Here is a 247,856-nt window from a genome sequence, read left to right on the forward strand (position 1 = left end):
AGAAGATGAAACTCCTAGAACCAATATAAAGAGCAAATGAAATCATCATGTGATGAGCAATACACATGCTGTATACCAGTTGGCTTTCCTGCGTTTTTCTACTCAACTCTTCAAATGAGACCCTGGCTTCTGCTGTACCCCAGCCTCTACTGCAGCCTCCCATTTCTCACTGCCTAGGGCACACAAAATAAGTAAATTCTTGATTTTATTTTTCCAAAGGCCCAGCTCCTAAAAAGCAGTAGATTTGTGAAGACTACACCCTGAGTAAGCCCCTATTCTACTCCAGCCTTCAAGCTCTTTAGAAATAAGAGCTGTCAGCAAGCAGGGAGAAGTGAACAGAGCAAGTTAGGTGCTGATTTAGAAGCCAACATCCTCCACCTTTAGGTCATGTCACAGTAAGGAGAGGCACTGCTGGAGGAGGGACAGGATAGAACATTTGTAAGCTTGAGGATCCCTGAAGATGGGATTTGAATCGCACTTGCTCTGAGAGAGGCTACTGGTAGCCCTAGAAGGGTTCTCTGGGCTGAATTAGGAGACACTGGAGGAAGGATACAGCCATGTACACTCCCCAGGGGAGCTACTGAGAATACAGTTATTCCTCAGGAGATTGCCAGTGTGGAGAAAGACATCCCCAGAGACCAAACCAACCAGCTATATCTCAGGGCAGGTGGCATGAGATCTCAACAGATCAGGATCAAGAAAAATATGCGCCCCTCACCTCCACACCTACAGTAGCATATTTACAAAACTCTGCTGTCCTGGGGATCCATATCAGGATGGAGGAAAGGAAGAAGAGGAAAAGTCCAGATTTGTGTGGGTTTAAGTATGAAATAACTTATGTAATTACCTATAGAACTGAATGAATATAAATGTAATTGGAGTAAGATTTTTACAGCAGAAAAAAAAGTGAAAACTTAGGATAAAATTTAAGTTCACTTATAGAAAAATGTAAAAAGCTATATTCTTGGGTTTTTGTGTGGGCCTTGGAACTCATATAACTAATATAAAGCACCCAAAATGGAGCCTACTACCTAGGATGTTCTGAAGAAATTAGTTTCCCCAGCCTGGATTTCCTTAATTTTTATGCTAAGTATTCTCTCTCTTTAAAGTCTGTGACATTTGTAGAGCTTAAGGACCCAGTTGGTTTTCCTTTGAGAACGCAAACAAATAAATGCACAATAATTATAATACCCAACAACAATAAAAGGAGAGCACTGTCCTCCCAGGAAACGATGCTGTGATTGGTAAAATAAGATAATGTCTATCATTCCCAATGGCCGTTTCCCACATGCTGCTGAAGGCAGAAAGGCAGCACAGACCCATAGGCTGTATCTCCAAAGTATATGCAGATTTCAATCACTCTCATCACTTCCACAACCTTATTCTAATCCCAGCTGCCATCCCCCACCTGATGCTGTCTAGTTTCCTTGCTTCTGCTCTTGCCCCCTATAGCCTGCTCTCCACAGAGTGACCCTTTCGAAACATAAATAGGATTAAGTTGCTCCTCTGCTTAAAACACTCCAAAGAAGCTTAATTCCCATCATCCCTCTTTCCTTCAGGGTGAGCTAGATTTCAAAGAATAAAGTAAAAAGGGGAGAAAATAGTAACTTTATGATGGAGAAACCTGGAAAACCCACCTTAACTGGGAAATGAAGGTAAACATCACCAGTGAGGTCCTATGGGCATGATGTACCCCTTGAAATGATAATAAGGACACTGCACCTTGATGGTATACTTTCCAAAAATCTATAACCCTAGTCTAATCACAAGAAAAATAACAGGCAAACCCAAACTAAAGGACTTGACCAGTACCCCTCCGGACAGCATAGGTCATGGAAAACAAGCAAAGCCCGAGAAACTGTCACAGACCAGGGGAAACTGGAGAGTCATGATAACAGAATGTAATGTGGTACCAGGGGTTGGATTTTGGAATAGAAAGAGGACATTCGTGCAAAAACTATCAAAAGCCAAATAAAATCTGCGGATTAGTTAATAGTAATATACCAATGTCAATCGCCTAGTCTTGACAAATGAACCATAGTAATTTAAGATATTAGCCATGGCGGGGAGAAAAGATAGCCATAGGGAAACTGGTAAGGGATACACGGTAACTTTCTGTACTATATTTCTATTTTTTCTGTAAATCTAAAATTATTCCTAAATAAAAGTTTATTTTAAAAACCCATGCAGGGACACCTGGGTGGCTCAGCAGTTGAGCATCTGCCTTCAGCTCAGGTCGTGATCCTGGGGTCCTGGGATGGAGTCCTGTATCAGGCTCCTGGGGAGCCCACTTCTCCCTCTGCCTATGTCTCTGCCTCTCTCTGTGTGTCTCATGAATAAATAAATAAAATCTTAAAAAAAAAAAAAAACTCTTGCAGAGGGGTACCTGGGTGGTTCAATCAGTTAAGCATCTGTCTTTGGCTCAAGTCATGATCTCAGGATCCTGGGATCCAGCCCTTGTTGAACTCCCTGCTCAATGGGGAACCTGCTTCTCCCTCTGTCCCTCTGCCACTCTCTCTGTTTATGTTGTTCTCATTCTCTCTCTTTCAAATAAATAAAATCTTTAAAAAAAATTAAAATAAAATAAAAACTCATGCAGAGGGGCACCTGGATGGCTCAGTCCATTGAGCATCTGACTTCAGCTCAGATCATGATCTTGGGATCCTGGGATTGAGCCCCACTCAGGCTCTCTGCTCAGCCAGGAGTCTATTGTCTCTCTCCCTCTGCCCCTCCCCCCTGCTCATGCACACATACTCTCTCTCTTTCTCAAATGAACAAATAAAATTTTTTAAAATAAACTTAAAAAAAAAACTCATGCAGAAATGAAATGCAATTTTCTTTTTATTTCTGTAACCAACTTTAGCTTTTAAAACCTCATTTCAGTAAATGATGGAAAACTTCTTAGTTTTAGCACTTTTTAGGCAATCAAGAATAAAATTTACTCACTTCTGGTTTAAAAAAAAAAAAACAAAACATAAAAAACAAAAGATGCCACATAATTCCCACATTCCTGATTCCAGAGTCCTCACCATGGCCTTGAATGTCCCATGTGACCTAGTGATCTGAGCCTTCCTTGTTCTCCAGCATCCTTGAGCCATTTCTACCACCTGACTATTCGTGAAAGTTTCAAGCACATCTTTACCTTGGGGCCTATGCATGTGCTGTTCCCAGAAAGCTACATGATGCCATTCTTTTATTTTCTCAGACCTCTATTTGAATGTTCCTTTGTCAGAGAAGCTTTCCATGATCCCACTAAAATAACACTCTCACCCTCATCCCCATCACTACCTTGCCACTTACTTTGCTTTATTTTCCTTTGCACTTGCCATTATCTAACATTATATTATTGGCCTCATTTAAAGTGAGAGGTTTTTGTTTTGGAGGGGGTGGTTTTGGTCACATTCCTCTGTGACAAGAGGGATTTCTTTTTATTTTGATCATTGCTGCAACCCCAACAGTTAACAGTTCTTGGAACATAGTAAGGGTTTCATCTATTGAATGACTACAAATCAAATCCGTGTGGTTCTTCCCCAGCCCATGTCCCCTCAGGTGGCACTGGTCCACTTCAACAGAAAAATGGATATTGCTTCCTGGGCCCCAAAGATACCAATGATGGACACGTCTGATGTAAATGAAACAAAACCTGTCTTGAACTAATTATAAGAAGTTATTATAAAAAGCCCATTGTTAAATTAAGTAAAGTTTTGGGAGTAACGTTTTTTTTCCCAAATGATTTTGGCACCATTGATAAGCCCATGGGCAATGGACAATATTTAACCACCAGCAAATGTTTAAGAAAAGTAGTTGTTTGGCTAAGAAGCTGGTAAAATACATTTTTTTAATCTTTATTTTATTATTTATTTATTTATTCTTTGAGAGAGAGACAGACAGGTGGGGAAGGGGGATGCAGAGGGAGAGGGAGAGTGATAATCTTGAGCCAGCTCCATGGGCCAGCCTGGAGCACTATCCCAAAACCCTGAGATCATGACCTGAGCTGAAATCAAGAGTTGGACAATCAGCTGAGCCACCCAGGCACCCCAAGAAGCTGGTAAAATATATTAATAGTGCCTATCTTTTAAGGTTCCTGCCATGCAGATTTCTGACTAAAATTGTTTTTATAATAAAATATGGTCTGCATACATCAAACTATGCCCCCTACATGAGGGAACTTTCTGAAATGATGGAAATGTTCTATATCTTGATTGGGGGGTGGTTACCTAGGTGAATACATTTATCAAAATTCATTGACTATTATACTCAAGACCTGTGTACTTAACTGTATATAACTTTTACCTCAAGTTTTAAAAGTATAGCCCTAAATTGGTTATAATTCCATTAAACACAACCCATGTTAAGAAAATGCAATTTGAAGGAGAAATATTTATAGATAACACTATCAGTGATGGAGGGAATATATATGTTATAAGGACAAACCTTTGAATGTATTTTTTGTTTGGAAGTTTCTAACTAAAAAGCACTACACCAACATCTCTCATTATCATTATCATCATCGTTGTCATCACACTATTTTTTTAAGTTTAAATATAAATCATAATGAAACTATGTTTGTTCCCCTCCTGCAAAAAAATGCAAAACAATAGGTAGCAAAACTATCTCCCCAATCTAAATATTATCTTAGCAGCACAATCTTAAACTGAGGCAAAATTTATTTGAATACTTACAGTTGCAGGGAGAATTTGCATGGAGAACAGGTAAATACCTTAATTGGAATTAAGCCAGAAGAAGCCCCTGTTCCTTAAAAGGGGGAATAAAGACACCTGCAGGCAATTAACACCATCATGAACAAAAAGGGGACCGCAAAGTAATGAGCCAGGATGGGAGGCACTCAGCTCCACTCTGAGAGTGACACTGTGCATCTAGAATTCCAGAAGAAAATTAGCTTTTAAAATTATTCCAAGGCAATAACTTTACAATATATATGTCTACATCTAAGCTGCCAGATTATAACCTGTAAGGAACTGACATTAAATTTTCTCAGGAAGTGTACTTACATAAAAGTAGAACAAATATTTGCTACACTTCCACCTTCAATTTTATAAAGATGACCTGATAAACTACCAATTGCATATAAAAAAAACTTTCATTACATTTTGATCAAAGTCCCTTTCAGGTAAAGATTGGGTATATAAAACTGACATCCCTTCCCTCAACAAAACTTGTTTTGGCGATCAACTTTCAAAACCTTCCTTATGTATTTCACAATGCTTATTACCATCTGAAATTGCATCATTTTCGTTTGTTGGTTGATTTGTTTGTGGGCAGTCTCCTCCACCACCAGGTGAGCTCTGTGACAGTGGGACTTGAATTTCCTTGTGGTTGTGTGCCCCAGCACCTGGAGTAGCAGCCAGGCACATGGTAGACACTGAAACCACCCAAGTCAACCACCCTAATGGTGAATCCACACCCTGGAGGAAAGGGGACCATGGGTAACACTGAAAGAGCTATATTGTCTGGAGCCCCAAGCACCTGGGTCTGGGACTACTCCAAAGAGAATACATGGAGCTGGTTACAAAGGCCAGATGACAGAAAATGTGGTGACAAGACGGGGAGAAGGGTGTGAGAGGGATGATCAGGGCCTCAACAATGAAGAGAATGCCACAGGAGGCAGCGTTCCTGGGCTGGTGGAGGCCTAGGGAATATAATGCAGCACGATGCTGGAGTGGGAGCATGGTCAGAGTGTACAAAAGCATGGCTTGTAGGCAAATGATGTCAGCAGCACAGAAAGGTCATGAGGCACGACCCGAACAGTGGCAATAACACAAAGACACTAGGAGACACAGAGGACTGATTCATAGGCAAGGCCAGAGGACATGCAGGTTACACAGAAAAATTAGAGAAAGGAAAAAAAAATACCTATAATCCATCTATAATACACAACCATCATTACTGTATGGGTATTTTATTCCCACTCTTTTTCTAATTCACACACTACACACACACATGAAGCAACATAGCTCCTTCTCAGGGGTCCATGCCCCACTCACACAGATGTTCCCAGATGCTCTTCAGTATCCCACTTCAGTCTTTGCTCTTTCCTTTCTGTCTGAGATGTCCTATCCTTGTCCCATTTCATTGTGACTGCATTCCTCCTACTTGTCAAAGGTCAGCTTGACTGTTGCATGGGGATAAGTTAAATTGTCTCATGTTCTTTTAGGAGAGATGGTTCTCTTTGTGAGTGGGAATCAGCTGCACCCTCAGAAAGAGTCAGTGAGGTATAATGTCTCTGTTCTAGGCTTTGGAGTCTGAAATTTCAGGGTTCAAACTGGAAAAATCATATGGCTACAATATCAGGTGCACTACCCATTCAGTTTCTTTCCTGGCATTAACTCAGAGATCAAATAAATTGTCACATTTGATTGGAGGTAAGTTTGAGTTCTTCAAAGGTAAGAGGTAGGTTTCTGTGACACTGCTCTTGGTTACCATCTTCTAGTGGACTGGATATAGCAGCTGGTTCTTTTACAATTGTAAGTTCAGCATTTTCTATACAACACTCCTCATACCCTATGCAAGGTTGCCGAGACAGATCACCAGGACACAGGTGGAAATCTGGTCTTGCTGGTTCAAACAATGCTCCATTTGAAGGCAACAAAAGTTGAGAACAAATTCTAGTGGTCACCGTCTACCTGAAAGGCCCCAAATTTGTCCTCCAGCTTCTTTGTATATATACACTAGGGGAGGAGTCAGGCATACTTCTGTTCTCAGACGGTGTTCTGAAGCTCCCAGGGCTAGAGAGCATGCCTCAGGGCTTGGCTTTGGCAGGCCAGTAAGCATCCTGAAGGTCCATAAAATATATCAGAAACTGGCTAACTGTGGGGCCCTGATGACACTGCAGGAATAGTGTGGAGGTGCCCAGAGGGAGCATAGGTAGATGCCATAATTATCCCAGACTAAGATGTTCTAAAAGTTCAGTTCTTATTTGGTGAGAATTTCCTTATGTATGACTTGCCCTGTGGCAAGGTAGGTCTGCAGAGGTATATCAGGGTGGATTCTCTTAGAACTCCTAGTGAAAGTTTTATTCAATTGTCAGTGTCAATTATACAAAATAGAAAGATTGTGAGGGTCTGGACCAATGAAAGTCATGTCACACGTTAGGATTCTGGGTGATCCATGAAGCAGACTTGTCATGATAACAATGATGATAGCATGATAGCAATATCTAATATTTCTAGGCTCTCCATATTTCACATACTGCTTTATCCCTTTTAGTACCTGATGTTATTGCTACTGTTTTATAGATGTAGAAACTGGGGAGGTAGGACTTGAATCTATTCAGCCTGAATCTAGAACCTGCTGTCTAAACTAGGCTGGACAAAGATGGGAACTGGGCCTGGGCCACATAGGGAATTGAATGCAATCTTGGAGAGAAGATCCCCTACCTCACAGAGTTCAGTCAACATGGAGGGTTGGTCAGAGATTAGAATAAGGGAAGAAGGACTCATTACAGATTATATTTAAAAAAAAAAAATTCCCCTTAGTTCTTCCTACAACTAAGTCCTAAGACTTGATCATTCCATTCTGAAACAACTCAGTATAGCAGACTTTTCAAACTTATTATTTTTTAAAAATAATTTTATTTATTCATTAAAGACAGAAAGAGAGAGAGTGGCAGAGACACAGGCAGAGGGAGAAGCAGGCTTCATGCAAGAAGCCTGATGTGGGACTCGATCCCAGGACTCCAGGATCAGGCCCTGGGCCGAAGGCAGGCGCTAAACCGTTGAGCCACCCAGGCTGCCCCCATTTTCCCATCTCTAGGCAAAACCATCATAGTGTTAAGGCCAACTTACACCAAGTACAGCCCCAAATTTATGCTTTAATGATGCTACAAGGTTCAAGAAGTCCTTTAATGGAAGCTTACTCATCTGGAAGAAAAGTTCTATATAACTTTCAGCTTTTTTCACCAAATACAAGGCAAACCATATAACCTCCATGGGACCATATGGGACCACATATATCTATATGTTCCATTTGTCCTGATATAATTGCACCTGCAAGATGAAGCAGTGTCTTTAAGCTGCAGATAAATTGCTTCCAGTGCAGCTATTAGAGGACAGGGGCAGTAGGAATGCCAATATGGCCAAGCGTCTCAGACTATAGAATATGAACTTTCTTGGTTCATCATGATTAAGAGGCATAGGACCCACTGCCAGCATGGTATGTCCCCCTGTGGCTTTTAGAGGGTTCTGAGCCCTAGAGCTGAGATACTTGGTCTTGAGAACCCAGGCACTGAGCCTCAGGTATACCTTCTGGAGCCACCCAAGAAGGGATCCTTGATCCCTCCAAATCTGCTGGCAGTAGAGGACAGAGTAGGTCCTTGGAAATATCAGGGTTTCTGGAAATGACTGCCTGACATTGTTCTGTGGCTGCAGCCCAGGAGAAGACAGATCTGGAAGGCAAAGCAGATACAAAGAGCCAGGTCCAGGTAAATGGGTTCAGAACAGAATAGAATCTGCAGTGCAAAATTAACAATAAACAACAAGACTGCAGAGGAAAAGTTTCCAAAGGTGGAGCCCAGGTAGAGCCCAAGAGCTGATACAAGAATCCAAGCTGTTGATAGAGTGACTTTGGCTGAGCCCATGGGCAGGGAAGCCCAGGTAAGAGCATTGAGTCTATTTGGACAAGCATTTATAAACTCCAATTCATCCTCATACTATTTCTGATAAAACTAGTATTGTCTTCTATAAAAGGTAGATAAAGTGGGCAGCCCGGGTGGCTCAGTGGTTTAGCGCCACCTTCAGCCCAGGGCGTGTGTGGTCCTGGAGACCAGGGATGGAGTCCAACGTCGGGCTCCCTGCATGGAGCCTGCTTCTCCCTCTGCCTGTGTCTCTGCCTCTCTCCTTCTGTGTCCCTCATGAATAAGTAAATAAAATCTTAAAAAAAAAAAAAAGAGTTGGGAGCCTATAAACCCGGCTTTAAAAAAAAAAAGGTAGAGAAAGTAATTTATGTTTGCCCATTCAATGACAGATTAAGTTGAAAGTTTCCTTTTTACTTGGGCATTATAAGTATTTAGAATATATATATATTCCCTACATTCTACATGTCTTAGGTATATTACATAGTCCACTGTACATTATGAGGAACGTACATACAATATCTAGGAAATATATACATAACACATCTGTAAGTTTAAATATTTAACTGATGGAAACACAAGAAGAGACAAAGACAAAGAGACTGACAGCAACAAGGTCAGAAAAAGCATTAGAGATTGAGAAAGAGAGAGACATAGATCTAGAGTTCTTTGCAGGAAGAAACCAGTCTTGTTTGTTTTCCGAGAGGACTGGTGCACTTTGGAATCGTAACGCTATGTCACAGGAACAATGTCCACATGTCTGGATTATGTTTGGGTTATCTGCAGCCTCCGATCTTAGTGCAACAGGATTTGCCAGTGGACCATATCCACTGGAACAAAGACGTAAAAAGGATGTACATTCCTTCACACACACCATCACACAGTGACCTCCAGGGTCTGAGGGCCACTTCTGTCTACGACGTGTCCATCTCCTGTCATTAGGCCTTCATGCCTTCAACCATGAAGAGTTTACTAACAAGGAGAAGGAAAAGAAGCTTGACACCTTTAGCAATTTAGTAAAAGCCCCCTTTACAGGTATGTTTTCTTTAGCATTGCTGTTTTCCATCTTTATTACCCAAGGCTACACTTGACTACAGGTGAGGTGGGGGCTACCATGGTCATAGTCATTATGCTTCAGGATGTTATTGTTTGTTGATGGGTATGGAGTACTGGTAACTATCTCCTTTGCTATATGCAATGCATTTGAGTAAAGGGTCCTAACTGCTAGCTGATATCCCCATTGAGTGTCAGAGTACAAGGGTATGCATGCTGCTCTTTAGCGTGGGTCACTTGAAATGATAAATGTTGGAGGATGTTAGAATAGATTTTCCTGAAATTCTAGCTTTCATTTCTATAAGTAAATGTCATCTGATGCTTAGCAAAAGCATGTAACTGAAATGAATAAGAATCTTGGGTTTCAGACAAAAATGATCAGTGGAGATAACTCATGTCAGTGGATAAAGGTTGCTAGAGTTCTTCCATTTTAATTCCTTTCAGAAGTCTAAAGCATGGCAAATAGTACCTATATACCAATGTAAAAGTGACTAGTCAAAGAAAGGCCAGTGCACTGCAAGAAAACTGAATTTTCATTTTAATAATTTTAAGGAAATTAATTCATGAGGAAATTAGTTTAAACTACAAATGAGTTGATTTCCACAAGCTGTCCCAAATCATAAAAATCCATCACTTTTTAATTCATGAGAGTATGCAAAAGTAATCCGATAAAAAGTGTCTATCCTTTATCCCTACAGATATTTCTCTCTGCCCTGATTTTCTCCTCCTATTTATCTTTTCTAACTCACAAAAGTATATAATTATTCATATAGAGAGAGGCTTTGTGACCCAAAGCTGTCTTCTGAGAAACCCCACAGGAATACATAGTGGAACCGAATGCTTTTACTTATTAAAGCTACTTCTTTGATCCAGGATCAATCTATTTATTCTTTCACTCATTCAGAAAATATTTATTGACCAACTACTATGTGCCAGACATTGTCTGTGCTGAGAATACAGTGAAGAGTAATATAAACAGGGTTTCCAATCTTCATGAAACATGTAATCTGCTGGTGGAGGAGGTAACTAATCAAAAATCACACAAATAAATATGGAGTTACAATTATGGTGCTATGAGTGAGAGAATTACACAAGCCAATGAAAGCTTATAGTCAACAGATTTGATCTAGAGATATTAAAGAATACTTCTTTAAGTTAACAATAATTACTATCAGTATAAAGAGAGCAGAAGGTAGAGCCAAATAAAAGATGAAGGATTAGGGGAAAGAGAATCATACATGCAAAGATGCTGTGGCAATAAGAAATATGATGCATTTCAAAAATTAAAAGTAAACTAGAAACTGCATTAATCACTAGGGAAATGCAAATCAAACCTACAACGAGATACTACTTCATAACTATTAATATGGCTTTAATAAAAAAAGATGGACAATAGCAAGTTAGCAAAGGTAACTTGAACCTTCCAAGTGAAGAAACTAGAACCTTCATACCTTGCTGGGGGGAGGATGTAAAATGGTACAGCCACTTTGAAAAACAATTTGGCAGATCCTAAAATATTAAACATAGAATTACCACATGACCAAGCTATTGGTGACCTAGGTGTATGCCCAAAAGAATATGTTCACACAAATCTTTGTACATAAGTGTTCATGGAAGCATTATTCCTAATAGCCAAAAAGTGGGAACAACCCAAATGTCCACCAACTGATGAATGAATAAACAAAATGTGCTATATCCTTGCAATTTGGCAATAAAGGGGAATAAAGTACTAATACTAGCTACAACATGCATGAACCCTGAAAACAGTATGCCAAGTTAAAGAAAACCAGACACAAAAGACCACATTCCATTTGCATGATTCCACTTATACAAAATGTCCAGAGTAGGCAAAGTCATAGAGGAAGAATATGATTAGTGGTTGCCAGGGACTGGGGGATCAGGAAATGAACAGTGACCACTAATGGATTTCTTTAGGGGTGATAAAAATAGTCTGGAACTAGATAGTGGTGATGGTTGCACAACCTTGAAAATATACTAAAATGACTAAACTCTACACTTTAAAAGAGCAAATTTTATTGTATAACATACCATAAAAAGTAAATATCAAAAAGAGTGAATGATATCTCAGTTTTTTTTAAGTAATTCAGAACCACAGAAACAAAGAGAGTTACAGGTAGTATAGTGCAAAATGAGGCTGAAACAAGAGACAGGAGCCTGATCTCACAGCCTTTTTGACTTGAGGATTTGATCTTTATTTTAAGAGTAATGGGGCTGTATTGTGGAAAATAGATTAGAGAAGGTAAGAATGGATGATGCTACAAGCCTACATAAGCCTTTGTAGGATCCCAGGTGTGAAAAGTTCATAACATGGACCAAAATGGAGATGGAGGGAAGTAGATGGATTTAAGGTTCTTAGGAAATAACATCTATACAACTCAACCAGTGTGATATAGTATAGTGTCAAAGATGACTCCAGCTTCCTGATTTGCATAACAGAATGTATTGCAATGCCATTTGCTGAAAAAAAGGAATAGAGCTAGAAAATGGGACAAAGGCAGGAAGATAATGATCTGGATTTAATAAGAGTTGGACATCCAAATAGAGATGTCAGTCTCTTCAATAAATGGTGCTGGGAAAATTGGACATCCACATGCAGAAGAATGAAACTAGACCACTCTCTTTCACCATACACAAAGATAAACTCAAAATGGATGAAAGATCTAAATGTGAGACAAGATTCCATCAAAATCCTAGAGAAGAACACAGGCAACACCCTTTTTGAACTCGGCCATAGTAACTTCTTGCAAGATACATCCACGAAGGCAAAAGAAACAAAAGCAAAAATGAACTATTGGGACTTCATCAAGATAAGAAGCTTTTGCACAGCAAAGGATACAGTCAACAAAACTAAAAGACAACCTACAGAATGCGAGAAGATATTTGCAAATGACATATCATATAAAGGGCTAGTTTCCAAGATCTACAAAGAACTTATTAAACTCAACACCAAAGAAACAAACAATCCAATCATGAAATGGGCAAAAGACATGAAGAGAAATCTCACAGAGGAAGACATAGACATGGCCAACATGCATATGAGAAAATGCTCTGCATCACTTGCCATCAGGGAAATACAAATCAAAACCACAATGAGATACCACCTCACACCAGCGAGAATGGGGCAAATTAACAAGGCAGGAAACAACAAATGTTGGAGAGGATGCAGAGAAAAGGGAACCCTCTTACACTGTTGGTGGAAATGTGAACTGGTGCAGCCACTCTGGAAAACTGTGTGGAGGTTCCTCAAAGAGCTAAAAATAGACCTGCCCTACGACCCAGCAATTGCACTGTTGGGGATTTACCCCAAAGATACAAATGCAATGAAACGCCGGGACACCTGCACCCCGATGTTTCTAGCAGCAATGGCCACGATAGCCAAACTGTGGAAGGAGCCTCGGTGTCCAACGAAAGATGAATGGATAAAGAAGATGTGGTTTATGTACACAATGGAATATTACTCAGCTATTAGAAATGACAAATACCCACCATTTGCTTCAACGTGGTTGGAACTGGAGGGTATTATGCTGAGTGAAGCAAGTCAATCAGAGAAGGACAAACAGTGTATGTTCTCATTCATTTGGGGAATATAAATAATAGTGAAAGGGAATATAAGGGAAGGGAGAAGAAATGTGTGGGAATTATCAGAAAGGGAGACAGAACGTAAAGACTGCTAACTCTGGGAAACGAACTAGGGGTGGTAGAAGGGGAGAAGAGTGGGGGGTGGAAGTGAATGGGTGACGGGCACTGGGGGTTATTCTGTATGTTAGTAAATTGAACACCAATAAAAAATAAATTAAAAAAAAATAGAGATGTCAAATAAACTGGTGGATATACAGGGCTGAGGCCCAGAGAAGAGGTCTGGATTGGAGCTACACATCTGTAGACATCTCCATGAAACTCACTAAGGCTATGGGTATGGTGAGAGAAAAGGATAAGGAGTGAAAAAAGAAGAAGGCTTAGGGCCAAACCTTGAGGAAATCTAATATCTAATGACCAAGCAGAAAACAATGAGCCAGCAAAGGAGGCAGAAAGTGCTCAATAAGATATGAGGAAAATCAAGAGTATGATGTCATATGAGTAAAGGAAGAAATCGTTTCAAGAAAGAAGACATAATACTGTTGTCCGTATGTCAATCTCATTTTATTAAAAAGTATGTTCTGTGAAAAAAAATGTGTCTATTGTCCAGTCCATTGCAAAATACTGGATTAAACAAAGTTAAATAATTGTCTTTACTATAGGACTCCTCAGACTTTCTTAACCTGTTAATGTATCTTGTGGATTTCCGTGGTATACAACATATCTCAAATTTATGTGGCCATAAAACACTTCGTTGGGGTAGAACAAGTATTAATATGGTTTGAGACACTGTTTGAGGAACACTGTAGGAAGCAAAGTGTAGATGAAGCTCAACTGTCATCCATCCTCCTTGAAGTAAACATCCTCCTCCTCCACAACTAATAGACTGGAAATGAAGATCATTTGTCCTTTTGCTTTACCTTTCTTTGTCCCTCATAACACCAACACACAACCCTATTCAAATATGTCAAACTTAACTAAATGGTTGAGATAACTTAATAAAACATAGAGGAGTGGAGTGGGCAGAAGGTTGATTGATGGACACAAAATTTTGTATGACTTTTCTCACATTTATGGGTAGACCATTCAAGAAAACACTTTAGGGTGGAAGGAAGACTCTCATAGTTACATGTATCCTAGCTCCTAACCCTGCTCCTGTATACTTACAACCATGCCTCTGTCATAGAACATCTCTGTAATGTGAACCTCCTCCCATCCTTGGCAAATCCTTTCTTGCATACTTTTTACCTTCGAGAGAGGATCTCGCCTCAAGTATCTTTTCTCTTTTCCCCAGCAATACCATTCCCTGAACCAGAGGTCTTCAATCTAGTGAAGAACATTCCTAGGACTCCAGGAAGCAGACTGGGGAGCATTTGACACATCTGGCCCTATAAAAACACTGTGGAGTTGGAGTGGGGGTGCATATACAGCTTTCAGGCTCAAAATTCACAAAGCAGTTCAGAGTGGGCCTAAGCATTCTAAGCAGCTCTCTTTTGATATCACATATCCAATCCATTGAGTAGGTAGCTGTTGGAACACACACACACACACACACACACACACACACACACACTTCCCAGAGACCAAACATTAATTCTCAGAAGCAGTATAACTTGTAAGGAGGGACACCTGAGTGGCTCAGTGGTGACTCAGGGCATGATCTTGGGGTCCTGGGATCGAGTCCTACATCCGGTTCCCTGCAAGGAGCCTGCTTCTCCCTCAGCCTGTTTCTGCCTCTCTCTGTGTCTCTCATGAATAAATAAAATCTTTAAAAAAACTTGTAAGGAGAAAAACATATTTTCCTAACTTCCTCCACATCTTGCAATATCAACCACATCACAATGCAACCGGTAGTTCACATTTTTATGAAGAACACTTCTTTTTAGTTAGTTTCTTTTGCTCCTTGCACCCCAGCCTATTTTAAATTGTGCTCCCTCGGGTCTGCCAAGAATAATAAATGGTACCACTATTGAGCCATACATCTTTTGATAATTACCAAAAGACTCAGCTCATAAGGAAATCATCAAATTTTTCTTGCAATGGAAGAGAGGATTTTCTTGCTTCTGCTAAGAAAATATAGCCTTGTTCTTCACATTCTCAGAAAAGCATTTGGAACAAGGAGTTGCAATAAAAACTTCTTCAACTTTAAGTTCATCAAAGACAACTAAATTCACATATATAACTTTTATGCATCATTGAATTTCCTCATAATAGATCTCTGAAACTCTAGAACTTCCTAAAAAGCAGCAATGGGTTTCATGTGCCATTCTCAAGATCTTTAATTGTCTAAAGGAAATCACATGCTTGGTCATTATAAGGGAGTCTGAGATATCTCTAAGAAATTGGTTTGGTTTGGGTGGAAATGATAGCAATTCGGTGTTGAATATCCATTATTTAACATTTGTCACAATAATTAACTGGTGGCTCTACTTGTCTCTGCTTTTTAAAATAGAAACATTTGTAATTAATAAAAACAATTGGATAAGGAAAAAATCTTCCAAAATTTGCAGACATGGGGCAAGTGGATAATAAGACTTTACTACTAACACCATTGGAAACCACTACTTCTGTGGTTTCACTTCAGTCCTATGTCCCCTGGTACAATGCATTAAATAAAACAGCTGTTTTTTTGGCTTAGTAGTCATATAAGCAGGTGGTCTTTTGCTGACAAATTTGCATTTTTTTTTCTGTGTTTGTGTTTACACTTGAAAACATGTCTTCCCTTGCATCTACAAAGTTGTAATTATTAGGTGCTCCGATTAAAGCCATGTAAGAGCTCATCTATTGTTGCATGATTTTGAAAACACGCTATCTCTTTTGATGACTATATTATTAATGAGCTAATTATCATCATTGGAAAAAATAAGGGTTTCTAAAACACCTTCTGAAAACTAAGTTCTTTAAACTTTTAAAATGTGTATGTTATTTGAAGATAAGATGCATTTGTGTGTGTAATTGCTCAGCTCCAAGCAATGGGAAAAATAAGTATAGGACCCCACAAGAGACCATGTCACCTTGTTGACTTCTGATGTTTTTGTGACATTCCCTCCAAGCTCAGCACAAGGTATTTGTCTGTCAGCAATGGTCAACTAAATGATTAGCTGACACAGCTCTTCACTCTATGGGTCACTGGCAGAACAGACAGGTTCAAATATACAAGATGTTGGCTCTAGCTCTTCCTGAATGCCTTTCCTACTTCATTAAGCTTTAAGCATAGCTGTTTGTTTAAGCATAGGAAAATAACACACATTGGCACTCAAAAATATAAACCCATTCCTAAATGCAATAGATCTCTCTACGTAAGAACAATCTAACAAACTGATTCTAAAGAAAAGTTTTTTCAACCATTTTATTTTGAGCAACATTTTATCCATACAACCTTATAATTATGACACAGCAGTAAAACCCCAAAGTGGTCATAGTTATCTGTCCTCCCTCCCTAAATCCCATGAATGCAGGTGGTATCAACCACAGTTCAGCAAAACAAATTCTGACCAATAAAATATATTTGACATTTTCTCAATACATCTTATAAGACAAGTGTTTTATTTAGTGCCATGGAATTGTATTTCTCCAGGAATGATTGAGGAAGACCAACAAGTAAAAAAAGGACAAAAGAAGCACAAATTGAAATAAGACTGGACAACCCAATAGCTAATATTAAGCTGAAATCCTTATTAAATATAACTGGCAATCTTCCTTCCATAGACAGTCTATTAAATATGAAACTACCCCTGAGTTCTGGAATACTGGAGACTCCATCTCTCTGGTTCATCACTTCATCCCTAGTGCCTGGAACTTAGTGGGTGCTCACAAATACTTGTTGACAAATAAGTGGAGCTTGAAAGAATCTTAGAAAATTTCTACACAAACACTTCATTTCACTTAGTGGGAAACTGAAAGCCAGAGGAGCAAAACGATTTCCCAAAGTCACAAATATCTGGCAATCTAACCACAGGGCTTCCACAATATCTTGCTGGTGTTTCTTGGAGGATGGCCTGATTCTCCACCCTTATAGGAAGATCCTTACCCTTTATTCCAGGATTCTATTCCCATAGAAATTAAAAGAATTAACTTATATGGAGTTAAAAGTGGCTACTCCTAATCTGAGACATGCTTTAATCTTATTCCACATTCCTGTGGCACCAGGATAGCTTCTCGGAGAGACTCCTTTGTATTCAGATTGCCCCAATATGCTCCTCTTGAAGTGATAATACTTGCTGATGAAAGCTGAAGGATGGGCTCAAGGTGATCCTGCCAATCCAAAATAAAGGAAAATGGTGCGAACATGGAGGAATTTTAAAAGCCGTTTTGGTGAAATAGAAAATATAATTGAAAGCCAAGGATATATTTAGACAGAAAAGATCCTATCATAGTGTCTAGTTTCCATGGTGTTGAAATGTAAGCTAAAATCCTTATTTTATAAAGAGAAACATTTCCTTTCTCATTTTGAATATGCTTGAGTGGCAATGGTGGCAGATTTTGTCATCAGAAAGAACAGAAGAATATTACCATTTGCACAAGGTTTTATAGTGGAATGATACCATTTTACAAACCCAAAATTGAATGTTAGATACATAAGCCAATGTATAAATTCTATAGACTGTAGAAAGGGATTTGATAACCAGCTATTGTGTTGGACCAAAATAGATTTGTCCACAAATCTATGGGGCTGGACTCCAGCCTTTTAGGACAATGCAAGTCAGATCCAAAGGCAAAATATTCTTCCTCCCATCATTATAAAGCACCCAGCTGCTTATAGCCCTAGATGAGCAATATTCAGGCCAAGTAGAACACACATCCTGAACTCCATGCCCTTACGGTCAAAGACAACTCTGACATAATTAAACCAAGTGACACAGAAACAATTAAACACACATAAACCAAAGAAATTAACACCTATGTCCCCATTAATTTAATTTACACACAACATAAGTATATTTCACCACGAAGTGGTGGAAAATGGAGAAAAGTCATGGGTTTATTTATACAGACAAGCTGGAGCCTCTAAGACCCTGTGACTTGTTGATGGTATATTTGGGATGATACTGTGACAGTACTGGGCATTCCAGAAGACCCTGATTAGGATGATTTGATGAGTAGTATAAACAGGAAACTGCAGCTAGGAGATCTCTCAAGGATGAGATTGAGATGATTTGACAGGTTACTGGATAAATTTGCTGTAGAGGCCTGAGGGTATGAGGCTATGAGGAAGCAAGGGGAGCTAGGGTAAAACAGAGCACACCATACATGGAAAGGAGGAGACTCCAATGTGAAGAGATTAGTCCTGACCTTACAGAAAACATATACTAGACTCCTACTTTACCTATTTGAGGATTTAAGGATATTTCTTACTTTGATAGGTTTCATCCACACTGAAGTTTTAAGGACTTTCAAGTAAGAACAGTAATTTCTCATTTCACTTGTATTCATACATATTGGAGGAAAATGGAAAATAAGAAACTTTGTCACCTGACTAGACTAGCTTCCTGAGAACCTAGGAAAATTAAGCCACCAGGTTCAGGGAGTTAAAATATCTGAATTGGAAGATCTGATCTAAGGAAGCTCTAGTAGTCAGATTATTTTTTTCTTTTCTTTAAAGTTTTTATTTAAATTCCATTTAGTTAGCATACTGCATAACATTAGTTTCAATTGAGTGATTCAACACTTACATACAATACCTAGCACTCATCACAGGAGTCCCTAGTCCCTTAACCTACTATTTAGTTACAGAGTTGTAATCAAATATATATCTAAAGAAATCTTTACTTTCCCCAATAATATTTGCAAAATACTCACCACAAAGATACTTGTCATCCCTGAAATGGCCAGTATGCATGCTCTGAAAATGCCTGTTTGGGCTCACATGGCTCTCATGATTTCCCCAGTGTGTGCCCTGCCATACTGTTGCAGAAGAGGGTATCACAGATCTCCCTCCCCAACTCCCATCCCTACCCACCCTCCATCACCCTATGGCTATAGAGTCCATGGTACTTCCTCCACATGACCTGCAGTTCCACCACTAACAACCCAAGTGCTCTGTTAAGGCTCATTAGTTTGTAAGTACATTTTTCCTTAAGTGTGATAATACATGTTTATACATATGAGAACTAGATTTTGATGAAAAAAATTCAATGGTTGAATTATCTTCTTTCCCCTCAGTTTACCGCTAGTGAAAGAATATGTTTCCATTAAAAGCCATCTGGATAGCTTAAGGTTACTCTACCTTAAGCAAAGGAAAATTAATTCAGAAACTAATAAACAGGACAAAAATGAATTTTTTAAATAAATTCAGAAATAAAACTAGTATAGGATATTTAAGATTCTAGATGTAAAACTCTATTTTTTCCAGCCTCAAATTTATTTTCTAGAACCAAATTTTACAAAAGGAAGGATTGACTGTGCATCTTTTCTTCATTGGGGCCTAGTTATTTCATAGCACTCTGTGTACTGGTGTATTTGAGTCCATATTAAATTTTTAAAAATCATGATAATTATTTCTGCACAGGAAGGTTAGATGTGAATAATCTGGTACCAGTCCACATTCCACTTAGATAATTTACTCACAATTTTTGCCTTGACCCTCTCACTTGACTTAATATACATACTAACTTTTAATTTCAAGAAAAACAAATTAACATGAAGATTAGCCTAAATACTGGGGTAATGTTCAATGTAGATTAAAATATAAAATTATGAAATATAGTACTACCCATTGAATAGTTTATTTTCTTTTTGAGTTTTGCCATTCTTGATGTCCTAGTTAATTAACTGGTTGCCACTACAAAGAAAATTTTCCTATCTTCTTAATTAAATTGAATATTGAAAAATCTCTTGAATTAGGGCTATGGCTCTCAAACTTGACTAAGCAGCAGAATAAGCTGGCAGATTTGTTAAAAACACAGATTTCTGGGCCCTGCCACCCAACATATCTAATTGAAGAGGTCTAGGGTAGGACCAGACAATTTGTATTTCTAACAAGTTCTCAGTTGATGTTGATGCTGCTGGTCCAGGAATGATACTTTGGAAGCCACTAGATTAGAAGACATTATTGTTGACTATTAGCCAAAAGACCAGATCTGAACTATACCTAACTCTTAATAACCTGAAATGCCTGACTCTGTCAAGATACAGATTGGAAGTACAGGGTACTATGAGACAGTGGAGAATGAAAATCAAGTTACAGAGATATTTCCTAGAGAACAAGGTGGAAATAGTGTGACTACCAATCCCAGGCCAGATTGTTCCAAGAATTCCACTAGAATGAGCAAAGAAAGGCAGCTTCTCCATGTATTGTAGGTGGCTATGATGTGATGTTAGAAGGAGATGGGAAATTCTGAATTACAAATGTATCTATACTATATTTACTGGGCCACTTTTCAAAAATACCACTATCCAGGACCCATCTAGACCTTAAATATAATCCCTAGGGGTGGAGACTGGATATTAATATTTTTTAAAATCTCCCAAGTGATTCTAATTGATAGAGGTTTTGGATAGAATAACATTGGATAAAATAACAATATTGCATACATAGGAGAGCACAAAGGACCAAAACAGGAAAACAGAAGCAAAAGAAAGACAGAAACAAATCCAAATATATCAATAATTTTTTAAAAATCAGTAGACCAAACTTACCAACTTAAAGATTTTTTTTTTTTAATTCATGAGAGACAGAGAGAGAGAGAGAGAGAGAGAGAGAGGCAGAGACACAGACAGAGGGAGAAGCGGGCTCCACGCAGGGAGCCCAACGCAGGACTCGATCCCGGGTCTCCAGGATCACGCCCTGGGCTGAGGGCGGCGCTAAATCATTGAGCCACCCGGGCTGCCCCAACTTATAAACAAGAAACAGACATTGACACATTGGATGAAAATACAAAGATCCAGATATATTCTGTTCACAAAGAGTCACAACTAAAAACAAAGTAGAAATCTATTCTCCCTTGAAAATAGAAACCTGGGGTTGCTATATGATTAACCACAATAGAATTTAAGAAGAATGGTTAGATATTAGAGCTTGCTAAGTAATATTAAAATGCTCAAGTATTCAGAAGAATAAAATAATTTAAAACTTATACACACCCAATAAAATAGCCTCAAAATATATAGAACAAATATTAATAGAACTACATGGAGAAATTAGCAAACCCATGGAATATTCAGAAGTACAACGGACTCTTGAACAACACATATTTGAGCTGCACAGGTCCATATATATGTGGATTTTTTTTATAGTGCAATCCTATAAATATATTTTCCCTATGACTTTCTTAATAACATTTTCTTTTCTTTCCTTTCTTCTCTCCTTTTCTTTCTTTATTGCAAGAATGCAATATATAATACATATAACATATAAAATATGTGTTAGTCAACTGTTCATGCTATTGGTAAGGCTTTCAGGCAACAGTAGGAAATTAGTAGTTAAATTTGGGGTAAGTCGAGTTATACATGGATTTTTGACTAAGCAGAGTACCTCAACCTTCATGTTGTTCAAGGGTCAACTATAATTGCCAATTCAAGAGATTCTGTTTTTAAAAACTGCCCTATACAAAGAGTCAATACAATTAGTTACTCTGGAGAGGGCAAACACACTGGCTCATTATTATACAGTGGCATAATATGTCAGAGAAGTGGTACACATTTTTCCAATATGGATACAGACTTCCAAAAATATCCAAAATTGAAAATGAATGGGGATCCCTGGGTGGTTCAATGATTTGGCCCCTGCCTTCGGCCCAGGGAGTGATCCTGGAATCCCGGAATCAAGTCCCACATCATGCTCCCTGCATGGAGCCTGCTTCTCCCTCTCCCTGTCTCTGCCTCTCTCTATGTCTCTCATGAATAAATAAAGTCTTAAAAAAAATTGAAAATGGAAATAACCTACTCCATCTTGTATACAAATACTTTGTATGAAAGATAATTTTCAACAGCAGTTAAGACTAGTAACCTAGAATGCTGCCATCCCATCTTAACTGTATTCCCTATGTCTCTTACTCTTGAGCTGACCATCATTTAGGGCATCAGATAGCACCCTATTTTCTTTCATAACACTATTTATAATTGCATGTTGGTTTCTATACTCCTTCTTTTACCTTCTCTCTGTCCCATAAATTATAAGCTATGAAGACCAGGACCAAATCTGGTTTGTTTTTGTTTTTGTTTTTGTTTTTGTTTTTGTTTTTGTTTTTTCAATGCCACATGCCTAGCACTTAACAGAGTGTCTGGCACGTGGAAGGCATCCAATAAATGTTTCTTTTTTTTTTTTTTCCAATAAATGTTTCTTAATGGATACATTAGAGCATTCAGAGCAAGTGAGAGACAAGAAGCTCAGCCCCTGATAGCTACAAAATTTAGCACCGCACCAGAAAACAATCACCATTTCAAACAATGTTGTTTCAAATCCATGAAGAAAAATGACTGTACCATCAATTCAGTAATGGACAAAGGAAACAAATTCATTTTTAAAACAATTCTCTGCCAGATTAAATACACTTTTGAAACACATTAGAATGAAAACACTAAGACATCTTCAATTGGCACAGCAGGTGAAAGCTCTGGAGAGGATAGAGATCATGTATTTTAGCAAAGCTATCATCCACTCTTTGACAAACTTAGTCCTTCAAAAGGAACAGGTCTTAGTGAGTAGGCAAATCTATTTATAAGCTTTGTCGTGGCAACCAAACAATCATAGTAACAACACCACTGTGATTCAGAAAGGTGATTCTATATGCTATAAGATACCACTGGGAACATTTTAAATTTTTCTTCTTTCTTTCTTCTGGAGAAAACATTTATTTTCTATTTTAAAAAAAAGTACAAGGGGTAAAAAGAAAGAAAAAGTCAGACAGTCTTACATAAGATGGAGTCAGCTGAGTTACATAAAGACAGAGTAAGCTGAAGTTTGCCTCAGTTCACTGGGGAATCTTTGGAACACATGGACCAGTTTCATAAATCTTTTCTTGGTTGGGAAAAGTTTTCCTAACTGGATACATCATATGGAAAAAGATAGTTATGGGGCACCTGAGTGGGTCAGTTGGTCGGGCACCTGACACTTAACCTTGACAGGGGTCTTCATCTAGGGGTTGTGAATTCGAGCCCGGAGTTGGGCTCCATGCTGGGCCCATTTTTATATATAAAAATATATAAATAAATAAATACAAAGAAGAATATAGTTATTCTTCCATTCATAAACAAAAATGGATCACACTGATATATGTTCCTTAAGTAATGATTAAGTAATGATTGCATATAAAGAGGGCTAAACAATAAGATGAGCATAAAATTGTAAGGGAGTTGAAATCTCAACTTGATATTTCTTCGATTTTTCTGCTGAGAGCTATTTACAAAAATACTATTTTAGTGTGGAAATATCTAAATACCTGGATATCTCTATATTGTTCTTATAATTTTGGTTAATATACTATAAAAAGATATAAAATGTCAATAATGACTATATGAACTTCTTGAAACAACTTCTATCCTCATTTTCACTTTCATTTATATATGTTTATTTATTCAGTGAGGTGGCAAAGAACTGACAAGTGGAGCAAAAAGTGGGAGAGTTTATTCACTCTTCAAGGGAGTAGAGAGACCAGACATCTAGAGAAATGTCGCCCCAAGTTTCTCTCAGGCTGCGCTTTTTAAGGAGTTTTAAAGGAGAGGGATGCCTGGCTCAGCGTTTTAGTGCCTGCCTTCGGCCCACGGCATGATCCTGGAGTTCTGGGATCGAGTCCCAGGACGTGATTTCAGGGTCCAGGATGGAGTCCCACATCAGGCTCCTGCAGGGAGCCTTCTGCCTCTCTCTCTCTCTCTTTGTCTCTCATGAATAAATAAATAAAATCCTTTTTTAAAAAGGGGGGGTTTAAAAGTATGTGAGAGGGTTGCAGTTACACCCATGGCAGGGGGAGTCAAAAGGGGGTGGTCCCTTGGCCAGGTAAAGCAGAAGGTGGCAGAGCTCATCTGAATCAGGTGAGAGAGAGAAGAGTATGTTTTGTGGTTGAGGTCTACTTTCCGAGAATGGAGGGCACCGTGACCTAAAAAAACAAAGAGTTAGGGCCAATTGCAGACACCTATGAATGTCTGTAAAGGAGGCTGGGTGAGGGGCTTTGAATAGATTCCTTTCATTCAATTTGTGTTCAAAACTGAACTTGTCAACTATCATCCAAAATCAGCTATTTGGAATTTCTATGTCAGGAGTTCATTCTTGAAATTTAGAAACATAAGGACCATTTTGTATATATATCCTAGTTGTGTGTGTGTGTGTGTGTGTGTGTGTGTAATGAATCTTGTTAGTGATGCTTGAAAATGCTTGTTTATCTAAAATGTATCTACACAATTTACTCAATAATTCCTTTCTGCTAGAGGAAAATCAGATATAAAGCCAACAATATGGAAAAAGATATTTATAGCAGCATTATACATAATAGCAAAAATTCATAGAAAATCTCTGGCCCATATATATACATCAATAGCAAATAAATAAGTAGATCATTATATATATGAAAGGAAGGGCTTAAAAAAAGAAAGGAAGGGCTTTTGTTTTTACAAAGAATATTTAATATGTGAAAATGCTTCTTAAGTATATTGATTGACATATTGAAAAAGATATAAAATATACATTTCTACATTTGACAAATATTCTATGATATATATTTTTAATAAATGGAGAAAACACATTTTAGGAAGGAAAGAAATGAGGAAGAGAAGGAAGGAAAGAAGAGAAAAAAAGGAGGGAGAGTAACTTGGATTGATTTCTTGCTCTATTCTCGCTTGGATGACTGAAGTGTGGTAGCTACTCATGGCACCTCTGAGTTGATTCAGGGCTCCAGCATCCCCTCCTCCCATCCCACCACCTACTGCTGCCAGATTGCTCTTCCTCTGATTAAGAACCAACTGAGTCCAAATTTCTCTGCCAAGAATAGAATAAAATCCACGCTCTCATACTCTACCAGTGAAAATATATATTGGCATAAGCTTTCATTAAAGTAATTTAACAAAATATATCAATAACATTAAAATATTCATATATGTTTTACCAAGATATGTCCCTTGTAGTAATTCCTCCTATGGAAAAGAAATCAGAGTATTTTTTAAAGATTTATTTATTTTTTTTTAGAAAGAGAGAGAGCAGGAGAAGGGTCAGAGGTAGACAATCTTTCAAGTAGTTGCCCTGCTGAGCAGACTCAACCCCATGACCCATGAGATCATGACCTGTGCCAAAACCAAAAGCCAGAGCCCCAACAGACTGAGGCACCCCAGGGAATTTTTTTAAGTCATGTTAGGTACTATTATGTATTAGAAGAGAACTAAATACTCCAAACTACAAGTCTAACAATAAAAGACTAACTTACAGCAAGATCACAAAATGTGATATTATTTGGCCATCAGAAATCGTGCTTCAGGGATCCCTGGGTGGCGCAGCGGTTTGGTGCCTGCCTTTGGCCCAGGGCGCGATCCTGGAGACCCGGGATCGAATCCCACGTCGGGCTCCCAGTGTATGGAGCCTGCTTCTCCCTCTGCCTATGTCTCTGCCTCTCTCTCTCTCTGTGTGACTATCATAAATAAATAAAAAATTAAAAAAAAAAAAAGAAATCGTGCTTCAAAGAATATGTAATGGCATGCAAAAATGCAGAAAATGTAATGTTAAAACTGAGTTACACCACCCCAAGATTGCTAGAACTCATACAGCAATTCAGCAATGTGGCAGGATAGAAAATCAATGCCCAGAAATCAGTGGCATTTCTATACACTAACAATGAGACTGAAGAAAGAGAAATTAAGGAGTCAATCCCATTTACAATTGCACCCAAAAGCATAAGATACCTAGGAATAAACCTAACCAAAGAGGTAAAGGATCTATACCCTAAAAACTACAGAACACTTCTGAAAGAAATTGAGGAAGACACAAAGAAATGGAAAAACATTCCATGCTCCTGGATTGGAATAATTAATATTATGAAAATGTCTATGCTACCCAGTGCAGTTTACATGTTCAATGCAATCCCCACCAAAATACCATGGACTTTCTTCAGAGAGTTGGAACAAATAATATTAAGATTTGTATGGAATCAGAAAAGACTCTGAATAGCCAGAGAAATGTTGAAAAAGAAAACCAATGCTGGGGCATCACAATGTTGGATTTCAAGATGTATTACAGAGCTGTGATCATCAACACCGTATGGTACTGGCACAAAAACAGACACATAGATCAATGGAACAGAGTGGAGAATCCAGAAATGGGCCCTCAACTCTATGGTCAACTAATACTTGACTAAGCAGGAAAGACTATCCACTGGAAAAAGGACAATCTCTTCAACAAATGGTGCTGGGAATATTGGACAGCCATGTGCAGAAGAATGAAACTAGACCATTCTCTTACACCAGACACAAAGATAAACTCAAAATGGATGAAAGATCTAAATGTGAGACAAGAATCCATCAAAATCCTAGAGGAGAACACAGGCTACACCTTTTTTGAACTTGGCCACAGCAACTTCTTGCAAGATACATCTATTAAGGCAAGGGAAACAAAAGCAAAAATGAACTATTAGGACTTAATGAGGATAAAAAGCTTCTGCACAGCAAAAAAAAAAAGTCAACAAAAATAAAAGACAACTTAGAAAATGGGAGAAGATATTTGCAAATGACGTATCAGATAAAGGACTAGTAGCCAAGATCTATAAAGAACTTAATAAACTCAATGCCCGGGATCCCTGGGTGGCGCAGCAGTTTAGCGCCTGCCTTTGTCCCAGGGCGCGATCCTGGAGACCCGGGATCAAATCCCACGTCGGGCTCCCGGTGCATGGAGCCTGCTTCTTCCTCTGCCTATGTCTCTGCCTCTCTCTCTCTCTCTCTCTCTCTCTCTGTGACTATCATAAATAAACAAAAATTGAAAAAAAAATTGAAAAAAAAAAAATAAACTCAATGCCCAAGAAACAAACAATCCAATCATGAAATGGGCAGAAGACATGAACAGAAATTTCTCCATACACACAGCCAATAGGCACATGAGAAAATGCTCTGCGTCACTTGCCATCAGGGAAATACAAATCAAAACCACAATGAGATACCACCTCACACCAGTGAGAATGGGGAAAATTAACAAGACAGGAAACAACAAATGTTGGAGACGATATGGAGAAAGGGGAACCCTCTTGCACTGTTGGTGGGAATGTGAACTGGTGCAGCCACTCTGGAAAACTATGTGGAGGTTCCTCAAAAAATTAAAAATAGAGCTGCCCTACAACCCAGCAATGGCACTACTGGGGATTTACCCCAAAGATACTGATGTGGTGAAATGCCGGGACACCTGCACCCCAAAGTTTATAGCAGGAATAATGTCCACAATAGCCAAACTGTGGAAGGAGCCTCAATGTCCCTCTACAGATGAATGGATAAAGAAGATGTGGTCTATATATACAATGGAATATTACTCAGCCATCAGAAAGGATGAATACCCACCATTTGCTTTGACATGGTGGACCTGGAGGGTATTATGCTAAGTGAAGTAAGTCAATCGGAATATAAGAAATAGTAGAAGGGAGTATAAGGGAAAGGAGGGGAACTGAGTGGGAAAAATTAGGGAGACGAACCATGAGAGACTTCTAACTCTGACAAACAAACAAAGGGTTGTGGAAGGGGAGTTGGGCGGGGGGTTGGGGTAACTGGGTGATGGGCACTGAGGGGGGCACTTGACGGGATCAGTACTGGGTGTTATATGTTGGCAAATCAAACCACAATAAAAACAAGTGAAAATAAATAAAGTTACAAAAGTGTATCTATAGCTTTAAATGTTTTAATTGTAAAAGGAAATTTTTGCATAGGGAAAACAATTAGAAGGGAGTGTTGCAAGGTAGTTATACTTGAGAGTAGAATCATAAGGAATATTGTTACTTTCCTCTGTATATGCCTATTTTTCTTTTTGAAGAAGCATATATACCTAGATAACCTTGCCTTTTATGACCCATATCTTCAGTCAGATGGTCTCTTCATTGTCCCTCCAAAATACCATGATCTTTCCCTCCTCCACATCCTTGCTGATGCTGATCCTCCTGTTTAGAATTCTCATCTCCTTTTCCTCCAAGAGCAAACCCCAATCTCTCCATCTCTATTAAGGCTTCCCTGACAGTGTTGATCTTTAGCCATCACATCTTGCTGTGGTCAGTCCTCAGTGAGTGGCATTCTATGCCACTTATCAAGGGTGTGAATTATCTCCTTTAATCTTCAAACCTCCCTGGGAGACTTACATTATTATATCCACTTCATTGATGAGTATACTGTGTGATCCAGAGAGATTATATAACTTGTACAAGAGCTCTGTTTCATTACTCTTTAATTATTTCCTGTCTCTACATGCTTTGTCTCTTCACCAAGATTATAAGCATTCTATGTTCAAGGATTTCATTTTATGCAATAGTAACAGGAATTAGCTTTTGCCATAATTGCATTTTCCAAACAATTGTTTGCTTTAATTATCAAACAGTATTTTGTGTTAACTGTGTTTAGTTATTTTAACAATTCCCTGCCTTTTAAATTGAGTATTACAAGCATAATTAACTTTTGCTCTAATATGTATTGTCAGTCTGTCTGAATATCAGGTATGATGCAGGTATGATGCAGGGCCGTAACATAGTCATGTTCTCAGAGAACATTGTTCTCAGAGAATGTGCCTTTAAACCAAATGTCAGCCACAGAATCTTAGTGTGTCTTACATGAAGTATTACCAGTGAGACTCATGTATGTAATTTTTCGCTCCTCCCCCATATTAAAATAGACAGGTGAGCTCATTTTAGTAAGTATGAGTATCATGTCTATGCACTTCCAGCTGTATCTGTTGATGACAGGAACTGAGTACTGAAACACTACCACTGGGCTAACTGTAGTCAAAACTGTAATGAAAAATGAGTAATTTAAAGAATGGGCCAGATAACAAAAATGTGTTCTATTTCAAGAATCCTTATATAGGATTTATACTGATAATTTCCGGTTAACTTTCAGGTAGGGATGGATAGATGATAGATAGATAGATACATACATACATACATACATACATACATAATGCATTGTATTTTATATACTCTCAGACACATATACTGCAAAGTTTACTGCTACTAAAAGTCTTTTCACATTCATTTGTTGTAATATAAGACTCCCTGAGTTTTCCAAATTTTCCTATGATAATAATTACATTAAGCCCTTCAGAAATATTTTATTTATTAGTTTGAAATATTCAGATTCTAGATCTTTCCCCCAGGATATCATGATTCTGTTGATGTGGGTTGGGGCCTGAGAACCTACTCTTTTTTAACAAGCATTCTGGATAATTTCAAGGTCTCTCTCAAGAATTGGTGTTCGCTGATAATCTTGTCTGAGTTCTTGCATATCAACAAATGTCTTTTTTTTCTTCATGAAGGAGAATATCTTGGCGGGGTACAGGACCCTTTGCCTTCATTGGACAAATGGAGAGAGTTTATAAAGGCCTAGTCTAGGTGATAACAAAGGCATACAAATCCTCTCTCCTCATGGTGCTCATATTCTACTGGGAGAAAAGATACAATAAACAAATACATAGAAAGCAGATAATGAATGAATGCTAAGTAGGAAGCAAAGCAGAGTAAGGAAGACAAAGAAAAATGGGGGAAGGGTTCTATTTTATTAAAATATAAGAATTAGGGCAGCCTGGGTGGCTCAGCGGTTAAGCACTGCCTTCAGCCCAGGGTGTGATCCTGGATACCCGGGATCGAGTCCCACATCAGGCTCCCTGCATTGCGCCTGCTTCTCCCTCTGCCTGTGTCTATGCCTCTGTGTGTGTGTGTGTCTCATGAATAAATAAATAAAATCTTTATATATATATATATATATGTAAATTAGAAACAGTGTCCTCTATAAGACAATAATTGAACAAAGACCTGAAGGAAGAGAGGGAGACATGTGGGAGTCCAGGAAAGTGAATCCCAGGCCAACTGCAAGAAAGTCATTGTGACTGGGGAGGTGTGGGCAAAGGGCAGGGGTCACAGATGAAGTGAGAAGAAAAGAGAGGGCTGCAGAAATGGGAACCGTAAGGAGTTCGAACACAGAAGTGATGCAATCTGACAAATCTTTTTAAAAGGATCATTCTGGCCATTGTGTGGAGAACAGACTGTTTGGTAGACTGTCGGCAATAATTCAGGTGAGAGACCTGGGTGACTCCAACCAGCTGCTTGGAACAAAGATTCACAGGTTTGTTTCTTTTTTCTCTCATATCAATTAGATTATAATAATTTTGTCTACATCTTCTGTAAATGCTATATTCCACTGTCTTTTAGCTTTCATGTTTCAAAGGGAAAGAATGAAGCCAGAAGGAGTGTTTACTTTTTTACATAAATTGTTCTGTTTGGAAGTTCATTGGACTTTTCTGTTTATTCTTGAACTAAGATTTCCAATCAAGCAGACAAAAGACATTAAGTGGTTGATCAAAAGATAGAGTTGGATTTTCAAATCAAGGTTAGAAAAACACAAAGCTGGGAATCAGGAAACTGTTGGAAGCCCTGGGTCTTGGCACATAGGCAAATGGGTTAAGGGCAGAAAGTCAGCTTTCCAAAAAAGCCCTTCCTGGGTCCTTCCTTACCTGGCTGCAGGGTGACAGCTCTTCTCCCACTGGCCTCAGACCAATTAACCTTACATTACAGGGGGCCAAGCTGAACTGACTTCCATTCCCAAGCTTTTACTATCACTTTCCTTTGCCAAAAGAAAAAACATGGTCAGAATTAAATTTGGAAATATTTCATTGGCCACATATGTTACCAACATTTAATTTCTGTATGTCTACTTTCATCTCTATTCATAAGCATCTGTTCTAGATACTTACTTCGTACTTAGATAGATCTAAGTATCTATTCACACATATCTGTGGCCTTAAAAGAACTGGGATATTTATTCAAATGTATAAGTAGAAATTCTGCTTTATTTAGATGCATTTCTTGATTTTTTTTAATTTCATATTTGGCTAAAAGCTGAGTTCATAGCTATAAAAAGCTAGTCTCATTTTGGATGTAGGCAGGGAAGAGCCTTGAAGAAAGTATTTATGCCTTCGGCTATTTGGTGGGAGGAGTGGAGCGGATGAGCAGGGAAACCTGATTGAATACAGGGTGAGACAAGGCTCCTCCATCTATTGTGCATGATGAGTTAGAGCACTGGTTTTAGGAATGCTGTCAAGAAATGAGCAAGCACCTGATGGGAGATCACTGCAGAGAAACAAATAACATTTGATAATCATTTATAGAAAAATAAAAAGTGTCTACAGAGACAGATAACTTCTGAATTTACTTTTTTTTTTTTTTTGTTTACTTAAAGATATATTTAAGACTTGATTTTTTTAGAGCACTTTTAGATTCACAGCCAAATACACAAAGATAGAGCAATTTCCCATATACCTTCTGCTCCACTATACGCAGTTTGGGGGGAGCTCCCCATTTCAACTTCTGAATTTACTTCTGTGTGTACTTCCCTCCTCTGTTTCCTCAGCTATCAAGCTCTGTCTTGCTCCCACTCCTCCCATCACCCACAATCACCACATGTTCCCTCTCATTCGTTTGATGAACATCTTCGTCTGCTATTCCTGTGTTTTTCAGTTGAAGAAACACTTCAGTGCATGTAATGTGTAGCCTAGAAGATGTGTGTGCAATCGTGGGTGAAGCTAACTGACCGAGAGTCACCAGGAGGGACACGAAGACCTAGAAACCTAAGTGGGCAGGATGCCCAGGCAGCGGACAGAAGATGAACATGAACAAAATCCAAAAAGCCACCTGGAGAACAGATGGGGACTGGGGACCGGAATGCTCTTCCCATATCAAACGGAAAACAGTGCTCGCTTCGGCAGCACATATACAAACGGAAAACAGGAAGGCTGTCCAAGGATTTCGGGGGCAGGGAGAGCAAACAATGCAAAGGGAATCAGGACCAATGAGCTCCTTTCCTAGAGAATGTATCTAAAGCAAGTTCAAGTACAAAGGGGTGGGGGTGGGGGTTCCCATTAAATGGCTATGGTAGGCTCAACCAGCTCCAGTGGGGAAATCTCAAAGGAAGCCACAATTTTCAACCTAAAAATGCCCCTTTTTCTTCAATGGGTGTATTTGTTTTAAGAAGCCAAGTACAATAAAATATTCATTGTGGAGAGTTTTTCATGGTAAAAGGGTATCCCAGGGGATATCTTCTGGTGCTGCGTTGTCACTTTGTGTCAAACTTTCTCTCTCTCACTTCATTCTTCATTAGGTTGGAATTGGGATAAAAGAGCAGAATGGGTCATAAGGTCCTGTTCCAAGTAATTAGAGAGTTTCTTCTTTTATCTAAATGTGCCTTGTTAAAGTATATCAGTGTCAGCCAGGTTAATTGGAACTTTAATACATAATTGATGTTAATTTATGGCCCTTTTTGTTCCAGGATGCTACTGCAGACCTTAAAGTCAGGATACAGTTTTCTTGTTATTAATTATATACAGAAAGCCAATATCCCCTTTGAGAAGAGACCCATGTCATCTGTAGCTTATTAAAGATACAGTGTGTCAGCCATAGGTCACCCTTACTGTGGAAGTCCTCCCTGAATTCCATATTACTCCATAATAACATCATGCACTAAGCACAGGAAGTGAAAATTAAAATTTTAAGCAAAGGCTCATGCATACTGTATGCTAAACCATCTAACATACAATGTTAAGATGTATTCTATTTCTATGGAGTCACTGTATTCCACAGGGCCAGTTTCATTTTGAAATCAGTGCACCATCTTGGAACCAGAAATGTCTCCAAAATATAAAGTGCTAATATTGCCATGACTGAGGCTGCCATGAATAAAGAATGCCAAGTGAGGATTATGAAATTTTGATTTTCCTGCAGTTTCCATTTCAATTCTAATTCATGTTAATCAGTTTCTTCAAGAAAGAGGAGGAAAAATAATGTGTCCCAAATCAAATCAAAAGTTCTGTGTTCTACATGTCTTCCTTTGTGAAAACTAATTCTGACTTAAGAATTTGGGAGACAAAAGTACAAGGATTATGCAAGAACTGTAAACTACATAAGCCCACATGTTGTCCAAAATGCCTTAAACCAAAATCTCAAGGCAAAATTGAGGGAAGGGCTAAGTCCAATGTATGAACTTACTTAATGAATAGAATCCTAAATTTGTTGATGGTTAAAATATGCTGTATTTGCCAGCTTTGCCCAGTGACTATACCATTTTGAAAGAGTGAAGATTGTATGGCTTTATATAAATCTAATGTACTGGATCTTTTTCCTGATTTGTCAACATGTTTTGTTCAACTTATTACCACCATGTGATCAGATATGACATAATGTGATAAACAGCAGTGGAGTCTCACAATGGAACATGACACAACATGATGTGTCGAATTTCTTTTGAACCTTTCTTGGGATCCAATATCAGCCAAAAGGAGGTCATTTTAATTATCAGATGATTAATTAATTAGATAGTTAATTGTCAGAGGTAGATGAATCCAAAGACAATGTGCTTCTATACATGCATGTTTGTACAGAGGCAAATGTGATATTTAAAAATGTACCTACTAAATGAGAAGAAACTAAAGTTCAAGAATTTCAATTATTTTTTTTATTCAAGTAACATTCATGAATAGCTACTATGTATTATATTGTGTGAAGCATGTTCAAAAGTAGAGAATCTATCTTGCCCTCAAAGGGCTGACACTCGTTGCAAACACAAAGCCTTCCTAGAAACAATCTGGACATTTAGAAAGTGTTTAATTTGAAGTTAACAATGAAAGAACAAGCGCTAAGACAATGAATACAAAAATAGGAACTATACTATACCATAGTACTTTGCTACCATTTGAGTTTTAAGGGAAACTACTATATTTCAGAACGATGGTGATTGGCATAGCAAAAAAAAAAAAATTTAAGCATCATAATGAAACTCCCATATTAAATACACTTACACATAAGCCAAAAAACAAAAACAAAAATAAAATCCTATGTAAAACTTTAATAAATCAAGGTTTTAAAGTTCTTGCCTACTTTTTCTTTTTCTGATAAAGGTGGAGATTCAGGACATGACAAATATTCAGTTTCACATTTTAATCTAATGAAGAATATTTTACCCATACGACCTAAATTCTCTTGCTTCCAGAAGAGCTAGAGTATCATAACCCTAATGTAAGAGGCTGCCGATATTATGAGTTCCTTTATACATATTTAGAAGGGTTTTTTAGGCAATTGATAGCAATTAATGCATTCTGCAGAATCATTGTCAAATACATTTTTTAAGCATTTATTTGCATGAGATTCTGTCCAAGGCATTATACAAAACTAAACAAGCATGTTGTTAATGATCTGCAATCTAAGATGTAAAGTACTTCTCATTATTCTAAATTAATAAAGAGGTTTTTGTTTGGTTTCCCCCCTAATATTTGTAATTACCTCCATTGACCTTTCTGGGCCTTGGTTTCTTCATCTGCAAAATAAAGATATACGACCCACCCACAGACAGAGCCCAGTGATTGCCAAAAACTTCTCTAAATCATGTGTGCTGTTTTTTAACCATACTTTGTTAAAAACCAAAGATTGCCAGAATGTTAGGACCAGTTTTTAGCAGGAAAAGAGTTCTGTTGTACTCCAGTTGTGTGAACCAAAATAGTAAGAGCTCTCAGGCCTTCATTTCCATATAGCTGAAGCCATCATAATTTATTGCCTTTTCGGGACCTTTTCAAAGCAATAGTATGTTTGGTCCCTCCTCGTTTTCCCTCACACCTACTCCCAATCAATGTTTGGTCCCTCCTCGTTTTCCCTCACACCTACTCCCAATCAACAGCAAATTCTGAATGCCCTATCTCCGAAACATATGTGATATTTATGCGTTCTCTCCATATTTAGTACCACCGCCCTATCTAGGTGCCCAGTAGCTTTTGCTGAGAATGACTGCAGTGGTCCTCTTCAAGTAAACCTTGCCCCATCCAGCCCATCCCCCACATTGCCACAAGAATGATTTCATTAAATACACTACAGTAAGTCTATCCAAGACCCTTCATTCTAAGTTGATAAACTCACTTCTTATTTCACTGAGAAAAGAGAAGCAAATTAAAGAGAACCTCTTCAAAGTTCTGTCACCACATCTAGCCACATACCTGTGCCCACACTCACCCATTCTGGCTTTTTATTGTTGTTCCAGATGAATTGTTTCTGTGCCTATCTAAAGGCAACCCTCCCACTTGTCTTCTAGATCCCATTCCTTCTTACCTCATTGATGACATTGTTCATATGATTCTTTCCTCTCCAGCATCACCAGTTTTTCCTTCTCTACTCACCTACTCATCCTCACCAACAAATACACTACAATCTATTATACAATAAAAAGAAAACTCTCTTTAAACCTCACCCACCCACCATTCCCTCCAGGACTCTTTCCACACTGAACTTCTCCCTAAACTTCAAATTCATGTATTCAACAGCCCATGTAACACTTCTACATAGATGTCTGAAAGCCATCTCAACCTGAGCTCCTAATCTTCCCCAAACCAGTCCTTTGTGAAGTCTTCCTCATCTTGGTGAATGACAACTCCATCCTTCCAGCTCCTCAGATCAAAAACCTTGATTCCTCCTTTTTTTCTCATCAGCAAATTCTGTTATTTCACTGCACCTACTTTTGGACTTCTTTTCATCAACTGTACTGCTGGTTTAAGCTACCATCCCCCATCTTCCAAATTATTGCAATAGCCTCCAAATCAGCCTCCCTACTCTTTCTGCCCTTGCCTCCCTTCAATCTATTCTCAACACAGCAGCTGGAGCAATCCTTTTAAATGTGAGTTAGATGATGCCTCTCCTCTGCTCAAAACCTTGCATGACTCCCCATCTCATGCAGAGTGAGTGTCGAAATCCTTAGAATAGTGTAATATTCCCTACATGATCTGAGCCCATTTATCTCTTGGACCTCATTGCCCTCTGTACTTCTCTATATGTATCTCACTCCAGTTGTACTGGTCTCCTTGCTATTTCTTAAAAATATCAGGAATGCTTCTGCCTCAGGATCTTTGCACTTGCAAAGTGCATGGAAATTTTACCCCTAGACATCTTCAAGGATCACTTTCTCACTTCTTAAGGTCTTTGCCAAAATGTACCCTCTCAATGGGACCTCCCCTGATACCCTATATGAAATTGCAACTTCTCCCAACCCTGCAAACCAGACACCCTGTATTTTCCTGTCCTGTTTCATTTTCCTCTGTAGCAACTGCATCATCTAACATACAGCATTTTAGCTTTATGAGCAGGGAAATTTTTATCTGTTTTGTTCAGGGTTATACCCTTATGCCTAGAATAGTGCCTGATCTACAGGGTGCACTCAAAACGTTTTAGGGGAATGAGTAAAAAAAAAAAATTCAAAACCTTCTGTCTGGTGTCAGTGAGGGTAAAGGGAAAAAGTTACTGTCATATTCTGCTGATTAAAATACAAATGTTAACAACTTTCTGGTTGCTAATTGGGCAGTAAGGATCCAAAACGCTAAAAATGTTGCTATTACTCAACCCAGTAACTATAGTTTTATACTGGGCCAAAGAAAACATTTGCATAAAAATGTTTATTGCAGCACTCACTGCAGTAACAAAAATATTGGAAACAATAATAAATGTAAAACAAGAAAGATAAGAAAGGAGGATAAACTATAGAACAGTATACCTATATAATGGAATTTTATTCATCCAGTCATGATAATATTTTAGAAGCATATATAATGACATACAAAGCTGTTAATAGACATTATATAATAAAATTAAGTTTTGTAAGATTATAATATATGCAGAGAAAATGATTAGAAGTAGATATCTCTGTCTCTGGGTGAAGGAATTATGCATGATTTTATTTCCTTTTGCTTGACCATATTTTCTTAATTAGCTATAATGAAAAGGTATCACTACTATAGTAAGAAAGTGTTGCCAATGATAATAGTTAACATCTACTGAGCATTTACACTATGCCAAACACTTCACATGCACCATCTCATTCAGTTCTCAAAGAGGCACTGTAAGTTATTGTTTTAGTTAGTTTGGGTTGCTACAACAAAAATACATAGACGGGATGGCTTATAAACAACAGAAATTTATTTCTCACAGGTCTGCTGGCTGGAAAGTCTAAGATTAAGGTGAGAACAGATCTGATGTCTGATGAGAGCCATCACATTGGAGGTCAGGTTTCAACACATGTTTTTGGAGGGAACACAAACATTCAGTCCATGGTAGGTATGATCTATGATTATTCCCATATTGCTGCTTTGGACTTTGAGGCTTAATGAGCTTAAGAATTTGTTCAAGGTTCCACAATAAATGGCAAAGCCCTAACTGGAACCCAGTTATCTCTGAGAACAAAATCTGTGCTCTTAGTTATTCTAACAGTAGGATAGATAAGAAGTGAAATATTCTCCTTTCTTTTATGACCCAAAGCAGACACACCTTCAAAGCCAACCAGAAAAGGGATCAGAAATTTCTAATTCTGATTTCCATGCAACTGCTCCCCCTTCAACTCTTTTAGTAGCTACTACAAGCCCTTAAACTCCCTCTTTCCTCACCTTCCAAAGAAGCAGCTTCTTCCAACACTCCAGGCCTTCATTTAGAGTTAGCTAGAGTCAATATCATAAGCAATTACTGTGAACATCTCAGGATCTACCAAGCACCTCTGTGTTAAGGATAATGAATTAGGAGACTGCAGAATTACAACCATATAAATAGAATATTCAAAAAATTAAGGTTATTTATAGTGTACCAACTAAAGATACACTTTCTTTATGGAGACCTCTGTCATCACTCAGTAGAAACTTAGCAAAAGTGGGTAATTGGTTTGAGTAAGCAAACCTACTGAAGAGTGAAGAAAAGTTCACAAGATGAAATGACTAATCTGTTTTTATATAACTACAAAAGGTCTCCAACTTTTCAATTACTATATTAAGTAAGCAACAATGACTAGTTTCAAAAAGGACAAAATATTCATTGTAGTGAATTCATGTTAAGAAAACACCACTTTGAGGGAGGAACCAAGATAGTGACATAGGAAGCTTCTGAACTTCCCTCTTCCCACAGACACTCTTAATGTACAGTTATACACAGACCACTTCTCTCTGAGAGTATTCCAGAAACTGACTTCTACACACCATGTGAATAAAAGAATGGCTACCTCAAAATAAGTAAGAGGGGCACCTGGGTGGCTCAGTGGTTGAGCATCTTCCTTTGGCTTGGGTCATGATTCCAGGCTCCTGGGACCAGTCCCACATCAGGGTCCCTACAGGGAGCCTGCTTCTCCCTCTGCCTATGTCTCTGCCTCTCTCTGTGTGTCTCATGAATAAAAAAAAAAAATCTAAAAACAAAAACCAGAGAGACTGAGATAAACTCTTATCATCAATCCCACCCCTAGCATGGTACCATACACTCAGGAAGGAACCCCCAACTCCCAGCTTGTCCCTGAGGAGCAAAGGGATTGGGCTGCACATCTAGCACCCTATCTTTTAAGGATTCCATCTGAGATATGGGCTGTCAAATGTCTAGCTCTGAAAGCTAACAGGGCTTAGCTCCCCAAGATCTACAGGACTATGGCAAACAAATAAATAGTTCTTAACAAGATCACAAGCACTCACCATATGTACACCACCTACATACAGAGAGAGAGAGAGAGAGAGAGAGAGAGAGAGAGAGATCCCAGGCCTCAGTGCACAGGGAGCAGGTAAAAATGCTTTTTTCCAGTTTTTCCTGGAAGTTTTCCCCTGGCTTAAATACATTTTACCAGCTACTATTTGAGGGTCTGGCTCTAATCAGACTGCTTCTAAGTGTTGACTGCAATCCTCTCCTTTGGGACACTGATAGATCTTGGCACACTCTCAAATATTGGGTGTCACGAAGAACAGAGATGGTGGCTAAGCAATCACAAAAGTTTGAGAAACAATGAGGAGCTCAGGCTGGGCTAATTGACAAGGCTTATCTTCTGCATGACACCAGTCTGATAAGAATGGGAGAAGTGAGGGGCACCCACATGGTGTAGTCTGTTAAGCATAGGACTCTTGGTTTCAGCTCAGGTCATGACCTCAGGGTACTACCTCAGGGTATTGAGATCGAGCCCACATCAGGCTCTGTGCTTGGTGTAGAGACTACCTGAGATTCTCTCCCTCTTCCTTTGCCCTTCCCTCTGCTCATAACTCTTTCTCTCTTTCTGAAATAAATAAATCTTTAAAAAAAAAAAAAAGGAATGGGAGAGGTAACTATTTTATATAATACAGAGAAACCAAGACAGAGAGCCAAGGAAAATAAAGAAACATAGGAATGTGTTTCAAACAGAGGAACAAGATAAATCTTTAGAACTGGTCTTAATGAAATGAAGGTAAGTGACTTACCCAATACAGACTTCAAATAATGGTCATAAAGATGTTCACCAAGATCAGAAGAGCAATGCATGAACAAGGCAAGAATTTCAACAAATAGATAGAAAATACTCTAAAGTACCAAACAGAAATCACAGAGCTAAAGAAAATAATAACTAAATTATAAAATTCAATCAAGGGGTTCAATAGCAGACTAGATCGGTTGGAAGAAATCTGTGATCAGCGAACTCAAAGACAGGGCAATGGAATTCATCAAATCAGAAAAACAAGAAAAATAATGAAAAAGAGTGGAGACAGTATAAAGGACCTATAAGAAAACATCAAGCAGACCTGTAGATTCATTATAGAGGTCCCAGAAAAAGAAAAGAGAGAGAGAAAGGGACAGAAAGTTTATCTGAAACAATAATACCCTAAAAAAAATTCCCTAATGTGAGCAAAGAAACAGACAGCCAGATTCAGGAAGCATACTTTTCTCTACTGAAAATCTGCTCAAAGAGCAGTAGAGACTTTGCAGACAAGAAGGGAGTGGGATGATATATTTAAAGTAATGAAATAAAACAAGCTACCAACCAAGAAAACCTTACCTGGTAAAGTTGTCCTTCACTTCAGAATTGAAGGAGAGAGAAAGAATTTTTCAGAAAGCAAAACTTGAAGGAGTTCATCAACACTAGATCATCTTTACAGGAAATGTAAAAGGGAGTTATCTCTTCAAGCTGAAATGAAAGCACGTTAATTAGTAGAATGAAAAGATGTGAAAGTATAAAACTAATTGGTGAAAGTAAATACAAACTAAATCCACAATAGACTCATATTATAATGGTGGTAGGTAAGTTACCTATAATTCTAGTATAAACTTTAAAAGACAAAAGCATTAAAAATAACTATAACTACAATAATTGGTTAATGGATACATAGTATTAAAAGATGCAAATTATAACACCAAAAACAAAATAGTGGGATGCCTGGATGGCTCAGTGGTTGAGCATCTTTGGCTCAGGGCGTGATCCCAGCGAGTCCCACATCAGTCTCCGTGCATGGAGCCTGCTTCCCCTATGTCTGCCTCTCTCTCTGCCTCTCTCTGTGTCTCTTATGAATAAATAAATAAAATATTTTAAAAAAAATACATAAAATAGGGATCCAGGGGAGGGTGTAAAAATCTAGAGCTTTCATATGCATTTGAAGTTAAGTTGTTATTAGTGTAAGATAGACTGTTTACAACTATAAAATGCTTTGTGTGGGGATCCCTGGGTGGCTCAGTGTTTTAGTGCCTGCCTTTGGTCCAGTATGTGATCTTGGAGTCCCGGGATCAAGTCCCACATTAGGTTCTCTGCATGGAGCCTGCTTCTCCCTCTGGCTATGTCTCTGCCTGTCTCTCTCTGTATCTCTCATGAATAAATAATAAAATCTTTTAAAAAAATGTTTTGTGTAAGCCTTATGGTAACCACAAAGCAAAAAACTATAGCCAAAATACAAAATAAAGAGAAGGAATAAAAACATACCACTACAAAAATACACTAAATCACAAAGGAAGAGAGCAAGAGAAGGAAAAAAAAAACAAAAAAAACAAAGGAATTACAAACAACTAGGAAACAATTTACTTATTTGAACATAGTATTGGAAGTCCTAACCAGAGCAGTCAGGTAAGAAAAAGAAATAAAAAGTATCCAAAACAGAAAGGAATAAGTAAAATTATCTCATGTTTGTAATATCAAGGAGACATGATATTACATGCAGAAAATTCTGAAGATTCCACCAGAAAACTGTTAGAACTAATAAACAAATTGAGCAAAGTTACAGGATACACACCCAATATGCAAAAATCAGTTATATTTTTATACACTAACAACAAACTATCTGAAAGAGAAATTAAGAAAATAATTTCATTAATTATTGCATCAAAAGGAATAAAACACTTGGGAATAAATTTAACCAAGGAGATGAAAGACACTGAAATCTATAAGACATGAAAGTCATTAATGAAATAATTTGAAGACAATGCAAATAAATGGATATACCCTGATAATAGACAGGAAGAATTAATATTGCTAAAATGTCAATGCTACCTGAAGTAATCTACATATTTGATACAATCTCTATCAAAACTCCAATGACATTTTTCACCGAAATAGAACAAATAATCCTAACATTTGCATGGAACCAACCACAAAAGCCCACAAATAGCTAAAGCAATCTTAAGAAGAACAAAGTTGGACACATCACATTTCCCATTTTCAAATGATATTACGAAGCTATAGTGATTAAAATAGTATGGTATTGGCTTAAAAACAGGCACATAGATCAATGTAATAGAGAACCAGATATAAATTCATGCATATATGGCCAATTAGTTTTTTATAAAGGAAACATGAGTATACAATGGGGGAAAGATAGTCTCTTCAATAAATTATGCTGAGAAAACTGGATATCTTCATACAAAAGAATAAAACCGGATCCTATCTTATACCACACACACAAGAAAATCAACTGAAAATATATTAAATACTTGAACATAAGACCTGAAACCATAAAACTCCTAAAAGGAAATATAGGGAATAATATCCTTAACATCAGCCTTAGCAATGATTTTTTGGATTTGACACCAAAAACAAAGGCAATAATAAACAAGTGGGTCTACCTCAGACTAAAAAGCTTCTGTGCAGTGAAGGAAACGATCAACAAAACGAAAAGGCAACCTATGGAGTGGGAGACAATATTTTTAAACTATGTACCCTACATGACTACATATTCTACAATATTTTCATTACTACTATAGATTTCATATTTTATTAATTTACAAAATACAGAAGGAACTGATACAACTCAATAGCAAAAAAACAAATGACTCAATTTAAAAATGGTCAAAGACCTGAATAGGCATTTTTCCACAGAAGAGTCACAAATGGCCGACAGATACAGGATTCAGCACTTCCCTACAATACACATGTTCAACACCACTAATGATCAGAGAAGTGTAAATCAAAACCACAATGAGATATCATCTCACACTTGTTAGGATATCTGTTATCCAAAAGACAAGGTAACAAATGCTGGTGAGGATGTGCAGAAAAGAAAACTTTTGTACACTGCTGGTAATGTAAACTGGTTCAGCCACTATCTAAAGCAAATGGAGTTTCCTCAGGAAGCTAAAAATACAACTGCTGTATGATCCAGGAATCCTATATCTGGGTATATAGCCAAAGGAAATAAAATTATTAGCTGGAAAAGATGTCTGTTCATTGCAGCATTATTGGCAATAGCCAAGATATGGAAACAACTTAAGTGTTCATCGACAAATGAATGGATAAAGAAAACATCATACACACACACACACACACACAAACGGTGTTTTGTTCAGCCTTAAAAAAAAAGAAGAAAATTGTACTATCTGTGACAACACAGATGAACTTGGGGGCATTATGCTAAGTCAAGGAAGCCAGACAGAGAAAGACAAATAGTGAATGATATCACTTATATGTGGTATTAAAAATAAGTTGAAGGGCAGCCCAGGTGGCCCAGCAGTTTAGCACCACCTTCAGTCCAAGGCATGATCCTGGAGACCTGGGATCGACTCCCATGTCAGGCTCCCTGCATGGAGCCTGCTTCTCCCTCTGCCTGTGTCTCTGCCTCTCTCTCTCTCTCTCTCTCTGTGTGTCTCTCATGAATAAATAAATAAAATATTTTTAAAAAATAAAAATAAAAATAAGTTGAATTCATAGAAACAGAGAGTAGAATGGTGGTTGCCAGGAGTTGGGAAGTGGGAAATAGGGAGAGACTGGTAAAAGGGTACAAACTTTCAGTTATAAGATGAAAAGTTCTAAGAATCTAATGTATTACATGATAACTATAGTTGTTAATATTGTATCATATAATGGAAATCTGCAAAGAGAGTAGAATTTAAGTGTTTTCACCAAAAAAAAAAAAAGTAATATGTGAGGTAGATATCCTTTTACAGTGCATACCTGTAACAAATCAGCATGTCATATACTTCTAAAATATTACAATTTGGTCAGTTATACCTCTATAAAACTGAAGAAAAATAATAAAAGACCACTTCTTCATTATGCAGTAACCTTCCAAGGAGCTGAAATCACTAAAGGAATTTGATTCCACACATTCAAAGCAAATGGCAAATATCCTGACTAATTCTACATCCAAAAATTGGCAGAGTCCTCGAAGTCGCCATAAGTTGTGATTGAGCCCATTATGATGCTAACACTGTGAGAGCCTATAGGAGTATAAAAGAAAAAAAGAAAGAGAGGAAAGAGAGTAGAAAATAGAGGAGAAGACAGCATGTTCCTGTCCTACAGGTGCTTGTAACCGGTCCTGGGGAACCCTCAGAGCCTTAGTCTAGAAATGAGCAAGTGTTAAGGTCTCAACTGGTCCCTGTGCCTCCAGCCCTCACTATTCTCTGTCCATTCTTCATACAACTATCTGAGTGATTGCTTATAAACACAATTCAGAGCCCGTGCTGAGAAACGTGAAATCTTTCCATGACTTCTTGTTTCACTTACCAAGGGGCAGGGGAGGGGGGTCCACACTCCTCATCAAAATGCCACAGAGGCTTACATGTCCTGGGCCCTGCTGACTTCTGAGACCCCATCTCCTAGCACACATCTCCACCCTCAGCAGCATCAGATGCACTGTCAAGCTCTGACTTCTGTCCTGGCCAGTCCTTCTTCTGATACAGCTATTTGCTTTCAGTAAGATCTTGGGCCCTGTGTTAACCCCTGAGAAAGGTCTTTTTCTAACCGTCCAGCATCAGCCAGCACCTCACCCCACCTGCAACACTCTCTGGCCTGCATGCATTTTCTTCACAGCACTTTTCACCACCTGAAATTGCCATACTGACTTATGCCCTTACTTATTATCCATTTCCTCCTACTAGAAAGTCAATTCCACGAAAGCACAGCCTATGCCTGTATTGTCCACTACATGTACGTGACTTCAATAAATAGTTATGGAATGAGTGAATGAACGAAAGGTAGGCAGAGGGAGCATATCAGTGTTGACTACAGTTATCTAAGAAGACTCCAGAAAGTCAATGGGCCTTGAAAGACAGAGTGGGAATCTACTCAAAATCTGAATGGGCTAACTCTCCTTCACTCTTTTTCTCACTGGTAATGCCCACCTCCCTCAGCATCTGCAAAAGTCAAGCAATTAATGCAGAAAACAATGCTACATGCTTATTGAACTGAATGGCTTTATTTTTAAACAATTCCACGTGATGTGTTTTACTTCTGGGCAGAAGCAATAAGGGTCAGAGTAGGGTTCACAGAGGCTTTTCTGGTGTAGACCAGGAGTGCCTCAGATAGAGGCTACTCTATGTCTAGAGTAAAGACAAAATGAAGCAGGGCTACAGGTAAACCAAACTGTGTGGAGGTAAGAAGAAGAAAATAATCTCCTCCACACGAGCGACTTTCCCGTCTCTGAGCCTCAAGCCTAACCCAACAAAAATATATGGAATGTGTGATTTTAGCTTTTGTGACTTAAATGCTGTAGTGTTTGCCCCAGACAAGTTTTTGGCTTCTGTATCATGCTTTTGTTTCTGGGAATACTTACACAAAGAAAAGAAATTTAAGGCTTAATCTCTCTCTCCATTAGATATCCAGACTCCCAAAGTTTGAAACCATTACTACTTCAAATAATGGCACTCCGTTTCCATCCCATGGTCCCTAACACTATGTCATTTCAACCACAACCAGGTGGGATACCAAAAGGGATTATGTGTGCAGTAAGGATGAGATATGTGCAGAAAACCCCTTAAGAAGCAAAGATCCTCTTTCTATTCATTTCCTTAATAATAATGAACAAGACAAGAAAAAGGCAAATGGAAGAGCGGCAAGAAGCATTTGCTGGATAGTTTGGGAACTAAGGTGTTGACAGATCCCTAGTATAACAACAGGTCTTGATCCTGGTGTTTGTCAGTCTAACACTAAGGTTGTGATACATTTTTACCTGACATACTATGTCCTGAAAAAAAAAAAAAAAACTTCAAGGCCAAGGAAAACCTTGGTAAATAAGAAGGAAAAAGAGCTGTCTAAAAATAGTAAAACTGGGGTGCCTGGATGGCTCAGTAAGATAAGCCTCTGTCTTCAGCTCAGGTCGTGATCCAGGGGTCCTGGGATTGAGCCCCACAGCTGGGTCTCTGCTCAGCGGGGAGCCTGCTTCTCTCTCTCCCTCTGCTGCTCTTCTCCCTCTCCATCTGCCTGATTGTGCTCTCTCTCTCTCTCTGTCAAATAAATAAAATCTTTTAAAAAATAAAAGTAAAACTGCCTCAACTCTTAGATTACAGAGTATTCACTCTAACAAATTTGTGTGTGTGCTAGAGTCACAAATGCATTCAAAGTATGCATTTTTTTTTAACTTCTGAAAATCAAAAAGTACTCACACACACATAAACACACGCATTTGCACTTCGTAAAGGGAAAGGAGATTTGCCACACATGTGAAAAAAGTTTTATTTTTTAAAAATATTTTTTATTTATTTATTCATGAGAGTCACAGAGAGAGAGAGGCAGAGACACAGGCAGAGGGAGAAGCAGGCTCCAGGCAGGGAGCCCGATGTGGGACTTGATCCTAGGACCTTGGGATCATGACCTGAGCCAAAGGCAGACGCTCAACCGCTGAGCCACCCAGGCATCCCCTTTTTTTATTTTTTAATACTTTTTATTATGAAAAAAGTTTAAACCCTGATTGTATAAAGCAGTTGATGAAATAATAGGAAAGACAACCGTCACAATAATAGATAAATGAACAACACCAAAAAGCAATCGACAAAACAAGAAATTCAACTATCTTACATTTATTCACTCAATCAGCAAATATATTTATTGAGTGCCAAGCATGTGCCTGGCGTTACACAAGACACCAGGTCTATATGGTGATGAGCAAAAAAAAAACCGCCCTACTCTGAAAGAGCTCTTAGTATAATATTAAACCTGACTCATAATCAGAGAAATTCAAAATAAAATAATGTTTTATCTATTGAATGTCTTTGATTTACATCCTATAAATTTGGCAAGATACACTACGAAGCTTAAAATTTTTCGTGCGCTTTGTGCTGGTAATTCCATACCTGGGTATTTTGCATCAGAAAGATGCAAAAAGATTTTTGAACAAGTATGTTAATTGTGCTGTTTACTATGGTGGAAGCTGAAAATCACCTCAACGCTCCACAACTGAGAATTCTTTCTGAAATATTTAATATCATTGGAAAATCCTCAGCAAAAAAAAAAAAAAAATGTGGTTGAAAAAAATCATGCTCCAGAACTGGAGACAGAGCAGGATATGGATGCGTGGGTGGACATCTATACACACACACACACATATATATGTATGTATGTTTTCTACATTTCCTACAGTTAAACTATCTAATAATTAAGAATAAAAAGCTTTTAAAATAACCAACATGAATGCTTCTGACAGCCGTGCCATCAACGTAATTTAATTGCCAAACAAGCCGTCTGAATAGGCTCCTTTGAATGCTCACAGTCTGGATACGTTTTGGAGCGCACTTGGCCCAAGAAAATCTGCCGAAAGTTGGAAGCAGCGCACACCCGTCTCCACTACTTGAGCAATAAAATGCCTTTTCAAAGGGAGGCTCCCAGTTGAGCTTGACATTCACCTCGGCCTTTATAAGGTGACACGGGCCGTGAACTCACTTAAGACTCCGGCCGGGGACCTCCTGGGGGGCCGGGACTCGCCCCCCCGCCCCCCGCGGCCCGCAGACGGCAGCGCCCGGGAGAAGCCCCGCAGCTCGGCGTCCTGCCTGCGGGCGGCCCCGCGGCCCCGGGCTCTCGGCACCCGCGAGGCGGGCCTGTGCCGGCCGAGGGTCCCGACCACGTAAGCGCTCGGCGGTCGCTGGGGCTCGGGGCGAACCACTGGCCCTCGCCGAGGGCCGTCCGCGGCGCCTCCACGTGCCGCCCCCAGGGAGCCGGAGCCCAGCGGGAAGGCCGCCCCGCCGCCCCGGCCCCTCCCGCGCCCGGCCCCCTCCCCGCCGCGCTCCCTTGGGCTTCGGCGCTCGGCCGCGAAGCCGCCTTCCTCCCGCGCCGCCCGGCGAGCGGCGGACAGAGGCCGGGCCCGGGCGCGCATCGGCCGCGGGGCGCGGGGGCTCCTGGCCTGGGCCTGGGCCTGGGCCTGGGCCTGGGCTGGCGGGTCGGGGCCCGCGCTGGGAGCCGTCTGCGCGGCGTTCCCGGCTCGGCTCGGCTCGGCTCGGCTCGGTCTCCTTCTCTTCTCTTTTCTTTTTTTCCCCTTTCCTTTCCTTTCCTTTTCTTTTTCTTTTCTTTCTTTTTCTTTCTTTCTGCTCTTCAGTGTTTTTTCTTTTTTCTTTTCTTTTCTTTCTTTCCTTTTCTTTTTCTTTTCTTTTTCTTTCTGCTCTTCAGTGTTTTTTCTTTTTTCTTTCTTTTCTTTCTTTTTCTTTTTTCCTTTTCTTTTCTTTCCTTTTTCTTTTCTTTCTTTTCTTTTTCTTTCTGCTCTTCAGTGTTTTTTCTTTTTTCTTTTCTTTCTTTGCTTTCCTTTTTCTTTTCTTTCTTTTTCTTTCTTTCTGCTCTTCAGTGTTTTTTTTTCTTTTCTTTCTTTTTCTTTTCTTCTTTTCTTTTCTTTCCTTTTTCCTTTCTTTCTTTTCTTTTTCTTTCTTTCTTCAGTGTTTTTCTTTTTTCTTTTCTTTTTTTTTTTGCGAACTTAAGTTACTTTAATTCATTTTCTTTTCTTTTCTTTCCTTTTCTTTCTGCTCTTCAGTTTCTTCTCTTCTTTTCTTTTTCTTTCTTTCTGCTCCTCAGTGTTTCTTTCTTTTCTTTCTTTTTTCTTTTTCTTTCTGCTTGTCAGTGTTTATTTTCTTTTTCTTTCTTTCTGCTCTTCAGTGTCTTTCTTTTCTTTCTTTCTTTCTTTCTTTCTTTCTTTCTTTCTCTTTCTTTCTTTCACTAGAAAAGGTGAGCGTGGCCCCTTTGAAGGTTTCCTTTAAGAAGGTGAAAAACAAATTCTAACCCCCCCCCCCCCCCCCCGCCCCCCATCCTTGTATCTGCGGCCCGCGGCACTGCTGATTTGGAAACAGCTCCCGGGCTTTCGGGAACGTTCAAAGATTTCCGTCCCGACCCAGGGATAAAGAGTGCCTACGTGTTGGGACTTAACGTTATACCTGAAATTCTGTTTATCCAAGAAGCAATGCGAATTCTGTGTCGCCCATTCCGACGAAGGCCTGGGCGTTTGCGGTAGAGCTGCCTACAGGTCCCCGAACCCCCGACGCTGGAGCTCTAACTGCGAACCCTGTTGCCCCCAACTTAGCCCATCTTTTGTTTAATTACTTCATTTTGTAGCTTGGAGACCAGAACGAGATCTTAAGTGAACCTCAGCACATTTCTGTTCCGTTTTTAAGTGTGGGTTAATCTCGAGTGGGTTGCAGTCACCGTAGGGACGGGCGGACGGCTTCGGCCCTGCGCGCCCTTGGGCCCGCGACCTCCGTCCCCGTCCCCGTCCGCGTCCCCGTCCCCGTCCCGGTCCCCAGGGCCGAGGGCAGCGTGCCCGCGCTGCTTCGCCGCTCTCCGCCGCCACAGCGCCGCGGGCCTTTCAGCGACGAGCTTGGAGCGCCCCCCCGTGGGACACGGTGAGCACTGCAGTGGCCGTCGCACAGGTGAGCCCGCCCTGCGGCGGGATCTGGGGCGCCCCGTGGCTCTCGGCCTCCGCACGCCAGGAGGTCGGATGTTACTTTTCCGTTAACAAACACCTGTGCGTGGAATCTCGCTCCTTTTCCTCCATGGAGACAAATATTGGTTGGGAAGAGTGAATGCATGAATCCTTTTGTTTCCTCACAAAGCCTTCCAGCTGGTAAAACGCGAGAACATTGGTTTTCTCACCAAACCCTTAGCTGTGTTAGTCCCCTTTCTGACACTTTGGAACAGATAGACCGAAGTGACAAGCACGCACAGGTGTTATCTCACGGACCAGCCCTCAGCGGTTGGCAGTGGCTGAAGGAAGAGTTGATGTGATGAGTGAGCAAGCTGCAGAAAGGAATTTAATTACTCAGTGCCCGAGGAGCAGAAGGCTTCTTAGTGACCTATAATAGTGCTGGGCCCTGGCGAGTTGTCACTGAGTTTGTGGAATTTATTTCAGCCTTTGTTTTCATCTCAAAAGTCGAAACGGTGTGTACTCATCATATTTCTTTCACTGTCCCTAACAATAAATCCCACTCTTATTTATGTGATAATACATTATTGCTGCAGCCTCTACCCTGTTTCTCTAAATGCTGACCCAGTCCATCCTTATGCTATCCTATTCCTCAAACTTACTTTTGATCTGTGCACCTCTGCATGCTAGTGCTCCCCCCAATCATGCAGCTTCTAAGTAAGAACGAACAGAAGGGGGTAATTAAGAATTATGGTGGCATAAACTGGAGCTCTCCTGGGCCAACTGGGACATGTGGTCGCCCTACTTGTAAACCCTAAAGTTTAAGGTCACTGTGCGCTCCTGGAATATAGTGAGCCGCTGAGTAACTGCAAACCTACTAATCTCACATCTTCATGAATTCCCCTCGATAAATGTTCTTTACAAACAGTGTGTGTTCAATTCACTCTTGTTTGCTCAACCGCCACTGATATGTCTAACTACAAATCCCAGATTCTTCAAGCTTCCCACTAACTCCTGGAGGAAACTTAGGTAACAGCCATAGAAGGTTGCCCACTGCTATACCCTCTGAAGTTGAGCCCAGAGAAGACATTTAAATACCAAGGAGCCCAGAACAGGTGTGCCTCCTTTTATGCAAATGGTATGTCCCTGAAAAAGTATACATCCGCAGAACCACATTTTTTATACACTGTAGAAACTGGGCTAAGTAATGAAACCTTGTAGTAAAGTTGCATAAAATTGTTTAAAGTCCTTTTAAAATGCAAATAATGTATTATTTCCAAATCTGGATTTTTTTACTTTTTTTTTTTTTGTAGAATTGATTCTCTTTAAATTTTTTTATTATTATTATTCATGATAGTCACACACAGAGAGAGAGAGAGAGAGAGGCAGAGACACAGGCAGAGGGAGAAGCAGGCTCCATGCACCGGGAGCCCGACGTGGGATTCGATCCCGGGTCTCCAGGATCGCGCCCTGGGCCAAAGGCAGGCGCTAAACCTCTGCACCACCCAGGGATCCCCAGAATTGATTCTCTTAAAGCAGAAAGTGTAACCTAGAACTTTGCTTTCCCTCAAGTTATACTGTAGATGGAGATATTTTCATTAGGATGCTTTTAACTGCAAGGAACCAAACTATCATATCTGTCTTATATAGATAGTCTCCAACTTATGATGGTTCGACTTATGACTTTCTGACTTTACAATGGTGTGAATGCAATTCACATTCAATAGAAACCACACTTCAGATTTTGAATTTTGATCTTTTCCTGGGCTAGTAATATGTGGTACAGTACTCTCTCATGATGCTGGGCAATGGCAGCGAGCCACAGCTCTCAGCCACACAGTTATGAAGATGAACAGCTGATACACTGACAACCACTCTGTACCCATACAACTTTCTGTTTTTCACTCTCAGTACAGTATATTTATTGAGTATAAATTGCATGAGATATTCAACCCTTTATTATAAAATAGTTAGATGATTTTGCCCAACTGTTGGCTAGTGTAACTGTTCTGGGCACATTCTAGACAGTTGAGGCCAAGTTATAATGTTTGGTAGGTTGGGTGTATTAAATGCATTTTCAAGTTATGATATTTTCAACTTTCAGCGGTTTATCAGGATGTAACACCACTGTAAATCAAGGAAGGTCTTTACAATGAAGATAATGCATTGCCTTTTATAAATGAAGATTCCAGCTAGTTTCAAGCAAGGTTTGATCTAGAGGCTCCAATAGTGTCACCAAAAGTGTTAGATTCTTCCTATTTCCCATTTCTCTACTCCATCTTTCCAGGTTTGGCTTCACCCTTAGGGTGAATGAATTAAATCATCAAGTTTATCATAGCTGTATGAAGGTGGTAACTGAATGTTCTCTAGGAAGGAATAAAAGATGAAAATGGCTGAGTCATTCGAATTAAGATATTTTTTCATGAAATAATCTGTAGATTAAACAATATTTAAAGAAAAAAAATTGTCTTTGTTGTGAGCCTGTTGAGGATCACAGTAGAGGAAGCTGTTCTCTCTTTGGGTATGTTACAATATTTAGTGTGGTAGGAAGAGGAAGCTGTGGTGAATGCCAACACATCCCCCAGGCCTCACACATTACAGGAGACCAATGTGCTAGGAGAACTCTTAAAGAACAATCGGTCCTGCCTCTGTGATGTACTGGGAAATAACTAAGACCCAGAGATGGGAGTGAACATGAACTTCGTAAAGACTAAAAAGACACTTCAAAATGTAAATGAGGATCAAGCCTATGCATGCCCAGTCTTGTTTATTTGTCAAAAAACAGCACTTGCAAATCAGTCTTACACAGAACTTCAACCATTCCAGACCAACTAGGCCACCCAATAAAGACTCTGTGGTGCAATTTCAGAAAGCTCACTTTGTTCTGTTACTCACAGCTTCTGAATATGGTGTTTTCTGAACTGAGATACACCTATGGCAAAGGACACATTGTATATTGTAGGAAAATATAACTGGTATATCAAGCTCATGATTTTACAAGGATTATTGTTTAGGATGAGATTGCAGTTGATGTATTGGTGGTATTTCTCCTTACACTGTTTTTAACTTTAAGTATAGGATTCAGAAAGGCCTATTAATCTTTACACAGTCAGCCTTACCCTTAAAAGCGAATCTATACACTGTTACATTCACGAAAAATCTTTGAATACACTGGACATGTATCATGGGCAAAGAGAAAATTTTTATGAATTTTTAAAGACTGTCAACCTTTATTAATGTCAAGCCATTGAATTGTTAAAAAAAAAAAAAGAAAAGTTTTATTTAACTTTTTAAAGAGATGGAGCTCATTGGCTTTCACTCAGTAATGTTCTCACTCCTCTATTTGTTTTGCAAGAAACTTCAAGTCTCTTCTGTATGTAATCTTCAATCTGCCAAATTGTATGCATGACTTGTGTTGGTGTTAAAAGATAATTGCTCATTTGAACATTCTAAATCTAGCCTTCCATGGCAAGTTTACATTCCACATGCAAGATAAAGTAAATGGGAAGATCATAAAACTGGAGCTATAAGGAACACTGCTTGATCATGATGATTAAGATAGGTTTTGTTGTCTGAATTACCTTTTTAAAACCCAGCCGAAGGACTAGTTGTAAATATTTCAAGCCTTATTAAAGAGGCACTTGAACAAAAAAGGCCTCAGATTTCCACATCCGGCAGTAAAAAGAACTAAATATTCTGAAAAGTCTTCTGACCATAAAGCAAGTAGATCCTGGATAAACCATCCTGTATTGCATTTCTGAATTTGTAAGAGAGAGGAAGAATCTTCAGGATACTCTTTCCAGAAGTAAATTTTTAAAATGCACGTAAGCAGTAATGGAAAGAGAAAGGTGGACTGTCCTGAAGGCAAAAGCCAGTATCAGAGTTGTGAAAGCTGGATTAAGTCTTGGGCTAGAAGCAACCACAAGGGTTGAACTTGAGAGCCCACATGAAGCTGATATTCTTAAACAGAACTAAAATGTTGCAGGTCAGTAGTCTCCCTGTTTTCTAGACAAAGCAAAAATAAATATTTCCTGGAGAAAGCCCCACTGCATTCCCAATCCCTACAGATTCAGAGCAAGCAAATACAAGTTTAAAACCAAGATCGGAAAATACGCATAGAAGACAGCACTATTGCAAATCATCAGTAATGATAAACAGATTTAACCAAGGAAGTCACACTCTGGATTTGTCAGATACAGAATATAAAATTGCTATATATAAACTGTTTAAATAAAGATATTCAAAAAATGAGTAATTGTTAAGAGACTGTCAAAACTATCTGCAGATTTGAAAAATATAAAAGAAAAAACTTTTAGAAATAAAAAATATGATTGTTGAAAACTTAAACGGATGGGTTAGATTGCAGATTAGATGTTAATAAAGGAAGAATTCGTAAATTGGACAATATATCTGAAAGAAATAGCCAGGGTCCGGTGTAAAGAAAAAAAGATGATAAACATTAAAATAGATATGGAAAGATTCAGAGGATAAAATAAAAGATTTTACTATACATCCAGTCAGAGTCCTAGAAAAGAGAATAGAGAGAATGGAGGAGCTATAGTATCTGAGGAGAAAATGACCAAGATCTTTCCAGAATTGATGAGATACATTAAATCACAAATAAAGGAAGTCAATACATAATAAGCAAGATAAATTTTAAAAATCCACAAAGATACACATTCCAGTGAAATTACAAGCCACAAAAGACAAAAAAAAAAAAATTTAAAGCAACATGAGAGAAAAGGAATGACGTTTAGACTCTCAACACTGAAAACAGAGCAAAAGGGAATATTAACTTCAAAATGTCAAGAGAAATTAACCATCAATTTAAAATTATATATTCATCAAAACTATCTTTTCAGAAATAATGAGAATATAAAGACATTTTTAGTTGAGCAAAAACCTAGAGAGTTTGCCACCAACAGATCTTCACCATAGGAACTTCTAAAGAATATGCTTCAGTAAAAAAGAAAATTATTGCTAAGGGAAAGTCTGAAATGCAAAAAGAATAGTGAATAAATTGGTTAAGATGTGGATACATTTAAAATGATATCATATGTGTGAAAAAGAAAGAAAAGGACAAAAGAGAAAGAGGAGAAAGGGGGAAAGGAGGAGGAGAAGTAATTTACCATATTTAGAAAATAGAGTATATGGGGCTTCTGGGTGACTCAGTTGATTAAGTGTCTGCCTCTTGATTTTGGCTCAGGTCATGCATGATCTCAGGGTCATGGGGTTCCTCACTCAGCAGGGAGTCTTCTGGAGATTCTCTCTTTCTCCCTCTGCACTTCCCCCCTGCTCACTTGCTTGCTCTCTCTCTCTTTCTCTCTCTCAAATAAATCTTAAAAAAAAAAAAATTGACCATAGAACTAAAATTCTAGCCTCTAGTAACATCTAAATCAAAAGTGAGTAGCTAATGGAAAGTGTTCTAAGATCTTTGTATTTTTCAGGAGCACCTGTATTATCTTAATTGAAACTTAATTAAATTGAATACATTTGATAAAATTTCAGTGTTAGTTACTAAAATAAAATAATGTATTATTTAACTAGTAGGGAGAGTAAATTTGTTTTAAAAAATTAACTAAAAAACTGAATTAATTTTAAAAAGGCAAGGGGACGATAGAAGCAAGAGTGAAACAGGAAAATTTACATTGATAGAAACAAGTAGTCCAAATGTAACAATAATAACAGTAAATGTAAATGAATTAAGCACAAGGTAAAAGAAAAATATTGTTATACTGTTTATGATAGTCATACCTAGAATATAAAGATATAGAAAGTAAAGAAAGTAATATAGAGAATAATATGTAAAGATTAAAAAATAAGTACCAAACAAATACCAATATAATGCAGAGATCGCTACTTTAATATTAGTTAAAGCAGAATGTAAGACAAAGAGCATTACTGGGAATAGAGAAGGTCACTATGTAACAAGAAAAGTTTTCCTTTTTTTTTTAAGATTTTATTTATTCATGAGAGACACACACAGAGAGAGAGAGGCAGAGACACAGGCAGAGGGAGAAGCAGGCTCTATGCAGGGAGCCCGACGTGGGACTCGATCCCGGGTCTCCAGGATCACTCCCTGGACCAAAGGCACATGCTAAACTGCTGAGCCACCCAGAGATCCCTAAAATCTTTTAAAAAAAAAATTATCATAGGATATTATAGCACACCTCTAGTAATTATTGGTGGTCTAGAAAAAAATTAATACAGATAAAGAATATTTAAAGAATATATATCACAAAATTGTTATAATTAACATATTTTAAATTATGAGTCTGACAACTAGAGAATACACGCTCTTCTCAAGTCACAAGCAATATTTCCAAAACACAACTACTTAGCCATAAATCAAGTATCAATACATCTCAAAAAATCAGTATCATTAAGACCATATTCTGTGACAATATAGTTGAAAGTCAAAGAACAATAATATAAACTTGATGGAAGACGTCAAGCCATACATTCAGGAAGTCCCATGACTCTTAATCAGAATAACTACAAAGAAAATATAACCAGCATATCAGAGTAAAAGAGCTGAAAACCAAAGACAAAGAGCAAATCTTAAAAGTTGCTGAAAAGAAAAAACATTACCTTCAAAGGGACAACAGTAATATGAATAGCCATCTTCTCAACAGAAATTATGAAAGTCAAAAGATAACATGCTAAAAGAGAATAACAGAAACGTAGAGTTTCATATTCACCAAAAATAGTCCTCAAAGATAAAAGTAAAATAAAGATAGATTCAGATACAAAAATTGGGTGAATTTATCCCTAGCAGACATTCATTAAAGGAAATGCTGAAGGGTGTTCTGTAGGCAGAAAGCTAGATAATCCCAAATAGAAGATCAAAGATGGGAAAAAAAAAAAAAAAAAAAGAAAGGAAGAACAATAGAGAGGATAATATATGGGTAAATATAAACGAATATTTATTATATAAAACAGGAGGACTATTGCATCATGGAGTATTAATTACATATATTATAGTGATAACACAGAAATCAAAAGAGATGTAAGTAGAGTCAGTGTCCTAAAGGCTTTGTATCTAACACAGTCGCTGCTCTCAAAGTGTAGTCTCCATCACGTAATAAATTGTTAGAAATGCAGATTCTCAGGCCTCACCCCCAAACTCCTAAATCAGAAACCCAGGGCCTAGCAATCTGTGTTTCAACAAATTTAAACCCTAAAGGCAATTGCATACTTAAGTTTGAGAATCACGAGCCTAGGAAATAGCAAAAATCCTCATTTACATAGAAATTTAATGATTCAAGTAACACACTGTTATCGCTTGGGCAAGCACTGTAAGCTTGGTACTTACATCCTCTTTTTCATGCCTGACAGTTGTTAACTTATGTCATCTCTTTTCTTCTCAGTTTAACTGGAGATTTATACATTTTACTAATCTCTTCAAATAACGAGTTTTTCATTTCAATAGTTTTTCTCTATTGCTTTCTGTTTCCTATTTCATTGATTTCTGCTATCTTTATTTTTTCCCCTTATTCTGTTTATTTGGGGCTTGATTTTTTTCTTCTTTTTCTAGTTTCTTAAGTTAAAAATCAATAAAGGGCATCTACAAAAATAATGTTATATTTAATATCATACTTCATGATAAAAGACTGATTGCTGGGGATCCCTGGGTGGCGCAGCGGTTTGGCGCCTGCCTTTGGCCCAGGGCGCGATCCTGGAGTCCCGGGACCGAGTCCCACGTCGGGCTCCCGGCATGGAGCCTGCTTCTCCCTCTGCCTGTGTCTCTGCCTCTCTCTCTCTTTCTCTCTCTATCATAAATAAATAAATAAATAAATAAATAAATAAATAAATAAATAAATAAATCTTTAAATTTTTTGTTTTTAATTTATGATAGTCACACAGAGAGAGAGAGAGAGAGAGAGAGGCAGAGACACAGGCAGAGGGAGAAGCAGGCTCCATGCACCGGGAGCCCGACGTGGGACTCGATCCCGGGACTCCAGGATCGCGCCCTGGGCCAAAGGCAGGCGCCAAACCGCTGCGCCACCCAGGGATCCCCAATAAATAAATCCTAAAAAAAAAAAAAAAAAAGACTGATTGCTTTCCCTCTAAGATTAGGAACAAGATAAGGATGTCCACCTCAGTGCCATTCTCCATCATAATGAGATCCAATGGAATAAAATAAAGAGGGGCACGTTGGTGGGTTAGTTGGTTAAGCGGCTTCCTTCAGCCCAGGTCATGATCCCAGGGCCCTGGTATAGAGCCACATGTCACACTCCCTGCTGAGCAGGGAGCCTGCTTCTTCCTCTCCCTCTGCCTGCCACTCTGCCTACTGTGCTCTCTCTCTTGCTCACTCTCGCTCTCTCTCGCTCTTGCTCTCGCTCTCTGTCAAATAAATAAAATTGTTAAAAATAAATAAAATAAAATAAAATAAGAAAAATGTATTTATGTTGACCATTGCTCTTAATAACATGTGATTATACATGGTTTAAAGAATGTATGGCTGTTCAGTGTGCAACAGATATAGCAATGAGTGTATAGGACAAACATGTAGTTAGGGAAAACTCTAAACCATAAGATAGTATGAAACTTGGGTATAGGGACTCTGTTGGTAGAAATAGGTTGATGATATCTTCACAATATTGAGTATTCTGATTCTGTGAAATTCAGTACATTTTCTTAGTTCTTTAATTTTTCTTAACATTGCTTTTTACTTTTCAGTGTACAGCGTTTGCACTATTTTGCTAGATTTATCACTGAGCATTTCATTTTTTTGATGCTATTGTAAATAATTCCACTTTTAAATTTTGATGTCTAATTATTCACTAATAGTATATAGAATTATAATTGATTTTTTATATTGACTGTATATCCTGCAATCTTTTAAACTTATAGTTTAGTCTTTTTAAAAATATATTCTTTGGGGGACACCTGGGTGGCTCAGTGGTTGAGCATCTGCCTTCAGCTCAGGTCATGATCCTGGGGCCCTGGGATTGAGTACCACCACATCAGGCTCCCTCTGCCTATGTCTCTGCCTTTTTCTCTGTGTCTCTCATGAATAAATAAATAAAATCTTTAAAAAAATATTCTTCGGGATTTTCTACATAGAAAATTAGGCCTACTACAAATAGAGGCGGGCTTATTTATTTCTAATATGTATGCCTTTTATTGGTTTATAAAAATTTTCCCATCTTGATTGATTTGTTGGAAGGAATCAAGAAATTCACATATCAATGTGCGAATTTACCATATAACCCTTTTTCTAGAAAATGAAAACATGAATCTATACTTTCTCACTCATAAGCAATGGAAGTATATTCTTTTCCATACTTTTCACAAGAGCTTCTATCACTAACATCTTCTGCTTTTCATATGATGTTTATGTAAAGATATATACATCAGTTATTGTATATATATATTGTATTCTTACTATCAGAAAGTAAGATAGGGGGACACCTGGGTGGCTCAGCGGTTGAGCATCTGCCTTTGGTTCAGGGCATGATCCTGGGGTCCCTGGATCGAGTCTGCATCAGGTTCCCCGTAGGAAACCTGCTTCTCCCTCTGCCTGTGTCTCTGCCCCTCTCTCCATGTTTCTCATGAATAAATAAATAAATTTTTATTTTTAAAAAAGGGAAGATAGGTAGAGCATGTGTAAACACAAACCTTAAAATGTGAATAGTGAGACCTTATTTTTAAAGCACTACCTATGTTATTTTCTGTTATGGACTACTGTATTCCCCCAAAATTCATATGTGGAAACCTTAGCCTCAGTTTGACTATATTTGGAAATAGGTGGTTAAGGTTAAATTTAAGTGTTTTCATAAAGTGGGTTCCAAATGTAATGTGACTCATGTCATAAGAAGAAAAAACATCAGAGGGTCTAGTGAGGAAAGTCCATGTAAGAACTGAGTGAGAAAGTGTCCATCTGTGAACCAAGCAGAGAGGCCTCAGGAGAAACCAGACTTGATGACACCTTGATCTTGGACTTCAAACCTCCAGAACTGTGGGGAAATAAACTTCTGTTGCTTACACCCATCTAGTCTGTGCTATTTTGTTATGGCAGCCTTGACGGAGTGAGACATTGCCTGTCACGCATTTGCCTCTAGTTCCTGCTTCCTCTATTTCTATGGATGTTTCTGTAAAATAATTAGCCAAAATTCATGCCGTTTGGCCTCTTGGCCCCTTACATTCTACCACCATTTGTTTGACAAAGTCATGTCTCCACCTCCTGTGTATGGCATGTCTCCAAAGCATCCTAGAAACTCAAGGTTGGTTCTGCTGCACCTATTCGATTAGCTCATTTTACAAGTTTCTGGGTCGATGCAGACTATCACAAAGCCTGCTTGGCCAAGGGACAGAAATCAGTAAGGAAGGAGACAGCAGGAACAACAGGGGTTGGGTTCAGAAACCTTGCCACACAGTGCGCTGGCTTTGTTGAGCTTCATGGCACGGGCCCATGTTCTGTAAACTTTCCATCTGCACACAAATTGCATTTCACAGCAATACTAAAAGGGTGGGTTACTGATGCTGCATGTGGGAGGTATGTGCACAAATCCTGTTATCAGATAATAGGATTACCATGCATGCCTCCTGAGCATGCTTTGAAAATTTACTCCTAACTCTACATATATAGCCACAGGCCAGCCATTTTATTGTACAACAAATAAAATTGCTGCCAAATCATTTTTAAAGCTGCTATTATTTTCCTCATTATTTCTACCATCATTTCTGAGTTGAGCTACAGCAACAGCCATATCAAGGTGGGCGTTTTCTTCTTCACCCTCACATCTATGCCATCCACCACCATCCACCCACCCAAGTAACACTTGTTTTGAAGCCCACAGGAAATTATGGGCCTTGAGGAATCTAAGGAGAAAAATCAACAGGGAAAAAATGCCAGTTATTTTAGCAATAACAGATGAGATATCTTCTACAAAACATACAACCAAAAAGTTCTTTGAAATAGTCATTTACCATATGGGTTGTCACTGGCTTCAGTTTAACTCTTCCACTTTGTCTTAAGTTATAAACAGCACAGTTGCACTTCCCAAAATTCCACATGCATGAACTTCTAACCCCTTGTGACTGGAAGACCCCCTGCTGTACCCCAACTTCACCACTCAAGCTGAGGTGTATGAGGAGACCAGAGTCTCGATTCTCAGCACTATGGTGACAGTTGGTCAAAGTCCCTGAACCAACAATCAGAATGCCTGCTTTCTTAAAAAATTTCCTCTCAAGTGTGAATTGATTTATTTGGAAATTATTTAAGGGTTTTATGGATACATTTAATGAATCGTTTTTACTATAAATTATATGAAGAGAAATACAAAATATATAAAAAGAAATAATAGTTGAAATTTGAATAACAAGAGCATTAGGGGTGCCAAGGCACCCCCTGCAGGGCAGTTAAAATTCCTTTATAACTTTTGACTGCTCCAAAAAACCTAACTACTAATAGCCTACTGTTGACCAGAAGCCTTACCAATCAATAACACATACAGTTGATGTGAAATAACACATACTTTGTGTGCTGTATGTTTTATATACTGTATTCTTACAGTGAAGTAAGCTAGAGACAATTAAATGCAATTAAGAAAATCTTCAGAGAAAATATATTTACAGCACTGTACTGTATTTATAAAAAAGAAAATCCATGCATAAGTGGATCCATTCAGTGCAAACTCAAGTTGTCAAGGGTCAGAGTTGTCAAGGATCAACTGTGCATAATTCAGTGAACAATAGATCTGTTTCAGGTAACATATGATCACTTGGAATCTAGAGTATCCTGGAATATCTAGGTTGTACAATTAATTCCTATGCAAGATAAGTCTAAGGACAAATTGTGAAATGTGTAATGTATTCAGTACCAACACTGTGACTCCTATTCTTGTATCCACTCAAGACCTTCATGAGACTCTTTGACTGGACAGAGCCTCTTCTCCAGCTGCCCTCTGCCCTTCCAAAAGGGATCCTGTCTGTTCCAGATTATTCCCACTCATCCTTCTTGCCTCAGGGTTTTATTTCAAATCTGCATAGTAAAAGAGAATTCCATCCCATACCCTTCAGAGTGTTATATTGTTTAAATTCACTTAAACTTTGCAGCTCACTACCCTCCTGACCCTGGGAAAATCCTAAGAAAGCCCTGACCCAGACAATTCTCTTGAATTTTTTTTTAGATTTTATTTATTTATTCATGAGTGACACAGACAGAGGCAGAGACACAGGCAGAGGGAGAAGCAGGTTCCTCACAGGGAGCCAAATGTGGAACTCAATGCCAGGACCCCAGGATCACGACATGAGCCAAAGGCAGATGCTCATGAGCCACGTAGGTGCCCCAATTCTCTTGAATTTTATAGTGATTATCTCTTTGCATTACTTTATAGTTTACTATCCAAGTACAAGTTCCTAACTAATATAATCTAGTTTGGGCCATTTTTGAAATCTGTTTAAACATAATATTTATAAAGTATGTACTTTTTTGCATCTAGTTTTGTTTTGTTTGTTTTTTTTAGTTTTTCTTTACTCAAAATTAGGTACATAAAACTCATCCATGCACTTGTATGTCATTGTTCCTTCATGTTTTTCTTACTGTATAGTATTTCATTTCATGATACTATAATTTATTTAACCCCTCTGTTGTTAATGGGTTTTGAGTTGTTTCTAGTTCAGGGCTATTTTGATTAATGCTTTATAAACACTCCTATGTACATATCCTGAAAACCATTATCACACATTTCTTTAGAGTATATCCTAAGGAGAGGAATCTCTAAGTTATAGGCTATGCATATCTACAACTTTATAGGATGCTGTCAGTTTTCTGGAATGGTTAAATCAGTGTACTACCCTCCACAACACCAACACTGTCTGAAAGTAGCTATTGTTCCACATTTTTGCCAACACTTCTCAGGGTTAGAATTTTAATTTCACACAATCTGATGGGCATGTAATTGTACCTCACTATAGTTTTAACTTCCATGACCTCATTTATGAGTCTAAATGCCCTTACATATATTTACTGGCCATTTGGACATCCTCTTTTGTGAATTGTCTGTTTAAATCTGTTACATTTTTCTGTTGAGTTATTTGGTATTTTCCTTAAAGGAAATTGAAGGAATTACAGATGATTTTTATATATAGACGTGAGCCCTCTGTTAGATGTGTTGCAAGTGCTTTCTCCATTTGGTGACTTTCCTTTTCCTTCCCTTAATGCGTCTTAAATGTGTCTTCTGACACATGTAGTAAAATTTAGCAATCTTTTTCCATGCCTTATTTAAAAATATCTTTTCCTAGCCCATAAGCATGAAGATATCATCCTAGATTATCCTCAAAATACTGTGTTTTGCATTTGACATTGAGATCTACTTTCCACCTAAAATTTACTTTCCTCATGATGTTAATTGTGAATCCAATTTCTTTCTTTTCTCTTTCTCCTTTTTGCATTTATGGCTCATGAGTACCAACACTTTTTACTGAAAATATAGTCCTTTCGCTACTATTCTGTATTGCCTTCCTTGAAATAAATAATATAACCAACCCATAAATATATGTATGGGTTTTAAACTATTATGTTCGTTTATAGTTATTTGTCTATTTGTCTATCCTTGAACCAAAATGACGCTTAATTACTAATAGTTTTAAGTCTTAATATCAAGTAAAGCAAGTCTTCCCGTGTTTGTCTTCTTCCTCTAGATTACCCTGGCTATTTTTGACCCTATGCATTTCCATATCAGTTTTGGAATTAGCTTGTCAAGTTTTACACACACACACACACACACACACATGCACGCACACACACGCACAGAGAGGAAGAGAAGGAGAAACAGAAAACAATGTTGCTATTTTGGTTGGGAGTACATTCAATCTGTAGATTAATTTGAAAAAATTAACTTTTTTAAATGTTGAGTCATCAAATTCATAAATATGGTACATTTGTGGTACATTTATTTAAGTTGCTTTTATTTCATTAAGTTTTGTAGTTTTCTTCACAAAAGTCTTGCACATTTTTTTTTCAGAGTTACACCTAGGCACCTGACTTCTTATGCAATTTTGAAGACTATCTTTTATTTCCTTTCTAAATGTTGATTACTGGTATATAGAAATGCAACTAATGTTTATATTGATTTTGTCCACACCACTCAATTTGGTAATAATTTTAATAATGTGTAATTGTCTTTAACAATAATTTATAGCTTTAAATAATTATAATTTTAGTAATGTATTAATAGGTCCTTTATATGATATAACTTTCTATGTTATAATCATATCATCTTTGAAAAATGACAATTTGTTTCTCCCTTTCCAATCTATATAATTCTTATTTTATTTTCTTACCTACCTGCTCTGATTGGGTCTGACCTAAAATTCTAGATAGAAATACTAATAGTTGGGCAGCCAGGGTGGCTCAGCGGTTTAGCGCCGCCTACAGCCCAGGGCCTGATCCTGGAGTCCTGGGATCGAGTCCCGCATCGGGCTTCCTGCATGGAGCCTGCTTCTCCCTCTGCCTGTGTCTCTGCCTGTGTCTCTGCCTCTCTGTGTGTCTCTCATGAATAAATAAATAAAATCTTTTTAAAAATACTTAGAGTGGGCATCTTTGTACTTTTCCTAATTCTCTCATTTGTACCTACAGGATATTAATTTATGGAGGTGACCAGGTGATGACACAGAGAAGTTAATGCCATCAAAGAAGAACTTAGTACTTATATTTCCAAAAAGAAAAGGCCGTACAACATCATATAGGACCACATGGGGACCTGGTGTGGTCCAGAGGCATATAGAAGGGAGGGAAAAGCCTAGGCCCTGAACTTTTATTGGAGTTTCCATGAAAAAGGACAGAATAAGCAGTTTAGGATTGGCTAGTTTGAACAGTAAAAGATGGACCTTGGAATACAGGGGTGGTCTCTAGCTTCCTGGTATTTTCCCAGGGATGATTTCAGCCAGGAGAAATATTGGTTAAGTGTGTGAGAGTTAGATAAAGGAGGTGGTTAGCTTGCACGTGAGTGGCTGGCTCCCAAGTAAATTATTTACTAATTTGAGGAATTAGCTGGCCTTGGGAGGTCACTCACTCTTTCATGAGCAAAATATTTAAGATGTCAAAACATCATAAGATAGAGAAAATTTTGAACATGATCAATACACTGATTTTAAAGAGAAAGAGAAAGATTCCAACATTCAATTAGTTCTCTGTTTTTGTTTTAGATATTCTTTATCCTTTATATTTAAAAATTTCTTTTCTATTCCTAGTTTACCAACACTATTTTTTTCCAAATTATGAATAGATGTTGAATTTTTCAAATGTGTTTCCTGAATCAGTTGAGATGGTTATATAACTTTCCTCATATAATCTGTCAATGTAAACATTTACATTTATTGAACTTTTTTGTATATTTTTTATTGGAGCTCGATTCGCCAACATATAGTATAACACCCAGTGCTCATCCCATCAAGTGTCCCTCTCAGTACCTGTCACCCAGTCACCCCATTCCCCTGCCCACCTCCCCTTCCACTACCCCTTGTTCGTTTCCCAGAGTTAGGGGTCTCTCATATTCTGTCTCCCTCTCTGATATTTCTCACTCATTTTCTCTCCTTTCCCCTATAATTCCTTTCACTATTTTTTATATTCCCCATATGAATAAAACCATAAAATGATTGTCCTTCTCCGATTGACTTACTTCACTCAGCATAATACCCTCCAGTTCTATCCACGTTGAAGCAAATGGTGGGTATTCATTGTTTCTAATGGCTGAATAATATTCCATTGTATATATAGACCATGTCTTCTTTATCCATTCATCTGTTGAAGGACACCGAGGCTCCTTCCACAGTTTGGCTATTGTGGACATTCCTGCTATAAATTTCAGGGTGCAGGTGTCTCGGTCTTCCACTGCATCTGTATCTTTGGAGTAAAACCCCAGTAGTGCAATTGCTGAGTTGTAGGGCAGATCTATTTTTAACTCTTTGAGGAACCTCCACAAAGTTTTCCAGAGTGGCTGTACCAGTTCACATTCCCACCAACAGTGTAAGAGGGTTCCCCTTTCTCCACATCCTCTCCAACATTTGTTGTTTCCTGTCTTGTTAATTTTCCCCATTCTCACTGGTGGGAGGTGGTATCTCATTGTGGTTTTGATTTGTATTTCCCTGATGGCAAGTGATGGGGAGCATTTTGTCATGTGCTTGTTGGCCATGTCTATGTCTTCCTCTGTGAGATTTCTGTTCATGTCTTCTGCCCATTCCATGATTAGATTGTTTGTTTCTTGGGTATTGAGTTTAATAAGTTCTTTATAGATCTTGGCTATTAGTCCTTTAACTGATATGTCATTTGCAAATATCTTCTCCCATTCTGTAGGTTGTCTTTTAGTTTTGTTGACTGTTTCTTTTGCTGTGCAAAAGCTTTTTATCCTCATTAAGTCCCAATAGTTCATTTTTGCTTTTCTTTCCCTTGCCTTCATAGATGTATCTTGCAAGAAATTGCTGTGGCCAAGTTCAAAAAGGGTGTTGCCTGTGCTCTCCTCTAGGATTTTGATGGACTCTTGTCTCACATTTAGATCATTCATCCATTTTGAGTTTATCTTTGTGTATCGTGTAAGACAACAGTCTAGTTTTATTCTTCTGCACGTGGCTGTCCAATTTTCCCAGCACCATTTATTGAAGAGGCTGTCCTTTTTCCAGTGGATAGTCTTTCCTGCTTTGTCAAATATTAGTTGACCACAGAGTTGAGGGCCCATTTCTGGATTCTCCATTCTGTTCCATTGATCTGTGTGTCTGTTTTTGTGCCAGTACCACACTGTCTTGATGATCACAGCTTTGTAGTACAACCTGAAATCTGGCATTGTGATGCCCCCATCTCTGGTTTTCTTTTTCAATATTCCCCTGGCTATTCAGGGTCTTTTCTGATTCCACACAAATCTTTAGATTATTTGTTCCAACTCTCTTGAAGAAAGTCCATGGTTTTTGATAGGGACTGCATTTTGATAGGGATTGCAATATATAAATCGCCCTGGGTAGCATTGACATTTTCACAATATGTATTCTTCCAGTCCATGAGCATGGAATATTTTTCCATCTCTTTGTGTCTTCCTCAATTTCTTTCAGAAGTGTTCTGTAGTTTTTAGGGTATAGATCCTTTACCTCTTTGGTTAGGTTTATTCCTAGGTATCTTCTGCTTTTGGGTGCAATTGTAAATGGGATTGACTCCTTAATTTCTTTTTCTTCAGTCTCATTGTTAGTGTATAGAAATTCCACTGATTTCTTGACATTGATTTTGTATCCTGCCACACTGCCTAATTACTGTATGAGTTCTAGCAATCTTGGGGTGGAGTCTTTTGGGTTTTCTATGTACAGTATCACATCATCTGCAAAGAGGGCGAGTTTGACTTCTTCTTTGCCAATTTGAATGCCTTTTATTTCTTTTTGTCGTCTGATTGCTGAGGCTAGGACTTCTAGTACTATGTTGAATAGCAGTGGTGAGAGTGGACATCCCTGTCGTGTTCCTGATCTTAGGGGAAAGGCGCTCAGCGTTTCCCCTCTGAGAATGATATTTGCTGTGGGCTTTTCATAGATGGCTTTTAAGATGCTGAGGAATGTTCCCTCTATCACTACACTCTGAAGAGTTTTGATCAGGAATGGATGCTGTATTTTGTCAAATGCTTTCTCTGCATCTATTGAGAGGATCATATGGTTCTTGTTTTTTCTCTTGATGATATGATCTATCACGTTGATTGCTTTATGAGTGTTGAACCAGCCTTGCATCCCAGGGATAAATCCCACTTGGTCAAGGTGAATAATCTTCTTAATGTACTGTCGGATCCTATTGGCTAGTATCTTGTTGAGAATTTTTGCATCAGGGATATTGGTCTATAATTCTTCTTTTTGGTGGGGTCTTTGTCTGGTTTTGGAATTAAGGTGATGCTGGCCTCATAGAACGAGTTTGGAAGTATTCCATCCCATTCTATTTTTTGGAACAGCTTTAGTAGAATAGGTATTGTTTCTTCTTTAAACATTTGATAGAATTCCCCTGGGAAACCATCTGGCCCTGGACATTTGTGTCTTGGGAGTTTTTTGATGACTGCTTCAATTTCCTCCCTGGTTATTGGCCTGTTCATGTTTTCTATTTCTTCCGGTTCCAGTTTTGGTAATTTCTGGTTTTCCAGAAATGCATCCATTTCTTCTAGATTGCCTAATTTATTGGCATATAGCTGTTCATAATACATTTTTAAAATAATTTGTATTTGCTTGGTATTGGTTGCGAACTCTCCTCTTTCATTCATGATTTTATTAATTAGAGTCTTTTCTCTTTTGTTTTTAATAAGGCTGGCTAATGGTTTATCTATCCTATTAATTCTTTCAAAGAACCAACTCCTAGTTTTGTTGATCTGTTCTACAGTTCTTACGGTCTTTATTTTATTGAGTTCTGCCTGGATCTTTATTAACTCTCTTCTTCTGCTGGGTGTAGGTTTTATTTGCTGTTCTTTCTCCAGTTCCTTTAGGTGCAAGGTTAGCTTGTATATTTGAGTTTTTTCCAGTTTTTTGAGGGATGCTTGTATTGCGATGTATTTCCCTCTCAGGACTGCTTTTGCTGTATCCCAAAGATTTTGAACGGTTGTATCTTCATTCCCATTAGTTTCCATGAATCTTTTTAATTCTTCTCTAATTTCCTGGTTGACCCTTTCATCTTTTAGCAGGATGGTCTTTAACCTCCATGTGTTTGAGTTTTTTCCAAATTTCTTCTTGTGATTGAGTTCTAGTTTCAAAGCATTTTAGTATGAAAATATGCAGGGGACAATCCCAATCTTTTGGTATCGGTTGAGACCTGATTTGTGACCCAGTATGTGGTCTATTCTGGAGAAAGTTTCATGTGCACTTGAGAAGAATGTGTATTCAGTTGTGTCCAGATAGAAACTTCTGTATATATCTGTGAAATCCATGTGGTCCAATGTATCATTTAAAGCTCTTGTTTCTTTGGTGATGTTGTGCTTAGAATATCTGTCATTTGCAGAAAGTGCCATGTTGAAGTCTCCTCTTATTAGTGTATTATTGTCTGTCTTTACTTTGGTTATTAATTGATTGATATACTTGGCAGCTCCCACATTAGGGACATAAATATTCACGATTGTTAGGTCTTCTTGTTGGATAGACCCTTTAAGTATGATATAGTGTCCCTCTTCATCTCTTACTAGTCTTTGGGATAAACTTTTATTTATCTGATATGAGGATTGCTACCCCAGCTTTCTTTTGAGGACCATTTGAATGGTAAATGGTTCTCCAACCTTTCATTTTCAGGCTGGCGGTGTCCTTAGGTCTAAAATGAGTCTCTTGTAGACAGCAAATGGATGGGTCTTGCTTTCTTATCCAATCCGAAACCCTGCGTCTTTTGATGGGATCATTTAGCCCATTCATGTCCAGAGTAACTATTGAAAGATATGAATTTAGTGTCATTACAATACCTATTCACTCCTTGTTTTTGTGGATTATTTCTTTGGGCTTCCTCTTTCTTTTACAGGGTCCCTCTTAATATTTCTTGCAGAGCTGGTTTGGTGGTCACATATTCTTTCAGTTTCTGCCTATCTTGGAAGCTCTTTATCTCTCCTTCTTTTCTTTTTGAATGAGAGCCTTACTGGATAAAGTATTCTTGGCTGCATTTTCTTCTCATTTAAGACCCTGAATATATCCTGCCAGCCCTTTCTGGCCTGCCAGGTCTCTACGGAGAGGTCTGCTATTAATTTAATATTTCTCCCCATATAAGTTAGGGATCTCTTGTCTCTTGCTGCTTTAAGGATTTTCTCTTTATCTTTGGAATTTGCAAGTTTCACTATTAAATGTCAAGGTGTTGAACAGTTTTTATATGACTTTGATAGGGAGGGGAACCTCTCTATCTCCTGGATCTGAATGCCTGTTTCCCTCCCCAAATTAGGGAAGTTCTCAGCTATGATTTGTTCAAATATGCTTTCTGGCCCTCTGTCCATCTTGGCGCCCTCTGGAGCCTCAAGTATACATAGATTTTTCTTTCTGAGGCTATCATTTATTTCCCTTAACCTCTCCTCATGGTCTTTTAGTTGTTTTTCTCTTTTTTCCTCAGTTTCCTTCCTTGCCATCAACTTGTCTTCTATGTTGCTCACTCATTCTTCTACCTCATTAACCCTCGTTGTTAGGACCTCCAGTTTGGATTGCATCTCATTTAATTGGTTTTTAATTTCGGCCTGATTAGATCTAAATTCTGCAGTCTTGAAGTCTCTTGATTCCTTTATGCTTTTTTCCAGAGCCACCAGTAGCTTTATAATTGTGCTTCTGAATTGGCTTTCTGACATCAAATTGTAATCAAAATTCTGTAACTCTGTGGCAGAGAGTTCTGTTTCTAATACTTTCTTTTGTGGTGAGTTATTCCTTCTAGTCATTTTGCTCAGTGCAGAGTGGCTGTATGAGTGGGCTGAGTCAAGAATATCAACCACTACCTAAGTACATTTCACCCTAGATGATTCTGATGAGGTCAGATACCAGAAATTCAAAAAAGAATTTCATCAGAATGAAATAAAACAAAAGGGCCACTAAAGTGAAAAACAAATTTTAAAACAAAGTAGTAAAAAATAAAAGGCCAAGAATCCCAAAGAAGAAGAAAAAAAAGAAAAGAGGAAAAAAGCGAAAGTAAAGAGGAAAAAAAAAGGAGAAGAAAAAGGGGGTGCTGGGAGATGGTGGTGGTGACAAAGTTGTAGTAAAGGGAGAATGTAGTCTATCTGAGGGGTCCTAGAGGGCGATCCTCTTGGTCCTGAGTGTATTAAGTTCTGTATGTTAGAAGATGCTCAGTCCCAAATTTATATAAACCAGAAATGCTTGTAGAGAGCGCCCCCCCTTGACCACCAAAACATAAATGAGATAAAAGAAGGGGGCAGAATGGGAAGGAAGAGAGAATAAAATCTTACAGAATGAACCAGCACAGTATACTACTTGGTTTTGGGTGCATGCTGGTCATGTTTTAGAAGGTATTAATTTCCATCATTGTAGAGCAAACTGAGGCAGAGGAAACAAAAAACAAACCATATCTTGTATATCTCCCAAAAATAAGTTGAGTATGTTGAAGGGAATCTAGAAGTGAAAAATATATCTGTAATTGTAGAAGTATGCAAATCAAAAAGGAAGAAACTTAAAAATGAAGAGGTGGTAAAATACTGTAGTTAAGGTGGAAAAAGAGAAAAAATATTGGAAATTTATAGTCTGATATTAAAACGAGTTGTACTGGAAAAAGAAAAGAAAAGGAGGGGTATCCTCTGGTTCTATATACTGTAAGTCCCTCGACTTCCCCTGGAGCTCTCCAGCGCTGCTCCACTAAGAACTTGCTCTTCCCCTGTCCTTCCAGCTGGTCTGGGGCGGGGCGGGGCGGGGGGCGGGCGGAGAGGGCGGTGCTGACTCTCGGGTGTGTGCACCTGGGGGAGCTGCCCCGCCCTTGCCAGGTGCACGGCTCAGTGGGAGCTGTTGATCCTGTGAGGCCCCTGCTCCCTTGGCGCCCCGCTCCATCCCAGGCACGGGGTGACACAGGAACAACCCCACTGGCGGCGGCCAGCTCTCCAGCCCTGGAGTCAGCTCCCCGCGGAACTCCCGGCTCCCAGTCCGCAGGGGCCTGGATGCTCGGGGGGCGGGGGCGCCGATCTGCACAGCTCGGGGCCGCCCGGGCCTCCGCCTGTCCCGGGGGAGCGCAGGATCCCGGCTGTGTCCCCCGCGCCCTGGGCCCCGGGGCCTGCGCCACTGGGATCGCTCCGGGGCCGCAGCCCCCTCCCGCGGAGCCGCCGCCTGAGCCGCCCCCGAGCTGCTCCCGGGCCCCACCAGGCGCGCTCCAGCCCTTTACCCGCTCAGCCCCGGGTGTGGGCGCTCTCCCCCGGGCGCCCCTCCTCTGTTAGTGACCCCGGGACCCTGGGGGCTCCACCGCCCCCCCTGGGATCCTGCCCGAGTTCCCTGCCAGCGCCTTTCCCTCGGGGAAGAACCTGGTGCGGATTTTTAAAGTTCCAGCTTCTCGGGGGGGGGGGGGGGGGGCTCTCCTGTCCCGAGGCTCCCGCCGCCCCCTTAGCCCGGCTCCTCGCGGGCCCCTCCCCCACTGGATGCTTTTTTATCTTTCCCGCCTTCCTATCTTGTTAGAGGTGAAAACCCTTCTCTGTAGCGATCCGGCTGTTCTCTCTTGACATCTCAGGTCAAGGGGATCCCCGGGGTGGTTCAGTGGTTTGGCACTGCCTTCAGCCCAGGGCAGGATCTTGGAGTCCCGGGTTCGAGTCCCACATTGGGCTCCCTGCAGGGAGCCTGCTTCTCCCTCTGCCTGTGTCTCTGCCTCTCTCTATGTGTGTCTCTCATGAATAAATAAATTAAATCTTAAAAAAAAAAAATCTCAGGTCGAATTCAGGACGGTTCAGGATGGTTTGAACGTTACCTAGGTAGGTTGGTGGGGCCGCGTGAGCTGAGGACCCTACTCCTCCACCTTCCCCTGCCTCTCATTTATTGAACTTTTGATGTTAAGCTACATTTTATTTCCTAGAATAAACTCAATTTGGTCGTGATGTATTCTTTTTCATGTATTTTTGTATTCGGTTTGTTAACAACTTTGCCAAAATTTTTGCAACTATATTCATAAGTGAAATTGGTCTTTATTGGCTACCAGTACAGGATCATGCTAGCTAGCTCCTGAAATTAACTGGACACTGTATCTTTTTCTTCCAAGAAACCATCCATGGAATGTTGGCATTTTTTCCCATTAGGTAGAACTCTCCAGTTAAGCCAATCAGGCATAGGATCTTCTATTCAGGATGAGCTTTAACTAGGGGCTTTTTTTCTGTATAGTTCCTTCTATAGTTATAGAAGTATTTAGGTTTTCTATGTTTTCTTGTGTCAGTTTTAGTAAGTTGGTAAGCTTGTGTCAGTTTTGTTAAATTTGCTATTTTTCTAGGAATCTGATGATTTTATTTAAATTTTCAACTTTTTTGGCATAAGGTTGTTCACATCCTCTTATAATCTTTTTATATATTAATAATTATTGATTATTTGTTCCTTCTTTCCTTCTCTCTTTCTTTTTTGATAAGTCCCACCAGAAGTTAATAGATTTTATTAGACTTTTCAAATGACTGCATTTTGACCTTGTTTATTTTTTTCTATTGAATGTTTATTTTTTATTTCCTTAGTTCATGTTCTCAACTGTTTTATTTTCTGCCTTCTAATTTCTGTGGATTCACTTTTCTGTTATTTTCTAACTTCTTGAGATTGATGTATGGCTAAGTAGTTTTCAGCCTTTTTTTACTTCTTAATACATACAATTTTTAAAAAGATTTACTTATTTATTTGATAGAGAAGGAGCGTGTGCATGCAAGTTGGGGGTGGGGGGACAGAAGAAGGAGAGTGAGAATCTCAAGCAGACTTCCCACTGAGTACAGAGCCCACAGTGGGGCACCATCCCAGGACCTTGAGATAATGACCTGAGCCAAAATCAAGAGTTGGCTACTCAACTGACTGAGCCACCTAGGTGCCCCTTAATACACATTTAAGGCAATTTTCTGCTAAGTACTGATCTAACCCTATCTTAAAATACTGAATTTGTAGCACTTTCACTATTGTTCAGGTAAAAATATGCTCTAATCTCCATTGTGATTTCTTTTTAGACCTATGGATGGTTTAGGTACATAATGATGAAATTCTAAGCATATGGGTATTTTTATTTGTTTGTTATTTCTAGAATAAATACACTGTATTCAAGAATATGTTTTGTATGATTTCAGTTATTTTAAATTTGTTAAGATTTTCTTTACAACTCAGTATAGTGTCAATTTTTTTTTTAAGAGAGAGAGAGAGGACAGGCAGTGGGGAGGGGAGAGGAAGAGGAAGAGAGAGAAATTTAAGCAGGCTCCATCCCCAGCATAGAGCCTAACATGGGGCTCAATCTCATGACCCTGAGATCATGACCTGAGCTGAAATTAAGAGTCAGACGCTTAACCAACTGAGCCACCCAGGTACTCTAGTGTCAATTTTTGTAAATATTCTGTATGACTTTGGAAAATGTACAGTATTCAGCTAACTGTATATGTTTGGTCAAGTGTGAATCATATTGTTCAGGTCATTTTATTCGTTCCTAATTTTTTAAAATCTCCTTGCTTTATCAATGAGTAAAAACAAGATGCATTCAAATCTTTGCTGTGATGGTGAATTTGTTTCTCCTTATCCCTGAGTTTGTTCTGTATATGTTGATGTTGTTTTATTCAGAGCATGCAAATATAGAATTGCCATATCTCCCTGGTGAATTGGACCTTTCATCATTATGAAGTAAAGCCCCTTAATTCTAGTAATGTTTTTTCCCTAAATTCTGTTTTGTCTGATACTAATGTAGCTGTTCTAGTTTTTAAATAAACTTGGCAAGGGGATTTGATATTTGACTTCCTGTCTTTCTTTATCTTTATTATCTTTATCATTCAGTTATATTGCTTGAAAAAATGTATATGTATCCAGTCATACACATAATTCTTTAACTGGAGCATATAATCAATTTAAATTCAATGTAATTATTGTTGTCTTTGAGGTTATATTTACTATTTCACTGTGTGCATTCCATTTGTCTACCAACTCTATGTTCCTTTTCTCGGTTCTCTTGTCTTCTTGTGCAGTGATTTTTTTTCTGTGTGTTCTATTCCCTATTAGTTTGAAATATCTACACTCATTTTGCTTTTGTTTTTTAGTGATTCCCCTAGAAGTTATAAAATGGATTAAACTTATAAAGTCAGATGTATGAAAAATCATCTGTAGGAGCTCCTCAGTGGCTCAGCTGGTTAGGTGTCTGCCTTCAGCTCAGGTTATGATCTCCAGGTCCTGGGATTGAACCCCACATCAGGTTCCCAATTCAGCAGGGAATCTGCTTCTCCCTCTGCTTCTCCCCTTGCTTTTTGCTCTCTTTCTCTTTCTCTCTCTCAAATGAATAAATTAAAAAATCTTAAAAAAAAAAAGAAAAATTATCTGTAGAAATAATTTAAGGCCAAGAGTAGGATTATAATCTCCCAGGTGTTGTTATTATTTGATACATTCAGGTACCTGAAGGTGTTAGGGTCACCTTGCCCAGGATCATCTGAGCTGCCTATGTGACTGGAAGGTAGACTGCACAAGATCTGACTTTCTTCCAGCTCATTTTTACTACTATCTTTCCAGTCCAAAGAGTGGGGGTAGGATGTTGTTTATCAGGGCACACACTCTTTGCATACCCCGGGTTATAGTTCTACCATCCATAGCTCAGTAATGCCTTAGCTCAGCCTCATGACAGCAAAAGTGATCAAGTAATGTATTCACATTCTGAGCTCCCATCCTCTACCAAATCTCAGTCCAGTAATAGTTCATTATATTGTTTGCTCTTCCATACTTTTTAGAAAAAAAGTTTAGTGTATTCCATTCAGCTCTTTCTTTCCTGTGCCTTAGAAATTACCCCTCAGCTCCTGCCACTGAGGTTCCTGGAGCTACTTATAGCCTGGTTACCCATTTAACCAGTACTTATTGAGAGCCTACTATGTGCCTGGATCAGAAGTAAAGCCTTGTTCCCATAAAGTTGACATTCTAGTTGAAGAAAGAGATGATAAACAAGTAAACATAATTGAATGTAGCAAAGGAGTATCTATATAAAATCCTGGGGAAGTTTCTTCAGCAGTTGAAACAAGTCCAAAGGCTCTGAAACAGGAGAGAGCTTGGTACTTAGAATAACAGCAGCAGGGAGGGCTGGGTACCTGCGGCAGATTGAGTAAAATGAGGCTAGCAGAGATGATGTCATGGTAGCCAAAGCAAGACGGCCAAAGGGCCTGGTAAAGTTTTATTCTAGGTGTAATGAAAAGCTCTTGGTATGTTTTGAGCAAGAGAGAAACTTGAAATGACTTGTATTTGCATTAAATTGCTCTGGTAGCATTATGGAAAATAGCCTGTAGATCTTTTCTCTGATTCTGATTTAACACATTCCAATAAATCCCTTTTCCCTATGAAATTTGCTACATTTGTAAAACAAAACAAATCCTAGGTAACATAACTAGACAAGTGACTGCAGAGTAATGTGAGCTATTTCATTAGACTTGGTGAAAGACCGTGAAGACCCTCGTTCAGTTCCAGGCTGCAAAACTAGGTACCCTTGGCATGTAGGACTCAAGCCTCGCTCTCCTGGGTCTGGCCTCCCATGGGGGCTGCTTCTTATTTGATATAGCAAGAGAGCTGAGGAAAGTACTGCAGCCCCAGCCCCACGCTGTTCTAGGAACCAGCCACTCCCCTGAAACAATCAAAGGCCTGTTTTCAGATCTCCAGTCCTGATTTCTTCCTCCTTCATCCCCAGATGAGACTGCCACCCACTGCTTCAGTTGAGGTCACCTCTGTCACTCGAGGTGTTCTCAGAATGGAAAGAGATCAAGCAAAGATAAAACAGTTACAGAATGCACAAAGTAGATAACTACCGAGTAGGAACTGGACATCCATCAATCCTACTGCCAAGGAGACAGCAAACTAATAGATGGCACAAACTTCACGGAGTAGTTTTCTGACCACTCTTGGAAAATGAAGTAGCAGTAAAGCAATTATTGCACAAGTAAGAAAGCAAATGCTCATGGCAAAAACTCTAAAGAAAATGGTGTCAAAAAAAAAAAAAAAAAAGAAAGAAAGAAAATGGTGTCCCATTCCTAGATTATGTGTGTGAACAGGCCTTAACTATGGCATAGCCAAGATGGGCTGTGAAGTCAAAATAGCCATTTTATTATCATGTATGGTAACATTTCATCTCTTCAGAATCTAGCTATCTAGATAAGTCAGCTACCCAGCATGCAGAGGAGAAAGGTAGTAGACAAAAATGACCCAAAGAACTCAAATCGATTTAACATGGTTTATTCATACAGACACATATCTTTTCTTCATGGGTGAGCCCCAGGACTCTCTATTAGTGTTTCTTCTCTCCTAGTTTGTTCACGTTTTTCTTGGTTCTCTTTTCTCTTTATTCTTTTTATCTCACAGCACATTGATATTAAAGATGAGAAATAGGCTACTGTAGGAAATACATAGGAAATAACCAGAAACAACAGTTTGACATCATGAGACTAGAGTAAAAATTTGAAAATTCAGATGTAAATCTCAAAAAAAATATGGAGGTTTTGTTTCATTGTGTTTATGGGAAAATGGGGCTACAATTTTGAATTATGGCTTTACAGCATCATACCACCACTGAAGTGCATAATGACTTCCCTTACAGATGAAGAAAAGTTCTGTTGTTTTCTTAAAAAGGGTAAGAAATGTGTATTACACTATAAAAAGAGTCCCACTAAAACATAGTCAAGATTTAGTTTGAAAACCAAGGGCACAAGGGAGTGTAATCACCTATTCCAAACCACTATTTTACTGTAGTAATTTTTTCACTTCCTCTCTGCACACAGTGATTAGGTATCACTCTCAAAAGCCATATGGCTGTGCAGTTAAGAGCTGGAGCTCTAAAATCACATGGGTCTGGACTCAGCCATTAAAGAGCTGGATGATTTTAGGCAAGTTACACAACTACCTAAGCCTAGGTCCCCTATCTCTAAAGGAGATCAGTAATAGCTCATGGGATTAGCACTAGGATGAAATAAGATCAAGCATGTGAGGCACTTAGCCACCGTAATTGTTCAGGAAATGGAAACTATTACTTCTATTATCTTAATGCTGGAGACAGTTTTACCTAATGACTATGGCCTCTGCAGCCAAAATGTGTATGTTCAAACTTCAAATCTTGGTTTGGCTACTTACTGTGGGTGAGTTAACTTGAATCTCCCTGTGCTCCCATTTCCTGGTCCTTAAGATTTTATTTACTTATTTGAGAAAGGAGGGGGAGCAGAGAAGGGAGAGGAAGGGAAGGGAGGGGGAGGAATCTCAAGCAGACTCCACATACTGAACCCTATCCCTTCACCCAAGATCGTGATCTGAGCCAAAACCAAGAGTCAGATGCTAAACCAACTGAGCCACCTAGGTGCACCCCCTCTATTTCCTAGTCTTTAAAATGGAGATAATGGGGTGCCTGGGTGGCACAATGAGTTAAGCAATTGACGCTTGGTTTTGGCCCAGGTCTGATCTCAGGGTTCTTAGATGGAGCCCCGCATCAGGCTCCACACTCCAGGCATGCAGTCTGCTTAAAACTCTCCCTCTGTCCCCCCTCACCCCTCCCCATACTCATGCATGCTTTCTCTCTCTCAAATAAATAAATCTTTTTAAAAAATAAAAAATAAAATGGAAATAGTGATTTTACCTCCCTCACTCACAGGTGTTGAGGGATTAAATGAGTTAATGCATAAAAAATGCTTATATCAGGCCTGGCACATAGCACCATATAAGTGTCAACTCTCATTATTATTGATTAGTCATATCATTATTATTAAGCACTTTCCTCCTTCAATTTATCCATGACTCCCTCACTCTGTCCTCTCCTAGCAATCATGTCATATATAAAGTGTTTTCATTGGGTCATCCTAAGCAAGCCTTAGGACATCCTTATGATACAAAAAGAAGAACCTGATACAAATGTATATAAATTCCACACAATATTTGTCAAAAAAATTTACATATCACATTATGTAATAGAAAATTTTTTAAAAGGAAAGAAATTAACAGCATATTATTACAAAAATAGTTTCTTTATCTCTCTAATTCATGGAGAATTAGAACTACGGAATCTAGTATAGTGAAACTGCTCTAAGTGGGTGCAATCCATTCAATTAGCATAAGGTGGCGCCAAAGAATGTTTTAATCTGTGGTTCTATGCACAGAACAAGGTGTTCAGCCTAGCTAGAAAGTATAGGCAAACAAAATGCTTCCAAGTTAATTTGGGCATCTCTCAAGGAGCCTCAGCTGTCAGCGGCATCCTTGAACCATCTGTGCCCAAACTTTTGAAATTGCTTCATCTTGGGTAAAACCAGGAAAGTTCCTCTACAAAAGTTTGCCTAAAAAGCAATCTTTGGGCATGCATGTTTGGCACCTGCTAGGAAGCTGTACTATTTTCCCTTTTTTCGTTTCATTTCTAGTAAACAAAAGTAACACATACACAGTGTAGGAAAGTTATCAAATTTTAAATAACTAAAAGATGATAATCATGCATGGTACCACAACCCAGAGATAACCACTAACCCCTCTCCAATATGTCAACCTCCTAACTCCCTCTTTCTGTCAGAAGTACCAATATTATCTAGTTGGCTAAATTCACACTTAAGATATTTTATTCTCTCCTAACAAAAACAATGATAACCACCTGGAGCTTTATTTGTTTAAACAGTGTTTAAATATTGGAGATCTGTTGCACAATTTGTCAATATGCGTAGCACTACTAAACTGTACATTTAAAAAATGGTTAAGATGGTAAATCTTATGTGTATTTTTATTACAATTCAATTTTTTTAATTTGTAAAAAGGAAAAGAAAATAAACCAAAAACGCATTTACCCATTAACATTTTGGTGCATTTAGTTCAAGTTAATTTAAGCAGTCTTGTCCATTCTATAGAGGGGTGGTGCAAAATGGACCAATAAGGGATGCCTGGGTGGCTCAGCAGTTGAGCATCTGCCTTTGCCTCCAGGGATGCTGGATTGGATCCTGCATCGGGCTCCTTCATGGAGGCCTGCTTCTTCTCCCTCTGCCTGTGTCTCTGCCTCTCTCTGTGTCTCTCATGAATAAATAAATAAAATCTTTTTTAAAAAGGGCCAATAAGCAAGCTCATGTTAAGAAAATAAATAAAAGACTTGTGACTTGAGAACTCACTGGGCATGTGTTCCAAGGAACATATACTGTGCCTAACACTATGCATAACAAGAGGACAAGATAGATGTAGAGGTTAAGAGTAGACCTTCAACTTCAATGTCAACCTCTCCAATGACTCGGCCACAAAGTCCAAGTGACCCTTAATACTTCTTTTGGAAGTCAGATGGTGAGCAAAAAAAATATATATATATCCCCAATTTGTCTTTGGACCTACATGAATTATTGGATATCTAAGACGTAGATAAGTAATGAGAGAAAAACTGAGCTTTTTGTGATTCCTCTGGATTTTAGGCTAGAGCAAAGGTGATGGAGGATGTTGTATGATGGGCTTTAACATTTAACAGGTAGAAGTCATACCAAGGTGAGGTTATGGAACCTGCAAAGTACTAGAGGCAGACTTCATGGGTTCAAACCCTGGCTCTGCCACTCACTAGGTATGTGGCTAGCTGTGCAAATTACTTTACGTCCCCTCCATCCCTTTTGTAAGGTGGGAATGATCATAGTAATAGCAGTATGTATAAAATTGTTAAGTATATTAAATGAATATGTATAAAGCTTTTGCTATGACACTTGGCATACAGAGAACAGCTGCTAAATGATAGCTTATTAGTACAGATTTTGGAGGGTTTGAAAGTAAGTCCCAAAAGCTTGAATAGTAAGCAGCAAGGAGACATTGTCTGGAAGGGAGGATAAAGACAAAAGCATGATAGAAGACCAATGTATGGGGACTCTGGGTGACTCAGTGGTTAAGCCTCTGCCTTTGGCTCATGGTGTAATCCTGGGGTCCTAGGATCTAGTCCCTCATTGGGCTCCAGGTGGAGAGCCTGCTTCTCTCTCTGCCTATGCCTCTGTCTCTCTCTGTCTCTCATGAATAAATAAATAAAACTCTTAAAAAAAATAAAAAAAATCAATCTGTGGACTGGGGTAAAACGGGAGAAATAGACTCTCTCAGTAACTTGGGCTTAAGGTTTCAAGGGTCTGGCCTGCAGTAGTGCAGCAGGGAATAATGTGTATGAGAAATTAATTCATTATCATGAGGAACAGATGTCAGGGGGCTTAGAAGTGGAAAGAGCACCCTACTAGGAGCTGTGGTGCTCTAAAAGGAATTTTAATGTTTTCTTTACATATTCAAATAGGTCAGCTTGCATCATTTCTGTAGGAACTCAAGTCCACCTAGAAAACTGTTATGCACAATTACTATGGAGATACAAACCCACTACTATAGGCCAAGACTTATTCATTGACTTCTAAGAAACCACAGCAATGGTTAAAAAAGCCTTAAGGTAGTAAAAGACTACTACTTCTGTAGCCGGAAATCTCAGGTGACTCTATGGCATCTTCCACGTGGCTACATAGAAGCCATATCCCTTCACGCTCAAGCCACTCTCTGTTCCTGGGGCACATTTGCCTAGATCCTCCCTAAATGTTCTGATTTCCATGGTTAATATATGCAAAAAAAGATCCTGAAATGAGGAATGAACCATAGAAATTCAGACTTTTGTTTAAACTTTGGTCATGAAGAATGCGCCCTGAAGTTGGAGAGGGGAGTAGATCAAATCTTAATTTCTATATTGTAGAAAATGATTCAGTCACGGAAGAACATCTACCCTCTACCCTCATTGAGTCTAATTTCTGTTTTCTGTCAGGAACAAGCAACTCCTGGGTTTGTGTGGCCTTTGGGACGTCCAAAGCCCTCCTCCCTGAGTGAGAAGGCTCTCTGTGATGTCTCTGTAAGTAACCCCTTTTCCACGGCTTGTCTGAGCTAAGGAGAGAGGCTGACCGGGCAGCATGGCCCCACTAATAGGGATTTCTTTCTCCTGGACCACAGAGGAGTCTGAGGTTGCAACAACCAAGAAACTTATAAAGACTTGGAAACAAAAGAGAAGCAATGAGTTAATAGTGAACACACTGTTGTGAACTGATTTAACTGCCCACATGACTATGATATTGGCATTCCTACTAATGCAATAATTTGCTTCCATACTTTGTGCTAGCTTTTGCTGAAATATTTGTTTGACTATATGTGCTGTGACTCCCTATATAGAAATTCATTCAAGTGTATGTTATGATGTTACTTGCTTTGTGTCCATTTTTATTTTTTATTTTTTTATTTTTTAAAGATTTTATTTATTTATTCATAGAGACACAGAGAGAGAGAGAGAGAGAGGCAGAGACACAGGCAGAGGGAGAAGCAGGCCCCACGCAGGGACCCCAACATGGGATTCAACCCCGGGTCTCCAGGATCATGCCCTGGGCCGAAGGCAGCACTAAACCGCTGAGCCAGGGCTGCCCTGTGTCCATTTTTATTGATATATGTATAGACTATGAAGAAATTTATGTAGACTATAGACTATGCATAAATTTATTCTAATGTATTTTGTATTATAACTCGCTTTTTAGTACTAGGACTTAATAAAATATAATCTTATTATCTGCTTTTACAATATGACATGTAGGGTAGGGGACTTAATTTACCAGTCAATTTGTGATGTTTTATTCTCTTCCAAGTACCAATATTCAATGGTAATTAATATATTTCTTTAGAACTATTTATTTTCTGTTTTTGCAAGGTTCGTAGAATATTATATATTGTATATTGTTATATTTAAACAAACTATTTCCCCTATATTTTATATTTACAGAAGCCACTTTTAAATCACTTTCTTTTTAATTTTGTGTATACTTCCACACAATATTACATTAGTTTCAGGTCTACAACATAGTGATTTGACAAATTTATACATTGTGCTCACCACATGTGTAGCTACCATTTGTCACCATACAAAGTTATTACAGTATCATTGACCACATTCCTTATGCTGTGCCTTTTATTCCTATGACTTAGTCATTTTATCACAGGAATCCTGTATCTATAACTCCCATTCACCCATTTTGTCCATCCTCCCATCTCATTCCCCTCTAGCAACTCAGAGTTTGTTCTCTGTATTTACAGATCTGGTTCTGATTTTTGTTTATTCATTTTTTTTTTAGATTCCACATATGAGTAGAATTATATATTTGCCTTTCTTAGTCTTACTTATTTCATTTAGCATTAGATCCTCCATCAATATTGTCACAAATGATGACCTCATTTTTATGGCTATATAATATTCCAGTGTGTGTACACTTCCTTATCCATTCATCTATTAATGGATATTCGGGTCACCTCCAAACCTTGGCTATTATAAATAAAGGTGCAACAAACATAGGGGTGTATATATTCAAATCACTTTTAATATAAATTTGGAAATCTTTTATTTCCTATGTTGCAGACTATTTTATGTGGGTTATTTTATTTAATTTTTATGGCAACTTAAAAGGTAAGTACTATTATCATCCCCACATTCTAGGTGTTAGAACTAAGATTCAGTGAGAAGAAGTGACTAGCCTAAGTTATAAAGCCAGTAACGGACTGTGGAGGCCACCAGAATGCCTCAGGCTCTGTCCCTATTTGCCACGGGGGAACCTCCTGACTTCTGTTCTGTGCTTTGGCCCAGGAAAGGAGCACGTGGAAATCTGAGATTTACATGCCTGGTGATGTCAGCAGTGACTAGAAAGAGTCACAAACTAAAGTCAGTCCATTTAGGTTCCATTTCCATCTCTAATCCCACCTCTACTGGCCAACGGAACCCAGGCAAGTCATCACTTTCTCTGGTCTTGAGTTCCTGGAAGTACAAATTAAATAGTTTAACTGAATGATCATTGAGAGCTTATCAGTTTTAAGCAGTAGGGATTAACATCTTCTCCATGTCTATAGGTGGAGGAAAGAGGTGTTGGAAAGCTAAATTGCTTGTAAGCCTGTTCAATCCTATCTTCATAACATCCTCACACCATACCCTTTATTCAGTACTTACTACATAACAAACATCAGACATTCTCTCATTTAAAACCCTAAAGCATTTTAAAAGATCAGTGGTGTTAGTCCCACTTCCCAAGAAAGGAGATGAAGTCTCAGAAGGGATAACTGATTTGTCTAAAGACACAGCTGATATGTGATAGAAACAGGAGTGGAACTCAAGTTTACCTCCCTCCAAAGCTGCTGCTGTGAACCACCATGCTCTCCTGCCTCCTCCAGCCAGGTTATGCATGGGTTCAGTATGGGGATGGGAGAGATGGAATATGCTCGCAGGGAGTCCTCTCACTTTTTTACCTGTGGCTATAAGTTTATAATTAGGAATATACATTTAGTATGACCTATAATCTCTCCAAGTGCCCACTTCCTCCCTCTTCTACCCTCTAAAATGACTAGGATTAACTGTTCATAGACTACCAGAATGAATACAGCATAGAGGACTCAGAAGACCTGGGCTCTACCCTAGCTCCACCACTGATGCGACCTTGGCAAGGGCAGATACTCTGTAGAATACACTCATGAAATAAGAGAGTAATTTCTTCTGCCTGCCTTATAAGACTGTTATGAAAATTTATTCAGCCATTTATTCATCCACTGAACAAATATTTGTGGAATGTCTAACATGTGAAAGGTAGTGTTCTGAATGCTAGTAATGAAATGGTGAATAGCAGAGGTAAGACTTTATTCGGTACTTACTACATAACAAACATCAGACATTCTCTCATCTAATCTCATTTAACCTAAAAAGCTTACATTCTAATAGAGGAAAACAAACAATAAAATGTGAACAAATAAACAGGATAATTTCAGACTGAGGTAAGTGTTGAAAGTGCAATAAACAGAGTGACTAGAAGGAGGGAGGCTATTTTAGATGAGGATGGGGAGGAGAACCAGGAAGGAATCTGGAAAAGGCAACATTCAATTAGAGACCAGAAGTATGAGAAACAGCCATTTAAGCCTTTCAGGCAAAAGGGAACAGTAAGTATAAAGGTCCCAAGGTAGAAATGACCTGAGCATGTCCAAGGAAGTGAAGGCAGACCAATGCAGCTGGAGCACAGTGGGCAAATGTTAAGAGGTAGAAAGGAGGAAGGACAGAGGCGTGTAAAGTGGTTTTTACTTTGAATGCAAAGGAGAGGGAGATTAGAGGGTCTCAAGCCAAGGAGTGATGTGATCTGAGTAACTGTTAAAAGAGATCTTTATGGCTGGTTTGTAGAGAATGGATGAGGGTAGAGGAAAGAGGCAGCAGGGATCCAGGAAACTAGATTGAAGGTTATTGTTGAAGTCAACAGACAGATGATGATGGCTTAACCTTGGGTGAGCCTTGATGACAGAGGGGACGTGATGCACAAAGGGAAGGAAGGAATCAAGGATGGCAAATGAGACAATGTAAGTGCAAAGGATTGCTCAACTATAACGCACTGTACGAAGCTAAGGAATCATGGCTAAGGAGTTACAGCAGAGAAGATTCCTGATGGGAAAGACGTAGATGCTCAGGACCCTAACAGCAAACTTCTACTCCTTGACTTGCCTATGTTTCACCCTGCTTTATGGAAGTTCTGTTTCAAAGGTTTAAAATGAGGAGTCTGATCAATTTCCAAGCCATTTTTGTCTTTTTTCCCAATTAGTTTGCTGATGTTCTTTCTTGTGGTTAAAAAGAAACCAAAACATTGACTTTACCATCTTAACTTTTTTTAAGTGTATAGTTCAACAGTGTTGAGTATGTTCACACACCGTTATGCCACAGATCTCTAGAACTTTTTCATCTTGCAAAATTGAACTATATACCCATGAAACACTAATTTCCTCCCTCTCTTTCCTTTTATATCTTATTTCAAACATCCAAATGACTTTATTCATTCTCCTAAGGGGCCGTCCCTTGGTACCATTCCTTCATATTTGAAAATGGCACTGAAATTAATCAGTGTCTGAAACACCCAACTTACTTGGATTCCATTTTCAAAGAATCTGATTCATTAAATTAAAAGCCATGAAGTCTAATGCCATGATTGAGCATTCCCTGGTATCTATGACTCAGTGTTTCAACAAGGTGATATTGGCTTGTTTGGTGAGATCATTCTTTGTGCCGTCTGCACAGTCAGTGCAGGACATTCAGCATCCCTGCCCCTCATGCTCACTAAACACCCGTGACCCACCCAATCATTGTGACAAACAAAAACCCTCTTTCACATTTCCAAACACCCATTTGGGAATGTTACATCATCCCACCAGAGATCCACAAGTTGTACATTTATTAGGTTCCCTTGACTTTGGGGAATCTCGTCTATCATAGTCCTATGATCCAACTCCATTACATCATCAATAGTCCGTGATACTGATGCGGTTCTAGCTACTTATTTTGCGATAAAAAATTATGTTTTCCCACACTCTTGCCCTACAAGCATCAGCTTAGACTTTGCAGCAAATTTCCTGGAGTTCACACTTCTTTGAAGTAACTGTCATTAAGTAAGCAAGTCTTAAATAAGAGAGCCCTGCCCTGCTTTGCTCACCTGCCCGCCCAGTCCTGCCACCACTTGTGCTCTCTCTTTTTCTTACATAGATGCAAGGAGGGGTGTGTCCAGGAGCACAGCAGGTGCCAGGAAGGGACAGTGTTAGAGGGGCTTGCGTGACAAATGACTGCCTCTAAAAAGGAGGACTTGGGTATGGGCTATCACCACCATCACTTGATTGGCACAGGTACCTTTTCAGGGCAGAAGGCAATGCCTTGAAGAATAACCTGATTTTGTCAGAGGGAGATGAGGGGAGGGGCTGGGAGGGATGGGAGCATGGCAACTTTTATCAGACAAGACACAATGACTGGCTCCTGCCCAGCAGGTTTTACCGGTTCTTCTGGTATTAAGTAGTTTGATCTGATAGTAAGAGTCAAGGATAGACCTCCTGGCTCTGCCTCTGATTCATAGCAGGTCTTCTCGATGTCAAGGATTATTATTCACCAAATTAAACAACAGCCACCAAACATGAAAATTGGCTTCTCTGGGATCCTCCCAGAGAAAGGAGATATTCCACAGCACACAGTTGTGAAATGTATGTCACCTCCAATTACATCTGTACTTTTACTTCGTATAAGTGATGACAAATGGTATGTATGTCATGATGAGATTGCATCATCTATCTCTTGTCATGACAAGACAGACAATTGTCCCATTTTCACTGAAAGCTTGTGGCAGACTGTGTGTCCTTTTACTTATTTTTTTCCTAGCTCAAACATCAGCTTACAGTTACATAATATTTTGTGAAGTCTCGTGAGGAGAGAAACAATTTGGATATTCCCACTGTAACTGGATTCCCAGACCCTGTTGAATGCAGCAGACACCTCATGTTACTGTCTTATCGATCCTGGAAACACATGATAGAGGCCTCACCTCCTCTCCATTCTGTCTGCAATCATCTCTCTTTACACCCTTTCTCTCATCCTCTCCACCTGTGTCAGACAGGGAATGTATTGCTTCCTTTCCCATCTGCTCTCTGTGTCACTGTCGATCTTACCTTCTCCTTCATTCAGTTGAACCCTCTCTCTCTCTGGCATCTTCACTCCCTTCTCATTCCCTGGCCCTTCTCTTCTGTCTACCCTCTGAAATAAGCCTCCTCTGTCCTAGTCCTAAAACAAAGTAAACAAAAAGCCTTGGCTAAGCTACTCCATTCGTAAACTACCCTGCTCCTGACCTTCTTTTCCCTGCCAGATTTCTGGTCTCCAGCCACTGCTTCCACTTTTGTATCACCTACTCACTTTAATCTAGTTCTGCCTCCAGAGCTCCCGCGAATCTACATTCTCCAGTGATGATCACCTTGTCTCTGCAGTTCTCCACTGCTGACTATCCCCTTTTACAGAGGTTCTCTTTGAATCCAAAGACTGTTTTCTAATCAGTCCTCTTGTCTCTATTTCCCTTGTTCTTTCCCACTTTCATCCCTTGAACCACACCCCCAGAAATCTCACCCATACCCTCCAGTCTTCAACTGCTCAATTCTGGCTTTGCAGGGCACTTGTAAACCTAAGTGGCTGTGCCTCCCCAAGTGGCATGTCCCCCCTTCACAAACTTCACTTCCTGAACTGCCACAGGTGGAGACAAGATGTCTGGCAGGGGAGAAAGGCCTGATTTGTTCCTAGCCCTGTTCCTCTCGACATCGCTGTCTGCCAGCCCATTGTTCATTCTTAGACTTACCTCCCTCCTGCAGCTTATCCATTTGGGCAGCACATTTACTTCTTAAATCTTGGATCCTGAGTTTTCTCCTGAGGTTTAATTTAATCCTACATTTTAACTACCTCCTAAATATTTCCACTTGATTTTCCTATCATCAGCTCAAACTCAAAGCCTAGGAATAAATGTATTTACCCCTAAGGGAGTTGAGGGAATATGGTCTTCTTTCTGACTCACAAATTTCTGGCTATGGTATCATCATTCACTTCATCTCAAATGTCCAGTCATTTTTGCTTCCTCTTCCTGTTCTAGTTACCAAACCCTCTTAATTATTCCTCCATACCTCTCTTTCCTTTCCTTTCTAATTCCACTGCCAGCACCTTTGATTTCTGCAACCCATCTGCTACTAGACAAATCTTCATACCCTGTTCACAAACATTTGTTATCTTTCAGTTGCAAGTAACAAACCAAGTTCAAACTGACAAATTAAAAGAGAAATGTATTGGCGCACATCTAACCAAAAAGGCTGAGGGTCTCTACTTTTAAGTATGGTTAAATCTAGGTAGTCAAGCATTGTCATTAGGAATCTTTCTACCTTCATCTCTTGGCTATGGGTTGGCTGCACACTCTTTCTAAGTGTGACAAAACAGCCACCATCTCCTGCAGGCTTCTACTGAAGTAATGTAGCATCATAATCAGAAAGGGAGTACACCTTCTCAATTCTCTGACAGAAGTCCTAACATTGACCACAGCCTCAGATTAGAGCCCAGGGTGATGTCAAGCCACCTACCCTACATAGATTCAGTGGGGGGAAAGCATGGTTCCTGTAGAATATAAGGATGCTAATGGGGTACCTGGGTGACTCAGTCAGTTGAGCATCCAACTCTTGATTTTGACTCAGGTCATGATCTCAGAGTTATGAGATTGAGCCTGGCATCAGGTTCTGGGCTGAGCTGGAGATATCTGTCTGCTTGGGATTCTTTCTTTCCCTCTCCTTTTGCTCCTCCCCCCACTCTCTAAAAGTTTTTTTAAAAGAAAGAAAAAGAAGGGTGCTATTGCAAGATGAGGGGATGGGTTTTCAGTTGGCAAAGGCATCAGTTGTCCAATACACTCTCATGACTATATAATAAAGTAAAATTCCCTTAATCTGACATTTTAGATTCTTATCCCTTAATGTGGCCTAAAATTTCCAATTTCTTCAATCCTTATTCACAAGTCTTTCCCTTGAGCCAATCTTCTTTTCCAGATTTGTTGAGATATAATTGACATATCACACTACATAATTTTAAGGTAAACAACATAGCGATTTTATACACATATATATTGCAAAATGATTACCACACTAAGGTTAGTTAACATATCCATTACTTCACATAGTTACAATTTTTTTGAACCGATCTTAACTATTTGTGAATCTCTGTATCTCCATAGTCTTCCTATCTCTACATTTTTTTAAATTTATTTTTTATTGGTGTTCAATTTACCAACATACAGAATAACCCCCAGTGCCCGTCTCCCATTCACTCCCGCCCCCCGCCCTCCTCCCCTTCCACCACCCCTAGTTCGTTTCCCAGATTTAGCAGTCTTTACGTTCTGTCTCCCTTTCTGATATTTCCCACACATTTCTTCTCCCTTCCCTTATATTCCCTTTCACTATTATTTATATTCCCCAAATGAATGAGAACATATAATGTTTGTCCTTCTCCGACTGACTTACTTCACTCAGCATAATACCCTCCAGTTCCATCCACGTTGAAGCAAATGGTGGGTATTTGTCATTTCTAATAGCTGAGTAATATTCCATTGTATACATAAACCACATCTTCTTTATCCATTCATCTTTCGATGGACACCGAGGCTCCTTCCACAGTTTGGCTATTGTGGCCATTGCTGCTACAAACATCTCTACATTTTTGCTAATGCCACTACCCCATCATCTCTTCAAATTCTACCCAAGATTAGGCCTCCCGTTTTTTGATTCACCTAACCATCCAGATTGCAGTGATTTATTATTTTACTCAACATCCACTGGCTACCAGCCTGACCAAACCAAGTATCATTAAAAAATCAGAAGTAGAAGTCAATGTCTATTGTCAGATTATGGACATTTAACCAAAAGATTGGTAAAGATGGAAAAAAAAAAACAGGTATAAATATAAATATTTATTTAGAATGTGAAGATAAATTATAACTAATTACAAATTTTGAAGAGTTGACATGTAACAAAATCACAAGATCCAAAAAGCAACAATATATTAATTAATGAGCTGCCTGGCACTGCTCTATAATACTAACTTGTATGATACATTTTTGGCTATGTACTCTTCAATCAGCTCTTCATTTAATAATTATTTTGTGATATTTCCTATTTAAAAAAATAGAATGACAATTCAGTATTTCCTCTAGCCTTGCTGAGTCTTTTTGCTTTTAATCATTGATACATTGTAACACTTATTTCAGCGTTGCAGCTCCTATTTGGTAATGTCATGTAAATATTTCAGATGCTGTTAAATTTGGAGAAAGTCAGATCATAAAATATTTTTCTATTTATGATGTATAATATTTGGGAAATTGCTTTCACAGACTCGCTTCTGGCTCTTCATATTTTAAAACTTGTTGCTCCTCCACAACACACTACCTATGGTATTGGTGCCTGTGGAGCACACACATCTCATGACAAGAATCTGGCCCTGTACTTTCAGGTGGAGAGTTCTTTTGGGTGTGAGTCAGCACAGACGTTGAAAGGAATATGCTTAGAAGCTTCTTCATTTCCTACACTGGAAGGGCTAGCAGTAAATTTACTCATGGAAGTGACAGTGAACCACTTAAATATATCTTAAAATCTTCACGACATATATTTCCAGCTCTGTTTCTGGCTCTGACATTTTGTGAATAGGAGTGAACTTGTGTGCTTTAGAAAGTCGCTTAACCCACTCTATGTCAGGCTGAAGTTATAAGGTAGAAGCCAAAGAGAAAAACAGGAGTTGGGAAAATGATCCACTCATGTTCGGGGTAACAAAAACTTCCAACTCCACCTGAGATTGCAGGGGGTGGGGCATTTAGCACCCAGAAATCAAATCCCAGCTCTCCTTCCAGCAGATTTCTTCTCATACTCCCTAAATCTGACAGGCACTCTTCATTGCAGAGCACCTCCTTTCCCAAAGGGGAGAATTCTAAATCAACCACCACAAGTGTCCCATTGCCAAGGCTTGTCTAACCACCTAGACTTGTTCTGTGAGCCCTCTTCAGTTCAAAGAAGTGTGAGCCCAAAGAGATTTCCAGATATCTGAGCTGTTGCTTATAGGGACAAAAGGGTAACGCTGTGTTAAATATGCCTACATCAACCAGTTCTCAGGCTGCAGTGGCAGCTGACACCAGCCACCCTACACCTGATCACCAAAGGCATCAACTCTCCTTCCCTTTCACTGAGCTGAATGAAAAAGTGTGGGCTTCTTTCCAAAATGAATTTTGATGTATGAAAAGCAAAGTAGAGCTGTGTTTTTAGTGTTCTCCTATTAGAGGTGAAACTCAACTTTTAGGTGCCATTCTCTTTGTGTGGGATAATGCTTCTTCCACAAAATAGACCTCAAAACTGTGCAAAGGAAGGCCTAGCCTACAATAACCTGAAGTTTTTGAAAACTGCAGGCTTCCATCCTTGATCCCTGATCATCCTTTTGAATGACTTTAAGGACCAAAATATGTTGCTAATACAAAGCTGGGAGAAATAGTGAACTAATAAAAGGAGCCAAATGTTGCCTCTTTCATTCTTTTAGGTTTAAATGCAAAAAAACCAACCAAACAAAAACAAAACAAAACAACAACAACAAAAAAAACCCAACAACAGAAAAATGTGGAATACTGTAGGTGAGCCAAAAATTCTCCAGGTGCCTACAGAAGTACAAGAAGATAGAAACAGATAACATTTATTGAATGTTACTATGTGTCAACCACTATGATAAAGATTGTACTTGGGTCCACCATATCTAGATGAGTTGATGGTAAAGCCTGTGCGCATATTAGCTATCATTAACTCACCTGACAAGGTTGTAAGGATTAGAAACACATTGTACCTGGCACATAATAGGCACTCAATAAATTTTAGCTAATACTGGTTTCTAAAGAATGCTTGAATGGATCTATCCACTTTAATATAAAGTGATTCTTTAATCATCAGTGGAGGGATGTGAATAAAGGTAATAATTGTCTCTAGTTAGTTGTAAGACTATCAGTCTGAAGAGGAGATGGATTTGTTTTGTGCGGCCTGAAGGAAGGATAAAAAACAATGAGTGAATATCATAGGCTCTGGTGAAAAGAGGGAAGAAGTGAGGAGGAAAGGGAGAAAGGGAAGAACAGAGGAAGGAGTTAGGGGCTGCCTTGAAAAATAATGAGCACTCACATGTCTGTGGGGCTATTCTAGAAAGGAAGGATAGCCATATAGACCTCTGACAAGGATAATTACAAAGGAAACTCAAGCACCAAATCGATGTTTTTACCATCTCGAATTTATACAGATGGCCTGAGATACCAAAGTGAGCCCATGGAGACTTTTCATCAGGCTTCAGCTTCACAGGACAAAGTTTCCACCAAAAAGAGTTCTAATTAATGAAGCATAGGATAAGACTCAATCCTATATAAATCAATAAGTAACATCCACACCATTTGTTTTTAAAAAGCTCCTTGAAATTAACAGAATAGGGCAGCCCCGGTGGTGCAGCGGTTTAGCGCCGCCTGCAGCCAGGGGTGTGATCCTGGAGACTCGGGATCGAGTCCCATATCAGGCTTCCTGCAGGGAGCCTGCTTCTCCCTCTGCCTGTGTCTCTGCCTCTCTCTTTGCTCTCTCTGAATGAATAAATAAATAAATCTTTTTTAAAAAAATTAACAGAATAAACTTATCCCTATCGATCCAACATTCCTGAGGGCAGTAACTCAGGGACATATTTTTTTTCCCTTTCTGCTGCCTAAGGAGAGTGGATAATTTTTGCAAAACTTTAGGGAATTCATTAGTTAAATGAATGTGATAATGTAATTCTTAAAAAATGCTGGATCTTTTTTGCAAAGTAAAAAATTGCTCCTCCTGTAAGAGCAAATTCAACACTTGTAAACATTTTTAAAATAAACACTAGACAAATATAAGGTGCCATTTTTATTATTTTCACAGTCTCATTCAACACCTTCCTTGACAAAGTGAACTTCCTTATAGAACTTTGTTTTTTTTCATTTTAAAGAACCAACTTAGAGCTTAAAGAACAAAATCTATGTTAACTGGATAAAGTACACTGCTATATAAAATATTTTATAAAAATGTTATAAAAGTTCATTGTAACATAGTCTCAGAGTCACACTTCAGATTTTTACTTGATTTAAAATCAACTCCATGGCAAATACAAATCCTATTCTGGCATTTTGTAGAATGTTATACATTTAACTCACAGATACATATCTTAGTGTATAATATGGTACAATAGTAAAATAAGTGCTAGAGCCAACTGTCTGGTTCAAATCCTGGATCCACCACTCACTAGCTATTAAACTTTATGCAAATTACTCAAACTTTTGTGCCTTACCTCTAAAACGGGAATAATGAGTATCCAGCTCATAGGGTTGTTGCCAGTTAAAACCAAGAAAGCACAGGCATGTGATAGTAGGTTAAATAGTACTTAATTAGTAATTAGGTACCACTGTTACTAGTACAAATATCAAAGAAGGAAGAAAATTCATCACAAAGATTAACTGACAATGAATTAAAATACAGTACTTCCAGAAACCAATTGTAAAATTCTAATGCCTCCCTACCAAACAATGTTCCTCCCCAAGCTAAATAACCTATGTTGGCATGAAAAGTTGACATTCTATTTCAGAGACATAGATTTCTTGTTTGTTCTTGCATGTAAACATTGAGGCAAGCAATACCTTTTGCTAGATATATGTGAGTGTGTAGGTGTTTAGGGGGTGGATGTGTATTGGAGAGTCTCCTAGAAGAGTTCCATGTGGTTCTATAGTAAGGCTTTTCCATTCTGATGATGGAGATCACACTTAATAGCTCTTCAAGGCAATCACACTGGATAACACATGGTGAATTTTCTGCAGCTTCAGTATTATAAGAAGCAAATATGTCAAAAATGTCATATACAGTACTTTTTAACAAAAGAATAAGTAATAGTTATCCATAAATAATTGGTAGGATGGATTACATGCCATAATCATTTACAGTGGTACCACTTTCTATAAAAAATAGTAATAGCTAATGTTTACTGAGTACTAAATATGTCAGGCATAGTTCTAAGTACTTTACATGTATTTTTTCATTCTATGCCTGCAAAAACCCTGTGAAGTTGATTATTATTATTATTATTATTATCCTCATTTTATGGAGGTTCTGAGAGATTAAGTTCAAAATCCCACAGAAGTTGTAAAGGCAGGTTTCAAACACCATGGTATGATTTCTAAGCCCATTTTATTAAGCATCTCATCACAGAGTAAAGAGAGAAATTCTCAGCCAACTCTTCACTTTCCAATACAAGTTTCCAAGAATGGCTTTACCAGCATATCCTAATAATTTAAAAATATAATTTATAAAATTCTGTATGACACATCTTAGGAGCACATTATTTGCATAAAATTGTTTTTCATTAGTTCACTCTGGAAAAATAACATATTATTCCCCTTTAAAAATGATTTTTCACCAGGGCACCTGGCTGGCCTCAGTTGGTTAAATATCTGCCTTCATCTCAGGTCATGATCCTAGGGGCCTGAGTTCAAGCCCAGCATAGGGCTCCCTGCTAAACAGAGAGCCTCCTTTTCCCTCTACCTCTCCCTCTCCCATTCCCCCTGCTTGTGCTCTCTGGCTCTATCTCTCTGTCAAATAAATAAATAAAATCTTTTTAAAAGATGATTTCTTACCTTCAAGTTATCTAGTTAAATACCTTTAAATCAATCTATACATTGATATTTATTTAACATGCTTAAAATACAAACCTAAAATAAAATGTAAAATACAAACCCCAAAATTTAATCATCTATTTGGATATGCATATATTTTAAACACAGTTTCCTATGCTAGAGAATACTGCAGGGTAGAAACAAATTTCAAAAATACTATGATCAGTACCTTTAAAGTCAAGAGATAAAATATTGAATCATGAAACAAAAACAAGATGACATATGTATGTATATGTGTGTGCGTGAAATTTGAAATGCCTCCATGAGCTGAAGTGAAAGAGAAAATGCCACAAAGGAACACAGAGCAGACTTAAACCTGGTCTACAAGTTCTTCCCAACTCCACAATTTATACCACAATTGTATATTTATCATTTATGTAGTTTAAGGTAAAGTATTTAGAACTTTCATTCCAGAGTAGATTTAATAAAACATAAATGCCTTTTTTGTCTTCATGAAATTCCCAAGGCAAAAATGTCTTTGAGGGACTGGTATAGATCTGTGTCATGATAATTTTTTTTTAATATAATTTCCCCACTGCTCCTATTCTCTCCTCTTTCAGTTTCAAGTAGGATGGAAAGTTCTCTGTAACTTACTGCTTCAGAAATTTTTACCAAGCTAAAAACACGTACAAAGAAAGATAGAAGCTATTCTGGTCTTTTGAAAAACCTAAGTCCATAGAAAACATAACCCTGGATGTCTTGAAGGGGAAGGAGAGAAAGAAAAGCATTTTTCTTTAATTTTTATTTTTTTAAGATTTTATTTATTTATTCATGAGAGACCCAGAGAGAGGGGCAGAGACATGGGCAGAGGGAGAAGCAGGCTCTATGAAGGGAGCCTGATGCAGGACTAGATCCCGGGACCCCAGGATCATGACCTGAGCCAAAGGCAGGCACTCAACCACTGAGGCACTGAGCTCCAAGAAAAGCTTTTTTTTTTTTTTTTTTTTTTTAATCAGAAAAGAGAGAGCAAGCTGAGATCTCAGTCAGGAGACAAAAGTCAGTGGGTTCTGTGGAGTTCCTGAGACCTGTCACACAGCCAAGCAATAGAGTGAAGGACAAGGCAAGACCTCAAGAGAAAGATTTATAGTGCTCCTAAGGAGGATAGACCCCATGCACAGGGGCCTGAAGAGTCCCCCAAGATTCTGCTTCCCCAGGCATGGTCCAGAAGCAGGTAAGCCCTCCGACTATGCTTGATGAGACACAGGCATGCCAGCAGCAACCAGGATGGGCCACCAGTCACAGATCAGACCAGAATCTTAGCACAGTCCTGTGGCCTGAGCCAAACAAGACAGTGAGCGAATTCTGTGCCTGTTCTGCGGGACATGGGCAAAGAGTTATATATCAGTTGGTTTAGGGGAAAATAAAGAAATATGAAAAAAAAAAAGAAATATATTTCCTGCACAGCTATTTGTGACCTGAAATTCACTCCTATAACAGACAGGTATCTGGAATGGACAGATAGCATCACCTGACTTTCACAGACACAGTTTTGGTGACCAGAAGAAATAAATTCAGGGGCAGCTGGGTGTCTCAGTCAGTTAAGCGTCTGCCTTCCGCTCAGGTCATGATCTCAGGGTCCTGGGATGGAGCCCCTCGTTGGGCTCCCTGCTCAGCGGGGAGTCTGCTTCTCCCTTTGCCTCTGCCCCTCCCCAGGTTCCTACTCTCTCTCTCTTTCTCTCAAAATAAAAAAATAAAATCTTTTTTTAAAAAGAAAAAAATTCAGATAATCATCCCCTCTTACAGAATTAAATCTTAACAAGTTTATTTATTTAAAGATTTTATTTATTTATTCATGAGATAACAGAGAGAGAGAGAGAGAGAGAGGCTGAGACACAGGCAGAGGGAGAAGCAGGCTCCATGCAGGGAGCCCAGCGTGGGACTCGATCCCGGGACTGCGGAATCACGCCCTGGGCGAAGGCAGCGCTAAACCTCTGAGCCACCCAGGCTGTCCCAACAAGTTTAAATAAATAAGTGGAGTAGAGAGGATTTTAAAAATTATTGGGAGCAGTTATCATTCCACTTCTGACTGGTTGGGGAATATTAGCTAGTGAATTAAACTTCAAAGATAGAAAAATTGTTAAATTGATACAGTTTATTAACTTTGATAGCTCAAATATTGAATACATTTATATTTATAGTATATATTATGGGCTTTTCAAGAGACTTATTTAAGAATGTTATAAAGGTAAAATACTGGCTTATAATAAGATCCTTCCAAAAGAGTAAAAATCCAGTTTCTGTTTCCAACATACCCCTTATTGCTTAATAACACTACAGAAGAATGTAAGGTATATTCTACATGGGCCAATTTTTACATTTTATTTATTTTGACCCATTTGGAATCATTGGTGTAATTATTAAAATCCACATTGGAAAATCAAACATTTCAGTTAGTTAATGTTTTCATGCCTTTTTAGATTTCATAAGTCATAGTTATGGAGTTTATTAACATAACAAGAAATTTAAGACATCGAGATTAGCAAAGACCAGATATGAGATACTATCTCTTGATCTAAAATGGTATTGATCAGCACGGATTCCTTGCTCAAATCAAAAGAAGCATTAATAATCATAATAATGATTATTATGCACAATAAGCATAATAATTAATAATCTGTTAATTGCAGATAAACTAAAATTATTAAATGACCTGATATTAAATTTCATCTCTCATCCCAGAAACATAAATACTATGGTATTGTTGCCATTAAGAAGGAAGAAAGGAAAGAAGGACAGATGGAAGAAAGAGAGGGAGGAAGGGAAGGAGGAAGGAAGGTGCAGGTTGTTTTACCCTAACAATCTTATAATCTAGTCAAGAGAAAAATTAAAACTCACGAACACAATTACATGCTGGGTTTGATGCCACAATCAGCTGATATATTATTTCATTAAACAGGCTGAAACCTGTTCATGTTTGTGGAATATTTTATCAGCTTTTATCAGATGCCAAAATGTATGCCAATATCAAACCAAGGGCAAGGAACCTGGAAAAGAATTGAGGACAGCTGGAATGGGTCATTAAGGAAGTGGTTCTCTACCAATCGCATCAAAACTCAAAGTTACCTTTAATGTTTTCATGTCTCTTGTTTTGTATTGTTTTCATTTCTACTTTTTTCCCCTCACTTTTGTCTTCTCCAGCAATAAAAGTCAGTAGGCTTGTGTGGTTTTGAAGTAGTGCAAAATGGGCAAAGAGACTTGAGTTTGAGTCTCACCTGTGCCATTCCTCATTGCTCTTGGGCTGGGCATTTAACTTCCCTTCATCTTTATTTCCTCACAGTTCAGGGGACTCTGTGCCAACCTCACAGAGTGACGATAAGGGAAATAGTAAAAAAAACCCAGCACCTGACACAGGGTAGACATGAAACTAGTCGTGCCCATTATTCTTTCCCCCTTGGAAAAAGGACAAAAAGAGAAGTCTTTGTTTTACAGCAGTGCTTCTCAAACTTTAACATGTATATGAAACATCTAAGGATGTCAAAATGCAGTCTGATTCAGTAGGTCGGGGGTGCGGCTTAAGATTTGGCATTTCTAATATTGCTGGTTCACATTTTGAGAAGTAAATTTTAGAGATAAAAAGAACATGGCAAGGGTCAAAGGAGAAATATTAATATGTAGGGAAATAAACCAGCTTTTACAAAAATCCTACTATGTGCTTCGAAATGTATGCAGTAGATGCATCTTTTTTTAACCCTCAAAATAACTCTGAGAAGCAAGTTTTATTACCATTTGACAGAGCAGGAAATTGAGAATCAGGTACACTGGTTCATAAGAGATCTTTGTAATTCCAAAGCTCACATTGACCATACCCCTTGAAAGACAGATCAACAGAAGGAAGTAAGGACACATGAGTCTAAGTAGCAGAGTACATCCAAACAGGTGGGCGCCAGGGACCTGTAGAGGGAAAAGTGAATCCGCTGGGATTTGGAAGTGCACTTAAAGGGGAGAGCAGAGATAAGAGTGCAGGTACAGTAAGCACTTCACTTCCCTTCTGTCTCCCTTCCTCCTCCCAAAGCCAGAAGAGCTGCTGTCCAAGATTCAACCCTTCACTTTTTCTGTCAAATCATCATTGACCAAGCACTGTGCAACTATTGCCTTCTATGCAAAACAGGCGTGGATCTGGACCAACTTTATCTCTCCTAATTATTTCTATGGTTACTAAGATATGAAAGAAAATGCAAAGAGAAGGTCAAAAGAAGGACAATCAAATACTGCATTTCTGAAGGGACTTTTTCAACCACCCACTTTAATGAAGAGTTCGTATCTAATCTAAAGTTCAACATTGCCCTAGCAAACAAGAGCTGGAGCCAAAGAATAAATCTAAGATTATAATGAGATCTAACAGGTGACAGTCATATGACCAGAAAAACATGCTGCCATAAATGTCTTATCAGAAGGCAGCAAGTATTGAAGTGTTTAGGTTCCATAAACTGTGGACCTCATTTAGTACAGACACAAAAAGTTGGAACTTTTTTTATAAACTCTAACCCAAATAGACTGAAATTGGTAAATTTCTTTAAAAGTTTTAATGAAACCTATATCTGTTAAATGCCAAGAATTTAAATGATGTGTTTTATTATAGTACCAACTCTCTTTCTTGAAGGTATAGGACCTGAGAAGAACTGCATTGGATGAGTCTGTTTCCTTGTCTTCATGGATAAGATCTGGGTAAGAAAATCCCCCAGGCCAATCTTGATCAAGGAACCAAAATAATACCAGGAAAGTGGTAAAGGGAGATGGTCAAGAGAAAAGCAAAATCAGCTTTATGACAAGGGAAATGGACATGTATTTAGTACCATCTATATATGTTAATTTTATTTTATTGTCACAAATTCATGAACAAGGTAGTGATATGCCCATTTTATAGATACCAGGACTGAGATTTAGATAAATTCATTAACTTATTATTGCTCATACCACTGGCAAGTGGCAGAGTCTAGATTTTAAAAGAAAAAGACAATGATTCTTACAGAGGATGTGGGGATTATTGTAGAAAGTGGTGATTGCCTCCTTGTATCAATTCTCTTCTTCCTTAACAGAATCTCAATTTTTACCGGGGAGCACTGTTACTCCCCGATAAAAATGGAATAAAAGATTGTTTCCCAACCTTTTGCAGCTAATTGTGGCCATGTGCCTAAATTCTGGACAATGAGAGGTAAGTGGAAAGGTTATGTGGGACTTTGGGAAGCATTAATGGCCATCTCTCCAGTGTGGTCATCCCGACTCATTGGCCTTCCTTCTGAGTTCCTGGTTCTTAGTTGTCAGGCTACCCCCAGAAGGGCTGGACTCCAGCTGTAAACTCCATCACAACTAGCTGAAACATTTGCCTTTCCCCAGCCCCATCTAAACTCCTACCTATTCCTTCCCTGGTGATAATGCTCATCTGCTCCTCTGAGCTCCCCTCAATGAAAGTGAATCCTGGACACCACGTGAGCACCAAGGTCCCTCTATTCCTATCTAGCTTCCCCAAAGCCAACCAGGTTCATGGCTGTTCCTTGGTGGCTGATCACACTTCCCTCCTGAACCTCTGTGGGACTGGAGGCCTGTCCTTGACCTCAGCAAGCTGTCTGGGGAGTTCACTATCTCCTGGCTGCTGCAGGCTTTGCTTCCAGGCCTAGCCTATGGTATGCCTCCCCTCATCACAAACATACCTCTCTGCTTTACAGTCTGAGGCCCCAGGACATCTAGAACTACTGCTTCAAGTTCTTTCCCTTCAAATCAGATCCCCTTCGGCCACTGGTGCCTGCATGAAACAAACTGAACTTTGTTTCATGTCACCACTCCACCCTTAACAAGATATTATCAAGTCCTTAGCCTTCCACTGAGCAAAATACCACATATGCGTCCTAGTTGGTATTTTCCTGGCCAGGAAGTCACAAATCTGCCTCAGCTCAAAATGTTTCCTCCTTTCTTAGTGTTATCATTCAGAATGCCATTCTATGAGGGAAGGAGAGGGAGCAAGGGGGCAGAAACCCTTCCATGATAATGAAATATACCTAACCTAACCTCTCTAGATATATATATATATACACACATATAAAATTAGGTCAGTTTTAAATCAGAAGTATGCCTAAAATCTGACCATTATTTTCCACTCTCTTGTCATTAGATGTGAAAATGTATTCTAATATAAAGATTCTAATTAGATAAGAAAGGCACTAGGAGACACAAGTTGGCAAAGGGTCTAATTTAAGAGCATTGTCTAAGTTGCAGCATGCAATGCCATAATTAAATTTATTTTTGATTGAATAAGCATAAAGGGCTGCTTATAAAGTAATATTTGTCTCATTAATGTCAACGAAGATCTAGCTCTTAAGTATGAATTCCCAGGAATGGCTCACAAGGAAAACTAATCCAGCGAAGGAAGAAAAGTAAGAGAGTTTATTGTTAATTATTTTAAACAATTTCAAAATCCTTAATTGCATCTGAGAGTAGAAAAACCAATGGGGAAATGAATCATTCTTTCTGCTAGTGAAGTCAGAGAATCACATTATTGACCTGAAATATGTGAGAGAAAAAGTGTTGCAACTCCATTTTGGACATGCATAATTTCATTTAGCATAATGTTGCTCTGAAACCCACCTTCCAGGATTCTCTAGAAGACAGAAAGAAGGAAAAATGAAATTGAGTAGGAAGACATGACTTGCTTGGGGGTATTAAGGTAGATTCCTTAATAATTGTAGAATTAGGTGCAGAAGGACATTTAGCAAGAAAAAAGTTGATAAGGAGTCCTTTTATGTTGATATTATGTGAATCTTCCCTTAAATGAAGACCTGAAAAGAGGATCAGTCTGCAATGACCTAACAAAACACATTTTTAATTATTAAAATATCATTCTGGGATGTTTTCTTGAATCTCTTCAATATTTAGGTACTGCTTAGCCACTGCTGTTGGGACATACCTCCAACATAGCAGGTATCATCATAGTGTAATGATTTAGTTTACTAAAACTGGCTCCTTACTAAGATTATAAACAACTTGAGATGAGGGACTATTTTATCTGTGGTTTTCAGTGCCTGGCATGGGGGCTGCCAATGTGTATTGAATTACTTAATAACCTTATTCCATAAATCAGCAGTATAAGATCAATATAAGGTCAACATTTCTACCAATAAAGTGATTTGGGAAAAAATGGTGATGACAAAACTAAAACTTGTTTCCTTTAGTCTTTTCTACAAGAAGGAATCAAATATAGCAAGTGGGATCACCTGTTCATAACTTTTAGAAGCACATTTTCAGGAACATAATTCACTGGAAGAAAAGACGAGTTTCATATAAAATCATGGTGTCAGTGTCACAAAATCTGGTGGTAACTTGAACACTGCTTCTTTCTATTTGGGTTTTCTCTTTGGGTTTTTTTGTATTCATCAGGATTCTCCAGAGGGAAAGATACTTACTAGGAATTGGCTCATATGCTTACTGAGACTGGTGAGTCTAAATCTACAATGTGGGCTGACAGGCTGAGACCCAGGAGAGCTGATTGTGAAGATGAGGTCCAAAGGCAGTCTACCAAAGAATTCCCTCTATTTGGGGAGGGGTAGTCTTTTTGTTCTATTCAGGCCTTCAACAAATTGGATGAGGCCCACTCACATTATAGAGAACAGTCTTCTTTACTGATTAAAAATGTTAATCTTATCTAAAAGCACCCTCCTTTAAACATCCAAAATAATCTTTGACCAAATATCTGGTCATCCCATGACTCGGTCAAGTTGTACATAATATTAACCATCATACCATTAAAGTGGCAGTGTCTATAAGGGCACTGTTCACTATACATTACTCTGCACAGTGAAGGTTCAGAGTAAATTTCATGGAATAGACTACTGCTAGTTTTGTGTAACTGTGTATAATATGGGCTTCTACTTCACAGGGAACTGGGTTTCAGGTTTCTTTATGCTAATCTGTCTGGGTGACACTGAGTATGTTATCTTGAGTTTGCACACTTCAGTTTCCTCATTTGTATTTTAGAAATAAAAGAAGAAAGAAAGAATAATAATAGTATCTACTTTGTAAAATCATTATAAGGATTAAAATTAAATGCATGTAAAGCACTTAGCTCAGTACTGGGCACAGAGTAAGAAGTTAATAAATGTTCATGATTATTTTAGTGGTTTCCACATGATGCTCTCCCCTAATTGAATGATCAACTTCTCAAGACAGAGAATTCATTTTTAATCTCTCTCAATCACATTCCATGCTTAATCTATTCATATACATCTGATAAGTATTAATGGGTTTAATGGGTCTCAGATTCTATGACAATAATGCCAAGGGCAGGACTACATTTTAGTAACAGAATTTGTGCTCACGGTTTTGCTTTGTTTTGTTTTGTTTTAAGAAACAAATGTGGAAAATAGTTCATGTGCTATTAAAGTAGTAGGGGAAGCTAGACAAAATCCCTGAAGCAGAAATAAGCTCTCTATAGGCTCTGGTGAGAAAAGATAAGGTTCTTCAAAGGAATAAATATATTTATAAATGGAAAGGTCTGGAGCACATGTGCAGCATTCCATAGGCTTCAGGCACATAACTAAATTGATGTGAGTTCTATTTGAAGAAACTGCAGATTATTTTGAAGCAAATCCAAGATATCTTATCATTTCTTCTATATATATTTCACTATGCATCTTTAACAAAAAGGGGGCTTCCCTTTTAAAACACCCTCAGTATTATCAGTCCCTCCCAAAGCAGAAAAAAAATTCCTTAATATTATTAATATCCAGTGTTCACATTTTCCTTCTTTCAAAAAAGATTATTTATTTAGTTATTTTAAAAGTTTGTTCATTTGACAGAGCACAAAAGCAGGGGGAGCAGCAGGCATAAGGAGAAGCAGGCTCCCCACTGAGCAGGGAGCCTGATTTGGGGCTTGATTCCCAGGACCCCAGGATCATTACTTGAGCCAAAGGCAGATGCTTATCTGATTGAACCACCCATGCGCCCCGCATATTTTCCTTTTTAAAGCTTTTTTTAAAAACAATTTGTTCAAATCCAGATACAAACAAGTTGATAAGTTGTTGTTATCAACTGATATATATTTTGAGGACTTTTTCTTTCATCTATAAATTTCTTCCTGGATCTTTTATTTTCTTGCATTTTATTGTTGAAGATAAGTCACAGTCCCACAAATGGCCTCATTGTCTAGATATTACTGATTGAATATCCATGGATTCATTAAACACATTCCTCTAGCCTGTGTAGTTTCTATAAATTAAAATCTATGGCAATCATTTTTTAGATTTTTTTACTTTATTTATTTGTTTCTATTTGGCGGAGGACAAAACTACCTCCTAGGTATTTGTATAGTTCCATCAGAAAGTACATGTCTGATTGTCTCCCTCAGATGCAAGTAGCCATTATTAAGCAATGCCTCTATAGTAATTTTCTAATTCTACCATTTCTTCCTAGTTTATTGGCTACAATATTATAAAGAGAAACCTTCCCTCATTACTATTGGTCATTCTGAGGTATACAGGTCATAATAGGACCACCGGTTAAGGAAACTATACTTTCATTAAAATTTTAATAATTAAATTTTGTTTGACATTATATTGCAGAATTAGTGATTTCTTACCACTGTCAGCTGTGGATTGTGTCTGTAATCTGTGTACTACAGAAAATATCATGAAATAGATGTTTGTTTTCAATTAAGGTTGATGAAAAACTGTGGTACCTAGTTTTTAAAGATTATCATCAGAATTTTAACCTCTGCCCCTAATATTGATTATTTACTTTGTAACAGTGTCTTATTGTGAATAAAGAGATAATGAATGTACTCATCTTTTTATTTCCTTTATTTTCCTGGGATAAATTCCTCAATGGAACAAAGGGCTTAATTATACTTATGTCAGTTGTTCCTTATAGCCACATTCCTTTACTAAAAGGATTGTAGTCACATACAGTGCCATCAAGAATCAGTACATAATTTCACTTCAACACTAATAATTGTTATAAGAAAAAGCTATACTTTTCGGCTACTTTAGTAGATGTAAAATACTATTTTAAAGTTGTTCTCACTGGCATTTTTTAAATTACTATCAAGCATAATATTATTTCCTATGTATTTGTTTACTAACTATAGTTCCTCGGGTTGAAGAGATAGTTTTCTTGAACTATTAAAAGGCATGTCTGAACAATATAACTATACAATAGGAGCAAGGAGTTTTAGAATCTGGTGAATTCTCACTTTTCACAGTTTGGCTTGCTAGGAGTAGATATAAATATTTCTGATTTTAACTTACTTTTTGTAAAGTTAGGCTGATTATACTTAAACCACAACAGAAGATTGTTCAGAAAATTCAGTGAGCTTACATACCTTAAATCATATGAAAAAAAAAGAGTATCCAATCATTATTTTAAGTATTTTTAAAAGTATGACTTTAAAATATGAATTTAACACTACAAAAAGAAATGTTAATCCAAGAATAGTTCTGAATCTTATTACACTTAATTCTATCCCTGAACTTGGGATCAGGAATTTGCTTTGAATAACGAAACTATTTGCCTCTATACATTCCTACTTAGGAAAAAAAAAATAGAGTAGATATAAGTTAAAAGTTCTTTGAAAACCAGTTCTCCTAAAAAAAAATCTATTTAGTTAGCCAATAGTATTTAATACACTGGGTTTTCTTGAGTATGGGAATAAAGAGTACTGTTTTGAGAAAAAGTTTCCCTGAGGGTTTGAATATATGATGACATCCCCCCTGGTTTTTTGTTTTTGTTTTTTCCATCAGAAAACCTGAAGGATTTAACAACCAATCATGTGGACATCCAGAAACAAGTCAGGATAGGGCCTGCTTTCCTGAGAAACCGACTTTTCAAGCTAAATTGTGGTTCTGGCCTGGTCCAGAAACGCAAGAAGAGGAGGAGGCTCTGAAGAAGGCATTCACAGAGTAGCTGGCTGGATCTGGTGCTAGACCTCATGTACTCAACAGGATTCTTGGTTTTAAGCAACCAAATTGACTAGAGTTGATTTAAAACTGACAGGGATTTTGCTTATGCATTTTGAGTGCTTTAGCAATCTTCTTGTACCAGAGACACACAGTGAGAGAATGCCTGGGTGACAATGGTTTTACAAAATATTTTGTATCTCCCATGGATTTTACTTCTAAGAAATTTACATCAATTGTTTTCCCTACTTTATGATAGACTTTTCTTCTTTTAATTGGCACCTCAGTGCCCAATTAAATAAGCATACTAATTAGAATAGCAATAATAACATATAATTAACTTTTGAAAACTCTTGAATTTATCAGCATTAGGAAATCCTAATTTTAAACCTAGTTTGTTAATGATATGCTCTACCTCCATGCTTTCTATTTCTTCCATTTCTGAAACTAATGGAAAACTGGAAATGATGTCAAAATAAATAATAACTGGAAGTTCCATAATCATTCTTATTAGCACATGCGTAAGGAGATATTCTCGAAGAATAGGAAATAAGATTGCCCTCCAGGTGTTAAGCCAAAAATCAACACTGAGATGCACCTTGCAGAAATGAAATAGCCTGCCACCTAATTAAATACTGAAGATGAGAAAAGTAGAGAGACACGATCTGCCACAAAATATAGGAAAACGAGATTCACAGTGTAGTATTTGCAGAGCCCAGTTGTGTCTTAAGGAAAGTAGAACCAAGCTTCTACTAAGTATCTTCTTTGCCTAATAGGTATTTCCTTAGAGCAGAAATGCATGTTTGGGCTCTCTTAAAATAATGTCATTAAATATAAATCTTTCTTAAGTACCTCCTCTTCTAAGCTTACACCCCTCAAGATATGAGCTATTAGTTTAGATTCTTCTGGGGTTTCAGTTCAGAGAATGAGTGGAAGATAAATTGAACAGGAGGTTCCCTGATCCCTAAAGATTTTCTCATTGTAAATTAATAAAATAGCTGTCTGGTTTCATATGTCAGTCCTTTGGGGGGTTTGCTAAATTGAACATCCCGTTTGATCAATTTCAAAATCTTGATGAAACATTTTCTAATCTGTGATATTTGGACTAGACTCTATGGAACAGTCATTTCTCCAAGTCTTCCCAGGTAATCCCTTTCTCATCAATGAATGTCAAGCAAACCTTTTCTATTTCAAAATGTCTACACCCCTCTAGTGGAGCATGGTCCCTCGAAGCCATACTTCAGCCACAGAATGTTAACATAATATTGGATACACAGGAATGATATCCAGAGGTTAACTTTTCTGTTTCTTTCAGGTGAAACAGACCTCAATTGCCCCATCTCCTTTGAACTATATAGTGGCAAGTATAGCTCCTAGCACATAGTAGGGCCTCAATAACATGTGCTGAAACGATGGCTGCTCTTGTACATGTTTGATGCTCTCACAAAAAGATAAGGAAGCTTGCCATTCTTGGAGTGTTTTCACTACTATGTATGAATGGAACATTTAGTCTCAGAGTGTGACCTTAAAGAGAATGGAAGTGACCACAACCTGGGTGATTTTTTTTTTTTTTTTTTTTTAATAAACACTCCTCAGGTTCCAGGAGGAAAAAAAAAAAAACAGTTGAAAGAAATGAAGATAACACCATCATCACCAGTTCAGGTCCTCTCCAGAGTACTCCCTAAAGATTAGGCCCTCCCTTTCCAGGTCCCCTCTCTCTTTCATCAGCATCCCAGGGGATTCCCATACCCTCTTTGCTCCAGTGCTTCTCAATCACAATAGCTTCCCTCAACTGCTCACAGGCCTTGGCTGCTTCCCACTGATCCCAATCTTCCTGAGTGCTGAAGAATAGCCCCAGCTTCAGGTATGTTCCTACAACTCTCTGAGCTCAGATCCTGGCTGTGGCCATCTTGATCCTGTGAAAAGGTGACCATGTGGCAGGCTGCATCCTTTCCTAAATGCTATCAAAAGTCCCAGAATTAACCATTGCCAGAGAGCTGTGTGGTCATAGCCTTAGGGTCCCAGGTGTTGCTCAGGGCCCAGGAGAGAAAACAGGTATCTCATTTCTGCTGCTGCTTTGGGGTGAGGTTGCCTGGTGCAGCTGCAGGCTACTTCTCCAGTGGTCCCAGGGGGTTCAAATAGAGCCAAAAGCCTGACTGTAAATGGGAACAGGAAAGAAAGGATAGGCCCAGGCTACTGTCTTGGAAAAAAAGCCAGACTGAGGCCTCCATTAAGGAAACTTCTGGGTTCTGCCCCTGATACCACACATACCTGCCAAAGTTTTTCTTGTTTATTCCCTCTCCAAATGCTGCATATGGACAAAACATACTACTTCTCCAACAACGTCCAGAGTATTTCCGCTTTCTGCTAGTCAAATTTTCATTTTGGTGTGTGGATGTGGCATATCCAAATCTGGAAGGCTTATCACATTCTGTTAAATGAAAGTAAACTTTGTAATTGACAGATTTATTGCTTAATGTGCAGGTGCTGAGTAACTGCCTTTAAAAGACACATAGCAGTGTAACAATAGCATTCAAATTTCCTCTAATACTAAGGATGGGGTTGTATAAGTGATGTAGACATTTATGTATGCTAAATTGGAGGCTAACTTTTTATCAGAAATGGAGAAATATGATAGATGAGACACGAAGTAGAAAAGCAAAGTAAAATGTCAAAGATTTTCAGCCTTTAGTATTAGGACTTTGGACACTAATATAAAAGTACATAGTTTGAAAAGCATATTCAAATATCATTTTTGTAACTTTTAGTTCTTGGTTAGGCTGAATGCCAAGGTCGCTGTTTTGGGGAACCAGTAATAAAATAAATCAAAGAATTTCCACCTACAGAGAGATTATTGCCAACACAACATTGGCTAAATCAGTGAATATGGGCTTGTGGGCAGAATGATGCAAAGTAATACCCATCATCCTATACTTACATTCTCATTATTATGGCTGGGAATCAGGAGAACAACATTCTCACACCTTTAAAGTAAATATTTTTAAAATTATGAGATTTAAAATTCACTATACCAGTAGTTAGACACAGAGTACAGAGTTCTAAAGCTATTCACACTGGAAAGTCAATATCAAAAGTCAGCTGGATTTATCCATCTTTCAGTACACTGTAGTAAATAAGGGCTTTTAGCTTGAGGAGGATCTGGGTTTGAATTCCGACTCTGTTACTCCCTAGATGGGTGATCTTGGCCAGTTGCTTAACTTTTATGGATTTATGTTAATTTTCCACCCTGCAAAATGGGAATGATATGTACATCCCTGCTAACAGTCAAAATATTTAACAACTGGTATAGCTTGGGCACCAACCGGTCAGAAGACACTCTGACCTTGGCACTGGAGCAAGGTCCTGAAGGGTTCCTGTGCCCAGTGTTACCTCTTCAGTTTCTAGATTTGAGAAGGAGAAAGTTGAGTGGCCCAGAAGAGCTGGGCAACCAAAGAACCAGAATTGAGAGGGTACTCAGGGGATTGAGGGCAGCAACTCTTCACTGCCCACTATGAAAGTATTTCAGGGTTTTAACAACAGGGTTTGGCCATATAGCTGTGTGACTTCATTATGCAGTTAATGTGAGGATTAAATGATATAATACAGGCAAAGTACTCAGCACATATTCAATAAATGGTAGCTATAATAATAGTAATAATAATAGTGTGATAATAGGAATAAAGTAATATCAAACTCAGGAGCACATGAAGATTAAATAAGAAAACATATTATTTAGTCCAAGGCATGGCTCCTAGTCAGTGCTTAACACATAGTAGGCATTATTATTGTTATTCTTACTATTACTATTATTATTATGTAATGCCTGGTGTGAGGATTAAATTGGATGCAGTGGGTTAAAAGACCAATTAAATATTACCCACATAAAAGCTCTTCTAGCTAGTAAATAGATGACTACACTCATATTGTAAGATTGTGGGAAATAATATGAAAAACTGGTGAATAATTTTAAGAAAAAAAGAGTAACTCCTACAAAATATCTTAGGAGAATATGCCTAGTTTGTCAAATAAGGCAAAGGAAAATTAAATTCATAAACATAAACATTGATTCATTGCATCTGACAAATTATTGACCCAGAGAAGGCACCATATAAAGAAAGTGACAAAATGACCAAATCAATTTTAGCATACTTGAAGCAACTTGAATCTTGATTGTTATCAATAATTTTTTTAAAGACTTTATTTATTTATTCATAAGAGACACAGAGAGAAAGAGGCAGAGACATAAGCAGAAGGAGAAGAAGGCTCTCCCTGGGAAGCCTGATGCGGACGGAACTTGATCCCAGGACCCCAGGATCATGCCTTGAGCCAAATGCAGACACTCAACCACTGAGCCATATGGGTGCCCCATGTTATTGATAATTTAAAATTCAATGCTATATTGTTTTTATTTCTGGAAGTTTATATTAGAAATAAATCATATTTTTAGCTAAATTGGCAAGCAGGTAATGATTTTTCCTTAATGAAATACATCAGCTCAAATCTTGAGAGCCTTCTGAAAGCTTTCTCAGACTATGTGATTTAACAGTTCCTCAGACTGCAGTTATGCAAAAATGAAATAGCTACTTTAAAATTATCTGCTTCTTCTTCCTAAATAGACATTGAAAACAGGATAATTTAATAGATTTGGGGTTTGTGGGTTTTGAGCCTCAATTGTGTCTTGGCACTCAATATTAAATCAATTAATTACCAAATTGCTATCTCATTTTACAATGACCTTAGAGACTCCAGTGAACAGTTAGTGGTCTAGCGGTTTGAAAACTGTGGGTGAGAGGAAGTGAAACTCTATTGAACCCACCTACAAGTGAAATGAGCAGTATTTTCTCCTTAGTGACTTTATTTCAGTATGATATAAAGGTCAACAAATTATTTTTTTACTCCATAAAGTAACAATCTTTACCGCTGTTCTGAAGGAGCTTTGAGAATGTCAATGACCTAAAGAAACCCAGAGTCACAACTGAGGGTCTTAACTCTCAATTTTGATTCAAATTAACTTTTTCACATTTTGATGGTAAGTTCAAAGCTAATTCACACTACTGATTACTCAATATTGTATCACGAGTTCTGCTATAACCTTAAAGGGATTTTTCCATTCAAGTAATCCTAAGAGAACAGAGGTTGCCATCACATAAACTCTGTTTAAGCAGAAAATTCTTTTTTAAATTGTACTCAGAGTAATCAGATTGCGCACCATTATTAAACATACATGGGGATCCCTGGGTGGCGCAGCGGTTTGGTGCCCGCCTTTGGCCCAGGGCACGATCCTGGAGACCCGGGATCGAATCCCACGTCGGGCTCCCGGTGCATGGAGCCTGCTTCTCCCTCTGCCTGTGTCTCTGCCTCTTTCTCTCTCTCTCTCTGTGTGACTATCATAAATAAATAAAAATTAAAAAAAATAAACATACATGGTGCATGTATAATTTTTGGGCTTCTGTTGATTCACTAGCTTTCAAAAAGCTCCCTCTATGTGAATGATGAAATAAAGACAATTGCTTGCAGAGCAGGATGCTGAAACCAATTGGGGATACAGAGAAAAACGATAGGTAAAAGCAAGATATTGAAGATCTAATATTATCCACAGAGATGATATCATTGGAGAGAAAAGTATAGAGAAGTAACACTGACTTTGAACCTCTCTGCATTGTATATCCACAAAAGATATCTTTCATTCCGCAATTATTTTCTCTGAGCACCATATTGGAGAGATTCCCCCTTTTCATTAATAATCAAATTGGTTCTGAAGAAACCTTGTGTATTAGTTACAAGATTGTATAGCGTTTAATAGTGTGATTATGGCATCACAGTTAAATTGCAAATTTCTGGAAGTAGCCAAATGTAATTTAATTCAATGTACTTTTATTCTAACATTCAATCAATAAATTGAAGCTGAATAAAGAGGAATTAAAGAACAGGTTACATTTGCTCACCTCTGAACATTATTATTAATAATATTAAATAAAATATTAATATTTAAAAATCATCAAAGTTCCATTAAGACAGGTGATTAACAGCAGCAAATGCCCCCCTTTGAAGAATGCTAATACTTTCCATCATTCTCCCACATTGGATTCAGTGATGCATCTTCTCGGACTCTGATTCAAGAGCCAGGGAGCAGCTGGGAACTAGGATTCTGAGGAAAGTCTGAAGGGACAAGAGGAAGACAGGAAATCCAGGAAGAAGAGAATTTCAGGTTTTAACTGGAGACAAATTCCATCTATGGGTTTTACAAAGAGCCACAGTGAGACACTTGTGTGTCCTTGATCTGGTGTCAAATAACGATGGGTTCTTGCTGGTCCTGGATCAGCACACCCGCTCTGCTGCTGAGAAGCAGAAGAGCATGGTCAGGGGTGAGTAATGAAGTAATCATTTTAGGGAAGCTATGGGACAGTATTAAAACTACACACTAAGTACTGTATCAGAGTTTTAATCAGCAACTTGATAAAACATAACACACATAACTAAAAAAAATTAAAATAAAATAAAAATTAAAAAATAAAAAATAAAAACACACAGAACTAAACTGATGGATACAACCTAAAAACTGGAATCTTTCCTGACACACTAATTACTTAACACGGAAAAAAGATTGCATTTTCTGGTCTGACACACCAAAACAATTCAATAAAGTACAAATAAGATGCCATTCAGAATTCTAATGTACCCTTCAGGAGCTCTTCCATTCATTGACGTCGTCATTAATTACTGAGTTGGACTAAGGACTCTTAGAATTCACACTCATGTTTTTTAAGATCAAGTTATATTTGCATCTTTCTGTACAGGTACATAAATAAAAGCAACATGTAAAATAATACTGAGTGAAATATGCATATATATGTGTGTTTGAAAAGTTATCATTCCTATTACGATTGTGAGGGGTTTTTTTCCTCTTTTTTTCCCCACAGAACAGTGGAAAGTTAGAGTGATGCATCTAACAGTAATCTCCTCCTCTTTAATTGCAATGATAATATTGATCCACCATTATATGTTTGAACTGAATTTCTGGGCATGTCATGCTCATGATTCCACTGAGTTACCTGCTCTTTCTTGTCCTATTTTGGAGCTGGAAGTGCAAGCTATGATCATGGGATGAGTTTTCCTCTGTGTAAAGCTAACAATTTTGCATTCATTAATAATTCTGGATTAAAATCATACACACATCACCTCTCCATGTCTTCATATCCATGCATAAATACACACATACACACTGACAACACCATCACTCCTGCTTCGTGTAGATGAGATACAATCTCCTCTTCTACAGACAGGATGTTTCTTCATGAAAGTCACACTGAGTGTGAATATGCTGATTGGCAAGAAATGTTATCAGGTCTCAGAGAATTATTGAGGATCTATCTGGTCAGTGAATAAGCAGGTCTTAAGCTGCAGGTGACAGAATAAGAAATTTCTAAACTTTATCTTCCTATGGAGCTTCTTTACTTTATGTACCTGTAATTTCCTAGACAGGTACAGTTTGTACATTTTGGAACACTTCCACGTATATGATCATTATATTCAAGATGACAAACATAAAATTGTGCTTTTAATAACTTAATTCTAGGACAGTACCCCAGGTAATAAACTATGAACACCTTGAGAACAATGTCTGTGGAACTGTAAGCCCAGGCACCTGGCACAATGGCTGGTATTTGCTGAATAACTGAGTGATGACAGAAGAGGTGAGAATGGAGGAGGAGAGCCAGGATCCAGCATCTGGATCCTAGATAGGAAAGCCCTTAGTATAATTCTGTGAATGGGTCTTATAAAACTGTCAGCAAGAGACTGCTTGTAATGACAGATTTATATTTGTCTAGGAATTATCAAGAGGAAATCAATCTACTTCACTAGAATAGCAATAATAGTCTGTGAAGTCATTGATTAAATCAATATTGTGCAGAATACCTCTTATTTCATTTGTCCTTCTCATCTCGTATTTTATCCTCCTTCTACTCATACAAGTCCAAATGACCATTCTAGAAGATTCTAGAAGAGTCCCTGATTTCTTCACTGGTCACTTAAAAGTTGTTAACATTTTACCAACTAAGTGGTCAAGCAAGTTTATATTTGAATTCTTGAACTTCACCAACTGAGTCCCTGCCCTCCAGAAGAATACAGTGTCATAGGGAAGACAGAATTAAGCAGTCTGCAGCAAAACACTACACAATGACCAGTGTGCAAAGTGTTTGCAGAGGTATGGGACACCATGGGAGTACTTAACGGGAAGTGTGCAGAATTACCTGGACAGCTGACTCAGTCCTTGTTTGAAGCACCAGCAAAAGCTCAAGAAAGAGTGAAAGAGAGGGAGAAAAAGAGTGAGAGCATGAGTACATATAGGACAGCATCTGTGAGAGAAAGAGGGAGATAATTTGAATCAGAAGAAAATCTAGAAAGAAGTTCTTCTGAATATGCATGCATTTTTTGTATATCATTTCCAAAAAAAAGTAAATGTTTCACATTTGTTTGTGTTTGGATTCATATTTAGGTGTATGGTGGGAGGAGCCAACAAAATCTTATATGTGTTTAGAGTTTATGTAAATGTTCCTAGCTCTACAAGGGGATATAACCTCTGAAGGGTAACTTGTACATTAAGATTTAAATGATGAAGAAGAATTAGCTGAATAAGAAGAAAGTAGAGGATATCAGAAGAAATTTCCAGAAGGTATATGCAGCATGTGAAATGACCCACAGTGGCTGAGACCACAGTCTTGACCTCATTCATTTATTTCCTCTTCTGTCTAGGGAGTCATTTCTTAAGGCAGACTTATCCAGATGCTGTCATATGTGCACAAGGGAAGGCCTTCTTGCCGTGAGAGCCATGTTGGGACATTAACCACAGACAAATGGTCAATCACAATGACATAGATGCAGCACTCAATTTGGTTCAGGTTTATTTATACGACAAAAAAATTTTGAATACATACTATGTGCCAGGCCTTAGGTTCAGCACTGGAGATACCCAAGGACTTCTTTTGCTCTAGATTATTGTGGATCACTGCCAGATCTCAGCTCTCTCCAGCTCAGATCTTCCTCTCATCTGACTCTTCGAGAAGTGTGGCTTCTTCAGGTAACATTTTGTTTCTGCTCCCATATCCATCTCCCATAATCGCAAACCACCAACCCAGCCCGTTTTCAGTCCATCCCCAGAGCCCTTCTGCTCAGGCAACCTGAGTACTAAGAAACAACAGGATTTTTGCCATTACGTGAATATCTCTTATAACCTTCCTTAGTGGTGAGCTATTGCCAAAGTCAGATGTTCAAGCCAGTCCTTTCGGCAAGTAGCCACCTTCATCCTGTCTCCTATACAGAAGTCTCTTTGAATTACCATTTCTCAATGTTCAATTTCCAACCCATTCTACTCGGTGCAATCTTAACGAACATCGTTCTTGATTTCACTTTGACTCAGCATGTTTTCTTCTCGCTCACATTCTTTTTCTCCTTTCCATACTGCCTTACCTAGCTGCAGCTTCTACTCATTGAATGTTTACTCATTTTTTCCAGTCAATCTGCTACTCACACAAATTAGCATTTATAGTCACTATAAAGTAGTGAAAATACATATGTAATTGTTGTGGAGGTAAAGGAAATCACATAATCTTCAGATTAAATTATTTGAGATTCATTGTTGTCTCATTTAAAACTTATCTTTATGGGGAAAACAAACAAACAGGAGTGTTTGGGTGGTGCAGTCAATTGAGTCAGTCAGTTGTGGTATCAAGGTCATGAGATGAAACCTGCACTGCACTGCCCTGGGCTCTGTGCTCAGCTCAGAATCCACTTAGGACTCTCTCTCCCTCTCTACCCCTACCCACCCCTCCAAAATAAACAAGTAAAAACAAACAAACAAAAATCTAATCTTTATGACTTACAGTAATGAGTACTTTTCCTTTATTCCCTTTATTTAGGAAAGATTGAAGATGTCTTACAAAATACATACAGTCCAATAAGATGTTAAGGAAGTATAGTAACTAACCAAAGGGAAACTAAGAGTAAACAAGTAAGAACTCAGGGTAAAAGTAATTCACAAAATGTACAGTGTAGAGTCTGGGGACTGGCCATGAGCAAGCCTCCAAATTTTTAAAGTACCAACACATGCTGGAAGGAAGTACATTTCAATCTGTAATTCAAAATGCTCAGATTATAAAACTAGTTGCTCAAGAGAAGCACAGTCATCTGTGGTAATCAGTTTCTGCAGTCTCTTGTTAAGAGAACACGATGAGCAGCCTTCTTATCGGCACCTCTGCAGTAAAAATAGTTGTGGGATTCCCAGGCTGCTTCCCTATGGTCCCTAGACTCCAGCTGTTCTTATGGCCCTAAACTGCAGTTCAAACAGTAAAAGCAAGCACGGGAAGATCCAAAACGAGACTTTCCAAAGACAGATTTCTGATCACTTTCCAAGACTAAATTTAGATCACCCAAAAAGAGTGAATGGTCTTCAGGAAATCCTTCATTAACACTACTTCTCTCAACTGAGCATTTCTGATAATATCTGCAAAGCAGACAGACACGTTGGCAATTTAGGGCATACTCATTTCCACTAGCACTCAGCAGAATTGGGGATAGGGCTAATGATGTTTTATACAAGTTCAAGGAAAGAGAGAGGAACTGAGGAAATATTTGTGGACTAAGCCAAGATTTTCCTCAGAAAACAAATGCGGATCTATTCTAAGCCTCATGTCAAGAGTCTGCCATTAAACACAACTGTGATGGGTTAGCCTCTAAAATCTGTGAAGCGGCGGTTAGCAAACACCTACCACCTATGCAGTCCATTTTCCCCATTTTTTTTACGGTGGTAAAATAAACATATAAAATGTATCATCTTAACCATTTTAAGTGTATAGTTAGGTGGTATTAAATATATTCATAATATAATATTCATAATGTTGTGCAACCATCACCAACAGCCACCTTCATAACTCTTTTCATCTTAAAATTTTTTTTACTATTTTCATCTTGTAACAGTAAACCTCTGCACCCATTAAATGAGACCTCCCCTTGCCCCGATCTCCCCAGCCCCTGAACTGCCATCCTACCCTCTCTGAATTTGACTTAGAGCAATCATTTTACTCACAAAGAAAAACACTCGTAAAATACCTAATATCAAGCAGTGAAACTTCCTTGTGATGTCCACAAGTTAAAACACTACAAAACTAATGCCTCTAGATGGCTAAGTAATTTGATCTATTGTGTAGCACAAGTGACCAAAAGTTGGTTAGGTTTGGAGACTGTCAGTTAACAGCAGCAGCTTTGGTTTTGCGGCAGCTGATCTGAGGCCATCACTTTTCCTGTCAGTAATTCAGTTACAGGCACTTGTCTATCTGAGCGCCTCCCCTTTTATGACAAGTAAAAGTCAAAAAAGTACACAAGTTCAGTTTTTATTTCTTTTTACAAGAGAAGCGATAGAACACTGCATCTAGTTCACACAAAAGTAGTATTGAGTCGTTAAATGGGAAACTTAAAATAAGGAAGAAAGGGGGTGCCTGGGTGGCTCTGAAGGTTATGTGGCTGCTCCTGAATTTGGGTCAGGTCATGATCTCAGGGTCCTAGGATCTAGCCCCATGCTCAGCTGGGTGTCTGCTCCAGAATCCCTCTCTCCCTCTCCCTCTGCCCCACTCGCGCACCTGCCCTCTCTCTCTCTCAAAATAAAAAAAAAATTTTAATAAGGAAGATGGAAGGTGCAGAACATATTTCTGTTCTGCATACTTGAGCTTTTCATGAAAGACGTCATTTTTATGGATCCTAACTCTCACCATGGTTTTGAGTTTCAGTTCTAGATAAGCATATATAGCCAGAAATAAAAACTGTCTTTATGTAACTTAGTCTACAGCCAATACCTGTTTGGAGGAATTTTCAAAAAAAAGTTGCAAATATGTAATGTGATATGGTTCCTAATGAATTTCTTCATAAGGTGATAAATATACAATCGTATTCAGTACTGGAAAAGCTTGCCAGAAGTCTGTTTTCTTTCTGCCTGAAGCCTAGTCTAGAAATTCTTGAATGATAATTAATCAGATAATTATCAGAAGTGATAACCACCTTTTAAGTGGAATGATACATAATCTACTAGACTAATGATTTTGAGAAAAGTAGAAATTTGCTTTTTAAAAAATGAGATAGAGCAGATTCCAGGGCCCATTGGATGGCTCCCACTGCCAATGAAACCATTAAGGCAAAGGACGGGCAAGGCTCAGTGTCCTCCAGTCAGACTGACTTTTGAAGAGTTCTGAGAGGCACGCTACAGAGTACCCTGAGACCAAGGGATGGTGACCACTGGACTTACAGCATAGCCTGAGATCTACTGAAATCATTCATTATACTCTGCTTTACATTACTTTGATATACCTGAAGTAGGTATTTTTTCCTTAACTAGTCACTTGCTGATATTACTTACTTATTTAACAAATATTTGAGTACCAAACACCACAGGTACCAAAATGAATGAGCCAGGAATTTTTACCTTAACAAGCTCATAGCCTGGGCTTTCTACTGATAGTCCAAGATGTTCTAATCAAGAAAAATACCCTCCTTTGTTTTGTCTCTGTTATACCTATTACATCAAACCAGGAGATGTATTTTTTTTCCCCTGGGATTAAACACACCTCGCAAGTGTAACTAGCACAGAATTATATTAAGTTTACTCAAGAAAAGGAATCATACTTACCATTAATTCAGTGGCTGGTAAACTTACTCTCTGGACGGTCTGTCACCTCAGTTGGAATGGCTTAAATCTCAGGTTTCCTTGTCTGTCACCAGAGCACAACTTCCTACAACGTGCTTTATTTACTTTTGGCTCTTTGCCAGCCCAACACTTTTGCTCTCAATGCTTCACGCAGGCAATGATTTCCTATCTGACCTTTCTTCTCTCTCCTACCTACCACATAGAGTATCTATGGAATAGCATTCTGATTTCACCCTATCATTTCCTTGTTCAAAAAATTCCAGGAATTGCCAATCTCCTGTAAACTCCTGTGACTAATCGGAAACTCTCCCAGTGCTATGCCTGCCCTTACTCACCCAACCCACCTCTTATTACTCCCTATTACTCTTATTAGTTGTACCTCAAACACCTTGAGCTTTCTCCACTCTTGAAGTATTTGCTCCTGCAATTACTTAACTGATTGCTCTCTGTAACTCCTCTTTCCAGCTAGGTTGTAAACTCCATCCAGAGAGAAAAGGTCACCCTAAATTTCCATTTGTGTCTTCTCCTACTTTTAGGCAGTTGTTATGCATACATTTGGTGCTCAATACTTAAGAAATGCATACGTTTGGTGCTCAATACTTAAGAAATGAATAAATTCTGAAATGAATAAATTACCACTGACTCCAAACACATTTTCTTTTCTTTTCTTTTTTTTCTTTTTCTTTCTTTTTTTTTTTTTTTTACAGCTGGTACCTGCCTTAAATCCTGTGTATTCCCATGTCAATGCTTTTTAAACCTTTCCGACTGCATGCAACCAATAGGAAGAAATTCTTCTTATACTGTGACCTGGTATGCATGTGTGTGTGTGTGTCTGTACAAAAGTTTCACCAAACAATACATATTACACTGTGCAATACATTCTGATGTTTTCTGTTCTATTTTTAAAATATTGATTATGACATCCTAAATTGATTTCATTACTACTAATGGGTTATAATCTATAGTATAAAAATACTCTATGCTCCTTGGATTAATTAACATGAGGTATATCATATTGCTCTTGACAGGTGCTTTGAGAACAAAACACTGTTTTGAGTGTTCATTCTGTTCCTGACAGCCTCAGCTACAATTATGACCTTTACAATTATCTTGGGATCACTTCTTACCACATCCTACCATAGCATTTAGAATCAAGTTCTCTTCCCACTTCTATCTTTTGCAATTTAGGACACAGTTAAATAATAATGCACAAAGTATCCTCTAGATTTCTACTTCCTATGTTGTCTTGATAAATGTTGGTGGCATATAAATAACAATTTTGAGGCCTAATTTTAACCAGGCCACTTGCACATAAAAAGTAGTCATGCTACGTAGATATGGTCGTATTTTTTTTCTTTATATATCTTAAGAGCATGAGCTTTATTGCTTGACCATCTAGAATTCAAATCCCAGCGTTGCCACATTACTTGGGCTGAGCAAGTTATTTAACCTGAGCCTCCATTTCTGCATCCATACATTGGAAATAGTAATTTCAACTTCAGATGGTTGAGGGGGGTTAAATTAGACCATGCAAGTAGAGATTAGTACAGAGCCTGGGACACACAAGTGCTCCATGAATCATAGTAATATTTTATTACTATTAACAGTAAGTATACGTATCACAAACTTCCTTTTAGGGTCATAAAGCAAGGTTCAATCACAAGAGCAAAAGTGACACCACTTTGTTCTTTAAATATCTAGCTAATTTCTATAGTTGGGATTATTCATAATACAAATTCCAGTGCTGGTTTTACAGATCATAAATATCCCTAAGGAAAGGCCCTACTTGTGACACTAGATAATCATTAAATAATATGTAATGTTTATCGAAACTAAAAGATTATGTATATATGCAATAACTAGCCTGGTCATTTCCTCTCATTTGTTTTCTCTTAATTAAAAAAAAAATTGTTTTAACCACAAACACCTGTATGTCGGTGAAGTGTTCTTTAATTCAGCAAACATACTGCTGCACCCTATATATATATATTTATATATATCACTCAAGATGTATGTGGAGTTGCTTTTGATCAAATTAAGATCTGGCGCTTCATTTCAGCCTTCCAAGTCAAAGACTTGTTCTAGTTGCTTTTAGATTCCTCCTTTATTTATCCGCACCCTTATCTTACCTAGGTCTTGCTACTTCTAGGGTGTTTTTGATTGCAGGAGTTTGACAGTTAACCGTAAACAATTACCCTTCCATACAAAATATTGCCCCCCGCTTCTCTCCAGCCCCTCGCAACCTGTTCGATTTAACGCAGCAAACAGAGCATCTCGTGCATTCTCCTGGAAACGGAGGTCCAGACTGCACCAGGCACAGGGCAGTTGCAACCCTTCTCAAAATTAAAGGCAATGATTACGATTCCCCTAGTTCCAGCTCAGTGGTTTGCTTAAGAAGAGGGCTGCGTTATGCATCGAGAAAAAAAAAAAAAAAAGACTTTGACAATCTAATTGAACCCGAACTGGAGACCTCTGGAAATTAACTTTCTATCACTACGGGCTCGAGGTTGTGCGTTTGGCGTATGCGTGTTGGAGGAAGCGGATACCAAAGAAGGCAGACAGCCACAGACCTGCAACAGGAGGTGGAAACGGAGGAGCCGGCCAGAAGCTGCAGACTCCGGCGACGCCCGATGTCACCCCTACCCCTAGAAGGAGGGGCCGGGGGAACCGCAGGCGGCAGCCGCTTCCCAGAAGCCGCACCTGGCCCAGCTCGCTGCCGGCCCCGCCCCCCCCTCCCTCCGGCTGCGCCCAGCCCCCGACCGCTGCCGCGCGCGCCAGGCCCCTCGGCCCGCGCCGCCCCCTTTCGTCACGTCCGGGGGCGGGGCCGGGCGCCGGGGGGCGGGCCCGGGTGGGGCCGGGGGCCGGCCCGGGCGGGGGGTGGGGTGGTGGCGGTGCTCCGGGTGACAACGGTCAATAATGAAGGTGGTTGCGGCGCGGCGGCAGGCTCAGCTGCGCCGGGCGGGGGCGGCGCCGGGGCCGCGCCTGTAGGACCTCGGGGCCGGCGCGGCGAGATGGGGACCCGGCGCGGGGAGTGAGGCGACGGCGGCGGCGGCGAGCGGAACTTCAGCCAGAGGGGCATTCCGGCTTCCCCCTCTGGCTCGTCGGCCTCCACCTGCAGCCCGTCGGCCCCCGCGTCCCGCGGGACCGGGACGGCGCCGGCGGGGGCATGTGGCGCTGGGTCCGGCAGCAGCTGGTAAGTGCCTCCTCTCCTCCCGGCCGTCCGCCGCCGCGCGGCCTCTCAGGCCCGGGCTGCGGGGAAGGGCCGGCGGCGCGGAGCCGCGAGGCCGGGGCGCGGGGAAGGGCGCGGGCGCCGGCTAGGCCGCGGCGGAGGCGGGCGCGGCGCCCGAGCCGGAGCCCGAGCGCCCCGCGCGCTCCCTCACGAGTCTCGGCGGCAGGCGGCTGCTTCCCGGCCCGCGCTTCTGCCTCTCGCGGCTCTCGCGGCTCTCGCGGCTCCTGGGCGCCGCGGCCGCCAGCGGGGTTCCGGAGCGGGCTCCGCGTCAGCCCTGAGGGAGCGGCGAGACCGGAGGCTCCTGCTTCCTGCCCCCAACAATTTGGGACACGTTGAGGGGAGAGGAGGGGAGCGGAGGGGAGGGAGAGGACTTATCTCAGCTCCCACTTGTCACTGTTTTCTGTTAGGACGTCACGATTCGGTGTTGCGTTAGCTATCGAGGAGGGAGGAGACCGTATCGAGGGTACCCACTGGCCTCGAAAGAAATCTTACTCAAGACCTAGGTGAGGGGGGAGAGAAAATATTCCAACACCCCGTCTGCTTTCGGAAAAGCCGTGTACGAAAGTTATGAAAGACTTTGTATTTTTTTTTTTCATACCTCGTCCTTACCCCACCCCCAAGTCAAACTTTAGGATCGTGAACCTCATTCCCACCACCACCAACCACCCCCCGCCGATCTCTCAAAGCAGTTTGAACCACACAGGTTTGGAACCGGTGGTTAACTTCTCAGTTTTCCTGGGACGTCTGGGAGAAAAAAAAAAAAAAACTTAGATTGACTGAAGGCATATTTAAAAAGCTCCACCTTTCTCAGAATTAATTCAGAGAGAGGAAAAAAAAAAAAATCTTTCCTGCCTCCTGGCAACTACAGCCCAGAAAATACAGCACCCAGGCGACAGTGACAGTAAGGACAGAAATTGTTCCTAGCTGAAGAAGCCTAACCTTATCTCTGTGATGAGGTCTTTTGCTGGTTGCTGCTTAATTTCTAAATTGCATCAACGCTTCTACAATTCAGTGTTTTCATGTGCTGCTTTAAAAGGCAATGCAGCAAAAAACGATTTTCGTGACACTGTGAAGATTTTGTGGCACTAAAGCAGATACCTCTTTTTTCCTGCTCTAGAACAGCACTTTAATGTTAAATCTGTTTCAGAGCCTTCTGTTAATTCATTTTTGCAAAGGGCACCACTCAAATAAAATAAAACAAATAAAACTGGAATTGTCTGCCACTCAAACCAGTTAGCTTCCTGTTTTTAGCTAATTGTAAATTCAGGTATCCCTTATATATGCCTTATTAGGAAACTAAGCTAATGATGTCATTATAACACCATGGCCTTGTTGCAATAAGCCATAGCACAACTTGGCTCTGGAAGTTAATCATTACAGGCCTGATCTCACGCCAGTCTTCATGTATAGAAGATTTATTCATCTGACGCTGTTTTTGTGTGGTAGGAACATCATTCTAAAGTGGTTTTCCTAAAGCTTTTCCTAGTAGATCAAGATACTGCTTCTGAGTGTTAGGTGTTTGTATTTCTGTTAACCTGAATAAAATCTCAGTTGTATAACCACTCTCATCTTCAAGACAGGCAACCTGGTAATGTTTTTAAAAATGGCTTCGAATGAACACAACTAAAAGCAAGGGCAGGAAGTTGTATGGTTAATTTACAAGACAACTGCCTTACTGTGTGATTAACAAGTTGAACAAGTTGCTGTGCATAAAAAATGCTATCTCTCACCTCACTGGTTTTACTTTTAAGTTATCAGATCTTCTAAGTATGTAATCAGATCTGTGCCAATGTAGGACTTTGTATCTCTGTTTAAGTTTGTACAGTCACTTAAATTATACATTATGGATACTGGATACACAGAGTGATGAAAGTATATTTTATTATCCCAGGCATAAACATCTATTTTAGTTACTACACCAGGAATTATTCAACTCAAAAGTCTAGTTTAGATTATACTTCCATTGGCTCAATGGATTGAATCACCATGTCTTTTAGCAATAAGTTCATTTTTAAAATTCAGGTAAGTGGGACAAATTTTGGGAAATTGTGAGGACAGGTTTGTTTTTTTTTTTTTTTAATTATAAACACTTTATTCATTATATGAATCCTGATTTTCAACAACTTAGGTTGTCTTACCAGAAAGGTTTCTTGTCATTTTATTACAAAAATTATTCCTATGCTTTAGTAATTTCTAATTTAGGAAATCTTGGACTCCTTATCTCCACAAAGTATTTTCACTTCCTGACACACCGAGAAAACTCAGAAGGTTGATGTTTTCCCTTGGGGAAGTAGAGTGAATAGATTAGCATATCTTTTTCTTTCTTTCTTTCTTTCTTTCTTTCTTTCTTTCTTTCTTTCTTTTTTTTTTTTTTTTTGGTTCATCCTTTCTTTGTTTCGCTCATAGTGCTGGAGTTATTTTACACTAAAAAAATCCTAAGCAAAATTTCTTATGGTATTTTTCTGGTACAATTGGTATTTATAGTGTACTCATTTCTGACAGCATATTATGTATTAATCTCTTAGAGATGACAGCACCTTGATTATAATAGTGGTAATGCTATTAGCTACTCAGTGTATTCTAATATTTGGATTTGTAGGGTAACCGTTAACCACATTAGCTATTAAAATTAAAATTCAATTAATTAAAAATTTATGTTTATTATTAGCTACCATATTGGAAAGTTCGGAATAGAACATTTTCATTATCACAGAAAATTCTATTGGATAGTACTTCTTTAGATTTTTTTTTTTTTTTTTTTTTTTTACATTAGGCTCTGTAGTAGTTATGGGCTTGAACTCATGACCTGGAGATCAAGACCTGAGCTGACATCGAGTCGAATGTTTGGGATCCCTGGGTGGCTCAGCAGTTTAGCTCTTGCCTTTGGCCCAGGGCGTGATCCTGGAGTCCCTGGATCGATTCCCACATCAGGCTCCCAGCATGGAGCCTGCTTCTCCCTCCTCCTGTGTCTCTGCCTCTCTCTCTCTCTGTGTCTATCTCTATCATAAATAAATAAATAAATCTTTAAAAAAAAAAAAAAAGAGTCGGATGTTTAACCAACTAAGTCACCCAGGCACCATACTTCGTTAGACTTTTATTTATTTATTTTTTTAAAGATTTTATTTATTTATTCATGAGAGACACAGAGAGAGAGAGAGAGAGAGAGGTAGAGACAGAGGCAGAGAGAGAAGCAGGCTCCAGGCAGGGAGCCCGATGTGGGACTTGATCCTGGGACTCCAGGATCATGCCCTGGGCCAAAGGCAGGGGCCAAACCACTGAGCCCCCGGGATCCCTTCTTTAGAATTTTATTTTATTTTATTTATTTTATTTTATTTTATTTTATTTTATTTTATTTTATTTTTTATTTTATTTTATTTTATTTTATTTTTAAAGATTTTATTTATTCACGATATACATCTATATAGAGAGAGAAAAAGAGAGGTAGAGACACAGGCAGAGGGAGAAGCAGGCTTCATGCAGGGAGCCTGATGTGGGACTCAATCCTAGGTCTTCAGGATCAGGCCCTGGGCCAAAGGCAGGCACTGAACCACTGAGCCACCCAGGGATCCCCTTCTTTAGACTTTTATTTTTTTTATTTTTTTTTTTTCTTTAGACTTTTAAATGAAAGTTTTCACTGATACATATTTTAGTTGATGTGTAATATTTCCTTACAGGACAATGTAATGCTGTGCTTTTAAAGCACTGTGTGCAGACATTATAATGCTAAACACTGGGGATACAAATGTAAACCTTATTCATCTCTGTATGTTCAGTGTCTCACTGTGCTTGACATGGAGTAGACATTGAGTACACGTATGCTGAATAAATGAATAGGTAAGGAAAGAAAGAATGAATCTGTATTATTGCTTCTGTGTTTAGAGATAAAATAACAAAATTCAAGATTGACCACTCCAGATGAAAGCTACACAAGTACTGTGATTGTACAAAAATACAACTTGATCTTGTCGTACCAGGGTATTTCTTAAATTGTTTCGTAAAGTAATGCCTTCAGATTTGTATTGGCAGTAGAGAAAGGGCCGGTGAGATTGTCTTCTGATTCACTGAGAAAAATGGCAAGCTCTTAAACTAAACTTATTCAACTTTCTGTTCTCTCACACTTTTAATTCTTCCCTTTCTCCCTGTCACAAAGAAAGGTGTGACTGTCCTCTTTTCCAAACTAACCAGTCCACTTGTGCTCTTAACCCTGTTCTTTCATCCTGCTCTCCACATTCTCTTTAATTATCTATAGTGTGTTTACTTTTTCCTTCAACATGTGAACATGTTCATGCCTTCCTCTACTATTTTACTTTATCCTGTACTTGTAACTTTCAAATTCTTTTCAGTTTTCTAGAAAATAGATCTGTCCTGTCTAGTACACTTGAAATGTGGCTAGTTTGAATCAAGATATTCACACAGGACTTCAACAATACAAAAAATAGTAAAATATCTCAATTTTTAATATTGATTACATGTTAAAATAATATTTAGGATATATTGGGTCAAGTAAAAGATTGCAATTAATTTTTCCTGTTTCTTTTTACTTTTTTTCTGTTTTTTAAAGATTTTATTTATTTGTTCATAAGAGACACAGCAAGAGAGAGGCAGGGACACAGGCAGAGGGAGAAGCAGGCTCCCTAAAAGCAGCCTGATGTGGGACTCGATCCCGGATCCCAGGATCATACCCTGAGCCGAAGGCAGAAGCTCAACCACTGAGCCACCCAGGCGACCCTCTTTTTACTTTTCTAATGTGATTACTAGAAATTTTAAGATTGTATATGTGGCTTGCATTTGTGACACATTATATATATTAGTACTGCTGTATAATATTAAAAGTGTGTTCGTGTTTCTGTATAGGATACAATATAAGCCTAGGTATCTCACTCGCTAGACTGAATATTCTAGGGCAGAGACATACCTTGTTCATCTTTATATCCCTTTTACTCAAGACAGCAGCTGACCCATTCATTGTATGTACCCACCCACCAAATGTTGGTTGAATAAATGAATGAGTATCCTATTTATTTCAGTGTCAGTTTAGAAGTACCTGTATTCTTTGTCTTTCTCTCAAGAGTAGGAAAAGGAGGCACAGGCCTGTGGTATTCTTATTTTGGTATAGCTAAGTAAGTTTTAATATCAGGAATTCATGTTTAAGAACCTAGATCTTTGCTTCTTTTATCTCTATCTTTAGATAAATATTTTTAGATACCCAGTTTTTCTTTTAATAGGGAAGTCAAGCATTAGAGGAACCCAAGTTTCACAGCAGCACAGAAGTAGGGAGGGACCTTGCTTCTTAGATTTTCCAAAAGAACCTTATGATTGCTATTATTGTCATTAAATATCCCTTCAATTCCTGCAGTCTGTTTTCAACATATCAGCCACAGTGATCTTGTTAAAAACACAAGTTAGATCATGTAATTCTTGCACTTAAAACCTTCTAAGGATTTGCATTCTTGCTCAGAGTAAAAACGTCTGTGCTTGAGCTGTATGGCTCTGTGCACCTTCCCCTCCTCCCCCCAAAACCACTTCTAATCTCCCATCACTCTTCTCTCACTTCACTTTATCCACCCTGGCAGCCTTGCAATTCATCAGAAGTGTTAGGGATACTTCAGTCTAAGGATCTTTGCCCTGGCTGTTACATCTGCGTGGAATGCCAGTCTCCCCAACTCTCCCCATTCCCTTACCTGCTGGTTCCTTTACTCCCTTCAAGTCTTTATTCAATTGTTACTTATCCATGCATGAGGCCTTTTCTGGACATTTAGTGTAAAACAGTAACTTTTTCTCAGTACTTCCCTATCCACCTCCCCTGCTTTTTATTTCTCTAAAAGCACTTAATACTATTTAACATATTCTGTAATTTACTTGTGTCCTTTATCTCATGAAGGCAAAGATTTTTGTCTAGTTTTAGTTCCCCATATAACAAATTTTCTCTAAATTTTTCATTTATTTATTCATTCACTCGAATATTTTCTGAACATCTAATCTGTGATAACATGTTCCTAGGCTCTCAAACTACAAAATAAAGCAACCTTGCCCTACTCAGTCTTCTAGGAGTCTCTTCCTAAATGGATATTTGGATTGTTGTCATTTTTTCCTCTTACAAAAACTGTTGCAGTGGCCATTCTTATTTATAGTTTTTTTTTTTTTTTTAGGATTTTATTTATTTATTCATGAGAGACACAGAAAGGCAGAGACACAGGCAGAGGGAGATGCAGGCTTCATGCAGGGAGCCCGACGTGGGACTTGATCCCTGGTCTCCAGGATCAGGCCCTGGGCCAAAGACGGCGCTAAACTGCTGAGCCCCCCAGGCTGCCCAGTTTTTTTAATTGAAATACTTAGAAGTGGAATTGCTGGGTAATGGGGTGTGTACTTTACGATGATTACATGTATTGCCAAATTAGTTTCCAAAACGTGAGAGTTCCCCTTTCCCTACCTCCTTGGTCAACACTTTGTACTGTCAGACTTGAAGAAATTTACCAATCTGATGGATGTGAATTGTATTTTATTTTGTTCTAATTTAGTTTCCTGATTGCTAGTGAGAGTCAAGTGTCCTGTATTTCATTCATATGATTAGATTGCTCATTTTTCTTTGGATAGTTTGTCTTTTCCCTGTTAGTTCTTTCAGTAGTCTGTATTCTAATTCTTTGTTGTGGTTGTTGTAAATATTTTCTTCCAGTTTGTCCCTTGTATATATTTAAATTTGTTGATAGTATCTTTTTTGATAGAGAAATTTTAAATTTGTAGGTAAATTTGTTAGGACTAATGATTTTGTTTTTTATTAGTTATTTAGATATTCTTTTCATATACCAGGATCATAGAGCTTTTTTCCTAGTGTTTTCTTCAAATTGTCTTAAAACTTAGTTTTTTAACATTTAGGACTTTAGTATATCTGGAATTGATTTTTTTTCTATAGAATAAGGAATTTACTATATTCTCTCCCATATGGAAAGTTATTTGTCCTAGTGCTTTTTATTGAATGAGCTATCTTTTCACCACTAATGGATATTGTTTACTTTCTCTGTGATATTACCAGCATTCTCTCTCACATAGCGTGTTCTTTTCCTAGGTTCTGTATTCAGTTTCATTCACCTGTTGATCTGGTGCACCAATAATGCACTTTTTTATTAAGTTTTTAATTTTAATTTCCATTGTAGTTAACATACAGTGTTATTACTAGTTTCAGGTGTACAATATAGGGATTCAGCAATTTTATACATACTCAGTGCTCATCATGATAAGTATACTCTTAATCCCCTTCACTTATTTTACCCATCCTCCTACTCCACCCCCTCTGGTAACCATCAGTGTATTCTCTATAGTTAAGACTGTTTCTTAGTTAGGCTCTTTCTCATTATTTTCCCTTTGTTCATTTGTTTTGTTTCTTAAGTGAGATCATATGGTATTTGTCTTTCTATGACTGGCTTACTTTGCTTAACTTTATACTTGCTGATATTATACTTGCATTATACTTGTTGCAAATGCCAAGATTGCATTCTTTGTTAATGGTTGAGTGATTATTTTCCATTGTCTATATATAACACATCATCTTTTTAAAAATTTTTTAATTGGAGTTCAATTATAACACATCATCTTTACCCATTTATTTATCAACAGACACTTGGGCTGCTCCCATAATTTGCCTATTGTAAATAATGCTACTATAAACATAAGGGTGCATGTATCCCTATGAATTAGAGTTTTTGTATTTTTGGTGTGAATACCCAATAGTACAATTACTGGATCATAGGATAGTTCTATTTTTAATTTTTTGAGGAACCTCCATAATGTTTTCCATAGTGGGTGCACCAGTTGGCACTCCCACCAACAGTGCACAAGGGTTCCCATTTCTCCACATCCTCTGCAACACCTTTTGTTTCTTGTGTTTTTTATTTTAGTCATTCTGATAGGTGTGAGTTGATATCGCATTGTAGTTTTGATTTGCATTACCCTGACGACGAGTGATGTTAAGCATCTTTTCATGTATCTATTGACCATCTGTATTTCTTCTTTGGAGAAATATCTATTCATGTCTTCTGCCCATTTTTAATTGGATCATTAGTTTTATGGATGTTGAGTTATATAAGTTCTTTATATACTATAACCCTTTACCAGATAAGTCATTTGCAAATATCTTCTTCCATTCAGTAGGTGTCTTAGTTTTGTTGATTGTTTCCTTCGCTGTGCAGAAGCTTTTCATTTTGATGTCTCAATGTTTATTTTTACTTTTATTTCCTCTACCTTTGGAGACATACCTAGAAAAAAGTTGTTACATCCCATGTTGGAGAAATTACTGCCTTTTCTGTCTTCTAGAATGTTTATAGTTTCAGGTGTCACAGTTAGGTCCTTAATCCATTTTGAACTTATCTCTGTATATGTTATAAGCCAGTGGTCCAGTTTCATTCTTTTGCACGTAGCCATCCAGTTTTCCCAACACCATTTGTTGAAGATGCTGTCTTTTCTCCATTGCAAATTTTTACTCCTTTGTTAAAAATTAATTGATCATATAAACATGGGTTTATTTCTGAGCTTTCTATTCCATTGATCTATGAGCCTATTTTTGTGCCAGTACAATATTTTTTTGATTACTACAGCTTTGTAGTGTAACTTGAAATCTGGAATTCAGATACCTCCAGCTTTGTTTTTCTTTTTTAAGATTGTTTTGGCTGTTGGAGTCTTCTGTGGATCCATACAAATTTTAGGATTATTTGTTCTAGTTTTGTGAAAAATGTTGTTGGTATTTTGATGGGAGTGTATTAAATCTGTAGATTGCTTTGGGTAGTATGGACATTTTGAGAATATTTGTCAAGTCCATTTGTCTTCCAGTCCTTGAGCATGGAGTATTTTTCTACTTCTTTGTGTTGTCTTAATATCTTTTATCAGTCTTTTACAGTTTTCAAAGTAGACTTTCACCTCTTTCCAAGGTAATTTATTATCTTCAACACAGTTGTGAATGGGATTACTTCCTTAATTTCTCTTCATTATTAGTGCATAAAAATGCCACGAATTTCTATACGTTGATTTTGTGTCCTGTGACCTTAGTTAAGAATTCATTTATCAGTTCTAGTACTCTTTTGGTGGACTCTTTAGGGTTTTCCTTATATAATATAATGTCTTCTGCAAATAGTGAAAGTTTTACTTTCTCTTTACCAATTTGGATGCCTTTTATTCCTTCCTCTTGTCTGATTGCTGTGGCTTGGACTTCCAGTACTATCTGAAATTCAATACTATGTTAAATAACAGGGCTGAGTGTAGACATCCTGTCTTGTTCCTGATTCTAGGGAAAACATTCTCATTTTTTCCCCACTGAATATGATGTTAGCTGTGGGGTTTATATATATATACTTTGTCGTGTTCAAGTATGTTCCCTTTAATCTTACTTTGTTACGGGTTTTTACCGGGAATGGATGTCGTACTTTGTCAAATGCTTTTTCTGTATCTCTTGAAATGATCATATGATTTTTTTCCCTTCTTTGATTGATGTGATATAGCACATTGATTTTTGAATTTTGGATCACACTTGCATCCCAGGGATAAGTTCCACTGATTTTGATGAATAATTTTTTAATGTATCATCGGATTTGGTTTGCTAATAGTTTGTTGAGGATTTTTGCATCTATGTTCATCAGAGATATTGGCCTGTAGTTCTCTCTTTCTGTACTGTCTTTATCTGGTTTTGGTATCAGAGTAATGCTGGCTTCATAGAATGAATTAGGAACTTTTTCTTCTTCTGTTTTTTGGACTAGTTTGAGAATAGGTGTTATCTCCTCCTTAAATATTTGTTGGAATTCACCTGTGAAACCATCTGCTCCATCTGTTTATTGGGAGTTTTTTTATTATTGATTCAATTTCACTGCTGGTAATAGGTCTGTTCAAATTTTCTCTCTCTTCCTGATTCAATTTTATGAGGTTATATGTTTCTAGGGGATTTATCCATTTCTTCTATGTTGTCCAATTTGTTGGCATATAATTTTTTATAATATTCTGTTATAAAATCTTGTATTTGTATTTCTATGGTGTCAGTTGTTATTTCTCCCCTTTCCTTTCTATGTATTGTGTTCTCTCTCTCTCTCTCTCTCCTCTCTCTCTTTTTGATGAGTCTGGTTAAAGGTTTATCAATGTTTTGATCCTTTCAGAGATCTAGCTCCTGATTTTGTTGATCTGTTTTATTTTTATTATTATTTTTTTTAAGTTTTAATTTCATTTATTTCTGCTCTAATCTTTATTATTTCTTTCCTTCTGGTAGTTTTGGGTTTTGTTTGTTTTGGAATCTTTAGGTGTAAAGTTAGGTTATATATTTGGGATTTTTCTTGCTTCTTTATGTAGGCCTGTTATTGCTAAAAACTTCTCTCTTAGATAGCTTTTGCTGCATCCCAAAGATTTTGGGCCATTGTGTTTTTATTTTCATTTGTCTCCATGTATTTTTTTATTTCCTCTGACTTCTTGGTTGACCCATTCATTGTTTAGTAGCATGTTATTTAACCTCCATTTATTTGTGTGCTTTCTAGGTTTTTTCTTGTGGTTGATTTCTAGTTTCATAGCATTATGGTCAGAAAAGATGTATGGTATGGCTTTGATCTTTTTAAATTTGTTTAGACTTGTTCTGTGGCCTAATATGTGATCTATTCTGGAGAATGTTCCATGTGCACTTGAAAAGAATGTGTATTCAGAACAACATATTGTTCTGAATATATCTGTTAGATCCATCTGATATAATGTGTCATTCAAAGCCAACAAGTTTCCTGGTTGATTTTGTTTTGATCATCTATCCATTTATGTAAGTGGGGTGTTACGCAGTGTCTTAATTATAATATTTTTATAAGTCTTGACATCTGGCTGAGCAGTCCTTTTTTTTCTTTCAGAATTGCATTAATCTTTACTCTTCCATATGCTATTTATAATCAGATTGTCCAATTCTGTGGAGAATCTGTCTAGGATTTTGATTGGCTTTGTATTGAATTTGATAAATTCCTTTTCATATTTTTCTTCTAGATGAAGTAGAAGCTATGGATTGTATTTTATTATTTTCTACCTATGCCTGTATATTGAGTATCTCTATCCACCTACAAATAATATAGGGATTTGAGTTTTAACTCCAGTATTTCTTCTCTCACCTTCCACAATACTATTATGTAATAGTTTAATTCTCTTTTTTTCCCTTTTACCAGCTTTGTTAAAACTTAACTCACATACCATACAGTTTACCCATTTAAGTATTCAGTTTTTTTAGTATACTCATAGAATTGTGCAGCCACCACCACATTTCATTGTTAGAACATTTTTATACCCCCTAAAAGAAACTCTCTGCCAACCAACTTACACTTTCCATTCCCCTAGACTTCTAGTCTCCAGCCCTAATCAATCACTAATCTACTTTCCACCTCTTATCAGTTTGCCTACTGTGGACATTTCATGGAAATGGCATCATATAGTATTTGGCATCATATAGTATTTGGTATTTTGTGACTGTTTTCTAGCATAATATTTCACCTAGCATAATGTTTTCAAGGTTCAACCATGTCATAGCATGTATCAGTAATTCATTCCTTTTTATTGTCAAATAATAATCCATTATATGGATATACTACGTTTTGTTTATATGTTCATCAGTTAGTGAACATTTAGTTTGTTTCCATCTTTTGACTATTGCATAGAACACTGCTTTGACCACTGATGTACAAGTCTTTGTGTCCATGTATATTTTCATTTCTCTTGACTGTATACCTAAAGAGTAGAATTATTGGGTCATATGGTAACTCCGTCTTTAACTTTGTGAAGAATTGCCAAACTGTTTTTCAGAGTGGCTGCACCATTTTACGTTCCTACCAGCAATGTATAAGGGTTCCAATGTCTTATATCCTTGTCAACACTTAGTTTTGTCTGTCTTTTTAATTATAGTTATCCTGGTGGGAATGAACATCATTGTGGTTTGGTTTAAATTTTGCTAATAACTAATGATCTCAAACATCTTTACATGTCCATATTAGCCTTTTCTGGAAAAATGCCTATTCAGATCTTTTTGTCCACTAAAAAATTTTTTTTAATGAGTTGTAAGAATTTTTTGTATTATGGATACATGATCCTTTGTAGATATATGACTTGCAAATATTTTTTTTCCCATAATGTATGTCCTAGTTCTTCTTCTCAAAACATTTTCTAAATTTTTGGCAGTTACTCATTTTTCTACAAAGATTTAGTGATTTCTTTTACTCACCATTGTTTATTGCATAGTACCTCATCTCCCTGTGTTTACTTTTATTTTTAATAAGATAGATCTTTTAGTAATTTTTTTTCTTTTAGTAATTTTTAAGCAAGGGTTTAGAAGGGTGATCTGTTTTAGTTTTAATGTCTTTATTTTGTAGTCACTATTGAACACTAATTAGGTAGATAAGAATTCTAGATTAACATGTACTTTCACTCAACATATTGAAGATACTACTTATTCCATTCCTTTCGACATTTATAAATGCTGGTACAATATATGTTTTTAACCTAATTGTCATTACTGTTGGTAATCAGTGTCACATTGATTTTAAGATTCTCTCTTTGTCCTTGATATTTTGCAATTTTATTTTGCTATATCTATCATTTTTTTTCATGCTTTTCCTGCTCTGCACTTGTGTCTACTTTCAGTCTCAAGGCTTATATTACTATGACTCAGAAAAATTTTCAGCCTGTTTTCTTCCTTTAACTATTGCTTCTTTTTTTTTTTTTTTTTTTTTTTTTTTTTAATTTTTATTTATTTATGATAGGCACACAGTGAGAGAGAGAGAGGCAGAGACACAGGCAGAGGGAGAAGCAGGCTCCATGCATCGGGAGCCCGACGTGGGATTCGATCCTGGGTCTCCAGGATCGCGCCCTGGGCCAAAGGCAGGCGCTAAACCGCTGCGCCACCCAGGGATCCCTAACTATTGCTTCTCAACCTGAGTTTTTCTCAGTCTAAGAACTCTTACTTGATACTAACCTGTCTTCTGTGTCTTTTAACTTCTTTTTCATATTTTTCATGTATTTTCTCTGTGCTGCTTTCACTTTAAATTCCTTAGTTCTAGCTTTCAGTTCACTAATTCTCTCGCCTGTGTCCCGTCGAGAGTTCATCCTGTCCTCAGATATTTAATCTAAATGATTGGTTTTTATTTCCAGAATTTATTGGACCTCTTTCAATTTCATCTGTTCTTGATGCATATCTGCTTGATTTTTCTCAGAATATTTTCTTTTTTTAAAAAAAAATAGATATTATCTCTTTGGAGGTTTTATACATATTTAAAGGTACAAAGCTCTTTTCAACTTCCTTTCAATTGAACCTGACTCTAGGACCCAGGTACAAAGGGGTGCTATTAATCCATATCATGCCATAGGAGCTGAACTTCAAGCTGCCTATTTCCAGATACAGAATCCCAAAGGCTCAGCCCCTGAGTATAGAAATGGTTGTCTTATTTTAACCCTAGCTACATCTTCTTAATTAAAGAAAAGAAAAGTATTTTATCCATGTTTACTTTTGTGAGGAAAAGGGAAGAGCTCAAAGTGTGGACTTTCCCAAGGTCAATAGCTAATAAATACCAGCGGCAAGACTTGAACCCAGAGAGTTTTTCCAGGGTGTTTAGCAGTGTAGAAGAATGTTAACAACAGCAGCAGTTTTCTCTGTATTTCTCATTCCCAATCCTGCCATCTTAAATCTGTTCAATGGTGAGGCAAGGCTAGAAAAGGAGTTAAGGGAAGGTGGCTGGGGTACTCTGGAGTGACACGTTGTAGAGGAAAAGGAGAGATGTGATCAAGAGTTCCTGTAGTCATTCAGCAATGGCCATTCATAAGTTGACTTAATATTTTAGGTACCATAAAAAGTTAGGATTTGCATGTACCTGAATGTATAGCTTCTCCTGAAAATGTTATCTACCATAAATGCAATACCTATAAATCAGTTTTGAGCAACATGGCAAATTTTTTTGAGAGTTTTTCAAGTTTTTAATTTCCTTTTTGTCTTGAACCTTAGGAACTCAAAAAATTATTTTGAAGTTTGACAAATTTGTTGTGTTAAAACAGAAATTGGAATTGCTGAAAAAATATGTTATCCGTTTTAATAAAAGTTAATAAACTTTTATTACATCTGTAATGGAATTGTGCTATATACATTTAACTCTTCAGAAGGATGTATTTGATCATTTTCTATAGAGAAAAAAGTGAGTCAGTCATCTAATGAGTTAACTGCTATTTCAGTCAAAATTTTACTCATTTTACTTGATATTTTGTTTCTCTTTTTTTGTGCTTATTAAGAGGCCTTATTTTTTCTAAATGAAATTTTATCCAGAACAGAGGCCCTGACTTCTATTTTGGTGTTTCACTATACCAAGCATAGTACCTAGTATATAGTCAATGCTCGTAATATTTATAAATTGAATTTTTAAAAATTAAATTACAGGATAATATAATAATGATATGCTAAGTAGTTTGGTATCTCAGAATACTCGGATATTTTACCAAAATTTGGTTCAGTGCCTCATATAGTATCAAGCACATTTTTCCCAATGAAAACATGTATAATATATTGGTATTCTAAGATTTTGCTTTGAAGAATTCTTTGTGATAAGTGCAGTTGGCAGATAACGTTTAAGTAGTATATAGTCAGTTCAGATCTTAATCATCTGTTACCTAGGAAATTGTTTCTTTGCTCTTGCACCTCCTGGACTACAAAGGAAATATAGATATTGTTGCTTATCTCAGTTCTCCACTGTGCTCTTTAATATACAAATTTGAAAAATGCTAACAAAGATGTGAAGGTGTACTTGACTCTTTACTACTGAAATACAGGGAAGTGATTCTCTAACGTGTGTTTTCCTATTGAAATTTAAACGTAAAGGCATTGGCCTCAAAGTAGGTATGCAGGAGACCCTCTGACTTTGTGGCTCTCTTTATGTAACCTTTTTTTTTAGAAAAATATTTATTTATTCATGAGAATACACAAAGAGGAGAGAGAGAGAGAGAGGCAGAGACACAGGCAGAGAGAGAAGCAGGCCCCATGCAGGGAGCCGGATGTGGGACTCGATTCCGGGTCTCCAGGATCACGCCCTAGGCTGTAGGCGGCGCTAAACCGCTGAGCCACCGGGGCTGCCCTATTTATGTAACTTTAAAGGAAATTGGTGCAGTACCCACCTGCCAGTGTTGATCAGCTCTTTTTCCAGCACATATTTGCAGAATTTGAAAAAAAATAAACTTAGGAATTTATTAGGAGGAGTCAGTGAAAGTAAAAATTCTTAAGTAATCAAAGATGCTTTTAACAATCTTGAAATGTCTCCTAGGTCATGCATTTCCTAATGATGATGTTTCCTGTAAATTGAGATAAAATTGCCAATGATCTATGCAAAATGAGAAAAACTAGGCCAGTGTTGTGTATCTATGGCTGTGGTGTGTGTGTGTGTGTGTGTGTGTGTGTTTGCTTGCTTGCTAAAATTTATAGATGTACTTGTTTTTGAAGACTTGTATTTTTCTTTTAAAAAATAAATCTTTTAATCTTAGAATAGTTTCAGATTTACAGAAAAGTTGCAAAGGTAATACTGAGAATTCCTGTAGATTTCCTTCACCCAGTTTCTCTCTCTTTTTTTACAGTAAGATTTTATTTATTTCAGAGACAAACACACATACACACACCATGTGCGAGAGCCTGTGAGCCCAGGCAGGGGCAGAGAAGCAGACTCCCCGCTGAATATCAAATCAAGCCTGACAGACACAGGGCTTGATCTCAAGGAGTCTGAGATCATGACCTGAGCCAAAATCAAGAGCAGGATGCCCAACTGATTGAGCTTCATAAGTGCCCCACACTTAATTTCTCTTACTGTTAACATCTTATATTACTAGGCTACAGTTATACTAATGAGCCAATACATTACTATTAAACTCCATACTTTATTCAGATGTTGTTAGTTTTTCTTTCTTTTATTTTAAAAGATTTTATTTATTCATGTGAGACATAAAGAGGCAGAGGGAGAAGCAGTCTCCCGCAGGGAGCCTGATACTGGACCCTGGGATCACTACCTGAGCTGGAGGTAGACGCTCAACCACTGAACCACCCGGTCGTCCCAGATATTGTTAGTTTGTCACTAATATTCTTTTTTTTTTGCTTCAAAATCCCATCTGGGATAACCTATTACACTTACCAATTCCTTGATCCTTCAGTAATTTTTTCTATAACTTTTCTGCCTCTTTATCAAATCTTTCATTTCAACCCTGAATGAATATATGATTCTTTTAAACTAAAAAAGTTTTTTTTCATTTGATCCAGCTATCGTTAATTACTATCCCCCACTTCCCCACTCTTCTCTTCACCCCCATTCAATCAATCCATTGTAGCCCTTTTAACTTTATTCAAACTATGTTGACAGAAGCCACCAATGATTTCCTAATTATTAAATTCAGCATTCTTTTTTTTTTCTGTTCTCATCTCTCTTTACAGCATATGAAATAATACCTTTTTGCAACTTCTTCCTGTGTTTCTGCCATACCAGTTCTCTGTTTTCCTTCCTGCCTGGTGCTCTTTCTCCTTTGCTTATTCCTTCTCTCCCACGTGTATCTTAAGTAATAGCCTTAAGAATTCCATCTCTTGTCCTTATTCTCTTCTTCCTCTGTACACTCATAATAGGCAGTCTTATACATTTTTTTAAATTTTAACTGTCATTATTATGCTTGTTGGGTTCCAATCTCAAGTCCAACTCTCTTTCCTGATATCTAAACAAAAATATCCAATTGCTTTCTACATATTTATGTAGGGTGTCCCACATTGAAATCAGAAAATAATTGTATTCTGATGTTAAATACGAGTGTGGAAATAGGAAATTAGGTGATATCTAAGGTAAATAAGGCCTAAATCACTAACATTTTATCAGCTCCAAGTGGGTGGGGACTTAGTCATCTATTTTTATCATCAGTGGTCCTTAACTTATTGCAGAGCACATAGAAAGTGTTCAGTAAATACTCTGAATGCTAAAGTAAATTCTTTTCATTACATGTAGAAGTCAAGAATTGCAGATCAGTACAATTTTAATATGCAGGGTAAATGAACTGCTTGCTTCCTTGAAGAACAGAAAATAGGCTAAAATAGTCTATACTGTTTTTTCAAAAATACGTTCTTAGAATTATGTCATTTTGACCCAGTGTTGCTAAATAATAATTTCTCTGCTTAAAGTTTAATTTTTAAATTTTTGTAGCAATAGTTTTAAAATTTGCTGGGTCCTATTTGTTTAACCTTGTATAGACATGTTTTATTTTCTTCGGAAACGGGTTTCTTAGGTTCTCAGCATATAAGATTAACAAGACAATTACCATTTTTCCACCCTGCTGTTTTCTTTTTATTTCAATTCTTGTCTAAATAGCTAAATAGGATTCACTTAGCATCTCTATTTCTTAACTTCAATATATTTTTGTTATTGTTTATAATTTTTTACTTAATACATTATCCTGTTAAAATCTGTACTTGGTAATCTTTGTTGTGGCTTCCTGGTATGAATACTGGCTATACTGTACTGCTCTGGTGAAAGTTGCAGCTTCTAACTTGAGGGATTCTGTTATAGACTCAAAACAGCGAATACTTGTAACTTATATTTTGGTCTTCCTAGTACCTAGTTGCTTTTCTACCCTATCAGACCCTAACAGGTATTTTATAAATGCTTCATCCCTTCTTCTCCTGTGATAAAATTTAAATATATAACCTGACTACACTAATAACTTCTTTTAAAAATCAACATCAAAACTGAAGTTGTGGGATCCCTGGGTGGCGCAGTGGTTTGGCGCCTGCCTTTGGCCCAGGGCGCGATCCTGGAGACCCGGGATCGAATCCCACATCAGGCTCCCGGTGCATGGAGCCTGCTTCTCCCTCTGCCTGTGTCTCTGCCTCTCTCTCTCTCTCTCTGTGACTATCATAAATAAATAAAAAATTAAAAAAAAAAAAAACAAAACTGAAGTTGTTATATGAAGGAAAAACAAAGAAATACTTATATTAAATAATATCTATTTCAGCATGTAAATGTGCAGTCATCATTTCAGTAGACATAATAATCAGTTGTTATAATCATTGTGAATCCATGGCCACTAATGCAGACTGCTGAAAATATAGTGTAAAGACATTACCTTGGAGATACTGTGGATTCAGTTCTAGAGCACCACACACAAGTGATATATCACAATAGAGTCAAATGAAGTTTTTGGTTTTGTAGTGCATATAAGGTAAAACTTACGTTTGTACTAGACTGTATTCTATCAAGTGTACAACAGTTTTATATCTATAAGAGCTATGTATCTCAACTTAAAAATAGTTTATTGCTAAAAATGCTAAACATTATCTCAGCTTTCAGCAAGTCATACTCTTTTTGCTGGTGGAAGGTCTTACCTGAATGTTAATGGATACTGACTATGAAGGTGATGGTTTGTTAAAAGTTAGGGTGGCTGCACCAATTCTTGCCTAAATAACTAAGTAGGATTCACCCTGTGTCTCTATTCTTTGACTTTGTTATGCTTTTTCATGTTTAGAATTTTGTGGCTGTGCTTGATAATTTTTAAATATTAAACTTTAGATATACTGTGTAAAAAAATAATGTTTTTTGATTGACTACACGTCTCCAGCCTAAGAGTTATAACTCCTTGCTTTTGATATTCTAAGGATCTATAAGCCATCTTCATTGCTCCTGCTGTGTATGATTGTGATGGGAGGAGGAGAAGGCTCAGAAGTATTTGAGAAACTTGGGTAGAAATTTCTTTTTAGGGGCACCTGGATGGCTCTGTTGGTTAAGTGTCTGACTCTTGATATCTGCCCAGATCATGATCTCAGGGTATTAAGATTCTCTCTCTCCCCCTCTGCCCCTCCCTGACCCCCGCTTGCGTGTGTTCATGTGTGCACATGTGTGCACGTGCGCAGGCTCTTTCTCTTCACTTAAAAAAAAAAAAAGTAATTTATTTTTACCCATCTGTCTCTAATTTGAATATCACAGAAGATTTACCAGTTTCACTCTTTGTGCAGTGTTCAACCTGATAAAACAACAACAGAAAATCAAATTTAGGGTTTTTAGTCTATGATTTTAAAATTTGTTTGAAACTAAGACAGCCTCACACATTTATTTTTTATCATGACCCTGTTGCCATACATAGAAATCACCAGTCTAACAAACAAAAGACATTCAAAATTATAATGGTTGAATTATATCCAAATAGGATTCTTCAAATCCATCAGAGAATTTCAAATGGATGAAATTGAATTTTTTTTGAAATTGGTATTTTTAATTGTGGTTTTATATATATATATGTGTGTGTGTGTATATATATATATATATATATATATTTTTTTTTTTTTTTACCATTAAACCCATTTTTAAGTCCACAGTTTTGTAGCATTAAGTACATTCACATTATTATGCAGCCATCATCACCATCCATGTCCTGAACTTTTTCATCTTCCCAGACTGAAACTCCATAACCATTGAACACACACTCCCTATTCCTCCAGTCACTAAACACCTGGCAAACTGAATTTGGCTATTTCTTATAAAAGACGAATCATATGGGGTCCCTGGGTGTCTCAGTAGGTTAAGTGACTCTTGATTTTGACTCGAGTGATGGGATTGAGCCCTGCTTTGGGCTCCCTGCTAAGCAGGGATCTCTTTCCTCTCTCTCTCTCTCTCTCTCTCTCTGCCCTTTTCCCTACTTGTGCATGTGCTTGCACTCTCTCTTTCTCTCAAATGTATGGTGAAAAAAATAAATAAAGGAATCGTACAATATTTTTCTTTCATGACAGGCTTATTTCACTTAGCATAATGTCTTTCAGGTATATCCGTGTTGTACATTGTGCCAGAATTTCCTTTTTTAAGGCTGAATGATAGCTCATTGCATGTATATGCCATATTTTTATCCATTCATCTGTTGATGAATGCTTGTGTTGCTTCCATCTTTTGGCTATTGTGAATAATACTGCCTTGAACATAGGTGTATAAATATCTGTTCAAGTCTTCGCTTTCGTGTCTTTTGAGTATGTACCCAGAAGTGGAATTTATGGATCATATGATTATTCTGTGTTTACTCTTTTTGAAGAGTCTCCATATTTCCACAGAGGCTCTACCACTTTACATTTCTACTGCATTGGCGGTGCATAAGGATTCCAATTTCTCCACATCCTTGCAGTACTACTTGTTTTCTGTTTTTGTTTTGTTTTTTTATGTTTTTCTGATAATAGCCATTCTAATGGGTGATAGGTGAATCTCATTGTGGTTGTGATTTGCATTTCCCTAGTAGAAGTTGGTTTCTTTGACATCCAGAAATTAACCCCAGCCAACTGTAAAGCTATAATAAATGGCTTTGATGAAAGCAATATAAATCTAGGAACAGCAGAGTGAAAAGCTTATTAGCCTCTCTTTTACTAGTAATGGTGGATTTCACTCTACAAAATCACTTTTAAAGTTTTTCATTTTTCATTTAAATTCAATTTGGTAGAAAAGTTATTGTTAAAGATATTTAAAAATTAAACTTGGAACCTCAAAACTAGAGAATTTCGCTCATTCAATAAATATTTGTTAATTAATTGGCACATTCTGCTTTTAAGAATCTTTTGGTCTGGAGGAGGAGATTGATATAAAGGCAAACAATTACTAGTCCATGTAATAAAATCCATAATGAGACTGTGTAAAAGGTTTGGTGGGCATAATAAATAACAAGTGTCTCCCTTTGTTCCTGGGGAAAAAGGAGTGCCAGGTAAAGCTCCACTGAGAAGGAAACTCTTAAGCTGAAACTTGAAGGATAAATAGGGTTTTTCTGGAGATGTATGTTGGAATGGAAATCAAGTTTGGGAAGGAATATCCTAACCTCTCAAAGAGGAGCTTCCTGTAGTAAAGCATTGACAGATGATTTAAGAATTTTAGACTCCAGGATCACTCCAAATTTTATATTTTATAGTTAGAAAGCCAGTCCTAACCACCCTTACAGTAAGCCAAAGTTCCTAGAAGCCCAGACTGGTATGATAATGGCAGACAACCTTAAGCCCTAAAATGAAAATTATTCAACATGAAACAAAAATGTTTAATTTTTTTGTTTGTTTACATCACAAGCATTTTAAGTTATTCTCTATCACTTTCCTTTGTTCTACTAACAGTGTAAAATTATCTTGCCCTTACAGTATCTTCATATTGTATCTTTTATTTTTTTTAAGATTTTATTTATATATTCATGAGAGACACAGAGAGTGAGAGAGGCAGAGACAAAGGCAGAAGGAGAAGAAGGCTCCACGCAGGGAGCCTGATGTGGGACTCGATCCCTGGACCCCAGGATCATGCCTTGGGCCGAAGGCAGGCGCTAAACCGCTGAGCCACCCAGGTATCCCCTAGATATCTTTTATTTAAAGTCTATGTCCAGTAAACAGTAATTCACAATTAAATTTATAGATTTGGTAAAATACATTAAGTCATTCTTCATATCATTCTGTCATATTTTTTGCTAGGCCATTTTCATGTGCCTTTATACATTGGAGCATACATCCAACAAAAATTAGTTTCTGTCATACAATAAAGTGTGTGATGTAAATAAAGCTTTTATTCATTTATTTTAAAAACTGTGGTATTGCAATTTTGACTGAACTTTTTTTTAGTTTTGGTGGGGTTTTTGGTGTGTGGTTTGTTTTGAAACCTTTTCCTTATATTTTAAAAGAAATAGATCACATAAGAGTAAGAAGCACAAATTTACATTGATCATTGTGAACTCTAAAGATGTTTTGTTAGTTACGTTAAGAAAATGTAGCAATTTTAATTATAAGACTATGGTTTTAGTCCCTTGCTAGTGCTTTTATTCATAATGTTTGTATTTTTCATAAAATCTTTGAGATTCTAAGATTATGGAGAGGCTGGTATATTTGGTATGAAAACGTATAATGTTGTGATTCATTCCAAGTACTGCGATGTGCCAAAGACTAACTTCTAAAAATTACAAAGCTGTTTGCTAGATTGATTTCCCTAGGTCTCAACAATTTGTGGTTACAAAAGGAGTCTCTTTGGAATCCCTGGGTGGCTCAGTGGTTTAGCGCCTGCCTTTGGCCCAGGCCATGATCCTGGAGTCCCGGGATCGAGTCCCACATTGGGCTCGCTGCATGGAGCCTGCTTCTCTCTCTGCCTGTGTCTCTGCCTCCCTCTCTCTGTGTCTCTCATGAATAAATAAATAAAATCTTTTTTTTTTTTTTTTGAAGGAGTCTCTTTGAAACCAATCCCATGTGTTGTCAGTTCTTCCCCAAGAAGCCATCCTGAGATTTTTTCCACCTTACCCACTTTTTTTTTATACCTGTGACTTTAACATATACTCACAAATCCAGACTGAAAAGAGGTTTTGAATTTCATACTTTTATAGAACATGAGAGTTTTTTATTTTTAAATAGTTTAAATTTGTGTGCTTCCAAAGCGTAGATGCTATTTTTTAGTAGGAATTAAAATAGAATCAGGGTGATTAGAAAAGCATTAATCTATCTCAGTTTCTTTGCTCAGGGCAAGATGAAATCAGAGGAAAATGGAGCAGGCTAGCATTAAGGGATGGAAGGTGTGAATGGGTAGTCTGAGATGACAACAGAAAATGTAATGTGTGCCAACCCTGGCATGTAGCCTTGACATAGTGATTAGGAAGTTCAGACTGTACTTCTTTCTCAGTGCTATGAATTGTGGTGAAATGCTTGCTAGAAAAGTGTGGAACTGTACTTTAACCTCATACTAACAGTATAGTTATACAGTTAATTTTGATAACATGTTTGTTTTGACTCCTTTTTAAAAAGAGTAGAGATGTTATTGAAACATAAAGATTCTCTTGTGTTTTTAAAATCTGCAATATTGAGATGGAGAACTGATTATAGAGCAAGACTTTAGGTAAGTGGTTTTAAGCTTCTTTTTTTATTTAAATTCAATTAGTCAACATATAGTACATCATTAGTTTCAGATGTAGTTTTCAGTAATTCATCAGTTTTGTATAACACTCAGTGCTCATCACATCACGTGTCCTTCTTAATGTCCATCACCCAGTTACCCCATCCCCCACCCACCTTCCTCCCCTTCAGCAACCCTCAGTTTGTGTCCCAGAGTTAAGAGTCTCTCATGGTTTGTCTCCCTCTCTGATTTTTTCCCATTCAGTTTCCCCTCCTTCCGTTACAGTCCTCTGCACTATTTCATAAATTCTGTATATGAATGAAAGTATATGATAATTGTCTTTCTCCGATTGACTTATTTTACTTAGCATAGTACCCTCCAGTTCCATGCATATCAATGTAAATGGTAGGTATTCATCCTTTCTGTTGGCTGAGTAATCTCACTCTCACCAGAAAAATGCACGTTTTGCAAATTTGCATACATTTTCAGAGATTCATAGACCTGAAACCCATTTATAGATCCTTCTATAAGTCACTCTCTTTATTTTGGGGAAGTTTTGTTCTTTTATTTTTATTGTTTGTGGTTGGCTTAATTTGTTGCAGAGAAGGTGATGCTAATGAACTGAAGTGTTAGAGGTTTTTTCCATAAAGGACATCTAGCTGTCCCTATACAACTAATATAAAATTTATACAGTCATAAATATAAGTATAAAATTTATTTTGTGTAGAAAAAATACACACACATATAGGCATACCATTGATTATAAAATGATTGAATGAGATCAGGTGAATTAATTAACACCTGAAAAAACTGAAAATGTTTAAGTGGACATTATAGCATCTTTGGAAATAAGGGAAACTTTGTCATTCTCCTTTTGGAATTATGTTAAATTATGATATTTTGGAATATAGTTATTCTGCATTTAAAATTCAGCTTAATTTAAAATTGATTTTATTTTTGAAATATCTCAATATATCCCCTTGAAATAATTGTAGAAATCTAAGAAGTTTCAAAACTTTAGTATGTGATTACTGGTATAGCCAATAGAGATGAATAGAGAAGGATGAGTATTTGCTTCCTAGAAGGCCATGAATGAGATGTTGTAATAGTAATGTATATAAATAACATATATAACTTGGTGAAGTCTCTGTTTTGCTTTTTGTTTCTTAACTTTAGATGTAGTAGTAATACATTCCGGTCTTGGTAGAATTTAGCAAAAAATAAAATTCTGCATCAGTGGTTCTCAGTCTCAATTGTCTTGACATCTTAAAGATTTACATATTGTTAGAGTGCTTAGGTGGATCAGTCATCTGACTCTTGGTTTTGGCTCAGGTTGTGATCTCCCAGTCATGAGATCAAGCTTTGTATTGGGCTCCACACAGAGCATGGAGCCTGTTTAAGATTCTCTTTGTCTCTCTCCCTCTGCGCCCCCTTCATGTGCACACAGATGCATGTGTGCTCTGTCTCTCTTCAAAGAAAAAAAAGATTTACATATTCTTTCAGAACCACAAATTTCTTTTTTCTTCTTTAATTTATCCCAAAAACTTACATACATGGTATGTAACTTACTGTTCTTTTTACATGGTTACAGAGTGAATGTGGAATAAATATGCTTCGTGCGGTCTAATGTTCCAGTTACCTGTGTGTCTGTCCCTCTTGTAACTTTATGACTTTATGACCTTTATTGGCAAACTTCCGATGAACCCCTTTGAGAAATACAGCCATAGATTATAGCAGTAGCATGCAAACTCTTTGTCTATTCATTTATTTATGGAGTTGGAGCATATTATGATTTACTTGAGTAATTAACAAGTCGCATGATTCTGCATGGATCAACATGGTACTTAAACTCAATAAAGATTTGTTGAATGGATAAATGGTATATATCTTTAAGATGATTGCAATATTCTAGATAAAGCAGTAAGTTCCACCTCCAATTTTGAGGCCTGCCTTTATCCCCCCATGAATAATTATAAGGAACAATTGTGAAATGTTTAAAGGAGAATTTATGAGGAAGATAAATATGCATGCCACATTTTATCTTTGAAGAAACTGATTTTGAAATCAGACACATAATGGCACATTCACATCCACAAAATGTGGTCATCACTATAAATAGCATAAACAAATAAAATGAAACTTCATGGTTTTTTTATGGAGCATACAAATGCATTTAATTTTCACAGTCTTGTACTAGCTGTTTTAAAACCACAAATAAGAGCAGTTAAAACCTAAACATAGCACTGTTAATATTCTGATGTACTAAACAAAATATACCTATAGGTAATATGGGAATTTCCACTGTCGGTATGTATGTGCTTAATGGAAATTTTACAGGGATGCTAAGCATTGAATGGCAGTCACATCACTTAGTAGATTACTAAAGTAGAGTCCTTAATATCTACAAGTGGATCATTATATTAAGAATACCAACTTTAGTTAACTTTTTAATAATATAGTAGCCATAGTAAATAGCTATTGACCACAATGAAAAAAATGAAAATCTGAGAAATTTCAAATCATTACCAGATAGAAGCCCCCCAAAAGGCCTTGCTTTTGGTGGTTACTTTCAGCCTGTCAAAGTATCTCCAAGATCTGCCAAAGGAGTATTGAAGATTCACTTGCCATCTGAAAAGTGGAAAATACTGTGGGAATGGAGTAACAGTATTCTTGTTCCAGTGAAAACTTTTACACTGGATATCATTACTAAATGTACCTTGAGAGATGGTTTCCCAATTATCAGGCCAGAATTCTATATCCATAGTTCAGGTTGATAGTATGACTAGCACAAAGAGATGATTGTATGGAATGAATCTTTTTTTTTTTTTTTTTTTTTGTACGGAATGAATCTTAGCGAGACCCTATCCAATGCATTGTGAGTCCTGTGGGATCAAAGCTCTTTGAAACCCAAGTTGATCTGGGTGTGGAAGAAATAAAATAATAAACTTTTGTCATCAAATATGGTAGGTGCTGACTAGGCCATTGCTACACAGGATTTCCACATCACTTAGTAGGAATCCATCTTAAGAAAGACATGGAACCCACGAGAATTAAATTTTGGCCTCAAATGCTTCTGTAGATCCTCTGCATGATTTTTTCCCCCTTTTGATAGCATTTCTAATAGAGTATAGATTATTTTTCGTTACCAGATGTATTATCTAGTTAATTTATACTTGAAGATAATACACTAGTTTACCTGAGAAAGAAAAATATATATGGCTTAACTCTGCTAAGAATTAGATAGATTGAGCCTATATGTAGTTCAAGTCCAGTAATAATATGTACAATCTGATTAGTTAAATAAAACCACCAGTAAAGAATCATAACTAACCTTGTTGATCAATATTTTTCTTTCGTTTGGTCTTAGGGTTTTGACCCACCACATCAAAGTGACACAAGAACTATTTACATAGCCAACAGGTTTCCTCAGAATGGCCTTTACACACCTCAGAAATTTATAGATAACCGGATCATTTCATCTAAGGTAAGCATGAACACAACATTAAAACTATAGGTATGTTCCATTTTGTTTTGAAAAGTGATTTGTGTATTCTAGTATACATTTATATCCTTAAAAATTCAAGGGAATTGTGGTTGGCAAATTTATCTTAACCAAAATTGTGAACTGTAGAATAAAAGGAGTTGCCAATTGCTAATACCAGATAACTAGCATGCCAAAAATTATCCTTAGTTGCAATTAAACTGAGGAACTAGTATTTATACTGTGTTCCAGGTGCTGTATTAGGTACATCATCTCATATTATTTAATTCTTAGAACTCTGAGGTAGCTTTTATAAAGTGTTATGATTATTTTATATTTGCTTCTTCAATTAAAGCATTGGGAAATAATTTACCTAGGGTTGCATATTAGTAAGTCACAAGATTGGAGTTTGAACTCAGTTCTGTGTGACTTTAAAGCCTGACTTCCTCCAATTTTACTACTTCTCTGTAAACATTTTATAGTACCAAGGTACTGCTTCACTCACGTATTTTTCCTCATTTCATCTTTTTCTCTATGATATTTTAAGATGTCTTAGTTTATTTTGAAATTGAAAATTACGGAGTAATACTGTCCCAATAGAATTAATTTTCTCTCCTGCTAGAGGAAACATTTTCTATGCTGTCTGCTATGATAGCTAGTAACTATATAGGGCTAGTTAGACCTTGAAATGTGGCTAATGCAACTGAAGAACCTAATTTTTTTTTTTTTTTTTTTTTAGATTTTATTTATTTATTCATGAGAGACACAGAGCGAGAGAGAGAAAGGCAGAGGCACAGGCAGAGGGAGATAGACTTCATGCAGGGAGCCCGACGCCGGACTCAATTCTGGGTCTCCAGGATCACGCCCTGGGCTGGAGGTGGTGCTAAACCACTGAGCCACCTGGGCTGCCCAAGAACCTAATTTTTAATGAAATTTTAATTTACTTTAATTTAAATGTTAGCCATATGCAATTAGTGGTTACCTGTTGGACAGTGCAGTTAGAGAGAATATGAATCAAAGAGACTAAGGGTAAAGTTCTCCTTAGATCATTGCTCTTGCTTAAGAAGCATCTTTGTATTGTCCTCCTCTCCCTTCCAGAATGGCTAATTTTTCCTCTGAAGTCCTAATCTCATCTTTCCAAGGATATTGTCTTAGGCCAAGCTTTCTTTGTTCTGCCCTTTTTTCATCTTTCACATTATTTACATATGCAACATACCTATTAGTGACATCTGTCATTTTGGACAGTGGTTGTAAAGCAGAGGGCAGGAAGTAGATTTATTAGAATCTAGGGTAATAGAAGAGCTTTAGATTAATGACACAGTTCTTAGTAAATTATGCAAGAAATAAAAGTCCTTCTTGAGGGGTGCCTGGGTGGCTCAGTTGCTTGAGTGTCTGACTCTTAGTTTCGGCTCAGGTCAGGGTCTTGGGGTCATGGGATGGAGCCCTGCATTGGACTCAGCACTTGGTGCAGAGTCTGCTTGATATTCTTCCCCTCTTCCTCTCCCTCTCCCTCTACCCCTCTTCACACTAACACACACACACGTCATGTATACACACACACACTCTCAAAAAATAATAAAAATAAAATCTTTTTTTAAAAAGTCCTTGAAAATTTTTTTAAACTTTGAGTATAATTTAAACATAGTAAAATTCACCAATTTTAAGTGTATAATTTGATGAGTTTTGACAAGTGTATAACAACATGTGACCACCACAAATCAAGATATAGAATATATCCATTACTAAAAAGTTAGCAGCCAGTCCCCTTCCTCCATGCCTCTAGCACTAGCAACCACTGATCTGCTTTCTATAACAATAGTTTTGTCGTTTCTAGAATTTCATATAAATACAGTCATATAGTGTGAGTCTTCTTTGTCTGGTTTCTTTGCACATAACAGTTATCCTGAGATTCATCTTTGTTGTTGCACATATCAGTAGTTCACTCCCTTTTGCTGCAGAGTTTAGCTGTCAGCCTGGGATTGGATAGTTTGCATTCTGAATTTGGGTCATTTCCCTTGCATGGTTCTTTCACTACAGTATTTTCCCTTTAAATTTCCATCTATTTTTCCATCCCTGAACTCAAATCTCTGTCATATTTTGTGGTAAGAGTGTAGTTTTCCCTTATGGTTTGCTGTCACAAACCGTGAGAGCTGAATAGTGTCTGCAGGGTAAGAAGCCATAGTTCACAATTCATATTCCTTCCATTTTTTCTGTCCATTTTTTAAATTAAACTCTTTTCCAGTTTCTGTCTGTATTTCGGATACTTTCTAGGACCCATTTTTAAAATCTGGTTTTTGTAACTTTTCTGCTGGGAGTTATAAGACCACTTTAGTCCTCTGCCAGTATTGAAAGCTGAGTGTCCTGGAAAACTTTTTTGGGATTAAATATTTTTATATGATTGTATTCTTAAGCAGCAGTATTGTTTATGATCACAGTTTCAAAAATGTAGATATTTACATAACCATGCCCCCCCTTTTTTTTTAGCGTCTGAAGACTTTCTCTCTCATTACTCCCTTATTGTTCCACTACTGCTTTCTCACACTTTCTCATGTATCCTTCCAAACCAGATTACCTGCTATTGCATAAGCCCATGTTGAACTTCTCAACTACTTTGACTTTGCTGTGATGTTATGTTGATAACCATGTTTTTATTTTTATTTTTTTTATTTTTTAAAGATTTTATGTTTGTTCATGAGAGACACAGGAGAGAGAGAGAGAGAGAGAGAGAGGCAGAGACACAGGCAGAGGGAGAAGCAGGCTCCATGCAGGGAAACTGACATGGTACTTGATCCCGGGTCTTCAGGATCAGGCCCCGGGCCGAAGGCACCACTAAACCGCTGAGCCATCCAGACTGCCCGATAACCATGTTTTTAAATGTAGATTTTATGTTTCTGCAGAGATTGTAGATTTCATGTTTTTATGGAAATGTAAAATTCATGTTTTTGACCACAGATTCAGGAATGTGGGTATTTATATAGACAGTGTCCATTTTTTTTTAAGACTGTATTCATTTATGAGAGAGGCAGAGACATAGGCAGAGGGAGAAGCAGGCTCCTCTGGGGAGCCTGATGTGGGACTTGATCCCCAGACCCAGGATCACGACCTGAGCCAAAAGGCAGATGCTCAGGTGCCCGTCACTGACTGCTTTTCATTTTAATTCTTTATGTATTTCTTCATTTACTTTATTTATGAATATAGCTATTGATATTTTATTCTTAATTTCCCTAATATTAAAATTTTTATTCCTCTTATAGTACAAGTGTCTTGCACATTGTAAGTACAATCTCCTTGCTTAACTTACCATAGTAACTAACTTATCTTAAATTTCAACTTGTTTGAAAAGATTTAGTTTCATAACTATGTTTTGGTTTTCTTACTAATGTCAGAACTTGAGGGAAAAAGGGCCTATTGTATAGTCATATACATAGCTCTAAAGAAGTTACACTTCTATTTTTATTGACCATATTACATAATAACTGAAATAATTTTAAAGCATAATCATTATTTTTCCTTAGAATATTTTTATATTGTTTAATGTTTATTCTACTGTAGTTCCTCATCTACATAAGATAGGGTAAGCACAGAATTTAGACTTGTTCGGTCTGTTAATATATTTGTATTTTAGAAAACCTGGAAACAACAATTCCTAATATTTGTAAGCTGATTTTTATAAGAAATTTTTATTTACTCTGAGTTTTTCCATGTATTGTTGAACTAGCCAAAGAAAATATCCTGAAACCAATTACCTTACTTTTAATTTATGTAATTGTTCTTTTTGAGATTCTAGAAGACAAAACATGTTGTTATTGTTACAATTTAAATAGATTGATATAAACCTAGGACATTGCCAACTTGACTCCCATGAAGTTTTGTGTATTTGATTTGGTGACCAAGGGAGTTACCTGGAATACTCTGACCCCTGTAGGGACAAATGTGTTTTTATTCTAGTTAAGGTCAGCTGGAGATGATATGACCCAAAGTTACCATCTCATGTGCACATTGAGCAGTGACTAGAAGGCATCTACCTCTCTTCTCTCCAGAGCCCTGAACGTAATCCCCAACCCCAGATTCTGGAGTCACTGGTGGTACCACTACCAAAGGAAAATATGTTTCAGATATTTCAGATTAGAACTGAAAATATAATTTCACCTGAAAGAAATTTTGTTAGGTATTATACTGTTCTTTATATATCCGTGGGTCAAACTGGCCTTTGTGGGCTCTTCTGGGAACCTAACCCTACTTATAAAATTCTTCATATGGGAAAAGATATTTCAGGTCTCAAACAACTGATTAAGAAGTGAATTTTTCAACTAAGAAAATTCAGATGTTAGAACCATCTTACTTTGCACCAGAGAAAATTAGGTAAATTGCCTCTTGAGAAACTTTTAAATAGTCAATAACCATTAAGGCTTCATTGCCTGACATCAGTATCTAAAAAAAATTTATTTCAACCTTAAGTATGTATATATGTATACATACATATACAAATACATTTGTATTTGTATATTCTCCTTAAGTTTTGATCTTCAACTATGTATGGAGTAGTAGGGATAAGTGCTGAAGATAGAGCAGTAAATAAAACAATGTTCCTAGCCTGGAGGATCTTACGTTCTACTGAGAGAATGTGTATAGGATAAGGTAACAGTGCTACAAAGTGTTTTCCTGTTTCATATATGAAGTTGTGTAGTGAGCAGTTAGTGACACAAGTAAAGTTTCCACTGTTTTTCCCTACTTATGTGCTGATTAATAATATAACAACAGACACATAAAGGTTAGTATGAGTGAGTTTCTGTCCTAGATGCTTCATAAATATATTAGCTCATGTAAACTTTCTGATAACCCTATATGATACGGTTTTATTATCCTCATTTCATAGAGGCACAAAGTAGGGTACAGAGAGATTACTCTAAGGTCATTTAGTGACTGTCTTACTTTAATAATTGACATTGTGACAAATTTTCATGCCTTTATGAAATATTCTTGGTCGTTATACCAGTGATCACTTATGTATTTTTAAATCTTTTTCACACACTAGGTTATTTTTCCATATTCTGTACTTAACAAAGAATAATGAATTATACCATTTCCTTTATTTCTGAGACTGAGCTAAATAAAATAGGAAACAAATTGTATCTAGTGTCAGCATTTTTATCAGCTCTTATTTATTTTTAACATTAGTTCAGTTTTGTGTAACCAAAGTCCAAAATAAATTATTAAATGTTTTAGATCTGCCATCTCCAACTTCTAAAAACTCAAGAATTTAATAGTAGCAAAATGGATAGGTTCCAGTTTATCTTATCTTTTTTAATTATATTAAAATTGCCTATAAATTCATGACCTGGACATTTCCTTCCCTAAATAGGGCTCCTAACCATATGCTGTCCCTCCCACTTGCCAGGGAACTTTTTTTTGATTGGCTGGCTCCTTCATCTTTTTCTACTCTTTTGACGTATATCCTTGATAGGTGGTTAATTCAGAATAAAGCTGAATCTGGATAAATTAAACAAATAAAAAAAGAAAGAAAAAAAGAATAGAATAAAGGTTCTGGAACTCTTAAAAGCTAGGTAGTATTTGTAGCATCAAGAGTTACATAATTTGTCTAAGAACTTAGTCTGATTTTACTTTTCTTACTATTACATCAATACAATGTATCTTATTTTAAATATTAATTTATCCATCTCTCTCTCTTTTTTTTAGTATACTGTATGGAATTTTGTTCCAAAAAATTTATTTGAACAATTCAGAAGAGTGGCAAACTTTTATTTTCTTATTATATTTTTGGTTCAGGTAAGATTTATCATTCAATAGATTAAGTTTATAGAATGATTTCTAGAAATATATCTTTAGGGAAAAGTTACATTGCATTCTAAATTATTTGACTTTGAGACCATTTTTTTTTTCTGCAGAGCTTCCCCATTGTAATCAGTGAATGTCATGATTTAAACCACATGCAGATTCCTGAAAAATAGCCTCTGAATTTTAAGATTAATTTTATTTTGTTTCATCACTGATATGCTGTGGTGCTAATAACCATAAAACCAATTTTATATTTCAGTTGCTCTGCCTCAAGACATAAATATTTTGGCTTTTAATATACAGCACATGTTTTTGGCACATCTTTGCCTATGGAACCGTCTTGTCCAAGAAAAATCTTTCTTTGGCTTTTCCTTTGTTTTCAGTTGAAATTTTATTTTTATTTTACTTTTTTTATTGTAATTTTTAAGAATCCCCATGAGTATAGATTTTTATTCTGGGGACTATTTTCTTAAATCTGTATTCATTATAAACTCTTTTACAGTTTCTTAATTTTCACATTGTGCTTTTTTTCCTCTAATATCAAGGTATCAAGAGAAGAGCTTATAAAACTTGAGTATAAGTCAAGATTTAAAAATAATGATTTTTATAATGTTTTCTTTTAAAGGGGTTATTCTTTGATGATGATGCATTAGCAGTCTCTTTTAGTGTGGCATTGAATTTTTGTGTAAATTCTGAACTTTTTCTCATAAAACCTGGAATTTTAGAAGAAGAAAAAACTTGCCAACTGATTACTTTAAAGCTTAAGGAAACATTTATTTACTTTTTAAAAAAATTGCTTTCCTTCATGAACAGAGAAGGAACTTTTGATTTTCTGTCAATAGAACATCAGCTTGGTTTTCTTGGAAAAGTGAGAATTTAAACTAAACATGTCCACATAACCCATGCATTTGTGAAATTACTACCTAAGATCAGAAATTCAGCTTGTCTGTGGAATAGAACTAATTTAATTGGCCTATTCAGAGTAAAGGAGCATTAATAAGCCATTAGATCCATTTTTTTAAACTAACCAAACATAATTACTGCAAAAATTTCTCCCGCAATTTATTAAAACCTCAGTTGTATGATTTAGATCATAATTATGGCATCATTTTCCGAGCTCTACCCCTCTGGCTCTGTATATGTAACAGAATCACTGTAGAAAAAAATCCTTTTCCTCGTGCCATCCCTTGTTCTCTCTTAAGTGGTAAATTTGTTCTGAATTCCAGGGTAAAATTGCTGACAGACTTTTCAGCATTTACTAGGAGGGGCAAAGAAATGTAAAATGAGGCTCTGAGCAGCTATAGCTCTGCTTCTAGGCAAATACTGAGGAGGAAGACCTTAAGTACTCTGTTTAAAAGGCAGAGTGATTGAGTCCATTCTAGCAATTTTTGTGGGTATGAAAGATACTCTACTAACTTCATATAATAGCCAACAAAGTGAATTTGGTGAAACTGTAAACTAAACTCTGAGCATGATATCCTTCTCCTATTATTTTTTACTTTGGACAATGATATACACTTTATATAGTGTTCTCAGAATTCCCAGTATGAGATTTTAGATGTTAATAGTGTGGCGTGTACAATATGAAAATAATAATATTCTGCATTTTTTTGTTGTTGTTTAAAATCTAGCTTATGATTGATACACCTACCAGTCCAATCACCAGTGGACTTCCATTATTCTTTGTGATAACAGTAACTGCCATAAAGCAGGTATGAAAATACTTTCTATTCCCCCCCAAGTCATTTAGAAGTTGCTAGATATTTCCACTTCAAACTAACATTTATTGTTGTGAAAATAATTCCCATAAGAAAGCAACAAATTTGTTTGGTATTGCATATGGTAAAATTAAACTGAGTTAAACCACTTTTATATTCCGTCTACTAGGTACTCATGGAATAATTACCATTGTGAAAATATGTTGTTCCCTGGACACACCTAGGAAGCACCCAAAACAAACATTTTATGTGTACAAGGCAATTTATATATGAAACAGATTAAAAAAAAACAGATTGATTATTATAATCATCTTTGTAGGTTTGGCAATATTTAAAGGAAGTACAATTCAAAAGATATATTTCTAGGTAGTGGAGCATGTACTTTTGGCATGACCATTTTTAATAAAAATTATATAGTGTTTCTCTACGTTCTACAGCTTTCCCTGGTGATGTTGATTTTTATATAAAGTAATACCCTAGGGGAAATAGCTTCAACCAAATCTCGAACTAATACTAAAATGTAGGTATAGAAAAGCAAGATTATTAGATACAAAGGCTGAGTAAGAAATAAAGACATTCATAGAAATTTCATTTGTATATAGTCACTCTAACTTCTCAAAAAATCATGTCAGGGGCCCAGTTAAATAAATGATCCTTCCACTTGAAAGAAAGTTAATTGAATTTTCTGTTGTAAATATGATAACTTTCCATTTTATAAGATTTAGGGATAAGATTTAAATTGGCATAGAAATAAAATTGACAAAAATTCTATAATTCTGGGATGTAGTATGTTGTTTATTACTTACATAGAATGTTAAGAGGAATCTATAGATTAACAGTTATGTTATATATCTAGTGTGTCAGAATATCATGCTACTACTTTCATGAAGTTTGATTTCCTTTCACTGTTCTGTTGGAAGCTAGAATTTGTGCAACTCAATAAGCATTGAAATCACTTCATACAGTTACATATTTACTTGGTTTTGTAGGTGTCATTTATTTCATTGAAGTAACATATATTTGTCTCTGGACCTCTTTTCTATATATACTTTACTTTTTAGGTGATTTCATTTAGTCTAGTGGGTTATAGTAGCATTTATATGTTGATGGTTCTCAAAACAATATGTATCCTGAAACTATTCCCTGAATTCCAGACACATATACAAATGTTTGTGCAGCATCTTCATATTGATATCTTAGGTTTTTCCTGACCACCATTTCCCTCTCTCATTCCATGATCTGGTCTTTTTTCTTCATATCATTTGTCACTACCTATTCTATTAAATAAATATTTATAGGTTATCTGTTACCTTCATTTGAATGTTTAGCTCTATGAGTCATGTACATGTTGGGCCTTCAATAAACATATGTTTGATAGATGAATGAGTGAATGAATAAACCTATTGAGTATTTTCTAAAGCAATGTAAAATGTGAACCTTCTTGCCCTGATTTCCAAATATATTTGGCCAAATATAGACTGAGTTTAATTGAAATATGATGCCATTAATTGAGTTGATAAATAGTGGTAAATTTATATCTGCAAAATGAGAGAATTTAATATGACAATAACAATTGACAACCTGTTATCTTTCAAAATGAGTTAAGTACAACATGTAAAATCTAAAGATAGGAAATAGGAAGATTATACCTCAAACCTGTACTGGTATGGCTGTTGCAGTTGAGTACTAAATTTACTTGAGAGCTTTTTGATAACTAAGACAAAAGTAGAAATATGAAAGGTCATAATTTTCTTTTTTTTTTTTATTTTTTATTTATTTATGATAGTCACAGAATGAGAGAGAGAGAGGCAGAGACATAGGCAGAGGGAGAAGCAGGCTCCATGCACCGGGAGCCCGATGTGGAATTCGATCCCGGGTCTCCAGAATCACGCCCTGGGCCAAAGGCAGGTGCCAAACCACTGCGCCACCCAGGGATCCGAAAGGTCATAATTTTCAAAGAGAAAATTTGATCTATAAGGATTTTCTCCCTTTTTCAGAAAGAGTTTCAGAACTCAGACTTTCCTCTTGTGCAGTAACTGTTCCCAAGTTTTGTTCATTCAGTAAACATCCAGTGTTTACTGTTCAGGTTTATATATATATATATTACTACAGATTAGTGGAATGAATTTTGGAAAAATTATGAAAGTGAAAGTTGCTGTGTTCCAATCTTCCTTCCTTCTCTTTGCACTTTTTAAAAAGCCTTTGTGCTTTTATCAAAATAGGAAAAGCTTTATTATCAATTACTTACACTTTAATATGAACGAAGATGTTATTTTGTTTTTTAGCTTCTTCCATTCATACATATTAAGTCTTCTCTCTAGTTGTAAGATAGTGTTCTGGTAAGTATCAGTCTTTACCGTCTGTGAACCTAAAACTTGTGAAGTAGGAAAGGTAAGACCAAATACAATAATAATTACAGTTTAAATAAAGTACTAGTAAAAACCAATGAGCTGTAGGTGTTCAGAGAAAGGATGGAACACTTCATCTAGATAATCAGGGAGGTTTTGTGAAATAAATAATTAAAAGGAACCTTGGAATATTGGTAAATGACAGTTGGTGAAGAAGACGAGATAGAAACAAACAACTCAGGCAAAGGCTAAATGCAAGAAAAGCCAAGGCCTGTTTTGGGGAATGACATGTCTGACTAAATGTTTGACCCTCTAGAGGGAAGTATTTAAAGATAATACTGGAAATGTAGATTGGTACTAAATTAAAGAGGCTGGAAGATTCTTTGCTGTAAGCATTGAGAGTTTTCAGGGATTTTGAAAACGATAGTGAATTAAAACGATATTTTGGAAACATTAATCTGGCAATCAGTAATATGTAGGGTAGATTAGAATTTGTGAATTTGTATTTAAAAGATGATGTTTTTATCATTGTTGCTCAGCTGTTAATGTCATCTGACTATGGAAAGAATTGTACTTCTTGACAGTTTCAGAAGATATTTTGGCTCTCAAATTTCTCTAAAATTGACATGCCACATCTTAAATGAGGTCAGTGTAAGTTAAGTATCTTAAGAGTGCTTCCTCAAAAGGTTTCCCCCTGAAAAAAAAAATAGACCTTCAAAGCAATCCTTATATTTGCTTTGTATTTTATAGCGTTATATTTTTAGGTAATAGATACACATAGTTTTCAAAAACTGAAACAGTACAAAATAGCATATAATATTGACCCTCCAGTCCCCTGTTTTCTTCTCCTGATATATTTGTACATTAGTCCTGATATTTATGCAGAATATTCACATAGGCAGGCATATTTTTTTCCTATATGATACGATAGAACACAACACATTGTGTACCTTTATTTTTATCACTTAATGCTATCTCTTGAATATCATTCCGTTGTCTATACATATGCTACACCCCTGAATTCTTGAATTTTGTCTAAAATAGCACAAGAAGTCTTTTTTACTTTAAAAAAAATTGCCAGTCCTTAAACATTTAATCAAAGTATTCTTTCTGAAATTCTTTTGTCTGTGCCCCCTTTTTAATGATGATGCATATAGCCCTACCATATTTTTTCAAAGTACATACTATAATTACTTCTGTTGGTCTGTTGTTTAAGAAAGTAAAAGAACTTGACCTCATTTCAAAATCTGTTCATTTTGCGGCACCTGGGTGGTTCAGTAGATTAAATGTCTACCTTCCATTAAAGTCCAGGTCGTTGTGCTCTCTGCTCAGCGGGGAGCCTGCTTCTCCCGCTTCTCCCAGTTCTTCCTGTTCTTGCTGCCTCTCACTATCTCTTGTCACGATTTCTGTCTCTCTCTCAAATAAATAAATAAAACCTTAAAAAAAATCTATTCATTTCTTTCTCTGTCGTCTATACTTTGTGAATTTATATTTTATGATGAAAATATCCTTTTTACATAGAAGGAGTAGAAGTTACCAAAAGATTGAATAGGTGTTAGGAAAAGGTAAGAATTAAGAATGACTCCTCAGATTTCTGCTAAGAGCAATTCAGTAGATGTTGATGTCATTTGTCAAGATGGGAAACATTGGAAATGCAACAGATTCGGAGGGATAACATGATCAATTTAGTTTTGAAGTGTTTACTATGACACATCAAAATGGAGATATTAAGAATGCAGTTGAATATTCAGATTAAGAGTCTGGAAGAGAGAGGTGGGCTAAAGATACAAATTTCAGGGTTTTTTGAAGACACGGGGATAGTTAGAAATCCTAGTGAGAAAATGAAGGGTGAAGAAAAGGGCCCATAAGGGTGACATAGTAGGATCCTTCTGTAAGGCCTAGAGAAGTACTATGAAAACCAGGAACGTTTTCCCAGAAGAGAGTGTTTCTTATAGGAATGAATGTCAAATACCTATGAGTATGTGCATCAAACTAGCCTAATATAATTCTGGTGAATGAAATGTTTTGAGGAAGTTTTTATGTTTCTTCTTCTCATGTGATAAAAATATCTTCTAATTATATTTAATAAGGTATTTTTTTGTTCTTTTGATATTTACAGGGATATGAAGATTGGTTACGACATAACTCAGATAATGAAGTAAATGGAGCTCCTGTTTATGTTGTTCGAAGTGGTGGCCTTGTAAAAACTAGATCAAAAAACATACGGGTATGTGTTCAGTAAATAATGGATATCAATTATATTTTGGTATCACAAATTCTAATCTGATTCTATTTTAGTTAAAACCCTATTTTCCTACCTTGAAATATTGTGATAGGCCATCTGTTTAGAACTCAGTAAAAATAAGTCTCTGCCTTGTAAAATCTATATATTTACTTTTCCCCCATAATTCCTCATAGGTGGGTGATATTGTTCGAATAGCCAAAGATGAAATTTTCCCTGCAGATTTGGTGCTTCTGTCCTCAGATCGACTTGATGGTTCTTGTCACGTTACGACTGCTAGTTTGGATGGAGAAACTAACTTGAAGGTTTGTACATGCATATGTATAATGTTGCTCTGGGTGAGCAAATGTTTTTGGGTTGTAGTGACATTTTCCTTTGATCAGCGAAGGAAGAAATTTGTTAAATCACTAAAACTTTTAAAAATTATAAACTTTTTAAAAGAAATAATGTTATGTATTTATTTCAAGTGTAGCCTCGTGATTTAATCAAGTTAAAGAAAAATGGAAGGTGTTTTTAGGAAAAATCCTTTAATATTTTGGTGCTTTTTTGGATAAGAGACACCTTTAAATTGTTCTGAGTTTTCAGAATATGAAAGTGAAAATTAATATTTTTCCTATTAAATAGCTTTATAATAAACTTTGAGCAAATAGTGACTGTTAATACAGACTTAATTTTTTTTATATGCAAATAGCCCATATAGACAGGTAATCATAGTATCTCCTTTTGCTGTTTTTTATTTACCAGTCTTCTTTCTTCTCTGCTATCTAGCTAAGTGATCTCAAGTACAATGTACAATGATTTAATCTGAAAAGAGATTTGAAATAGATGTTATCTGAGGTCCCATTTGGATCCTGAAACTGCAATGTAATCCTTTTTTTTTTTCTTTTTTCTTTTTTTAAATTTTCCCAGACCCACGTGGCAGTTCCAGAAACAGCAGTATTACAAACAGTTGCCAGTTTGGACACCCTCATAGCTGTGATAGAATGTCAGCAACCAGAAGCAGACTTGTATAGGTAGGGTATATAGTACTGGATTATTTCCTAAGAAAAGACAGAGCTACAGAAGTAGAATTGTTGGATTAAAATTAATCTATTTGGTCTTTGACACATTACAGAAACATTGGACTAATTTTTATTGCCATGAGCAAAAAATGTTTAGGATGGAATCACTCTTACACCACACACAAAAATAAACTCAAAATGGATTAAAGACCTAAATGTGAGACCTGAAACCATAAAATTCCTAAAAGAAAATATAAACCGTAATCTCATGGACATCATGTCTATCAGTGTATTTATAGATATGTCTCCTTAGGCATGGGAAACAAAAGCAAAAATAAACTGTTGGGACTACACCAAATAAAGAACTTTTGCACAACAAAAGAAACCATCAACAAAACAAAAAGGGAGCCTAGTGAATGGGAGAAGATATTTGTAAATGATATGCCCTGTAAATGGTTAATATCCAAATATATAAAGAATTTAATTCATCTCAACACCAAAAAAAAAAAAAATTTCAATTGAAAACAGGTAGAGGAGGGGCACCTGGGTGGCTCAATCAGTTGAGCATGTGACTCATGATTTCAGCTCAAGTCATGATCTCATGGGTTGTGGGATGAAGCCCTATGTGCGGCTCCTTACTCACCTGGGGTGGGGCGAGGTGGCAGGGTCATCTACTTGATATTCTCTCTCTCTCCCTCTGCTCCTCCCTCCACTTGAGTGTGTGCATGCGTTCTCTCTCTCTCTCTCTCTCTCTCTCTTTCAAATAAATAAATATTTAAAGAAAAAACAAAATGGGTAGAGGACCTGAATAGACATTTTTCCAAAGAAGACATACAGATGGCCAACAGACACATGAAAAAAATGCTCAACCTCACTAATTATGAGGGAAATGCAAATCAAAACCACAGTGAGGTATCACCTCACACCAGGCCGAATGGCTGGTATCAAAAAAGTAAGACATAACAAATGTTGGCAAGGATATAAAGTGAAGGGAACCCCCTAGTGCACTGTTGGTAGAAATGTACTTGGTGCAACCACTGTGGAAAACTATATGGTAATTCCTTAAAAAATTGAAAATAGAAATATTGTATGATCCAGTAATTCCAATCCTGAATATTTAAAGAAATGAAAACACAGATTTGAAAAATATATGCACCCCTAAGCTTATGGCAGCTTTATTTACAATAGCCAAGATGTGGAAGCAACCCAAGCATTTACTGGTAGATGAATAGATAAAGAATTGAGGGTAGAATATCACTCTACCATACAGAGAATGAGATCTTTCCATTTGCAACAACATAGATGGACCTCTAGAGGCATTATACCAAACGAAATTTGCCAGAGAAAAACAACTACCATATGATTTTACTTACATGTAGGATATAACAAAACATGCAAACAAAACCAGATTTTTAGAATCCAAGAACAAATTGGTGGTTGTCAGAGGTGAGTTGGGAGGGAGATGAGCTCCTTTGCTCCTTTAGTTCTACTTTTCCACCCCTTAATTTTTAAAACTCTGATCAGCACCTGCACTTCTAGGAATTTCCTCTAAGGAAGTAATGAAATTCTCCTAGGAATGCATCCTAATGAAAATATGAAAAGATATATACACAAGGTTGTTCAGGGCCACATTGTTTAGACTATCTGTAAGGTTGAAAAACCTACACTTCCATTGGCAGTGAATTAATAAATTATGGGGTAACCCCAAAATGCAGCGCTGTATGTGGCCATTAAAAATAATGATGTAGGGCAGCCCCGGTGGCTCAGCAGTTTAGCGCCGCCTGCAGCCCAGGGTGTGATCCTGGAGACCCTGGATCGAGTCCCACGTCAGGCTCTCTGCATGGAGCCTGCTTCTCCCTCTGCCTGTGTCTCTGCCTCTCTCTGTGTGACTCTATGAATAAATAAATAAAATCTTAAAAAAAAAAATAATGATGTAGATCTATGTTTTTGACAGGACATGTTAAGTGAGGGAAAATGTTACCAATAGTCTGAATGGCATGATTCCATTTTGTTTTTAAGATATATACATGAAAAAAGTCTGGAAAAGATAAATCCAAAGTATTAACAATGTTTATATTTGAGTAGTTGAATTAGCAGTGATTCTTATTTCCCTCTTGATGTATTTTAAAACTGTCTGAATCATTTTATAAAATGTGTGTGTTTCAGTGTAGGTAGTCTTTATAATCAGAAAAGAGAATAATGAAACCATTTCCACTTTGAATCCAGTTAAAGTGTGAATTTGGAGAAATGGCCAGGGAAGTGCAAGATAAGTTAATCCAGTATGGAACTGGCATAAATAGAGAGGGCGATGTTAGAATGAAGGGTAATAGGACAGATGAAGGCAAATAGGTCTCTTGTTGGAATTTAGCTCAGGGAAATTGGACATCATCTCCAAAAGATACTCAGGGAAATAGTAGCTAAATTGGTTCTTTGAATCTAAATCCAAAGTTGAGGCTGGAATCAGGACTATCTGAAATTCCATTAAGTGGAGAGAATAAAAAAAACCTTCAGTGCTGTTCCCTGATAAAGGGAGCTGAACTAAGTAGAGGTAGGAGATTAGCAAGAAACAATGAAACCAAAGTCTACAAGCATCTATGACCTGGAAATGGGATAGTAGGAGCATTTAGAAAGGAATGCTTATTTCTTTGCTTAGTGAAATGATTAACATGTAAGTTCTGTCTGTACTTTGCTTCACTATGGAATTCACTTCACTATTGAAGAAAGTGATTGCACACTTGAATTGACTGTGTGCTATGAAGCTGTTCTGGTTGTAGAAGTTAGAACTGAAAGGCTGGGCTGTGAAACTCTATTATGATAACAGTCCACTTACTTTAAATTTCAGGCAACCAAAAATTTAAAAAGCTCTCGAGTTCACTGACAGGTTTCTGCTTTTTACTTTATTCTCACCACTTAACTCACACATGGTCGTTGTTCAGTGAATATTTATGAATGTGTGCATGAGTCAATTAATGAGTGAATGAAAGATTCTAGTCAGGAGACCTAATAAACTAGTATGAAATATATGAGCATTCATTGTTGGCTAAATAATATATGTATGTGATGACCAAACTGATAATAATATATGACATTTTCATTGCCATTTTGAAAACAGTTTTTCATTTATTACCTCATTCATAATTAGAGTGGAGATGGCAACAATATCAGTTTTTTAAAGCTTAATGACTGATAAGTATTTACTTATATAATTTCTAACAAAAAATGGACCATTCCAAATACAAAAGGTCAGTTTTGTTTCATGTATAAGAATAGTGCCAAAACTATCAAAAAATTTTCACCAACTGATGTCCTAAGTAAATATTATTGGGTGTTTTTGTTTTTTGTTTTTTGTTTATGGTAACATGGTGAATTCTTTGATAGATTCATGGGACGAATGATAATAACTCAACAAATGGAAGAGATTGTAAGGTAAGAATAAATTTGCGTTATCCAGTTACTATTATATGAAAATTGTATTATTGTATTGGAGAGGGACTAAAGTGAAGTTAAAGGGAGATTAGGTAAGCAGCATATCATGGGAAAGGGTTAATTTAAAAACATTTAACATCTGATCTTCTAAGTGAGTAAGGACAAAAAAAAAAATCCCATGAAATGATGTCAAAATAGTTTAGTAAGATTATATGTGTACTTGTATTTCTTACTCTGGTAGTATTAGGTAATAACATAAAAGTGAACAGCCATTCTTATTCAAGTGTGTACACATTTAAACCCACCACACTTAAAGTCTAGAATACAAAAAATGTTTTATGTAATGTGTGACAGATATAAATATCATAATCAGTGGCCAATCTAGAACCTCTTATTTACTGTTTTGATTGGTTTTTTTGTTTAGTTGGTTGTTGTAGTGTGTTTGCCCTTAATATTCAGGTTAATTTCTAACTCCTGCCGGAAAGGCTTTGAGTTTCAGAAATGTGCTGGTATGAGATTACATTGTTACTCATGACCACAAAGCCATATTGAGAATAAATCTTGGAATTAGCCCTTGAACTTCCAATCCAATTAGATTTCACCAATTTTCTGGAGATGTGTTCAGTTAGTATTGGCTGCATAAAATAAATCACTAACATGAAGAGTTGAGCATTTTTTTAAATGAAGTTACCAAAACAAGCTACCTAAAAAACGTTACTTCAGCCAATTCACATTTTTAATAAACATTAACATAGGAGTACATTCAATAAACTCTTCAACAAAGTCTTTGTAGGTGTAGGACCTCTTCCTGAGTAACTATGACTAGATGTTATTTTGATTTCTAGACTGACATAGTGGGATATATATGTGGATACATAATCTGAATTTTGTTAAGATGTTGTGGCTAGTAAAACAAAAGATCAGTTATGTTACCTAGCCTCTAAAATGGTTAAAAAGATTAGCCATATTCTTTGCTAAAGCAACCTGAGTGAACTGATGAATTCTTTTAATTTGAAGCTTTCTGTCATTATATCCCAATTTTATATATCAATGTGAGCTCAAAGTTTTTCTGTTCATCGTTGGAACCAACACCATGTGAAAAAGAACTATGTTATCCACGGAGTGTGCTCTAAATATGACTATCTAAATATGCTCTATCATACTTGTTAACAATGTCACAAATACCTGATCCTCCTTGGTTCCATTGGATTTTTTAGAGTATTTGGATTTGCAGACATCTTCAGATTTGGTTCAGATTCTGTTTGATTTGGGTAACTGTATATGTATGCTTCAGAAAAACATAAGGAATATCAACAAAATTAAGGCTTTTTTACTTATCCATAACAGAGTCTTATCATTTTGCTATCACTAAGAAAATACAATTTCCTTTCTCATTATTCCTTCTCATTTTATATCTCCTTTATGGAGAGAAATTCAAACAGCAAGAAGATCTGTGCTCCAAGGATGTGCAATGCAAGTAGTCAAGTTGTTATGTCAATCTTGCATAGAGGAAATACTAACTCATTACATTATGTTTTATTATCTAGTGTAATTTTAATTATCCAGAATTGATGTATTTATATACAAATCATACTACAATTCATGTTTACATTGCATTTTAATTCTGTATTTTCCGTTTAAAAACTTTAATCGTGTTCAAAATTTTTAAGTTTCATCATGTTAAATATTGTTAAATATTTTTTTTGTTGTTAAATATTTTTAAACCCTTGGTAAATCTTTTATTGTGTTTTATGTTTAAAAATCTTGAAACTGATGGCTTTGTGAATTTATAGGTGTAATCTTATTTCTGAACCATTGATATTAAAGTGACTGAAATACTAAAGCAGGTATTTGTTGTTAAGATCACTAACATCATAATTGACCTAAACAGCTTTACAGTACCTGAGATTTCACTTTTATATGGAAGCAGTGTTGTAACTGTAGCTCAGGGATTTTCTACTGAAAATGCCATGTTAGAATTTAATTGAATTTTCAATATATTCAGTGCTTTTTCTTTCCCCCCCCCCCTCTAGACCTCTGGGGCCAGAGAGTCTCTTGCTTCGTGGAGCCAGGTTAAAAAATACAAAAGAAATTTTTGGTTTGTATATATTTAAAATTTTTAATTATAGATTCACGTTATGCTTTATATATTTTTTCTTTAGAGAGAGTGCATGTGAGTTGGGGTGGGTGGGTGGAGGGAGAGGGGGAGAGAGAATCTTCAACAGGCTCCATGCCCCACGCAGAGCCTGATACAGGGCTTGATCTCACAACCCCGCGATCATGACCTGAGCTGAAACCAAGAGTTGGACATTCAACTGACTGAGCCACCCAAGTGCCCCTCTATAAAGTATTTTTTAAAACATAGCATTTATGGTCTTTTGGTTAGAAAATTTACTTAGTCAAATATTGTCTATAATAATTTTCTTACAAAGATTTGTGTTACTAAAATTCTGTGTTGTGTTTTTTAGTTGTTAATCCCTATTTACTAGAATCCCTATAGACTAGAACCTTGCCTTTCTGTCTGTGGATACTTGTGAAACACTGCTAAGAAGCTAATTTTGGCAGTACTTTTAATGGTGGTTGAGAACCATATAATCTGGCAACATGATTCAATAAACCACCTATATAATTCCATTATGATTATTCTTAGATTGGATTAATAAAACCACTGACTCATTCTTTCATCTATTCATTCAACCATCCATTCATTGCCTAGAATAGGCAAATTCATAGAGACTATATGGCAGATATGATTGGAATTTATACTGACTGGATCAAAAAGATGAATAAATGGTATGCAAGTGATGAAGATCTAAATTAATTCACATGTTCAGAGTCAAATCTAAGCAAATTGTAAAGCCTTGATAACCTTTAGCTGTCAGCCAGATCCTCCCATTTTAGGAATGGCCTTTCATATACTGCCCAGCCTGTGTTATTCACTGAACATTTAAGCTTTTCAGATTCTCTTCTTCATTTTCTTCTTTCGGATTAACTGTGCTGTATGTTATCTCTCAGTATGAAGCTCTGTGATAAAGAAATGCATATCCTTTAAAAAAAAAAATAGCAAGTGTCGATACGGTTGTAGAGAACTTGGAACCCTTATACAATGCTGGTGGGAGTATAAAATGTCACAGCCACTGTGAACAATAGTGTGGCAGTTCCTTAAAAAGTTAAACCTAGAATTGTTTTATGACCTAGCAGTTCTACATAATGATCCAGCAGTTTTATTCCTAGATATATACCCAAAAGAATTGGAAAGTAAGTGTTCAAACAAAGACTTGTACAAGGTGTTCATAGCAGCACTGTTCTAGCCAAAGGGTAGGAACTGCCCAAATATCCATCAACTAATGAATGGATACACAAAGTGGATAAAGAAATATTATTCATCGCTTCTCGGCCTTTTGGCTAAGATCAAGTGAAGAAATATTATTCACCCATTAAAATAAAGTGCTGATGCATGCTATAACATGGATAAACATTGAAAACATGCTAAATGAAAGAAGCCAGACACAAAAAACTACATATTTATAATTCCATTTACTTGAAATACCTAGAATAGGCAAATTCATAGAAACCAGTAGATTTGTGGTTCACAGGGCTGGGGAGTGGACGAGAATGGGAAATGATTGCTTAATGGGTACAGGGTTTTCTTTAGGGTGATGAAAATGTTCTCAAGTTAGTGAGCGTTGTACAACATTGCAATTGTACTGTCACCAGATTGTACACTTTAAGATGACTAAAATGGTAAACTGTATGTTATGTATATTGTAGTTAAAAAAAAGAAAACCATAGTCCTGTCCTGAATGCCAAAGCCAGAGAATACTTCCCGAGGTTTTAGACCCTCTCATGTAATGCTATATTTTAATACATGTCTCTAGCAGGAACACCTTTCACATTCTTAAAATAAAATGTATATTTTTGAATGCCTTTAGCTGGGTTCTACTGTAGTCTGCCTCAGCACCATCTCTCTCTGGCATATCATTCTGGCTGATTTCTCACATTTCTGTAGTTTCAGTGGTTTTTGTCATCTGAGTTATAATCCCTGCCTCTAAAGAATACTAGTGAAAATTCCAGGACAATTTTTTAGAAAGAGCATCATGAATCCTACACTACTTCTCAAATTTCACTAAGGATGGATGTGAATATTTATTGATCAATCATTTCTCTGTTTCTAGACATTTTGCTATTTTGTCATACAAATCTCACAACAATTCTGAGGTATTTTTTCCTATTTAAAGGTGGGAAAAATGAGACTTAGATTAAATAACTTGCCCGAGGATACAGAACTAATTAAGTGGCAGAGGTAGGACTCAAACTAAGGTCAGACTCCAAAGTTTTTTATAAATCTGGTCTTACCTAATTTCATTCACTCCTCAATTTTAGACTGTTATTACTGTCATTCTTGCTCATCTCAGTCATTCACATAGGTACTCATGTTTAAAATAGCACTTTCCTTATGTTTACTTCATTTATTCTAACAGGTTTCCATATTATCTCTCCAGCGGTAGAAAATTATGTCTCAACCCCAGATTCTGGCATTTAGAGCCTTTCAAACTCTGACTGCATTCCATTGTTCAAAGTGCTTTTCCATTTCTGTCATTGTTAACAGTGTTTGCTCTATCTTTAATGGCCTTCCCTGCTATCTTTGCCTTTCCAAATCCTTTTCCTCCAACACTTTCAACTCTAATAATATCTCTTTCATTCAGATATAGTAATTATAACTCAGAAACAGAGCCTTAATGCCTTCCCCATCCAGCAGGTTGAGTGACTGGAGTTCCCCAAAATTGGACTTGGAAGACCTTTTAAAACATCCTAAAAGACTTAAAGGCAAATTGTAAGAATAACCAGACAGTACATTTCCTTTCATGCTAGTGAGGAAATCTGCCTTTTGAAATATGCCAGAGGATTATTTTAAAAGACTGTTTTGTTTTGCAGGAGTTGCTATCTACACGGGAATGGAAACTAAGATGGCATTAAATTACAAGAGCAAGTCACAGAAACGATCTGCGGTAGAAAAGTAAGAAAACTATTTTCATTTATTTACTCATGAATATGTGCATTATTTATATATGTATAAAGTATGTATGTAAAAATATATGTTAGTCAACAAAAGATGGTATCCTTGAAGATAGGGATGTATGCATGTAGCATTTTGCACAATGTTTGGCATATAGTAGGTGCTAAATTATTACTTTAAAATAAATACTGTTGGATTTAATGGAATCACTTGATCAAACTAACCCTCCTGCAGAAAGAAATTACAAAATCTGGACATATATTTTTTTTTTTTTTTTTTACATAAACAAGTCTTTGAAAATACAGGAGAGTGACACAAAACAGAAGAAAATGGCAGTCTACTCCTGAAAGGCAGCAACAAGGGGAAAGATTTAAGAATGCAGATTTTTGCCTGAAGGCATTCCCCAATTCATGTGCTGCATAGGGCATCAGAGAACTTGAGCGTTACAAGATTTAGAGGTGTTAGAGGACAAGTTTAAAGCTGGAAGAACAGGCTAGACAGAGGAAAACCAGGTAAGAGGGAGCCACAGAAGGGAATGAACTCCAAAACCTGCACATAAATTATGCCCAAATCGTTGGCTGACTGTTAGAACTGTGCATGTGCAAAGGAGACCCCCAGTAGGCTTGGCAGAAGAACAGTACCAGGAAGCTGAAAAAACAGAGCAGATAATTTTGCTGTTGCCTGTTGCAGTGGAGACAGTTTGATATTTGAGCCTAGCCAAGTTATCTTCCTGCTAGAATGAAAATCTGTACTCTCTGAGGAACGTATGAGTACAGAGTCTATACAACCAATTATTTATAAAATCCAATAATGTAATAAAAAGTAAGTAGACATGTAAAGAAAATGTAGCATGTATTTAAGAGAAAAAGTATTCATTAGAAACTGTCTCCATAATGTTCCATATCTTGCAGTTAGCAGGCAAGATCTTTAGAGCAGATCTTTTAAGTATTTTCAGGGGTCTAAAGAAAGATGTAAATACACATGTAAAATATCAGCAAAAAAATGGAAACTATAGAAAACAGTATGGAGGTTCCTCAAAAAGTTAAAAATAGAACTGTCCTATGATCCAGTAATTACACTATTAGGTATTTACCCAAAGGATAAAAAAATGGCAGTTTGAAGGGATACATACACTCCAGTGTTTAATAGCAGCATTATCAACAGTAAGCCAAATTATGGGAAGAGCCCAGGTGTCCATCGACTGATGAGTAAATAAAGAAGTGGTATATATACACAATGGAATATTACTCAGCCATAAAAAAGAATGAAATCTTGCCATTTGCAACAATGTGGATGGAGCTAGAGAGTATGATGCTAAGTGAAATAACAGAAAGACAAATACCATATGATTTCACTCATGTGGAATTTATTTTTTAAGATTTTATTTATTTATTCATGAGAGAGAGAGAGAGAGAGGCAGAGACACAGGCAGAGGAAGAAGCAGGCTCCATGCAGGGAGCCCGATGTGGGACTCGACCCCGGGTCTCCAGGATCAGGCCCCGAGCTGAAGGCAGCGCTAAACCGCTGAGCCACCTGGGCTGCCCCTCATATGTGGAATTTAAGAAGCAAAACAAATGAACACGGTGGCGACAGGGAGAGGCAAACCAAGAAACAGACTTTAAATCTATAGAGAACAAACTAATGGTTACCAGAGGGGAGGAGGGTAAGGGGTAGGTTAAATAGGTGATAAAGATTAGGAGGGCACTTGTGGTGAGCACTGGGTGTTGTTGGTGGGTAATGAGTCACTAAATTCTACACCTGAAGCTAGTGTTACACTGTATGTTAACTAACTAGAATTTCAATAAAAACTTGGCGGCGGGGGGGGGGGGAATGGAACTATAAAAAAGAATTCGGTGGATATTCTTGAGTTGAAAATATAATTACTGAAATGTAAGTCCCATTACATAGGCCCAACACTATATGGAGGAAAGCAGAAGAAATTATTGGTGAACTTAAAAAAGTAATAGAAATTATTTAGTTGGAAGAATAGGAAGAAAAATGATAGAAGAAAAATGAACAGAGTTTCAGAGCCATGTCAGCCAATATTAAGCTATCTAACATAAGTCTAATTGAGTCCAGAAGAAGAGAAAGCAAAAGAGGCAGAATAAAAATATTTAAAAATAAATTTAAAAAATAATAATAGAATTGAGAAAAAACAGAGTGGCAGTTAAATCCAACAAATCAAAGTTTGTGGACTCAAGGCAAAGCCTAAATTGAAGAGAAATTTCTAGCTATAAATGTTTATATAAGAAAAGAAGAAAAGCTTATAATCAATCATCTAAGTTCCTACCTTAGGAACCTAGAGAAAGGAGCAATTAGACCCAATCAGAGAAGAAAGGAATAAATAATTAAGATGTGAGCTAAAACCAATAGAACAGAAAACAAATAATAGACAAAATTAACAAAAGCAAAGCTTGGTTCTTTGTAAATATTAACAAAATTGACAAATCTCTAGCTGGATTAAGGAATTAAGGGGAAAAAGAAGTGGTAGGAAAGAGAAAGCTACAAAATAACCAACATCAGGGATGAAAGATGGTATCAGTACAGATCTTACCTTCTGTGGTCACTTTTGTCCCCAGATAAAGAAATTTTATGAACAACTTTATATAACTGCATTTTCCAACTTAGATGAAATAGATAAATTCTTTGAAAATACAATTAACAAAAATTGACACAGGATGAAACAAAGTCTAGATAGCCCCATTATCCATCAAAGAGATTTAATTTATTATAAAAAAATAATAAATCTGCACAAAAGGATGGTCTTCCAGCACTGTGTGTTGAAACAATTGGACATCCATATGTCCAGAACCCAAGCTTTAACCCGTATCTCCCACCATATGCAAAAATTAACTCAGGGCACCTGGGTGTCACAGTGGGTTAAATGTCCCACTCTTGGTTTTGGCTCAGGTAGTGATTTCAGGATTGTGAGATCAAGCCCTGTGTGCTGAGTGCAGAGCCCACTTGAGACTCTTTCTCCCTCTGTCACTGCTCTCTCTTTCTCTCTCTTAATCTCAAATAAATAAATAAATCTTAAAACAAAAAACTAACTCAAATGTAAAACCTAAATATAAGAACTTAATCTATAAAACATGGGAGAAAATATTTTGTGACCTAGTTAAAGAACAGTTTCTTAGATGTGAAACATACAAAAAAGGAATCAAAAACAAAACCAAAACTTGATAAATGAAACTTCATCAAAATTAAAAACTTTACAGGGCACCTGGGTGGCTCAGTTGGTTAAGCCTGTGCTTTCGGCTTGGGTCTTGATCTTAGGGTCCTGGAATTGAGCCCTACATCAGGCTCCCTGCCCAGTAGGGAGCCTGCTTTTCCCTATCCTTCAGCTGCTACCCCTGCTTGTGTTCCCTTTCTGTCAAATAAATAAAATATTTTTTAAAAATTAAAAACTTCACACCTGAAGCTAATACAGCACTATGTGTAACTTAAAAAATAAATAAAACTTCTTTATTTCAAACGACACTGCTAAAAAAAAAAAAATGAAAAGACAAGCCACAGACTAGGAAAAATATTTACAAAGCACATATTTTTTGTAAAAGACTCATGTCCAAAATATGCATTTTCACCACTTCTTTTAAATGTTATTCTAGAAGCTTTTTTCAGTACCACAAAGAAATACATAAATACTAGAAAGTAAGAAGTAAAATGATGCTTACCAGAGGACATATGATTTTTCACGTGGCAGTTGTACGCATTCAGCAATAAACTATTAGGGCTAATAAGTGAGTTTTAGCAAGGCCAAATCTACAAAACATGGTGAGAGTTGCTTATTTAATGGAGAAATCACATTAAGAGGTTGGCAGGGTCAGTACTGTTAAGCTCTCAGTTGATGTGTAGTTCTTTCAATAATGATTAAAATCCCAGCAAGCTTTTTTGTAGTAATTGACAAGATGATTCCAAAATGCATATTGGAAGGGCCTAGGTGGCTCAGTCGGTTTAGACATCTGACTCTTGATTTCAGCTTGAGTCATGGTCTCAGGGTCATGGGATTGAGTCCTGCCTCGGGCTCTGCACTTGGCTCATAGTCTCCTTGGTATTTTCTCTCCCTCATCCCCTGCCCCTCCTGCTTGTACTCTCTCTCTCCCTCTCAAATAAATAAAAATGCATACTGAAATATTGTAGCCAAAATGCACATATAGAATGCTTAAAGAGAACAGTTGCTTAAGAAATCTGGAGAATTTATATTATCTGACTTTAAGACTTTAATATATAAAGTGACGGGTCTCAGTGGAATAAAATAGAGTTGAGAAATAGACCCATTTATATATTGTCAATTGAGCGTTAAGTAAATTCAAAGAAGAAAATTATAGTCTTTTCAATAAATGATGCAACAACAATTGGATATCCATGTGGGGAAAAAATAATAAACCTTAATTCCTACCTCATATCATATACCAAAAAGTTTTTGAAGATGGGTCATATACCTAACTGTAAAGGCTAAAACTAGAAAACTTTTAGAAGAAAACTTATGGAGATATCTTCACAACCTGGGGATAGGTAAATATTTCTTGGGACACAAAACTAATAACCACAAAAGAAAAAACTGGTTAACTGTACTTCCTCAAAATTAAAAACTTCTTACACTACACAGTTAACAAAATGAATAAGAAAGCCACAGACTGAGAGACTATATCCATAAAACGTATCTGACAACTTGTACCCAGAATATATAATGATATGTTGAAAAGCTCATATGTCTGTAATAAAAAGAAAAACAATGCAATGGGGAAAAAAATGGATATAAGACCGGAGCAGAGAAATTTTCACAAAGAAAATATACAAATGGCAAACATACAAAAAAGTATACAACATCATTAGTCTTGAGAGAGTTACAAATTAAAACTACAAAGAGATACATACATACATACACTTGTGGAATGGCAAAAATTAAAGTCTAAAAGTTCCAAGTATTGGCAAGGACATGGAGCAACTGGAACTCTTAATTCTAAATAATCAATGGATCAAAGAGGAAATATCAAAGAACATTTTTTAAAATATCCAGAACTTAATGAAAATACAGTATCACGGGCAACTGGGAGGCTCAGTTGGTTAAGTCTCTACCTTCGGCTCAGGTCATGATTCCAGAGTCCTGAGATGGAGCCCTGCATCAGGCTCACTGCTCAGTGTAGAGCCTGCTTCTACCTCTCCCTCTATTCCTCTTCCTCCTGCTTATACTCTCACACATGCGTGCATGTGCTTACTCTCAAATAAATAACATCTTTTAAAAAAATACAGCATCAGATTTTTTTGTTTCTTTTTTTTTTTTATTGGAGTTCAATTTGCCTACATATAGTATAACACCCAGTGCTCATCCCGCCAAGCGCCCCCCTCAGTGCCCATCACCCAGTCACCCCAACGCCCCGCCCACCTCCTTCTCCACTACCCCTTGTTCATTTCCCAGAGTTAGGTGTCTCTCATGTTTTGTCCCCCTCACTGATATTTTCACTCATTGTCTCTCCTTTCCCCTTTATTCCCTTTCACTATTTTTTATATTCCCCAAATGAATGAGACCATATAATGTTTGTCCTTCTCTGATTGACTTATTTCACTCAGCATAATACCCTCCAGTTCCATCCATGTCGAAGCAAACGGTGGGTATTTATTGTTTCTAATGGCTGAATAATATTCCATTGTTTACATAGACCACATCTTCTTTATCCTTTCATCTTTCGATGGACACCGAGGCTCCTTCCACAGTTTGGCTGTTGTGGACGTTGCTGCTATAAACATTGGGGTACAGCATCAAATTTTATAGGATGAAGCTAAAGCAGTGCTGAAAAGGAAATTTATAGCACTTGTATTAGTTAGGATCCTCCAGAGAAACAGACCAGTAGAATATATATATGGGTATATATAGGAGGAGATTTACTATAAGAGTTGGCTCACGTGGTTGTGGAGGCTGTGAAGTCCCACAGTCTGCCATCTGCAAGATGAACTTGGAAAGCTGATCGTATAATGCAGTCAGCATCTAAAGGCCTGAGAACCGGGTAGCTGGCCACTGTTTAAAAAAAACTGGAGCTTTGTCTGATAGCTCAAGAAAAGAGAGAAAAACTATCCGTTGCCTTTTTTATTTCATTCAGGTTCTCAGTAGTGATACCCACCTACATTGGTGAGGGCCTATCTCTCTAAGTCTGCTAAGTCTATTGAATCAAATACTAATCTCTTTCAGAAACATCCTCACAGACACACCCAAAAATAATATTTTACCAGCTATCTGGGCATTGCTTAGCTCAGTCAAGCGGACACAGAAGATTAACTGTCAGAACAAATACATTAGAAAAGAAATACCAGGGGCACCTGGGTGGCTCAGTCAGTTGAGCAGATATCTGACTCTTGACTTCAGATCTCAGAGTTCTGGGATCAAGCCCTATTTCAGGCTCTGCGCTCAGCAGGGAGTCTACTTGAGGATTCTCTCCCTCTCCTGCTCTCACCACTCACTCTTGTTCTCTAAAATAAATCTTTAAAAAAAAAGAAAAACACCAATGACAGAAACTGAAATTAGAAACAATACCATTTGCAATCATTCTCAAAAAAGGAAATGACTAGTTGTATACCTAACAAAATATATACAGAATCTGTATGCTGAAAATTCTAAAGTACTGATGAAAAAATCAGAGATGTAATGTTAAGCTTGCCTAGTGAAATATTTTAATACCAAGCTTGCCTGGTGAAAAGAACAGGGATTCCAAAGTTAATTCTTGACTTGTGTGATTTTTTGTAAATTTATAGAAAGATTTTTGGACTTTGATCTTCATCATTAAAAAGGATGTGATCTCCTTACAGAGGTTTTACAAAAATTAGACAAGTTAGTGGATGTGACAAAGTTTTATAAAATCTTAATCCTATACAAATGTTAGTTATATTTACACTTAAAATTATATAGACCCTGAAAATGTAAAAAAATAATAATAATAATCTTAGAATAATTACTTATGGTGAGAATAACTGGCCAAAGCTGTCATTTACTGTAAACATTTTGAACAGTAATACAACTGATTCAAATAGGCATATAATCTTATGTATTGGTTATTTTATTGCTGGCAAATAGGTTCTATTGAATGGTCATTTCTTAAAATATGAAGACTGTTTCCTTTAAATAGCTACTGTGATGTCTTAAATATTTTTATATCTTATTTAATACCAGCATAAAACTTCCAAGCAGATGAATATAGCAACACATAATTGACATGTTTTATATTATTTTTTTCTCTTTCAGGTCAATGAATACATTTTTGATAATTTATCTAATAATCCTCATTTCGGAAGCCATCATCAGTACTATCTTGAAATATACATGGGAAGCTGAAGAAAAATGGGATGAACCTTGGTATAACCAAAAAACAGAACATCAAAGAAATAGTAGTAAGGTATTTTATGGTGTTCTTGACTCTGCTGTAAAGGAAACTTTATTCTTTGGCACAGCTACTGGTTTGGTAGTGACTTCTGATAGGAGTGACCACTCTGATCTCCTAACACCATTACTGAAAGTAACAAAAAGACACTGTAAGTGAAAAATGACCAGCATGTTTATAAAATGCTTTTTGCATTTTAGGACATAAGCAATTGTATTACCTATGGCATGACTTGAATAGTTACAAGAGATCACAAAATTTTAAATCATCTATAATGGCATTTCCCTTCAATACTACAAATTCAGTTTTTTATTCCATTTACTGTACATTGTAAGTGAATGAAAGAGTAAGTTGATTTTCAATTCTGTCCAAATAATTCAAGGAGTCTTACTGTCAGCCTATTGATGGTATGAAGTAATATGTCATAGAAAGTTTTAAACTGAATAAATATGACTACCAAGAAAATTTAACCTGCAATATTAGTAAATATTCTCCAGATTTCACATTAGATTAAAATACAAATATTGGAAGACAGATGTGCATCTCAAGAAACCACAAGGCAGATCACAGAATATATTTTCCATATCATTCATAATTAGGTATTTTACCTTTCACAGAATGCATGTTAAAATGTGATACTGCTATGCTATTGAAGTAGGCTATTACTACATAACCTATAAGTAAGAGTTTTAATTTCCAGCAGTTCTGGTCTAGCAATTCTTAAATAATTTTTTTAAATTGCAGTCAATTTTTATTTATCTGTGATTTTGAAGGGTAGAAGTGGAATGGTAAGTATACTCCAGGGATTACAATTATAATTTTGCTAAAGGTTGTTTTCAGTCACACCAGGCTTTTGATAGCTTCTGAAAAGTAACAAGTAGTTTGAGTTTAACCTTTTCTTTTTACTATGTTCAAGATTCTAATGAACAGTAAGAGAAATGTATTAAAAATACAATTCAATAAATGAACTTCAGCTCATGAGACTTCTTCAGAATATAGCTGATGATCTGTTTAGACATGAAACTTTCTGATAATTTTCTTAAGTAATAATAAGAAAATTCTCAATAGGTTTTCTCTTATCAATCATTTTTCTCCCTAGATTCTGAGGTTCATTTCAGACTTCCTTGCTTTTTTGGTACTCTACAATTTCATCATTCCAATTTCATTATATGTAACAGTTGAAATGCAGAAATTTCTTGGATCATTTTTTATTGGCTGGGATCTTGATCTGTATCATGAAGAATCAGGCCAGAAAGCTCAAGTCAATACTTCTGATCTGAATGAAGAGCTTGGACAGGTAAAATAGAGATACTTTTATTGTGTTTTTTCTAATATATTATTTTCATTGAAACAATACATGTACAAAGACTAACATTATGTACAAAGAAAACTATTATGAGGCTTTTACCAAAAAATAGCTCTACTTTGCTCTATGCCTCTTGTTTCCTGTTTTTAAACCTGAAATCATTTCTTCCATTATTTAGCACTATATATTATTTTTTCTTGATTTTTAAATTTTAGACATTTATTATGGAATTTAAAGATATAATCTTATGCTACTGTTTTATGTATTTACCAGATACATACTCACTTTGCCTCCTCACTGGCCCCCTAGCAATTTTATATCACAATATTTATTTATTGACATTATTTTGACTCTGTTAGTATTGCTCACTAATTTCTAGTTCCATAAGTGTGCTGTACGATACTATAATTACATTTTCTTTTTGATGTTTTTTCTCTAGAGTTAATTGCTCTGTTTTTTCATTTGCTTAATTTCTGTATACCACAAATAAGTTTTTGATGAATATATGAAACACATCTCTACATATTCAAACACAACAGGTAATCTAGGATTTCCTTTTTCTTTATCTCTTTTTTTGGTGACAGCTTTTTGGGGACTTTTATCTTTTTGCTTAGTATGGACTTATATCTGGGCCTGCTTCTCAGCTGTCACCCGATGACCTCCCTTTACCATCACCCTAGAAATTTCTTTACCTCTCTCCTATTTTGGATCTCCTGGATCCTGCGCCAGCTCACCTGTGGCTTATTCTCTCATTTTGATTGGACATATCTTCTAATAATTTCCTGGAAAAGGATGTGTGAGATGAAAATAATTGGAGACTTTGCATATCTAAAAATATGTTTATTCCCCCTTTTTTTCTTTATTCTTTTTTTTGTATTTGATTAATAATTTAGCTGTAGAATGCATCCCAGTTTGGAAATTATTTTTCCTCCAAATTTTAAAAGCATTTCATTTTTTTTCCAGCTTCCAATGTTGCTATTGAGAAATCGGTCCCATTCTGATTCCCAGTTCTTTGTGTGTGGTCAGCTATCTTATTTCTGGAAGTATTTAGGATCTTCTCTTTATGTGATAATTCTGAAATTTCATGATGATATACCTTGGTGTGAGTGTTTGTTTGTTTGTTTCTTTCTTTCATTGGACAGTGAGCTCTCTGAGCCTTTTCAGTCTAGAAATAAATGTACTTCAAGTCTAGGAATTTTTCTTTTATTACTTCTTTGATAACCTGTCTTTTTTTTTAATTTATATTTGGATATCAGACCATTTATCTTGATTCTTTAAAGTTTCATTTACTTGTTTGTTTTTATAATTCTGGGAGACTTTGTCAACTTTATCTTTCCATCTATCTTTTGGTTTCTTTTATTTCTGTTATTTTTAATTTCTAATATTCCAGTATATCTGAATAGTCTTCTTTCTTGAATATAATTTATCCTTTTAACTCTCTAAGGATATTAATGATTGTTATTTAAAGTCTTCTGCTCCCTGCGTTTTCTGTTTGCTCCTAGTTCCCTTTTCAATAGTTAGTTCTGGTGCAATATCACAAAGCATTCCTAAAAATTACTCTGCTGTCTAAAATTACTTAGTAAAAAACACAAGACTAACGGGATTAGGAGGACAACAAAAATTTTGTCAGTAACACATTTTAAATAAATTGTTAAGAAATACATAAATACTGGGGCACGAGTGGCTCGTCAGTGGGGCACCCAACTCTTGATTTTGCCTTCAGTCATGATCTCAGGGTCCAGGGATCAGGCCCAGAGTTGGGCTCCACGCTGGTGGTAAGTCAGCTTGAGGATTCTCTCTCTCTGACCTACCTGTCCCATTCACACACGCACACTTGCACTCTCTCATATGAACGCATGCACTCTCTCTAAATAAATAAATCTTTAAAACCATAAATACGGGGATCCCTGAGTGGCTTAGCGGTTAAGCGCCTGCCTTTGGCCCAGGGCATGATCCTGGAGTCACGGGATCGAGTCCCGCATCGGGCTCCCTGCATGGAGCCTGCTTCTCCTTCCGCCTGTGTCTCTGCCCCTCTCTCTCTGTTTCTATGTCTATCATAAATAAATAAGTAAATAAAAATCTTTTTTTAAAAATACATAAATACTATATGTAGCATTTTGTCTTGAAAGGACCAGAAGGTTAATTGTGGAAGTTACCATCAGAGACATGTTACAACTTGTGTGTCATTGTGAAGTATTGAAAGGAAGGTTATCTGAAAATAGAAGTAGATGGGTATGGCTTATAACACCCAGGCGACCTAAGGTGGCTGTGAGATATGTACATTTCACATGTTCGTTGTATGCAGTTTGCTGGTGTTTCTCACAGACAAAGTTGTGCATAACCAAATGTAAAGTCCACATTATGCTCAAATTGTCTTAATAGATCAGTCACATTATTATAGATTCATGTTTTCAAGACAGTGTTATAGCAGAACTGACTGTAATTTGTTTTAGACTCTACCTTTCTTTTCAGGGATGATCCTCAAATGAATGCTAATCTTTAGTTTTCTTTACAAGTTTAAAAGTTTTCCCTAGAAAAGCCTAGCAGCCCAGCTGTTTTTTGACATATTCCCTAGTGTCAGTACTGGTCTTTTCTCAGTTTCCCCAAAAATAATTACTACAGTTAGTCTTCCGGCTGCTTGTGGTTGTTAGAGCCATCCAGTAGACTCCCTGTTTTTAGCATGTTGCGCTCCTGTTTTCAGCTGTCTCACACCTGTTTTCAGCTTTCTATGGGGTTCAGATTCTCCCTGGCTCAGTCCCCTATAGATGAAGGGCAGTCTCAGGTTTGTTTGCAAGTTACGAGGAGATTTCAGGTTTCAAACTGTTCCTGGTACCTCCATTTTCAGCCTCATCCCATACTTTCACATTCGGTAGTACATCTACTTCCTGCGAGTTTTGGGGAAAGGGTTCCCCCCATTGCTTAGGTTTCCTGTTCTAAGTTTTGTTAAGTCACTTATCTCTCATTCATTTCCTTTCCATCTTCCAAACTTTTTATATCTCCCTTCTCATATTGTCTCATCTGCCATTATTTTTGTTCTTCTTTTATTCCTGTACTCTTATTTTAGTAAACTTTCAAGAGGAACAGAGGTAATTGTATTTGCTCAACCTACCATTTTTAACCAGAAGCTAATCCATTTATTTTTAGCATTTAAGAAGCTTTAGTAATTTATGCTACTTATTATTCGTGTCACATTTCTTTATGTATCACATATTTAAGACCTAAAAACACAACCTGTTTTTACTGCTTCTTTGAACACACTTTTTTCCCATTTTCTTCTTTCCTTTGACCTTTTCTATCCCAATTTTCTCCTCTTCCTCTTTCCTTCATGTTAGAATATTTTTTTTCTGGAACCTCACACTGTTTATGCATATCCCTACTTGCTTTCTCTTTAAGAAGCTTTAAGTGATAACTTCTTTAAATTTCTAATTCATCTAAGTTCTCTTTTTACTTTTATGCCTCAAAGTATTGTATGTATGTTTATACATAGTATAAACATAGTATGTTTATTGCCTCTATTTCTTTATCTATTTTATACCAATGAAATCTACTTTATGTCATATTCTATGTTCTTTCATTTCCATATCAAAGAAAGTGCTCTTATGATGGTGTGCAGTGCCCACTCTATCACAAAGTCAAAACTTCTTGATTTTATATATATTTTTAAAAATCAAAGTTAATTTCTTTTATTCATCTGTATCATCTAAATTGTAGAGCCCTCCATGACTGCTAGTCTGTGTCTATGCTAATCATCTTTGGAGTATATCTGTTTGATTACTGATATATTTTATATCATAATTTTGTGGACCTTATTATTCTTCCTGACCTAAAAGTTTTTTATTAACTTGTTAGGTAAGTGGCATATCTCCATATCCATCTTGATAATACAGTGTCTACTGTAGATAGTGGGCAATCTTTAATATCATATAGCAAAGATAAAATATTTTATCTTTTATTTATGATTTCATCATTTGCTAACCCTATGACTGAGTTATTTAACCTAACTCTTCCTTTGTTTCTATTTCTCTAAAATTTACATAATAATAGTACCTACCTCATGAAGTTGTTGAGAGGATTAAATGAGTTAGAATAGTTAGCAGTGCTGGCAATATAGTGATAGCTGTACAATTATTAGCTTTTATTATTATTACTTTACTTAGCAGAATTCCTACATCTCATGTGTTGTATTTGTCTTTACTATTTATAAGAAAATGAACTTTGTATTTGCTCATTTTATTTCTTGGTTCACACAATTTTTTTCTGGCTTTAACTCTGCCTCCTTTTTTTTATGTTGATCTTTTTATTCTGCAGTCTTGCTGAACTCATTTATTAGTTTTGGAAGTGTTTTAGTGAATTCCTTAGGATTTTCTATATACAAGGTCATGTCATCTACAAATGGCTTACCTATTTTCCAATCTGAATACCTTTTCTTTTTTGTTGCCTGATTACCCAGGCTAGAACCTTCAGTACAATGTTGAATAAAAGTGGCAAGAAGAGACATCTTTGCTTTATTCTTGAACTTAATTTAGGGGACAGCATTCAGTCTTTCTTCATTAAACAGGATGCTAATTATGGCATTTTGTAGATACGTTTATCAGGTTGAAGAAATAGCCTTCTGTCCCTAATTTGTTGAATGTTTTTATCATGAAACAGTATTGGATTTTGTTAAATGCTTTTCTTGCATCTGTCAAGGTGATCATTTTAATGACAAAAAAAGAATAAGTACCAATTTATTATTGTGGTGAGTTTCATTGATTTATGTTGAACCAGTCTTGCATTTCAGGGATAAACCCTACATATTTATGTTGTATATCTTTTTTAAATGTTTCTACATTTGGTTTGTGTTTATTTTCATAAGGGATACTGGTCTATAGTTGTTTTTCTTTGTGATGCGTTGCTCCCTTTTTAAATGACAACTTTTTCAAATCATTGCATTAATCAAATCCTTACTTTATTCCTAGTTGTATCAAGATTTGACTATTTCATCCTTCTCTTTTTGGACCTACTTTCTTTTGGGTTAATTTTCTAGAATTAGTCTCAAAGAGTAATAAAATTATGTATCTTATCTACTTTTTAAAACATTTTCATTCGGGGACACCTGGGTGGCTCAGTAGTTGAGCATCTGCCTTTGTTTCAGGTTGTAATCCCGGGGTCCTGGAATCGAGTCCTACCCTTGGTTTCAATTTCCTCCATCTATCTAATACTTTAGACAACCTTCCATCTCTGACTTATTGTGTTGCTATGACTTTGTGTTCCTGTTCCTAGTTCTGTACCATTTCTTCTAGACCACATACCCTTTCACATTCTAGGTTATTAAACATCCCTTCCACCCTTGCTCAAAGGTCATTCTTAGTTTTACTACTTCAAAACTCCTTACCCAGGAGAGGGAAAATGAGTATTAATCCTACATTATCAGTCAACTCTAAAGATGACCATGTACCTAAAAATGCTACAAACTTCAAAGTTTACATAGACTTGAAATATTTTATCTTACCCTGTTTTGTTTCTGTGTATCTTTATTTGTGCTTAGATTGTAAAAATCTCAGTATTAGTATACTAATGTTAATAGGTAAGCTTAACTTTAGGAGAGGAGGACAGGGTTTTTTGTTTAACCATAAACACAAAAGTTTGTTTTCTTTTCTCTTCCATCTCTAGGTGGAGTATGTGTTTACAGATAAAACTGGTACACTGACAGAAAATGAGATGCAGTTTCGGGAATGTTCAATTAATGGCATAAAATACCAAGAAATCAATGGTAGACTTGTATCTGAAGGACCAACACCAGACTCTTCAGAAGGAAGCTTATCTTATCTCAACAGTTTATCCCATCTTAACAACTTATCCCATCTTACAACCAGTTCTTTTAGAACCAGTCCTGAAAATGAAACTGAACTCGTAAGCAACTTTTAAGTTAATAAATTGAAATTTCATTTGAAATAATTCTCTTTGGTAGTTGCTCGATTGTAGCAGAAAAAGTTTAATTGTCAGTGGGTCAAGGAATATGTATTTGGAATGAATATCCTTTGATTCAGCACTGAGACGTTGTAGTAACAATCCATTTTAACTTGCAAATTAATAGATGTCTACCTTACTTCTCTAAGTATTTAAATGAGACTCAGTGGAGAACCCGTACTGCCCTGAAATAAAGAAGATGACTTTGCTAAGAAGTAGAGCTTAAATATATTTAATACTTTTTTAAACCTCATTTTTCCACAAAAGAGTTTTCATCTTTATTTGCAACTTGTCTGTTTCTTAAAAAGATACTTTTATTTTGAAGAGTCATAAGCAAATGTGACGTTTTACTCTTTGGAGTCAGAAGCAACCAGCTATTACTCAGTCAGTTCAAGATTGTAGCACTCCTGTTGTAGATCTAAGATAACCAAATTATTGAGTGTTTATTGACTTTTTTTTAGAATTCTGCTTACAGTTTTCTGTTACTTGGGAATGGTATTTTTATTGAGAATATTATCTTTCTACAGATTAAGGAACACAATCTCTTCTTTAAAGCAGTCAGTCTCTGTCACACTGTCCAGATTAGCAATGTTCAGACTGATGGCATTGGTGATGGTCCTTGGCAGTCCAACTTTGCACCCTCCCAGTTGGAGTACTATGCATCTTCTCCAGATGAAAAGGCTCTAGTGGAAGCTGCTGCAAGGTAGTTTGATCCAAATTCCAATTCTTCAGAAAAACACCTTTTAAAATGTGCAAGTACTAGAAAATTATTTTAAATTGTCATACAAAATTCATGAACACATAAAGGTAGAAGTGTACTTTAAATTGTAAATGAGACGGCACCTGGGTGGCTCAGAAGGTTAAGCATCTTCCTTCAGCTCAAGTCATGATCTCAGGGTCCTGGGATTGAGTTCCATATCAGGCTCCCAGCTCTGTGGGGAGTCTGCTTCTCCCTCTCCCTCTACCCTTTCCCCTCTGCTGATGATCTCTCACTTTCTCTCTCTCTCAAATAAATAAATCTTTTTATTTATTTTTTATTTTATTTATTTATGATAGCCATACAGTGAGAGAGAGAGAGAGGCAGAGACATAGTCAGAGGGAGAAGCAGGCTCCATGCACCGGGAGCCCGACGTGGGATTCGATCCCGGGTCTCCAGGATCACGCCCTGGGCCAAAGGCAGGCGCTAAACCGCTGCACCACCCAGGGATCCCAATAAATCTTTTTAAAAATAAAATAATGGGGATCCCTGGGTGGCTCAGCGGTTTGGCGCCTGCCTTTGGCCCAGGGCCCGATCCTGGAGTCCCAGGATTGAGTCCCACGTCAGGCTCCCGGCATGGAGCCTGCTTCTCCCTCTGCCTGTGTCTCTGCCTCTCTCTCTCTCTCTCTCTTTTCATGTCTATCATAAATAAATAAATTTTAAAAAATAAATAAATAAATAAAAATAAAATAAATTGGGCAGCCCCAGTGGCTCAGCGGTTTAGCGCCACCTTCAGCCTAGGGTGGGATCCTGGAGACCCAGGATCGAGTCCCACGTCGGGCTCCCTGCATGGAGCCTGCTTCTCCCTCTGCCTGTGTCTCTGCCTCTCTCTCTCTCTATGTCTCTCATGCATAAATAAATAAAATCTTTAAAAAAAATAAAACAAATTTGTAAATGAGAGTTTTATATGTATCATTATATGTTGTCAAGTTCGCATTGAATCATATTTTGAAGAGATCTTTAAAAAATCTGGCTACTGTGAAGTATGAATAGTGTAATTTGTGAGAAATACTTATGTATGTATTGTTTTGGACCTACTCTGATTCTTCACATTCTTAAAATAGCATCATATTCACATGATGGGATGTGTACTGAGTGTTATATGCAACTGATGAATTATTGAAAACTACATGTGAAACTAATGATTATAGTATATAATGATTATATACTATATATATATATACTATATATCAGCTAATTGAATTTAAATTAAATAATGCTGTATTATTAAATATTTTTAAATACATCTTAAATGTATACTTTAAATGTTTTTATTCATGCTAGGTTATAATGACATATTATGAAACATGAAATATCATCCTTAAATCTTATATTTCTTTCTCTTTTAATCCCTAGAATCGGCATCGTATTTGTTGGCAATTCTGAAGAAACTATGGAAGTTAAAACACTTGGAAAACTGGAACGGTAATTTTTTTCTGTGTATTTAGTGTAGGACAGGAATCTGTAAACTGTGGCCGGTAGGTCTCTGGCCTACAAGCTGGCTTATACAGCCTGCAAACTACATTACATTATTTAAGGGGTTTTGTTTTTTGGGTTTTTGTTTTGTTTTAAAATGCAACAGAGACCATATATGGTCTGCAAAGTCTAAAATATTTACTATCTCAACCTTTACAGAAAAAGTTTACTGACCCCTGCTCTAGAATGATGTTAATACCATGTTGTACAACATCACAGTAATCACAATAACTTACTCTGACTCTTTCATTTGTATTTTAGTTTGTTTCTTAAATTTACTCATGTTTATTTTTATATACTGCTGGGGTAATGAGTTTCATAAATTCTCACTAAATAAAGAAAAACTTCCTTATAGTCCTTTGATTTTATCTTTCAAACATTAAGGAACAACTGCCTATTTCCAATATTTAAACTGCTTGATATATTAGTCCCATTCCTGTTCTATTCATACCTTTCATGGTTTTACCAATTCCAGTCATATCTCAACTCCAACTGTCCCTTTTTAGCTTTTACAAAGTAAAATAGAGCCCATTCTTTGGTGTTTTCATGTAGAAGCCTGTCTAGCTCATTTCGTTAACTATGAATCATCCCACTCTGTTGTTGCTTTTTTTTTTTTTTTGAGATGTACAAAGCATTCCATATATACATCATTATATAAATCCATCCGGAAAACTTGAAGCCACACCTGACCTATCCACACAAATTCCTTTACTACTCCTTATAAAGGCATTTGTTCCCCAACCTATGCATATGTCTACTTGTATCAGGTTCAGAATCACTGCTGTAATGATCCTCTGTTACTAATGTGAGTGTGTTATATTTCTCAGGTGTTTTTGGGCAGAAAAGAGGGTTGAGAATCAATTACCTTTTTTAGTGAGAAAAACGTGAAGCTGGGCAGATCTGGATTCCAATCCTTGCTGTGCCACTCACAAGCTTATTTGACTTTAGGAAAATTACTTAATCTTTCTGAGTTTAATAGTCCTCATCTGTAAAATGAGATAAGATCTACCTTCTTTGATTCTCATGGGTATTAAATGACATAAGGTATGTAAAGTACATGGCATTTGGTAAGTACTCAATAAATGTTAGTTTCTTCTATTTCTATCTTGTGTTGTTCTTAATGATTCATAACCCATTATCTTGAAAATGTAGTTGAGATTAATTTCTTCTTCTAAATCTACCATTTTATCTTTTATAGGGGTACTTTTCAAATATTCACTTAATATTATTTTTAAAAAGTTAAACTTTAGGTCTTTATTTTTTTTTTCCTTAGGTACAAACTGCTTCATATTCTCGAATTTGATTCAGATCGTAGAAGGATGAGTGTAATTGTTCAGGCACCTTCAGGTAACCTACCTAAACTTTCATGAATTTTTATTTATCTAATATTATGAGTTTGATAATTGGTTTTTCCTTTTAGGTAAGAATTTTAATTTATCAAATATTAGGAGTTTGATAACTGTTTTTTCCTTTTAGGTGAGAAGCTTTTATTTGCTAAAGGAGCTGAATCATCAATTCTTCCTAAATGTGTAGGTGGAGAAATAGAAAAAACCAGAATTCATGTGGATGAATTTGCTTTGGTGAGTATAAATTTCTAAGATTTATAAAACTCTAAAAGGTATACATATGAAAGATTTAAGGCTTCATTTTTGCATTAGTAATTTATCAAATATTATAGAAATTCTTCAGTTCTTTTTAATTATGTGTTGCTTCTACATTCTTTGATCAAAAATTGACTTTTAACCTAAAATAAAAGTCTTTTCTTTGTTTTCTTTGAACTTGTTACAGTCAGGGCTTTTTTGGCTGCAAAGACCATTCAATTAAAATGTTTAAAAAAGAGGAGTTTACTTAAAGAATATAGGGGAATCCCAAGGATATGGAGAAACTGGAACCTTCATACATTGCTGTGGGATTATAAATGATACAAACACTTCAGAAAAAATAAATTAAAAAAAAAACTTTAGAAACTACTTTAATAGTAGTTCCTCATAGAACATAGAATAATATAGTTACTGTATAACCCAGAAGTTCACTACTAATTATACACCCAAGAGAACTAAAAACATGTTCGCATAAAAACTTAGCAGCATTATTCTTAAATAGCCAAAATGTGGAAACATCTGAAAGTCCATTAGTTGATGCATGCATTAAACTGTGTAATACCCATTACATGGAATGTTATTTGGCCATTAAAAGAAATGAAGTACTTATATGCTATAACATGGGTGAATGTTGAAAAGCTCCTGTGCCTAGTGAAAGAAGCTAGTCACAAAAGGTCATGTGTTCCATTTATATGAAGTGTCCAGAATAATGGAATTTATTGAGACAAAAAGCACATTAGTAGTTGCCAGGGGCTAGAAGAAGGGGTGAAATAGAAGTGTCTGCTAATGGATACCTTTTGGGGTGATGAAAATATTCTGGAATTCAATAGTAATAATCATGTACAACTTTGAATTCATTAAAAACCACTGAGCTGTACTCTTTAAAGAACTGAATTTTATGATTTGTGAATTAAGTCTCTCTTACTAGAAGAACATAGGAGAATCTCATGAAAACAAAGTGCTACAATTCATGTGAAGAGGAAAATTTTTAAGCAGCTCTCAAAGTTTTAAGAACTTACGATCTCTCATTTCTGCATTTCTATAAAAGATTGCTTTATGCTCATCTGTGTTCACCTGCCTCCTTTACTTACATACGGTTTATTTTCTCTCATTACTTGTTTCTTAATTGTTTATGATCTGGTTCATCTATCATACTGTAACATCCATGAGAAGAAAGATATTGTTCTACCTTACATTCATTTTAATCCAGAACAATACTGGCACATAGTTGGCATTCAGCAAATATTTGTTGTAAAATGAATTTGTTTCATGTAAAATAACTGTGATCATTAACATGATCCCTTAACTGTATAAGAAAAACAGTTATTTATAGGAGTGGGTCATTTGTGAATCAAGGAACATCAATATTTAGAAATCATTGAATAGTGTCATGTAGTATTTTAAAATGTACTGTTTCCAAGTTCTGTTATTAGAATATTTATTTTGAGTTTTTCTGAGGGGAATGTGCAGCAAGAAAAGGAACTTTTATAGCTTTCAGATGTAGAAACTGTCAAATAGTAAGAGAAATAAGAGAAAGTTGTGCCCAGGAAAATCAGATAATCAAATATATATTCATAAGTATTGTATAATTCCATTTCACCAGTGAAGTTATATAATGATACAGTTTAAAATCATTCAATGGCTATAGAAAGTATTGTTTATTTGATAAGGGCCACCTTACAGACTTTGTTATTTGACCTGTAAATTCATCATACCATGGATTCTCAGGAAATTATGGTCCCCTTTAGTTAAAAAAATTTCTTATAAAGTACATAAAAGTGGATTTGTAAATGTTAAAACAAGAGAGTACAACCTGGGGCTGCCTCTCTTTTTGACAACCTAAAGGTATCCTTATAGAACTTTCTGACTTTCCAGGTAAAACAGCTTTTAAATCCAGGCAAAATAGTTTTTTTGTTTTGTTTTGTTTTTTTGAAGATTTTATTTATTTATTTATGAGACAGAGAGAGAGAGGCAGAGACACCGGCAGAGGGAGAAGCAGGCTCCATGCAGGGAGCCTGATGTGAAACTCGATCCCGGGACTCCAGGATCACACCCTGGACCGAAGGCAGGGGCTAAACCGCTGAGCCACCCAGGGATCCCTCAAAACAGTTTTTAAGTCATGGTTTTTAAAACAGTTTTTAAATTATAAGATAATCTTTATGATCCTGTCTAGGCTCTAATATTCTACAATTTAAAAACTTTAATTATCTTGAGCAACTGTTTTTTAATTTTCCATTAGTTATTTTTAATTTTTGTCTTTAATTTTTCTGTTTTAGAAAGGACTAAGAACTCTGTGTATGGCCTATAAACAGTTGACATCTAAAGAGTATGAGGAAATAGACAGACGTCTGTTTGAAGCCAGGACTGCCCTACAACAACGGGAAGAGAAATTGGCAGATGTCTTCCAGTTCATAGAGAAAGACCTGATATTACTTGGAGCTACAGCAGTGGAAGACAGGTAAGCATCGGACAAATAAGTAAAATCCTTTTAGTCTCATAAGAATTTTCCTAGCCAAGTGTTTCTAATTTATGGCATAAATTCCATTTATTAATATCCTATAATAAGATATTTTAAGTCAAAATAGAGAGTTAAAGCCTTAATTTTTCCCAGTCAGTGTATACAATTTTTATTCTAGCCAGATATTTGAAATAGATGAAAGAATTCCATTATGTATAGTTTTGCTTATAGGCTTGAATTTTTAGAATACTCTTCAGTGTGCTATACAAAGAGTTTAAGATTAATTCTTCCCACCACTACCTGTTTGCACTTTTTGCTTCAACAGTACCAAATTATCTGTATATAGTTTTCTGAACAACTGCTATAGTTCAAACTATTTTATTTTGTGCCTTTGTTCCTTGGCAAGAGTGTCCCTTCTGCCTGGATACTTTTTCCTTTATTCATTTATGAGTATCTTTATAAAGTATAGCTCAGATTCCCCCACTCCAGTAAAATCTTTCCTTACCCCTAGACCTAATAGGATTAAAAACTCTCTCCTTTATGAAGTATTTGTTTTGTAGGTAGTTTTATGTTGTTTTTGTGGCAATATATTATACTCATTTCTCCAAAGACTTCTTCCTCTCAGTTTGTGAATTCCTTGAGGTCCATTTAGCCTTTGTTCCCCGCCATCTGTCTCTAAGAGTGTTAGCATTTTTTAAAATTTAGGTTTTCATTTACCTTTCAGGTCTCCTGAGATTTCTGAGACTCACCTGAGGTTACATCATCCTTTATTAACCAGTTTGATTTTTAAACTACTGATATGAGAAATTTTCTTACAAGAAAAGAGAAAAATCTTCTAATTTCAAATTTAAAGACTTCCTAATAAAATAGGAGTTTAGGAAGACCATATATTTAGTTTGGTTCTATAAAAATCAACTTTGAAGATACATTCTTAAAATATAAAGTTGTAGGTATTATGTTAACCAGATGAGCACTAATTTGATTATTCCTGTTTCTTCCCTAATGAGAACAAATTCGATTATATCACTATACTGTAACATCTTTAAGTCAGGGAGTCTAGGATTTACCTTACATGTACTATGTGGTTTATATATATAATAGTCAAAGAAGTATTCTCTACTGCTAATATTGTTTCTTTTATTTTCAGGCTACAAGATAGAGTTCGAGAAACTATTGAAGCATTGAGAATGGCTGGTATCAAAGTATGGGTACTAACTGGTGATAAACATGAAACAGCTGTTAGTGTGAGTTTATCATGCGGACATTTTCACAGAACCATGAATATTCTTGAACTTATAAATCAGAAATCAGACAGCGAGTGTGCTGAACAATTGAGGCAGCTTGCCAGAAGGTAAGAATGTAATTATCTCATGAGTTTAGGGATCAACAAACTATGGCTCATGGGTCAAAGATGACCTATTGCCTGTTTCTGATAGCCCGTGTGCACAAAATAATTTTTACATTTTTTAGTGGTAAGAAAGAATCCAAAGAAGAGTAATATTTTGTGATGTGAAAACTTACAAAGTTCACATTTAAGCGTCTGTAAATAAAGTTTTATTGGAACACAGTCACATTCATTCATTTACATATCATCAATAAGACTTTGCACTACAGTACCACAGTTGGATAGTTGTGACAGAGACTTTATGAAGTACTTTTATCATTTCTCACTGCTACTTGATTTACTACAGATCACAGTGACACTATTCTAAACAGTAGTGTTTTGAGTGCCACATATATTGCCCTATGACATTATACTACATTTTTATTATCAGTATTTACCCATCATGTCCAAACAAGAAAAGAAAAATGGACTTTTAATATCATACTTTTAATGCACAGTGGAGTGTTGATTATTTTATTATCAAATTAGATGGCATTGTGTTTATTAATCAGTGACACTTTAATATGCTACCTGTTTGAAAAGACATATTCAAAGAGGAAATAGAAAATCTTGTTAAAGATAGTCCTGTTGTATTAAAATGTGAAATCTCATTATAGGTATCATTAGACAAGTAGATATTTGCAATTGATTTTGATGATAGGGAACATTAACTTTAAACCCCAATTAAGCAAAATGTTATCCCCTACCAAAGAAAAGATTTCAAGTCTTCTCATTGGTAGGTTTATATTACTTAAAAAATTGTGCTCAATTACTATTATTACATTATTTACTTAGTTAATAAAAATTTTTGTCAAAATCAGTTTCCTTTATTTTAATATTAGTACCTATAGTATATCCTCAATTTAGTCTCTTGGCCCACAAAACCAGAAGTGTCCATTTAAAAAAATGCTGACAATGATAAGATGATGGAACATAATACAGCCCTCTAAAGATATTTATTGTATTTTAGAATATTTTTAAAATCGTCTTCTATATGTCAACTTTTAGTGGATCTATAAAGGTTATGGATATTATTTATTTCCCTTTCTGTACAAAAGCTATATTGTAAAGTGAAGACCACAGTACTTTTTAGGCTTGCTATATGAAGTATATTATATTTTAGAGATACTATCTTTTTGGTGGAACATGTTTCCTGAAATAACCAGAGAAGTCAATAAGATTTGATTTAAGACTTCCAGGAAATGTCTGTTCTAAAAATCTTGGGTAGAACAAAGAATTCCATACCTTTATAAGTTTTAGTTTATATTCCTTCACAAGCATATATTGTTGGTCTGCTAACTAGAATTTGGAACACAGAGTCATATAAAGCATATTGTTTACCCTCAGAATATTTACAATGTGTAGAAAAAAATGAAGTAAATAGACTGTCATAGACCTATCACAACTGGATTGTAACAGGCAAGAATGGAAAGCTCTGGATGGATAGACGAGATGTCTATAGATTGTGTTGTCTCCTAAAAGAAATGTTCACTGGTTAGAGAATAACACCAAAAAGCAAAAGGGGCAGCATATGCAAATTTGCAGAGCTGAGAGAGAGAGAGGGGCTCATTCAAGGTGATGGTAGTTCAGTATGGCCAGAGAATGCAATAGATGGGAAGAGAGTATGGGAAGAGGTATTGAGACGTGAAGCCACAGAGATAAACCGATGATACCTACTATGTGCCAGAACTGTGAGGTACTTTCCTATATTTCATAAATATTATCTCATGGATTGTGAAATACTATGATAACTTATAAAGCCTGTCCAGAAGAAAACCTAATTTAGTGTGCCTTGGGAAGGTTCCAGAGGAAAACTGATCTGATCTCTCCCACTCTTGGCTGCTCGCTATATCCCTTCTTCTGAGGCATGTGCTCACGCAGTGCTTAGACTGAACACAACATGTTGAAGGCAGCACAGGTTGCTAAGTAAAGTCTAGCCAGTAGGGAAGAAAAACAGTCAATGTGGTAGTGCTTTCAGATACTAGAAAATTAATAAAAGAAAAATACATTTTTTAGAATTTTACATTGTAAAAGGTAATTGTTGACCACTTATTAGTTACTGTGCAACACAGTAGTGATTAGGCATACTGTAAAAGACATCATTTTAGCTCAAGTTTTTTTATAAGACTAAAATCTGTTGATACATATTTAGTTTTTATAGCTTGTTGCTCAGTTGATAGTGTTCTCCTCATTTAAAAATTGAGGATATAGCCACTATGGAAAACAATATGGAAGTTTCTCAGAAAACTAAAAATAGAACTACTATGTGATTCCAACAGTCCTACCTCTGGATATATATCCAAGGAAAATGCAATCACCATCCCAAAGAATATTTGCACTCCCTGCCATGTTCATTGCAGCATTCACAATAGCCAAGAATGGAAACAACTAAAGTATCTGTTGTTGGATGAATGGATAAAGAAAAGTGTGGTGTGTGTGTGTGTGTGTGTGTGTGTGTGTGTACGTACATACACAGGAGTATTACTCAACTATAAAATAGGAGATTTTTTGTGACAGGATGGACCTTGAGGGCAGTATGCTAAGTGAAGTAAGTCAGAGAAAAACACATACATGTGGAATCTAAAAAAGGTGAACTCAAAGAAACAGAGTGGTAGTTTCTGAGGCCAGAGTGTGGGGGAAAAGGAGAGATAATGGTCAAAGGGGTACAAACTTCTAGCTTATATATAAGATGAATAAGTTCTGCAATTCTAATGTACAGTATGATAACTGTAATTAACAGCACTGTATTATATATTTAAAAATTGTTAATAGAGTAGATCTGAAGTTTATCACTACACCAAAAAATGGTAATTAGATGAGAGGATGGAGGTGTTAACTAACCTAATTGTGGTCATCATTTTGCAATATATACGTGTAGCAAATCATCATGTTGCATACCTTAATTTTATATGTCAACTGTATCTCAACAAAGCTGGGGAAAATGAAATAAAAATGAAGGGACAGGGGGAGGAGCAAGATGGCGGAAGAGTAGGGTCTCCAAATCACCTGTCTCCACCAAACTACCTAGAAAACCTTCAAATTATCCTGAAAATCTATGAATTCGGCCTGAGATTTAAAGAGAGACCAGCTGGAATGCTACAGTGAGAAGGGTTCGCGCTTCTATCAAGGTAGGAAGACGGGGAAAAAGAAGTAAAGAAACAAAGGCCTCCAAGGGGGAGGGGCCCGCGAGGAGCCGGGCTGAGGCCGGGGCGAGTGTCCCCAGCACAGGAGAGCCCCGTCCCGGAGACGCAGGAGCTGCACCGACCTTCCCGGGCGGAAAGGGGCTCGCGGGGAGTTGGAGCAGGACCCAGGAGGGCGGGGATGCCCTCGGGATCCCGGGGACACTAACAGCAACTGCGCGCCCAGGAGAGTGCGCCGAGCTCCCTAAGGGCTGCAGCGCGCACGGCGGGACGCGGCGGGACCGGAGCAGCTCGGAGGGGCTCGGGCAGAGGAAGAGGCTCCGTCCGGAGGGGGCGGCGCGGTTCCAGGAGCAGCTCGGAGGGGTTCGGGCGGCGGCTCCGCGGAGGGGGCTGCGCGGCCCGGGAGCGCGAATCCACCAGCGCAGGCTCCGGAGCACAGGGCGCCGGGACACAGCCCAGGATCCCGCCTCCCCCGGGACAGGCAGAGGCCGGGAGGGCCCAGGACAGCAAGGACGCTCCTGCCCCAGCTGAGCAGATCAGCGGCCCCGCCCCGGAGCCTCCAGGCCCTGCAGACGGAGAGCTCGGAGTTCCTGCCGGAGCTGAATCCAGGTTTCCAGAGCTGCCCCGCCACTGGGGCTGTTCCTCCTGCGGCCTCACGGGGTAAACAACCCCCACCGAGCCCTGCACCAGGCAGGGGTAGAGCAGCTCCCCCAACTGCTAACACCTGAAAATCAGCACAACAGGCCCCTCCCCCAGAACACCAGCTAGACTGACAACTTCCAGGAGAAGCCAAGGGACTTAAAGAACACAGAATCAGAAGATACTCCCCGGTGGTTCTTTTTTTGTTTGTTTGTTTTTGTTTTTGTTTTTGTTTTTATTTTGTTTTGCTTTTTGATTTGTTTCCTTCCCCCACCCCCTTTTTTTCTCCTTTCTTTTTCTTTCTCTTTTTCTTCTTCTTTTTTTTTTTTTTCGTTTTTTTTTTCTTTTTCTTCCCTTTTTTTTTCTCTTTCTCTTTTCTTTCCTTCTTTCTCTCCTCTCTTTTTCTCTTTTTCCCAATACAACTTGCTTTTGGCCACTCTGCACTGAGCAAAATGACTAGAAGGAAAACCTCACCTCAAAAGAAAGAATCAGAAACAGTCCTCTCTCCCACAGAGTTACAAAATCTGGATTACAATTCAATGTCAGAAAGCCAATTCAGAAGCACTATTATACAGCTACTGGTGGCTCTAGAAAAAAGTATAAAGGACTCAAGAGACTTCATGACTGCAGAATTTAGAGCTAATCAGGCAGAAATTAAAAATCAATTGAATGAGATGCAATCCAAACTAGAAGTCCTAACGACGAGGGTTAACGAGGTGGAAGAACGAGTGAGTGACCTAGAAGACAAGTTGATAGCAAAGAGGGAAACTGAGGAAAAAAGAGACAAACAATTAAAAGACCATGAAGATAGATTAAGGGAAATAAACGACAGCCTGAGGAAGAAAAACCTACGTTTAATTGGGGTTCCCGAGGGCGCCGAAAGGGACAGAGGGCCAGAATATGTATTTGAACAAATTCTAGCTGAAAACTTTCCTAATCTGGGAAGGGAAACAGGCATTCAGATCCAGGAAATAGAGAGATCCCCCCCTAAAATCAATAAAAACCGTTCAACACCTCGACATTTAATTGTGAAGCTTGCAAATTCCAAAGATAAGGAGAAGATCCTTAAAGCAGCAAGAGACAAGAAATCCCTGACTTTTATGGGGAGGAGTATTAGGGTAACAGCAGACCTCTCCACAGAGACCTGGCAGGCCAGAAAGGGCTGGCAGGATATATTCAGGGTCCTAAATGAGAAGAACATGCAACCAAGAATACTTTATCCAGCAAGGCTCTCATTCAAAATGGAAGGAGAGATAAAGAGCTTCCAAGACAGGCAGCAACTAAAAGAATATGTGACCTCCAAACCAGCTCTGCAAGAAATTTTAAGGGGGCCTCTTAAAATTCCCCTTTAAGAAGAAGTTCAGTGGAACAGTCCACAAAAACAAAGACTGAATAGATATCATGATGACACTAAACTCATATCTCTCAATAGTAACTCTGAATGTGAACGGGCTTAATGACCCCATCAAAAGGCGCAGGGTTTCAGACTGGATAAAAAAGCAGGACCCATCTATTTGCTGTCTACAAGAGACTCATTTTAGACAGAAGGACACCTACAGCCTGAAAATAAAAGGTTGGAGAACCATTTACCATTCGAATGGTCCTCAAAAGAAAGCAGGGGTAGCCATCCTTATATCAGATAAACTAAAATTTACCCCGAAGACTGTAGTGAGAGATGAAGAGGGACACTATATCATACTTAAAGGATCTATTCAACAAGAGGACTTAACAATCCTCAATATATATGCTCCGAATGTGGGAGCTGCCAAATATATAAATCAATTATTAACCAAAGTGAAGAAATACTTAGATAATAATACACTTATACTTGGTGACTTCAATCTAGCTCTTTCTATACTCGATAGGTCTTCTAAGCAAAACATCTCCAAAGAAACGAGAGCTTTAAATGATACACTGGACCAGATGGATTTCACAGATATCTACAGAACTTTACATCCAAACTCAACTGAATACACATTCTTCTCAAGCGCACATGGAACTTTCTCCAGAATAGACCACATATTGGGTCACAAATCGGGTCTGAACCGATACCAAAAGATTGGGATTGTCCCCTGCATATTCTCGGACCATAATGCCTTGAAATTAGAACTAAATCACAACAAGAAGTTTGGAAGGACCTCAAACACATGGAGGTTAAGGACCATCCTGCTAAAAGATAAAAGGGTCAACCAGGAAATTAAGGAAGAATTAAAAAGATTCATGGAAACTAATGAGAATGAAGATACAACCGTTCAAAATCTTTGGGATGCAGCAAAAGCAGTCCTAAGGGGGAAATACATCGCAATACAAGCATCCATTCAAAAACTGGAAAGAACTCAAATACAAAAGCTAACCTTACACATAAAGGAGCTAGAGAAAAAACAGCAAATAGATCCTACACCCAAGAGAAGAAGGGAATTAATAAAGATTCGAGCAGAACTCAACGAAATCGAGACCAGAAGAACTGTGGAACAGATCAACAGAACCAGGAGTTGGTTCTTTGAAAGAATTAATAAGATAGATAAACCATTAGCCAGCCTTATTAAAAAGAAGAGAGAGAAGACTCAAATTAATAAAATCATGAATGAGAAAGGAGAGATCACTACCAACACCAAGGAAATACAAACGATTTTAAAAACATATTATGAACAGCTATACGCCAATAAATTAGGCAATCTAGAAGAAATGGACGCATTCCTGGAAAGCCACAAACTACCAAAACTGGAACAGGAAGAAATAGAAAACCTGAACAGGCCAATAACCAGGGAGGAAATTGAAGCAGTCATCAAAAACCTCCCAAGACACAAGAGTCCAGGGCCAGATGGCTTTCCAGGAGAATTTTATCAAACGTTTAAAGAAGAAATCATACCTATTCTCCTAAAGCTGTTTGGAAAGATAGAAAGAGATGGAGTACTTCCAAATTCGTTCTATGAAGCCAGCATCACCTTAATTCCAAAGCCAGACAAAGACCCCGCCAAAAAGGAGAATTACAGACCAATATCCCTGATGAACATGGATGCAAAAATTCTCAACAAGATACTGGCCAATAGGATCCAACAGTACATTAAGAAAATTATTCACCATGACCAAGTAGGATTTATCCCTGGGACACAAGGCTGGTTCAACACCCGTAAAACAATCAATGTGATTCATCATATCAGCAAGAGAAAAACCAAGAACCATATGATCCTCTCATTGGATGCAGAGAAAGCATTTGACAAAATACAGCATCCATTCCTGATTAAAACTCTTCAGAGTGTAGGGATAGAGGGAACATTCCTCGACATCTTAAAAGCCATCTATGAAAAGCCCACAGCAAATATCATTCTTAATGGGGAAGCACTGGGAGCCTTTCCCCTAAGATCAGGAACAAGACAGGGATGTCCACTCTCCCCACTGCTATTCAACATAGTACTGGAAGTCCTAGCCTCAGCAATCAGACAACAAAAAGACATTAAAGGCATTCAAATTGGCAAAGAAGAAGTCAAACTCTCTCTCTTCGCCGATGACATGATACTCTACATAGAAAACCCAAAAGTCTCCACCCCAAGATTGCTAGAACTCATACAGCAATTCGGTAGCGTGGCAGGATACAAAATCAATGCCCAGAAGTCAGTGGCATTTCTATACACTAACAATGAGACTGAAGAAAGAGAAATTAAGGAGTCAATCCCATTTACAATTGCACCCAAAAGCATAAGATACCTAGGAATAAACCTCACCAAAGATGTAAAGGATCTATACCCTCAAAACTATAGAACACTTCTGAAAGAAATTGAGGAAGACACAAAGAGATGGAAAAATATTCCATGCTCATGGATTGGCAGAATTAATATTGTGAAAATGTCAATGTTACCCAGGGCAATATACACGTTTAATGCAATCCCTATCAAAATACCATGGACTTTCTTCAGAGAGTTAGAACAAATTATTTTAAGATTTGTGTGGAATCAGAAAAGACCCCGAATAGCCAGGGGAATTTTAAAAAAGAAAACCATATCTGGGGGCATCACAATGCCAGATTTCAGGTTGTACTACAAAGCTGTGGTCATCAAGACAGTGTGGTACTGGCACAAAAACAGACACATAGATCAGTGGAACAGAATAGAGAATCCAGAAGTGGACCCTGAACTTTATGGGCAACTAATATTCGATAAAGGAGGAAAGACTATCCATTGGAAGAAAGACAGTCTCTTCAATAAATGGTGCTGGGAAAATTGGACATCCACATGCAGAAGAATGAAACTAGACCACTCTCTTTCACCATACACAAAGATAAACTCAAAATGGATGAAAGATCTAAATGTGAGACAAGATTCCATCAAAATCCTAGAGAAGAACACAGGCAACACCCTTTTTGAACTCGGCCATAGTAACTTCTTGCAAGATACATCCACAAAGGCAAAAGAAACAAAAGCAAAAATGAACTATTGGGACTTCATCAAGATAAGAAGCTTTTGCACAGCAAAGGATACAGTCAACAAAACTCAAAGACAACCTACAGAATGGGAGAAGATATTTGCAAATGACATATCAGATAAAGGGCTAGTTTCCAAGATCTATAAAGAACTTATTAAACTCAACACCAAAGAAACAAACAATCCAATCATGAAATGGGCAAAAGACATGAACAGAAATCTCACAGAGGAAGACATAGACATGGCCAACATGCATATGAGAAAATGCTCTGCATCACTTGCCATCAGGGAAATACAAATCAAAACCACAATGAGATACCACCTCACACCAGTGAGAATGGGGAAAATTAACAAGGCAGGAAACAACAAATGTTGGAGAGGATGCGGAGAAAAGGGAACCCTCCTACACTGTTGGTGGGAATGTGAACTGGTGCAGCCACTCTGGAAAACTGTGTGGAGGTTCCTCAAACAGTTAAAAATATACCTGCCCTACGACCCAGCAATTGCACTGTTGGGGATTTACCCCAAAGATACAAATGCAATGAAACGCCGGGACACCTGCACCCCGATGTTTCTAGCAGCAATGGCCACTATAGCCAAACTGTGGAAGGAGCCTCGGTGTCCAACGAAAGATGAATGGATAAAGAAGATGTGGTTTATGTATACAATGGAATATTACTCAGCTATTAGAAATGACAAATACCCACCATTTGCTTCAACGTGGATGGAACTGGAGGGTATTATGCTGAGTGAAGTAAGTCAGTCGGAGAAGGACAAACATTATATGTTCTCATTCATTTGGGGAATATAAATAATAGTGAAAGGGAAAATAAGGGAAGGGAGAAGAAATGTGTGGGAAATATCAGAAAGGGAGACAGAACGTAAAGACTGCTAACTCTGGGAAACGAACTAGGGGTGGTAGAAGGGGAGGAGGGCGGGGGGTGGGAGTGAATGGGTGACGGGCACTGGGTGTTATTCTGTATGTTAGTAAATTGAACACCAATAAAAAAAAATAATTAAAAAAAAAAAAATAAAAAAAAATAAAAAAAAAAAAAAATGAAGGGACATTTCTGACTAGCAGTCAGTTATACTTGTGAACCCAGTGGTGAACTATATAGTATTTTCCTTATGGATGTAGCACAGTGCTACTTTGAGTGCTGACCTTCAACTATATATAGGAGTTTGCAGCAGAATATAAATCTACACTGTTTCTTTTATCAATAACATCTTATTACTAAGAGAGAAAGGGGAGAAACAATTGAACAGAATAGTTTGCCAGTCCTATAGTTGATTTACATACTAATGCAAAGTTCTTATCTCTGCCTGGCAACAGTTTGCCCAGCTGCCGGTAATCAGATCATACTTAGAGTGGTACTCATATAGCATATGCCCACAGAGAGGTATTATCCATGGCCACCATAATAATATCTAGCATTACATAGAGTCCAATATAGGGGTTAAGATCAAAAGACAGTTTTGATTCTTTCATTCCTTCCTGCCCACATGGTGAATCTAGCTCATGAATTTTCCTGACCATTGTTGATTGCATTTAATTTTTTTAATTAGAGTTTCTGAAATGTATAATTAATGTTTTTATTTTTGGAAGATTTTTCATACTATAATTTGGGAAAATATTCTGATTATGTGTTCTAATTCATATTTTAGAAAATATAGTTACTGTATCTGTATCAATTCATTGTAAAACTGAGTATCATTTGTTTTACTCATCACATCAGTTATTCTCAGTTCTGCTTAATCTCAGCTTTCAGGTAATCATAGTTTAGTTTCTTCCCTGGCATATCAGTTTTATAACAATAAAGCCTCGGTAAATGGTACATCTTTTTGTAAGAATTTTTTGTTTACTAAATGAGTATAAATAATATGGCTTCACTGTATCTAACAGGATATAATTATCAATTATCTTCTCTTAGAATTACAGAGGATCATGTGATTCAGCACGGGCTGGTGGTGGATGGGACCAGCCTGTCTCTTGCACTCAGGGAACATGAAAAACTGTTCATGGAAGTTTGTAGGAATTGTTCCGCTGTATTGTGCTGTCGTATGGCACCACTGCAAAAAGCAAAGGTATGGTTGTTGTAAAATGTTCCATAAACATATTTAGATCTAAAAGTATTCTTAGGGGCAACTGGGTGGCTCACTTGGTTGGGCTTCTGACTCTTGATCTCTGCTCGGGTCTTTATCTCAGGGTTGTGAGTTCAAGAAAAAAAAAAGTATTCTTTAAGGTTAATGCCTTATCTAGTTCTGTTTGGTAGTATGTAGTATATGAATCTTATTACTCTCAAACACTTCTCACATTCTGAATTTTAACCAAGTACATTAGGCCATGGAATTTTCAGAGGGAATATTAGTTTCAACTATTCATAATGACCTACAAAGTCTTTGATGGGTAGCAGTTTGTGATTTTGCTGAGACATATATTGAACTATGATAACTATAGTTTCATAAGTTACTTAACTAGTGAGGCAGGCTGTAAGACTTCAGTTCTGCAACTTTGGGTGGCTCTGTGGATCTCTGCTTATTCTTGCAGAGAATAACTTAACTTCTTTGTGGTTATTAAGTGATGAAACTTTAGTAAAATTTGAGAAGCCAATTATCTTGTGATTTGAAACTATATATAAGAAATATTTAAATTTCAGTTGTGATTCAAGTGAAAGCCTATCCAAATGGTTTTTATAACTCTTGACTTAAAATTTGGGTCTCATACTGTATCTTTCACAAATACCTTTGAAATCCACATCTGCACACTATTTCTCATAGGGGTCTAATAAATTAGACATCCAACATTTTTTTTAACTTAATGGAATTTTGTTAAAATGCCTGTAATGTTATAATATATGTACTCCAGTCTGTGGAGATTAAAACCAGAGACCAGATTTAATGCCTAGGTTCTTTATGTATGTTCAAGAATTCCAAAGAAACCTTTCTTTTGATTTTATTGAATTTAATCAGCTGCTTTTTAAAATTTCTTAAATTTTATGACAAGAAAATAATTATCTTCTCTCTACTTAAAATTAAAAGAATAATTTCCTGAGAAAATTTTTCCTGACAGAGTTCAATTATGTATTTTTTAACACAATTATTTTTGAGCTTTTTACACATTTAGGCTGCATATAAGATTCTTGCCTCCCATTGTAAAATCCAAACGTACTCTCTTTTGCTGTGACATATCTGAAAGGCATTCCTAACATCTCCTCAGAAAATGAACTCCAGTGCATATTATTGTCTGATGCAAAATTAATTTTTTTCATTATTCACCTGTTCTTATTGCAGTCATTTCAGATAAATGACTATATAGTACAAGAAAATTGAAATGTTATAATAAATAACTAATTAGTTGTATGTCTTTCAGGTGATAAGACTGATAAAAATCTCACCTGAGAAACCTATAACACTGGCTGTTGGTGATGGTGCTAATGATGTAAGCATGATACAAGAAGCACATGTTGGCATAGGTGATTGATTTTTTTTTTCCTGAGTTTTTAAAGTTATTATAATTATTTGGTGATTTTGAAATTTTTTTTGTGGACTAAAGTGCAGTATCAGATAAATAATGCAGTGTAGTAATATATCAGTGTGTATCCCCCCCAGGAGCCCATTATAATTAAGCCCAATATTTAGAGTATTTTAATTACAGATTTTCAAGGACATAAATACCATGTTAGTGAAATTGCCATTGCCAATTCTCCTTCATAATAAGGTAATTTTGTATTTTTACTTGCCATTTTGTACCTTTTAAAGTACTTTCTCACATTACTTTATCATTTTTAAACTCTAAATTTGTGATTTACATAGATGCCTTAATGGTTTCAATTTTTTTTTAATTTTTTTTAAAGATTTTATTTATTTATTCATGAGAGACACAGAGAGAGAGAGAGGCAGAGACATAGACAGAAAGAGAAGCAGGCTCCATGCAGGGAGTCCCAGGTGGGACTCAATCCTGGGACTCCAGTATCATGCCCTGAGCCACAGGCAGACACTTAACTGCTCAGCCACCCAGGCGTCCCTTTTTTTTTTTTAAGATTTTATTTATTTTTCTCTCTCTGTGTCTCATGAATAAATAAATAAAACCTTTAAAAAAAAGATTTTATTTATTCATGAGACACACAGAGAGAGGCAGAGAATTTTTTTTATTATTATTATTTACTCTGTTTTTCAATCTAAAGATTCTGCAACTCATTCTAATGACAATTTTGGAAACAAGAAGTTATACCATGGGCAGTCCCGGTGGCTCAGAGGTTTAGCACCACCTTCAGCCTAGGGCGGGATCCTGGAGACCTGGGATCGAGTCCCACGTTGGGCTCCCTGCGTGGAGCCTGCTTCTCCCTCTGCCTGTGTCTCTGCCTCTCTCCCTCTCTCTCTCTCTCTCTCTCTCTGTCTTTCATGAATAAATAAATAAAATATTTTTTTTAAAAAGTTATACCAAACTATAATAATAAATATAAAATTTCAAGTAATTATCTAATTTAATAATCTTTATTCTAATCTCTTCTATTTTTGTCTAAAATTTTTGTTGGATTTAGAATATTAATATCATTTTATTATGTTTATCAGTCATTTCATATTTAAACCATAGTCTGACCTATCTTCCTAAATAACTTTATTATACAAATACAGAAGCAAAGGTGAAAATTAGGAGGTTTTTAAATGAAGGATAAAGTTTTAGTGTTAGAAAAGAAGCTAATTCCTGTCTGGATTCACCTCTATAACGTCCTGTGATAAGAAGTTCTCAAGTCTGATATTTTCGGAGTAGCTCTCAAATCAATTCCTTTCTGAGCTAATTAACTCTTCATTATGATAACTTAAGTTTCTTTCTAGTTTATATACTGTTGTTTCTCATAAATCTCCATAACAATTTGATGATAGCTTCCTATGCCATACATGAAAACATAAAAAGCTACAGTATTTATAACAGTTTGGTTCTAGTATGGTAACAGACAGACCAGAGAAGAGAATAGATTCAAACATCTGGAAATTTAGCTTATAACAAAGTTTTCCAAATAAGTAGGGACACAAATTACTTGATAGATAGATAGATAGATAGATAGATAAATAAATAAATAAACAAACAAACAAACACACACACACACATACATATATGTATATATATATATATATATATATATATATATATATAACTGATTTGTTTTTTCAGGGAAAAAAAGTTGGAATCCTTTCCATTGCTTATAGCAAAACAAATTCCAGATGGACTAAAGATTTAAAATAACTTTAAAGAGCAGTGGTTGGGTAGCTCAGTTAGTTGAACATCCAGGTCTTGGTTTCGGCTCAGGTCACAGTCTCAGGGTCTGTGAGATCAAGCCCTGCACTGGTGCATAAAAGAAAGCAAGCCATTATAAAGGAAACAAGAATCTAATAAAGAGTATATGCAAAATAAATGACAAAGTCTTATATTTCTAGTATGTAAGGTCTTAACAAATTAAGGAGAATAAGAAAAACACTTTGGTAAAGTATGTGGAAGGATGTGAATCATCATTTGTCAGAAAATGAGATATCTAAAATGAAGTGCATGAAAAAAAGTGTTCAGTCTCAATAAGCAAAAAATGCAAGGTAAAATTGCCTGTCAGATTAGCAAACATTATTACAAAGGACCATAAAACCTGGAATTGGCAAAGGTATAGAATTAGCAGATCCTTGTATACGGTATTGGGGGAAGTGTGAATTGGTAGACACTGCATTATTAAATGTGTTCCTATTGACCTGGCAATGATTCATCCAGGAATTTTTTTAAGAGAGTAAATGAATAAGTTGACAAAAACATGTTATGAACAATGTCCATAATATATTAAATGACAATAGCAGATTACAAAACAAATAATCTCATTTTGTACACTTGTTTGTATATATATTATATACATACAAAAAAATGCAGAAGGAAAGTTCTAAAAGGATATAGACCAAAAATAGTGGTCTTCTCTAGGTGTTATAATTATCTTTATGTATACATTTGGAAAATTTTATGACAATATAAAAATTATAATTTTGATAAATAATTTTTCCAAGCTGTTTCCAAATTGAAAAAACAGAATTGGCAATAGCTCTTTTTAAACTGAAAGGATTACTGTATCCTTAAAAATGTAGTCATATTTATCAGATAAAATTATGTATTGATTTCAAGTGATATTTTACACTTTTAAAAAGCACATTTTGTGCAGCCTCAATTAGATAAAATAACAAATAGCACTCAGTATTGTCACATTAAGCATTTAAAATATTTATATACTCAGCATTTGTTCAAAGTGTGTGCATAGACATTCTATATGATGAATTGCTATTTCATGTGTAACTTAATTTAGGTACAGTTGTGGAAAGATAAAAAGTTATGAGTGTGATAGCTCTTCTCACTATTAATTATGCAAGAATTTTTAGCAGTGTGTACAGTTTTTGTAAGTCTTTTTTTCTCTGTATAATGTTTGTTCTATTTATTGAAATATTTCATTTCTGTTGAATCCAATAACAAAATTAGGACTTCCTTTTTAAATAATTAAGTTCAATAAATAGCACATTTTGTTTGACTTATATGGGAAAGTTTTAAAACCTTTAAACATGTTCATTTTTGCTAGGTTCAAATCATTCAGTTTGGGTATATTCATTGGAAATAACAAAGCTCAAGCTGTTTTATAGCATTTTATTCCTTAGAAATCTATTAAGTAGTACTTTGCATCTATTGGTATAAAATTGGGTGTTATTATTAGATCTTGAACTTTCAGTATTATTTTTATATTAATTGTATTTTATTATAACCTGAGTTTTTGAAACTTGATGTTACATGCCTGGTATATATGTTGTGTTTTGTATTAATTATGTATTTGATTTAAGTTGAACAATCTTTTGGGAATCTACTATCTGCTATATATTAGGATATAGCGATCCTAAGTTCAGGTTCAACTGCTACAGATAATTAAGGTATTTGCAGATAAATCATGAAAATCACACTTAACAGTTATCAATGAACTTTGCCATTTTGTCTTCATTGCAGGAATCATGGGTAAAGAAGGAAGACAAGCTGCAAGAAACAGTGACTATGCAATAGCTAGATTTAAATTCCTCTCCAAATTGCTTTTTGTTCATGGTCATTATTATTATATTAGAATAGCTACCCTTGTACAGTATTTTTTTTATAAGGTAAGTTTCATGGGGATATTTTACAATCATTTACTGACATAGTAATTATAGATTTCAATTTAAGATTTGCAATTACCATTCAAATTATACTTTTAAAAGTTGTTTCTGTAATTAAAATAAGTTTCTGGACTATATCTAGATTTTTGTCATAAATCTAATGTTTACTGACAGCAAATCAGTGGTTGCCTGAGGCCAAGGGTTCAGGTGAAAGCACCAACTGGAAAGAGATGTAAGAGAACTTTGCATGATAGAGAAGTTCTCTGATTTGATTGTGGGGGTGGTTACAGGTATATGTCAGCATCAAAATTCATACTTAAAATTAATACATTTTATTTTATATGAATTAAAATGTAACTAATTTTATTTCTTTCATGTTATTTTGTCCTGAACCAGCACTAAGTTTTAATTTACGTCTAATACAGTGGTTTTAAGCAAAGGTTCTTCATCTTTTTGTGCCATGAATGACCTTTTGGTAGTGTAGTGAGATGTATTCTCATTGAGGGAGCTTTAAATGCATGAAGTAAAATACATAGGATTACAAGGAAACTAATTATATTAAAATACTGTTTTACCTCTTAATTCTTTTGGGGAAGGTGAACTTCAGCAGAACCCATGATAGGATCTCTTAAATACCAAGACATTTAATACACTAGAGTATCCTATAATTGCATATATTCTATAAATAATAGCTACAAGCCAATGAAAGAACACAGGTAGATTGCATATTGCTATTAAATGATGGTGGCAGTTTTTCTCCACCTTATTATTACAGCTTTTGCTGTGTTATAAGTACATTGAAATGAAAAGGCGTTTTTCTAGCTCCATTTATTTTAAATAACTTTTATTTTAAAGCTATTATAGCCCTAAAGTTTAAATAAATTATACTTATTGTATATGAAAAGAATTGAATAATAACTGGAAGGCTATAAAATCAAAATTACAACATTGCTTAGCAATGAAGGTCCAAGGTATTTTCATTCTGACATTTGTGATCCTGCTTAGAGTTCTTTCAGATATTTTTAAATAATGGGACAAGTTCTTATGAGCAGATCTTCTACTTACCACATCAACTGAGATTGTGTTTCTGGACTCTTTTAATAGCCATTTTTAGAAATTATTTCTCTTTTAGACACAAGTATTTTAATTATTTCCATTTTATCTTGTTTTTCAGAATGTGTGCTTTATCACACCCCAATTTTTATATCAGTTCTACTGTTTGTTTTCTCAACAAGTAAGTAAATAGAAGCTTTTGATTTATCCTTTTAGAATAAAGGGTGTATATATTCAGTTTCTGATAGATACTTGGATGGATTTTTTTTTACATTTTTCCTACTCCTGCAGATAAGTAGACAAAACTTTCCTAGTGTATTTGATCAATATAATATTGACAGTATTTATTCTGATTTTCAGTTTAAAGTGAATGTTAATACCAAAATATATTTTAATTCTGGTTACTTTCTAAAAAATAGATATTTACTCTAAACAGCTTATGAGAGAATATGGGTAACTTTTTTCAACTTATATCTAATATTTCTGTAAACTCTATATCATGCCGTGTCAGGGTAACTAGTAGGGACATTACCTCATTTATTTTTTGACAGAATTTTTTTGGATTGGGAAGAAAGCTTAGTGACTTAGTCTAGGAATGACATACATACAGGCTTTATCTCAGAAGCTAACTCTAAATAATTGATAGAGGACACCAGGAATGCTACATTGAAAAGAGTTCTAAAGCTATAAGCTCAGAAAACCCAATAATTGGTTAATAGTAGCTATAATGAGCACATATGGGTCTGTGGTTGTATATACTGTCATGTATTTGTCATTCCCAATCTACCTTATTTTATAGAAAATGAAATTAAAACCCACAGAAATTAAATAACTTGTCCAGAATCACATAGCTAACCGTAGTAGAACTTACAGCTTTTGACTAATTGAGCACACTTTTCACATACCACACTATATATCTAATTGATTGAGACATTTGTTCTAATTAATTGAAATAACAAGAGCTTGGGGCATCAGTGTGGCGCAGTCTGTTAAGCGTCTACCTCTGCCTTCAGCTTGGGTCATGATCCCAGGGTCCTGGGATCGAGCCCCTGTGGGGCTCCCTGCTCACTCAGGAGTCTGCTTCTCCCTCTCCCTCTGCCTCTGCCCCTTCCCCTGTTCATCATGCTCTCTCTTGCTCTCTCTCTCTCAAATAAAAATCTTTAAAAAAAAAAAAAAAAAAAGGAATAAGAAGAGCTTAATTATGTTAGATTTCTCTTGAGTTGTCTCTATCTTTAATCACTCTTTTCTGTTTACAACTCGTAATTCTAAATTCAAAATATCTGCTTGGGCATTGGATCATGCTTTAAAGGAAATGTAGGACTTAGGAAGACAGAGCCATAAAAGTAAAACTATATAATTCTTATGCTTATTTTTAATATACTTCTTTGTCATCATATACCTAACAGTAATACATATTAGAATCTCAAAATTTCTACCATTTTTCTTTCTAGACACTGTATGACAGCGTGTACCTGACTTTATACAATATTTGTTTTACTTCCCTACCTATTCTGATATATAGTCTATTGGAACAGCATATAGATCCTCATGTACTACAGAGCAAGCCCACCCTCTATCGGTAAGTATTTTCCAGTATTAAATTTCCATAATGCCTTTGATTGCAAATTATATATTACATAGTTAACAGTGTTTGAAAGCACCTTATAAAGAAGCAAATATATTAGGTAGTTTCTTAGTTATTAATACTTTACTGAGGAAAGTACTTTAGTTTATGGCTTATAATTGTTGAACATCAAAGAAAAAATTTGAATAATTTTTCTAGTGTTTTTAGGAATGAACACTTTTATACTAGGAATGCATTCGGCAGTTGTGTAATTTGCATTTATTGTTGTAAACCAGTAATAATCCATTTTGTGTGCACAAAAGAAGTTATCCAGTAATTGGTTATCTCTCTTGAGTTTCTAAAAAAATGTTCATGTTCTAGCATTGACAAATTAATGAGTCATAATCAATGCAAAATGTGGAGTTGAGGATATTAATTCCCGTTCCAGATCTTCTGGGTTATCCCTCCCTGCTTCTCCAGAACCAAGTAAATAATCAGAGTTGTGGAACTATTCCTAGGACCAGCTAGCTTATGGTCCTCATTAACCTGACGTCCACTCTTACAGATACTCAGTCATTCAGAAATGACAGTAACTCACCTTCATTTCCCAAGATGCCTAAGACTGGGCTTGACCTAAGATTAGTACAGGCTGTTTTCCCATAGCTGCTGATGGATATGAAATTGATTAGGAGCCTCAGTGCTAAACCAAACTTAAAAGAGCCCACTAAAAAGAGAGTCATAGCAGAGTGAGTGAATGTTTACAACAGAATATAATACAGATAGATCAACTTTGCACAACTGAATTATAATGCCTATATCTGAATTATAATGAATTATAATGAACTGAATTATAATGCCTATATCATGTTCCTTTCTTAAATGAGAAAATGTATTTGAATACATTATGTGAATTGTAAGCTGTTACATCGATATATATTATTATAAACAGTGATTTGTAAATTCAAGTTTATTCTTGCTGTAATATTTTTAAGCAATTTTAAATTAAAACTCCATCTTGTTTTATAATTATCAAATTGTAATAATCATTTAGTAGGTTCATAAGTATGAATCCTAATATGTTCCTTTTTTCTCTCTCTTTTTTTTTTTTTTAAATATTCAGAGACATTAGTAAAAACCGTCAACTAAGCATTAAGACATTTCTTTATTGGACCATCCTGGGTTTCAGTCATGCCTTTATTTTCTTTTTTGGATCCTATTTCCTAATAGGAAAAGATATATCTCTGCTTGGAAATGGCCAGGTAAAATATATCATTTTTTTTAAATATATCATTTTTTAAATGAATACTTGTTAATAACTTGATTTAATTTGATTTTTTATGACTTTCATAAAAAAGTAAAATTCAATTCAAATTATAAAATTGTAGATACTAAATTGAAATGCAATTATAAAAAGATTTCAAGTAAAAGCTAAGATAAAGGCAATACAATGTAATATTAATATGAAACTCAAGTTACCATGCAGTTTTGCTATTCAGAAATAAATTCATATTCCTGGGTGGGCACCTGGGTGGCTCAGGTAAGCATCTGAATCAGTTTCAGCTCAGGTCATGATCTCAGGATTGTGAGATTACTCCCTATGTCAGGTTCTGCACTCAGTGGGGAATCTGCTTAAAGATTCTCTCCCTCTGCTCCTCCCTCCACACATGTGCTTTCTCTCTGTCTCTCTCAAATAAATAAATCTTTAAAAAAAATTCACAGAAAGGATATACCCCTCCATGCTGTTCCCTTCAAGATTGTTTTAATAATAATTATTGTCTATGCAGTGCTTACTATTGTGCTAAGTGTTAACATGCTCCATCTCCATTATTCTTCAGAATAATCCTGTTCAAGAGATTATGATCCTCATTTTTCATATGAGAACAAAGACTTCATGTTTAGTTTTTGCTTTTAATTATGTGATTTTTTTTTTTTTTTTTTTTTTGGTATGCTTAGGAAGTGCTACCTTACTCTTCAGTACGCACTAGCAATTCTGAGAATGTTGTTACTATTTAGAATGACCACTTTTCTCTCATGTGAAATTGAGAAAGAGTGCCACACAGTACATTGTTACACTGTCCTGATTGTGGAGAGCTCAGGATGACTCCTGGCTGAGTTAGGCCTCTTTCTAAGGCTTAGCTGCATGACTTAGGAGGAAAGAAAGTGATAGCAGTGGTACTATTATAGATTGTTAATGCTTGTCACCTTTAGTTTCCCTTTTTCACTGTGTAGTATTACAAAATATGTTTTGAGACAGGAGATACAAGATTTGCAATTGGGAGAATATGAAGTTTTATCTTTTGACATTTATTTAGGACCAGTCATACTTGTGTATTTTACTAGGCTCTGGATATATCATATTAACTAACATAGTCATTCATGGAGCTTAGAGTCTTGTGTGAGTTACAAAAAAATAAGCACATGAAATGATAACAAAATATAGCAAGCACAATGAAGGAAATGGATTTCAATTGATATTTTAACCATGCAAATCCTTTTAAGATGCAGTCAGGAACATATACATAGTACTGCCACTTCACATTTGAGGATATATTTAGCCTGTTTTGAACAAAAATTATCCTAATTTGTGCAGCATAGAGATTATAGCACTTCTCAAATACTAACTACTTCTTACTGAGTTGTTGCTTTGTGTCAAGTGTACGTATTGGCTTATTAAATTATAATAATCCTCTGTAAGGAAAATATTATCTATTACTTCTTGCGTATTAGAAAATTAACCCCAGAGAGTTTAAGAAACTTGCCTCAGGTTACACAGTAAGAAAATTACAGGAATGGAATTCCAACTCCGATCTGTATGACTTCAAAGCCTGTGTGCTTAGCCATGATCCTAAGTTCCTTTGAGAAAAAAGTTATTAGCCCAGTGCTTTTCTGCGCAATAGTGCCACCTGTGCAAGGACCAGCAAACTCACAAATAGATGAGTAAGTATGCCCATTTCTACCTGAAATACTGGAGTGAAAACTGGACAGAAGGAAAAAGAGGAAGAAGGAACATGTTATTGTGAAAGGAAATTAAATTTCTTGTTGCTAGTTACTACTTCTTTCCTGATTTTAAAAGTAGTACATGTCCATTATGATAAATTTGAAATATATAAGAAAGACCATAAAGAAAATTAAATCACCTTTACTCCTTCTACCTAAACATAATTACCTCTAGGATTTTAACATGTTTTACCCATTCTTTTTTATTTTTTGCTATTTTCTATTAATGTCATAATTTATTTCCCCCATTTCTCAATGATAGCTTTATAATTATCCCCATTATAGCCTAAATGATTTTCCATGTATTAAAAATGCTTTTAAAATACTTTCCATGGCTATATAATATTCTATTACATAATTTAAGTATTCCCTTAATTTGAAAATTAAATTTGTTTCTTGTGTTTAGTGACTCTTCTAAAATCGAGCATACTATATACAAACAATAATTTTTTTAATTAGCACATGCACATAGGGTAAGGTGTGGGGAAAGATGAGAGAGAAAGAGAATCTCAAGCAGGCTCCACACCCAGTGCAGAGCCCAACTCGGGGCTTGATCTCAAGATCCTGAGATCATGACCTGAGCTGAAATCAAGAGTCAGATGCTTAACTGACTGAGCCACCCAGGCACCGAAAAGATAAAATCTTAAGATAAATTGTTTGGTCTCTCATACAAAAGTTTTTTCTCTTTACCACATATTGTTGGTTTCCTTTTTAAAAAAAAAAAAAAAAAACCTCAAATTGTAAATCATTAACTTCTTTTCCCCTTTTAGCCTACCAGTTCTACCACTCTGATATATACCATTAGAAATTAATCTAGGATACCCTACCACCAATACTAGGTACAGTGGAAAAGAAGCCCACATTGGAATCAGGTGAATTGGATCCACATCCTGACACTTGAAGTGATTTGAGACAAGTTGTTTGAGATGAGTTAGTTAACCACTCTTAAACTCCCATTTCCTCACCTGAAAAATTATAGGAGCATAATCCTTATTGTAGGTTTGCTATGAGGATTAACTGATATATGTAGAGCATTGGGCATAGTGGCTAGCATATAGAAGTACTCAATAAGTCTTGGCAATGTTAGTTGTTATTTTTACCATCCAGTCATTATCTTGAAGACCCTCTCATTCTTGGTCCCTTCTGATCTACTTCTCCCAGAATCTCTCTCCTCTTTAAGTAAGTTAAACTGTCCCTGCTGGCTCTCTCAGAACATACTGTGCTCCTTTCTAGTTCCAAGCCATTGTTATGTTTCCTCTAGAGTCTTGTCTCTTTTTTCCCAAAGTCTCTCTTAGGACCATCTATTCTTCAGGCTCTGTGAACCCATAGACCTCTGTCTTTTTGCTCCCTCTACAATTTCCTGTACTGAAAATCCTTTTAGACATCTAGCCCATGTCGCATTCAACACTGGATGTGTTGAATGCTTTCTGTTTTCCAGTAATTATTCTTGTATGCCCAAGAAGTCTACAAACAGTTGAAAACTTGAAGTAGAAAACATTATTGGGGGAAGTACTGGGAAAGGAGTGGCTGGAGGTGAAGATGAAGTTGATGCAAATAAGTGATCCTGAAAGAGGAGCAGGAAAAAAAAGTTAAAATAGTTTGAAGTCCAGATAGAGTAGGACAGTTATGGGAAAGTTAAGATTCTACTCCCCCATTTTTTTGTATGAGTGTCTAGCAGTATCATAAATATTATAGGTGTGAATTTTCAAGTATTTTTGAAGTATTCACTCATTCTTAATTTCTTTTTTTTTTTTTTTTTAATTTTTTTTTTAATTTTTATTTATTTATGATAGTCACAGAGAGAGAGAGAGAGAGAGGCAGAGACACAGGCAGAGGGAGAAGCAGGCTCCATGCACCGGGAGCCTGACGTGGGATTCGATCCCGGGTCTCCAGGATCGCGCCCTGGGCCAAAGGCAGGCGCTAAACCACTGCGCCACCCAGGGATCCCTCTTAATTTCTGTTTAACTAGGAAAGAACTATTCATTCCTCATATATTCTCAGATCTTTTTTAATAGATCTTCCTTTCTGTTAGTAAAATAAAAGAATCCTGATAAATTTTCTCTTAGATTTGGAAAGACTGGAAGAATGTATATGACATGACTGAGTACTTGTTTGTGTTTCTAAAAACTGCTTTCCTATGGGCAGATCTTTACCTTCAGAGCACCATTTTAAAAAGACATGGTGACTAATTTTGAATTGTTTTTCTTGGGAATAGTAGAAGAATTAAATTCATGTAAAATTTTCCTAGCCTTATGCAGGCTTAAGATACTCATAATGTTTGAAATAGGAATTAAAACCTGAGGCTTCTCTTACAATGCAGTAGTGTCATCACAAACATTTGTCCAAAAGTCACAGATTAGTAATTTGGTGAATATATTGCTTGGGTAATATTCTCATTTTATTTTCAGAGCTAAAAATGAGCTGAGCATAAAGCTTTAAATTAGTTCTATAATCCAAGAGGATCACCTTTTTTGGTGATTTTAAATATGCTTTACAGAAAAGTACAATCACCATTTCTTTTTTATTTAAAGAATTTTTCACAAAAAGTAAAATTATTATAGCATATTTGTTAGAGATCTTGATGTTACTTTGTTTTTGAGAAAAACTTTTTTTTTAAGTTTTTATTCTGATTCCAGTTAATTAACATACAGTGTTATGTTAGTTTCCGGTGTGCAATGTAGTGATTCAATACTTCATGTATTATCCGGGGCTCATCATGACAAGTGGACTCCTTAATCTCCCCATCACCTATTTAACCCATCCTCTCACTCCCCCCTCCCCCTTTCTGGTAAGCATCAGTTTGTGTTCTCTATTTAAGAGTCTGTTTCTTAAAAAAAAAAAAGAGAGAGTCTGTTTCTTGGTTTGTCTCCCTCTCTTTTCTCCCCATTGCTCATTTGTTTTGTTTCTTAAATTGTACAAGTGAGTGAAATCATAATGCTAAGTGAAATAAGTCACTCAGATCTTGATGTAACTTTAAAAATGTTTAAGTTCTCCTGGGGCCCTTGTCTGGCCCAGTCAGTAGGACATGTGACTCTCAATCTCAGTGTCATAAGTTCAAGCCCCCCAGTGGGTGTAGAGATTACTTAAAAATATTTTTTAAAATTTTTTTTAATTTAAGTTCTCAAAAAATAATAGAAAAACTGAATTCCATGAAATCATTGTTTAAAAAAAAAAGACATAAAGTCATTGTTTAAAAATCATTGTTTAAAAAATTGAGTTGTATTTTATAAACAGTAAACTGTACATATTTAAAAATATATAATTTGAGGGGCTACTAGGTGGCTCAGTTGGTTAAGTGTCCAACTCTTGATTTCAGCTGAGGTCATGATCTCAGGGTCATGAGATTGAGCCTCGTGCCTGGCTCCATGCTGGTCATGGAGCCTGCTTGATTCTCTCTCTCCTTCTCTCCCTCTCTACCTTCTCCCCCAGCCGTGCCCCATGCACTTGAGTGTCCACCCATGTGCTCTCTCTCTCTCTCTCTAAAAAAAAAATGTGTGTGTGTACATATATATATATATATATATATGTACACACACTTATATTTATATATATGTAATTTGACACTTTTTAAAAGGTTTTTAATTCCAGTTAACATACAGTGTTATATTAGTTTCAGGTGTACAATATACTATTCAGCAATTCCATATGAAACAGATGTACTCCATAATCCCCACTACCTATTTCACCCATCCTCCCACCCACCTCCCCTCTGGTAACCATCAGTTTCTATAATTAAGTGTCTGTTTTTTGGTTATCTCTCTTTTTTTTCCCTTTACATATTTGTTTTGTTTCTTAAATTCCACATGAGTGAAATCATATGGTATTTGTCTGCCTCTGACTAACTTATTTCACTTTCACTTAGCATTATACTCTCTAGTTCAACTCACCCATGTTGGTGCAAATGGCAAGATCTCATTCTTTTCTATGGCTCAATAATATTTCATTGTATATATATGCCTCCTCATCTTTGTCCATTCATCAATCACTGGACACTTAGGCTACTTCTGTAATTTGGCTATTGTAAATAAGGTTGCTATAAACATAAGGATGCATGTATCTCTTTGAATTAGTGTTTTTGTACTTTGTAAATACCTAATAGTGCAAATTGCTGAATCATAGGGTAGTTCTATTTTTAACTTTTTGAGGAATCTCCATACTGTTTCCCACAGTGGCTGTGTCAGTTTGCATTCTCACCAACAGTATAAGAGGGTTCCTTTTTCTCCACATCCTCGCCAATGCCTGTTGTTTCTTCTGTTGTTGACTTTAGCCATTCCGATAAGTGTGAGGTGATACCTCATTGTAGTTTTGATTTGTATTTCCCTGATAGTAAGTGATGATGAGGATCTTCATGTGTCTCTTGCCCCTTTGGATGTCTTCTTTGGAGAAATATCTATCCATATCTTCTGCTTATTTTTATCTGGATTATTTTGTGTGTGTGTGTGTGTGTGTTGAGTTTTTTAAGTTCTTTATATATTTTAGATACTAACCTTTTATTGGCTTAGTTATTTGAAGATATTTTCTTCCATTCCATAGGTTGTCTTTTAGTTTTGCTGATTATTTCCTTCACTGTGTGGGAGCTTTTTATTTTGATGTAATCCCAATAGTTTATTTTTGCATTTGTTTCCCATGCCTCAGGAGACCTATGTAAAAAAAGTTGCTAAGACTAGTGTCAAAGAAGTTACTGCCTGTGTTCTCTTCTAGGATTTTTATGGCTTCACGTCTCATATCTAGGCTTTCTATCCATTTTAAATTTATGTTTGTATGTGGTATAAGAAAGTGGTCCAGTTTGTTTATTTTGCATGTTGCTGCCCAAATTTTTCCAATACCAGCTGTTGAAGAGACAGTCTTTTTCCCACTGGATATTCTTCCCTGTTTTGTAGAAGAATCTGGTACTTTTTTTTTTTTTTTAATTTTTTATTTTTGGTACTTTTTTTTAAACCATCCTAACATTTTTTAGAGTACAGTTCAGTAATGTTAAATATATTCATATCGTTGTGCAACAGATCTTCAAAACTCTTTCTTCTTGAAAAACTGTAACTGTAAACAACCACCCATTTTCCCCTCTTCCCGGCCCCTGGAAATCACTATTCTTTCTGTTTCTGTGAATTTGACTACTTAGGAAATCACTTTTTTAAAAAAGCTAAATAACTGGGAGGTAAACACGAATGAAGAATGTTTAAGTAAATTAAGAGGGACTAAAAACAAATGACTATGGGATTTTTTTAAAAGAAAAATTTATTTTTCCTCCTTTGTTGATCTCTGCAGAGTAAGTCATCTCATCTTGGGACACACTTGTTCTGTCAGTGTTGCTATTCAGAATATCTTTGGAAATAGTTTATATTGTCTTTCTGTGATCTCAGCAAGGTAACTTTCTCAGGGAAAAAGCTATTTAAAATTACAGATGGGGAAGATGCTACTTAAGATGAGAGATAAGAAAGAAGGTGGAGGAACAATTCAGATTCAAAGAGTTCAGAGAGCTCACCTCCAGTTAAAGTAGACTTCTGTAGGATCCACAAGCAAAGCATATCAGTTTGGGTAAGGGTATATTAGAAGACTAAAACACTACAATGAAGGAAACAGAAACAAGGGAATTGTAGTCTGATGAAAGTGGAAAACTGTGATGTAGGGAAGAAAATATCAGAAGAGTTTCAGAGGTAGCTGAGTTCCCATCCCAACCGTACACAACATTCTGCTTCTCTAGTGGTTTCAACCAAAGACTTCATAAGGAGGATTAAAGCCTGTTACCTCAGGAACTCAAAATTCTATTATCTACTCCACTCATTATCAGTGGTCTGGTATAAAAATTATGAACTAGGTAACTACTATTTAAAATGATATCTGGCCCAAGTAAGGGTTTTTTTAATTTGCTTGTTCATTTTGTTTTTGTTCTGCTAAAGTGTACAGGAACTCAAAGGAAAATGTCTACCCTTAGTGACTTTTGCTCTTTATGAAATTATACCCAATTTGAAAAACTAAAATAATTGAAATTACAAAAATGAAGGATTGAGAGAAAAGAGAAAAGCTATTAGAGTATTCTAATTCCCGTTAGATTTCTCCAGTGGAGACATTGGAATTGTCAGAGCCTTAGTACCCTTCTAAAATATATATTGTACACTATTCCACCACATTAAATATTTAATGAGATAGAAAGGATTAAGGAAGAAAAAGTAATTCACCCCTTCATCAAGTCTTCTAGGTCTGGACCATTTGCCAGATTAATTAGCAATACAAGGTAGACTGAGCAAATGAAATTTCAGGTTGTAATTTTGAGATAAAGAGAAAATAAACCTTTTTATACCATTCACTATTTTTTTTCTTGAAACTATAATGATTTCTCCCCTTATATCCTGTCCTTAAGTAATTTTTTTCATGCTATACATGTCATTGGCTGTTGAAACTTGACCATCAAATGGTAAGAGTTCTCTGTTAAGACTAGAAATATACTGTTTTGTATCTATATTCCCTAGAGAATACAGTATCTTATTTTAGTGTAAATGATTTAACTATAATTACCGATCAGATCATTGAAGAACCAATTTAATCCCTACAAGTAAATACAAATTTCTTTGAATAAAAGTTTATACGATTAATATAACTTCGATTATCTAGTTCATAATAGAATTCCCCTGTATGTTAATTTACTCATGAGGAAAATATTTAAAGGACTAGTAATATTCCAGGCAGTTGATAGAAAATGAGATGTGTAGTGCACGTTAGAGGAAGTGAGACCAATTGATTTTTAATATTTCCAGGTCATTTCTAGAGATAATAAAAGCAGGAAAGTGAAGGGTTTAATACGACTTTTCCATTCCTTCACTCATGAAAAATCAGTTCCCAAAATACCTATAAATTATTCATTGATGTTTTATTTTTGATGATAGTAACTATTATTTATTTGAATGCTTATGATATACCAGGCACCCTGTCATTTTTACATATCCTAATTCTTATAGAAACCTTCTTCCCTCATTTTACAAGTGAAAAAAGTCAGATATAGAGAGGTTGAGTAATTTTTCAAGTAAATGCTAATTGTTAGACATTGGTAATGAAAATTCAAAAAAAGCAGAGCCTTTTTCTTTTTTAAGATTTTATTTATTTATTCATGAGAGACACAGAGAGAGGCAGAGACATAGGCAAAGGGAGAAGCAGACTCCCCACAGGGAGCTCTGTGGGACTCAGTCCCGGGACCCCGGGATCAGGACTCAAGCCGGCAGACACTCAACCTCTGAACCACCCAGGTGCCCCCAAAGCAGAACCTTTTAAATAATTTTTTAAACGTGTAGCAAAAACTGACTACTTTGTACACTTAATTAACACAGACTTCTGGTTCTGTTCTTATTTGTGGAAATTAAATCCTGACATTCTTTGGGGATTCAGCATTTTTAATAAACCTTATTAAGTTTTGGCTATAAATCCCAGCAGAATACTTTGACATTAACTGCATTTTTACATAGACTCCTTTGAGGAATAATTCCATTGGCCATTATCTCTCCTTTTAGATATTGTTTTTGTAGGTAAATTTCTTTTCTCTTACTCTGTCTATGCTGTGCCCAGAAATACAGTGTCAAGTGATCTGTCATAACTTCTGGTTGGAATGATTTCAGAAAATAATTGTGATTAAACAGTTATTTTTATTGTGTGACTGGAACAAAGGAGTCACTAACAACTATATCATTCTAACTAAAAACATTCTGTGTCACACAGTCTCAAAACTGTCTTTGGGTTTCCAATCTGATAATATTATCCAAAGGATCCTTTTACATGATAATAATGAACATAATAATGCTTTTAGGATGTTTTTTTTTCATACTGCTTTAACTTTAATGTCACAGATTTCAAATGTAACTGGCTTAAATAATACAAGAGATTTTTAGTACTTTTTGTCTTACATCTAATTTAGCATCATGTTAACACATAATGCAGTAATGGGTTTGGTTTGTTTTTTTTCTGTTTAGATGTTTGGAAACTGGACATTTGGCACTTTGGTTTTCACAGTCATGGTTATTACAGTCACAGTAAAGGTATGGTGCAAAAGTTAGAAACATGAACTCATTTTACATCTGTATAATGCATAGTTAATTTTCTTTGTTTCTTTAACTATAGGTAGGTATCTTTTTTTAATTTTCCCTTTTTAGTCATGAGTAATTTCACTGATTGCTATTTTAATTTTTGTAAAAAAAAAAAAAAAAACACTTTAAGTTCATTATTTTGGAAAGCCTTAGCTGATGGTCAAATAAAGGTTAACCCCACAATACTCATCTCTGAAATTTTACTTCTTTCTATATGATGCTAGACAACACAGATTGTTTTAGGCTATTGAGTAGAGAATAAAGTACTCATGAAAATTTCAGTGCTGCTTCCTCATAGAAGAAAAACATTATAAACTTTAAATTGTTCAATTTCATATGAGACCCTTTCATTAATATATACCTTCTGAGGGACTTTGCCATAGAACCTTAGGCACTTGGAGATACTACATTTTGTTCTTGAATTTTATCTGAGAGGTTTAACTTAGGCAAATATTTATTATTCTGTATTAAGGATTTAAAACAAATTTTTTTTAGATGGCTTTGGAAACTCATTTTTGGACCTGGATCAACCATCTTGTTACCTGGGGATCTATTGTATTCTATTTTATATTTTCTTTGTTTTATGGAGGGATTCTATGGTGAGTGACTATATTATATTTTAATTATATTGATTTAACTCTGTTTATTGTGATAGATTATATTATGAACAAATTCTACTCAGAATAATTTTGAAACCTTATCTGATAATAAATTTGCTTCTTTCAGTGGATCTTACTGATAGGGAGAAGAAAAATTGACAGTTACTGAATATCTACTATGTTCTACCTTCTTTCTTTGCAGGCCATTTTTAGGCTCCCAGAATATGTACTTTGTATTTATTCAGCTCCTATCAAGTGGTTCTGCTTGGTTTGCCATAATAATCATGGTTGTTACATGTCTATTTCTTGATATTGTGAAGAAAGTATTTGACCGACAGCTCCATCCTACAAATACTGAGAAGGCTCAGGTAACCATTTTTTATATACAATACCTTTTTAAATTAAAAGTCTGTAACAGTGAATAGCTATCATTGTAATTTGCTTATATCACAGAATAGGTAATTATCCATTCTTTTGTCAAGTATTTTGTGAAACAAATATTGTTAAATATGATATTTTTGTCTGTTATATCTATTAATTTTGAATACTGACAAATTAAAAAATTTTTAATTATATTATCTTAATGGAACTCTAGATTTTTAAATATAAGACTATCAAGTTATATCTAAATAATAGTAAATATGTTTTCACCAGCGTCTGTCAGATATATAATTGTCTTTGGAAACATTAGGATTCTAGTTACACTTTTTCAGGTTACACTGTTTTTAACAAGAGTATGAAATAAGTTCTTTAACCCTAAATAATTTTTACAGAATGGATTTTTGTAAAAATGTATTTTCTTACTAAACATTTATCAGTAAATACTCAACTACAGCAAATATTAACAGTATGTTACATAGAGTGTGAGAATACAGGCATTAGAGCCTGATAATTCTTAGTTCAAAACCTAGTTCTACCACTTGGTAGCTCTGTAACTTTAAGTCTCAGTTTCCTCATGAGTAGTGAAGTAAAAATAGAAATATTTATTTCATTACTCTTGTAAACAGGATTAAATGAAATAATGTTCAATAACATAGTAGGTCCTCAAGAAATGGTAACTATTTAGTTGAATGTGCCATTTTGTATATTTGACTTGAACATGGTTGAGATTTTTTTGACTTGTATTAGGTTGAGATTTATTCTGCATATTTGCTACATACCAAGCAAATTTTGTTTAAATTTTGACAATTTAGCTGTGTATTTAAAATAGAAAACTGTTTCCTAAGTATTTAATGATCTGAGTTAGGCTTCCTAAACGTTGTTTTAGCTTTAATTTCAGTTGATCATGTTAACATTTCTTTACATTTATTTGCCTTCATAACTCAGTACTAGCCAATATACATTTTAATACCATTGAAGCAGCATAGGCCTCTTAGAGCCTGAAAAACTTAATTCAAATACTATTTTAACCATTTGTAAAATGTATGTCACATCCTTCAGCCTCAGTTTCCTGTTCTGTAAAATCAGAATAGTAATTACTACCTTACATGATTGTTGAGATAATGAATATAAAGCACCCAACACTGGGCCTGTATGTAGTGAGTCCTCAGTAAAAACATCATAACTATAAGGACAATGAGGATTTTACTCTCTGATACTGATCTCCAAAGGCTGGAGAAATTTGCATAGTTGATTACTCTGCCTATGCATATATTTATATCGGTATGGACTAACTTTTCTACTTTGCTATATATTGCCTCAATATATATCAAAGAGTTTTGCCTTTTTTCTAACTTTCAGACATAAATATTTACAGTAAGAGAGTATTATTCTTAATATTTTATCTCTTATATTTTTTTAGACCTTTAGGGATAACACATTTGTCTCCCACTCTTGGTCTATATAAAGTTATATTTCACCAAAATATATTAACAAAATCATTTTTAAAAGTTCTTTATAAAAGTAAGTAATCAGATTTATTTACATTTATCTTTAAAAATCTACATTAGAACATTTGCAAACGTGTGTTTATAGAGATTTCTTAATGATAATAAAAAGTGATATTAGTCCTTGCTGCCCTTTCTATAGCTTTTTAAAGGATTACATAGGAAATATTTATTACCTTAATGTGGATCTTTAGACAAGAAAAAGTTAAAAGTACTTTATTTATATTTTGGCTATTTTACCATATGTTAAAAATGCTTAAAAATGAAATGTGTGGTAAACTAATTATTTTTCTGGGTGTGAAAGCTAATGTAATCTCCCATTTGCCCCCACTAAACACACTTTTAAATGATTGGCCCACGTGTTCTAATGTGGTCTGATCCAAGGAGGAAATCTCTACTTCCACTCAGAGCTCTTCTAGCCTGCTAGAAGGGTCTTTTGGGTTTTTTTCCTTTTTTGCTGAAACAGTATATGGTCATTCACATCCTATGTGTGACATTATTCCTTTGCTACATGCAGTAATCTTTATTATTTCAGACTTATACTATTACTACTGATTTCAAATGATGAAGAAGTGGTTAGAAAGTTCTCAGATACTTCATTGTTAACCAAAAGTAGCAAGAAAAAAACATCAAAAAAAGAGTTGTCAACATTTATTTCGAACTTTGTCTTTCTCCAGAATAACCATGTGGTATTAAGAGTGAAGAATAAATTATTTTGATAACAAAGCCAACAGCCCTACAAATGTCAGTCATGTATGTGTACCATGTATGATATTTCCTATTCTTGGAGGAACAGATGTCTTTACAAAGTTTGTCCTGTGTCTGTCTCTGAGGTGATGAATACAGCTCACTGACTTGTTGTATGTACCATCCCTTTTCTGTCCACTTATAGATGTACTCCAACACAGTTGCTTTAAGTGACGAGTTCATCGCACTGCAGCCATTGTCGAGGGCAAGGAATCAGCTGAGCAAACTTAGGTAGAGTAGGAGGAGTAGAACCTTGTTAACTCTTCTGCATGCTAAAGATCAATGAAACAATATTCAAAAGATGGGCAGAGGCATGAATTAAGAGTGGGGCATTTTTGTTCGCACAGCTCTGTCTCTAATCTGACCTTTACTAATATGTATATTAAAACTTAAAAATATATATCCATTTCTTCTTTGAGAAGAAAATTCAGATGAAAATTTAGCATAACAGGACAGAGATCTGTATCTTATTTTATATATATATATATCACCTTAACTACCTTTTATAGTACAATTCTAATGCTTCTGCTTGTCATTATTTTCATAATTAAGGATGCTCCTGCATGTTGAGTAACTTAAGCTACAGAAATTCATCATAAAGTTTAAAGTTTTAAGTTTCAGTAACTTGGAAGTGAGAGTTGCCCATATTTTATCTTGCCTTAGTCTGTGCTATAAATACACGTGTGTATTTGTCTTTGTACACTGTAATGGCTGCTGAAGCATTTCATATCCTTGCTACTGTTTAGTGCATCTATAAATTGCACAATCTATACTGTATCTCTTAAATTTATATCTTTATCTCTACAGACAGATCCATTCTGTCAGTTTCCACAAAAATAATCAATAGTATAGACATGTCTTTTGATGAAAGAGCATGAAAGCTTAAATCCTGAAACATTTGATATTAAGATACCAGAACTATTTATTAACTTTAACTATAGTCTAATTTGAAAAGGAAAAGTTAATATAACTAAAAAAAAAATTTTTGGCACTCTTCAACTTCTCACCCTGTCAGTATTTTGTGTATTCTTAATTATATTTTTTATTTACTTTTTATTCTCAAAGAGGTTTCTAATCTATCTGTGTTCATTTGATCAAGCAAATGGCTTTGATGAAGCATTGCTTAAATAATGTCTTATGTAATCCTATGAGTTCCCAATTTTGAGCTGCTCTCAAGTTTTATCAAACTTTTCGATTTTATTCTTATCATCTTCCAGATTTTTGAAATATTCTATTTTGAATTACAAAGGTATAATAATGGTACATGAATATAAAAATGAGTGTTTAAGTGGTAGTCAACTAAAATTTATGTTTAATATAAGAACTAAAATCAAACCAAACTTGAAGATTTGCCTTCACCTTTGCTTTGGTTGAGTCAAATATGTATAACACATTTTATCCATATGTGCCTTTGAATATCCAATTATTTAACTCTAAAACAATAGGAGACCTTGTTATTTAAAAGAACACTCTTGCAAACTCTTTGGTCAAGTGAAGATAACTTTTGCATTGTGAATAATCTTGCTGTTTTATGAAATATATGTTCACATATGATGTTGACTTAAATCAAGCCATGTGGTTTTTGTTTTGAGCAATGATAAACTAAAAAAAAAAAAATGAGGTAAGGATATCATAAATTAGAGAGATCCCAGTTTCTGAAACAGTGTGATAAGCTTAACATTCATTTGTGAACAAAACACAATGAGAGCAGACTATACTAGTCAGGTAGCCTTTGCTGCAAGCCGCTCTCCAATCAGGTAGTAAGGCAAAAGAAGAGCCCTATTGGGGAGACAGCAGACCTGGCTGTTAATAATGCCCTTGGTACTTCAGCTTGTGTGTCCTAACCAAATCAGTTCACCTGTCTGAGCTTCCAGGTTTTTCACCTATCCGGTGATCATTTTACATTCTGTGGTCTGTTTACTTATTGTCAGCATCAGAGAACAAAAAGAAAAAATACTGTGTTCAACCAAAGGCCAGGGAGAAATACCAGTTGTTTAAATGAGCAGTGAGTGACCTCTGGGTGGGCATTTGCTCATAGATGCATGAAGAACAAGTGCTCACATACATCTATCTGCTATCTGCTGATGCATCCTGTGAATTTTGAATACATCTTGTTTTTGAGTTGCATTGAACAGTATTCTTGGGGTGTGATCCATTGTAGCTTTACTGTTGGGACAAAGAGGAAAACTGCAGATATAAAATATCTTTAAGAGTTTTTCAAATCCTTAATCAGGTTAGTACTTCTTAAGAACCATTCATAGAAAACTTAACTTTTTTAATGAAAGAAAACTCATTTTAAGTACTTTCCATCTCCTGTATTATAGGCAAAGCTGTAGTAAAAATAAGCTATCTTTACATAAGCTTATTGCACTCTTGAAACCAAGGACTTTTACTACTTTATTTTTTATACATGTAAGACATTCACCTTAGCATCTTTTTTTGATAGAAATAATTGTTGGTCAGTCCTAAGACTGAGAAAACATATAGAAATGAGGAAAAATTTGTTTTTTTATTCATTGAGGACATTTTCTTACCATTTAAAAAAGGTTCAAATTAGCATGTCTATGGGCACATACTACTTAGAAAAAGTAAAGAATAAAAATGTGTGTAAATTAGCACTACTTAAAAGATATATTTCAAATTAAGGATTAAATTAATTTTGTTAAACAAGTCAAGCCCCAACCTTACCCACATATCTAGCATTTGAAAGGCCATGTAAGTGACCCTTCTATTATGTTGAAGATCACTTAGAGAAGTCTTTTGAGAAGGGAGCATAAGAGTTGTGAAAAGGGGAGTACATACCTTTGCAATAAGAACCCTAAATCTTGATGGCAAGGAATTTAATAGAAAAAAATGAATTTTATTGATGGAAATCTGGTTTAATTTAACTTTGTGCACTGGAAAATCATGGCTTAATTTGTGTGCTTTGTTGTATTCCCCTTAAGAAGCTGCTGTTAGCTCTCTTCTGTGACAGTAAATGAATGTTGTGTTGTGTGAACATTCATTTGTGCCTCGCAGATTGTGGACCCCAACTTGCTGTTTTGATTCTAAACCTATTTTACAGTGAGAGTAATGTTCTGTAATATGAGACTTACTGCTTTTCTGTCCTTCCAGATGGAAGAAGATAAGGGTTCAGTCAGCTCAGCATATGAATTTGCTGAAAGCAAGCACAGAGGGGAGGACAGTAGGCACCTGCTAGCTGAGGCTTGCAGCCAGCAGGACAGTTCTTGCGTGCACTAGGTAGTACTGCGCTGGACCTTCCTGGGGACATATCCGCTAAGTTCTCATGGTTGGGGCATGCTATGGGAGAACTGGCCTGACTTTCAGTTTTCACTTTACTAATCCTTCATTGTTTCTCATATGTTTACTGTTTTTGTTTACTTGTCTTCCTTTTTTGTTATCTTTACATTTTTTATATGTCCATCCTTTGGAGTTAAATCATACTTCACCTCAAATTCTAACCTAGTAAGATATTCCCACAACCTACTGTTTATATTCAAGAAGTTATTACTTTTCACTTCTTTTGAAAATATGTCATGCTATTTCTGTTATTTCTGAAATCAGTTTTCCCATTTAAAATGGTATTTGTATACATTTTATACATTTAAATGGGTTAGACATCAGATTACTTATCTGAGTCTAGCTCTTGAGTTGAATGATAGAATGAATGAGTACTGGGTACTGAATAATTTTCTTTTGACTGATATTCATCAGACTCTCACTTCTTAGTTTTCATAAACTTTTATAGTTATATCTTCACAACAAAAAAGTATGAATTGATAAGGACTTGATTCACTCACCTCTTGAGTAAACCCTAACAACCACTTCTTGGGAATTGCAAAATATTTTGATAGTAATTATGGAGGATAAAAATTCTTACTACTAATAATTACATTTTTACTTCGATTACCTGTATATTATAATTACTGGTCAGTAAGGTGCTATTGTCTCATTTGAGATAAAACCTCATAAATGGTGAAACTTTCAAACAAATCTACTTGAAAATTATAAATATTAACTCTACCATTGAATCAGACCATAGAACATGTACAGTAATTTGAAAAACCTGAATTATTCTGGAAGACATATTTTTAAATTAGATTCCTTTAGTGAACTGCTCTAAATGAAAATTGTTGAAGATCAACTCTTACTATTAACTGAAAAGAAATTCAAAACAATTCTGGACTTTTTTTTTGAGGTGCTCCGTATGATTATTTTTACTGTATATTAATCTTGTATATTGCTTTGATAAATATAGAAACATTTTTTGTTTTAAAAATATACCCTGACTGGGCTGGGAAGAAGACTCAGCTGAAGAGCTCACTGGGTAAAGAGGGGAAGCTGGTCTGGATTTATGTTATGCCCTGGATAATCCACAAAGCAGATAATCCATTTGGGACCTGATAAGACTAAAGCTATAAAATTATGTCCCCAAAAGTTCCCAAAGGTTCAATTTCAAGTGGATATTTCATAAGACATGGATCTGGTACCACTTTGCTTTAAAATGTCCATTAAAATGTATAATGTAGTTGAGAATTAGGTTCTTAGAATGCTCCTAATAACAGGGGCCTGTAAAAGGGGTGATGAGTGAATTTTCTCATCATCCTGTGATAGTTGGTCTTTCTTCCTATAAACAAGAAGCTAGAAGAACCATGAAACCATGAATATGACTTTAGTAAAATTGCTCTGACCTACAGGGTTTTTTTTGCTTATCACTGAATTTTCATTGGTTGAGTGAAGTATATCTTGAATATTTTTCGTATATATTTCTGCTGGTAGCATATATTTTGAAATAAAAATCATTTCAAAAAAATAAGTGGTATATAATACCCCTTTTCTATTTTGGTTTTTCTGTAATTGAAATGTGGCCAGCCTTGCCAAATCAGGCAGACAATGATGCTGAGCCCTAGTGTCACAGCTAGAGCCTTCTAGTCATCTCCCTCCACTATGACCTGCCTCTTTGGCCTCCATTGTTTTGTCATTTATGTGTCCCTAGATTCCTGGCCTGCTCTGGATGCTCTCTATTCAGCTGTACCTAGCAACTATAGGAATAGCAATAGGATGTTAGGGCTGTTGACCTTTCTCATTGTGGATCTGGATACTAAGCCCCAGACCTGAAAGCTGCCACTACTTACAACAACAACAAAGGAAATATTTTAGATAGTTTCAACCAAATACAAGTCACCTTCCTCTTGTGTGACAAAGATACTTACAGCTCCTGTCTCATTTAACAAAGCAGTGAACTATGAAAGGAACAGAAAACCATAATGGTCTCTATTCAGTTGTTTGCAGCTAAAAGCAGTACTTTTCTAAGTAAAATTTTATAAACAAATAGAATTGGATATTTTTTTTAAATAATAATAATAATAAGGCTGCCATGAGAAGCAAGACCTACATGCATACCTGATAAATACAACACTTTACAAAACTAATGTTATTTTAAAATCTGTGCTTATTTGAGCAGCTTTTTCATCTGGAAGTTGAAATGAAGAAAAATATTAGTGTTGACATTATTTCTATAAAAAAAATTAACCTCTGACATTCTGTGAATGGTTGATACTTAGAAAACTGAATTCTTAACATCAGCTGTACCATGCTTTAATTAGTGCTATTCTGATTTACCCCTTCCATTAAAATGAATGATTTTATCATTTTTTATAGATAGTGATATTCTTCTTCACCTAAACTTCAAATTCCTAGTTAGATATTATTATTTATGTAACCACATCATTAAAATAAAGGGACCTCAGTCTTTCTGAAACTAGAATCAACCAAATTATTAAAATAACATACCTGATAAATGTTCTTGTATGTTTATTTTCATAGTTAAATTTAGGCAACATGTACAGAAATCTCCTCTCTGGAGATCCCTAAAAGACAATATGGAGATATTTATAACTATCTTCCAAAGTTGTTTATTTTACTTGAGGAAAAAGAAAGAGGAAAGATAATGTAGAAGAGTGAATGAATGTGAGCTTTTGAGGCATGTTTTGAAGAAATGGGCCTTGAGTGAGAGAGACAGCAGTCTTCTAAAAGCCATGGCTGAACAGCTGCTTCTGGCAATTCTGAATAAGAAGTTGAAGCCATTACTTGTTTTAAGGAGTTTATTATTCTTAACCAAATTTGGAAATCAATACTATTTGATGACTTTTGAATTTACATTAAAAAGAAAAACACTTCCTGGAACACAACTTTTTTTTTTTTCATAATTACAGTTTCCAAATATCTCCTTTAAGACTACAGGACTCTCACTTTGATTGTATATTTATTATAAAACTGTTTTAAAGACAAAAGAACAGGGACATCTGGGTGGCTCAGCTGCCTTTGGTTCAGGGTGTGATGATCCCAGAGTCTGGGGATTAAGTCCCACATCAGGCTCCCTGCGAGGGGCCTGCTTCTCCCTCTGCCTATGTCTCTGCCTCTCTCTCTCTGTCTGTCATGACTAAATAAATAAAATCTTGTAAAAAATAAAGACAAAAGAACAAATATAATTAATAGTTTGATAATTCTTATCTAGACTTAAGATTTGATTTGATAGGTAAGATGTCATAGGAATGACTAAATAATTTAGAGATCTATGACAATTTTCTAACATTTAGAAGATTCAAGGAAGGTAGAAGAAGGTAGAAGACTAGGAGAAACTTCTAAATGTTTTCTATCATTGATATAAAATAGTGAAAATAAGAGCAGTGAGTCAATTTATTTCAAAAGGTAAGTTCTATAAAGATGAAAATTTTTATTAGCCATACATAGTCATGTTGAATCTCCATAGTTTTGCTTGACAGCCCTTTTAGCTCTAAGATATGTGGTTGTTCCTGGGAAGCAAGTATGATAGTGAAAGAGTCTTACCAATAAATCAAAATTTCTGGTAAATTTAAGTGCCACCAGGTGGGGTCTCACTCCCATTACTTTGCCTTTTTTTTTTTTTTTCTTGTCTGGTATTTATAAGCAGTCCAAAACACATACACACATGCACACACACATAAAAGGAGATTCTCCTTAACTTTGAATGAAATGAGATTTAAATGCTCCACCCTTTTCCTACTCCCACTTATTGGCAGCTGTGGCTACATGTACTTTGGCTGAGCTCCTAGTTCCTGAATATGTGATCAAAGATATGTATATGAGAAAGTGGTAGAGCTTGGACGTTTGTTAGAGAATGGTGTAGTTTTTTATATATATAGCAGCTTTACAGAAACACAGTTAACCAGCATTCAGCATTTTTAAAGCAGCTGGGTATTTTTTTTTTTTTTTTTAGAGAAAAAAAGGAAATATATTTTTGCCTAGTTCAAAAGGTGATCTAAAGAAGTCATTTATTTATAATATTTTTGATATCTTGAGATGTTTACTCTCTCTGGGGTTATCCATGTGTAAATACCTGTCCTTAGATTTTAAAGTGAAAGGTAATGAATGCAAAGCAACATAATTACCTAAAGTCAGATCCAGACCTAAGCGGTATGCTGTGCATATGTGGTCACTCAAATGCTGCTGACTTAATGGATGTCATCTTTAATGAATTCTTGAAAGTTGAGCACCAGCTATATAAGCAAAGCACAAGTTGTTAAATTAAGAAGTACGGGGCAAACTCCTTGCTCTCTATAGGCTCTGGTCTAGTTTAGTGTTCTCTAGACAAATGTGAAAGATCAGTTTGTTGTTTTTAATTTCCAGACCATCATGGACCAATACTTTGGTAAAATACAATAAATGAGTTACAGTAACCTTTGAACAATGTGTGGGTTAGGGATGCTGGCCCTTCATGCAGTAAAAAATCCAGGTATAAGTTTTGACTCCTCAAAAACATCACCAATAGCCTACGGTTGACTGAGACCCTTATCGATAACATAAAGTGCCAATTAACACATAATTTGTATGTTATAGATATTATTACTGTATTTTCACAATAAAGTAAACCACAGGAAAAAATCAAATGGAAGAGAGAATATATTTATAGTACTGTATATGTATTTATTAAGAAAAATGTATGTGTAAGTGGACCTGTGCAGTCCAAAGCCATCTTGTTTAAGGATCAAACTGTGTACTAGGAATTGAAATTTAAAAGGTATATAAAATGAGCCCAGACTTTAAAATTATGAGATTCAACAGTTATAAAAGTATTCTGTCAAATTACTATAAAATTTTCTAACCTCTTATTCATACAGACCAGAAACACTTAACCTACCCACAGGCCAGTAACAAATGTTTTCAGACCAACACTGATCCATGGATCACACTTGTCTTTTTTGGAAGGGGTCAGGTGTAACAACTACTTCCTTACACTTAGGCTAAACATGTGCTGAATACACATCATACTTTTCTACCCACACATAATTACTCATTCTCTTCGCTTAGCCTAGAGTGCTCTTTCTCTCCCATCTCCAGCTACTGAAATCCCACCCAGTCTTTAAAATGTGTTTCAGATGCTATCTTTTTCATCAACTCTTTCATGCCCTCCCCAGTACCAACAACAACATCTGGAGTTGAGCCTTCCCTCCTGTTTTTTAATATTTGTAGTCAGCCTCATTACCATAATTATAAGCAGGAAGTATAATGGCATGATAAAGGAGTTTGAGCTCTGGAATTAAACCAAGACTCAAGCCTCAGCAGGGTGATCTTGAACAAATTCTTAACTTCTCTGTCTCCTCATCTGTAAAATGTCTCTGAATATGGTTCTTTCCCCAAAAGTTTGTTATAAGTTTTAAATGAGAATAATCTTACACAAGAATAATCTTACACAAGAAGCATCTTACATAGGAACTGGCACATACATAGTAAGCATTCCTCCATTAATGTAACTGCCATTATTTGTTCCTGATTTATCTACCACCCTTTCTTTACAATTATTAACTCATTAGATTGCTATCCCCTCTAGGAACCAGCACAGTGCCTTGCTCAATAAATACAAGTTGAATTTAATTGCTTGTGCCATATTAGTTACTCAAACAAGCAGTGGAATAGAATCCAGAGAGAGATTACTGATATTTGGAGAGGTGAAGGAAATTTCATGGAGATGATGGTATTTAAACTGAACTAGGTATAGGGATCAGCATTCTGATCCCAGTTGCTGACAGGCCCTAACATACCACCCAAAAGCAAGGAACATTGTATTGGTTGGCTGTGTGAAGACTTTACAAGAGCATTGGGAAGTTGAGCAAGAAAGGTAGCCCAAGGTCAAGTTATAAAGGGCCTTAAAACCTCCTTGCAGTATTGTACTTTACCTTTGAGCATGTGGTAGCTTTCGAGTCTTGCTACCTATTGAGGGTGATTTTGAGATGGGGGAAACTGGAGCTCAAGGACTCAAGGAGGAGACTGGGAGACTGAAAAAATCCTTTTACTTAAACCAGCATTTCCTAAACTATTCCTCTGAATATCAGTGTTCTTCCTAGGGTTGATTGATCCCCAAGGGCAGTGGGGGTAGGAGGAAAAGATTTTACTGAAGAAAAAAAAAAAAGTTTGAGAATTGCACTGTGTCTCTTTCTCTGAAGACTGACCATGCATCCTGACTTAGAATCCTTTACCCAGAAAGTCTGTGTAAACCATCATTGAATTCGTGTTTCCCAAACTTACTTAATCAGCCGCAGAACTTTTTATCATGAGACATCTGTAAACATCTCTCAAAACACAGTGTAAGTAGCAGTACCATAAACAGTCCTAAACCAAAAGTATTGTATTGAAAGAACAACTAAAATTTGGCTATTTCTCAGTGCTTAGCAGACTCTAGAACATTGATGCAGTTAGGTAATTGCCAGACAGGAACCATGTTGTCTCTCACTGCTTGGTATTTGGCAAGTTGTACTCTGAGCAGGGATTTTGCAGAACCTCACCTGTTATATTCAGAGCACCAGGTTATTTATGTTCCATCATATTGTCTTCTGTCCATTGTGAGCATCTCCACAAATGTCCCATGTTGCCATGCCTACTACTCAGCACTTGGTGATTCCCAACCTTTGTGAATTGCAACACTCGAATGAATCTATTTTTGTTCTTCCTCTATGCTTTCCAAAGATTTGTTACACAGTATATGTAAAGGAAAGTGAATGAATATAAGTTTGTTTAAAATGATATCCCTAAGAAATTAAGGCGTACACTTGACTGAGTCAAAACCAGGGTTGGGATTCATTGGGCTATGTGATCATACCATTTCTTTCCCTCATCTTAACAGGATTAAAATTATTGGTAGTAATGGCTTTATTTTGCTGGGTTATCTGTTCCTGAATCAGTATAAATCTTGTATATCTTCAGAAATTATTAAAAATAGTAAGTCATTTGTTTAGTAGATTTTAATACAGTAAGTTAATAAATTTTTAAAAAGCAAAATAAGCTGATCATGGGCATGATTGGCACTTAATAGTTGCTTAGCAAATTTAAGGTAAATGATGCTTTTTTCTCCAGGGTAATTTTTCAAGGATTATAAAATAATTTTTCAAGGATAATTTCAGTGAATATATGTAGAATGCTTAGAACCTGGCACATAGTAAACACTACATAAAGAATTTGCTGCTGCCTCTGTTGTTGAAGATTGGGGATAGGGCCTGCCTGGTTATTATTTCCCAGTCTTCAGAATGGTTCACACACTGTATTTCTCAGTTGCTAAACATTTTTAATTGAAATTGCAGGAGCATTTCACCTAAGCAAAAACTCAAGAATTAAATTCATTCAATTTGAGTGGTTGATGTAAATCATTTTGGCTATAATAAATTGTTAAAATAAGGTATTAAAATCCAAAATCTTTGCAGATTTTAATAATATCCAGCTACTTATTTTTATATAATTATTTTATTCAACTTCTAATTTAGGACACAGTGCCTTTTAAATTTTTTTGTATATTAGTCTTAAAGCCTTCCATACATTTCCATATTATAGAGAATTTATATTTATATACATTACTTTTGGTTTTAAAGTGGTTATTGTAGGGTTTTTTTTAATGCTTTTTGGAAATCCAGATCTATAAATAACTAATTTTTTTCTGCTTCATCTCCTCCAGCTTACTGAAACAAATTCAAGTATCAAGTGCTTGGACTCCATGTGCTGTTTCTCAGAAGGAGAAACAGCGTGCGCATCTGTTGGAAGAATGCTGGAACGAGTAGTAGGAAGATGTAGTCCAACTCATGTCAGCAGGTGTGAAATTTCTCTAAGTAGCCTTTGCTGCAGATGAGTGTCCTATAAACTGGAACAGAATGAACCTGCATCTCTAGATACCTAATAAATCAGCAGCTGATTTGACCAACTAAAGCAGGAGGTGTGCTATTTATTAGCACTCTTTGGTAGATTTCACTTTGTGGCTTTGGGGTGGGGGGCTCTTTCTCTAATAAAGGAAGAGAAGCATCTTTGAAGAGACTTCATCTAATGAACAAAAAAAATTTGCTTTACAATCTTTCTAAAATGTGATAGGAGTGTGTATATGGTACTTGGTTTTTATACTTTCTTTTTTTTTACTATACTTTATATTACTGTTTTATTTTCTGTATTTTTTGCTTTTTGTATTTGCAGAATAGTCTACACATAATAGCAAAGTCAAAGGATTTTGCTTTCTTACTTTTCATGTCTACTTTCGGGTCAGTCATTTGAGACTTTGAGATATTTATAAACACAAAAGGCTATACTTCTCTCCTAAACCATTTTATCTCTGTAATGAGGTTTTTAAAATGAGTTCTTTTTTTTTACTTGTTTTCATGGTTTAATAAAAAGTGTATAAGTTAGAACAGGCATCTTAAATTATGGTTTAGAAGAATCTTAGCATTTCTGTCCCCTCCCAGATCTGTTTCTTGAATTAGATTTATCAGTGCTTTTTCTTGTGGGTCATAACAAAAATACCGTGTTTTGGTAAATGCCACTTAAATTTATTTAAAAGTAAAATGCGTTCATCTCTTCATGTATTTCCCCAAGAGACATATTATTATTCAGGGAACAATAAGAGGTAGAAATAGCTTAAGGTGAATTTTATCATATCATAAAGTGAGAGCAGCAATACACTGGTGTGCATGAAGAGTTATAGATGGGCAGGATAGATAGATGGTGATCTCCATTGTTTACCATGTACCACATGAATAATCACTTTCTACATGTGCCATGGCACGGAAAAGTTTAGAAAGTACCCCACGGGCAGGGAACAGAGCGTGGAAGAGACACTATTATCTGCTGATAAAATAATTTTTAATAGTTGCTTAGCTTTTTATTCTAAAAATGATGAGTAATTCTCATTCATGTGTCATAGAATTCAGGTAATATTTACTAACAAACTTATTAGTTTCCACCTTGCCTTTAGTTATGGCCATGTCTTTATTGTACAGTCGCATTTTTAAATAGCATTCTTAAATGTAATGTCTGTGGTTTCAGTCTCCATTTATTGAATATGTGATCAGAAATATTTCCATAATGCTGTGGTATCATTTTGTAGTAATTTTATTCTACATAGAAAGAATTACTATGAGCAGTTAAATTTATTGGGACTTATGTATTATGACTTACACAATTGTATTATAAAATACATTAGAAGAAAGCAGCTCTTTCGTGTCCTCAGGCCACCAGATTTTCCAAAAGAAGTTCCAGAAGGACCTACTTTATAGTATTTTATTTATTAAGACAGCTTTACTGTACAGAACTAAGGTGAAAGTTAGACTGAGACTACTATAGAACTTCCACAGAATTTTTTAAATTTCTACTTCAACAGGAAGTTCTCTTTAATGACAGTATACATATTCACTAACTATTAAAAAACTATAATTAATTTTAAATAAGCCAAAAATATTTACTTAAATATATTCTTATTTTTTTGATATCAGTTATTCAGGTGATGCCCCCATTTTTCTTTACATAGCCACTTTTATACTGCTTTATACCCTTGAACTTGCCCTTGGAAATGTGGAATTTATTTCAGCATGTTCCCTTGAAGGTGGCTGTTATCATCTGTATTTTATTTCACTTAAAATTGTATCATAGTATTTTCATTTGTAAGACTTTATTTTTTTATTTTCCTAGTAAAATGTTTAATAGTAATATCTTCCTTGACAGACTATAAATATCTTACCAATTTTATCCAGCATCTCAGGTTATGTTCTTGTAACCAAGAACATTATTCTCCTTTTGTCTTTAAATGAGTAATATAAAAAGGCTTTTGAGATCTGTTCAGTTTTTTTCTAGTGGATAAAAATCATACAATATGAAAAATCACTTGGTGCTTTCCAAAGGGCTGTATGAAAATTATCATAGATCCATTAACATTATATTTAAACTTTGAAAGTAATTTTGATACGTGGAGTTTGGTTTTTGTTTTTTCCATATAATTGTATTAGTGAAATATGTTTGGCATTTCTGTTTTGATTTTGGAACAGCATCTATTCTACATTTCTATTTTATGTCTAACTTAAAAGGTGAAACAGAGCTAATACTTCTCTTACGGGATGTAGAAGCCTTGGATATTTGTTATCTTAACATATTAAACATAAGAGGTAATGAGCATCACTTGAGAAGTACAACTAGTGCTTTCATATGCACATTATTCTGATTAAACTTTTACTATCCAGGCACAAAAAATCTTACATTTTATTAATTGATGTTTTTAAAGGAATATGCCATATTGCAAACTTGGTTTCAAATGTAGCATCATGGTGCTGTGTAAAGGATATGCCGTGTTGTACACTAAAGGGCTATACTTCAGCAATAAATGATTTTCTTTATGCATTTTACCAACAGTTACTTCATCCTAATCAAACCTATTTTCTAAATAGAAAGGAATTAATAAATAATATGTAGTTCCAGTATTTAATGTTCTGTCAAATATGATATTTAACATGTGAATGCACATGTGTGCTTTGAAAAGATCAAAAACAAAGGAAACCTTACCTAATAAAATTCTTCTATGTAAGCAATGGTGGGAAAAGAGGAAAAACTAATATAAAATATTGGCAGTTTGGGAATGAAACTGGACTCCCAGTAATTAGGGTGTTGGCAATTATGTTTTGTCATATGTGTCTAAGCATACTTTATCTTGGATAAATACTTTTAAGAAATGTTTATAGTCTCATTCATTCATTTTACACATACTGACTGCAGTGTACCAGATGCAGTTCTAGGTACTAGAGAGAGACGGTAGTAAACAAGCCCTTCCTTAAACTAGTTTTTCTGGAAACAACTAAATTAGAAACTAATGAAATTAGAGAATCTATGAACTATACCAGCATGGTTGTAGCTTATTTATGTTCCTCTTTACCAACTTTGTAAAATTTCTAGGTTCCAAAGTTCATTATGACTGTTTGCTTAATTGATTTAAACTTAAACCACATACAGAATCTCAAGGAAACTGGATATTTGATAAGAGTGAATTTATTTATTTTTTTTTAAAGATTTTATTGATAAGAGTGAATTTAAAAGCCGTTTTAAAAGCTAGTCTCTTCCTCTAACCTCTTTAAAAAGTGGGAACCCTGGAAAAAGTTATATAAAATGTATTTATTGTTTAGTGCTTCTAATCTTCTAAGAAAAAACTACCTTTAACTTGGTAATCCTGATACTGTCCTTGAAATGGGTTAGGCTGTTTTAAGCATGGAAGACTATTTCTGGTCTTGAGTTATTTCAGCTTAAATTAATAGAGCTACAAATAAAGCAGTATAGAATTAATTGCTTATAGGCCTTATTATTCAGACAGTAGTTAACTTTTCCAGACCATTAGAGGTTTATTTGTTCTCAATTAAGTGAAAACCATACTAAACTACAGCTGTCTTTGATACCTATTGAATAAACAATTCACTGCAGTCAAGCTAATTATGCTAAAATCTTTAGAATAGAATTTATAGCTGAAAAGAAATAGTATAATATATTAACATAGTACTATTTCATTCCAAAGTTTTTGGTAAGTGGGATGTTTTTTGCTTCTGTGATGTCAAAATACAGCCTAGTTGCTTTTCAGTAAAACTGTGCATAACTCTTAGTAACATATTAATTTCTTATTGAATTGTTAAGATCTTAAAAGCATCTCATTTAATATTTATAGAAATTGTGTCAATGCTAATGAATGCCTGAATTTTGGCTAATATTTTATAAACTGACTAGAGCATTATTTTTTTCAAGTTTTTATATTATATAGACTGATCATTCAAGGCTAGTATGAAGAACTTCTCTTTAGCATTTAAAAAAAATCAGTAAGTGATTATTTTAATATTCAAATTGCATTTTGATCCTAAGTTTTAGGGTAAATTTTTGTCTCACTTAAAACATAGGTCCTGGTGAGCCAAACTTTTCTCTTATTGTTACTTTAGATCTTGGAGTGCATCGGATCCTTTCTATACCAACGACAGGAGCATCTTGACTCTCTCCACAATGGACTCATCTACTTGTTAAAGGGGCAGTAGTACTTTGTGGGAACCATTTCAACTCCTTTCCTAAAATTCAGTGTGATCATCCTGTAATGGCCACACTAGTTCTGCAGAATTACTTTCTGAAATTTCTGAAGTATTTCATACCCACTCAGAGTTACAATGGCAAACAAATAAAAAGCATTAACATAAACCCCTTTCAACCCATTTAATTTAAATCCGAACATGTTAGAATTTGTGAAAGAGACGTTTTCCACCTCTGGGTTGTCCCTCATGCTTATGTGGGACTCCTAATGGCATTTCAGCCTCTTCCTAAGGCCATTGTATTTTAATATCAAGGTAGAAAAGGGAGGTAATTCCTAGTTAATTGTATTTTTTAGTGTTAGCTTGGTTATTGAGTCTTCTATTCAAATCTGCTTCTGTAAAGTATGCTAAAAAGTTTGCCTTGAAAAAACTCTATTTTTTTATTAGAGTTATATTTGAAGCTTTTCATGCGAAAAGTTAATGTGAATAGAAAGGAATTTTGGTCCCTCATGACCCATGTTGTTAATTCTTCAGTGCTTTCTAAGTTCACAGAGCAAATTAGGAGAATGCATTTCCTATCATTATTTACTGCATTGTGGGTAGTAAATATAAACCAGTACCAAACTTCTCTAAATACTGTAACACAACCAGTAAAATTAACCATATACATACAAAGGGTGTATTATATATATAAATCAGGAATCAAGTCCATTCACCAAATTTCAAATTGATGTTTACTAATATTTTTGTGACAGAATATAAAGAACCTATTGTGGGTAAATTACATACCATTAGCATATTATTATTTAATGTGTTTATCATTGGATCTTTTGCATGCTTTAATCTGGTTAATATATTTAAATTTGTTTTTTTTTCCTCTATCTGAAGGCTCTGTTTATAGTATTTTATGACACTGTTGTAAAGTTCAACTATATCAATAAAAAGTTTGGACAGTATTTAAGTATTGCAAATATTTTTAATTATACAAAATCAGAATATTAGGGTAATTAAATCAAAAAGATAAGAGCCTCTTTCTGTAGCTAATTTAGACTTGCTCTTGCCTTTCAGTAAGCTAGAATTTAGAATAAAGGATTTTAGATAAGAATCCTATTATTTTTAGGTTAGTATATTTCATCTAAGTTATAGTAGACTACCACAATAAAGTGAAACCTATCCAGTGTCCCATTAAAAGGAATATTTTAAGGCGTGGCTACAGGATGTAAATGACACAAAGTTTAAAATGCTAAATCATAGGGGGTAATGGCAGCAATAAATTAAACTGCTAAGAATGATTAATCAGGTACATATTGCTGATTGGCTCATTGTACTTCAGTACTTAATTTCAATCTTGAGTTTATCATCTGATCAGTGTTGTCATTTGTTTTGATAAAAAGTAATATTTTAAATTGGCAATGATTATTGGTTATTAAAGAACTTATCCAGCTCTAAGTATATGATTGTGTACATATTTGTTTAAGATTGTATGGAAATGGCTAAATAAGTTTTTCCAAAATTTTCTCTCAAGAATATAATTCCTTTCTGTGGATTTATTTGGCATCTTTCCACTCCTTTCCCATCTCATGAATATAAGACTTCTAGAATTGGGCTGGTAGGGAAAGAATGTAAAGTCAAGAATTAAGACTTTGCTGGTAAACTTTTTTTTTTAAGTTTTTATTTTCTTGCTACTGTGTTTCAATAATGCAAGGATATTAGGTTATGAATTTCAGCTTAAGTGTTCATTTTCATTAATAGCCTTTTTTTTTTTTTAACTGAAATATTCCAAAGTTGAGTTTAGGAATATACTGTGATTCTGGCAATACATTAAAGGGATACTACAATGTAAAATGTACACACCAATTCATATTCTGGAAGAGGAAATACTGTAGAAAATACTCAATTAGGGTAGTTTAGTGGAAGTTAACTCAGAGTTTATTTTTTCTGAGAATGTCTTGTAAAATATTTATATAACAAAATAACATGTCGTAGTCCTGCTTACAGGACTTACATCTACCTTACAGCTTACAGTGTGTGTTTACCATAAACCAAACTCACCACTGGCACTAGAGAAGGACTACAAAGCCATCAAGCAGTCTCTGACCAGCTGCAGCAATGGAGGTCAACTAGCCTATATGGTGCTGAAGGTGTGATTGATATAATTGTCTGCATTCACTCTTTGAAGTTATTTAAGAACTTTATGTCCAAAAAAAAAAAAAAAAAGTGACATCCACTGATAGGCTCATCCTACTCTGTTGAAAATCTCTTTTTTAAAGGAAAATTATAAGGAAAGAGCTTTTTTCATTTTACTTAAGAAAGTAACTTGTCTGTGAGCTTTAAATAGTTTTCTAGTGCTAATGCTCATATTTTTAAGGCTTTATTACATATCCAGTAATCCAAAAAATTCCCTTTTGCATATTTCTTTAGTTTTTTGGAAAGTATGACGTCAGCAATTAACTTACTCTTAAACCTGCCAAAACCAGAGTAAGATGCTTCATGTGTTTTTACTAATTAATGGTCTCAAATCTATTTGCCTCACTTTCTTATGTTTACCTACCTAGTCTGAAGGCTGTAGCCCTAAAGATAGTAGCAAGCACCAAGATGGTTTTCAAAATCGTTCATCAGCTGCTTTAAAAGATAACTCAGCACCCTGCCTCAGCTTTAGCAAGCAGTAATCTCATGATAGGAGGATTACAGTACGGGCCAGGAGAACGACAGCTACAAAGCTTGCCTTGGAGTTGAGAAGAAAGAAGGGGAGAATTTACAATTTGAATTTCTCTTAACTACCCACCTCCTTGGGTCTCAATCTCCATGATATCCAGAGGCTTTCCAGACCCAATCCAAACTCTGGCACTGTCCCGAGTAGGAAATTAAATACCGAGGCAAATCACATTAGGAGACTCCTTTACTCAGACAGGTTGTTTCTGCTGTAAGATTGTGAATTGTGAAATTGGGCTTGGGAGAAGCTTGAGACTCCTGTCTGATAGGCAGAAGTCAAAGCCACTAAAAAAAAAATTTACAATTAATATGAAAAAAATTTTAAATATGCTACTCTGAAAAATTATTGAGGGCAGGGGGAAAGGGAAAATCATCCATGTTTGTGTTTTCCTGTAAAGATCATGTTTGGGGTATGATATAAGCAGATATTCATAAAAAAAACACACCAAAGAGTTATGTAAAACATGGTTTATTAATTTTGGTCCTGCTTCTGAAACACTTTTATTTCTAACTTGAAATGAGTCATCTATTTTCATAAAAATAGAACATTATTAAAGTGCTGTTTATGTGAGAACATTTGAGTGATTTTCATACAAAAAAATAGATCATAACTAGTGATATGTTTGTAGTAATGGTGATTGTTAGATTTTTATGGGAAATAAGTAGTTGGAAGTACTGTAGCAACACTTAGTTTAAAAGTTTAAAATCGAGGACCTCAGACACTGTGGCTGTCTAATAAAATCCTTTAAAATTTCTTTGCATTGTCAGTAAATGTAGTTATTGTATAGCTCTCAGTAATTTTTTAAAGTTTATGAAATTATATTTATTGAATAAAAATTTTCCTACATAATTCAAAGTGGTTTTTTTCATTATTTAAGCATTTTAAGCTTTTCTCTGTGTATCACAACTAACACTGCCAAAATTTTTTTTGATGAAATTTTATTACATTTACCCTCCATATGGTACAGGAATGCTATTATGCCATTCACTGACTCCAGTTTTCAAAAATCTAGAAGTTTTTGGTTTGCCAAGATTTTATAAATCAGTACAGCTCTTGACAAGGGGCCTGATAAAAATGTCCCAGCTGTAAAGACCAACACACTTCAAGTAGAAATCTTATCACTCATGATAGGTCAGCCATTAATAACTGGGAAATGAAAATACGTGCTTTTTTAACTATATAACTGATAAAATGTCTGTTTATATATGAAATATTCTAACCTGATGACAATCATTATTCCTTACGTTTCCTCAGTTGCCTTTTAAAGCATGCCTATTTAATATGTATTTATTTAAAAGGTAAGCTGTTGTATTTCCATCCTCAGAAAGTTCCCTTATGCCACTTTCCAATTAATTTACTCCTCCCTTTCTTCCTGGCAACTATTTTTCTATTTTCTATTGCCATTGGTTTTTTTTAAGATTTTATTTATTCATGAGAGACAGAGATAGAGAGGCAGAGACCTAGGCCGAGGGAGAAGGAAAGCTCCCTGCAGGAAGCCCAATGTGGGAATCCATCCCAGGACCCCAGGATCATGCCATGAGCCAAAGGGAGACACTCAACCACTGAGCCACCCAGGTGCCCCATCATAGAGTAGTTTTATCTGTTCTTGAATTTCATATAAGTAGAATTATACATGTTAACTTTTACATCTGGCTTCATTGCTCAAAATAAGATTCATCAATGTTATTGCATATATACTTGGTTTATTTTTGCTTAGTTTGTTTCTTTCTGTAAATATTGCATATATACTCAGTGTTCCATTTCATGAACATCCCACAATCTATCCATTCTCTGATTTATGGGCCTTTGACTTATTTATGATTTGGTGTGATTATAAATAAAGTTATCATGAGTATTCTTTCTGAACATATTTTCATTTCTCTTTTGAAATAACTGGAATTGCTGGGTCACAAGATAGGTTTATGTTTAATTTTATAAGAAACTGCTGCAAAGTTTTCCAGAGTTACTGTATATGCCATTTTATGTACATTTGTATGCAATTATGAGAACTCAGTTCTATCTCATTTTAATTTGCTTGATGACTAATGATGTTTAACTCCTTTTCATGTGCTTATTGGCAGTCGTTTTGGTTTTATTTTTTTCTGAAATATCTGTTCAAGTCTCTGGCTGTTTTTTTCATTAGATTGCTTGACTCATTACAGAAGAGTTGGAATCCTTTATATAAGAAGTAATTCCTTTGCCAGATGAATGTATTGCTAACATTTTCCTTCTAGTCTGTGGCTTGCCTGTATACAATGACCCTTGAAAAACATGGGTTTGAACTGCATACGTTGACTTATGTGAATATTTTCACAGTACTGTAAATGTATTTTCTTTTATGATTTTCTTAACACTGTAAGAATACATTACATAATACATATAACCTACAAAATATATGTTAATTGACTTTATATTATCAGTAAAGCTGTCCAGTCCAACAGGCTGTTAGTAGTTAAGTTTTGGGAAGTCAGAAGTAATAAATGAATATTCAATTGCACAGGGTGTCAGTGCCCTTGAACCCTGTGTTGTTCATGGGGCATTTTCTTAATGGTGACTTTGGGTTGCAGAAGGGCTATAGTTTGAAGTCCAATTTTTTTTTTCTTTTTACGGTTACATGTTTTTTGTGTCTTGTTTAAAATATACTTGTTAAACCCAAAGTAATGAAGATATTTTCCTATGTTTTCTTCTGAAAGCATTGTAGTTTTCACTTTTTATGCTTAGATATGTGATCCATCTCCAATTCATTATGTGTACAGAGTGAGGGAAGGATTAAGGATCTTCCTCCTAACCCCATGAGGCTGTTTGGTTTAGCTCCATTTGTTGAAAATATTCTCTGTCTCCATTTATTTCATTTGGTGCCTGTTTTTAAAACTAACTGATTTTAGAGGTACCTGGGTGGTTCAGTCAGTTAAGCATCCAAATCTTGGTTTCCTCTAAGGTCATGACCTCAGAGTTGTGAGCTTGAGTCCCTTGTGGGGCTCTGTGCTTAGCACGGAGTCTTCTTGAGATTCTTTCCGTCTCCTTCTCCCTTCCCCTCTCACTTCCCCCCTGCTTTTGCATGCTCTCGCTCTCTAAAATAAATAAATAAAATCTTTAAAATTAACTGAATACATAAACGTGGATTACTTCTGGACTCTGTTCTCTTCATTCAGCCTTATGCCAATAACCACTATCTTGATTATTGTAGTTCTTTTTTAAAAGATCTTATTTATTTGAGAGAGAACACAAGCAAGGTAAAGGGGCAGAGTGAGAGAGAGAAGCAGACTCCTCGCTGAGCAAGGGCTCCTTTCCAGGATGTTGGGACCTAAGCCAAAGGTAGACATTTAACTAACTGAGCCACCCAGGCGCCCCTTGATTACTATAGCTTTATACTGAACTTTGAAATCAGGTAATCAAAGTTCTCCAACTTTGTTGTCAAGATTATTATGGCTATCATAGTCCTTTAATCTCCATATAAATTTTGAAATCCGCTGATCAGTTTCTAAAAACAAAAAGATCACATGATTTTTTATTTGGATCGTTCTGAACCTATAAATCAATTTGAAAACAAGTGACATCTTAACAATATTGAGTCTTCTAATCCCTAAACATGATGTATCTACATTTATTTTTGGTCTTCTCTAATTTCTCTCAGGAATGTTTTATAGTCTTGAATGTAGACATCTGACAAACCTTTGTTAAACTAAAATTTGTATGTTTTTAGATGCTATAGTAAGTGGAATTGTTTTCTCATTTATTTTCAAATTATTCATTATTAGAATACAGAAATGCAATTCACTTTTGTAGTTTCGAGTCCAACCTACAACCTTGCTCAATTCATTCAGTCCGAGATTTTTTTTAATTTTGTGTAGAATCTTCAGTTTGCACATACAGTCATGTCATTTGAGAATAGCAACAGTTTCGGTATTTTTTTTCCAATCTTCATGCTCTTTGTCTCTTTTTATTGCCTTGTTGCTCTGGCTAGAACTTCCTGTGAAATAAATAGACATGGTGGAAACAGTGACTAGGTGTTGAATTTTTTTTTAATGCGTTTTTTCCAGTTAGCAAGGTGATCATATTTTTTTGTTTGTTTTAGTTTGGTGATACGGTAAATTACCTCAGTTTATTTTCAAATGTTAAGCCAACTATACATCCCTGAAATAAATTTCACTTCATTATGAAATGTTATTCTTTTATATATTTGTTTGGTATGGTAATATTGTGTTGAGAACTTTTGTATCTGTGCTTATGAAGGAAAATAAGGTCTATAATTTCATTTTCTTATAATGTCTTTATCAGGTTTTGGCATTAGCGTTATGCTAATTTAGGAAGTATTACCTCCTCCCCTCTTTTTTGAAAGAGTTTATATAAGGTTGGTATTATTTCTTTCAATATTTTGAATTCACCATTGAAGTCATGTGGACCTAGAATTTTTTATTTGTGGGAATATTTTTTAGGAGGTATTTTTATTGCTGCTGCAACAGATTACCACAAATTTAGTAGCTTAAAACAACACAAATTTATTAGCCCAAATTCTGTAGGTTAGAAGTCTGACACAAGTCTCACTGGAATAAAATTTAGATGTGAGAGTAGAACCATATTTGTCTTCTGAGGCTTACAAATTTTTTTTTCTTTTTGGTGTAGTTGACAGACAGTGGTACATTTTTTTTCAGGTGTACAGCTTACTGATTTGACAAGTTTATACATGATGCTGTTCACAAGTGTAGCTGCCAGTTGTCCCATTACATCATATTCCTTATGCTCTTTCATTCCCATAACTTATTAATTACATATTTGGAAGCCTGTTTATCCCACTCCCCTTCATCCATTTTTGTCCACACTTCCCATCCCCCTCCCTTCTAGCATCCATCAGTTGTATTTATTGGTCTGATTGTGCTTTTTCTTTATTCCTTTTTTTTTTTTTTTAAGATTTTATTTATTCATGAGAGACACAGAGAGAGAGGCAGAGACACAGGCAGAGGGAGAAGCAGGCTCCATGCAGGGAGCCTGATGTGGGACTCGATCCCAGGTCTCCAGAATGACACCCTGGGCTGCAGATGGCACTAAACCGCTGTGCCACCAGGGCTGCCCTGTTTATTCCTTTTTTTAAGTAGGTTCCACTTATGGAGTAAAATCATGGTATTTGTCTTTCTCTGACTTACTTAGCATAACTAACACCCTCTCGGTCCATCCATGTTGTCTCAAATGACACTATCTTTTTTTATGGCTCCATAATATTCCTTGTGTGTGTGTGCATGTACATTTTTCCTTATCTACCTATTAAATGACACCTAGGTTGCTTCTGTATCTTTGCTATTTTGTAAATAATGCTGCAATAAACATAGGGGTGCATGTATCCTTTCAAATTACTGTTTTTGTTTTCTTTGGGTAAATACCCAGTAGTGGAATTATTGGATCATGTGGCATTTCTGGTTTTAATTTTTTGAGGAACATCTATCCTGTTTTCCAGAGTGACTGCACCAGTTTGCATTCCCACCCACAGTGCAAGAGCTCTCCCTCCATATCCTTGCCATCCTCAGCTCTTCCCTGTGTTGTTAATTTTAGCCATTCTGACAGGTGTGAAGTGATATCTCATTGTAGTTTTGATTTGCGTTTCCTTGCTGATGAGTGATGTTGAACATCTTTTCATGTTCTGTTGGCCCTCCGTATGTCTTCTTTGGAGAAACGTCTGTTCGTGTCTTCTGCCCGTTTCTTAACTGGATTATTTGGGGTTTTTGGGTGTTGAGTTTGATAGGTTCTTTATAGAACTTGAATACTAGCCCTTTATCAGACATGTCATCTGCAGATATCTTCTATCATTCCAAAGATTGCCTTTTAGTTTTGTTAGTTGTTTCCTTCACTGTGCAGAAGCTTTTTATCTTGATGAATGCAGTTCCAGTAGTTCATTTTTGTTTTGTTTCCCTTGCCTCTGGAGATGTTATCTACTAAGAAGTTGCTATGGCCAATATAAAAATGGTTGCTGTCTGTGGTCTCTATGGTTTTGATGGATTCCTGTCTCACATTTAGGTCTTTCATCCATTTTGAGTTTATGTTTGTGTATGGTATATGGTGTAAGAAAGTGGTCCAGTTTCATTCTTCTGCATGTTGCTGTCCAGGTTTCCCAACACCCATTTGTTGACGAGACTGTGTTTTTTCCATTGGATATTTTTCTCCTGCTTTGTTGAAATTAGTTGACCATATAGTTGTGGGTTCTGAGTTTTCTGTTCCGTTCCATTGATCTGTGTGTCTGTTTTTGTGCCAGCACCATACTGTCTTGACTGCAGCTTTGTAATATTGCTTAAGTCCAGAATTGTGATGCCTCCAGCCTTACTTTACTTTTTCAAGGTTGCTTTGGCTATTCAGTCTGTTGTGGTTCCATACAAATTTTAGGCTTGTTGTAGCTCTGTGAAAAATGCTGGTGGTGGGTGCCTGGGTGGCTCAGTGGTTGAGCATCTGCCTTTGTCTCAGGTCATGATCCCAGGTTCCTGGGATCAAGTCCCAAATCAGGCTTCCTGTGGGGGAGCCTGCTTCTCCCTCTGCCTGTGTCTCTACCTTTCTTCGTGGCTCTCATAAATAAATAAATAAAATATTTTTAAAAAAGGAAAGAAAAATGCTGGTGGTATTTTGATAGGGATTGCATTGAATCTGTAGATTGTTTTGGGTAATATAGACATTTTAACAATATTCTTTTAATCCATAAGCATGGAATATCTTTCCATTTGTCAT

The 247,856-nt window shown here is 36.4% G+C and overlaps 1 protein-coding gene and 2 long non-coding RNA genes across 9 annotated transcripts; 2 read left to right on the forward strand and 1 right to left on the reverse strand.

The window, feature by feature from the left end:
* The first annotated feature begins 80,553 nt into the window (after nucleotides 1-80,553).
* LOC140622412 (uncharacterized) lies at nucleotides 80,554-106,107 on the forward strand. The gene is made up of 3 exons (XR_012022186.1): nucleotides 80,554-80,640; nucleotides 98,457-98,521; nucleotides 104,581-106,107. It is a non-coding gene; the product is annotated as an uncharacterized lncRNA (long non-coding RNA).
* A 14,245-nt stretch (nucleotides 106,108-120,352) lies between these two features.
* Nucleotides 120,353-242,000, forward strand: ATP11B (ATPase phospholipid transporting 11B (putative)). Of its 7 annotated transcripts, none has more exons than XM_072807538.1 (31): nucleotides 120,372-120,620; nucleotides 146,877-146,993; nucleotides 152,688-152,777; nucleotides 154,418-154,498; nucleotides 158,972-159,079; nucleotides 159,271-159,399; nucleotides 160,004-160,107; nucleotides 163,474-163,521; nucleotides 165,555-165,619; nucleotides 168,457-168,538; nucleotides 175,773-175,923; nucleotides 177,008-177,205; nucleotides 182,867-183,106; nucleotides 183,691-183,866; nucleotides 185,277-185,345; nucleotides 186,670-186,743; nucleotides 186,873-186,976; nucleotides 189,274-189,455; nucleotides 190,603-190,806; nucleotides 200,968-201,121; nucleotides 202,407-202,509; nucleotides 206,052-206,197; nucleotides 207,369-207,428; nucleotides 208,699-208,826; nucleotides 209,932-210,070; nucleotides 219,764-219,829; nucleotides 220,373-220,476; nucleotides 220,679-220,844; nucleotides 223,255-223,340; nucleotides 226,224-226,349; nucleotides 234,091-234,229. In XM_072807538.1, the coding sequence occupies exons 1-30, from the start codon at nucleotides 120,594-120,596 to the stop codon at nucleotides 226,306-226,308; spliced, it is 3,486 nt and encodes a 1,161-aa protein (XP_072663639.1). In that variant the 5' UTR covers nucleotides 120,372-120,593; the 3' UTR covers nucleotides 226,309-226,349; nucleotides 234,091-234,229. The 7 variants fall into 7 exon arrangements, 6 of the variants coding, with proteins under 6 accessions (XP_072663644.1, XP_072663639.1, XP_072663638.1 ...); XM_072807537.1 differs by lacking the exon at nucleotides 226,224-226,349 and adding an exon at nucleotides 238,358-242,000 and having other exon boundaries at nucleotides 120,374-120,620; nucleotides 234,091-234,224; XM_072807543.1 differs by lacking the exons at nucleotides 223,255-223,340; nucleotides 226,224-226,349 and adding an exon at nucleotides 238,358-242,000 and having other exon boundaries at nucleotides 120,353-120,620; nucleotides 234,091-234,224.
* On the reverse strand, nucleotides 173,937-192,146 carry LOC140622063 (uncharacterized). The gene is made up of 3 exons (XR_012021781.1): nucleotides 192,085-192,146; nucleotides 174,443-174,554; nucleotides 173,937-174,329 (listed from the first exon to the last, which is right to left on the reverse strand). It is a non-coding gene; the product is annotated as an uncharacterized lncRNA (long non-coding RNA).
* Nucleotides 242,001-247,856: the final 5,856 nt, after the last annotated feature.

This window comes from Canis lupus, chromosome 31 (genome assembly GCF_048164855.1).
Source record: "Canis lupus baileyi chromosome 31, mCanLup2.hap1, whole genome shotgun sequence".
Lineage (NCBI taxonomy): Eukaryota > Metazoa > Chordata > Mammalia > Carnivora > Canidae > Canis > Canis lupus.

Coding starts and splice junctions, on each gene's coding strand:
- ATP11B (XM_072807543.1), top strand. CDS start 120,594: ATGTGGCGCTGGGTCCGGCAGCAGCTG. Junction 185,346..186,669: donor ACACTTGGAAAACTGGAACG/GTAATTTTTTTC, acceptor TTTTTTCCTTAG/GTACAAACTGCTTCATATTC. Junction 190,807..200,967: donor TTGAGGCAGCTTGCCAGAAG/GTAAGAATGTAA, acceptor ATCTTCTCTTAG/AATTACAGAGGATCATGTGA.